This window comes from Phoxinus phoxinus (assembly GCF_949152265.1).
Source record: "Phoxinus phoxinus genome assembly, chromosome: 1".
Lineage (NCBI taxonomy): Eukaryota > Metazoa > Chordata > Actinopteri > Cypriniformes > Leuciscidae > Phoxinus > Phoxinus phoxinus.
This window is the reverse complement of record NC_136876.1, coordinates 26518613-26806970: the sequence shown is the minus strand read 5'-3', so window position 1 is coordinate 26806970 and position 288358 is coordinate 26518613. Positions and strand designations below refer to the sequence as shown.

The following is a 288358-nucleotide window of genomic DNA, read 5'->3' as shown; positions in this document are numbered from 1 at the left end:
CTTTTTCCGTGTTTTTCCAAGTTATCATTTCAACAATCTTTGAGTTTCCTAAACTCTGCCTGACCTGGATGAACTCAGCTGAGCTCAGAATCAGATGCCAGCTGCCTTATGAGCATCACAAGCTCGAGACCCCCCAACAGACACAGCACAGCTCTGTGGCGCATCTCAATCCCGACTGTTTGAATGGATGACAGGGACATGCTGAATTTTAGGCTTGCTGGACAGTTGGCTTTGTAGTCTGGGCTTATATAAGTGTGGTCAGGGGCTAGAGACACAAAGGCAGCAGCTGTGGGATTGTGCCTTTAGTATTCCCAGCCAGAAGGGGACAGCATGTTCCTCGGGTCTCGGAGAAACCAACCACACACACAGTCTCTCTCTCTTGTGCTCACTCTCCACTCTGATCACACAGCACTGCAGAGACACACAAGGCACGTTTGATCACCACAACAGGAGAGAGAGAGAGAGAGAGAGGGGGAGAGGGAGAGGGAGAAGGAGAGGGAGAGGGAGAGGGAGAAGGAGAGGGAGGGAGAAAAACAGATATGCGTGGATAGACATACAGCGACAGTGACGGGGAATAAGAATGGAGAGAGTGAAAGGGTGTCAAAAGGAGAGGTAGGAGGATAGAGAAGGCTGGAGATGGGCAGACAGACACTGACAGGTACACAGCAAGAGGCTAATACCTAACATCTTGTCTCACAGCATGATACAGATATTGACACTCGGGCAAGAGAAAGAGAGAGACGGATCCAAAAGAGAGATCCCATGCAAAGAGAATATAAAAATCATTTAGACTGATAATGATTTTGTTGCTGGAGGTTACCATGTCGCTGGATTGTTGTTTCTTGCTGGAGTTCTGCATAACTGGCCAACTGGGCTCCGTGACATTGGTGCTTAATATTAACATTTTGCAGAGAAAATAAACATATAAATTGCAGCATTGAATAATGCATTGTATCTTGAACTAGTTGAACGATTATCACAAACAATTACACAAACTCTTACATGATTTTGCGTGCATCATTATTTGTGCACAGAGACAAATATACATATTTCATTTAATGTTTTTAAAGGGAATTCCATTTCCGAAAATGGAAATTCTGGCATGATTTACTCAACCTCATGTCGTTAACTTGTATGATTTACTTCCTTCTGTGGAATGTAAAATAAGAAATTTTAAAGAATGGAAGTTAGACACACACTTTAGATGTGGAATATCTCTCCTTAATTCAGAGCTGGCAGTTTGTGCCTCCCGGCCACAAAAGGGGATCATTTGACAGGGAAATGTAGGTCTCGCTTTATGTCTTCAGCCACGACACCAAAGTCCACACACACACACACACACACACACACACACACACACACACACACACACACACACGACACCAAAGTCCACACACACACACGCACGCACGCACGCACGCACGCACACGCACACATGCACGCACACACACACTAGGACCGTTGCTGTTCACTTTGTATACCCTTATGAGATATCATTAGGAAGCATGGCATTAGTTTTCACTGTTATGCGGATGATATGCAGCTCTATATTTCTTCACACCCTGACGAAACTTACCAATTCACAAGATTAACAGAATGCATAGCTGATATAAAAAACTGGATGACTAGCAACTTCCTACTACTTAATTCTGAAAAAACAGAGATTCTAATTATTGGACAAAAAACTTCCTCACGTAATAACCTATACTGTCTAAATATCGTATAGATTTTAAAATATTGCTGATTACTTACAAAGCATTAAATGGTTTAGCTCCCCAGTACTTGAGCGAGCTCTTAACGTATTATAGTCCTTCACGTCTATTGCGATCTCAAAATTTGGGCCAGTTGATAATACCTAGAATATCAAAATCGACTGCTGGCGGTAGATCCTTTTGATATTTAGCACCAAAACTTTGGAACAATCTTCCAACATTGTCCAGGAAGCAGACACACTCTGTTAGTTCAAATCTAGACTAAAAACACATCTCTTCGGCCTAGCATACACATAACACATTATAGACTTCTATAACTCAATGTTAGGCTGCATAGGTTAGATCAGCCGGAACCGGGAACACTTCCCATAAATCCTGATGTACTTGGTACATCATAAGAAGGATGGCGTCTACGCTAATATTAGTCTTTCTGTTTATCCCGAGGTTTACAGCAATCTGCCGGATCCAGGCCGTATCCGGATCTGATGAAGGACCAGCGCCAGGACACGACGACAACGCAGTCCTGAAGTGTCAACTAGTCTCTCCCCTGTGAAGGGCTCCCTCCCTTTCCTTTACCTCTGTACAGATAAAACGGTTGTCGGGATAATTCCGGGTCACATGGCTATAGGAAAGCGATAAAAAATTCTGTATTATAGCAGTATGAGCACCATTTTCTCTAGTACATTAGAAACTGTTGCACCAATTAGATTAAAAAAGGTTAGAGAGAAAACTAAAGCACCATGGTACAACAGTGCTACGCATGTTATCAAGAGAGAAACTCGTAACTTAGAGCGCAAATGGAAACAAACTAATTTAGAGGTCTTTAGAATCGCGTGGAAAGACAGTATGTCACGTTATAAAAAGGCTCTAAAAGCAGCCAGGTCTGAGCATCTACGCAAACTAATAGAAAATAACCAAAACAATCCAAGGTTTTTATTTAACACCGTGGCTAGATGAACAAATAAACAGACATCACCTGAACAAAATATTCCGTTACATTTTAATAGTAATGATTTCATGAATTTCTTCACTGAGAAAATAGAAAGCATCAGAAACACAATTGTAAATGTACAATCTTTGACAGCGTCTTATGATTCAGCCTCAATTATCGCCCCTCAAGAACAACTACAGCGCTTTACAACTATAGGACAGGAAGAGCTAAATAAACTTATAACTGCATCTAAACCAACAACATGTTTATTAGATCCAATACCCACTAAACTACTGAAAGAAGTGTTACCTGTAGTGGAAGAGCCTCTTCTCAATATTATTAACTCGTCTCTATCTTTAGGACATGTTCCAAAAACATTCAAGCTGGCAGTTATAAAACCTCTTATTAAGAAACCACAATTAGATCCAAATAACCTAGCAAATTACAGACCCATTTCAAATCTTCCATTTATGTCTAAAATACTAGAAAAAGTTGTGTCCGCTCAATTGTGCTCTTTCTTGCAAGAAAACGATATCTATGAAAAGTTTCAGTCAGGATTCAGGCCACATCATAGCACAGAAACTGCGCTGGTTAAAATTACAAATGATTTACTTTTAGCTTCTGACCAAGGCTGTATCTCAATACTAGTTTTACTCGATCTTAGTGCTGCGTTTGACACTATAGATCATAAAATACTCTTAGATCGACTTCAAAATTACACTGGTGTTCAGGGACAGGCATTAAGCTGGTTTAGATCGTACCTATCAGACCGTTACCATTTTGTCCATTTAAATGGGGAAAAATCAAAGATAACATCAGTAAATTATGGAGTGCCACAGGGATCTGTATTAGGCCCCCTGCTATTCTCAATTTATATGCTGCCACTTGGTAATATTATAAGAAAACATGGAATAAGTTTCCACTGTTATGCTGATGACACTCAATTATATATTTCATCTAGACCAGATGATAACACTAAATTATCTAAAATGACAGAGTGTGTTAAAGATATAAAATATTGGATGACGTGTAATTTTCTTCTATTAAATTCAGATAAAACGGAGGTATTACTGATTGGTCCAAAAAACTGCCCACAAAACCTCTTACAATACAACCTTAATCTAGATGGACGTCCTGTTACTTTATCCTCTACAGTAAAAGACCTGGGTGTTATACTAGACCGCAACTTGTCTTTTGAAAATCATATTTCAAATGTCACAAGAACAGCCTTTTTCCACCTTAGAAACATTGCTAAGCTACGTAATATGCTATCAGTTTCTGATGCAGAAAAGTTAGTTCATGCATTCATGACCTCGAGACTAGATTACTGTAATGCTCTATTAGCTGGTTGTCCTGCATCCTCAGTAAACAAGCTACAGTTAGTCCAAAATGCAGCTGCTAGAGTTCTTACTAGGTCAAGAAAATATGATCATATAACACCAATTTTATCATCTCTACACTGGTTACCTATTAAGTTCCGTATCAATTACAAAGTATTGTTACTGACCTATAAAGCCCTAAATGGTTTAGCTCCTGTATATTTAAGAGATCTTCTATCGCCATATATTCCATCGCGCTCTTTAAGATCGCTAAATTCGAGGCTTCTGGTCGTACCTAGGATATCTAAGTCCACTAAAGGAGGGAGGGCGTTTTCACATCTAGCTCCTAAACTCTGGAATAGCCTTCCTGATACTGTCCGAGGCTCAGACTCGCTCTCCCAGTTTAAAACTAGATTAAAGACGCATCTCTTTAGCCAAGCATTCACATGATGCATCTCATACCTTTTATACTACAGTTAAATCAGATCAAATGCATTCGTATTAAGAACAGCAGCTACGCTAATTATTTCCCATCTGCCTTTTTTTGTTGTTATCTCGGGACGCCTGTCCCGAGATAACTCAAATAGAGTTTGTCAGCTCCAGTATGTATCCAGCCTCTCATGGAGACTTCAGATGCCCCAACGCCTGTGATGAGACGACTCGACGCCTGTGAAGAGACGACCCAACGCCGGCGATATGTTATGCCCTAAATTTCATGATTAACTAACTGTATTTTTGTATGTATATTTTTGAAATGCATTTTCTGTAAAGCTGCTTTGAAACAATGTGTATTGTGAAAAGCGCTATACAAATAAACTTGAATTGAATTGAATTGAATTATACATTTTTCAAGGCTTGTACCTTGGAACTTATTTCATGGTTTGAACACCAGGCACTGTTTTTGTGCAAATGAGCGGCCGGATCACATTAAGGGTTTTCTGTTAACGGTGTCGTGTTAGCGGACCCTAAGTTAACAATAACTAATGATCGTTGCGACGGAAGTGAATCCATCAAAACTAACTTTAGCTGGACAATAACTTTATTCTAGAGCTGCTATAAAGCCAAAACAATCGCTGTTACTTTAATTTCCATCACTGCAAAGCTGCTTTGAAACAATCTATATTGTTAATATGCACTATATGCACTATATGCACACACACACACACACACACACACGCACACACACACGCACACACACACACGCACACACACACACACACACACACACACACACACACACACACACACAAGCACACACACACACACACACACACACACAAACACACACACACACAAACACACACACACACACACACAGTCCAGATAAGGCCAATGCAAACAGAAATGACAGAGATAATTTTTGCTGCATTCTAATTACATTTGAATTGTTACTCCATTTGTATTAAGGAATTTAAAGAGAAAAATCTGAGACAAAATTGATACTTAAACATTTTACTTTAGGATTTAGGCTACTGTAAGCTGTAACTTTACATGAACGTTGTTTGTTTATTGTGACCAAAATACCACTATGAACTGTAATAGATATTAACACAATATTTCAATCTTTTCAAAAGTCAGAATAGTAAGATATAAATACAATTACAAGGTTTAATGTCAGAATAGTGAGATACAAACTCACAATTTGCGAGTTATAAAGTCAGAATAGTGATTTTAAATAAGATTTTATTTAAATTAAATAAGATTTTAAATAAGAATAGTAAGATCTAACAATTGTGAGTTGTAAAGTCAGTATGAGGTATAAATTCAATTGCAAGTTATAAAGTCAGAATTGTGAAAAATACATTCACAATTGTGAAGTAGTTTGACATAAACTCACAACTGTGAGGTTTAAAGTCAGAATAGTGAGATATAAACTCAATTGTGAGTTATAAAATCAGAATTGTGAAATATAAACTCACAATTGTGAAGTTTAAAGTTATTATAGTGAGATATAAACTCAGAATTGCACATGATTAAGTCAAAAGAGTGATATAAACACAATTGTGAGTTATAAAGTCAGAATAGTGAGATATAAACACACAATTGTGAGTTATAAAGTCAGAAAAATAAGATGAACATAATTGACCCTTTTCAGGGAGCTTGATTGACAGGTGATCTGACCAATCATACTTCGCCATCCGCCATTTTGTCCGACAAAGCAGTCAGGAGAGTTAGTAGATTAACATGGGAGGATTTGAACTTGAAAAACGGAGTGTACTGACATTTTTTCGCGGTTAAAACGACATTCCTTCTTATGTTCATTCATGTTTATTTGATGCTATAAATTAGAAGGAAGAGATGATCGGTTCACGAGCAGCTTTAACTGAGGCTCTACATCGATCTGAAAGAGCCACAAAACGGTATTTATTTTTTACATTTCTTTAAAAAAATAACCAAATTTGAAAGGTGAGACTGTGTTTAATATCAAAAGTAACCCAAAAGTAAGCTGGTCTGTCCTGTCTGTCAGCGCATGTCAGTGTCCTCTCTGCTCCGCAATGTATTTTTCACTGTGTGAGAACATAGCAACAGTATAACTAAAGGGGGCGGGTCTTTGCGAACGGTCAATTGGGGGAGATGGGGAGTAGTTATTACCCATTTGTTATTATAGTGAACATTTCCTAGGGTATGATTAGATTAGGAGAGTCATATACCATTCAAAATTTTGGAGTCGGGAAGATTTTTTTATGGTTTTTTATTTATTTTTATGTTTACTTGCGAATGGTCAATTGTGAGTTATTGTCAAAATATTGAGATATAAACTCACAATTGCAAGTTATAATTGCATCTAATATTGTTTTCATTGTACAATATTGGATGACCCCATGACTTTTTCCCATTTACTTTAAGGATTAAGAATGAGGATTGAAAATAATGTAGGCCTACTCACAATTTCTACCCAATAATTTCTTTAGAGCTTGACATAGAGCTAATTAGAAAAATGTAAATTCACTATATTAAATATCTATGATATCTATAATTAGATTTTTTTTACATTTTTTGTTGTTTTGACTTATTTTATTACTTGTTTTTACTTAATTTTAAGTCATCCCATGCACTGCCCCCTTGGAAGTTTGTTGATGGCCCCTGGTTGAGAACCACTGTATAATTTTGCAAGATAAAACATAATTTGCAAGATAAACACAAGTTAGTAAAGCACAGAAAAAACTGCTGCTTCAGTTTGTACTGCCATGCCACAGTCAGAGAGACAGCGGCTCATTTAGAGGAAACTAAAGAGTGAGCGTGTTCATTCATCAGCTGGTAATCTTGATCTCCCGAACGAAGAGGCTATTACCTGATGATTGATTTGTCTGTTTAAATCTGTTGATTTTTTTTCCCTTTTCCACAATATTGTAATGAGGGGAGAGGAAGGTGGGGGATAGAATTTGATTTGCCGGATGAGAAGAATGGGAAAGTTGATGCGAGAGAATGTGATGAAGGGGAAAAAGGACAGAGCGAGTGATGAATGTGTAACGGAGAGGAGGATAGATGGAAAAGAGAGTGAGGGGAAAAGAAAGGAGCAAGAGCGATAGATGGGGGAGGGGGTGTAGTATGCAAGTAGATGATTCACAGAGGGAGGGGAAAATGAGGGATTGTGCAGGGGAGGCAAATTAAGGACAAGCATGTTGGCCCAACAAGATGGAGGGAGATGGATGAGGGAATACACAGAGTGGGAGAATGAGGGAAGCATTTTAATTCAGAGAAGTGAAAAAAATACATAAAACACTGCTTGTGTGTGGTTGTAATTTCACACTCTCTGCTTCCTCGGTCGAGGGAAGATTCACAAAATGGCTGTCGCTTATAGACGGCGAGTCAGATTTCGGGATATAGAAGGCATGAATCCAATATGTATTTTCATTCCTCCTAGGAAAGCTTGTTGTCTAGATTGACATATCCTCTTATTGAGCATGAATTCATGCTTTTATGAACTCATTCTCAAAGTAAAACTCATGCCCTTTGCTGCTCTCTGAAGCAATTCTGTCCTACGCATGAATCCAGACCTGTTACACGCAAGTCTTGTGAAGTGATGCTTTTAGCATGCTGGTTGTAGGAGAACACTTGAGTAGGTCACGTTATATTACAAACCTGTGTTGTATCTCGAGAACATAGCACATCTTCTCACCTGTGTTTTTTCCCTCCATTTTTCCAGGTTCGCTCCATCAAAGCAAAACATACTGAATCATTCACACTCATTATTAGCACAGCAGATACATTACATATTTAAGAGACCGTTTCCCACTTATAGATGAGCCTGGAACAGATGAGTAATTACGTGGCCTGTTACTTCACTTCCCTACTGTTACTTACTCACGTCTGACTCATTTGGAAAGCCTCATGCTCGCTCACAACACGGCCTGCTTTCCCGCTGATTTGAATAGTGCTCGAGACTTCGTCAGGTGCGTGAGGGTTCGCAAACACAGAGAAACAGCGAGTTTGTTCCCCCTTGGGTTTGTCTGTTTATTCATCAGGACTTGATGCATCCAAGTTTAGGATCATTCTGTTTTGGCACCTTTAGATTTCATTTCAAATAAAACGACACGTTTAAAATGAATCCAAAGAAATACGAAATGACTAAGGCGTGTGTTTCTGAGAAAAAGAATGAGTAAAAGAAATACATGTGGATACAAAGAAACAACTCAGCATTAAAAAAGCAGTTTTGTCGTAATTTGTTTGTTTGGCTTATCGCCAAAGGTATGTTATTATAATGAATAATAATAATTAATAATAAAAAACCAAAACAGAAAGAGTACACAAAACATTAATATTTAACATTTTTAACATTGCTTTTCCCTTTATAATTATCATTATCCTTTAAAACTTAAGTTTCAAGAGCAGGTTTGCTGTAAATTTATAGCATGCATTTAATCTTTGTATTCGTGAGTCACTTAGCTTCGTTTCTCGTAATATTTCGTACTTTATTTGTCGCTTGCGTTCTTGCAAGTATTTATTTAGAGTTCAGCATCCTCTTCTTTTCCTACCCCCCTCCTCCTTCCTTTTTTTTTCATCTTGGAAGTCGTTTCTGGAGTCTTTCAGCGAACTCCGACCCCTTTTTTTGTCGCTCGTGTCAGCGAAGGGTGTTGTGTTTGGTTTTCTGTCGTTCCCTCCCATGACGACCAAATGCGATAGTAGAGAAAAAAAGGAAGCAAAAAGGGACTGAGAAAAAGATGAGAAGGTTCTTTTAAAAGAATAAAATTTTGTCTAAGGTTGAACGTCTTTGTCAGTCTCGTGTTACAGCAGCTTTGCAGTGAAGATTCTCTGTGATTTCGTCCATCGTCCAGCCACAGTCGCAGCTTAGGGACACAGAGTATCTTTTCCAACAGATCATTACCCAGCAAACAGGTTTGACTTTTTTGCCTCTGAAAAGTCTTGATTATTATGTTAATTTATTTATAAAATTAATAGCCTACATACATATATGCATGTATGCATATATATATATATATATATATATATATATATATATATATATATATATATATATATATATATATATATATATATATATATATATATAGTACCTTTTGTAAGAGATTGCAGACCAGGCTATTTCTTACTGAATACCCTACTGCTGTGGTTCACAGTTTTTTTTATGCAAATAACAAATTAAAAATATAAATACATATGATGAATATAGTGGAGAGGGGAAGAAGACTTATGAGGGAGCAGTAGCTTGCTGATCCATATAGACCGTTTTCTTAACAAAAACATGTCAAATCAACGCTACAAGCTACAGCTCCCATGTCATGGCATGAAATAACCCTTCTGCATATCTCTTATCGCCTCTCTCCATTTCAAACCAACCTCATTTTGTCAATGGCAAATGGCAAAATCATGCATACATGTGTAATCTTTGATCGAAACGTAAAAATCCTCCCGGTTCCTCCGAATCGTGAAAACGCATGGTACATGAAGTTTGATCTGTAATATTCCGGGCCTCCGCCCCCCTCTGCCCTGCTCCCGTCTCCCTCGCCCTGCTATCTGTACGGGGGGAGGTTGTGCCTCATACAGGGGTGGTGCGTCGGTTGGCTGTGTTAGTGTGGGATGAGTCTTTCAGGTCCTTCTGGATGCAGTTGTGGACCTGCAGGAAGTTGTGGTCCCTCTCCGAATTGTAGGTGGCAGTAGGGGTGCCGTGGCCACCCTTTAGGGTGTCGCCCCCACGGGTGAGTGTGTACATGGAGATCTCGGTGGAGGGCAGAGCCCCGAAACCCTTCAAGCCCACCGGCGAGGTGTCGCGGGAGTGCGAGGGGTCCGTGGAGCGGGACGAGGAGCGGGAGCGGCGCCGGTAGCGGTACCGGTAGCTGGGGATGCGCGTGATAGCCGAGCCCTGCAGGTAATCTGCAGCCCGCGCACCCGCCCGCAGCTCCCGGTGCCGGTCGATGAACATGTGCACGGCCAGCACGCCCACCATTTCAGCCATGATAAAGGACAGAGCACCAAAGTAGAAACTCCAGCCGTATGAGTAGCTGTTCTTTTTGGAGTCGCTCTTTGAGGGATCCCCCGCATTGGCTGATATGTACACGATCATGCCAATGATGTTACTGAGGCCTGTGGGGAAGAAAGCAGAGATTTTAACCCCCTAGCTATGGCTAAAATGCTTATTCACAATCTAGCACGTCTTCAAGTGACTTTTATAAAATAAAAAAGTGCCATCCCTGCAATAGAATATTAAGTCATTGACATGTAAACTATAAGGTTAATAGGCCTCTAAGGGTGCTGTGTGCAGTGATATACAAGTCAATAACAAGGGTAAGAGATATGATGAAAAGAAGAAGAATCATTCCACAAAATGAGAGCTATTTGTGTTTGAAGACGTGTCCTAAACACAAACATTTGCTATTAAGTGTAAAGGAGATCTGTCATATTAAATTGAATTAAAACAGGATCATTCATTTGCCTGTGTCTGTGAGTTCTGATGCTGCACCAATTATTTACCTCAAAAAACAGTGACTTGTCCCTTTAAATGATCTGAGCATGTGGAAGTGACATCAATCTTCAGAGGAGCCATCTTTAAAAGCTGGTAAGTTTGACTCTCATTCAACAGTTATAATTTGATGGGTTTAAAAAAAAAGTTTGACAACTTTTGTCCAGCCCAGCATGACAACATAGAAATAAACTGCGTTTATTAATGCTAATGCTAGGCGGCTGTGAAATCCCACCACTTTCCATGCTGGCATGAATTGAGGTACAACACCCATACACTTCTGACATTAATTCGTACAAAAAGTCAACATATGAATTTTAAATCAGAAATTGAAAAGATGTTTCTTATACAAGGAACATTTTTTGTCTGTATGAATGTTTGTGGTTTTGAATAGATCTGAAATATAAGAATTGCAATATTATAAGTCATACAAAGACATACAAACTGACATTTAAAGAAAACCTGACATGCTGTGCTTCTTTAAACAACTTATACCTCAGTGGTACAGTTATCATCAGAAGTTCTATGATCTGCACTGTGTTCCACAAATGTGCAAAGATGAAATAACTTAAATTAGCCCTTTAGAAAAAATATGTTATTTCAATAATAGACAAAAATGGTTTCACATGTAATACATTTTCTTAATTCATCCACCATTAGTTGGCAAAAATAAATAATAATTTTAGACCCTGGATGTGGCTGAGGATGACAGAATCTTCCTGTCATCTCTGCCTCACAAAATAAACTGTGACTGCCCTCTAAATGGTAAGGTTAACACAGGCAGTTTCACAGTATCCTTAACCCCTTAGCCATAAACTAAACACTGAGTGCCTAAATTTGTCAGAGGCAGCAAGTAAATAAGAAGATCAGAGTGAAGAATTGAACTTCTAACAGAGACTAGAGTGGGTGACCTCACAGGAACATGATCTGTGGCTCACTGCTGACTTCAGTCACACTCTGGTGGAGTTGTCTGTGACAGAGTGAAACCACCATGATGGATCACTGGGAAAGTGTGTCAGGGACACCATATTTTTAGAGTTTAATCCCAAATGGCATTTCTAAGCCTAGCTACATAATCAGGACCAAAGTGAGACAGAAAAAAAGAAATCGACTTGCTAACTGGCTACTGTATATCACTGAGGCAGCTTGTTCAAAAAAGTCCAGTGCAAGACTGTTTCTAAGTGATACCGTGCTGATCTGGGCATTAAGGTCAAAGGTTTGGTTTCAGAAAATCTTTGTTTTACTGAATTGCACTGCTAAACAGTATCGGGGGCCAGTTGACTGAACTGTCTACCACTTGGGTCAGAGGGATACATGCATGTACATGCATTATATCTTGCCAATTTAAAGTTTTCTTTTACATTTAGTTGCAAATTCTGCTTGTCAACTTGTCAGCTTGGTAAAATAAACTCGCTAAGATGAGGCTGAAAGCAATTTGTGGTAGCATGTGTAAGAAGGATTTGCAAATGACAAACTAATTAGTAATGTTTATGTATGCTATGGGGTTAGGCGATATGAAAATCTTATTTTACATTAGCCTATAAGAAATTGTATTTCACGGTAATAATATATATCACCATATAGTTTTTTTTGTTATATTATTTAATAGACAAATATTATTTAACAAAGAAGCAAATTACATACAATAGGACAAGTTCAACATTTCAATTAAACTAAGTTTTTCAGGTACAATAGGTTTATTTAACATGTAGTTAAAATGTAATTGTAAACGATGGCCATTTTGACATAATTGACCCTTCGCTAAGCCACGCCTGAAAACCGCCACAGGCCAATCGTGGCTTAGCAACTGCAACTACGCGCGTAAGGTCTGGTAAGCTTTCGAGCGAGGGGAACATGCCGAAGCATTGTGCAAATCTGATACCCGGTATCCTAAAAGTTTGGACGGTGGGGTGGAATGTTTTTCCTTCCTGAAATCTAAAAGCCAAGGGGAGAAATGCTGGGCTAATCAAGCAGTGTGAGACGCCCCATTCACAACTAAATGTCCACAGGAATAACATAAAAAAATATTAATACCCGCCCCTCTTAGTTACTGTCGCTATGCCCGACAAGCTACGCCGCTCTTATGTCACACCACGCAGTGAGAAATACATCGTGGAGCAGAGAGGAGACTGAAAACACGCTGACAGACAGGACAGACCAGGTTACTTTTCGGTTACTTTTGATTAAATGTATTAAACTAAGTCTCACCTTTCAATTTTGGTCATTTTTAAAAAGAAATTTAAACAATAAATACCGTTTTGTGGCTTTGTCATGTGTCTGTCAGATCGCTGTAGAGCATCAGTTAAAGCTGCTCGTGAACCGATCATCTCTTCCTTCTAGTTAATTTATAGCATCAAATAAACATGAATGAACATAAGAAGGAATGTTGTTTTAACCGCGGGAAGACGTCAGTACACTCCGTTTTTCAAGTTCAAATTCTCCCATGTTAAAGGAAGGGTAGGCAGGATTTTTCTAAAAAACTTTTTCCCAGATTTGTTTAAACTGTCTTTATATACCAATACATAATTAAAATGTAAGTACTCTGAAAAAGAGAGTATACAAATCGAGTGTCTGTAGTCCTCGGGCTGCAATAAACACAGCTACTTATTCCATTCACTCCCACCCCCTCCCTTCTGGGCTCCTTCCAAAGCCACGCCCCCAAAACACATGAACGCGCGATGACGACCGCTCAGTTAGTACTCACTATCAAGCTAGCATATCGATACTGGTAAAGTTTAAAATATATTGAGTTTGATTCGGTAACGAGCTAGTAACATAAGGCAAATCTAAAAACAGGTTGCATTGATACACGTTTTTCCATTACCATCAGTTACACTGTGATGAAGGTGAATTTCGTGTAAGATCTAACGTTAAGAGCTTCCACGATGAAAGCACTGTTGACTCTGATGAAGACTACACTCCAGAGACAAGTAGCCTACCGCATCGTCACAAGGTCCTTGCCTTGTTTGCTTTCGCTGACTGTATACAGGTACTGGGAGTTTTGACTGCTCTTTCTCTGCCATTGTGATTCTTCCTAGCTTCCGTGCCTCTTCCCCTCCTCGAGTCAAACGGGTGCGCGCATGTGGGCAGTTCCTGTAGAAGCAGGGGTGGTAGCCATGGTAGCGAGGGAGAGTGACAGTCACCCAGCCAATCATTGCATTCGTCCCGAATGGAAGTAAGTAGCTGTGTTTATTGCAGCCATGAGAGGACTACAGACACTCGATTTTTATACTCTCGTTTTCAGTGCTTACATTTTAATTATGTATTGGTATATAAAGACAGTATAAACAAATTTGGGGGAAAGTTTTTTAGACAAATCCTGCCTTTAATCTACTAACTCTCCTGACTGCTTTGTCTGACAAAATGGCGGATGGGGAAGTAAAATTGGTCAGATCATCTGTCAATCAAGCTCCCTGCGAAGGGTCAATTGTGTGTGTATTCGACCATTCAAGTACAATAAGCACCGCATCAAGTTTTTTCTTTTTTTCTTTTTTCTTTTACAATTTATTGCACTTAAAGGGATACTTCAGGATTTAGTATTAAGCTTTGTATCAGTAGAAAACCTGTAGTATTTTCAAATTACCGCGCTTCCCTCCCTCATATCCCCCTGAGACAAGAGATTTATGTATTTTTTGTCTGTAAAAAATCCTTTGATGGCCCAAAAATCTTAATTTTGCGTCATCTGAGGCTTTTTTGGTCAGAGGCTAAAAAAGTAGAAGGCACTTGATCCGCATGTTTTCAACCCGCCCATAGAGGGAGGGATCTCACTCACAGAATGTACAAATAGTGTCAGCCATCTTTTTTTGGAAGCTAAGCTAACAGGTTCTTATTCCTCAGAGAAAGCTGAGTAGTAGGGGTTACCATCCTCTTTTTTCCCCAGACATGTCCTGCCGTCGAGATCGTCCAAAATGTCCGGGATTCGGCTTTTGCTTTTGCTTTCTGCAGTCGCCATTCATTGTTTACGTGCACACATTTTGTTTCAATCTAACTGAATTCATTCCGATTGGTGAATCTGAATGTAGTGTTTACATAAACGCTAAACAAGTGATGGGTTAATGTGCGTTTTAGCATTGCTAAGAAAATTCCCGCTCCTCCGTGAGAGATACTAGACCGGTGCGTCTTACAGGCGACACTCATCAGTAATCACGCCACCGGCCTCGCCCCCGCGGCCCTTAGTCTCGTCCTGCTCGCCACAGTAAACATAATGAATGGCGACTGTAGAAAGCAAAAGCCGAATCCCGGACATTTTTGGCGATCTCGAAATCCCGGGCAGACTTGTCACGGAGACTCACTAGTAGCCTAGCCTTGTTGTTTAACTGCGCTCTCTTACCGGTAGGTGTGGCTTGGGAGTGGCCTCGTAGGGCAGCGAAGCAAGTGCATTCTGGGAGTTGTTTTCTTTCATCCATATGACCCACAAATACATTTTCTGGCTTTTCTCAGTCTAGGAGGCTCCAAATTCAAAAATAATTTCACATTTCTACTACATAAATGACCCATTTTAAATACACATTCATCTTTCCAGAGGTGAAGTATCTCTTTAATAATTTTTTTAACATCAAGCACATCCCAAATTCATGATCACCTTCTGAAAGAGGCAGCTTTCCGTGCACGCACTTTGGCAGTGTGCCACATATTGCGGTTTATAACTATTTTTTTAACATCAATTATGTCCCGCTCTATTGTCTCATTCATGCGTTTCATGACTCTAAGTGTCAATAGTGCTACACATATATTTTTACATACTGCGATATACAAGATAGAGCAACATCTATAATGATAGACATTTTATACCGTCGCCACAACATATACCGTCATACCGCCCAGCCCTAATGTAATTTTTTTTTTTACTGTATTTTTGATCAAATAAATGCAGACTTCATTCAAAAACATTAAAAAGTCTTAGCATACCCAACATTTTGAATGGTAGTATATGTAAATGGTAAATGTTAAGTATACATATAAAAAGATACAGAAAAAATTAAATGTACACACAATTTATTAACTGGTGGGCAAGTAGAAATTGTCTGGCATGAGTCGGCTAGCAGGAAAAAAAACTTACTGTTGTTGAGCCCTGATTGGGGGTAATGAATTACACAACTGAAAACTTGTGTTGGGAGAAATAAAGGTATATCTGAAGAGTGTAGGAGTTGTAGTATGTGTGATCATGACGAGTAATGTATTTCTAGAGAGTGTGTGATAACTATCAGGGTCATTCTGTGTCAAATAAAACTGAGGTCCCTAGCTCAAATTTTTGCATTTGTTAATTATTTTTCTGTAGAAAGACAAAAATAAAAAGTGATGAAAGCCAAAATATTAAATTTCACAGATGTATATTGCCTGAGTAATCCACTATTTTGTAGAGGGGGGTCAAAATGACAATTTTCACCTGAGATTGAGACAAAATAGAGGGGTGAAAAATGACTTTAGAACACAGAGCTTGGTAGGTCTATTAGTAAAATCTGTTTACTTAAGCAATTTTTGTTTCATTATATGCCAACAGTGACAGTTAAAAAATGGCAAAAAGCACTTCTAGTTTTTTATTTTTTTTATTTTTAGTTTGCATGCCTTTAACTCAAGAAGTATTAAAGATATCCTAATATCCTTTTACATTCTGGTTCTTAACATTTTTTTTTATTTTGTTCTCTTAATTTTAAATGCCCTCGATTGTTCAATTCCAGAGATATGGACATGTTAATGTGGCTCCTTAAATAAATTGGTAAATTGTACACATTTTCAGTGGTCAAAAACCAAATGTGGGTAAGTTTGTATACAGCTGTTTCTTTTTTATTTTAAAGAGGAATATCTGAAGAGCAAATAATGTTAAAACTAGAAATGTATCAAATTTTTCAGCTCAATTGCATAATATATACCTGTTTGAGTGCCATATTGTTTTTCTAAAGTTGTCATGCCTGTAACTCTAAAAGTATTCAAGATATATCTCAATATCAGCTGATTTTTGGAACCTTCATTTTCAAGGCCCTATATAGTTCAGTCCCATAGATATGGGGATCTAAAAGCAGGTCCATGTTCAAATTGTTTAATTTTAAGATCCAAATGTAGATAGCTTTTTAAACAGCTGACACTGTTTAAAGAAGAACTGAAGAACAAATAACACCAAAACTAGAAATGTATCTTGTTTTCCTCTATCAAAACAATTGAAAAATGTCATTTTAGATTCTTGTTCTTATGAACATTTTCTTTTGGAATCTTTATTTTTAAGGCCCTCAATTGTTCAATCTCATTGATATAGGGATGTCAATGCAGTAACATGTAGTTACGAAACTGCATGTTTGTAATCTTGGTAGCTTGCGAAGCTGTTAAAATAAACAAAATCCCATCTTCCAAATATCTCTAAAACTGATTCAAATATAGATTCTTATAAAAACATGTTTGAGAGCAAGTTAATGTGCCTCAACTTAACCATTTTCAGTGGATTTTTGGTAAGCAGAGAGAGTTATGTTTTATGCAATAATTTTGATAGAGGGACACAAAACACATTTTTTAGTTTAAACATTTGTTCTTCAGATATAGCCTACATCTTCAAAAGAAAAAAGTATCAGCTGTATACAAAGTGACCCACATTTGATTTTTGACCGCTGATTTTTTTTTACAATTTAACAATTTACTCATGGAACCACATTAACATGTCCATATCTCTGGGATTGAATCATCAAGGGCCTTTAAAATGAAAATACCAAAAGAAATGTTCGTTAAGAACAGAAATCTAAAAGGATATTAAGATATCCTTAATACTTCTTGAGTTACAGGCATGCAAACTTGAGGCAAAAAACACAAGAAGTGCTTTTGGCCATTTCTGAACTGTCATCGTTGGCATATAATAAAAAAAAGATTGCTAAAGTCAACAGATTTTACTAATAGACCTACCAATCTCTGTGTAAAAATAAAATAATGATGCTACCATCTTTCTAAAGTCATTTTCATCCCCCTGTAATTTGGCTTAGGTGAAAATTGTCATTTTGACCCCCCTCTACAAATAGTGGATTAGGATTACTCAGTAAATTTTTGATTTTGGCTTTCATCCCTTTATGTTTCTCTTTCAAAAGAAAGAATAAAAATTTGAGCCGGGGAAGTTTCCGAAATGTGCTTGATTTGACACAGAATGACCCATCAGTGACGTACAGTAAATGTTGGTCAAATACTATTCCTTCATTCATTCCATAGTCTCACCTGCAGACACAAAGAGGATTCCTGCACTGAGGATGATATTGTGGCGGGACTTGTAGAACTCGCTGGCAGCTATACACAGGCCACCCATGAAGAGCAGGATGACGCTGAGGATGGGGAAGATGCTAGACGCTCGCACGGCCCCTACAGATGGAGAGACAGAGAAGAAGGTGGGGTGAGTATAAGATGTTGTTACTTGTTGAATGAATCCGTGTAAAGAGCAGAGAGAGGGAATGAGACGAATGAAGAAAGTTGTCATTTCGAGTGATTTTAGCAGCAGTTCTTCTCTGAGCACATTGAGCACAGCCAATCAACACCTTACCAGCAGAGTAAACAGCTCCCACACCCTTTAAAATGCCTGTGGAAGAGCAATCATAGGGCAAGAGCCTCACCAAACACTTGTGCCTAACTCAAACACTCATGTAGTCCAAGACTGAACAGGACAAGAGACATTAGGCCATTTACAGACGCCTCTATTTGCACGCTTTAACAAAGTATGTTCATAGTGAGACTTCAACAAGACTTGGCTTTATTCGAGCCATGAAATGACAAGTGAATGTGTTAATGAATGTTTTTAGGCCAAGCCTTCAACTCACCAATTAGTTTTTCAACTGAACGTTTGTGCTGCTTAAAGGGATAGTTCACTCAAAAATTACAATGTTGTCATAATTGTCTCATCTTTGTGCTTTTTCCTGTAAGCACACAGTGCCAACCTCCAACCTTTCATTTTTTTGCACTGGGCAGAGACTTTTATCCAAAGTGAGTTACATTGCATTCAATGCATGCATTTTCATTATTGCCCTGGGAATCAAACCCTTGAACCCATTGATAACACCATGCAAACCCTTGAACCCATTGATAACACCATGCAAACCCTTGAACCCATTGATAACACCATGCAAACCCTTGAACCCATTGATAACACCATGCTCTACTGTTTTGAGCTGCAGGAAAGTTATAGTGACCAAAAAAAAGTGCTTCATAAAAGCGTCATGTACCAATCTGTCTCTTTCCCTCAGTTTCTTCTGAAGCTATACAATTGCTTTGTGTGATCAATAGTTTGAAATTATTGACATATTTCACTTGTGACTCATATAACTCTTTGCTGCCACATTGGTTTGCAGTTAACAATGGGTGAGAAAATGATAATGTTCATTTTTGAGTGAACTATCCTTTTAAGATTGTCAACATGACTCAAACACTTAACAGTTCTGTTAACTCGTTCATAGGTTTATGTGAAGAATGATGCCTATGCAGTATTATGGACTGTGACATTAGAGTACAATATTTTGTAGTTTGAGATGATTACTCTACATACACTGTAATGCTCAAAATAATTAATTGGTTTAAGTAGGGTAAACTTAAATTAAACAAATTAGTTCAATCAAATACATTTTTATGAGTATTCTTTTTCTTTTGAGTTCACAAAACGGACACATTTGAAGTAATCTGAATTGGTTTGAGTTTTATGAACTTTTTTTCTTTAATTTAGACAAACTTAAATTGAACTGAAACTGGGCTGGGATTTCTATTACCCAGCATGCTTTGTCATGACAATCGAGAGAGTAAATGGTAAAATTAAGTTTAATAATGTTTTTTTGTTCAAGATTAATAATGTTAAGTGGGAGATTTAGTAGCGTTTAATGTTTTGCTATTCTAATTTTAGAAGAGTTTCTGAGTTATGCTGGGTTTAGGTTACCGCCATGGTGACATATATATGTTGTGTTTCATATTGTTGTACTCATTGCTATATTATGCTAATGCTATCAAAGCATTGTAACACCAAGTAGCAAGTTAGCATTTATTGAATTAGCAAATTAAAGCAAGCCAAGTTTCCACAACTAAAAATATATAAATTGAGAATACATGATAATTTGAAGTTAAAATGTATGAATGAGCTCACTCAAATATTTCAAGTTAAGAGCAATTCATATATATGAATACAAAATAAAAAACTGCCAGTTCTGCTTACTTAAACTTAACATTTCTTAACTTAAATATTTTTATATAACTGATTATTATTTTTTAGAACTTATTCGGGTTTAAAGTGCACTGTATGTGCGCAGCCTGATTTTTCTAACCATCTCGCGCATGCACCTTGAATTTTTGCACTAATTATTTGTTGGTCCACAAGGTGGCAAAACTGGTTCGGCCCGTTGTCAAAAGAATTGAATAAAATAATGAGAAGGGACAACAACAAACTAGTGGAGATGGCAACAACAATAGACGACAATAGCGCTTGTGTAAGAGATTCACGTAACTCAAGTTTAAGCAAGTACAATTTTTATTAGTCGTAACTTCTGGAAAGAAATTGAGCAGGAACTGGACAAATCTTTCTAGTGTGCATGTGTCAAATGCCTGTGTTTGCACATGCAAAGTATCAATGGAGTATACTTTAAAAGGCTATGCATTTGGATGGTTGTATGCATATGCTAAGCATTCACGTCAAAACTGAAGTATACTTTTCTCTGCTTTCATCATGCAGTAGTGTTGTTCTTTCCTGTCCTTTTCCTTTCACAGTCTTTCTCAATTCTTACTGCTTACTCATCTCTTACCTCTTCTCCTTTATCTATCTCCGTTTATAATAAATACTTGATATGCAAAGTTATGCTTTCATCTGGCTAGTTAAATTTTCACCACTCCATCTAGTCTGCAAGCACAGCAGTTTTTCGTCTCTGTCCCTCCCTGCTGTGCTGTAAACCCTGATGTGTGGACAGCATGAGAGGACTGTGAACTCTTGCTGGCTTAAGCGGGGTCTGAAGGTCCCCTGAGAGGGTCATCTGCTCTCCTGTCCTGACCTTCACCCTAAAACCACTGCACTTGTGCCATCTGCTGCAGATCACACGAGAAGCCAAAGTCAGCTACCCCAAACGTGCGTTAGCTTTACTGCTAAAAAAACTATAGTGCAGTTTTAGCAAAATGTTGCAAGATAGAAATACCTGAAGTTCTTAAACTCTTCTTTTATGAATCTTTTACTTGGTAAATGCATTGAATATGCACTGTGCTAAATGGCGATATCTGCTGCATGTGTTATATAAGGTGAGATTTTTCTAGTGCCGCAGTTCTTCTCTCCCTCTCTGAGAAAACTAAACGAGACTTCACTCGAAGTGATGAACGGCATTTTAATTTTCTTGCGCTTTGTTCCGTCCTCTCCTATCTGTCTCTTTCTCTCTGTTTTTCTCTCTATCCACTCAATCTAAGTGAGTTCCTAATAATTCTCAGTGTCTTGTTCTATCTTTTGCTACCATGTTCCACTAGTAAAACCATATGAGGTCAGAGATTGCCATTTGTACATTTAAATTGGTTGATCAATTCCTTTGCAACCAGGGTCCATTCTGAGAATTATTGTCACTCTTCAGGGGAGTTAAGGGAGGCACCCAATACCCCACATTCTGAGGTGGAAAATGGGAGAAGGCCGATTTAATGTTATTAAAGGGGTGGTAAAATGCCCTTCTCACAAGATGTAAAATAAATCTCTGATGTCCTCAGTGTGTGTGTGAAGTTTTAGCTCAAAATACCTCACAGATATTTTTAGATAGCATGTTAAAGTTGTCCGTTTTTGAGGGTCAGGAAAAACTCACCGTTTTGTGTCTGGCCCTTTAAATGCAAATTAGCTGCTGCTCCCGTCACAGAGGGCGGGGTTTCATGTGTTAGCAGCTGCGATTACCTCACGCAGACACACTAAATTGACAGAAACTGTTCTGCCTTTAATGTTAAAACGGAGTGTGACAATGATGGAGAGACTCAAGAAGAAGTGACAACATGTAGAATGCAACAGGACGCCTCTGAATGGTTAGTTGATGCATTTATGTTGCTGATGTGGCGTTAACGATCTTCATTTAGCATATTCTGTCATGATAATCTATAAATCGCTCGTATAGGAACTGTTGTGAGATGCACACAGAGTGACTTTCTATTGCATGTGAAAAGACAGACGCTACAGTTGAGCTGACTCACAAATGTGCTCGACTACAACAACTCTCCCTCTTCTCAACATGGACGGAGGGCGGAGTTTATGTAAATTCCTGGGAGGGCGGGGTTTATGTAAATTTCTTTAAAAGCAAATATCTCCCTTTGCTTTGAACTTTGAGCGTTGTAACTTTGCAGATGTTGTTTATGCTCAAACAGCAACATTACACACTAACTAAAGTTAGAAAAGTGAAATCATACTCAACCACCCCTTTAAAATGCTCAGTTTTTAATTTTATGTCTCAGAATGTGAATTTCTTGTTTGTAATTTCACCATTGTTACCTAAAAATTAACTGATATCAGAACCAACACTCTTCTTCCCCGAACGTGCTGAATCTGCCGTTGGCGAGTTGGAAAAAAACAAACAAATGAGGCAATCACCGCCATATTTCACTTTCAGTGAAAAAATAAGTCTTAGAGGAGGCTAACCTCCCTTGGTATTTTAGCCAATCATTGCAGAGACGTAAATGAGTTTGATAAACTAGTTTGATATATTAGTTTGAAATGCTCCCGCTGATAATCTAGCAACTATACCTGTGTATTGAAAGTAGAGATATTGAATATTTGATTGCCGACAAATTTACCAAGTTGCTATTCAAGCAGCAGCTCAAATAAAAAATTTAAGAAAACGCCACACCTAAGTCAGATATAGGTAACACCAATCTGCTTTACTAAATGGCCGAACATGTTCTTTTAACACGGACATTTAAAAGGACATAAGGATGGATTTTTCCTCAAGTGATAGCTAGGTGAGTGGCAATATATTTATATTTTCTTGCTGTTTTTTTTTTTTTTTTTTTTTTTACATTTTATGTCTAAAAATGACCCAAGAAAGCCATTTTAAAGCAGTTAATAACAAAAAAAATCCTTTAGAGAGGATCCGTTACAATTAGTGTGCCTCTATTTTAAAAAACAAGAGCAGCCACTGCTCACAACTATACAAATAGTGAAGACAGACATACTGACAAACTTGCTAGCAAAATGAAGCCAGTAATATATATATATATATAAATTAAGATAAATATGCAATGACTGTACAAAATATATATTAATTATAAACTCTCTCTGTAATATTTATTCCACATTTTACTTGTATGCCAAACTAATGCAATGCTTTTAAACTAGCTTTATTTGGATGGTTAGGGGTAGCAAATATTATTATATTATTATATGCAGTTAATTGTGATGATCTGATGAATTACTCAGCATAATTCAGTTGCGTTGATTACAGTTTTAATCAGTCGACAGCATTAGTATTTTTTTTGCATTTTGAAAAAAGGAAAAATACAGTTTCATGGCCTGTAAATATTGTTTATTCCGACGCCATTGGCATAAGTTTATTTTGGACCCCGTTTGCAACTAAATAAAGGTGGATTTTTTTTAGATGGATGTCCTTGCATGTTCTCTTTATCCTGCCTCTTTTTCCTCATCCCTCTCTCTGTAGGGTGTAGAGTTGCGGGGAATGGTCTGATTAAATATTAAGGTGTGCTGGGTGCTGACCCTGGTCCTGTCTCCCAAATCTCTTTCTCTCTTACACACACACACACACACACACACACACACACACACACACACACACACACACACACACACACACACACACACACACACACACACACACACACACACACACACACACACACACACACACACACACACACACACACACACACACACACACACACACACACACACACACACACACACACACACACACATATACACACACACACACACACACACACACAACATAAACCTGGGGATATTGACATGGCCAGTCACAGCACAGAGAAGACATATCACTCCTTCTCATCCATCAGCCTCATTCACAAAGACACGAAGGGGGCAGGAAAGAATGTGAGGCAGGATGTGAAAGTGGGAAAGGAAAATAAAATAACCTAAATCTATTGATTGTTGACACAAGCGTTTAAAACGACAGGCTTGAAGGTGACAGAAGTGTCCTCTGAGACCAGGATGCCGTGTTGATTTTCAGTTGTTGGGAATGGGATTCGCTGCTAATGTTTCAAGCTTTAAGGTAACGGATATTTTCAATAGACAGAACATGCTTTACAAAAATAATTCCAGAATACCTAATAATATATAATACGTTCTATAAGCTCAGTGAGATGCTGAGACATTCCTAGAACCAGTGTGAATCTCACACACTAACTTCATACATTCCTAATCAGCTCTGTGGACTCACGTGGGCTCATAGAGACATGCTTTCACTCATAAAAATCTCCGGTCGGCACTCGCAGCTCTGCGACCTTGGCTTTGACCCCTCGGATCAGGCAGCAGCGCTGTATCCATGGCTGCAGAGGCTCTGGAGGAGGAAGAGAGAGAGGTGGATTCTCCCCAGGCTCCCTGCACTGATCACAGCCGGAGACTGACCAGCCTGAGGGCCTTTTCACACTGAGGCCGAACATTGTTGGCAAATTTTCATTGCAAACTAAATTTTGAATGGAAACAATGGGTTTCCATTCTACCCCGTGCACAAATATTAATCCGTCGTCAGACCAATTTTTTTTCTTTACGAAGAAACAGGGAATCTTTTCTAGAGCCAGTTAATTTCATGAACCCTTTGTACTACAGAAATTGCTGGTCTCTTTTGTTAGTCTGGTAATATACACTTATTCATCAAAGAAAAATATTAAGCAACACAACTGTTTTCAGCATTGATAACAATAATGAATGTTTCTTGAGCAGCTAATCAGCATATAGCAATAGCATCATGTGACACTGAAGATGGATTAATTTTTTTCCCCTGGCACTTTGAGTTAATTTTGCATATTTCCCACAAAGGATTGAAAAATGCTGTTAAGCTTGTTAAAATGTTCACTTTGAAAGGTGTGTGCACCTAGTCTCACGTAGCCAGAGGTTTAGACTGACGGCAGAAGGTCTGGGCTCCATCGCATCTTTCATTGGCCAAGGACCGACCCAGATGATGTCTGACTGACATGTAAAGCAACCAATCAGTTTGTTTTGTTCCGCGTCATGTTTAGAGGTGTGTAAATGTAAAATCAATGTCCCTACAATAACAGATCAGTGTGTAAAACTCTTGGACGTATTTTAAAGAGTCTATGCTGCAAACTTTACATATAACATCTTTAAAGGGTAACTGTCGCCAAAATTGATCCTAGGCTATTTTTTTTAATCTACCCGAGTCAAACATTCATGTAAAAGCATAATTGGAATGGAAAATTAAAGCTTTAGCATAAGTTCTGCCAGGAAGACTCAATCGTTACGTCACTTATTACCTTCTCATCTATCCAATCATATTCTTATACTTGTGGTATAAAAGATCAGTACTTACACACGTCTGAGTTCGCAGATGCTGACGCTTCCATTCACCTCCATCCACCCCACCACCACCAGGATGGACCCTTCCCACACCTTGCAGGGGGTCGGCTGCGCCCCTGCCTTCGTCTTCAGGCAGGATATGCAGAGTCCGGACCCTCGGATTGCAAGCTACGGACGGGGCCTACGCCAAAGAACTTGCTTGCTTGCTAAGTTTGACCTTATTTTCGTTTTCGGTCAAAATGCCTTTTGAATGGGAGTGCATGGGGCACTACAATGAGAGCATCAAAATTGATATTTTTAAAACACTAAGGAGGCAACATGAAATTGTGCTTGAAGTATCACCAGGGGCTCTACACATGAACTCGAGCATTGACAACATTGTTTGAGTACACGGGAGTTTACTAAAAAGAAAGATTTTGAACAACTCACTGTGTTTCCGTCCGCCGGCATTTTGTCAGTCAAAAGTAGTTAATCTCCGAATGCAACGTAATGAACTGACTCCATATGAGGAAATGTCATGAACTTGTAATTCCAATGAAAAGAATGATAACTTAGACAATTAGCTCATGGCAATTTATATGGAAACAAGCTTTAGGAGCTTTCCATCTTTACTCTCCTCATGTTACGTTGCATTCGAAGATCGACTACTTTTGACTGACAAAATTCCAGCCACCGGAAACAATAACTGATAAAGTGAGTCGTACAAAACCTTTCTTTTTAGTAAACTCTGTGTTACACAAACAATGTTGTCAATGCTTGAGTTCATGTGTAGAGCCCCTGGTGATACTTCAAGAACAATTTCATGTTGTGTTGAGCCTCCTTAGTGTTTTAAAAATAGCGATTTTGATGCTCTCATTGTAGTGCCCAATGCACTCCCATTCAAAAGGCATTTTGACCGAAAACAAAAATACGGTCAAACTTAAAAGTGGAGTTTCCATTCTAATTATGCTTTTACACTAATGTTTGACTCGGGTAGATTAACAAAAATAGCCTAGGATCAATTTTGGCGAGAGTTATCCTTTAACAAACATAAATCCAGCATTTAGTTGATCCCGATAAGCGCTCATTGTCACAGTTGTAAACATGAAGCAGTTCTTATTCCATGAGGGGGTTTGGCGTCACGCCATCTTTGTTTCCAGGCGGACCGTTAAAGAACGTGACACACACGTCTCCCGGACATCCTGTAGAATTTAACCAATTAGAGGATGACTTTGAAAATCCTGAAGTGTGCTATATGGATCGGACGTTCAGCCAGCGGTCCGTGCGTATAATGATGTCTGAGGCTGAGACTACCTGGTGTAAATTGTCACAATTTGTTTGTCGGTCAGCGCCACCTAGTGTGCAGGACTGAATTCCATTTGAATTTAGCCCTATGAATATTCATTTAATCTTGGTGTGAATATACTTGTTGTGTGTGATCTATTGCACTTTCATCTTTCACATTTGTTATGACTTTGGCTCCATTCTGTAAAGTTACATCAAACACATTTTCGTGAGCTTTTCAATTTATGTATGAATAAGTATATTTTCATTGTCTTCTGCTCTGTTTGTGAGTCTGTGAGGCTATTGTGGACCGAAGGCTTAGGATGGAGGTTTGTTGGGGAGCTGGACTCATAATGATGCCCCAGGGTAAGCGCGTCTCTTTCGGCAATCTGCCCAGACTCCCCAGGCATGACACTGGCACAAAGCACAGGGAAATTTTCACACAAGCCCTGTGTAGCGTTTGAGGGTCTGTCAGGGGCAGAAACACTGCCTGCGGGTTGTTATTAACATGGTGGAATGGGCAAAGAGGAGAAGAGTCAGGGGCAAGTCAAGCCTGAAGCAAGAAAAAGAGAGGAGCAAAGCAGCAGTGTTTTTTTTTATGCTGCCTTCTATTAGAACGCTTTGTGCTTGTGAACTGGGGCTTTTATCAGAGGTTGTTCTCAGACTCACAGCTGTACACAGCTGGTGCATATTGATTAAATTATATTACCAGTCCATTCTTTCATTTATGCTTTCAAAAGAGGTCACCGTAAAAAAAAAAAACACCTTTTGTGATGGGTTGTAAAGCTATCCGATAGTAATACTATAGTGCCTTAATATATACCACAGTACTGAATGATAATCCTATTTATGGGCCATGCTATGGTACTTAAAAAAAATCCATATGGTACTGTGATGTCCAAATGAATACAATACTCTACAATGTTTTCATAATAGCTCTTTTATATCTTTATCTATCTTTATCAGCCTGTCTGTCTGTGTTCGTCCTTCAGTCCAGTAAACCTTCAAACACGCTATAAGCATTTTTAAAAACTTTCAAAGAAGTCATTCAGTGTGAATTGTACTTATGCATCCTTTTGGCTATGCCAATTCAAATGCAACCAGGCACACAATCCTGGTAACGGTCTAATAAAAGTTCCTTTGTAAAAAAAGCCCTTTTTCAAAAAGACAACCCTCATGTTTCCAGCAGTCACATCGTAGTGCAGAGTAGCCTATGTGAAGAATATCCTGTCACTCCCAAACTCTGTGCCACAGCTAACACTGACCTGGGCCAAATTAGCACTTTCACCTCACGCCCTTCTAATGGCTGGTGAGGATGGGAGGGCGTGAACTGAGGTTCTTGTCCCACAACAGATAAGAGAGGGAGATCGGTTCAGAGAGGCGGTTAGGAGACGTGTGATTATCTAAGAGGTCATGGTTTTGATTTAAGTGGAGGTCAAAGATGCTGGCGGCTCGAGCAGACCCTTCAGGGTGACGCTGCTCATGATGACGAGCGGGTTGCACAGCACAGGACTTGAGGTGAATAGGGATGCAAACAGATACCTAAACCTAAAGTTATGGTAGTTAGTGGTGGCTAACTAGGCTATGCTAACCAGCCAAACCTTAAACCTTAGGTGCAACACACCAACCAACTCATAGATATGCCTTCATAATGCTGCATGTATGAAATAACTGCTTATGAACAACTGCTTGGAATTAGCGGGAGCTGCTACACATGGGGCATAATAAATAATGCTCTCTCACACTCGCATGAATACACTTTCTTTCTGACAGTGGCTGTCTTTGAACTTTCATTCTATCCATTGCTCGCCGTCTTTCCCTCACACTCTCTCTCTCACGCTCATTGACAGCATTGTGGAAGAAAATTAACATTCACACTTAATCAGCCTCCCACAGGCTTGAATGTGCTGATGTGCAGGACAGGGTCATGCTAATCAGGTGCTTTAGCTTGCAGGCACATTGATTGAATACTACAAACGCTTATTAATCTAGCCCTGCCCCAGCACCTTGCCCTCACACACACACACACACACACACACACACACACACACACACACACACACACACACACTGCAGCTATATAATCCTAATCACCCCTCTAACAATTTGGAATGTACGAAATTACATATTTTCAAAACCAACTAGTCTGTTGGTTGTTTGTACAACTAGTCGATGAATCCGTCTTAAATGAATAGTTCACCCACAAATTTAAATTATGTCAGTAATTACTCACCCTCATGTTGTTTCAACCCCGTAAAACGTTCATTCATCTTCGGAACACAAATTAAGATATTTATGATGAAATCTGAGAGCTGTCTCACTCCTCCATAGGCTTCTTAAGGGATTGAAACTTGCTGGGCCAGAAAGTTATTAAAGACATCGTTAAAATAGTCCAAGCGACTACAGTGGCTCAACCATAAGTTTATCAAGTGACGAGAATACTTTTTGTGCACAAAAAACAAACAAAGCTAACGACTTTATTCCACTATTCATTATATTCTCCGTGGGCCTGAGTGTGTTTATGTAGTATATCTGCGCAGTAATTACTGACAGAATTTTTATTTTTGGGTGATTTCAGGTTCATCTGACCCTAATTGAAAGTTTTGTTCACACAAGATTTATATATATATATATATTAGTTTATAACCCCTTTAAAATAAAATTCATTTTTTTTCAATTGTAATATTTCACAATATTTTATATATAGTCCACTGGACTATATATATATATTAGTAAAATATTGTGAAATATTACAATTGAAAATAACTGTAATTCTATTTTTAAGGGGTCATATATATATATATATATATATATACATACATACAGCATTTACCGTCATTTGTGTTACTTAGCACTATATCGTACACTGCTCCACAATCTACTAGCCACTGCCAGTTTTCCCCAAAAACAACTATAAATTCTACAAAAAAAATGTGCTTCATGGCAATTCTTAGGAAACTGAGAACATTACATTACATAGGCTACTAGATTTAGGGTTTGGTAGCTGTAATGCTCTCAAACTAAATTATTAAAGATAAAAAAAAAAATGATTTCCAGACACAAATGGCTGAGAATGACATTATCACTCTAAACGAATATGCTTTTATCATAGTAGTGATAAGTCTAATGGGGATTGTGGGTCTCACATAATATGTGACATCAAGATCAATGGTTTTGTTACTGAACCCATGGTTAACACTGCGCATTTACTGGCAACCCAACATGGGAAGTATACAAATATTGTTGATCTTAAAAAAGTAAACAAATCTCTTTAAAGGGGTCATGAAATGAGAAATAAATTTTTCCTTGAGGTTTTGACATATAAGAGGTCATCATATTATAAGAATATCCTGAAAGTTTCAGACCTGAAAACGTCCTTGTTAGTCCAAAATCGTCTTTTATTGTTACCAGGCCCAGCGAACAACTCGTCCTGGAATGTGCCTCTTAATGTCGTAATAAGGTCGTGAAAGATCGCCTCTGCAGGAGAAAATCAACTTTGGCCCCGCCCACTGGCGTTAGTGAGATGAGGAGTGAAAAGGCCACAGGGTCACTCACTGGACTAAAAATAACATTACCTTCCAAAGGATCCTAATGCTGGGAATGTGGTTGTTTATTTTCAACAATGTGAATGTCTCAGTTGAACATTATTTATTCATATTCAATATATTTCACTGGATTCTTTGGTAAATCAGCAAATTTTGCGCAGGCTTTTACATTTACATTTATGCATTTGGCTGACGCTTTTATCCAAAGCGACTTACATTGCATTTTAAGGTACACAACGATCTAAATATGATGTCATAGATCTAATTGTATTGCTATAATTATCACTTTTCATGAGTAGTTAACATTGAGCGCAGTAATAGTAAAACATGCTAAAAGTTTTCGAGAGAGTTCCACATGTACTACTAGCTATTTTGCAAAGATGTTAGCCAATCAGAGCAGTGGGCGTTTACACTGAAGTCTCACAGCCAATCACAGCAGTGAGCGTTTACACTGAAGCATCACAGCCAATCAGAGCAGTGGGCGTTTACACTGAAGTCTCACAGCCAATCACAGCAGTGAGCGTTTACACTGAAGCATCACAGCCAATCAGAGCAGTGGGCGTTTACACTGATATCTCACAGCCAATCAGAGCAGTGGGCGTTTACACTGATATCTCACAGCCAATCACAGCAGTGAGCGTTTACACGGAAGTCTCACACAGACATGCCCCTTCAAACAGAGCGTTCAAATCAGAGGGCTAAAATCAGGCTAGGAAAATGCCTTTTATTACTCAATTATGATTTTTTTTTTAAGTAATAATCATACTAACATTATAAGTGCACCCCAGTAAACAATATGAAACAATATAACAATGCAGTTCAAAGTTTTTTTATGGATGGCTTTTTTCATACGTCACACAACGTATCCATGATGACATTTGGATTATTTTACCAAGTGAATAAATCACAATGACAATTTGCAGCAAAATACCAGAGTTTGACTGCCATCAACATAAACAGCAAAAGATATGGGAAGCAGTTTATCCCTTTCAAAAAAACTATTTACAGTATGTTGTTAGGGTATAGTTGCATTTTATTATAGCATTTTAGAATTATATTTTCCCCTGGTATCCTATAAAAACACAACCTACCAGTTGGGAGCCACTGATGTAAGTGCTATTTCCTTTTTTTTCTGCCCATTTCACACTAGACATGCAAGCAGAGCGGAAGCAGCGCACGAGCTGCATGTATACCGAGCAGACGCAGCACAGTGCTTTCACACCGGCAGCACGCCGAGCACGCAACTGAACCGCTGCTGAATGTGCAGACCTCCAGTCACGTGCTTTTGTTTACGATCACCGGAATACTCAGCTGTGATGCATTTAACATGTTAAACCATAACATGCCGTGTAGTGTGGGGTTTTTTATGAGAAAGTGAATCTTCAACTTCAGCTGTACTTGTAGTTTAAATAATTTATACATGCTTTTGTGGGCTTTGCAACTCCTAGTAGTCTCTTTTGTTGTTGTATTTTTCACATAGTGCTGAAAGTCATATGGTGACTGTGAAACACAGTAGACTTCACTTACATGCTTTTATGGTGAAATTGTTCCTTTTTCGTGTCAACCCATGTTTATTTTGACCATGAACAATGCACTGTCACTTTAATTCAGCATGAGCAGCACAGCAAAATAGTTCTGCGCCAAAAAAAGTGTGTAGTGTGAAATGGTCCTCACAACTTTATTTATTTATAGCCTAAAAAAGCATTAAACTAATTGATAAACTTACTCCAAGCCTGTCACGATCATGCTGTATTTACCTTTTTCAATTGCAACAAAGTCTTTTATCTGTCCTTTTAAGACCATTACATAACCGCTAATGCCTTAAAACACTAATATCATTAACAAAACTGGTCAGATTCCTCACTTTTGTAAATTCTCCTTTACAAAATATTCCACCTATTTCCATTGAGCTCCACTGATCTCTATCACAGTGTGCAGTATCATACAGCATTTTGTGCCTCTCGAGCCCAATAAGCGGCTTCTGCGGTCCTGGTAATGCTGGGAATCTGGTACAGTACACAGTGATGCAATCCACATGACCAACAGGACAACTGTGGTCTAAATATATCAATAATGCAGAGCATGGCCTTTGCTATTATGACCATGGATCCGTCGGCTGGGCGTGTGGAATCTCTATAAGTTAAGCGATGTCATATCAGGTGACACAGGCAGTGGCCTGCACTCTCATGTGTGTGTGTGTGTGTGTGTGTGTGTGTGTGTGTGTGTCCTCCATGCCCAGGGCCTGAGGCTTCAGTGGCATGTGCCCCATCCCCCCTGCCAGCCCTATGATGGATTGTCATGTTTGGAGTAAGAAAATGAGATAGGGATAGCACCAGGAAGAAAGAAAGGTTAAAAAAAAGAGGTGGCGAGGGAATGAGGATGAATTAAATCCACGCTTGTACCGATGATCAGGCCGGATGGTGGGCCTGATGGTGTCTTCCTCTTTTATTGCTCTCTACTATAGCAGCAGTCCATCCTCTGCCTTGAGCTAACCTACTGCAGCCTCCGCACATGCAAACCCGTTGCTGTTCGGCCAGCCTCATTGATTTTATCGGCCAGTGTTTTGGTATGTGTGCGTCTGTGTGTGTGTGTCTGGGTCATCCAGTCACAGCCAGTTTTGGCCACACCGTGTGCCTGTGAGGGGGAGAGCCATACAGACACTGATACTCCAGAGCACCTGCTGGTAGTCGACATGTAGGTTCAGCAGTTCACACCATCGTGATAACTAATGTACAAAACACTTCGCGTTTATGATGAAACTTACAAACGCTTTGTCTTTATGAAACTTATGTGTCCCTGTTGTGAAATTCTGTTGTTGTGATACAATTTTACTTAGTGTAGTTTAATGCAAAAGGGTCATGCTTTTTCAAACAAGAGGGGGAGATGTTTTCAGGCTAGCTGATAGCTCAGCTTCCTCAAATTATAATTTTAAATGAAAAATTTAAATCTGTACTGGGTCAGGATTGTCCACTTGTACTCTAAAATTATCACACATAATTCTAATTTTTGTTTTTTCTTTGATTATGTCAGAGCAGGGCTTTTCGAACTTCATGTTTAAAAATCCTTTTATACCTACTCTGCGAGTAAAAAAAAGAAGACACACACACACACACACACACACACACACACACACACACACACACACACACACACACACACACACACACACACACACACACACACACACACACACACACACACACACACACACACACACACACACACACACACACACACACAGCATTTATTTGACCATATTAGTTTGGTAAAACAGTAATATTGTGAAATATTATTAAAATGTAAAATATCTGTTTTGAAATATGATTTGTTCCTGTAATGGAAAAGCTGAATTGTCAGCATCATTACTCCAGTCTTCAGTGTCACATGAGCCTCCACAGAAATAATTCTAATATGCTGCTCAAGAAACATTTCTTATAATTATCAACGCTGAGTTGTGCCGCTTAATAGTTTTGTGGAAACATGCTACATTTTCTTTGATGAATAGAAAGTTGAAATCAAAAGAACTAAATTAATTTATTATTATTTTAAATATAATATGATCAATGTTTTTACAGTCACTTTTGGGTCATTTAATCAAAAGTGGCTTAATATTAATTTCTTGAAAAAAATATATACTGTAAATTATTCTTAAAACTAGTGAACACTAGTGACAACATTGTCAATACAATTTAATTATCACAGTTAATCTCATGGTTTCTAACCATTCTTTTGAAATCGAATTAAATAGTAATTTTTGGGGGAATTTGAATGTGTACAAATTGCACACATTAATTCTGACAGCCCTAAAAATATATACTACTTAGTAAAACAAAACAAAATTGACCCTATAGTCATAGGGCACGAAGTTAGGACCACCCTCTCAAAATGAATGGGTGCATGATCCCCCTTGTTTAATGGTCAATGTTAGTAGTATATTTTAAACAGAAACAGGCTAAAGCTAATGGCTAATGCTGTGGTTTTCATTAGCTGGATGAAGGCAAACCAAAATTGTAGTGATAAAGAGAGAAGGAATGGAGCAAAGCGCATAAAAGAAAACATGTGAAATTAATTCAGGCATTATCTCTTTTACCGTTTTCACCCTTATTACTCCTCTCTGTCTGTCTCTAACACCCTCTTGTCTCTTCTACCAGCTGGTTCACATTCTCAAAATCTCTCTCTCAGTCCCTCTTATTCCTTCTTTTTCGTCCTCCCCTCCCCCTCCTCTCAGCGCTGTTTGGTCCTGTGGAAGATTGCAGCTCTGACACGGCATGATCTAAAAACCCACTGGCGCTTCAGAATGCTTCAGCACTCTTATATAACAGTGTGTGGATGTGTGAAATGCCTGATTCCACTGCCTAGGCTACATACCCATGATCACTCCAACAAAGAGAAGCCTGTCACTGATAGGGCCTGTGTGAAAGTGTGTGTGTGCTTGTGTGTTTGTAGATGATGTGCTGTTACTATGTCGTATATTTCTTTCATGATTACCCTCAGCGAGCGTACACCCGTGGGTGCTTGAGAATCAGTGCACAATTCCCCTTATAATAAAATGTGCATGAATCCATACAGTAATTTTGCATGTAAGTATGCAAATGTTGGGCTCTAAAAATACAGGCATGAATATAGATGTGATTTTATGTGCAGTGTTAGAAGAGATTTGAACACTGACCTGTTTTTATTTACCCTCGGTTTCCCCAAATCTTCATTTGCACTGTGTGGTTTTTCAAAAAACGTCAGTTCTTTGGTGTATCGCTAAACCTTATGACGCTTTCTATGACATCACTTATGTGTCACTTCACTAATGTGGCTCCTCGGTTGAAGCGCTGATTCCTTACATAACTGTTTCACGAGTGGTGGAGATAATAGAATCCTCCAAACCACAGTGTCTACTAAAGCACAAGTTATGATACTAGCAGAAATTTCACTTCTAAATGCATCAAAAATTCTTCTATTCAGATTTAGTCCAAAAAAGCTCCTCCAAATGTTTGCAAGGGAGTGAGTCGTTGAGAAGATTTTAGTAAAAGATACCCTTGTGATGCAAGACCCTAAAGCAATTCCACTGGCCGAGGAAATTATTGGTACTTTCTTTGGTGCCCAATTAGAAATGATAGAAAATCACTATAATATTTAATAAATTTCAGTATTTAGGCTAAATTCAGAATACCCATACTTGCATGCTACTATTACTATTTCTGCTATTTAGCCAATTGTGTACTACAAATATTGTTGGATCTTATGACAAATTGATTGTGATGTTCCTTATTGTAAGTCACTTTGGATAAAAGCTTCTGCTAAGTGTTAGTGTAAATATTGCAGTAGTAGAATGGTAGTATGCTTTTCCAAATTCAGCCTTGGTCTTAATCATGAGAATATGGTAATTCATTTATTTTAAATTACATCTCACATTATATTGCCAAAGCTAAAATGGGACAAATTAAACATTTCCCTTTGTGTTTTCAGTCAGCCTTTAGTTAGCAAGCTAAAAGCTAAGCCTACATGTTTAGCATAGCGCTAACTGGTAAAGAAAAGCTATCATTATGTAACAGTCTTGACCTGTCACATTAGTCTAGTATTCACAATACATTTTTCTCCTAAAAGTATCCTGATAAATTTTTTTTTTATCAGGCTTTCCACAAAAATAACAACTGTTCTCAAAATTGATAATAATAAGAAATGTTTCTTGAGCAGCAAATCCTCATATTATGATGATTTATGGATCGCGAAGACTGGAGTAATGATGCTGAATTCAGTTTTACATCACAGGAATAAATTACATTTTATAATATATTAAAATAGAAAACGTACTCGGTTACTAACGTAACCTCGGTTCTCTCTAGAGAGAGGAACGAGTACTGCGTTGTCGTAGCAACGCATTGGGGAAAATCCTTTTCCACGAGAATACTGAAGCAAAAAATTATCCTTAATTTTGTATCTATGTAAAACGCTTTGCCACAGCATACAGACCTAGGCGAGACAGCTCGCGCGCCTATTGGCTGCTGTGCGGCAAAAGCTTAAGCCAATCGAGCGAGCCCTTGAGTGACGTCACACCCAATGAGGGCGCTTCGCGCCCTCCCGCGTCACGTCCAGCTGAAACGGGCGTGGCTTAGGGCTATATATTTCGCTCACAGGCTTATGAACTCTGATTTTTTATCCTTCAGCGAGGACAACTCATCGCTGATCCGAGTGAAGAAGCTGCGCCATCGAGAGAGCACCTCAGCGGGAGAAGTCACGACAAGCTGCTGGCACCGCCGCCTTCGTCGCCTTCCAGCTGCGCGTTCCGGCGCCTTTCCTTTCACTTATTGAGTGTGTGTGAGGTCGCCGGCGCGACTCACACTTATTTTCTCTGTTTGTATCTGAAGCGGCGTCTTTCTCAAGATGCCTCTTTGCGGTTCGAGCAAACGGACCACGCTCAGCGACGGAACGTCAGTGTTTAGCCACAGAACGTTGGCTAAACGTCTGATGCATATGGTACACTTAACTGGAAACACTTCAGGAATGTTGAAGTCATCATCTGATTGGTTGAATTTTATCGGATTTCCGGGGGGCGCAAGTGTCGCGTTTATTTTCGGTCCGCCGGGAAACAAGGCGCAGACGTGTGATTGCGGAAGAAAAACTGTTGTGTTTACATGAGTGACAATGAGCATTTATCAAGATCAGCTAAACGTAGAAAGTATGCGAGGTTCACGGCATAGACTCTTTAAGAGATGTCCATGAGTTTTGTTTGAGGCACTTAGTGGAGACTTGTTGCACGCCGGTCTGTTGTTGTGGGGACATTTCCACGCCCCGAAACGTGACGCTAAACGAAACTAACTGTAATTGGTTGTTTGACATGTCGGTCAAACGGCCTTATGGGCGGGCCTTGGCCAAAGAAAGCTGCTATGAATTCCAGACCTTCAGCCGTCAGTCTGAAGGTCTGGCTACGCGAGACTAGTTAAGGTGTAACTTAACTTTGTGTAACTTATCTTAACTTGTGTAACTTATCTTAACTTTGTGTAACTTAACTTAACTTTGTGTAACTTAACTTAACTTTGTGTTAGCCTACGTGTCGCCACCATACACATCAGCATAAATGCTTGATACATGATTTGTTATTAAAGCATTAACATTCACAAACCACTGTTAATTTAACATAAAAGCACGCAGGCTGCATGCATGGTTTGCCATGACTGAATGCGCGCAAAGTGCGCTCCCTTAATAATTCCTAAAAAGCTGACTTCAGTTCATCGCGATCTCATGTATCAATGAAGCTGACTGCATAATGAATCTTCACTCTGCGATTAAATCTAGTCCCGCGCCGCACGTCTCTAGATCACAGGCCCGGCCCGAGTATAGCGGCGGGAAATATCAGGCTCGGCAGAGAATCTAAGCTCTAAACAGGACAGAGTAACGCAGCGGATATCGCTCATATACATTTTTTTGACGACGTAGTTAAGACGGCAGGCGTGTGTTGCTTAGGCGGCCGCCTTAGTTCCAAAGTGCTGCGGGAAACCCTGTGTTACGTTAACATGCCGGACACCTATTCCGCCTGTTGTTCTGTGTGCTATTGTGTAGTTGAATAACTTGCTTTTCCAGATTAAATGTCTGTTCTTGGTCTTAGATTTTGTGAAATAAATTTCGAAATAAATGCGACTTATAGTCCAGTGCGAACTTCATGACGAATTTTTTGACTGATGCGACTCATACGGAGCAACTAATAGTCCGGAAAATACGGTAATATTTCACAATATTACTTTTTTTTTCTGTATTTTTGATCATGAGACAAAAACAATAAAAAAAACTACTGAACTTTTGAAAACTTTAAAAACTTTAAAAAGTTAAAAACTTTTGACCAGTAGTATAGATAATCGCTTTGCAGGCCTACAGTTGTAATCGGAATGATTCAACTCCCATTGCAAATCAGGTTTATTAGCAAAATGTACAGACTTTCAGCTGTTTGCAATGAACAAATCAAACAAAAGTAATTCAAATAGTCCAACACAACATATGTTTCAAGTGGTTTCCTCAAATTCAACTGAAAATGCAACTTTTAATGACTTCCGCAGTCTTAAAATGATTCATCCCCCTGAATAGAATCCCTCACAACAGCACAAATCTGCAAAACAGGTGTCGTTAGTGTGGGTTTGAGGGTTCAGAAAAGCCCTCGAGTGACTGCAAAAGACCTGCAACAAAATTTGGTGGACACAGGCACTGCGGTTTCAGCTTACACAGTAAGGCGAGTATTAAACGCATGCGGTTTCCATGCCAGAACTCCAAGACATACACCACTACTGACCCAAAAGCACAAGAAAAGTGCTCAAAATCATATAAATAAGCCATATAAGTTTTGGGATTCTGCTTTGTATGTCTGGAGGAAGAAGAATGAAGCATTTGCTGAAAAGAAAACTGTCTACAGTTCAGCATGGTGATGCTCTGGGGCTGCTTTGCATTCTCAGCGTGTGGAAGGCAATATATCCTAGGAGAAAACGTCATGCCGTCAGTGAGGAAGCTGAAGCTTAGACCTTCCAACAGGACAATGATCCCAAGCATGCCTCACATTCCACCAAGGTGTGGTTGAAGAATGAGTCCTGGAAGATTCTACAGTGGCCTGACTTGAACCCCATATAAAATCTCTGGTGGGTTTTGAAAAAGGCGGTTGCAGCACGTAAACTCAAGAATATTACTGAACTGGAGGCCATTGGTCATGAGGAATGGGTTAAGATTCATCAAACGCTGCCAGAAGCAATAATTTCGATTACAACTGTATATTAACAAATACTCTGTATTACAACATGCTTTTTCAACAAGCAAATATTAATGCTATAAGTGCACTTGCGTGCTGCACTACCTGTTCAGCTAGCCAGTTCTTGTGGCATTGCATATAGCGCTTATCCCTCAGTGACTGGATTGCTCTTGAAGGATTCAGAACAACTTGGTCGTTAAGGTTAGCTAAAACACCCATTTTATACCCACAATGTTTGTTACCTCGTATTGGTAAAAATAAAGAAAATGTAAATGCATGACTTACTTTTGAAACCTACACCACTGTATCTGCTCACTCTGTAGATATCCAGTCACTCAGGACACAGTTGGTGACCAAAGTTACTACAGAACAGATGTCTAAGAGGATAAGACATAGACAGGCAAGGAGAAGAAAAGTAGGAAGAAGAGGAGAGAAAGTGAGAGAGACAGAAAACTGACCTATATAAGAAAGAGGCTGAAATATTTATGGAAGTAAGTGTCCTAATTCACAAGCCACTGGGAGCGTTGCGGCCTATTCGTCCAATTGCAGCTAAGGAAAAGGACAAACACACATGCGTTCATATATACTGTACGTGCACACACACACTCAGAGCGTGTAAGGTCTGCGGTAGTTCTCTGTCCCAGCTTGCATGTCATCTCGACCACTCCTTGTCCACTAGTCCCAATATTCACCCCTTTCTAAGGGTGTCGTTCTTTGAGTGGCTTGAACTTGTTGTCTGAACTGTGTTTATTGCTAAACATATGGGAAGGCACAAGTGCTCAAAGCACCAAGACTCATTGGCAAGGCTGTATCTGTGGAGTTAGCATGCAATGTGACTGACTCTGCACCCACCTAGCAGCCCAAAGCGCGAGACATGCTTGGACAGATCCGACTCAGACGTTCAGATTGAGAACCGGGCGCTCAGAAAGTGAATGCATCATTATGACATTGTCAATTAACGATCAACCGCAATGGGGTCAACTCTGCCGCATAACTGCGTAACCTGCGCTGTTTAAATGCATGAGCTATAATCACAGGCTTAGAGATTAAATTACAGCAGGTCAGGCACCTGTTTGGGGTGATGCATGAAGCTTCGATACAGAAGAAGGCTCTGTACTGAGATAATTGTATGGTCTTTTATCTGATATCATCATCTAACCAATGGGTGTTCGGTTAAGTAGGTTAAACGGTTCTGACTGGATGGGCAAATGCTCTGAAGGATGAGCCTGGTTCCTTGGCTGTGATTCTAAGGCTCTTGGCTGTACATGACATTCTAATATATTATTATTGCTAAATGTTACAGTCTGAGCTGATTTAAACAAGAAGTAACAGTTGAAAATGTTATATGTTGATTTGGATCAGTTAGTGGTCATTCAGCTGGACGAAGCATAGGTGAATAGCACAAAAGGTCTCAGGTGTCCAATGTGTTTTACTTGACACAAAAACCTGGTGCTCATGCTGATGCATCACAACGGCCATGCTTAGTTATTCATTGTCAGTGTTTTTGTTTGTTTATATGGAACAAATGTATTTACATTGTGATTTACACATTCTGCACAGTTAAGTTTACTATATTGTGCACGTGCATCATTTTGACTATGATTGGATTATTCAATCTTTATATATTAATCTATATAGATAACATTGTTGGTGAGGCTCTTTTGCTTCAGCATGCATGTGTATAGAACAAATGGGGGTAAAAATGGGACACTCCTGTTTGTGTGCCGATTGTAATTTAAAACTCGTCGTATAGGAAAATACTTTTATATCGATACATTTATAATAATGATAATACTTATAAAAAATAACAAAGAACACAGAGTGAACTGCAGTGGGAGAAGTGCATGATCCAAGTTGTCCAAAACATTAGATTTGCACTTCAAACTAACTCATAAGCTTGCAGTTTAAAGTGGCTTGTCGTCCTGTCAGATGCTTGTGCTGTTAAATGCATTTGAGACCTTTTTTTCCTCAGCGCATAATTGACATTTGACGGTTGTATCATTATCTATAAATGTTAAAGGGCACACAAGTATTTCCAATTTGCATAATGGCTCATCCTGACAGCAAGCGAGTCTCCGTTACACTTCAATAAAGGAGTTGCGGACCACGCAAACAAACAGAGCGCAATAGTGTTCATTTCAGTAACAAAATCTATGAAAAAAAAACACTTTTGTTGATGACCTTTTTCCATGACTAAGGGCAACCTCACACTACAGGACTGTAAGATACCTAACCTGCTGTGGTGCTCATACTAAGTTTTCTTGTCATCATAAGAAACGCACATAGCCTACTACACAACACAATGTTGACAAGGTGCACAAACTACCAGAAATTTGTATCAGAATTTCAGAAATCAGGCAGTCCTGACCAACAGAGGGGGAAAAAAAAACGTGTTCTCAAATAAATTTAAGCGAGAAATTCACGCAAGTGATTATGAGAGCTTTCTATTTATACCATCTGCGCTGTGATTGGCTGGATTAGTTCCACCTTGTCGTTGCATTACACGCACTACAAGATCACATGGCGATAATATCAAATGATCCGGGGGTTTTGTCGCAGACCTTGGAAATCTGTCTGCGACAGCAAAATCCAGCCAAAAGTCATGTAGCATAAGCTTGCCTCACACGAGATGACACCAACATCATTAAATGATAACTGCTGTACCAAAACACACGGAACCGTGACTTCAAAAGTCACAATTGCAAACTGTTAGACCCCTTGTTTTACTTAAAATCCTTTAATGACTGTCACGATGCACATTTTTTGGTTTCGTCTTCATTGTTTGAGGAAATCCCAAAAACTTTTGCTAACAAATGTTTTCGTCAGTAATATTAACACTGCTTTAGCACTTGTTCAGCCAGTCCAAAAACAGTCCCAATGGGCCAGGACATGCCCTGTAAATCTGGCATTTAGACTAATTTTTCCTCTCTCTCCAGTCCGGCATTGTCCTCTTCCACAACAGTTCCAGAATCTTTAATTACTCTTGGTTGTTACCATGTTGTTTCCAGTCAATTCAGGCCCTTGTTTTGATGACAGTAACTGATAGTCCTGCTTGTGAGTTTAGGATTGATGCGTGTGGCTTGTTTGACACTCACTTCCCGGGTCTGCTTGCGCAGACGAAAAAAGAGTGGAAATCAATGCTCTGTGTTTACGAGGGAGCCAGTGTACTGTAATCGGGCCTAGTTGAGCTGTACTGTATGAGCTAGAGAGTCTGCCGCTGCTGAGAATCTAAACAGAGTGAGGAAACATTCACACTCTCCCGCAGAGACAACAGACCATCCTTACACGGCTGAACAGCATGAGAAAACCAACGATAGGTGGAACAAAGTAAAAACTAGGACATTACTTGAAATACATCTCTTTTGCAGTAATTTAGTGTGAGAGACATTTCATTGCCAGCAACAGCTGGGAAGTAATAACCAGGCCCTATTTTTATTTATTTATGTATTGATTGCATTTTTGCTGATTTTTGTTGTTGCTGGGAAATCTGCTGAATTTTGTGAAAAGAATTGACAGTAAACATGGTAAAATATGTTAATTGACAGGTATATTACAGCATCGTTATTGGTAGCTAAAATGACCAACATTATTTCATATTTTAATAGAGTTTTAATATTCGATTACATTTGAATTACAAAAAGTAAGAACAAGAATAACTACCGGTATTTATTTAAACAGCGGTTAGAGTATTGCATTCCTATTTGTAGCTGAAAGCTAAAATAATCCACAATATTTAATATTTTAATTATTAATACAATTTTAATATTTGATTCCCTTTTTAATTAAAAATAACAAAGAATTACTTAAAAAAAAAAAAACAGCTGGTGGTTAGAGTACTACATTCTTATTGGTGTCTGAAAGCTAAAATATCCAGCATATTTTATTATTTTTATTTGAATAATAATAGAATTTGAATACTTTTTAAAATATTTTTTAATTATTAGCAAAGAATATGTTTATGTCTGTGAATCGTGGGAAACCTGCAGAGTTTTGCAGAGAGAAATAACCTCCCCCAAACTTTTTTTTTGAACCCCAAACCCCCCCCAAGCAGTTGTTTAAGCAGTAATAGCACTTTGGCAAAAATAGAATATCTGGTACTACTTGAAATGCCTCACAGATTGAACAAGGAAGAACAAGATGGTGAGAACATGAATACTGAAACACTATGGAGGCACTCACGTAAGAAGTACTCTGAGGCATCTGCTTCATAATCTGTGTCTTCTGGAAAGTGATCTATTTGCTTACACAATCCTTTGAAGTTTCCTGTAACAGAGAAACATATAGTTGCAGAGTTAGGTTTGTGAATTGAAACACCACATTTCCACGTTTTGTATGGCCTTATGCTTATTCAGAGGGCACCGAGGGACATGCATGGATGTTTAGACCCACATCCACTCTGGTTGGGCTCGGCTACTCAAGCGAGCCCGAGGATGCGGTTCGGAGCAGAGGCCTGTCGCGAGGCCACTCCAGCAGCAGGCGGTGGCTTGTAAACAAGAGCAGCACAGCTGGTGAAGACCTGGAGCTGCTCCAACCGCTGTGCTATGGGAAGCTCATCTCCTAACGTTCATTTATTAAGCGTGCTAGAAGAACCTGACATGCCAGGTTCAGACAGTTTTTGGGCTGCTCAGTGAGGAACCTGCCACCCTCCGCCACTGCTTTGGCCCGTAGCACATTACAGGTCAGTCTAGGTGAACTAGAGATGTGGGCCTGCAAACAGCAGCGATTACCGCAGCCTTTGATGTGTGTGTGGACATAAACAACGGGCACGGCACCAGGAGCACAGTGCCAAGCTTATGAAGTTGTTCATCCAACCCCCCCGTTACCTCCCCACTCTCCCTCCTTCATCTCCCACTCTCTCCTTTTCGTCCTCCCATGTGTTTCTCTAATGATTTAATCAGTTTTTTTCTTCTTCTTCATGGTGCCAGGTGTTGCTGGGGATATTTTGGCTGGGAGGCAGAACATTAGTGGCATGCTTGTGGAGATGAGATGAGAGTAGAGGCCTATCAAAGAAGCTTTCATGAAGACAGATTTACACTAGTCTCTTTACTCCATACAGTCTGTTCCACTAGGCTTGCAGGTCGAGAAGAAAGATTACAGGCGAGCAGTACCTTCTGCTTTTACAGGGTTAGTCGATTAGGGTTTTTTGTCTGTCAGTATTGGTTTTCGTTTCAGTTTCAAGATGACAGCTTTTTCTTTGAGAAAATAGAATAATGCATTTTACAAGAATACTTTGAGGTGAAGTTTGTAGTTTCTGTGCCACTAGTGTCACCAAACGGAATTGCAATCAAAATGGCCGTTAAACCAAGCAGGTCTATAATACCTGGAGAAATAGCTGCCCGTTAGCACTCGCATTCATCTCAGTGGCTGCTTGGCTGGAGCTGAAAATGCAGGATTTAAAATCTGCAAAACAATTGTGTTTTGAAGCGAGTGGATAGAGTTGTAAAATGTCATGTGACTAATCACTCGAGAACTGAAAAATAACTATTCTGCTTGGCTGGTGGCACCACAAGAACGTGCACAGTCCCAAACCTGAGCGACTGTGCACGTGAAAGGTAACAGAGAGGGGAAACATTTCTTGCTTTTTGACAGTCCTTCAAAAAGAATCGCCCACTGGAAAAAAAAATCTACTATAACATAATGAAATAATTGTGATTCACAAAAAAATATGATTTTGTCAGAATACATAGCAACTTTTGAATAGTGCTCAATTACAGAAATAAATGAAGCCAGTGGTCCCAACTATTTTGACTCAAAAGCCCCTCAATGTCCAAACCAATCTTATAAGGCCATACAGTAAGGTAAGACATGTCCTCCAGTTTTCCTACTATAATTATGATAAAGAAGCTGGGGAATAGAAAACATAGTTATTAGTTTTAATTTTGCAATTTTAAGTTACATTCTTTATTTTATTAATATTCATATTAATTGTATTAATAATAATGTGTTCATTTGAATAATTGGGCCCTTCGAAGTTTGCTGAAGCCCTCCTGCATCACAGCATTTTATTAAGGATTAGAATCAATTTCACCCATAAAGGGTTCACGCAATAAAGACAATTCTATCTTTCTGTTTTTGTCCATATACATTGGACTCCACATTCATTGCCTAATAAAAATACAGAGACAAATATAAAATATATATTTTTTGTTTCACAGAAGAAAGTCATACAGGCTTGGAACAACATGATGAGACAATGATGACAGAATTATACGTTTTTGGATAAAATATCTCTTTAAGTTTTGTCTCAATGTAAAAAGGCTGAAAATGTTTGCTAATAGATTTTATAGCAGTAGCAGCATCTTTTACTCTGTTGGATTTGTAAGTTATTGCATTTTATGCTGCTCAAAGCCATTTGAGGTTGACTTTAATGCAATAAATGAATAATAAGCCAGCTCAAATATAGTTAATGGCGTTATGGGCAGATTGATTCAGGGGTTCTGTGAGAAACCCAACAAATGCACAATGTTTGTGTTCGACACCTCTTAATCATCCGAGCATCAGATATGCAAGTGCTGAGTTTGTATGTTTGTGTATTTGTGATGTTCATTTCTCTGCTTCACCTTCCTGTGTTTTGGCTCACAATCAAACATTGCACATTGATTTCTATCAGTGAGCTCTGCGGCAATTAGCTGGAGCAGGGGTGGAAGAGAAAAGAGAGAAAGAGAGAGAGAGAGAGAGAGAGAGAGAGAGAGAGAGAGAGAGAGAGAAGGTGAAGATGAAAGGGAAGAGCAGGACAGAGTAGAAGGAAGAACCGAACAAAGATTACAAACATAAAATGAAAGGGAAAAGGTGCACCTTGAGGTAAAACAGAGAATAACGGTACAAATGTCCTGTTCATGTATGAAATGTTATGCACTTTAAGCTCTGTATGTGGCAAAATAATATGCTATTGTTCCAAGTATCAAATTACGCATCTTTAATATCAGATGAGGACCTGATATCGACCATTTTAAAGTATTTTCATCTTTTCTGCATGCTTCAGCTTATAATGTATTTCACATACACAAATTATGATGTATAATGACAAACGGCTAAATTCCTGAAATTGTTTTGCCATTTTTGCATGTGGAATTGCATGCCACTTAAAGTGCAATTGCTGCATGCGGTGAAAATTCGTTTTATTCAAGTTATTGTGTTCAGAGTAAACTAGACTCATTTAAGATGGCGCCTTTACAAAAATAAATCAATACAGTTTTATAAAAATATGGACCAGATTAACTAACAGCTTGTGCAGGCAGCACAAACCATCATATAGTGGTAAAAACTACTGTTAGTATTGACTAAAGACACATACACAGAAAAATTAGTGCTGAAAAGGTGTGGACAGGGTTATTTTTGAGGCTGAACTTTTTGCATATGCATTTGTACGAGTTTCCCTTTCAGGGAATTTGAAAAAAGTGTTTGAATAGGGAGTGTTTGAATAAATAATGCAACTTACTGGTATTTGCATCATTATTTAACACCCAAAAAAGCCGCAGAGAACAGAGAGCACGTGTTAGAAGGGTTCATTTCGAGGTAATTTACCTGGAATGCCAGTGAACCTAATCTGAACACATTGCCAAGCCACACTATTTTTAGTTTGCTGCGCCTGTGTTGTTAGTAGATTACCCGCACCTGATTATCATTGTCTCTGCTTGTTTGTGACTAAGGGTGCTTCTCAATATCCCTCCTCGTCATCCTCCTCACCATCTTAAAGGGCATCTCTAATCGCACCATGAGGAGGCGAGGATCGAGGAGTGAGGAGGCTTCCAGACAAGCTATGAGCGAGGATACACAGGTGTATCCTTTGCGTCAGTGTTTTATCGGCTAAACGTGTAAATTCTCCTCCACCTTTCACTTCGGTCACACAATCATTTTAATTTATACTTTACCTTTGCAGTTTAAATAGGGTATCTTGCTTTATTATTATTTATTATAAATTTCTTAAATAAACAAACTTCAGCAACATTAGGGCAGATCCTTTGAGTGCAGCTGATGACGCTATGAAGTGACGCTCGAGGGATCAAGTATTCCTATAAAAAAAGCTCATTTTCTTTCTTTGCAGCCTTCCCTCGCATCCTACAGGGGGTGGAGCTGAGACAAGAGGAAAGGAAACGAGGATGCACAAATAAGAACTGAGAACCACCCTAAATTTGCTCTTGGGAGATTGTGTTGGTCAGAATGGAAATGAGCTGATCGGTCTGTGTTTTTAATTTGCACATTGTCAGTAGATCGACCGCAGAACTTTCCACTCCCATCTGCGCATTTATGAGACTGCAGTCTTGTCTCACGCTAATTTAGTATCTGGCCCTATGTTTCCTATTTGGCTGGTGCGATTCATGTTGTAAGCGGGAAACGGTTGTAAACATATTTTAACGATATTAATCAAATAATAATAATCACGGACAAGAGTCCCCTAACTCTTAACTCCCTTAACTCCTCTAGTGAGAAACGGAGAACAGCCATGTTTGTGTGTATATCTCAGAGACTTCATGAGGATTTCATAAATACCGACATTACTGTCATGAATTAAACGTCTATCACTAGCAAAGTTGAGTCTGAAGGTCTGAGTTGACCTTCCAGTTCCAAGGGCTGAGGAAGACTATGATCTGCATCGCTTATATAGGGACAGAGTCCGTCTTATTTAATCACTGTAATGGCGGAGAGGGGTCATCGTACCCATCCTATCTCGTGACGTGTAGATGAGCTATGCATTGCCCTCCTGCTTCAGTTCCTCATAAAGCATGCAATTATCATTATGCTTAAAGGAAGGGGGTCAGGGATAAAGAGAAGAGAGGGAAGGAGAGAGAGAAGAGAGAGAGAGAGAGAGAGAGAGAGAGAGAGCGAGAGAGAGAGGGATTGGTAGGGAGGGAAAACAGCAAATTTATGAGTGCTTGTGCGGCAGAAACCCCCGGTCAGCCCACGCACTAGGCTTTCCCATTCGCTATCAGTCGATGAACCTCCATCTCTTGTGTTCTCCATTTCCTAGCCTTTTCTCTCTGTTCATGTCAGTGGATATTCGGTTTCCATAGACACTGCCTGAGAACTGAGGCTGCTTAGGTACAATCACATGTATGTGGGCGTTTTTTCAACTACATGCACTTCTTTGGTGGATTTTTAATCAAATAACAGGTTTCTTATGAAGGTAACATTAAAACTGTCTTAAACTTCAGCATGCATTTATTTTTACTACTTGTCAAATGTCTTATATTATTTATTTTTCTCTTGTCTCAGATCCACAATTTCAGCCTTGCTCTATTTTTTATGGAAATGTATTAACTGATAAACCACTTCAATATTTATTTTGTGAAAATTATTTGATCCTCCCTGTCTGCCTTGTTTGATTAAACATTATTTTATCAATATATATCAGTCAATCCTTTCCACCACAACTAACAATTTTGACCCAGTGCAGTTTTTTTTCTACTGTACTGGTAGTTGAGAGGAAATACTATAAGATGTAATGAATGGAGGAATAAAAGAACAATAAGGGAAAATGTTGTAATAATTTTTGAATGCAATATTTGTATTGTGTAGGATTTCCAATTAAGCTAATTTGCCAAATTCTCCTAAACCTTCGATTTTATTTTACATAGTTGTGTGTACTTATTAAATGTTACCTGTGAAATTAGCCTTAGCTTGGTAAAAGAGTCTGCCACCTTAACCTAACATTTTTTGAAGAATGCTACATCAAAATTACTTCCGATTACTAACAAGTGAGAGTGCAAGTGTGCAACACACACACACACACACACACACACACACACACACACACACACACACACACACACGCACACGCACGCGCACGCACACACACACACACACACACACACACACACACACACACACACACCACACACACACACATAAGCAAACAAATTAAATTAGTTTTGGATGTAGAAAAAAATTAACCCTGTTTTTGAGAGATTTGATATTTTATTAATGAATTCGGTTGGTGTTGAGATGTGAAGTTAATTCCAGCACACTCTCCCTACAGCAATGTTTTCTTTCTATGTTTAAGCCATTGGGGCCTTTATGCACCTTCCCCCTAGTCTTCTCTCATCCGTCTCTCTAAGTAAGTGCTGGATTGTAAAGATGTGCTGCGTGGGATTTACTGCTGGTTAAAAGTGGGACAATTTCTCTCTGCTGAAACTCTTCACTATTCATCTCTTTACTTTTTCCTCCCCCTTTCTAGCAGTTATACTCATTTAATTCAGAACAACCCCTGAGTTCAATTCAGTTCAAAATGAAGGTCTATAGACTGCTTAAAAATATATTAATTGCGAACATGATCATTGTGTGTTGGTGTTAGTTAGGTCCCCAATTTGGTATACTTCCTAACTATCATAACCAAGCAAGGCATTTCTACTTAAATTTTTTTTTAGACATTTATATTACATAAATATATGAGCAATTATAACTAACAAAACATTATCAAATATATTTATATACAAATATTTAAACATCAATTTGTAATATGAATATTTTTACCTTTTTTGTATATTTTTTTAAATATATTAAAAACTATATGAAAATATATCTTTTTGGCCATATGGAACTTGTTTAAGATGGTCTAACTAGTCTCCCACCCAGGCCAAATTGGTGTTAATATGGACTAACTGGTTTCCCAACCTTGCGAAATTTGTGTTTAGTTGGCCCCAAGGTTACATTTTAATTTGATAGTCCACTTTAGACATTCTACTGACAATAAGTAACTTTGCAACTACATGTCAATATTAAGCAGACAGTCTAAAAATACTCTAAATAATAAGTGTTCGTTGACATTGTACTGTAGTTGCAAAGTTACGTATCAGTAGAGTGTCTAAAGTGGACTGTCAAAATAAAGTGTTTACTGTGTTGGTCCCAATCAGATATGTTTCTCCACTAGCATATCCAAGGAAGACCTCTTTGGTCAACCAGAATCATCAGAAACGCCATGCTGAATAACCAGCTAAGTTTTGCCACACGTCGGACCAGCACTAACCAGCATAAACCAGGTTTAAGTTGGTCTTTTCAGCAGGATGTCTTCTGGAAACATCAACTCAGTAACAATATGTATAGCTCAGTATCTGTCCTCTCTTTTTTCCTCATTGTTTCATTCTCCCTTTTTAGTCCTTTCAGCTTCTTAGAGATGAATGACCACAGAAAAAACATAAAGCTCATTGCCCAACGATGGCAGATTACTGCATGGCAAAAAATGCGATTTTTACTTTAATTGTAATCTTTATCTTCCTATGCTTTTCCCTTCCGCACAATTTCCATTCAGTGTGAAAGATTACAGAGGGATTATTAAAGATAATTGGGAGCATTCTCCTGCAGTCCTCCTCTCTTCTCATCTCCACCGTTCATGCGGCTCATCAGATATCTGAAGTCGTCTTCCCTATGAAGAAAGTGGCACTATGCAGCCCTTCTCACTCACGGCATGTGTGCGTGTATGCGTTAATGGTTGAAAAACAATGAGTGACCCCTTTCACAGTTCTTTTTCTCTCTAGCTGCTGCTGCTATCATAGACCAAAGATTTTGACATTTTTCCTTGCCTGTCACCGACCCCTCGGTGGCCATTGTCCGATCATCGTCTGCTTGACTAAAGACAGGCATGCAGAAGAGCCGCCCACATGCTGTTCCCCTCCAACAGTGATGTCATCCCTTCAGCTCAAGAGAAAATCAATGCCGTTGCCCACACAGTTAAAGACAGAGCTGAAGAGGGTTCGTGTGTGTATGTATTTGATGTTTTTGTGTGTGTGAGTGTGAGTGTGAGTGTGTGTAGGGGGTGTCAATCAGCGCAGTTCAGCTCAGTGGAGGAGTATAGGCCAGATTTGAGATTTTTTGTTTGTTTTTATCTGTGAGAGGGAGAGCTTGGATTTTTCATTAGACTCCACCCCATCTCATCTTTTTTACTGGTCTGCTGCAGGTGGGTGTTATAGTTTCAAAAAGTTTACCAGCAGCCTCATGAGCAGTGCATTATTAGTCTGAGTTTCCATGGTTACAGTTGAGGCCTATCAGATGGTTATATCAAGCAGCAATCATAAGCCTTCAATTTGAAAATATATTTCATTTAAATCTTCAAGTGAAAAAATATATTACAAATATCCTTACAAAGTCCAGTCTTAAAATACATTTGCTATTTTGGCAAATGGTATTTTTTACAGTATGTTTTGCACAATGTAAATATCATATTTTTTTCTCATAAAGACCTAAAATAAATGTTGCCTTTACCTAAGATGTATTTTAAGACTTGAAATGTATTTTCTTGACACTTTAAGTACTTTTTGTAATATTTATTTTTTGGTAACGCTTTAGATTACAGCCCGGAAAGTACTGCGTAATTACAATGAAATTACAGTGTAACTTTCGGTAATTACAGTGTACCTATAAAGTACTTATGTGTAAGTATAGGGGAACAATATGTAAAGTCTTGGGAATAAAGGGGTAACAACCAGGAAAATACTGCGTAATTAAAACTAAATTACAGTGTAACTTTCGGTAATTACAGTGTACCTATAAAGTACGTACGTGTAATTATATAGGGGAACAATGTAAAGTTTTGGAATAAAGGGGTAACAACCAGGAAAAAAAAAAAATTATTTAGGCAAATTATTTATACTGTAAGTATTTTAGAACTACGGGGTACTTATACTATAATACAATCTTACTTTTGGGAGCAATTTAGCGAGTAGGCTACATACACCTTTTTGTAATAATAGTGTATACAAATACATAAAGGCTTTTTGCAAATTACGGGGTAGCCTATATATCAGTGCATTTATAAAGTAGGCTAATTTGTTTTTATTGCAAAGGTGCACTGATTAAGTTGTTTCAAGGCAAGTAAAACTACAACTTTTTTTTTTTAAATGCTGGGGAAATATACTCTTGTTTCTTGTAGTTACAGGGTAAGTATGACATTGCGGGCCGTAAATTAAAGTGGTGCTTCTTACCCTCTTGTTTCTTGTAGTTACAGGGTAAGTATGACATTGCGGGCCGTAAATTAAAGTGGTGCTTCTTACCCTCTTGTTTCATGTAGTTACAGGGTAAGTACAATAAAAACACATGTAAACACACAATCTGATATCACTTGGAAAACTTTATTTGAAAAACAACTTATTTCAAAAAAGATTTACAACATATTACACTTATTATTCTTTATTCCTTTTTTAAAATCAACTTTTCATTTCAAATACTAAAGTCCTGACAGAAAGTATACATTTTTGCATGGCTTCCTACTTCCTCCTCCTCCTCTCGTTCCTCTTCTTCTTTTTCTATCATTCCACTGATTAGCCTAATCTTAAGAATGAGTCTTTTGCTATTCTGTATTATGTATTAAAAGAAAATACAGTACACCCAGAAATGTTCTCGTAATTTACTCATCTTTTCGCTACCGACCAACTGTCACCAGCGTCCAGCGAGTGCATGAGAGTCGGCTTGGCTTCGTGTTAGGTAAAGCTTCACGCGTTCATTACGTTCTCGCGGGAGTTAGATGTGAAACTCGCGCGAGAACTGCCATCTCTGTTCTTCTGTATTGTTTGTTTTTCATTATTATTATGTGTTATTGTTTGTATTTTGTTGTGAGCATTAATAAAAAATAAAAAAATCGACATTCGGTTTCTCGGCGCGCTTACGTCACGCGTGTCAAGCGTGAACTCAACCCTCTCATGCACGCGCAAGTGACAGTTGGTCGGAACGGAAGCGATAGTCTTTAAAATGTTTAAATATTTGGTATTTTTCTTACAAACACTTATCGTCTCACTTCAGAAGACATTGATTCATCCATTGGGGTCGTATGGATTACTTTAGTTATTGCTGTATGTGCTGTTTGATGTCAACTTTTAGGAACACATGGGTTTGCATTATGCATTCACAGAGATTATATATTTTTCTAAAAAAAAAATTTGTGTTAATCTGAAGAAGGAAATTCATATACATCTCGGATGACATGAGGGTAAAAGATGAGTAAATGGTGAGGACATTTCTGTACGGTATTTTCTTTTAACACATAATACAGAATAGCAAGAGACATGGGATTCCTTCTTAAGATTTATCAGTGGAAAGAAAGAAGAAGAGGAACAAGAGGAGGAGGAAACCAAGCAAGAGAAAGTGTTGTAAATCCGTTTTAAAATAAGTTGTTTTTCAAATAAAGTTTTCCAAGTGATATCAGATTGTGTGTTTACATGTGTTTTTATTGTACTTACCCTGTAACTACATGAAACAAGAGGGTAAGAAGCACCACTTTAATTTACGGCCCGCAATGTCATACTTACACTGTAACTACAAGAAACAAGAGGGTAAGAAGCACCACTTTAATTTACGGCCCGCAATGTCATACTTACCCTGTAACTACATGAAACAAGAGTATATTTCCCCAGCATAAAAAAAAAAAAAAAAGTTGCAATAGTTTTACTTGCTTTGAAACAACTTAATCAGTGCACCTTTGCAATAAAAACAAATTAGCCTACTTTATAAATGCACTGATATATAGGCTACCCCGTAATTTGAAAAAAGCCTTGTATTTGTATACACTATTATTACAAAAAGGTGCAGTGTATGTAGCCTACTCGCTAAATTGCTCCCAAAAGTAAGATTGTATTATAGTATAAGTACCCCGTAGTTCTAAAATACTTAATAATTTGCCTAAATAATTTTTTTTTTCTTCTGGTTGTTACCCCTTTATTCCAAAACTTTAAATTGTTTCCCTATATACTTACACGTACGTACTTTATAGGTACACTGTAATTACCGAAAGTTACACTGTAATTTAGTTTTAATTACGCAGTATTTTCCTGGTTGTTACCCCTTTATTCCAAAACTTTACATTATGTCCCCCTATACTTACACGTACATACTTTATAGGTACACTGTAATTACCGAAAGTTACACTGTAATTTAGTTTTAATTACGCAGTATTTTCCTGGTTGTTACCCCTTTATTCCCAAGACTTTACATATTGTTCCCCTATACTTACACATAAGTACTTTATAGGTACACTGTAATTACCGAAAGTTACACTGTAATTTCATTGTAATTACGCAGTACTTTCCGGGCTGTAATCTAAAGCGTTACCTATTTTTTCACTTGAAGGTTTAAGTAAAATATATTTTCAAATTGAACAATATATTTCTGGTGTAAACTAAATGGGCCATCCTAGGCTGGTGTAAGCTGTTTTATATATAAATGACACTGGTCACACTTGAGTTTGGGGAACACATATTCACTATAAACTATGACTTTTGCCTCAATAAACTCCTATTGCTTATCAATAGTTAGTAAGGAAGTTGCTATATGGAGTCTTGGAGCTTGTTTAAGATTGTCTACCTCGTCTCCCACCCAGGCCAAGCTGGTGTTAATCTGATCTAACTGGTCTCCCAACCTTTCCTAACTGGTTGCGACGAGCAGGACGAGGTTGAGGGACGTGAGAGAACGGCACGAGACCGGTGGCGTGATTACTGATGAGTGACACCTGCGCGACTTACCGCCCTCGTATCTCTCAAAGAGGAGCGGAAGCATAAAGGAGGAGCAACGTCAGTGGAGATGATCGAGAGAGGAACAGGCCTGAGTTTTATGTTGTGTTTTGTGTGGCCAGCAGTCGTCTGCGAGGGGCTGCTGCCTGCTGGCTTATACTTTAATTTTTGTATTTGTTTATTTATTTATTAAAGTCTTTAAATGTTCGCCGGTCCCCGCCACCTTCTTTCCATAACAACGAACTTTGTTACACTGGTATTTATTAGGTTTAGCAGGCCCTCAACCTGTCTAAAACTATCAAAACAGACCAGAGACCAGACTAACCTAACCATCTTAGGCTGGTTTAAGCAGTTTTTTTCAGCAGTGAAGCTACTGAAGAATATATGAATGTTACTTTGCTGTGGTTAAAGAGCCCTTAATGTTTGTGCTGTATCTTAATAACCAAAGACTTTATACCAAAACCACTGTGAGGTGTAGCAAGCACTCCATGGTTACCATTGCCCTCGGTGATGGGGATGGATGGGTACGGGGTTAATATCTGCCGTTGGTGTGCTAACGATGTGGCCTTAATTAACGACAGTGGCAGCATAAGGCACAACAGGCATAATCGGTGTATTCATCTTAATAATCACCAGTTATTAATCTCAATAATCCTGCTGGTGAGCTGTGTGCTGGAGTACGTCGCCAGGAGAGCTCTGCTCGTACCATTCCCAGCAGGTGCTCTGTCTGTGTGTGCATGTGCCTTGGCATAAATAATTATGCTGGTTTGGTGAATGGGTGCTGTGTGTTTTGGATCGTTCCAGGTTAGGTGTAACAGCTTCAGAAATGAGATGCTCAGTAAATGTTACAGCCATTTTCCTAGTACAAAAATCCAGCTAAAACCCGCTTCTGATGAACTAGCTGGTTAAAACTGATCATTTATAATAATTTATTCGCTTGTTCAACTTGATTTAGCTTGCATGCAGTTTCTCATATGCATCATATGTGTGTGAAACATTACTGTAGTGGTACACCGTACACCTAGTTTAGGTCTTTATGAATACCAGCAAATGTATATAATCGTTAGTGCTGTCAATCGATTAAATTCAGTCAAATTGGTGTGCATCCACTGAAATATTTTAAGATTTGCCCGTGCAATTTGCTTTAAACCAGCTCAAACATGCATTTTAGTCTGGGACTAGCTAAGCTTTGTCTGTGAAACCAGGGCTAATTGTCTTTAGAAGTCAACATAGTATTTGTTTTATTTGCATATCACCGAGCACATCTCTGATAGTCCACAGCAATATAATTTGCAAGTGAACTTATCATAATTAGAGGCCATTTGCACAGGACACATTCTTGTACTCCTATGTTTTTATAAATAGTTAATCTATGGATGCATGCAAATGGAGATCTTTGACAATTGCTTTATGTCTCACGGTTTTTCAGTGTCTTGTGCCTTGAGGACAGTGTTTTTAAGACACGTGCTTACAGTTTAAAAGTGTTTTAAAATGTGTCTTTTTCCTCCTGTGTTCTGCTTAATTTATTTCCCTTATGCAACATCCAGGGGTATTTGAATTCAAAATTGTGCGAATGGACATTTGAGCCATTTTCTGAATTTCTCAGATGGTAGGGAAATTTAATAGCTGCTTTGCAAATGGGTTAATTTTTTTTGCACATTATTAATTGTGTTTTTGCATTTATATTTTGATTGACTCTTTTGTTCATATAAATTGACAGCTCTAATATTCATATATTAATTGTAGAAGCTAAACCGGTTTGGTTGGGCTTGTTTTCTTAAAAGGAGACAACTGACCTCTAAGTTCCTTCATGGATTTAAAGGGGTCCTGACATGAGAAATCATATTTTCCTTGATCTTTTGACAGTAAGAGATCTTTGTACCATTAAAACATCCTCCAAGTTTCATAGCTTAAAACGTCCTCCTGATCATAAACAAAGCATTAATTTAATCAGCTCCAAAAATGACTTGTTTTGATATTGCGGGATCTGTGACATCACAGCAAATATATGTATGCATATGCCAGAGCAAGACACTGACAAATAGCTATACATCATCGCACCATAGCCGCCCAGTGGTGTTCAGTCACTTAACGGCTGACATTTGTCTACACTGGATGTTCAGTTGCATGTTCAGTTTCTCACATACTCCACGCACTTATGTCTATCAACAAAAGGACAAATGGAAGAGTGAAAGAACGTTTGCTTTGACGTGTCCAGTTTAAACATCTCTTCTGCATACATCTCTGTACTGACTTCAGAAAGATGCCAGCATCAGAAGCGTTGTTTCAATGTCGTCCTGGATCGCGTCGGAGCCTGAGGATTATATGTACAATATGTTCGAAGCATTTCCCAGAACAATTCCAGTTTTAAATAATGACTCGTCCCTTGTCATTGTCGCCTTGTCAACAGGCTTTGGGAAAAACAGAAATAAAACAAGGATCAATATCGGTGTGGCGTTTTCAGGATGGAGAGAGCTTCGCGACAAACTTGGACGAGACACCGCTCTTGCATGTGTTTTAATAGACAGGTAAGCAAAAAATATATTGTACACATACAGTTAAATTGCACTTTGCTTGTACTTCAGTAATGCTTATAAAGTCTGATGTCTATGGCAGTGAAATTAAATACAGTATGTTTTAGCCATATTTAGCCATTACTTGCAAATACTGTGGTTTCGTTCAAATTTACTTTTAGTACGATTGTTTTAAATGTGTAAAACTGTGCAGCTCTAACCCACCAAATCCTTTTACAAATAGTCACATATAACACACACACACACACACACACACACACACACACACACACACACAATCCTGTTAGTATTTGTGTTGACTTTTTGAGGATCAGAGATCCCTGGGCATTAGCTTTGATGCTCAGCTAAGAGCGGCCTGCACCCCACAGTTATTTTTCTATCACTCCATCATCATGGAGACCCCCCCCCCCCCTCCCCACACACACACCACCTCTCTCTACAGTGTGATACCCATCCCCCCTTCTCCTGGCAGACCTCCTTTACTTCCCTTTCTCAAATAACCTCTTCTTTTTTGTCTTTTCTTTTTCTATCCTTTTCAGTTTTGTCACTTATATCAGCTTTCTCTCTCCTACATTTTAACCCCACCATCCCCTCTCAAGTCTACACCTGCTCCTCATGTTGGTGACATCGTGTGATGTTGATGTCGTTTATGTTAAAGGACTCTCTTAAAGGACAATTCCGGTGAAAAATAAACCTAGGGGTAATTAGCACATGGTTACCTAGTAGATCGTTCTCTGGGATGCGTTTTCATGATAATCGAATGTAAAGAGTTGTATCTCTAAAAACTGATTAGCTTATAACGCTAGTATATGGGGCATATAATAGGTCAAAGTAAATCGCTAGTTAATACCACCAACAAGGCTCAAAATAGCCCCACACTAACACGGTAGCATAATGAGGGGTCCCTACCTGCAAACCGAAGCATTGAGAACTGTGTAAGTGTACAGACAGTTTAATAAGAAGATATTTTATAAAGACAGTACATTACGCGTATACAGGCAGGAGCCATCTTGGAAAAGAGTCTCGACTAGTCGAGCCACGAACGCCGTGCTAAGTGAGCTGGTCGATAGGAATTACGTTTGTGAAAACTAACGTAGCACGGCGTTCGTGGCTCGACTAGTCGAGCTAACAAAGTTCTCAATGCTTCGGTTTGCATGTAGGGACCCTCATTATGCTACCATGTTAGTGTGGGGCTATTTTGAGCCTTGTTAGTGGTATTAGCGATGTACTTTTACCTATTATATGCCCCATATACTAGCATTATAAGCTAATCTGTTTTTAGAGATAAAACTCTTTACATTCAATTATCATGAAAACGCATCCCAGAGAACGATCGACTCAGTATAACTCATGTGTTAATTACCCCTAGGTTCATTTTTCACCGGAATAGTCCTTTAACCAAAGCTTGTAAATTGCAAAAATGTTATGCCTCTGGTACCGCTGTGCAGCAAATACAAAACGGGCTACTCTGGGACTGCAGTCATGAGTATCTGACCCAGCTGAAATTCACATCAAAGCTATAGAGATGATCCTTCACTCTTTCTCTCCACTGGAGAGCTAATCTGAGACTCCAGACCAGTTACCAAGAACCAGGTCATCAGAACTGACAGGGTGCTCAAGTAAAGAAAGAGAGAAAGTGGAAGCAATGGAGGCAAGAGAAGGAGAGATGGAAAGAATGTTTAGGAGAAGTGTATGCTAGACTTGAATGCCGGAGACTACGTGAGAAAAGTAGAGATTGCAGAGAAAGGTTAAAGCAAAAAAAGATCAAAGATGAGAATCAGTGTCAAGAGTATTTAGCTGTAGCCATGCCCACCTAAACAGCATGTGCCCATATAATATTTTTAATGAAAAATAATGTTATATTTAATGAATCATACAAACTTTGTAGTACATAATAATTATTTTATATTTTAAATAACATTGTATTTAAACAATTTTGTATTATATTAATTATATTTTTGTATAATTTTTTTATTGTACATTTAATTTAAAAAAAAAAATAGTAGTTACATTTTTTAACAAATGTATAGTAGGCCTACATATTTATCTATAATATAATATAATATAATATACTATAATATAATATAATAATATAAGAGGGAAGGGGGAACGGTGAAGAGCTTACTCTTCAGCTGTCACCCTGTCTATTTACCGCACATGGTGTCGCTAGTAGGACAACAGATGTTCTTATCCTAGTTTCCAGGCAAACTTTTTTGGGTCATCCTCAATTCATTTTTCACCTTGAAGAAAAGAGCAGAGAACAGAACAGAACTCCAAATGAATGATAGACAGATTCATTAAACAAAGGACCAAAGGACCATAGGACCCACATGTGAATGAGAGCAAATAAAAGGTCAAGATGTGCAAACATTTTGCAAAGAAACATGACTTGATGGCGCAAGGAAAGAGGGAAGTCGACAAAAAGTATTTTCATGGTTCCTCACCAAACTATAGGAAAGACAATACACAGTAAAACAGAGTGAAGGGTGATAGGGATAAAACAAGTGAATGAGCACATGGGGAGAGAGGAAAATGAGGATTGAAAGGAGAAGAGAGAGGAATGGGGCTTACAACCAATGGGGACTGGAGGGCGTTCTAAAAACAGCTGGTCAAAGATCTGCATGTGCTGTTCTTTTCTCGTCTCTCTCTTTTCTTTCTCATTCTCTCAGTATCTATATCAGGCTGAAGTACATCGTGTTCATGTCGCCTAAATGGTGTTTAATCCCACACAGACAATGAAAACAAATATTTTCTTAACCTTTTGATGCACAACATGGGTCTAAAGTGTCTAAATAAATTCATTTTCATCATTCAGTATTCCATGTATTCCTCAATTAACTTGTTTTAGATCATTACAAATCCTTATTTTAATTTTCCCCTCTTTCTTTTCGCACAATTTTTTTTGGTGTGTCACTACCCTTCTAATGCACAACATGAGTCTAAAATGACCTGTATTCATTCTCTATGTTATTTCAATCATGGCTGAGTGTTTCTTTGCTGAATCTTTGAAAGAAATGTAATTGATCATTTATTAATCAATATCTTGTTTTTGATTTCCACAAATCATTATGTTTATTTTTCCTTTCTTACTTTATAAACAAACACAGTTTTTGTATTTCTACATCAATTTTACACACATGGGTCAACAATGACCCAAACCTTTGTATTTGTACATTTTTGTAAGTAGGACCATATTTACTGCATAAAACTATTCACCTGCCACACATTTCACAACTTAACACGGCTGCTTTTGTATATTTCATGCAAAGATAAAAAAAATTACCACAGAAAATATTTGATATTTTGTGAAAGACAACTGGATATAATATTTGAATGTTAGGCTAAGGTTACCTTGATCTTGAAATTCAGAAAAGAGAAACATGTTCAATACTATATTAGCTTGCTGTTGACATTCTATTCTAATGTTAGATAGGTCAACAAAATAAAAGTTGAAATAGAACGTTATTATATACAAGTATATATTGTCGCTGTCGGAAACCTTGTATCTCCATATTTCGTCATTTTTATTTGTTGTTAAAATCAATGCTATTAGTCACCCTTTGCGTCTGTCAGTGGACTCTTCACCAGAACATGCAAGGCATACCGCCTGTCATGATGAAGCCATCCAAATTGAGGGATAAGCATAGCTCAGAATATGGAAAGGATGATGGGAACCACGGGGCTTTATCTGTACGGATCATGGATCAACTGCGATCCATTACACCGCTAATCCTGATGCTAGGAAAGTGGTTATTTTCAACTATGTTGTGAATGTCTAAGTAGAGCGTTCTTTGTTTGTTCAGTACATATCACTGTGGATTATTTGGTAAATCAGTCGCAATTTCGGTGCAGGTTTTGCAAGCAGACTTTTACAGTAAGAAATTAACCCAACAGTAATGCCACAACATGTTAGTAACAGAGTTAATTCTAATGCTTAATCTGTGATTTCTGATATGTACATATTCATGTAAAGTCAGACGTTCATTGTCTCAAAATCGTTATTGCTGTTTATGCGTCAGTAAATCAGTAAATCAAGGTCAACTTCACATTATTTCTCTTAGTAGCATGAAATAATCTGTTATTTAAATTGTGATTAAATTATATACAGAAAGTGATCAAAGAAGGCTCCCTTTACAATCACTGGAGCTGTCAATCATGCAGCACAAGTTTATCTGGACTCTCGCCAAAACTCCCATTATAATCAATGACGCTGTGTACCCTGCACAATGAATCTCTTATTTGCATTATGTTTGCACTGTTAGTTATGATGACAGCATGCGTGAGAGGGTAGAAATCGAGCAATGATGAGATCACTGCATTCATGCGCTAAACAGACATGTATGTCACTGGCTAATGCTCATCAATGCAACCTTTCATGCATCGGGAGTGGATCTAAATATAATGCTATAATCCAATTTTTCATGATTAGTTCATCTCGACAGTTGTAATAGTTAAAACATTCACAAGAATTTCACAAGTAATACTTATTTCATATGAAAGATGTCAGCCAATCACAGCATTGGGCGTTTACACTCAAATCAGAGGGATAAAATTTTTATAGATTATAACTTTTGATGTACAAATCAAAATAACATTTTAAGCGCACCTTAGGAAACACTATGAAGTCATAAAAATGCAGTTCATGACCCCATAAAAAAAATATAAATTTGCTTGAAAAATTGGTATCTTGAGTTAATCTTGAGTTAAGTTTATTTTTATTTCTCCAAAGGCTTTTATTTTCTTGTTTTTAGATTTCATTCACTCATTAACCATTTCAGTTGTATCCGACTCTTGGTGATTCTATGGGTCATCTCTCACCACACGCGAGAGTTGTCCATGAATTTTCTTGCTAATTTTTTTCTAAGGTCTTTCCTCAACCCTACCCGTTACATGGCTTGGCACACACACACACACACACACACACACACACACACACACACACACACACACACACACACACACACACACACACACACACACACACACACACACACATACACACATACACACGGACAATTTAGCGTCTCCAGTTTACCTATACTGCATGTTTCGGATTGTGTGAAACCTGGAGGAACCCTCGCATACACAGAAACTCCACACACGCAGCTCCACGGCTCAGCCGGGACTCAATCTTCTTGCTGTGAGGTGACAGTGCTACCCACTGAGTCGCCTGTTTTTAGATTAAACAATAGTAATTTTGTAAGATGTTTGAAAATGTATGCAAATATCTTATGCAGCTTTGCTTCTGATGCTGATTAAGATAAAACATTTTTGTAAAAAGATAATTAAGTCCTGATTTATCACATATTTGAAATTTTGCCTGTGTTTTAAAGACTGATGTGAGTGGTCCTGTAGGCCTTTATTGGCCAGACTTTAAATCTGCACTTAGAAATCTTATCAAAAATCAAAATGAATAAATTAATTTCACATTTCCTGAAGGAAATACCATGCTTAAAGGGCAGCAAAAGAATAGCTTTGTTAGAATAGCCTGACAACCTGTTTGGTTCTGAATTGCAGGATAAGACCCGCTTTCCCATTGCAGACATTCAACACATCTTTTCAGTTGATTGTGCACAAGAATGAATATTCACGCCATCTTTGCAGTATAAATGTGGCTATAAAATTAGAATTGTATGCAAAGAAGACACAATCAATCACAATTAAGTTGATAGATTACCCAACATTTTTAATTCTGCCATCACTCACTCACCCTCATGTCATTCCAAACTTGAATGACTTACTTTCTTCTGAGAAACATAAAACAACACTTTTCAAAATATCAGAATAAAGAAAGTCATACAGGTTTGGAAGGACATAAGGCTGAATAAAATTTTTTTTTCATGAAATATACAAAGTTCTGTCATGAAACTCTAGATGGCACAGGCTTATAGGTCCTTAACTCAATTTGTAGCGATCACATTGTTATCTACATAGCCCTGGCATCAGCAGCCAATGAGTTTGCTGCTCAAACATTCAAATACTGACATTGTTTGCTGTCAGCAGTTTGCAGCGCGCTTTCAGAAATCCTCTGAAATTCAACATCTAAGATAATTGAACGGCCTTTCTTACGCTATTCACTGCGTTTTTGTGAAGTCTGCTTTGTCAATTCCTTATGAAGTAACCATACACAAAGTTCAAAATCACGTGTCATGTTAACAGTCCTGTTTAATCCTTAGAGTGAATTACTAAGCATATTTGCAGCTAGTGAACATGCAATATCGTATTTATGAAGCAGCAGCAGCAGCAAGCAGACAATGTAGGACATCAGCTTGAGAACACACAGGATAGGTTATCCTAACCCATCCCGTCCTGTCTATGTTTATCATTGTGCAGATGCATGTCTGCCGATGCAGCGGCATGCATATATTGGCTTGTATTGTCTTTCCATGTCTCCTGCTTTGTTGGGGTTATTCTATGTTTGTTATATGTGCAGCAGCAGAATGTCTGTGGATGTATTGACAGTAGCCAGTCTCTGTACTTGCTCTGCAGCAGCAGCAATAATAAACAGCACCAGCAGCAACAACAGCAACAACAGCAGATCTGTTCCACCAAGACCAAATACATTAACATTGCCACATCCACTACCATGCCAATCTCTCCAAGAGTTGTCATGACAGAACTTCATTTCTGGGTGCACTACCACATTAAGCATGTAAATAGGTGTAAAAAAGAAAACCAATTGGAATTCAGTTCATCACCTCTACCTCCACATGAGCAAAATGCTGGTTACATTTTGAATATCATCAGTTCTACTATCAATATTCTATCAATGTTAATACATTTACTTAAATGTTATGAATTTTAGGGGGAAAAAAACAGGAAAAAGGCTAAAATTATCTATAAAACAAAGTTTGAATAGCAGTGATTTTGCCTGATTTAATTAAAGTTTTATTTACTCATGATTATCATACCCTGAACAGAGTGTTTGAGGAATATCAATAAAGTGCTGCCTCGTACTCACTCATATTTGCACTTAAAACCATTCTTATTCTGAAACGTGTAATATTACCTTTCTGTCATGCAGATGTGAGGTGGTCAAACAGAAAACACACACATGCTTAGCTCTGAAAACACATGGTTCATAGGGGGTGTGTTCACACTTCCCTTGCACCGCATGTGTACGTGTGTGTGCAGGCTCACTGTGGTGCATGCTTTGTAAAACACACCGAGTGACTGAGGCTGGGCTGCTCTCATTAACACAGCCACTGGCCGGCCAAGAACCCTCACCGACCAGGTGCTAATTTGATTTAGCTCACAGCGGCCATTCCCCTACCACTGAGGCACAGCCCGTCAAACCTGCTCCTCTATTGTAATATCACAAATACACATGCAACATAACATTTGCTTTACACACTTCCAGACATGCAGAAATAACACCTACTAGTATTGCCTCCCCATTGAGCTTTTCTCAACAAGAAAGTACAACCTTTTTTTAAGTAGTACCATGGCAATACTTAACATAAAAAAAAAACATGTACAATGCAGATCAATAATATTGTTGAATATTAATGTTCCAAACTTGTGTAATGAAAACGTCTGTATTTTAATTAGTATTTTAATTTTAATTACATATTTTATTTAGTTTTTAGGTACCATCTCATATTCGTATCGTCTCCTAGTTGTTAGGTTAGTTTTAAAACGATATAAATTGAAAACTAATTGAATATTAGTTATTTTATTTATTTTTTTATTTTTTATTTTACTATTTTTGACTTGGTGAGCATATGAGACTTCTTGTAAAAACATTTTTTTTTTTATTCTTAAAAACCCCCAAATGTTGATTGGTAGTATAAACTAGATAAAACAGCTGCTCAAAATAAAAGAGGAGTAAAGGGACAGAGAGTGAAGTGAGATGTCATGCGAGTGTGAATGAGCAGGAAGGGAGGGTGAGAGATGAGTTTGGGGAGAGGGGTGAGGGATCAGGAGCTGTTGATTTAGTTCAGCATCATAACATGATGAAACGGCAAGCATTGGACTCTTTCTCATATGAAGAGGCGCAGCTGGTAAAAATCAGCAACACCTTTGAATGATGCCACGTTTGTCATTAGGTGTTGCTTGAATGATATTTATACTATATCACTCTAGAAAGAGTGCTGTTTAGGGACGCACAATATTTAGGTATCATATTGGTTATGGGTGATGGTATACTTTTCTTTCTTAATTAATTTTGCATTATCATTTTAACTATATTTTTACAATTAGATAACATTTGCTTCATCTAACACTTACTTAAATGTAATCTTTAAAATCGTTAATAATTTAAGAATACTGTTAAATGTAGCAAATCTCAAAATAAATATCAATTTTGTTATCACAAAGTTGTGATGTTGTTTAAATTTACTTAATGTAGCTTTTAGTGTTTTAATTTCATTTAAATAAAATTCAAAAGTTTGGGGTCAGTTAGAATTTTGTGTTGAAAGACATTTATTATTTTATTTAGCAAGGATGAATACGGAGCCCCTAAAGGGACCTTTGCAAAAATAAAAAAATACAGATTCTCGCGTGCTAACGGGAAACTACCGCGTGCGCACGAGAAAATACCGCGTGCTCACGAGAAACTACCGCGTGCTAACTAGAAAACTACCGCGTGCTCACGAGAAACTACCGCGTGCTCACTAGAAAACTACCGCGTGCTCACGAGAAACTACTGCGTGCTCACGAGAAACTACCGCGTGCTCACGAGAAACTACCGTGTGCTCACGAGAAAATACCACCTGCGCACGAGAAACTATCGCGTGCTCACGAGAAACTACCGCGTGCTCACTAGAAAACTACCGCGTGCTCACTAGAAAACTACCGCGTGCTCACGAGAAACTAGTCAAGGAGGGGACAACTAGTCTGCAGGAGACAACTGTGCCCGCATCACAACGGAGTTCCACACCACTCCCAGGAACATAGTTCTCTGGGGTGGCGCCAACACGCTCTTTTTCGTGTTGAGTCTCAACCCCAAGCTTTGAATATGGCCAAGGACGACATCTCGATGCCGAACCACCATATCTCGAGACTGGGCCAAAATGAGCCAGTCATCGATGTAGTTTAGCACACGGATGCCCTGGAGCCTCAGCGGGGCCAGAACTGCATCCATGCACTTGGTGAATGTGCGAGGGGAGAGAGCTAGGCCGAATGCAAGAACCCGATACTGGTACGCCTTGCCCCCAAAAGCGAATCTCAGGAACTTCCTGTGAGAGGGAAGGATGGAGAGGTGGAAGTATGCGTCCTTCAGATCTATCGTGACAAACCAGTCCTCGGACCTGATTTGGTTCACGATCGTGGGAATGGTGAGCAATCTCCTCAGAGACCGATTCAGATGCCTTAGATCTAGAATCGGACGCAACCCTCCATCCTTCTTTGGAACTATGAAGTACCGGCTGCAGAACCCGGATTCCCTGTCTGGTGGAGGAACATACTCTATGGCCTCTTTTGCCAGCAGCGAGAGAACTACTTGTTATAACACTTGGGTGGGCGCACGTGGAACTGCAGTCTGTACCCCTTTTCTACAGTATGCAGGACCCAAGGTGATATATTGGAGAGGCTTCGCCATGCCTCTGCAAACTTCACCAAGGGAACCAGCCAGTGTTCTGTGAGAGCACTTGACAATTCCCTGATGCGGAGGACCGGCAGGGAGTGGTCGACAATGACTCTCGTTGTGCGGATGCAAATGCTGTCTGACCCACTGTGGGGTGGACAGAGCAGCGTGCGTTCGCTGGGAACTGATGTGTCCCTAAGCGCCAAAGGCGGCGGGATACTGATACCAGTTTTACTAAGGGCCCAACGGGAGAGTGGACCTCGATCGCTCTCTCTCGTGGGGGGCAGCCCTCAGAGGTCCCACTGACATTAGGACCTCTTTCCCTTAGCCTTCTTAGCCTGAAGGACAGTTCTTAAATCTGCCGTCTCAGGTGGCTGCGGGTGAGAGCGCCGTCCAGAGTCCCAAGCTCTTCGAGGGGGACCTCTAGAAGCGACACTCTCTCTTTAACCCTGCCTATATGAGGTGCTTGCAGATGGCTGAGGCTGGCCACTTCTCCCAGAAGTTGCCCTTCTGGACCTCGAGCGGCGAGGGATGTACTGCCTAAAAGCTGCGCTGCACAATAGCACGGGCCATCTCCTTGGTAACCCGGAGAGACAAATCTGTGGCTTTGCGCAGCTCCGCGACATCCTCGGGTGTCGGGCCCTCGCCCTCATCAATGTCCTGTAGCAGGTCGGCCTGGTAGGCCTGCAAAATAGCCATGGTGTGCAGGCTGACCAGGCCTGACCCGGTGCCATATACGCCCTGCCTACTAAGCCAGATGTCGTACGACAGGGCTTAGAAGGCAACACCGGGCCTTTAAGAGATGCCGCCGCATCAGGAGACAGATAACTGGCCAACGATTCCTCAACCTGCGGTAACACCCCATAACCATTTTCCTTAACCCCCACAATGTTGCTGTAGTCCAATATCGGGGGATTAAACAGACGAGCAGAAAACGGCCTGTTCCATGACTTACACAACTCATTGTGTAAGTCTGGAAAAAATGGCAAAGCCCTGCGTGGAGGCTGAGGTCGGTGCTGTAAAAAGCGCTCATCAAGCTTGCTTGAAACACACGCTTCCTGCCTCTCTTGAGGCCAGTTAACATTTAATCTTTCTACAGCACATGTAATAACCTCTAAAAGCTCCTCATATTTATCTGGTGCAGATAGGGTTTGCACAGTGTATGTGGGTTGTTCAAGGAATTCCTCTTCCACGATGCTGAGCACATCTAATTCCTCGGAATCAGAGAGCTGCAGCACGGGATTGTCAGCGCGAGCGGAACAAGCAGCGGGGCGGGCTTCCGCACAGGGAGGAAGGGAATCCGAGCTACCAGACGAGGACCGGGAAAGTGCAAAAGCAGTCCCGGTTGCGTCTGCTAGCTCCCTCTGCGAGGCCCACGATCTGAGCCGCCGTGGCGCCTCAGCGGACGTAGGCGGGGCCAGAACCGCGGGGAGCGCGAGGTTGGCCGGCTTCATCGAATATTGCCAGCCGGGAGCGCAGCACTCTGATCGGGAGTGCTTCACAGTGGCCACATGCAGCTCCCTTTAGAGCTGCCTGGAGGTGCTGCGCTCCAAAACCTTCCACACACAAGTCATGAGTGTCCCCGCCCGTAATATAACGCGGGAAAGGGTGCACACACAACTTAAACTGATCCTCGCTTGCCATCTCCTAACAACAAACAATTTCTTTTTAGTTTCCTTTTCACTTTCAGTTTCACACACACAGAGAGCGCTGCTGAAGAGCTAAAGCTACTCTATTCTGTGCCGGCGTCCTTATCTAGCTTCCACCTATGCCGTCACTCTTTTCGTCACGATGCAACGCCAAAAGAATTGGATTAGGTTTCATTCATACTTCAGAGCCGCTACGCTAAGGGAGCGTCCCCAAAGTGTCATTGACGCAGTCGAGTTCCCTTGACAGGGGACTACCGCGTGCTCACGAGAAACTACCGCGTGCTCACGAGAAACTACCGTGTGCTCACGAGAAACGACCGCGTGCTCACGAGAAACGACCGCGTGCTCACGAGAAACTACCGCGTGCTCACGAGAAACGTTTCTCGTCAGCACGAGAAAATGAAGGAAAAAAATATATATATTTTATTTTGCAAAGGTCCCTTTAGGGCTCTGTACCGTACGACTGGAATAATGCAGAAATTCTGATTTTCCATCACGGGATTTCACAGTACATTTTCAAATATATATAAAAAAATTATTATAATTATAATTTTTCACAATATTACTGCTGATATTACTTTAGAACACCAGTTCTAAACTGTATGTTTACATATGTAGTATGTAACATTAAAAAAAAATCTTACTGACCACAAACTTTTGTGTATTTAGAATTGTAATATCAGCCATTATCGTAATATTTATTAACAATTACGCCAATATTTATTGAATACATTTTTATATCAGTGCATCCATACTTTGAAATTAACATGTTAACACGTTTTTCCATGAAATTAACATGTTAACACGTTTTTCCTACTATGGTAAATTGCATAGGGATTTTGTATTGAACATAACTCTGGATCACAGTGTCATAGAGACAAGGGGGCGGGCTCATTTTACTCAGAAGACCAATCAGCATCTCAGGATCATTGTAAAGCTATCAAGCCACGCCCTAGCAACCATTGTCGAGCAGCTTAGCAACCAAAATTCACAGACTCATAGCTCAGAGCAAGGATGTCGCAGAAACGTGTAATTTAGCACATTTAAAGAGACTGGCAGGCTCTGTAAGAACATACCACACAATGGGGTAAAAGTTGCACCCCTGGGGGGCAGGAGGGGCCCAAAGTTGCCCCAATGAAGTACTATGGTGCAAAGGTCCCTTTAGGGCTCTGTACCGTACGACTGGAATAATGCAGAAATTCTGATTTTCCATCACGGGATTTCACAGTACATTTTCAAATATATATAAAAAAATTATTATAATTATAATTTTTCACAATATTACTGCTGATATTACTTTAGAACACCAGTTCTAAACTGTATGTTTACATATGTAGTATGTAACATTAAAAAAAAATCTTACTGACCACAAACTTTTGTGTATTTAGAATTGTAATATCAGCCATTATCGTAATATTTATTAACAATTACGCCAATATTTATTGAATACATTTTTATATCAGTGCATCCATACTTTGAAATTAACATGTTAATGCTCATGCAACATTGTAAAACTCACCAAAAAAAAACCAACTCATCACCAAGACACAGTAGTGAGGTCAAAATACGGTTTTATATAATGACCTATATCATTCTGTCTTCTGCTACACATTTGTGCACATATGCTGACAAATGACCAAATAAACCAAGGAGGAAAAAAAACACACTCATAGACTACATTATGAACCAGATTAGCGTTTTACTCTCTCAACATCCAAGGGCATTTGCTTCCTCCCATGTGATGTTACATGTATGAGTGTAACTAGGGCTGGGCGATATGGCCAAAAAAAAATATCACGATATTTTTTTTTATATCAGTCGATATCGATAATTATCGATAAATGTCAAATCTTTATTTATTTCAAGTTTAAAGACAGATTTGTACTCCTAAGTGAAAGCTGTAGAAACCAGAGCGTTGTGTTTTTAAACTACTCTTTATTGTCAGAACATATCATGACAAACACTTGCCAAACAGGTGAACATTCACAAATCCGAGGTAGAACATTCAAATATTTGACATTTTTCCTTAACAAAATAAATATCTTTATTTCAGTAGTATTAGCTTGAGTTAGGATGCAGATTTACTTTATACAATTTATGTTCATTAACAAAAACAGTAAAATCTGTTAAAATGTTTTATTTTTATTTGGTAAAATGTAATATTCTTTAGTTTTATTAAAATTAACCATTGGTCATCCAGCATCATGCATTTAGATCATGATAACCACAGATAAAATGTAACTTTATGGTTTCTATGTGAGAAACGTCACATATTGTGACGTTTCTATGGTATTTATGAAAACCAGTAGCCTAAATACATTATTAAAAACTGTAATTATATTCCATTAGTCCTTTAATACATTGTATACATTAATAATATTATACAATTCAATATATATATATATATATCCCACATTTCATGGTGCAGTTAATATTACTAGGCTAACGTTACAGTAACGTTAAATCCGTGGTAAATGATGGGAATGTGTAGACGGAGAAGCTTCTGACTGTATCGTTGCGCACAGTGCTTCTCCTGTTCGTCAGCGCGGTCTCATCTGGCTTTAAACTGGTTTAAATCACTGAGACATGTGTGTTCCTCGCTGAATTCAAGCGCTCTCACTGGATCTAGTGACCGAGACCGATCAGAGTAAACGCGTCTGCTCTAGTGAGCTCGCGCTCGCGCTGCCGTTTGGACTTTGAGCCGAGCGGATAAACGGTCCGTGTGGCGCGCGCGGTTCGAATGAGATTCGTTCCGCTTTTGGCGCAAAAACATTATCGAACATTTATCGAACTCTTGATATCGTTTTATCGAGAAAAATTATATCGCGATAATTATCGTTATCGTTTTATCGCCCAGCCCTAAGTGTAACCCATCTAACCCTTGTGTGCATGTGTGTATAAACATCCCTGATTCTGTGTGCTGCTCCAGGCATAGCTTTCAGTGCCCTATGGTGCGTGTGGGCTGCGGGGCGGGTTCGCTGCTAACCAGGTGCTGGTTTGAGGGGGTGGATCAATAACATCTGCTTTTATGCCTCCTGTGTAATTTTCTCTGTCTCGTAGGTAGAATAGCTCATTTGCAGTCTTTCACTTTTACATCACAGCACTTTTAAAGTGGAGTGTGTTTAACTTTGTGTCACATGGAATTGCTGAAACCTTTTGAATGGCATACTTTGTATGTCATTATAGTGCATGCTTGGGCCCTAATCCACCACCTGTATAAGGTACACATTAGTGTGAGCAAGAGCATGTGTATTCAATTATGTGTGAGTACATTCACGTCAAACATACACATTTCTCAAAAGTCACTGTAGTTTTTTTTTAAAGCAATATCGCTCACTGATATGAACATGGAGTTCAGGCTGCTGCTGATACAAATGTGCCAGTAAGATCCAATCAATTAAAAAGCTCAATTACATCATATCCTTTAAATGAACCTGTGCAAGGACGAGGACCACTGCCAGTGAACCGGTGTACAAACAATGTACTTTACACATACAAACACACACACACACGTTTTTTTTTTACTACTTATTATTATTATACAAAACTGATGACATACACTGAGATGCAATTATTAGTGTATAACTATTATTGGAATTAGAAAAGCAAAATTTATGTAAATCTGGGATGGGTTGCGTTCACAAAGCACATCATGAGTAAACTGTAAAATGTAGGCTGCGGGCAGAAGTGAAAGTATTCCATACGTATGCAAGCCAACATTCTTGCAAACTACTCTGAAACTAATCAAGTGTCGCCCACAGGCTAACAGAAACTATAAGTCGGATATGACTTTTTCCTCTTTTAATAATAGTGGAAGCAGAATGAGTCTGACAGTGAAGAATGTTTCTGTTTCTCATCTCATTCTAACACACGCTCTCCATCAACAGACTTGCCAGAAACAGCAAAGGCCACTGATGGTGCATGTCATATGATGAGTCATTTACATTCAGTAAACTATTGAGCCATCTCTTTGTCAGACTCTTTTCTGGATGACTAGTAAAAAACAATTAGTTGTGCAATCCTTACCTGCTATATTCTTTCCCCACCTGTATGAAATCTGTGCTGAAAACAATAAGCCTAAAATGGTGTTGGTCTTAGTTGCTTTAAGCTGGTCTTAGGTTTCCCACCCTGCACTCTCAGGAAAAAAAAGTGCAAATATTATACCGTTAAGGCTCGTTCACACCAAGGACGATAACTATAAAGATAACGATAAAGATATAGTTCTAAACATCTTTCTCAATATTAAAGAATCCTAGAGTCCACACCACAGCTATAACGACAATGGCTCTGAGAAACAATATTGTTGGAATCCCTTTCAGAACAATTTTATTTAGGATTTAAAAAAAATTGACAGCCAATAAGAATCCATCCTGCTGTAACGAGCTTGAGCATTTAAATAAACAGAACGATATCTGAACTCGTGTGGACACTAATATAGTTATTATTAATGGTGCTTGCCTATAGGCAAAGCAACATTAGTGTTATTGCTCATACTTATTCTTCTTCTTCCACTTTTTTTTCGGCGCGCTACTCCTCCCGCAGTTTTTGTCACAGACCCATGAATGAGGTGTCAAAACGTGCAGCCTATTTGGGAATGGTGTGCTATGACTTTTATAAGCGATCGGGGGTGCGGTGTTCGCCGCATTGAAAAAAACGTAAAATGCCTCATAGCTCAGAGCGAGGATTTCGTAGAAATGTGAAACTTACCACATTTGAAGAGGCTGGCAGGCTCTGTAAGAATATATCTCACAATGGGGTAAAAGTTGCACCCCTGGGGGGCAGGAGCGGCCCAAAGTTTCCCCATTGACTTACAATGGTGTAGGACGGCCCATGAAATGCATGCGTTTTTCCTACTATGGTAAATTGCATAGGGATTTTGTATTGAACATAACTCTGGATCACAGTGTCATAGAGACAAGGGGGCGGGCTCATTTTACTCAGAAGACCAATCAGCATCTCAGGATCATTGTAAAGCTATCAAGCCACGCCCTAGCAACCATTGTCGAGCAGCTTAGCAACCAAAATTCACAGACTCATAGCTCAGAGCAAGGATGTCGCAGAAACGTGTAATTTGGCACATTTAAAGAGACTGGCAGGCTCTGTAAGAACATACCACACAATGGGGTAAAAGTTGCACCCCTGGGGGGCAGGAGGGGCCCAAAGTTGCCCCAATGAAGTACTATGGTGTAGGACAGCCCATGAAATGGGCTGTCCTACACCATAGTAAGCGATATTCTATTGAACATAACTCTGGATCACATTTGAAGAGGCTGGTAGGCTCTGTAACAACATACCACACAATGGGGTAAAAGTTGCACCCCTGGGGGGCAGGAGGGGCTCAAAGTTGCCCCAATGAAGTACTATGGTGTAGGACAGCCCATGAAATGGGCTGTCCTACACCATAGTAAGCGATATTCTATTGAACATAACTCTGGATCACATTTGAAGAGGCTGGTAGGCTCTGTAACAACATACCACACAATGGGGTAAAAGTTGCTCCCCTGGGGGGCAGGACCGGCCCAAAGTTGCCCCATTCACGTACTATGGTGTAGGACAGCCCATGAAATGGGCTGTCCTACACCATAGAAACCGCATTTGTATTGAACATAACTCTGGATCACAGTGTCATTGAGACAAGGGGGCGGGCTCATTTTACTCAGACGACCAATCAGTCTCTCAGGATCATTGTGAAGCTTTCAAGCCACGCCCTAGCAACCATTTAGAGCAACTTAGCAACAAGCTCCATAGACTTCCATTGAAAGACATCAAAGGGATATCTCAGGATATAAGTGTCATAGAAACATGAGGGTGGTCTCGTTTGACTCGGGGCAGCAAACAGCCAATCCCCAATCACCTCAACACATCCTAGCCCCTCCCTAGCAACCATTGTCGAGCACCTTAGCAACCAAAATCCAAAGAGGGATATCGTCCATTCTGAATGTCACAGAGACGTGGGAGTTGGTTTATATCATTCATACTGACAAGTAGCCTTTGGAGTTTCATGATTGGCAGCTGCCAAGCCACTCCCTAGCAACAAAAGAGAGTACCCTAGCAACCATTTTGCAAGACCTATATCTCTGCATCAAAACATCGTATAGAGATGGGGGTTGGTTTATACATTCACACTGACTTTGGAGCTTCATGATTGGCAAATGCCAAGACACTCCCTAGCAACCAAACAGATTACCCTAGCAACCGTTTTGCAAGACGTATATCTCTGCATCAGAACATCGGATAGAGATGGGGGTTGGCTCTTTTGACTCATGCTAGCAAACAGGACTTGCTACATGCTACACATGCTAGCAGTGAATAGCTACATGCTAATTTTGATTAGCTAAGTGCTAAATCATGCCAAGAAAATGCTACAAACACCATAGTAACCATCTGTGACAACTACCAACCACCTAGTAACAACATAGCAACTACCCAGAATACCCTAGCAACTGCGTAGCAACGCCCTAGCAACCACAAAAATACCCTGGCAACTGCCTAGCAACGCCCTAGTAACCACCTTGAACACCCTAGCAACTGCCTAGCAACCGCCTAGCGACCACCCAGAACACCCTAGCAACTGCCTAGCAACCACCCAGAACACCCTAGCAACCGCTTAGCAACCACCCAGAACAACCTAGCAACCACCTAGCAACCACCCAGAACACCCTAGCAACCGCCTAGCAACCGCCTAGCAACCACCCAGAACACCCTAGCAACCGCCTAGCAACCACCCAGAACACCCTAGCAACCGCCTAGCAACCACCCAGAACACCCTAGCAACCACCTAGCAACCACCTAGAACACCCTAGCAACCGCCTAGCAACCACCCAATACACCTTAGCATCTTCATAGCAAACTCCAAGAACACCCTAGCAACCGGGTCGTGTTTTTTGCCACTGCAAGCACCATTCACATTTTCTTCTGGAAATGTACGTTCTAGTCTTTATAGTTATCGTTATTGGTGTAAAGAGCCCTTTGGAGTACAACAGCTTGTTACTGAGTATCATTTAAATAAACATCGTTGTAACTTATTTCCCTCTAAATGTTTAATAATAGTATAGTAAGAGAACATATCACTACTCTAAGGTACTAATATACATCTTTTAGGGATAGATGAGGTCCAAAGTTGTCCTTTTAATGGTACTGTCCCAGTAACAAGCTTCTCTGACAGTGATGTCAAGCTAGTCTCCTAACCTGGCTAGTCCAAAAAACCCTCTAAAACTGGCAGACCAGACCATACTGGGACCCAGGCAAATCAGCTTAGGCTGGTTTAAGATGTTTTCTTTTCAGCAGGGATATGAAGGTGTAAAAGTTCAAGCCCAAATGGAAAAGTATCTTGTTCTCCTTTTCCTACAGGTTCCTGCATTTGTATGTAACTCTGACTGACATGAGCTGAACAGAACAAGAAAAAATAGCTCAATAACAAAACACCACAACAAGCTAGATAATTGTTAGGGTAACAGTCTCAGTTCCACCCCCAATATGAAATAATGTTGGTTTAGCCATAAGGAGAGCTTAAATCAAATGTCAGAACATGTACTACTGCCAATTCTTCCTCTGCAAAACACACACACACACACACACACACACACACACACACACACACACACACACACACACACACACACACACACACACACACACACACACACACACACACACACACACACACACACACACACACACACACACACACACACACACACACCTCTCCAACCCTCCCCCTTTCTACCGGATTGCCTTAGGCAGAATGATTAATTTGTTGCTATTGATTTCTCTTCCTGAGCCAAGAGAGCGACCAAGGGGGGACGTACTGTGTGTATGTATATGAGAGAGGTAGGGGAACAGAGCGACTTCAAGATGACGGACAAGTTAAAGACAGACTCTCTGTGAGATGTACAGGTATAGGAGACAAAAGAGATTTTAAAGGGATAGTCCACAAATGATAATTCTGTCACCATTTACTCAGCTTTATGTCATTTAACGTTTTGTGTGCGTTTCTTAGGAGTTACTGCAGCAAATCGGTTCCAGCAGTTATTTTCATACATAGAAAGTGAATGGTCACCATGAATGTCCCCGGTCCCCATGCATTCCCATGATGATTGGAGAAGTAAGAAGCTCTGTGCTACATCACTGCCTATTGCAGCTCACTTCTAAGGGGATGTTCACTCAGAACAAGTTTTAGCACTACATTTCGATTGTTTTTATATGTGAACAAAGATGAACGTGCATTTGTGCTCACATGCATTTGCGCAGTTTCTCACTCATGACACAGTGTTGAAAAAAACCCCCGAGGTGCTCAAGTTAAAAGAAATTTGAGTTTTAAAAAACATCTCTGTAGATCTTACGCTTTTTTGAACAGCATTTTAATCATCATAGCACCATTAACATATTTGTAACACTCTACATAGGCACCAACTATGTGTGCCACACAAATGCCACTCTTTGGGGGAGATTCAACTCTTTGCTTTCAATATAGTTTGGCTTAAGCATGTTGCTATGCTATAAAATGTGATATTTGTATATGCCTAACACAGTGCACACATGAACATTAGATTAAATTAATCTATTTATTTGCTCTGAACTATTTGTATTAGCTTTCAGCATTGAAAGAAATGTAAGTACATTATCAACATTTCCCTCATCTTGTCTATCTTTTGGGATTTATTTATTTTATTTTCTTGCACTGCACTGCATTCTAGGATTGCATTCTGTACACCGTGCATTTCCGATGCTGGTCAAAACAAGCTATCTTAGGATCCTGCATAATTAAGCAGCTCACTGGAACAGGGCAATAAAGTCATACAGGTTTAGAACAACATGATGACAGAATTTTAACTTTTTTACTGAACTCTCCCTTTAAGGAGTGAGTAAAGAGGGAGGTGGGCCTGAAAGACAGAGACAAAGAGACTGAAACGAGTCATGACAGTAGATTGATGCATGTGGATGGATGTTCAGAATGAATAGGAGGACATAGAGATGAATGCATCCAGGATTCAGTGCACTGCTTCGCTGCAGTTTTTTCCCTCTGATCCCTAATGAAGAAAAAAGCCATGTTTGCAGTCTGGATGCGTCAAACCACCTCCCCTGTTCCTCTCCTTTTCTCCTCCACTCTTAATTTGTTTCTGCTTCCTTTTATCACACATTTCCCTTTTGCACACCTTTTCCCCTTTCTTTGGCAACTGGAAATTCATTGAGAACATATCTCCTGTTCTGCAGTGAAAGGAAAGTGAGCAACAAAAATAACTGTCTTAATTAGAAAAGCATCCTTTTAAACTAAGAAAATGTCAGTGAGAAGCAAAACTATATATTTAGCAACAAAAAAGAGACTTGTTTTACCCATTGGCAAGTCTACCCCCCCCCACACACACACACACATTTTTAAGCCTCTATCAATAAATCTCACTAAATTCGGGTAGATTTATACTTAAATCAAATGTATAATGGTTTAATATCTTATCTCATTCAATCTGTAAAATCAATATATGTAATACTTTTAATGTGATAATGCAATAAGTTTGCATTGTATCTGTTTGCTAACATGAACTAACAATAAACAGTTGTATTTTATTAATTAATGTTAACAAGAAGTAATAAAAACTCAAAACAAATGTATTGCTCACTTACTAATAGGACCTTATTGTAAAGTATTCCTTTAATGTCTTAAGTCGTTCTGAAGATTTAAAACTTTTTATAATAGTTTCATATTTTAATAAATAATCATTTTAATGTCCTAAAATTGGACCCGTTTTGCATTAAATTTAAGTTGACCAAGAAAAACCATGAACACTGATTATTCAGCCACCCCCCCCCCCCCCCACAGTATGTTCGTTGCGTTTCAACATTTTGAATTTTCTTTACTATCACTATGCATGCTTCTTCCTTCATTACGTTGTCTCAATCTCCCTCTCTTTCTTCGTGCCTGTCTGATTTTCTGCAGCCTTAATGGGCTGCTGCCGTTAAAAGGTGTTAATTCATTCTCACACTATCTTCCTCCCTCCCTTCTCCTCCTGCTCCTCTTCTCTCTTTTCCTTTTTCTTGTTGTTGCTATGAGCCCGTGACTTGTGACACTGTCCTCTCATCTTATTACTTCCTGATAGTGACACACAGCAGCTTGACGTAGTGTGTCTGCCATTGGTCCCCTTCAAACACCGAGACACAATGCCTAAGTCACGCAGAGACACACATGCACACAAACTGAGTATTTAGATGGGAATGTGTTGTGCCACCACCGCCGCTGTGACCCTCAGAGCATGTTGTGTGTCTACGTTTGTGTGTGCGGCTGTGGGCCTGCGAGAGAATGAGCAAATATCAGAGCAAAAATAGAGAAAGATATGAATCCAATATGGCAGCCTTGCTGCCATTCACTCAAGCCTAAACGCTCTACACTTCACAACACGGCATGGCATTTCTATGGACGTGTTGGCATTTGATTTGTTAAAGTCACTCAGTCAAAGCGCCTCATTACTTTTAACCCCAAAACCCATGATGTCACTCAAGCAACAGTTCACTTAGCTTTAGCATCCACGCTAGCTCTGGTCACTCTAAGGGCCCAGAGGGAGCGGTGTGTGATCTCAGCGTGATTCATCTGATTAATTGCTTTAATTAGGCTCATGCAGGGCTGAGCAGGGATGCATTGTATGTGCTGTCTCACCAGCTGAGGAAGCACTGTGGACAGTCAGAGGTCAGGGTCACTAGACCCCTGTTACTCCTGCCTCTGACTTTCTGTTCCTCTCCCAGCACAGATTGACAAAAGTCTTTCAGAAGAATCTAGAATCTGCGTCACTAGCAGCACCAAATAATTTGTTAAAAATAACGTTTGTTTCCCAACAGGTTTTCCAGACGTTAGGTCATGAAACTCTAAACCAAATTTTCTGAGATTATAACAGAGGTAGGTGTGTTGAACACCATTGAAGACAATGTTAGTATCTGTTAGATTTAATAGAGGGAAAATGGTTAAATTTGAGTTTTTATCTGCTATTTTCGTCTTCCGGGTTTAAAATCTTCATCTGTGACGTGGCAGTGCACTGTACGTGCTTTGATGACTCATCGGTCTCTCATAATTATTAATGAGACTGAGCTTTCATATCCTATGAGAAGACACTGTCTCTTAATTATTCATGACACCAAGTGGATCTTTCCAATGACAGACATGTCAAACTGTGATATTGCGTAGTAGATGAGCGAGGCAATCATCGGACGCAAGTGTTTATTCGTGGTGCAATAGCTCAAGTGCGTTGCATATCTTTCCCCGCGATGCTGCCAGGGCTAGACTCTGGCTCCGGGCGGTTGGTTGGCCATCCACCACGGACACATCTGTTGCAAAATTAGACTTTATGAATAAAAACTTTATGCTAATTTCAGGTCGGACTTTTGCCTGCAGAAGGGTTTTTGTTCTTCTCTGATTAAGTTAGTTACCTACCATTCTGACACCTCTCCCATCCGCGCGGCCTCCGGTTCATCCATGTTTTCCTCCACAGTCACGGCAGTGGCTAATGGTTCAAATAGATAGGGCAGAGGACCTGCACCACCATCTATTATGTCTCTATTTAGCCCTGGAGATTCAGGAGGAGAGAAATCCTCCACCACCACAGAGCCTTGCATACTGCTGCCACTGTAAATGTATATGTCACTGTCCATCTTTATTATTGGGGTTCAGGGGGCGTGTAGATCGAGGCTATGCACAGAACGTTTTTTTTGTTTGTGGAAAATTTATTATTTTCAAATATATGCATTTATTATAAACAACTATATATTTTATAATGACATTATAATTATACATGTACATTTAATATGTTTTATTCGAAAGAATTAGATTACAGGGCGTTCCGTTACTTTTGAAAGGACAGAAAGGACATAAATAAGGTGTCAGTGTATTTCATTAGACTTTAACTTTGCCAGCAATAAAAAAAAAAAAATCAAGCATTTTTTACTCACATTTTACCACAGATTTTTAATGACAGTCGATATGCATGGGCCACTGACCAATGACAGTTATCCCTGCTGTGCCATACCACACCCACTCCACTCCCTTCTCACAGTCATCCACGCCCATTTAAGTTGCATTTTTCAAAAATATTGTGAGCTAGATTTGAGCTGAAAGACGGTTTCATGACCCTTTAACAAGCCGGTATGGTCGATCGAACCAGACATTTACATGTCGGACCGCTCAAAGACCGCTTTTTTTTTTTTTTTTTTTTTTAAGCAATCAAGGATAAATCTTTCCAGACAAAGCTACTATGAGCTCCATTTGAAATAACATGTCGGTTACAGATTGTTTTTATTTATTTCTATTTTTAAGATTTCTATTACAAATAAACTGTTTTTGAACTTTATATTCATCAAAGATTTATGAATTTTTTTATGATTTGCTGTCACTATTGTGCTCTATTCATCAGAGCCACTGTGTGTATTCTCTTTAGAAAATCAGCGCACAAATGTCTTACTTATAGCTGACTCTGCGCATTGAAGGAGAAAGTATTTCAACATGACACAACTCATATTTAAGCTTGTGTTCACTCCTGAGTGTGTGAATGCATTTACACATGCACACACATACATATATACAAGCTGTGAAGATTAGAGGCTCTTTGTCCTGAGAGTGTAAAGAGAAGCCTTGCTGCTCTTCATTAAAAATGCATATTGTTCCGTATTACTCTAAGAAAAATAAACAGGCAGACACACACTTGCCTATTCCAGGCCCAGCAGAGATTCAAGACAGGTAGAGGAAATTGGGAGTAGAGGGTACGAATGACACAGCTGACAGAAAGTTCATCATCATCCTCATCATCCTCCATGATGACCCAAACTGCATACTTATCTATGGGCACATCTGCACAAAGAGATGATAGCAGCAGTCTCTTTTGACATCCTGTGCAACCTTTTCCTGAGGTTATCTTCAGAAGAGAAGCTTGTCGTCAGCTCTTTTGTGAAGCAGTCATTTTTGTGTCCTGGCACATACGGAACCCTTTTTACACATGAATTATTTGATGTTTGCAAAAGTTACAACACCAGGTGCAAATCATGTCTTGCTATAAACCCAGAATAACCATACTTGGAAATTAACCCTATTTATTTCCTAAATGGATGTTGCTGGATTTCTTGTATATGATATATCCATTATCAGAATAATTTGACCCAAGAAGCAACACTGTAAGGTATTACTACTTATTTTCAAAGTATGTATTTAATTCAAATGTATCTTGTCTTTCTTAACAAGTATGAACAATTTATAAATGTATAAACAACTATGAACATTTATAAATGAGTGAACAAGTAATTTTCCCAAGTAATTTAATTTTAAGAAATTTTTAACAACTTTTTTTAGGTGTCAGTTAATTCCTTTAAGATTGCAAGCATTCACTATTAAGAGCATGTCAACAAACAATACAAAAACCCCACTCAGAACACCTTAGTAACCTTTTAGAAACATGGTAAAAACAACTCAGAACAACTTAGCAACTGCGTAGAAACTTGCGAAAAACCACCCAGAACCCATTTGCAACAACATCGCAACATGCTAAAGCCATTCAAACTACCCTAGCAATCAAATAACAATTTGCAATAAAACCCCACCTAAAACCCAGGCCCATTAGCGCACACACACACACACACACACACACACACACACACACACACACACACACCAAAGAACAAATCAAAACAAAAAAAGCACACACAGATCACCTACATACCAACACGTTTAAAGCCCTCAGTACACCTTAATAACTGCATAGCAACACCCTGCCTGGCCTCATGGCGGTGAGTTACATATGGTCAAATTGCACTTGTATTTTCTTCTGAAAATCTTCAGTCTAAAGATATTTTTTGATGTTTTTTTAGGCTGAACATTGAAATTTACACTGCCCTGCAAGACTCAGGCTTCCCTGAGATAGCCGGTCTTGTTGAATTCTCCCAGATGAAGTTGACAGTGGCAGTCTCCTGACAGCAGTATGTTTAGCCAACAGCACCATTTGCTGTGACTGGAGGCTTTGCCAGCACTGGTGCCTGATGTAAACACAGCCATCTGAGCAGCTCTGCTGAACCTCAGCACTGCTTGCCCCCTTTGGACCCAGACACCCGTACAAAGCGGCCCTCCATAATTCACAATGGTTTCAAGAATTGCAACTAAAATTGGGTGCGAATTTTCAGCACTGAATTGGGTGTTATTACACTAGAGAAAAAGACAATGCGGGACACACACACACACACACACACACACACGCGCGCTAAAAATGAGGAGGGAGGAGATATTGTACCATCAGAATGAGACACAGGGCACCATTTACTTCACATCAATAGTCTTCAAAGTCCCTAGCAGAGCTGAAATCAATACAGACACAATGTGGACCGTTATACCTGATCTCCCACTTAGAGCAGGAGAGGAAAGTGGAGAAAGATGACTATATATTTGTATGAAACCTACAGTATAGTGCATGTCTTGTAGTTTCGATAATTTACTCTAAACAAGTGCATAATTTAACCAACTGCAGTTAAATGCACCCAAAAAATAATTTACTCACCCTTATGTTGTTCAAAACCTTTATGACTTGGTTAATCTTCAAAACACAAATTATGATAATTTGAATGAAACCTGAGAGGTTTCTGTCTTTATTGAAAGTTCAGTTAATCAAAACTTAGATTTTTAAAAAGTTGTCGTAAAACAAATCCATATGAATCGAGTGGCTTAATCCAAGACACGGGAGTGTGACTCATGTGCAAGAACAAGCCTAATTGGTTTTCGTGCATCACGCTCTCACATTTCTTCACAAGACTTGGAATAAACTGCTCGATTTATGGATTCATTTTTACAATGCCTTTATAATTAATAATAGTAATTTGTTACATTTATATGGTGTTTTTTCTGGGTACTCAAAGCGCTTTACATGGAAGGGGGAATCTCCTCAACCACCACCAATTTGCAGCATCCACCTGGATGATGCGCCGGCAGCCATATTGCGCCAGAACGCCCACCACACACAAGCTTACTGGTGGAGAGGAGACAGTGATGAAGCCAATCAGTATATATATAACCTTTTTGGCTCTTTTAAGTTTTGGTTACCTTGAATTTCAATGGAGGGAACGAAACCTCTCAGGTTTTATGGCTTTATGATGACATGAGGATGAGTAAATGATAACAGAATTATAAACTATCCCTTTAACATGGTCATGTGAGGGACATAGAAATGCAGCGTGTAGCTCAATGCATATATTTTGAAAGCCAACTAATAAAATGTACTTAATGAGCCCTGCTGCTTTGTAATAAACTGAAATACAAATTGAGGTAATGTTGTCTTTCGGGATTTTTTATTTGTGTGTGGGAAGGAACTCAATTTGTCTTCTCATTGATGTTAAAGAACTTACTGTGCAACTTTAGAAAACACTTTCATTTTTGCTTCTCTTCTACAGTTCTCCCTGTGCATATGTCACCCTCCGTCTCTTGCCCTCGAGCACATAGCGGCAGAGGGGGGTGGATTTGGCCGTATGCTCCTGTCTGGACTGAGGAGCGTGACTGTCAGCACCTCGCCAGCTAGGTGCTAACCACAGGTCTGCAGAGGTGGAAACATCTCAGTTCATCCTCTACACATCCAGAGCCTCACCGATGCTAACCGAGAAGATGTGCTCAATATGGCACGAAAATAGATCATGAATAAATGAACATGACTTTACACACGGTAATGTTTAGGGACATCTTAATGGGCTGTCTGAGTGTTGTCCTATATGAAACATTACACTTGAGGCTTGTAATACATCAGGACTGAAGCAAACACTAAGCAGCATGTGCTAAGATATGATCTTCTCCAAGGTGAGACTCACCCATAGGATAGAAAAAAGATATCATTAATTTCTGAAATGACAGCAATGAGATTAAACGGCAATAAGAGAAAATGGAGAGTAAATGGATTCTCATGCTTCTTAAATTGCTCTCTAGAGTAAAAGACTCCTCACATGTCTCCTCTGTAGTGTCAGATTTAATGTCTCACTGTGCCAACTATCCATCCATCCATCCGGTTTTGTGTGTATCGGAATTTTTTCTTGTACATATACATACAGTGAAATGCTTCTTGAGTACCAAATCAGCATATTAGAATGATTTCTGATGGATCATGTGACACTGAAGACTGGAGTAGTGATGCTAAAAAAGTGTATATATTCTGTATATACTCTCTCTTTCTCTTTCTGTACTATATTTTGTGTGTATACGTACTCTCATTGTATGTAAATAAATCATTCATTTCCTAAGGGTTTTTCCACTCTGAGACAAAGCTGATAGATAAAGAATAACTGAGGTCTCCAATAAGTTTCTTGATCTATAAATGAGCAGCATCTGAGCACTACAGTTTTCTTCCAGTTTTTCTCCTGAATATTTCACACTTCCTTTAAACAGTTCTGGCCTAATTCCAACACACTTTTATAAAAGACAAATTAAAATTCAAACGTGCTCTGCGAGTCAATGGTATGTGGGTGTAAGATGGGGTATCTGATCACATCCCCTCACTTTAGTGATGCATGGTGTTTGGGTTCCTCTCTGACACAAAGCTAATGCACTGTAATGGATTGCAAATGAACTGTGCCAAGGACACCACCAATTCATCACACCTGAGAGGGCTGCAGACTCCACCGCCGCTATCGGGGGAAAAACAGCAAAACACTTTGACTTAAAATGAATAGAGCAGATATAGAATTAATCAGCATTTATGGCGGTATTTCCCCTCTCTGCCTTAAATCTGCAAAATGGCCGTCAGAGAACAAAGTAAAGGGAATAAATGAATGATCTCCTTTAAATGTTATCACAAAACTGGCCTAATGGCCTACAACAGTGGAAATGAGATCAATTCTATATAATTGGTCTTGCCCAGTATAATAGTATCACAGAGATTTTGGCACTTGCTGTACATGCAAGAGGACATAGAGTGAATTTCTAAATGACCCCATGAGGTCAATGCTTCAGTTGGAGCTATGAAATGAGCTTTAGTGTAGTCAAATCCCTTTTGCATCTGTACCAAACATTTCAAACAAATCTAATCTTTTGTTTTGAATGAACTATGTGCTGTATTATTTACTCATTCTCATGTCTTTCCAAATACATTTTTTATTTTTCTCTCAAGCTTCAAAAATGACAAAAAGTATCATTGAAATTATCGATACAATGTATATTCCAAGTCTTCTGAAGTGATTATATAAGCTTTGTGTGAAGAATAGACATAAATGTAAGAACAAAATGCCCGATAAAATGTCTTGATGCACCATATTTTAATATATTTAAATATATTTAAAAAGGAAATGAATACACTATACCATAAAGTTTGAGGTCAGTAAGAATGTTTTTTTTCTGTTTGAAAGAAATCAATAATTGTATCCAGCAATGATGCACTAAATTGACCAATTGTGACAGTAAAGGCTTTTACATTGGGACATTTTTTTTCAAATAAATGCTGTTCTTTTTAACTTTCTATTCACCGAAGCACCCAAAAAAGTGTAGCACATCACTGTAAAAAATGTATCAAGGGTCTTGTAATTTTCATTACAAAAAATGTGGGTGATATTTAAAAGTGTGTATATTTTATTAAGAAAACTGTGGTTCAGTGTTGTATATAAAATATTGAGAACATTTCACTAATAAAACCAAGAGATACATTTTCCTAATTCTTTTAAGGAAACATGCACCGTTTTGAGGCTTCAATTGAGGAACTGATTAAGATGATTCAATTAAGGAAAAAAGGCTATCTATTTATTTGAAAAGAATTAGCTCAATTATGTGGGTTTTATGTAGGGGACACCATTGTTAGTTCCCAGCATGCTTTGCATATGGCTGGAAATGGAGAGTAAATATTGAAATTAAGTGTTATTTTATGTTTTTGAGTAAAGGGAAACATCCGTTAATGTTTAATTTCCAGTTCAGTTTGACATTTGAAAGAGTTTCTATTATGTTGAAGTTTTGATCCTTACCATTGTGCAGAAGAGTAGGGCTTATGATTAGGTTGCGAATAACTGCATGTATTAATACTCTGAAGCATGTTACTTTGTTCATGAAGCTGTAACTTTGCTATAATGATAGTACAATAACAAGTTTGTATAGCTTAAAGTCTTTTTAATTATACAATACAACTCAAAGTCTATTATAAATAGGACATTTCAACTTAATTTCCTCAAAAGAATCAACTTAAAATATAAAAGCATATTTCACTAAGAATATTAAATTCATTGTGTTATAGACTAAATAATTTAAGGGATTTGACATGATTTATTCAGGTAGATTCCATTAAAGAAATCAAGCCTTAGCTACTCAAAATATAATGTGTAATATTGTTACCATATGTTTTTTTTTAAGTAAGTAGCAAACATATTAAGCAGCACAACAGTTATAACACTTATAACAAAACAGTTATTTTAAATTGTGTTAATATCCAACAATATTACTGTTTTAACTATATTTTGATGCAGCCTTGATGATCAAGAGATTCTTACAAAAATAATAATAATTAGACCCTAAACTTTTGGATGTTAGTATATGACTTAAATGAACATGCCACCATTTCTTTGAAATAGGGGTTATTCACCATCTCCCCTACATTTAGATAAGTGGGCAAACACATTTTTGTTGACTTGGAACTATATTGGGGTGAAGCACAGGCGAAGCACTGCTACTTGGGCGCAGAGATATCACGCAACACCTGAACCAATCACCACGCGTGATATCTCCAAACCCAAGTAGCAGTGCTTCGCCTGTGCTTCACCCCAATATAGTTCCAAGTCAATATCTGCCTAGGAAATCACCTAGTCTTAATCTGCATTGCTATTTGTACTCGTTGTGAATACGCAGTCCACAAGAAGTAATTATTTAATTTTTTATGACTTTTACTCAAGAAATGCTATCCGGCAACAAAGGATTCCATTCATTATGCTAAGCTAAGCTAGCGGTGGCGCTGCCAGACTAAGACAAGGCAAGCACTGAGACAAAAATGCGTTTGGCCACCTATCTAAATGTAGGGGAGACGGTGAATAACCCCTATTTCAAAAAACGGTGGCGTGTTCCTTTAAATGTTTCTCTACCTATATTCTATGACTTGAGAAGACTTGGAACATAATAATGCTCTAGTCATATGGACCATTTAATAGTGTTCTTTGTCAGCTTAAAAATACCCTAGTCACCAGTGACTTTAAATGTTAGCAAGAAAGGCATGTGGTTATAAGGTATTTACTTCAAAGTGCCTTTATTTTCATGCCATTGTACCATTATTTACTTCTGAAGTTTATAATCTAGTTTTAGCTTGGCGCTAAAGTTTAGATTCTGCTTATCTGATTAATTCATTCATCAGCTATAATCTGTGATGTTACACTGTAGAGGCCATTCCCACACACGGATCCTGGGAGTGTCCTCTATTGATCTGTTTCCTGGGTCAAAGTGCAGAGGAATCACACAACGCACCAGGACCAAAAACAAAATTCGATCCATATCTTTCCCCTGGTAAAGGCAACCCGCAAGAGAGATCAGGAAAAGATGATTGGAGAAATAATGAATGACACCACTCGGCTCCTCCTACTTGTGACAGGACTGTCAAACACAGTTTCGTTTTTGACCCTTTCTAGTTTCACCACACCATGTACAGTTTATTACAATGACTCTCTGATCATTTAGCAGTCCATTATTGTTTGCAAAGGGCGAAAAGAATGTGGAAAAGCTCTTAAAAGGGATTTTACTAATGCAGATGTGCATCCCAGTAAAGGGTCAACTGAGTGGGGAGGGATACAGAAGTTCCAGAATAGCATGAGTACTCCTACACATGCACCTGCCAACATTCATGTACAAAGAAGCAAATGCAGAACGAGAACGCAAGCGATATAGAAGAGAGAAGGTGAGAAATGAGATGTGGAACAGACTGTTCTGTTGCACTCTGATCATTGCCATCACATTCAACCTGCTTTCAGAGCTGAATTAGAATTAGAATGATTCAAATGGAATTCCACCCGGGCCGTCTCCCAATCCAATATTAATAATGCCCCTGAGACCCTAATTATGTTCCCTCCTGTCTGAGTGGCAGAGGAGAATTTTGTCCTCTGATTCTGGCAGAGGTTGTCTACTCTAGATGTTGCACAAAAAAAAAAAAAAAAAAAAAACGTGTCCTGCATTTGAGAAGTTCAAAGTGAGACCTGGCTTGTCAGTACATTAGCTTTAAATAAGACCATTATTCATCAAAACAAATAGCTTCTGTCATTATTTACATGGACAGTGAACCCCACAGAAATTTTATTCTGTAATAATTTACTCATCCTCATGTCTTTTGAAATCTATATGACTGATTTACCTCTGTGGAACACAAAAGCAGATATTTATAGCAATATGTTAAAGCTGTGCCTTTCTGTCTTCTAAATGAATAAATGCAAATGTAAACCTATTCCTTAAAAAAACTATTGAATGGCTTCAAAAGACTTGGAACAAATGCTACGTTCACACTGTCCGTTTTTGGGACTGACAACTGCATTTATAGGCTGCTTGTCCACCAAAGCGTTTTTAGTCAACTGAAAACGCTGGGTGCTCTGCTGAAAATGCCTAGCTGTGGCTGCTTGAGAGCGTTTTGGCAGGGCAGGGCAGCGCAGCGGGTCCCCCCACCCCAGTTGCTTGCTATGATATGGAATATCCGCGGAAGTGTTACTAGTATCTCATTTCACAGATTTTGTTTCTGTGTGGTTTCTATATAAAATGTCGATACAATGTAATGTATTTGCTCTGGCTCTTGTTTTAAATTACTTTGTTCCATTATTATGCTTGTTGTTATCATCAGTTGATGTCGTACAAGCAGAATGTGACGGTTGATCATGTCATTCCATTCCAAATTTTTGGGTGAACTATCCCTTTAATGTCACAACTATACAGCTACAGACATGCCACCTTTAAACTGTAATGATCATCATGAAGACAATGAGAAAAGTTGTTAAATGAAGCAAAATTATGAAATAGCTCATATACAATGCCTAAACAATCTGTCAGGTTAACATATAAGAGATATTTTAACCTGACAGAATGTTTTGGCAATGTATATGCTGGCTTCCACTGTTTTTCCCACTGTTTATCACATCACTGGCGTTTATAGGATAAGTGGATCATGGTTTTAAAGTGTTACACAGAGAGTGAAAAGCCATGCTGGGCATGCCAAAGAAAGCATTGTTTGTTTTTTCGTTTGGTAGTGTAGAACTGAACTGGGATGATTTTTTGGGGACAAGTGGCCTGTGTGAGCGAACTGAAGCATGCAGTAGTGTTGTAATACTGCATAATGCCACTTTAGACCTGGGTCATTAGCTGGGCAGATACATGCCAGGCTGGTAATCCTTATCTGATCAGTTTATGAGAGTAATCCGTCTCTACATCAGTGCCAGGCATGGCTAAGTCCCATGGCATGTCTGTCTATATCACACATACATAAGAATATGGGATTTTTAAACAAAATGTGACTAAGAATTTTGACCAAGATGCGATTCACAAATAACAGCATGAAGCGGCCATACTGATTCAGTCGACCTGGATGAACGCAGAGTATGAGACCTCACATGCACTTGCTAACAAAGAGCAGATTTGTGAGCATGAAGCAGCGAGAGGTGAGAAAAATGCACGAGTATTTTGCACCCCCTCCCGCTGAGGTGGCGCGGGTTATCTCTTCAAACACACGCTTTGGCTGCCTGCGAATAGAAAACGTGTGCAGGATGTCCATTCATTAGCAGCAGCCCCCTGTAGCCTGGGAAATATTCAAGGCGACTCAAAGCGTTCAGAAGAATGAGCTGTCCTATTGGGAAAGTTGCTGTCACAGAGATTTGGATGATAAGTGTTGGGTATGCAAAGAATATAACTGCGCCTCCTTTGTCACTGTACTTTGCTGTGCTGTTCCTGGGCTCTCTGTGCTGGACCCTCACATTCATTATTAGAGTAATGAAGATTAATAACGCAGATTAACTGTTCTGCCGAAGTACACTTGGGTCTGAGTCACTGTAATGGCGGCCCACCGTATAGCAGTTTGTGTTCTATTACGACAATGTTTATATGTGTACATGCATGTTCTGCAACTCATAGAGATGCAATGTCATGCTGATTCATATTTGGTTCCACTCACTATAGGGACACATTTTAATCTGCAGTGGTACTATAATGGCTCCGTGGGTGTCAAGAATAAGACCTTAACAAGCTGTCATCTTTCGCGGAGAGGTGCGATAACAGCAAGTGCATTGTGCTTTGCTTTTGTGATGCAAATTTTGCCCTAATTATCTGGTTTGACAATTTTTGCGTTGAGATTTAGGATTAAAATAATAATAATAATAAAATAGGCCTATGCAATGAACATTAAAAGTATTTGGACATTTAAAGGTAGGGTATGTAGGATTTATATAAAAAACTTTTTCCCAAATTTGTTTAAACTGTTAGTATATACCAATACATAATTAAAATGTAAGTACTCTGAAAGATTGTCTGAGAGTGTCTGTAGTCCTCTCATGGCTGCAATAAACACAGCTACTTATTTCCATTCGGGACGAATGCAATGATTGGCTGGGCGACTGTCACTCTCCCTCGCTACCATGGCTACCACCCCTGCTGCTACAGGAACTGCCCACATGCGCGCACCCGTTTGACTCGAGGAGGGGAAGAGGCACGGAAGCTAGGAAGAATCCCAATGGCAGAGAAAGAGCAGTCAAAACTCCCAGTACCTGTATACAGTCAGCGAAGGCAAAAAAAGGAAGACAGCATTCGCCCTCGACCCCGGCCCTGTCCTTGAGCCGACGATACGGCACTTGTCTCCAGAGTGTAGTCCTCATCAGAGCCAACAGTGCTTTCATCGTGGAAGCTCTTACATGCAAAACACCGTATATGTTATGAATCTTACACGAAATTCACCTTCATCACAGTGTAACTGATGGTAATGGGAAAACGTGCATCAATGCAACCTGTTTTTAGCTTTGCCTTATGTTACTAGCTCGTTACCGAATCAAACTCAATATATTTTAAACTTTACCAGTATCGATATGCTAGCTTGATAGTGAGTACTAACTGAGCGGTCGCCATCGCACGTTCATGTGTTTTGGGGGCGTGGCTTTGGAAGGAGCCCAGAAGGGAGGGGGTGGGAGTGAATGGAATAAGTAGCTGTGTTTATTGCAGCCCGAGGACTACAGACACTCGATTTTTATACTCTCTTTTTCAGAGAACTTACATTTTAATTATGTATTGCTATATAAAGACAGTTTAAACAAATTTGGGAATTTTTTTTTATTTTTATAAAAATCCTACCTACCCTTCCTTTAAGCCTATAGTTTAAAGTATATGAATTTCATTTTATTAGATACAAGATGCCAAACCAAGTGGCATCTGCAAATAGATGATGCTAGACTCTTTTTTTTTCAGAAGTAACTTCAAATATCTTTTCCATTTCTGTAATTATTTTTAATAAGCTGTTGTCATTGTAATTTATTTCTCTCAAGAGCAACCACATGTGTAGTTCACTATGTACCATAATCCACTTAGTTTGACAACTAAAATACTTTTTGTCCACCAGACTTCATGTTTTTCTTTAAGTGTGCTTGTTGTATTTGTTTTATATCTAATGAAATCTATCATTTGTAAGTGTGGCTTAAGTGTTTTGGAGCCATCGTAAACTCTGAAATATATATAAGAATAAAACGTAAATGGATACATGACCCCGCTACAAGAATAGCTTTAAGATTTCTCAAATTAAAGCACTGCTTAATTAGCTATTGGCATCTATAAATTATTTTTTTGAGGCATTGCTCAGACTGGTGTACACCTCCATAATGACAATAGTTACATTTTGCCATCACATGAATAAATGACATAAAAAAAAATAAAAAATAAATATAAAAAATATATATATATATATATATATATATATATATAAATATAAAAATAGAAAACAGTTATTTTACATTGTAATAATAATTTATAAAATCACGATTTTTACTGTATTTTTGATCAAATAAATACAGCCTTGGTGGGCATAAGAGACTTTTTCAAAAACTTTAAAAACTATTTTTACCGACCCCAAACATTTAAACAGTAATGTACAGTAAGTATACCAACAATACCATAAAGATGGTTTCCAAGGGTAGATTTGTTAAAATTGCTGAGGGCAGTTCAGTTGAGGGTGTTTCCTCTCTCTCATCAGTTTGGAGCACTCCAGGGACAAATTACACTAACACTCTTGCCCACCTGCATGCTGTAAATCTATTCCTTCCCAGCAACTCATCTTCTGCACTGACCACTGAGATTTACATCCTAGCCTGCCTACACACAGTCTATGAGACGGTAGTGCAAAATGGGCTCTGAGAGGCAGCACCTGGTTGATGGATTCAACCACGTAGGTTGAGGGATAAGTGTTATTTACTGTTGCAACTAATTGCTTTTGTCATAGTCTGAGAATGAGATCTGTGTGAGGCTGAACTGAGAACAGAAGGAATATGTTTTACATTGAAGCAGCAAGATCCTCTTTTACTTAAAACTTATCATAGACCAGCACCTAATTTTGCAAATGAGCTGACTGTCTAATCAGCTATTTAGTGTTCTACTATTTAAGTCTAAAAAAGGCTATTTTTTCATTCTCCAGTGTTAATTTCTGGTAATTCTGGTTCAATATCAGTTGAACCAAAACAAAAAGTATGCCATTTCATTGCTAATACAAAGAATTTGACCTCGGTCTGCAACATCTGTGTAACTGAGAGCTAAAACGAATCAAAAATTACAAATGACTGACTATCGTGTGGAATTTTGTTGGACCAGTGACACACTTAAACACAGGCACTACAAAGAAGGCTATTAGGAAATATTTTACATGGAAATCTTGATCAGGTTCCACTTGTTTAATCTCATGAAGCACTTTTCGATCCAAGAGATTCTCCTGCCACCAAATTTAACATAATGACAGATGTCGTAAGCCTGGAGTATTTCAGGTATTTTGACAGACAAAACTTAAAGGGTTCACCCAAAAATGTAAATTCTGCCATTAATTATGAGTGCTTTGTTTGCGCAAAAAAACATAATTTACCACTTTATTTACAAAATATTAATCTCCAACGCGCATTCACGCAACAACGTCTGCTTATGTGTCAACACAACACATGGGTTGTGGTGCTCTTGAAAGTACGTTGGAGATTAATATTTTGTAATTACATTTGTAAATTATGTTTTTGTTTTTTCTTGTGCAAAGCACTCGTTGCGCTTCATAAAAGTGAGGTTAAATCACTGGAGTCACATGCATTACTTTTGTGATGTCTTTACTTCCTATCTGGGGCTTGAAAGTGCCAACTTTCATTTACGTTGGCCGTCAATGAAGGGACAGAAAGTAAACCAACCCTTTAAGGATACATCGACAGATGTTAAGGACACACTGACAGATGTGGTCAAAGTCACTTGTCTTGCCATGGTCAACATATGGCTATGAGAACTCATGCTGTCATGATGATGATCAAGATCAGCAGCATCTAATCTCCCCTGTCAGTATGCCTCGTAATTGAACTCATTTGACTGTAAATGCCTTTGCTTAATCATGTCTTTGCTAATTCAAAGTGACCAGCCTCTTTGAAATAATGCTACATAGATTTTCCTCCATAGGTCTTCCTGTGCTCTAGAAGCAGCAGAGGATACACATGGCCGTGTGCCTCAGAGACCCAGGCCATCCTCTGTGCCTCCGCTGAGCCCTGGTGAGGATGAGGGAGATTTGTTATGCTCCGTGACCTCACAAGGTGATCTTGCTTGGCCAAAGTCAGCAGTCAGTGCAGCCACTGAAGCATGACAGGAAATCAACAATCTGTGAATGTTGACCTGACATTCAGAGAGCCTTTCTGAACATGGTTCATGTGAGTAGTCTTGCAATTTTTTCCCAGGTGTTACCTAGTGGAAGTCCAGTACATGCATTTATCTGCTGTTAAATCCATAACCTTCCAATGCGGGAAAATCCATAGTTAACCCCAAATTGTTTTAAAAAAACCTTTTTTATTATTATTATCATTTACTCACCCTCATCACTCCTAAAAATAAGTCTCAAATCTGAAAAAAAAAAAAACATTATAAAGAACCTTTTACAAAATGGAAAGGTTCCATAGATGTTAAAGATTATTTGGAACCATAGATGCCAAAATAAACTTTTTTTTTTAAAGTGGTCATTTCAAATTAGCATAATTTTATTTCTTATGCTGAACGAACAACACACACACACACACACACACACACACACACACACACACACACACACACACAAAAGGCACTTTTATTGTATGGATGAAACATTCTACAAATTATATTCATTTGTACTCCATAGAAGAAAGAAAAGTCATTTGGAATGACATGAGGGTGAGCATATGATGACAGAATTTTTTTTGGTGAACTGTCCCCTTTTAGCTTAGAATGTGGTTTCTAGTTGTCCTAAGCTGTCCATTTGCTGGTCCAAGCTGGACATTAGCTGCGGCAAATCTATATTAGACCAAAACAAACCAGCTAATAGCTGTTCTAACTAGATTAATGTTTTCAATTTCAAACCATTTTTTTTAGAACATGGTCATCCAGCAAGAAACCAGCTAACAAGTTACAACACGCCAAATATAAGAGACAGCATTGTGTTTGGACTATATCTAGCAATACCCATCTTTTTACAACAGTTTTGTTTTACCAGTGTGCGCGTATGTCGCTGTCCGTGGTGCTGAACGCGGAGCTTTTAAACCATCATGAAAGTAGCAGGCCTATGCGTTTCCGTAACAACCGACAGGAACACGTGTGCACGTGCTGAGATGGACCCTCTAATGCAAATGGGGGACTCATCGGGTGGATAAAAGAGAGCATGACAGTCGTCTTACCTTCCAAGCAACATGTCCTCCACAGTCCCGAATGGGTCATCACCTCTTCGTTCTTCTTACTGGTCTCGTTCTCGTTGTTGCTCTTGATCTTACACACGCCGCGCGAGTACAGCCAGTAGTCCGTGCCCACCGCGATGGTCATGAGACTGAAGGCAGCGAATGCGCCCACCGTGGTCAATAACATCTGAACTCCGCGGTCAAACACACCCATGTTTCCGCATTCCATGAAAGGGGGACCCCCTTTCCTCTTGATGTATAGGAAATAAATATTTGAAAATTTACGGGACCAAACCAAATTTAAAAAATGGGATATATTTGACCGAAAGGAGGGGGAAGGGGGAGGATGCGGTAGGAACCTTATGGTTGCGTTTGGGTGAGAACCGATTAAGGAAGAAATAGGTGAGCCTTTCTGGCTGTTTTTTTGTTTTGTTTTGTTTGTTTTTGGAGAGGAACGCTACGCTTTCCGCGCTGTTCCAACAAAGAGCAATTTTAGCCTCCTAAATCGTTTGTCCTTGTCTTTGTTTCTAAACGAGGTAAGATATGCAGCAGCTAGTGCTACAGCTTAAACTTACACATTCACGCTGCAAAGCCACTAATCAAAGATAATAATTAATTGCCGAGGCCTGTAATAATGGCCTGAGCATGTCATTCAAACGCCACTGCAATTAAGCCAATGTTAAACAATAGCTACTCGGTTTTAATCATGACAATTTTAGGCGCGTAGATTTGATGTGTTAGGAATTGAGGATAAATACTGGTTTAGGAAGAATGTGGAATTCAGACTGGCGTTGATGGAGTAATGATAGGTTTTGCTTCGGGTCGGAATATATCTAAACAATTCACTGTGTTACAACAACTGTTGACCTACGTAGCTGCTTAACCAACACGCTGTCTTCTCTTAATATGGCTAAGCAAATACTAGTCTATTCTAATCAAGAGGGAAAGACGCAGAGAGAGAGAGAGAGAGAGAGAGAGAGATAGATAGAGAGAAAAGAAGCCCCAGAAAGAACAGGATAAGCTCAACTGAAGTGCAGGAGCAGAAAAAAAATATAGGATGGATGGATGGCCAGGATAGTCCAGTTCAAAACCAACGAAAAGAATGTCCAGGCGAATCTAAATCTGCTGCCGCCTCTCTCGCATCAATTTGACAAATCAAGTCAACGATGAAATGAGGAAATTCACCGAGAACGAAACATAAATGAGCAAATTAGACGAATAAAATAAAGCACTAGCCTACTATATATCCTTTTTCCTAAAATTCCGATCCCCAGTTTCCATATGTATCTCCTAGCTCTTTGAAGGTTTCTTCCGAAAATGGCAATCTGCTGTTGAATATGGTGCCGTCGAGGATCCGGTTAGAGCATGGAGCATCCAGCAGAACGAGCCGACCATTACTCGTCATAGAGCCGGCTAGAGGAGACCGAGGAGGCGGAGGCGCCGCAGCTGCTGCTGTATTCTAGACCCGTCACTGATGCTCGCTTATCCAAATCCGCGCTGGCTTTCTCGCACCCAGAACCGTCCCGCTTGCAGAGCCCTTGCGCCATATAAAAGACAAAACAACAACAACAAAAAAACCTGAGAATGAGGAACGTGGTGTGCTGGGAAAGGAGGATACGGGTCTGCTTCGGTCCCCTTTGCTTGTGTGCTAGTGAAGATTTGGGAGAGGGATGTAGGCAGGCGTGCTGTGGCTCGAGAGAGAGAGAGAGAGAGAGAGAGAGAGAGAGAGAGAGAGAGAGAGAGAGAGAGAGAGAGAGAGAGAGAGAGAATTATACAACAGAGAAGGGATATGTGCGGCGACAGAAAAGGGTGCAGTTAAAACTCTCATTTGTACGGAGCGAAACATTCGGATATTAACTCATGTTCTCGAACGAATAGTAGATTTTAATCGATGGATGCTGAGTGACAGTGCTTGGTTATATTGGACTGCATGTTTTGTGGATTATGTAATCGAGTTTTAAAAGATTAAGTTCTTTTAATTAGAATAGCGTTATATTTTAAAATACACCAAACTAGACACTGTCACGTTCAGTAGCTATTCGTCAACTACCATGAGACTAGCATTTTAAACAAAACACTTTTTTTGTTATTTGTAAATAATATTAAATAAATTATATTGATATGACTTTTCGTATGTTCGATACGGATACTGATCTTAACGGAAAGCGGTGGTCAGCGTAGCCTACGGTTGCTATGGTTACCTATTGTTCTTGTCTCGAGCGGCTCTTTTTTTAGTGTAGACTACTGCAATTTAACCTATAGCCTATATCTGAAACCTTAAAAAATGCGGTTGAATATATACATATATATATATATATATATATATATATATATATATATATATATATATATATATATATATATTCTCTCACTATTAACATGCATATTACTAGGATATTGGCTGTTTATTATAGCCTACTTATATTAATGCCTTATTGAAAATATAATTTATTTATTAAATCGTTATGTACTTTGTTTGGACTAATGAAGTTGGTGCAGATTTCTCACTCCTGTTTTTACTACTCTAAGCTATATACAGCTACATGGCTGTGTTATTTTCATCACATAAAGAATTTATTGTAAACTGATGAAAGGAGATAAATATATGCTTTAGAAATGTATGCTCTACAATCTCTCCGAGAGTTGTCATGACAGAAATATGTGTGTAATATATATATATATATATTTCTGTCATGACAACTCTCGGATATGTTTGGTCTTGGCGGAATAGATCTGCTATGCTGCTGCTCTTATTGCTGCTTCTGCAGAGCAAGTACGGGACTTGCTGCCAGTACATACACGACACGCTGTTGTGAGCAAGTAAGACATGCTGCTGCTGTACAATATAGCATACATGAATTGCCCTTAGCAGATCTATACAGGCGGAGCTGGGGAAGCTGGAGGGTTTCTGAAGCATGCTGCACTGCTAAGGCAAATGCTATTTGAAGGTTGAGCATGTGAGCTTGTTGGCTACTGATACAGCAGGTGCTAGATATGTCCTATAGATATAGATGTGATTACAGGCAGGTTGAGTTAAAGGAAACTCTAGATCGCGCAGGCTAATAGGTCATGACAGTACTTATATATATATAAAACACAACACATGAACCAAGGAAAGAACAAGAGAAGATAACATTAGGAGCAAGGGATCACAGTTCATGTTCGCTTGATTTTGTAGATTTAATTCATGGTTAATGTTTCATGTTTTGGATCATCACTTATGTAAATAAACTGCGCCTGGGTTCTCTTCACCATCATCCTCATCTGCTTCCATGTCAGCATATATATATATATATATCAGTTGTAATCAAACTTATTCAACCCCCTTTGCAAATCAGGTTTATTGCCAAAATGTACAGACTTTCAGCTGTTTGCAATGAATAAATCAAACAAAATTAATTGAAATATCTGAACTGACTAGGTTTGTTGAGTGTCATGTTAAATATGGCTAAGTCAAAGAATGGTCCAAAAAGTTAAGAGAAGATATCATCATCGCCTTTCACAAACAAGGAACATGATACAAAAAGATAGCGAAAGCACTAAATGTTCGCAAGTTCAAAGTAAAAGGAACTAAAGAAAAAAGGAAGCTATCAACGGCTGGAACCAGTTTTTGAAGAAGACAGGTTCAGAAAAACCCTTGAGTGACTGCAAAAGACATGCAGTAAGACTTGGTGGCAACAGCCTCAGCTGCACAAGGCGCGTACTAAACACATGCGGTTTCCATTCCAGAAATCCAAGAGGTACACCACTACTGACCCAAAAGCACAATAAAAGTGCTCAAAATCATATAAATAAGCCACAGAAGTTTTGGAATTCTGTTCTGTGGAGTGATGAAACAAAACTGGTACTTTCCGGCCCTGTGGATCAACGGTATGTCTGGAGGAAGAAGAATGAAGGCAAGCATTTGCTGAAAAGAAAACTGTCTACAGTTCAGCATGGTGGTGCTCGGTGATGATCTGGAGCTGCTCTGCATCCTCTGACACTGGAAACCTGCAGCGTGTGGAAGGCAAGATGAATTCATTGAAGTATCAGGAAATATGAGAAAACGTCATGCGGTCAGTGAGGAAGCTGAAGCTTAGATATTCCAACAGGACAATGATCCCAAGCATGCCTCACATTCCACCAAGGTGTGGTTGAAGGAGTCCTGGAAGTTTCTACAGTGGCCATCACAGTCACTTGACTTGAACCCCATATAAAATCTCTGGTGGGATTTGAATAAGGCGGTTGCAGCACGTAAACCCAAGAATATTACTAAACTGGAGGCCATTGGTCATGAGGAATGGGTTAAGATTCCTCAGAAACGCTGCCAGAAGCTGGTGTCTGGTTAGACATCTTTTTTTGCAGCAGGTCATAACAGCAAAAGGGTGTACTAAGTACTAAAGATGCTTGCCATGAATGGGTTGAATAATTTTGAGACTGCAGATGTCATTAAAAGTTGCATTTTCAGTTGAATTTGGGGAAACCACTTGAAACATTTGTTGTGTTGAGCTGTTTCAAAAGTACCTGTTAATATAACTATTTTTGATTGATTTGTTCATTGCAAACAGCTGAAAGTCTGTAAATTTTGCCAATAAACCTGATTTGCAATGGGGGTTGAATATTTGATATATATATATATATATATATATATATATATATATATATATATATATATATATATATATAGTTAGTTAGTTTAAAGAATGTTGTCATCTTTGCTTTTCCAGCTTGGATATTTATTTGATGCCATTCAAACAATGCAGTATTATAAGCCATCTTATTTAGATTCTATCTGCTTTTGCACCTCTACCCATGCATTTTTCATTGACTTCATTGAGTGCTATTCATGTTCATTGCATGTCCTTAATTTCTCATCCTAATGTCATCTCATTGGCCACTTTATAAATCATACATTTCTCTCCTTTCATCAGTTAGTTCAAAGGTTTACAATAAATGAATTATGTGATGAAGATAACACACGGTAGTAGTGTTATATAGCTTAGAGTAAAAACAGGAGTGAGAAATCTGCACCAACTCCAAAGGTCCAAAGCCACATAATATATAACGTTACCATGCTGGAGCCCTTTTAAGAAGCCCCACCCCCCAAACACACACCTTCTCCTGACCAAAGGACATGCTTAAAATTCTAGTCTGGTACAGTGCGGACATCTCCGGATTCAAAGCGCAGGCGACAGATGAGGAGAGCACACTGACAGATACAAAGAGGAAGGGGACGGGAATATATGGAGTAGATTTTCTGAAGCAGGGAATTGGGGACTGTGATTTTAGATTTGCAGAGAAAAGATAAAGAGTATAGGAAATTTACATGTGCTCAAGCATAAATAAAATAACATGAATGCATCCAAAGCTATGATTATCAGTGGAGGCGGATGGATGGGTGAAAATGGGTATAGCTATAAAATAGACCATAGAAATAACCATCTAAAGATACCATATAAAATAGATCAGTAGATACGAGCTCGGTGCATGTCAACACTTTAGTGAACTAAACATAATATGCACGGATAAATGTAGGGGCAAACATGATAGAGTTTATATATAGTTTATAGTTAAGAGCATGAGAAAGTGGTGCAGACTGGCTGGTCTCCATCATTAGTCTCTGTGTGTTTGCCCACTCTGTTCCTGCACACTAATCCAGCCTCTATTAGCTGTGTCATGATCACTGGAATGAACAATGAGCAAACAGGAGTTCTGGCTTTGGCCACTGAGTATGAGTGTGTGATCTACTGTGAATCAGCAGGGAATGATTAAATTGACATAAATGAATGGGTATTTTGAGAGATAGAAGTGTGTAATTAATGCTGAAGTGTATAGGTGTGTAGCATCCACGTATGATCTTAAATCCCACTGTAAAAAAATGATTGTGACTTTAACGGTAAAAGACTACTATATAAACATATAGACATACTATATAGACATATAAACATACTATATACGGTGAATAACATACATTTAATGGAATTGTACGGTAAATACTTTTACGGTAATAATTTTGTTTTTGGAAGTGAAAATTAACTTCATTGTATAATTTACAGCAAAAAAATTGTTTTATGTAACATCTAATGCTGTTAAATTAATGTTTATTGTATTTTTTAATTTTATGTATTACCTTGATGGTGTTTAGTGTTTGTGTTAATGACACTGTAGCCTGGCTCTGCCCTCCTACATACTTCCGCTCAATTTTCATTTTCCTTCAGTACTACGTCTGGGATTGTGGTATATTCTTGGGTTTTCTCCGGTAAATTTTTTACCGGTCCAATCAGCGAACAGAAGGAGTGGCTGAGAACGATGACGTTAAGGTTGTGCGCTAGTTTGAATCGTCATACGTCACCAGAGTGGCTCTGGGCAGATCCAATAGTTTTAAACTTCAACCGAGTACCCGCCTACAAGGAAGTTAACGCTTGTCAATGGAGAGTGGCCAGACTCTCTGTACAAATGAAATGTACGAGAGTCTGGTAAAACCAGGCTAATGACACTGCACACCTACTGTAAAAAAAGCATTCTTAGCATGTGGAAAAGCTGAATGTGATGAGCTTTGATTCATCATGTGACTCTCATCATCACTATGTTTGGTGGTTGTCAGTGTATTACAAACATGTGGACCTTTAATATCAACTAAACATTAGGCTACAAAAAAAAAAAACACACACAAAAAAAAACAGCGCTAATCAACTGCTTGTTAAAACACCCCTTGAGCATTGGCTTAGGCAAAGCTTAAAGTGAATTTAGGCAGAAGAGAGAGCGAGAGTGAGTCATGGAAACGCAAAGGATAAGGTAGCTCTTTGAACTGCCTCCTTTTTTGTGGTTTCATTAATTGGATGTGATTATGTGGAGTCTCTTTAGAACTCGCCTCAGGGCACACTCTGTCTTTGGGGTAGACACTATTTCCCTCTGCTGAAGGTCCTGTAGATAATTGATGCACTGGTTTGAATACACCACCTTGTCTTTGTGCTGCCACATTCTCATGTCCAACACCGGAGTCTAGATCTAGTCTTTCTGAGGTCTGAATAAACCACTCGGGAACTAGTGCCTGCAAGGCCTTAGTGGCACACCCCTTATTCTATGTAAGCAACATGATTGGGCTTAAAAAGTTTCAATTGGATAAAATGACAGTAGAAAACTAAAATTAGCCTGTATGAACCTTAAACATAGGAACATGGATTTTTGCTACAATATTTTGAAATGTTGATTCATTTTTGGATAATGAAACTTGTGAAAATGTGAAAAGGACAGTTCAGCTAAAGAAAAATACACAATCCCTTTAATCCACTTTTCTTTTAAACAATGGCAGGCACACTCTCTGTCTTTATTTTCCATTTTCTGATAATTCAGTTAAATTATTAAAGAAACTATGGAAAAGTTTGGAAACTATGGAAAACGTACTCGGTTACTAACGTAACCTCGGTTCTCTCTAGAAGAGGGAACGAGTACTGCGTCGAAAGACGCTACGGGAAAGATTTCTTTTCCGAGATTGAAGCCTAAAAATTAATCCTTAATTTTGTAAAATTTGTAAAACGCTTTTCTGTAGCATACAACCTTAGGCGGAGCAATTCGCGCGCCCATTGGCTGCTCCGCCAGAAAAGCACAGCCTATGCGAGGCCAGTGACGCTTGACCAATGAGGGCGCTTCGCGCCCTCTGCGTCACCTCCCGCCGAAACGGGCGTGGTCTAGGCCTATAAATACGAGCATAGCTGTCTTCCACTCTGATTTTCGCCACTGAAGCGACGCAGCGTGGGCACGCACGGCCTGAGACGCAGTACTCGTTCCCTCTTCTAGAGAGAACCGAGGTTACGTTAGTAACCCAGTACGTTCTCTTACGTAGAGTTCTCTCGTACTGCGTCGAAAGACGCTACGGGAACCCCTGTAACACGCCGTGCGTGCTCTTGGACCGACACAGACACCCGAGGGCGCCTGTGGCATGACCAATGAGGGCGCTTCGCGCCAAAACGGGCGTGGTCTAGGCCTATAAATACGAGCATAGCTGTCTTCCACTAGCTGCGCGCCCTGGCATACAAGCGCCTACACCAAGAATGTATAGGGAGAGCGGCTAGAATTAGCATCATCCCTTTATAATAGTGCCCCTGAGGGCATAATAACATATATATGTAAATAAATAGATATATATGAGGGGTCATAGCATGCTCATGGGACACATTGTCAGTGAGTGATGCTTAAAACATTGGAGCCATGCTTCGGTTTCAACACGACTACAGAGTCGTTAGGCCCGAACTCCATACAAGACGCTCTGACAGAGTGCTTGCAAATCCCCCACGCGCTTCACTGAAGCAAGAGCCAAAAGAAACACGGTCTTGAAAGACAGGTGTTTCATGTCAACTGAGTGAACAGGCTTGAAAGGGGCCCCTTTCATGGCGTTCAGCACCGTAGAAAGGTCCCAAATGGGGACTGAAGGAGGCCTTGGAGGATTCAACCCCCTGGCTCCTCTAAGGAAACGGACCACCAGGTCGTTTCTGCCCAGTGAACGGCCAAGCGTCGGGTTAACGAACGCTGATATGGCTGCCACATAGACTTTGAGCGTGGATGGGGTTCTACCTTTATCCAATAGCTCCTGCAGGAAGGAGAAAATCTCTGTTTCCCAGCACTGTAGGGGTGACAGACCTTGGTCTGAACACCAACCAGAAAACACAGACCATTTGGAGGCGTAGAGCCGTCTAGTGGACGGAGCTCTAGCCTGCTCGATCGTGTCTAACACTCCCCTTGGGAGGTTAGCGGGTACCCGTTTATGGCCCACACATGTAGGGGCCAGAGATCTGGGCGAGGATGCAAAATCGAGCCCTTGGCCTGCGAGAGGAGGTCCCTCCTCACTGGTATCGGCCACGGGGCAGTGCTCTTCAGCTGCATCAAAACTGGGAACCAAGGTTGGTTCGTCCAGTATGGAGCAACAAGTAGCACTGAGCATCCGCTTTCCCTGATTCGCTCCAGCACCAGAGGCAGGAGTGAGACAGGAAGAAAAACATAGAGCGGACGGCGGGGCCAGGCATTGGCCAGCGCGTTCATGCTCTTTGAAAAGAATTTCGGGCAGTGAGCGTTTTCCTGGTTTGCAAACAGGACTATTTCCGCTCTGCCGAACGTACTCCACAACAGGCGCACTGTCTGTGTGTGTAGCGACCACTCTCCTGTCGGAACGTTGTTCCGTGAGAGTTTGTCTGGGCCTACGTTCAGGTGCCCTGGCACAAGCATTGCTCTCAGCGAGCGCAGGTTGTGCTGGGCCCATACCAGGATGCGTTCCGTCAGCCTGAAGAGGTTTCGGGATTTCACGCCCCCCTGGCGGTTTATATAGGCTACTACCGACATGTTGTCCGAACGGACCAGGACGTGTTGCCCTTTTATCCGCGGACGAAAGCGCGTCAGCGCAAAGTCCACTGCCATCATCTCCAGGCAGTTTATGTGCGGTAGTCTGACTCGTTCCACCCACTGGCCAAAGAACGGTCTGCCTTCGAGCAGTGCTCCCCAGCCTGAGGTGGACGCGTCCGTGGACACCACCTTCAGGCTCGAGGAAGTCCCCAGGCTTACACATTTACATTTACATTTACATTTAGTAATTTAGCAGACGCCTTTATCCAAAGCGACTTACAACTGAGGACTACAACAAGCGAGTCATCGTGAAGAAGCAAAAATAATGCAAGAAGTGCTCAAAATACAAAGTTCTGGAATTGCTCAGAGTAGCATAAGCCAAAACAAGGGAGGGTAAAGGAGAGGGTTTTTTTTTTTTTTTTTTTTTTTTTTTTATGTCAAGTGCTCACGGAAGAGATGAGTTTTCAGTTGTCTTTTGAATGTGGTCAGGGATTCTGCATTCCGGACAAGGGTAGGGAGATCATTCCACCAGCAAGGAACCGTGAATGAGAATGTTCTGGAGAGTGATTTTGTGGCTCTCTGTGATGGTACCACGAGCCGTCGCTCATTGACCGATCGCAGGCTTCTGGTAGGGATGTAGACTCGTAGGAGCGAGTTAAAGTAGGAGGGAGCTGAGCCTGTGGTCGATCGGTAAGCAAGCGTCAATGCCTTGAACTTGATGCGAGCAGCGAGTGGTAGCCAGTGCAGAGAGATGAACAGAGGAGTGACGTGGGCCCTTTTGGGCTCGTTGAAGACAAGACGGGCTGCAGCATTCTGGATCATTTGTAGAGGTTTAATTGCACATGATGGAAGACCAGCCAGAAGAGCATTGCAGTAATCAAGCCTAGAGATAACCAAGGCCTGGTACACCTGACCGGTACCAGTCTGACGCTCTCCATGGTGTCAGGGCTGAAATGCATTCCTGATTGACCTTGAGGCGATAACGACCGTGAACCCATGCTCGGCGCGGTACACGCGCTCCCAGCCAGAACTGCAGTGGGCGCATGCGCAGCAGGCCCAACTGTAGTACTGCCGAGGCTGAGGCCATAAGGCCTAGCATTTTCTGAAATCTTCTGAGTGGCACTATATGGCCGCTGCGGAAGGATTTCGCCATCTGCAGGGTGTTTCGCCTGCGCTGTGATGACAGCTGTGCTGTCATAGACAGTGAGTTCAGATCCAGTTCCAAAAAGGAGATCCTTTGACTGGGAAACAGTGAACTTTCCTCCCAATTGACTCTTAGACCTAAGCACTCGAGGTGATTGAGTATTAGGGTTTTGTGGCGAGTGAGTTCTGAAGGTGATTGAGCTAGAATCAGCCAATCGTCCCAATAATTCAGAATTCGAACGCCTCGGAGTCTCAGGGGTGCCAGCGCCGCGTCCATGCACACTGTAAATGTACGAGGTGCTAGGGACAGGCCGAATGGCAGGACTGTGTACTGATATGCCTGGCCCTCGAAGGCGAATCTCAAAAATCGCCTGTGACGTGACGCAATTTGTATGTGAAAATACGCGTCTTTCAGATCTATTGCCATAAACCAGTCTCCTCGGCGAATCTGCGCGAGGATTTTTCTGGTCGTGAGCATTCTGAACTTTCGCTTTGTCAGCGCTTTGTTCAGATGCCTCAGATCTAAAATGGGTCTGAGACCCCCGTCTTTCTTCGGTAACAGGAAATATCTGCTGTACAAACCCCCTTCGCTCTGAGCTTGAGATAAAGGCTCTATGGCCCCTTTGATCAATAGCTTCGCTATTTTGGCTCGAAGTAGATGTGCTACTTCTGTTTTTACCGTGGTTTCGACTCTCGCCGTGTAACGGGGAGGGCGTCGATAAAACTGTAGCGAATAGCCTCTTTTTATAGTCTCTAGCACCCATTCTGAGACCCCAGGAAGTCTTTCCCATGCATCCGCACGAGTGACTAGGGGTTGAATGTAATCTGGGCCCTGGTCGCGAAATGGCGGCGACACGAGAGCAACCGTGTGCTGTAACATGGACGCCGTGGCGTCTGAGGCGGGGGCAAGCTTAACACAGCGGGTATCCCGCGCGCGCTCGACTCTCTGAGTTGAGAGAGAGAGCGCGCGGGGCGAGCCCCGTAGGGCTCATTATGTTTGTGAATAAATGTGGGCGTGTGGTAGCGGGCACATTTATAACACCGGGGATACTGTGTTTTTGAACTGACTGAACGTGCGTTGGTTTCGTTTTTACAGAAAACCGCGGGACGTGCAGTGTGTAGTGGTTGTGGGCACTGGATAGTGGGCACGCTCACTACATGTGATGCACAATCGACATGAATCGATTTCTTTCGTGCAGACCCTGTGTTGTACGGGGCTGTGCTTGCACGGGTTGAAAAACCGGGCTCTGGTCGCGAAATGGCGTCGACACGAGAGCAGCCGTGTGCTGTAACATGGGCGCCATTGCAGCGTATGATGCGGGGGCGCGCTTAATCGAGCGGGCAGCCCGCGCGCGCTCTCAGCTCTCTCAGCTGAGAGAGAGAGCGCACGGTGCGAGCCCCGTACGGCTCGGCATGTTTGAGAATAAATGTGGGTGCGTGAACGCAGGTACATTTATAGCACTGGGAGTACTGTCTATTAGAACTGACTGACCGTGCATCGGTTTCGTTTCATAGAAACGACGGGATTTTAACACTGTAGCTTTCCTCGAAGCAGAAGTGCGCATCCTGGCTGAAAACGGGGCTTTCCGGGACTCCGCGATTTCTTCGTGAATTCAGGAAGAAAAAGGCGCGGGTCGTGAGGACGGTAAGTTCCTCTGCAGAAAAGCAGCCATCCAGCCGGTAAGCGCATCGATGCTGGTCTTTCTTCGTCGACGCTCACGAGCGGCGGGGGAGGGGAGATCCTCGGAGCTCGCCCATCCCTCGCTACCCGAAGCGAGGAGAGAACAGCAGTCGTCCTCCACAGACGCGGCTTCACCTTCCTCGTCCATGACGGACGCGGCGGCACACAGCGGCCCTTGTCCGTCGGTCAGAGAGTCCAGCGAAGCTGGCGGCAGCAGCGGCGAGCACCTCGTGGTGGAGGGAGGTTCCGGGCTCCGCTGAGCACGGCGCTTTTCACGGCGCGGCACTGCAGCGGGCGGAAAGATGCAGCTTCAGTAAATGAACGCCAGGCGAGTCCGCAGAGTCACCGTAGGCATCAAATCACAGTGATGGCAGCCGCCATCGACGAGAGCTGAAGCTGCGTGATCCTCACCCAGGCAGGAAACACAAGCACGTGGTCCCCGTCGCTGAGCGGGGCTCTACACGAGCCACAGGAGGTGCGAGGCATCTTGAAAAAGACGCTCGGCTCTTTTAGTGGTGGGAAAAAATGTGTGACGCGACGGCGAACACACACACAAAACACACACACATGATGTAAAGGATATTCCACGCCGGAGAAGCGCAGCAGGGAACGGCGGCTGAAGGCGGCGATGACCAGCGGCTTCAGGTAAGAGGCGCGTCCTGCTGAGGTGCTTGTATCTGACGGCTGTGGCGGCTCGAATCCAGTCCTACGATGCGTGTAGCTTCGTGAAGAATAAGAAAATCAGAGTGGAAGACAGCTATGCTCATATTTATACGCCTAGTCCACGCCCGTTTCGGTGGGAGGTGACGCAGAGCGCCCTCATTGGTCAAGCGTCACTGGCCTCGCATAGGCTGTGCTTTTCTGGCGGAGCAGCCAATGGGCGCGCGAATTGCTCCTCCTAAGGTTGTATGCTACAGAAAAGCGTTTTACAAATTTTACAAAATTAAGGATTCATTTTTAGGCTTCAATCTCGGAAAAGAAATCTTTCCCGTAGCGTCTTTCGACGCAGTACGAGATAACTCTACGTAAGAGAACCAAAAATCTGGTTTTGGCCCCAAAAATATTTGTTTTTCTTTATAAAATCTTCATGTGCCTATTTACAGCCTTGACATTGATACAGGATCATAGGACTGCTTGTTTATCCCCAATTAGTGGAATTGGTTGTCTTACAACTCTGCATGTTACAACATACCCAGTCTCCCCTACTATTCATCTGAAACGAAACGTAACAATTATGAAAGAATTATTGCTGTAAATCTGCATGCACAAGCTGAAACCACCAAGCATTCAACTATGCTGAGGCATTGCATTAAATGCAAGGCTCCGTCAACTGGTTGCACACTGACACCAGCTACTGAGGGCGCATATACTGTCTCTGACAGCAAAACCCTGAAGCAGTTCTTTACATATTTGCATTGCAATAACATGCTTTATTCAGTTCCTTTTGTAAATAAATGAATACAAATCATATGCTAAAATTGTGGAAGAATCATTTTTCTTGTCATTTGAATGCTGAGGGTTGTAGTGGTGATACACTGCTCTGGATGAGAAAGCTATTGTATTGCCTGAGGGAAGACACCGACATACAACACAGTATATGACTGCATTTGACAGGCTCACACTTCTGACTTACCATCTGCCTTTAACTATTCAGCTCCTATTTTAGTGCTTATACCCGGACACATTCATACACATTGGACCTGAACAATCTTCCCGTACAGTGGACTAGAATGCCTTCTTTTCATCTTATGTGGGGCAGAATTTAGCTGGATTAATAGGCGGAGATATTTTCTTGTCTAGATTTGGTTCAGCCCAAACTTTTAATTAAAAATCCTTGCCATTTATTTTTCAGAATAAAAATGTCCAGTGCATGATGTAATCTCTCCCCCTCTCTCTCCCTTTCATATTCTCTCGATTTCCAAAAGTCCTCCCCCACCCACCAACCCTTCTTTCCTGCTCCCTGTTACCCTGTGTGTGAATCTCCATCCTGTTCTCAGGCTGGGGAGAACATAGCTGAGGGAGAATCAATATGTTTTCAATTTGCAGCAGCGACTTGCTCCCTCGCATTCTAATTACAGCTTCTGCTCTTTGTAAGTCTCTCAGCAAGAGAACGAGGGAGAGAGACGCCACACTGCCACCACCATTCACAGCATCTCTGAAACATCCAGCTGTTGGAGTAGGTTTCAACTGTGTTGAATATGAGGTCATAACTGCATTATGTAATTATTCAATGGTCACTTACCTGTTTCCAACAGCTGTAAAAAAAGCATCTATCTATCTATCTATCTATCTATCTATCTATCTATCTATCTATCTATCTATCTATCTATCTATCTATCTATCTATCTATCTATCTATCTATCTATCTATCTATCTATCTATCTATCTATCTGTCTAGCAACACAATAGCATCCATTTATAATACCTTAGCAACTGCCTAGCAAAGTCCTATAAACAACCATTCATAATACCTTAAAGTCAACATGAAATCAAAATTGACCCTATTTACTTTGTTAGCGCATATTACTAGTCTTGTAGTGAACTATTAATCCGTGCAAGTTAATACACAGAAAAAAAATTGTTTGCCGTGGTTATCTTTACCTTTAAGTTATCATTGAGTTACTTCCGGTCTGAAATGGCGTTCCTTTTCTGATGACGTCAGTTTGACGGCTTGGGTTGAAAACGCTTAACCACTCCCATCAAACTGCTAGTCTGCTATGAGCAGAGATGGAGAGGAGGAGCGCTGGAGTAAAACCCTGCCCTCTGTCCAATATTCCCTTTCACTTGGAAATACGTCACAACACTGGAGAAAAGTCGTTTGCAACTTCCGGTTCACGGGGAATAAACACATAACAACAATGCCCTAGCAACCACTCAGAACACCTTAACACACGGCTAGCAGCCACTCAGAATAGCATAGCAACACCATAGTAACAATTCAGAATGTAGAAAAAAGTAGAAATGTCCTATTGCAACCACTTAGAATATCATAGTTAACATCTAACAATGCCCTAATGCCCATACAGCACACCTTAGCAACCACAAAGCAACACAATAGTAAACATTCAGAAAACCTTAGCAAATGCCTAGCAGTGTCATATTGCAAACACTCAAATATCTAAGTAAACACCTATCAATCACTCAAAATAGCATTGCAACAACATAGCAACCATTAAGAATACTTTAGCAAACACTTAGCATTGACCCCTCAGACCTTAGTAAACAAATAGCCACACCTAACAACCACCTAGAATACCTTAGCAATCACCTATTTATGCCTAGCAGCCAATGCCTGAGAAAACACCAATGTCCTAACAACCACAACAACCATGTCTGTGAATTTTGCATGGGCAACAAACTCATTTTCTATAAAAAGTGTTTAAAAAAAAAAGAATAATAATAATACAGTTTAAGACTTTCTTCCTTAAGACTTGTTTAAGTTGTATTTTTTGCTTCCATATTTAGAAATCCATTCTGTCTCCTGTTGATTCTTTGAGCCACTATGGAAGTAAAGTAACAAACTGAACCAGTCCGACAAGATACTTGTGGTGTTGCCCTGAGAGAGAGAGAGAGAGAGAGAGAGAGAGAGAGAGAGAGAGAGAGAGAGAGAGAGAGAGAGAGAGAGAGAGAGAGAGAGAGAGAGAGAGAGAGAGAGAGAGAGAGAGAGAGAGAGAGAGAGAGAGAGAGAGAGAGAGAGAGAGAAACAAGGAAATAAAGCATCAGTACAGGCAACATGTACACAAGGGCTCTGTTTCCATGGCAATGGCAGACATAACCTTACCCCTCCGCACACATGCATACACTGATAAATACCAGGTTTTACATGCTACTTTGTGTGTATCATAAAGCTTACCTCGGATAAAGGATCTCTTCACTCTTGTACTTTAATTTCATTGACGCCCCAAGAGAGAATATCTTTACGGGTGTGCTACATGATTGTAAAAGTGTTTCATGGCATTAATGATGTAGCTTGGTATGAGACCGAGAGTGGCTTTTCAGGATAAATAACGCTTTGCAATTTACAATTTTATCCTTCCTGCTGTTTCTTCGTTTTGTATTAAGTTGACTAAATTGATTAAGCTGACCCCCATTGCTGCACAATATGCATGCAAAAACATGAGGTTGGATGTTTAATAAAGCCTCCACACTCTTGTCCATCTGCAATGCTGTCTCTGCTTTTAAACAAATGTGGACTTGCCATCACTTACCATCTGCCACAATGTGGAAGGAAGGAAGGAAGGAAGTAAGGAAGGAAGGAAGGAAGAAAAGAAAGAATAAAGGAAGGATGAAAAAAGAAAGGAAGAGAGAAAAAAAAGAAAAAAAGGAAGGAAAGAAAGAAAGAAGGAAGGAAGGACAGACATAAAAAAGAAAGGAAGGAAGAAAGGATGGATTAAAAAAGGAAGGAAGGGAGAAAATAAGAGGGAAAAAAAGGAAGGACAGAAAAAGGAAGGAAAGAAAAAAGGAAGGAATGAAGGAAAGATGGAGGGAAAAAAGGAAAGTGGGGAAAAAGGAAGAAAAGAAGGTAAAAAGAAAGGAATGAAGGACGGTCGGATGGAGAGAAAAAAGGAAGGGAGGGAGAAAAAAAATTATGGATGGAAGGAAGGAAGGATAGGATGAAGGAAAAGAAGGAAGTAAGGAAGAAAGGGAGGAATGAATAAAAAAAGGAAGAAATTAAGGAAAAGAAAAAGGAAGGAAAGAATTAAGGAAAAGGGGGAGTAAGGAAGAAAAAAGGAAGAAAGTAAGGAAAAAAGAAAGTAAGGAAGGATGGACAGAAAGAAGAAAAGAAGGGAGGGAGGAAAAAAAGGAAGAAATGAAGGAGGAAAGAAAAGAATGAAGGAAAAAAGGAGGGAAGGAAAGAAAAAAGAAAAGAAGGAATGAAGGAAGGAAAAAGAAAGGAAGGAACGATGGACAGAAAGAAGAAAGGAAGGGAGGGAGGAAAAAAGGAAGAAATGAAGGAAAAAAGGAGGGAAGAAATAAAAGAAAAAAGAAAGGAAGGAATGAAGGAAGGAAAAAGAAAGGAATTAATGAATGAATGAAGGAAAAAATTTAAAACAAAAGAAAGTTTGTCAATACCCATTTATCTTCCCATTTAGAAACCTGTGTTGATGACTGTGATCCAAAGTAATGCATATGAGTCACACAGCTAATCCCTATGCTGACATGCGTTTATTTTGCATGTTGTTAATAAGAAGATCAACAGCAAGGAGGAGGTGGGTGGGGTGGGGGTGGGGGGATGCTAACATGCACACAGGCTGCAACTAATCAAATTCTGCTTGATTCAGTGATATTGGAATACTTGACCTTCCCAACTGCTCCTTTCCCAGGAAGACTTCTCAATCCAATCCAATTAGCCTAACAGTGTGTCACCACTACACCAGCTCTGAGCACTATAAACACACAGCTGGAAGCCTCCACACATACTTTCACACAATATAGGCAGTTATTCACACACAGTTCATTTAGTTAAAGTGTAATTCAAGAGTCTTCCATGTTTCTCCGTCATAACTCTTTTCTGCCACTTCTGATTTGTGAGTTCTTGGAGAGTGATTGAGGTGCTGTGAGTTCTAGACCTCAAGGCTTTAAGAAAAACTTGTTTATAACAGTGGTTATTTAATCAATGAATGCAATGACAAATGTATCATGTTGCTAAGACTATGATGGAATATTGAACTTGAAAGTCAATGTGTTGTTTTAAAACAATTGTGGTGCATGCTGCTGTGTAGTTGTTTAACAGCGCCCTCGTGTGGACTGCATTGTACAGGTCAGTCTTGTCTTTTACCATCTTTAGTCCAATTCAGTAAGGATCTCTCTTTTATTGAGGTCATACGTGGTGTAACAAAGAAAGAGAAACTTATGTACAAATGAAAAAGAGGGTTCTCTGCGCTTCTACAATCCACAACAATCCGGTGCAACCAGGGAAGGACAAAGCAATGCAGACAAAAGGAATCGCCGGGGCAGCACAGAATAGATGTCTTCTTAAAAATTATTTATTAAAGGTGCACAACAATGACTAACGTTTCAATGCAAAGTTATATCTTCATCAGAGTCCTGATGAAGAGTCCGGGGACTCTGATGAAGATGTAACTTTGCATACTGTGATCTTTGTAACTGTAAACGGGGCGGCCTATGAACTCCTTGTGAGTCTTGAAGCTGACTTCTGCCTGATGAAACTGCAAACTATCTTCAGTAAAAAAAATATTTAATTTATTATAATTCTGACTCTAGTCTTAAATTGACTGCACTTCTAACTCCAGGTCATAATTAATCATATCTGGCCCTTGGGTCTTTAACTGTAAATCTCCTAACATAGTTAATAAAAATACAGCTGTTCATTGTTTGATCATGTTAGTTCACAGTGCATTAATGTTAACTAATACAACCTTTGATTTGAATAAGGTTTAGTACATATTGAAATTAAAATTAACTAAGATTAATAAATACTGAAGTTGTGTTGTTCATTCTTAGTTTATGTTAACTAAGGTAGTTAACTAATGAACCTTATTGTAAAGTGTTACCGAAAATATGACTAACTTTATCACGCCCAGCAGGGTGGTCTGCAAGCGAATTGGAGCGAGTAACCTCGTTCTATTATCCCCAAAATCCAGCTCGACACTCCGGGGACGGGCCTGCCATTCCCTGAGTCGAGTAGCAAATGATTGAAGTATTACAGGTTGGGCGGGAGAACAGCACTTGTTACAGTATTGAGAGGAGGAATGCCCTTTCGTGAGAATGTAACATTTTTATTTGGTTCGCTATTACAACGAGAAAAGGTTTGGGTGCGCAAACTGTTAGGGCGGGCCCAGAACCAACAGCAAACACATCGTTTCCAGTGCTCTGAGCTGAAGAGGGGAGTAGGAGACGGGCACATCTAGCCTTGGCGGGATTTAACCCTTTCCTCCTCCGTCCTGAGGCATCAGGACTGCTTCGGCTGCACAGGGTCCAGCTCTAGCTTGGGGCGAGGCTTGACTTCGGGCTCCGCTTTCAGCTGGGACTGGACTGGCGCTGAGGTTGGGCTGGGTCGCTGCTGAGTCGACTGGGCCGTCTTGGAGCGACTGGAGGCAGTGGAGGAGCTGGCTCTTTTGGGCAAGTAGGGTGATGAAGTCACTGTGGTGACTTCTGGGCTGCGATGTAGCGCTCCGCAAAGTCATCTACTGCGGAGCCAAACAAGCCCGATGGGGAGACTGGGGAGTCGAGTCCTGTCAGCGTCTTTAACCTTGGCGTGGGTGTGGGTGCAGCCCAGGCAGGAGACGCACTCGGGATCCTAGGTTAGAGCGGGCAGGGGAGCAGTCTTCATGTATTTCACAACACTTCAGCATGTGATTCTTATTAAATGCGAGTCATATTTCAGTTTTCTTTTACCATAGCAAAGTCTCAGAGGACTTGATACCGTGTACTTCTGGAGAGTTCAAGTAGTTGCAGATCTGGAAAATGGTGACACTGGAGAATAAAGGGTTCCTGATGGTTTCACACCTAATTATTCACCTTAATTCCTTTTTGTTTTGCTGTTGATATGTGTCTTTTCTTCTTGGCGTGTTTTTGTATGACCCTACTGAACCAATAAGTGCTTTTCTGTCCATTGGTCATGCTTTAATTTTATAATAATTTAATATTTGTTTACTTTTCAGTACGAGTTAAATCTCTTATTTGGCCCATTTTACCTGTAAAAGTAAACCTGCATAATAATTATGCACACCTGAATATAAGGAGTTTTTCACTCCCAGCCTTCCTTAACAATTATATATCACTTATAAATGATTAAATACAAAATGAATAGTAGTTATTAAGATTGATGTGATTTGGAATTGGTAAAATGTGCATGGAAAAAAATATGATCAGAATATTAAATGATAATTCCGGTATTTAACACCTTGAGTCTATATTGTAGTTTGTTTTGGATGAACAAGAGTGGTGGACAACATTTTTTTGACAATGGTTCCTCTCTCGAGTTCTTGACTATAAAAGAATTGGCCATGGACCCATTTAACATTGGAGTCAATGGCCATGTCCGAAAATGTCATTAAAACAACCTTTAACATTAGTTTTCAAAACTGTGCAACTCACCGAGTGATTAGTGATGTTAGTTGATGTTCCAGAAACAAAAAGTGTTGCGAAATACAGTTTCTGTCGTGTTTTATTCGTCATTTTGTAAAATCCCATTGAATTCTGTTGAAGGACTGAGTGCTCGTTAATATAAATGCGCTACCGGCAACGGAAAGGGGGCTGTTTACATTTGGTCGATGTAATCTTTTTGCTCGCTTCCGTTTCTCATAAGGCTAGCTTTTTAGGAACTTTACCGCAGTTTTTGACCGCACAAATTCTAACCATATTGAAAGACGTGACCACTGACCAGTGCAATATGAAGTTGAACTCGACTGTGACCGTGAGTGTCCCGCGAGACATAAACATCGGTTTTCGCCATCAAGTGGTCGGGAGTGTGCTAACCATAGACGACATATATAATATCTATGGTGCTAACGCTTCAGATGCAAATATTGAGCGGAAGTTACACGGTTGTGAAGTGTCTGAAAAAATAGTTCCACTATAGCAAAATAAACGGATTGGAATCATATATTGCGACGATATATTGTTTATAATCATCAACGAACACCACTAACCACTCGGTGAGTTTAACAGTTTTGTAAACGAACATTATTGGCTGTTTTAATGACATTTTCGGACATGGCCATTGACTCCAATGTTAAATGGGTCCATGGCCAATTCTATTATAGTCAAAAACTCGAGAGAGGAACCATTGTCAAAAAAAAATTGTCCACCACTCTTGTTCATCCAAAACAAACTACAATATAGACTCAAGGTGTTAAATACCGGAATTATCCTTTAACTTAACTAGCACTGTTAGGGATGTAACACTTCAGATATACTAATTATTTTTGTTAGATCAAAAAATCGATAAAAAAGTGTAATTCAATTAATTTAAAAAATGTAACTGCAATATCTTGTGTGTTTTTTTAAACTGGGTATCGTGTCAAAACCATAGAATTCATAATACGATATGTTTATATTTTATGAAAGTGGTCTGGTTACATTTCATTTGTAGATTAGAGTGAATGCATTTGCTGTTTATTATATGCACTCAGATAGGGTTCTGTCTGTTGGGTTCTGTCAGATGCTTCACATAGAACCTTTTAGAGGTTCCCATTATGGGATCATTTATGGATTTATGATTTATCAATTTATTTATTTTAATCCTTATTTTATTACATTTTATGAATTAAACAGCTTGCAAACATTATGACTAGAAAAAAAATGAAATTACCTGTTTAACATGTAACTAAGTATATGCAATCATTTAAGAAATGCATCCTCATTTGGAACATTTTCGGCATAGCACCGTATACCTGTCACCATTCCCGTTTTTCCCGGGAGTCTCTCGTATTTCAGTCTCCTGCCCCACCTCCCATTTTGTTATTTCTCTCGGGAAAGTCCCGTCATTTGTATGGCTATTTGTAAACCTCGTTATATGAATAATCACATCAATATATTATTCCAAGGATGTCCAGTTGCCAGATATTGTATGAAACGCATCCTACTCGCACAATCAACACATCGTACAATTTTCAACCCATTTGGGACCTCAACCTGGCAACCTACACTACAACCCAGTTGTGCGGTTGATGTCTGCGCAGGTAGTAGTTGAGCCTGCGCAGGGAAGTTGAATCAAGCATCACTGATAGAAATGGCAGAAGACTCAGTGGTAATTAAATTTGACGCAATTATCCCTTAAAGACCTAGAACATTTTTGGAGCACCTGACTCGCCTGTTCTTTTCTTTGTTTTTCTAACCCATTATAGCAGTCAGTATCAAGTGCCATATATAATTATGAGAACTTGAAGTTTCAATCTAGCTCATTTAATATCCCAAATTTCCATTTTATTTTTTGGGATGAACCGATATGAAAAATTTGGCAGACACGATAACTGATAATTCTTTATATTTGAAAGCCGATGACCGTTATATTGGCGGATAAATCTAAATCCAAATTTTTCTATAATTTTTAGAGCCCGAAGTCCCAAACACACAATTATAATGATGTTCTCATTATAATGTTATGTAGCCGATATGTCAGACTTGCGCTGCACATGTTGCACTTGACTGTATTTTCCTTTTTGAAGTGATTCTAATCATATTTCATAATTCAAAACAATCACTTCGCTAATCACTCCGCCCAAGTAGCAGTGCTTCGCCTTCTGAGAATAAAGTTCCCAGTATGTATACGGTTAGAAGATGGCTGTTCCTCATGTGACCTTGTTATTTGTACACGCTGTGACTATACAAATCACAACATGTAAATAGGAAAATGTTGGCGTTATTTTGCCACTTATTGGGAGCAGTATGCTAGTAGTGAACGCACCAGAGAGAAATACACATTTCATACGGATCATATTCTTAGAGATGAGAGCAGTCTGTTTTCTTTCGTTTTTAATTGTTTTGTTTAAAAGTACACATTTCAAGCTTTCTATATATTTCTCAGGTCTTTGAGGCAAGCAACTTATACGCTGAGTTAATCGCTCCAGTTCACGCGCCGGCGCCTCCTTGTCCTGATTATATTGCCTGCTATATTTACTTCTTATTTATTAAAGGGCAACTAAACCCTTAACCAACTTTTTTTAGTTAATGATCTGTAAGAATGGGGCTTTATTAATGCTGTTCATTGATTCAAGTAACTTTTTTAATGTTTGGGTATAAAGTGTTTTAATTCTACAATATATGGTGTAAAAACGTCTAAGTGCTGCCCTCTTCAGGTTGACCGGTGGCTACTGCAGTAGAATTTTCCTATTGGATGTTTGCGGTGGTACATGACGTAACCGGTGGCAGGTGATGTAAGAAAGTTCCAGCTCACCACGCCCTTGGTACAAGCTACCACGCCCTTGGCAGTATAAAAACCATCTTGTTTCGTCAAAACCACTGTAGCGAGTCAGGAGTTGGATTTGCGAGTATTGAAAACGATCAGGATGGAGTATTTTAGCATCTATTTAGCATAGCATTTATATAGTTATTTAGATTATTTCGTGTAGCATTTAGTTAGCATAGTTGTTAGTGTAGTATTGTTAGAAGCATAGTTAGTTAGTAGCATAGTATTGCATCAGTTAGGATCAGTGTTGGGTATAGTTACTTTGGAAAGTAGTTAATTAGGTTACAACGTTACCATAAATTAAAAGTAATCAGTTATTATGTTACAGCGTTATCTATTCATAAAAGTAACGAGTTAGAGTACTCATGCGTTACCAAAATTTAAAAGCCGTTTGCAGCGCCTCACACATGCTGCAGCTTAATTGACAGACACGGCCCCCTTTAAATGCACCTAGAAGTCGTGACTGGCAATGAATAACGTCAGTCATCCGACTAAATTAACACTGCAGGATAACAATAACAGGAAAGACAGTCATCAATAGGCTATTCCACATAGCGTTTTATTTATTTATTTATTATCACAGAACATATTAATCAAAATTCACACCTTCCCAGCCCGGGTAGTAGAGATGCGCGGATGGGCTATTATTTAAATAATAATTTGTCACGTCATCCGCCCGATCCGCGCATCTCTACCGGGTAGCCTAGGCTATATGAGCACCGGGTAGCCTAGGCTATATTTTTTCTTTAACCCTTTAGAACCAAATGTGTCGTCGCCGACACAGATCAGCAAGCTGTATTCATTGTACCGTAACTCTTCAACCGTTTGCAGTGCTCTATCAAAACCATTCAAAATGCGCAGAAACACTGTCTTGATCCTGGGGAAATGTTTTTATTCGGGATTTTCCTTTCCTTAAAATAACGGATTACTTTTTTTAAAAAATAACGAAGTTACTGATTACTTAACGCACAAAACTAACGCGTTAAGTTACACATTTCACAAAAAAGGTAATTAGAGTACTCTAACACGTTACTTTATAACGCGTTACCCACAACACTGGTTAGGATAGATTCAAGTTAGCGTAGATTTATCTGTATTTAGTACAGTGGTCAGGATGGTACGTAGGTGTAGTGTTGCTGGTTGCAACAGCACTGCTGGACTGCATAACTTTCCACCAGACTTGGAAATTAGGCGACAGTGGTTGCATGCACTTGTGTGCCAAACGCTGCTCTTCCTGCATGGACTCCACCACCGCCGGCGCGTTTTGCTGGATATTTTTTTCACATAGCGGCAAAATATACTTAACGTAGGTTAATAGTAATAATAATCCACTCAGATACTGGCCCCATTCTCTCTTGCGCGGCTGCTTCGTTAGCATCGTTGGATCGTGATGCAGGAGTTAATGCAATGTTAATGAGTTAATGCGATGCGACACCGCAGTTTGAGAACAGCAGCTCGAATTGATACGGCTCTGACTCTGTGTCCACAGACAATTCCTCCACTTCAGGTGAAGGTGGGGGAGAAAAGTCCTCGACTTAAAATGACCGCTCTGTTGCTAAGCTACTTGCGTCACTCCAGTCACGTTCCATCTTAGCTAGTCTGACAGCAGCTATCAATCACTCTGTCACTGCGGGTCTCAGGTGCACGCCCCCCCGCTCAGCCCAGCCATCGGTTCGTCCCCTGTATCTCCGCTGGGCTCTGCCCACTTTTCCAGCATTTTCAAAATATTGCCAGTGGGTGGAGTCAGGCTCTGACCAGGGGTTTAGTTACCCTTTAAATCCAGGCAATTGGTTGATGAAACATTGATTAAAATTAAGATACAGTTAATACAAAACGAAATTCACTTTAAAGAAAGGGTTTCAACAAAAACAAACTTAATGAAGTGGTCAAAATCATGTCTGCCAACACCATTTGTCTCCCGATATATTGCACATCTTATGATCTTACTCATGCTTTTCACTTTTCATATGATCAACATAGATAAATGAAAAATACATTTTATTTAAACATAAATATGAAACTAAATTGGTTTATTTAATGACTAGGCTACAACACGTAGGCCTAATAGCCTATACAGTACAGAGAAATGTAATGTCGGAGCGGGATTTGAGTGAACTAAAAATATTTCGCCACCTAAAAGTTAAAGATTTTTATAGCCTATGCACAGGCCGGTGTATGTAGCCACATTTGTTAGAATTCACTGGCATACATAATTGGACTTTTCTTTCATTTAAAGTATCACCTACACTGTTGTTAATTGTTTAATTTAACACTGAACCCGAAATTGTCAGATGTAGCCTAGACGAAATTGCGTGGCAGATAGTGTTGTAGCCTCATCTGTTCAATTGGTAAAATGTTATTACTCAGTTTTGTGGTTACGTTAGCCATGTTCTTCATGTACCGGCCTTTTGACAGCTTCGGATGAAGTTGTCCTTGTGTTAATGGTCGTGTAATAACTTCTGTGTGACCTAGCAATAAATATTTTTGTAAGTGTGTCTATAAACTGATTGGCTAAACTGATTTTATTTCGGGTGCGGGTCGGGTGTCGGTTCCATTTTAAGCAGGTCGGGTCGGGTGCGGATTTTAATAAGTGCTGCTGTCGGAAAACGGGTCGGATGCGGTTTTAAGCACTGCGGGTACGGGCTGGTGCGGATTTACAAAATTAGACCCGTGCAGCTCTCTGCTCTGGGGGATACGGTGAATATGCTCCCAAAGTCCCAAAAAGTCGGCGTGTTCCTTTAAGGGAAACTACATAACCAACCTAGAAAAAAACTATATGTACTTCTTAAATCCTATCCATTAACGCTGTGTCTTTGAGATATATAAATAGAATATTAAACACTTTTACATTTGTATTTTTGTTTACCAAACTCTACAGTGAAATCGGGTTAACTCCTATATCTCTAAGTGCTTCTATAAGTCGTAGTCTTTCATTGTTATAACCTTTACACTTTATTAAAACATGTTCAACTGTTTCAGGAAGATCACATCAAACACAATATCCAGATTCATGTTTTCCAATCATATGCAGTGACTGGTTAAGAGCAGAATGCCCAATTCTGAGACGTGATATTATGCTGCCTTCCCTTCTACTCCCAATACTTCTCCTCTCACTCCCAACTATTCTCTGAATATTATAGATGTCGTCCTTTATTTCCACTGTCCCATTTTCTTTGCCACATATAATCAGTGCTTCTCCCGGGAGACTAGTGCTAAATTAATCCCCTATCTTAGCGCCATCTACTGTTTTAGAAGAGAAAGTTGCTCAACTGCATTACAGCATTTGTTAGAAAATCTACTGTACCTGGACACATTTGTGAGAAAATCGAGCCGAGAGATCTCATAAAAAGCCAAGTGTCTCACAATCATATTAATAACAGACAGATATACATTTGATGCACTAGATTTGGCATTTGTTCAAAGGTTACAAGCAATTTGTAGGATGGTTTGTATTTATTTGTGAAATATTATCTAGGTTCATTTATTTATATTTGTAAAACACAATACATATTTGTTACTCCAATGCATTTTCACTCAAATTGACCTTTGTACTTGCACATTGCTTTCTGTTTGTTTGCGAGTCGAGTTTTCCTTTGCAAAGCAGATTAAGTTTGTTTGCAAAATGCTGGATTTGTTTGTTTAATCATGGCACAAAATAAACTCCATTAGAGTCATACAATTACTTTTTTTTAAATATATATTTTAAACATTATCGGAAGATGTTAGACAAAGATATGCTTGAGTGTTATTGGTTTTGTCTGTAAAGTACCTAAGAGACTTACTTTGTTTATGAACAACACAAACTACTGGTAGTTAAAAAAAAAAGTTTGTCAAGACAAACTAGCCTGAAAGTTTGAAATAGTTTTAAACGCTTGAAGTTTGAAGGTTTTTCAGTTTAAAGTTCAAAGTAGTAAGCTGAAAGTTTAAAGGTTTTGAAGGCAATAGTCTTTCAGAAAAGACGACAGACAGACAGACAGACAGACAGACAGACAGACAGACAGACAGACAGACAGACAGACAGACAGACAGACTTTCTCAAGTAACTTTTACAGAACTCACTACTTATTAAGGATTTAAAGAACTTACTGTCCAGCCATACAAGTGGGGCTGTTCGGAATTTGGGCTCACTGACAACGTCCCTGAAAATCTTGCACGTCAGTGAAAGTCTCAGGAAAGTCACATCGCCGTCGTCAGTATGTCATGTGGCATCTGTCCAAATTAGCCAAGAGTCAGTCCAAAATGTAACTTTACATAAGACTTATTAAAATGGGAAACTGATAGATTAATAGGAGTTTAAACTGTGCTTACCTGGTCAAGTAATAAACAGGCAGGGGGGTTTCCATCGCCTCTAAATTGGAGAGTAAAAATAAGAGTAGCATCATTTTCAAAACCCTATTATTTGTACGGTTCAAGAATTAAAGCTCTCCTCTCCTCTTTTTTCCATAGTTCTTTTCTTTCAGAATCTGACCTGCTTCAAATGTTTAAAATATAAAGTCTCATGAAGACAGTTTATTCTTAATGACATCCCCAAGACCAAAATTGAAATCCACTTGTTTAGATTGATAAATGAAATGAGTATTTGCAATCTATAGTTAAAAACACTTAATAGTATTTAATTTAAACTGCTGCATTTATGATCACAGATAAGTTGGCAACATTTTGAATACAGAACAACTTGATTTACCTACTTTAAATGATAGTTGCTCAGCAGAAGGATGCACCACCATCTTCTAATTGTTAGCATGTCACTCTGGATAAAAAAAAAAAGGAAATAAAAATAAAATAAAGGATTACTTCATTGAAATCAAAACGCCCCTCCGTTACAATGTAGATTGCACTACAATAGGAATTAAAGCACATTAGAGCAGACATTAAAGAAATTGCAGTTATTTGAATTGTGTTGGGATGAATGCCCTGGGAATTAAATAATAATAATGATAAAGTTAGTACATCAAAAGTTGGTAGGCCTGTATGCTTAGTATGGTTGCTGCTTATATCGTTACAGCTCCATCCATGGCCAGGATTGACATGTAACTTTAACTTTTTTTTTAGCTGGCATCTCTTACAATTCAAAGCCGTTAACACAAAATCACAATTGTTTAAACAGCACACATAATGCTTATTGACTTACTGCCATCGAATCCATCGCGTTCGAACACACACTAACATCATCTCAATATACTTAGTTCAGTACGGCGCACGTGCGTATTATAAACAGAGGATACTTTGCGCATGCGTGGTAACATACGTGACGTCACCGCGCTGCAGTCTGCAGTGAGCGACTATCTCGAGCTGTGGAATGTCAGACTGAGTCATCACCATCATCAATACATCCATTTACAATGCGCCATTCATATTGTCTAGGCCGGGCCAGTGACGTGATGACCGAAAACACTATGGTAACATGTGAAAGTGTTTTTCATGAGAGTAGCCTTACTGTTGAGAGTGCAATTGTCCTTTCGAACCATTAAAAATATGTGCTGAGGGGCGGAGCAAAGAAAACTGAGAGAAAGGAAAGCGAAACTTAAACCTCCGTCTGGAGCAAAAACAAAAGATTTCCCTCTTGCTTTCTCAACTGAGTTTGACAAGTTTCATCACCAAAGCTTACCACCAGACTACTCTGAAATAGGCTACAATGGGCACCAGGTGGGTACATTTATTATTTATTTATCATATTTTTTCCATAGTTTTATAAATTACACAACGTTACGTCCAAAATAAAAAGCGATGTCTGTATGTAATCAAACAGAAAAAAGACAGCAACTTTAAAATCTGTTTTTAACGTGAATTAAGAACACTATAAGCAGTTTGTGGAAGTTTAGGAATCAAACACAATTTTCTTCAGATGAGATAGTCTATCATAAAACAACAGCCGAGAATGCAGAAAAACAAGTTGGCTATTTTGTATCTTTCCATCAGTTTTGTTTGGGTGTGGGAATTTAATGTTCTTATTAAGCTTTTATTACAGCCATAACCTACGGTTGTGCAGCAGCACTCTAAAATGTGCTAGGTTGTTTTTTACCCAGACTTCTGTGATCTGCCTGTTGGGTTATTTTCACATTGTTGTGTAACCGCTGGGTTAAGTTTCACTCACAGTAGAAATTATGCTCCTCTCACAAACTACCCAGTCTGCTGGGTTATGTAGCTAGCTAACCCACTGCTGGTTTGTTTGCCAAACTGGATTAAACCGGGCGTTTTATCAAAGGCCATCTTGTCCTGAGAGAAAACTTCCTGAGGTGATATTCCTGAATAAGGAAAAAAACATGAAAAAACCTCAAAAAGTGAAAATTTCATGTCATGGGACCTTTAAGGTCTGCATTCACAAATAATTACTGTTCTGACAAAAACAAAAAACATCTTTAGTTAAACTTTTGAATGTTTGCTCCACTAACATTTTTCACATTGCTAGGTTCGCTTGCCTTGCAGACCAAGTGAGAGATTTGACGTTTCAAAACAAAATCAGCTACCACTTGCACTCTCAGACTATGTGACATCTACTTACCATAGCAATAACAGTAAATTATGCATAATTAGGCTACATGCAACTAACCCTAAACCAAATCCTAATCCTACCTTAACCATATAGTAGGCCTAAGTGATGTCACATGCAGAGGAAGCGCAGGTGACAGAGTGCATCTGATAGTGCAAGTGCAAGTCTGTAGTCAGATATTTTAGATGTTATATTATATTGAATATAATGGGAGTGGTTGACGGAAGGTGAAGCTGTAATCCGACAGAGGAGACAGAAAGCATTTTTATTCTTTAATATCACTTAGCAAACGCATTATATTGTCATCTGTCGAACCAGAATATACCATTCACGTAGCCTACTGATACCAGTTTTCTTCTTCCCACAAATGCCAAAAGCCACTGAGTCTACTGCTCTTGCCACTTCCTAAATGTTTAATGTTGTTACTTTCCATCAAATCAATTTATTTTATTTAGACTGCTAGTTTAATGTCCATTCATTTCCAAAATAGACAGGTTTTATCAATATATATATACACACACACACACACACACACACACACACACACACACACACACACACACACACACACACACACACAGCCTATATATATAAATAATTTATATAAATTAAATAAATATATTTAGCCTAACATTTGATACAAGAAAGATGGAAATAATAACCATTTATGGGGTCAAAAATGTACCCAGCTTTTAGTCCAAATTAGCTGACTTTGGGTTAAAATGTGTAACCCATGTGTTCTGTCCAATATTTACCCAGTGTTGGGTTTCCAATTGAGTTGTTTTTAACCCAGCGATTTTTAGGGTGAGTGTAAAAATGTAAACACACCACAACAAACTGTAGTCAACAACTTAACGTAGATCTTAATATGAACTACACCAATCAAGAATAGCTCTTCTGAATGTCAGGAAGGCAACATTTCTCTGAAAATCTGCTCTGCCTGCTCAGAATTAGCTACTAATAGTTTAAACTGTTATGATTAAATTATTTTGAAATGCATTAATCACATATTTATTCAGATAGGAAATATCATTGTTAATTGTAAATTGTAAACATGTAAATTGCTCTGTTTTGACACAGGGAACAATTACAGGAGCTCCTGTCGGAGTATGTAATGGACACACTCAACTACATTCAGACAGTGAGGGACTTCTGTGACAAACAACAAAAATGGACCCTTCAGAGAGAGACAGAGCTGGAGAACATGAGAGACATCAAGGACCAAGCAGACAAAGTCAGTCTTAAATTTGACCATGTTCAGCGCTCAGAGAACAAAGCCAAGGCTTTTGGGGAGTACCTGTGGAGTGGTTTATCTCAGGTCACGGCTGACTCTAGACTCAAGGAGCTGGAGAAGGAACTGGGTGCCGTCCTGAAGGACACACTTGAGGGTTTGGAGAAACTTGACCACTTCCTGGATGCAGTGGAGAAGCTCACAGTTACCTCACTATTTGTCTTCACTGGACGGAGCTTCTTGCCAAAGGGTGAGAGTCCTGAAAGTGTGCGATCAGTCATCACAACTGCTAGAATGGCCTCTCCTCTCCTTATCCACTTTAAACGAGATGCAGAAACCTTCTTCCTTCCTTCACTCAGTAACTTGGACGTCCTAGCCTTTCAATTAGACAAATACATACGTATCACAGAGAAGATCTGCGAGAGAATGGAGAAAAAGTTAGTACTGACACTCATCAACTGAAAATCAACTGAATTGAAGGTTTAGGTCGATGATTAGATCAATAATAAAAAACAATTCTACATTTATCCCCCCCCCCCTCTCTCATAGATCCAAGAGTTTTTTGTGGACTGAAGATACTTATATGTAAGTATTATAAATATTGCGGTAAGATTTAAACATCTTTATCATTCATCATAATAACCTATATAGGCCACACTGAGTGGAATCATTCAACCTGAATTCAAAGATTATTTGCTTTTATGACAATCTCTAAAATATAATTTTTGTTAATCTTAAACTCTTTACAGATGTAAGAAGGCTCAACCTGTGAAGTTCAGCTTGAACTTAAGTGAGGACTCCATGCAAAAAATGCTTGATCATTTGAAGCAGTTGTGCAAAATAAGGTGAGACCTGTTTTTATGATCCAATGTTTTCTTCACACTCTGGTCTGGTGCATACTCACATCCGGCCCAACGTCATAGAATGTCTCTGAACAGATTCACGCCCACTTTTAAAGTCCCACTCCGATCATATTTTGAGCTATTTTTAAACATTCCTAGTAGTCTTTAAATTATGATTATGCCATTTTTAGCCAAAATCTCAAAACCTGTGCCGTTTTCTGGGACTTCGCTTCAGCAGAGCGGCAGTAGCTCATTAGCAATTCGCCTCTGCGTTGTGGGCGGAGCCGTTGGCACGGAGAAGCATTACAGTATATATACACGTTAATTATTATTATCCGAAGTTAATCAAAGTTATCACCGATCATTATTTCACTCCGAGACGTCGCGGTAAAAAACAGCTCGACTTCGTCTCAATATTTCATCCCTCCCACAGTGATCAATCAGGACATATTTAGTATCAGTGGATTGCTCGGAATTTCGGGATTATTATGATACTAATGTCACCGCTCTATCTAAAAAACTGACTGACTCTCTCACGAGTGATGGGCTTGACACACGAGGGGACAAACGACAGCGACAGGCGAAACTCGTCGCCACCCGGCGTGTGCAAGTCTACTTGAACGAGCGCGGAATTTCACATGCACGAATGTCGCCTGTTGCTTGGCTGGAGGAGGCTGGATGCCCTCTCTCATTATGTAATGATGTAATTACTGACGGGATCAGTCTGTGCTCTCCAAACTTTAGTTTTGACGATTGATAGACGGTGAAAGGTGACTTATTTGTTACAGTATGTGTTCCAATTTGAGTATGAGCTTGTAGCCCCGCCCAGTGGAGTTACTACGTCATAACTCCAGTCTATTTTAAACGGCATTTTAGCGTCTGCTACTGATTTCACAGACATTTGAATGTAGAAATACTCAGAAATACAACTTTGAGCTTATTTTTCTCAAGATATGTTCTCTAATACTAGAAAAATGCCACAAGAACATGTTAACACCTAGAAAAACATGATTTTCATCGGAGTGGGTCTTTAAAGGAAAACAAACCACCATACAGTATCGGATTGAGGAAGTGGACTAACCTTACATGCCAAAGAGTTGTTGTGTGGTTAGGTGCACCAATAATGTTTGTAAAAAATATGTCTGTTATCAACTAGCCCAGGCTACCTGCCATCATCATACATATCTTGCTGTTATGGAAATATCATGAATTACGGATGGTGCTATCGAAAGCTAAAGGAACCGTATGTAAGACATGTATTTCTATGAATCATAAAATGTCCCTGAAATGTCATTAGACATTAAGAAATCATCTTCATTCCAAATACTTATATCACTGACAAACAACCCGATGGCCCTCCGAGAGGCGGGGTGGAAGAAGGGCCAAAACAGACGGATTTCCCGGTAACGACTGGAACGGACACGGACAAAGATTCTAGGATCACGAGAAGATGCAGGTGTGGGTGGGAAAAAGTGACCACCTTCAGAGGGTTGCGGATCCACCAGGGAAGGAAAAAGTGTGAAGAGGGGGGCCAACAGCAACATTGCACTGCAACCGCAGGTCAGACAAGAGGAACCCAAGGCCAGGTCGCAAACCACAGCGCTGAGGGATCCACCGTTGCTGTGGAAAGGCAGGTGGAGGATACAGGAGGGCCCGCGATGGACACCAATGCCTCTGAGAGTGGCACTGACGAAGACACACACAGAACACAAAGCAACCCCAACAACCGCGAGCAAAGCCATAGGACAGAGACAAAAGAACCCGGAAGGAGGCAGATGGTCAAATGGCCAAAAGCCAACGAAAGTGCGGTCTGGCAGAAGCTGGACAAGGACCTCAGCCTTATCCTAGAGTACTCATTGCGTGGCCAGGTGGAAACCAAGCTGAACCGTATCGGAGACATCCTGTATGATGAATGCATAGGCATATTCGGAGTAACTGCTGGAAAGCGGAGAGCTTGCCCAGTACAGAAGGGGAGGAGGGAGAGGGAGATCGAGCAGTTGGTGAAGAGGCGGCGTCAACTCCGAAAACAGTGGAGAAAGGCATGCAGAGAGGAGAAGGAGGGCCTGAAACTACTGTGGGACGAGGTGAGAAAAGAGCTTGCCGGCCTACGGAGGGCAGAGCGCATCCGTAAGCGCAGAAGGCGGAAGGAGAAAGAGAGGAGTAACTTCTTTAAAAATCCCTTTAAGCATGCCAGACAGCTGCTAGAGGATAAGAGAAGCGGAAAGCTTGAGATCACCAAGTCTGAGCTGGAGAGCTATATAAAGGAGCAGTACAGTGACCCAGCAAAGTCAACTCCGCTGGGATCCCCTGGGTATGTGCCTCGCCCAGCTCCTCCGACCTCCCTCTTTGATGCTGCCCTCCCCAAACTCAGCGAGGTAACAGAGGTGGTCCGGAAGGCAAGATCAGCCTCAGCCCCAGGCCCGAACGGGATACCATACAAGCTGTACAAGTACTGCCCAGGGGTCTTGAGACACCTCTGGAAGCTGCTGAGAGTGGCCTGGAAAAACCAAGTCATCCCGTCAGAGTGGCAGAGAGCTGTCACAGTTTTCATCCCAAAGGAGCAGAACTCCAGAATGATCGGCCAGTTTAGGAGTATCGCCCTCCTGAATATCGAAGGGAAGATCTTCTTCTCCATCCTGGCCAGGAGGTTGACAAGCTACCTCACAGGAAACGGGTACATTGATACCAGCTGCCAGAAGGCAGGTGTGCCAGGCTTCCCAGGGTGTGTGGAACACTCTGCAGTAATATGGGAGCAGATCCAAAGGGCGAAAAGAGAGAGAGGAGACCTGCACGTAGTGTGGCTCGACCTTGCTAACGCATACGGGTCAGTCCCTCACCAACTCATCGAGTTCGCCTTGGACTTCTTCCATGTCCCAATCTGTATAAGAGCCCTGGTGGCCAAGTACTTTGGAGACCTCCAGACGTGCTGCACCCACCAGGACTTCACAACAGGCTGGCAACAGCTGGAAGTAGGCATTGCCATGGGATGCTCAATCTCACCCATCTTGTTCGTCACAGCCTTTGAGATCATCCTCATAGGGGCTAGGAAGATGGTCGGAGGAGTGAAACTGCCGTCAGGACAAAGGCTACCAGCAGTTAGAGGTTACATGGATGATATCACCACCATACTCCGGACAGCAGCTTGTACAACAAGGCTGCTGAAGAGGATCGACGAGCTTGTGGGCTGGGCGAGGATGAAGATCAAACCATCCAAGTCACGCAGTTTGTCGATCAAGAAAGGAGTCAGAAATGACAACACCATCTTTGTCGCAGGTGGTGAGAATATCCCATTGCTGGCAGATCAACCGGTTCGTAGCCTGGGTCGTACCTACACAGCAGAGCTCTCAGACAGGCAGATGGGGGAGACGGTGAGGAAGCAGCTCGCAGATGGCCTGGCCAAGATCAACCAAAGCCAACTCCCTGGAAAGTTCAAAGTTTGGTGTTACCAGGCAGTACTGTACCAAAGGGTGATGTGGCCACTGAAGATGAGCGAAATCCCCTCATCAGTGGTAAACAAGATGGACGGGCTGGCAAACTCGTTCATCAGGAAGTGGCTGGGACTACCAAGATGCTTCTCAGAAGTAGGCCTCTTCGGGAGGAACACGCTACAACTACCACTGCGATCCATCAGTGTGGGGTACAAGCAAGAGAAGGCTCGGTTGGTGCTGGAGCTGAGGGAATCCACTGACCAGCTGGTGAAAGCAGCGGGCACCCAGATAAAAACGGGAAGAAAGTGGAAAGCCCAAGAAGAGGTCGACATGGCAATCGGCAGGCTGAAGCACCGCGAGGTGGTCGGCAGAGTTCAGGAGGGTCGGGCAGGCCTTGGGAGGGGCGATAATCCCTTGTTCTGGTCAAAGGCTTCCAAAGAAGACCGAAAAGCCTTGGTGGTGGCGGAAGTGGCAAGAGCTGAGTATGAACGCCTTAACATCAAAGCGGTGTCCCAGGGCCAGCAAGGACGTTGGACGGCATGGGAAGGTCTCACTGACAGGTCCATGTCATGGTCCGACCTATGGAAGATCCCCCAAGCTAGGCTCAGCTTCCTGATCAGAGCAACCTATGACACCTTGCCTTGTCCCCGAAACCTCCACCAATGGTTTGGTGCCGAAGAGACCTGTTCCCTTTGTAATACCAGCAACACAAGCCTCCAGCACATCCTGTCGGGCTGCACGACAGCATTGTCCCAAGGCCGCTACAGGTGGCGACATGACCAAGTACTGAAGAAGCTGGCAGAGGTTTTAGAGTCATGCAGAAAGGAGGCGAACAGCAGACCTTCCGCTCGAGGACGACATTCCATCCAATTCGCGAGGGCTGGAGAGAGTGTCAGACCCTCCCGCCAGAGAGATATAGCAAGGCTCCTTTCACCGGGAAATCAGTGGACCATGAGGGTCGACTTGGGAAAGCAGCTCCAGTTCCCCAGGGAGATAGTGGAAACATCCCTGCGGCCAGACCTCGTTATGTGGTCAGAGGCGTGCAAGACCGTCCTCCTTGTGGAACTCACTGTACCATGGGAGGGAGGTGTGGAGGCTGCGTATGAGCGGAAGCGAGCCAAGTACTCAGATCTGGCGGCAGAGAGCAGGGAGGCGGGCTGGAAAGCCGTTATCTGCCCTGTGGAAGTGGGATGTAGGGGCTTTGTAGGTTCCTCATCCGCTCGCCTACTCCGCGACATGGGATGCACAGGAGCGAGGCATCGGAAAGCCATGAGAGAGTTGGCAGAGGAGGCAGAGAAAGGCAGCTTCTGGCTGTGGCTAAGGAGGAAGGAGAAGAGTTGGGGGGCAAACACCTAGGGCGTCAGCAGGGGGTGGCAGGGAGAGATCCCTGCCATCGCTCCGCCACCACGAGGCGTACTGGGGTTAAAGGAGCGAAACGTCGATGAGTGGTGGTCCCCAGCTGATGACCCGTTCAGGCCCACGGAAGTGTTCAGTGAGGTGTCACGGCACACCAGTTCAAAAGGCACTGGAGGAGGTGCGTCAGGCAGTGATGTCCAGCAGGAAAACCATCACCTGTATTTTGATATACAACAGTAGTCCGGCCAGGATATTGTCATTTAAAAGTGAAGTTGCAGCCCTCAACTGATGTTGATGTTGTCATGTTGTGTTTTGGCCTGATGCGCCACCCTCCACCTATCAACCAATCACGAAGTCAGTAGTGTTTCGGCATCCGGATTGCCAGCTCTGCTCTAGTCTTGCCATTGGAAGCTCCTTGTAGCAGCCTACGTTCCTGCTGGATCCTGCAGCCTATCTGGCAACCTCGAGTCAGGGGGGAGGGGGAGGGGATACACCGCTCTACAGTATTTTGAAAGTGATTTCAGTACCAGTTTTGGCCACAATCTTACATACGGTTCCTTAAGTCAGGCTAGTTGTATGGCTGGACAGAAAGTGCACTCAGTACTCTAAATATAAAGACATAATATATACATTTAAATACGTTTACTTTCAAAAACGAAGTAAAATCATTCACTGGCTTATGACTCGATGAGGTACGAGTAAATGTCCAGACATCTCTGGCCACTGGATGGGGTTGTTACACCAATTTGACCCTGGGAGAATGAAGGGACATGTTTTTAAATTGACCAAATTAAGTTTGTGGATGTATCTTTCACGCTTTATGGCAGGCAGGGTGGACATAATTACTTGACATGTTTAATCTTAGTGATATCTTAAGTTATTCATGCCTGCCGGCTGTGTACGAACGTTGTTTTGTACCGCTATTTTGTATTGAAGTCTATGGGAAGTCTAGTTTATTTTCCCCTAAAAAGGGAAAATTCAGAGTTCAGTTCCCAGATGTGCCGGTAGTACGTATCGTGAAATGTGGCTGTAAACTGTATTTTTTCCTATTAATGTCTAGGATGGACCAGAACACAAAGCTGACCTTCATTTTTCAAGACCACGCTCTGCACTTCATTGGTTTATTCAGTAAGTGTCGCTCTAGAATGGAGAAGTTCCTGTCAGACCTAGAGGAGAATGCAGTTCAGCTGGACAAGATGAAGATGGGGGCCAGTATCTCCACTGTGGCTGGAAGTTCGGTTGGGATAGCAGGGGGTGTTTTGTCCATTGTTGGTCTTGCTCTTGCCCCTGTCACTGCAGGAGTGTCATTGGCTCTCACTCTGACAGGTGTCGGTCTGGGGGTGACCAGTGGGGTCAATAGTTTAGTCACAGGCATCACTGAAGCAGCAGTCAACTGTCACCATGGGAAAAATGCACAGAACATTTTTCAGAGATACATGGATGATGTGGGGAAAATTTTAGACTGTTTGGAGCGGGCCTGTAGTGAGGAGCGTATGGAGGAACTCAATGTTGTGGATATGCTTAAAGCAGGAAAGTTGGTAGCTTGTGCTGGAGGAGTGGCCAAAGGTATTGATGTTCTGGTAGATACAGCTTCAGCTGTTAAAGTACTCAAAACTGAGGAGGTGATTGCGACTGCAACAAAGGTCGGGCTCCAGGAGGCACAAAGTGCTCGTAGCATTCCCCAACTGGCAGCAGACCTTCCCGACATTGGCCAGCTGGCAAAAGGGACGCCACTAGCTCTCTCAAAGTCTGCTAGAGCTGGATTCATCACCCTAAATGCCCTCTTTATCGGCTTAGATATCATTTTTATTTGCAAAGACAGTATAAGTCTGGCCAAAGGGAGCAAGAGCGAGGCCTCTCTGCTCATCCGCTCCAGAGCAGCTCTATGGAAATCTGAACTGGAGGCCTGGCAGAAGACCCATGATTCCTTATGCATAGGAATTTGGAGGTTTAGAAAGAGTCAGGAAGTGTTGGAGCAACTTTTTCTTCCTTAAAAAGCTTTAAAAAGTATGTTTCAATTTTGAGAAGAGCTGAGATGAGCATTCATTTAGACCAACAGTTAGACCTGCTGTCCTCGAACATTAATCAATTTATCAACTTAATAATACATGTTTTTTTCCCAAAGCTTTCTGGTTTGTTGATAGTTCATGTTTGTTAAATAAAAGCATTACTGAGATCTTCTTGATTTATAGCACATGGCAAATGAATGTTTTGAATGAATGTTTGGGGAGTTAAAAATCCTTGCATACTGGTGGAAGTCTGAGCTGAAAAACTTTGTGTACATATGATTTACACTGTCAACTATCACATATTTTATTAAAAAAGGTAATTGCACTTATGTGTGTGTCTTTTGTGTCAATGCCTTATGAATCATAATGGACTGTTTTTATTATGGATAAGTGGTCTGGTTACATCTTATTTGTTTATTACCGTGAAAGCATCTGCTGTTTATCATACTACGTGTTATTTGCTCTTAGGGTGTGAGAGTTTCAAGTGCTTCAGTTAAACACTGACAGATCAAGTGATATTATAAAATTAGTGTATAAGCATAAAAGGAAATTCTGAAATATGCAAAATGATTATAGCAGAGGATTGAAAACTATGTAGCACTTTTAGCATTTTTACAGAAATTCTGGCCAAAGCATTTAGTCAAAGACAAGCATGAAAAGAAGAAAATAACAACTTTTTGCATATTAAAGGAAATTTAAATAAATTTTAATGACAAACAGTTTTACTTCTAAAAAGTCACAGAAAACCCCTGGTTTAATTTAGCACGACACAATTGTACAATTTGAATTGATTTGACTGGCAAAAGCAAAGCAGAACATTGCGGAAGTCCTACTATTTGTACACTTTTAAAAATGTTAAAAATGTCATGATATATTTTGTTACAATGACAGAGCATTTTCACAAAAAGGAAATGTTTGAATGCAAAACATTACAACAATGTATCATGAGCTTTAATATTGTAAATCATTAACAATAATTATGTAAATAAAGTGCCTAAGCATGCTTTGTGTTCCTCATTTGTAAGTTTCTTTGGATGTTACAGGTCAACTCTGTAGTGTCTGGATCAGGTACTACAGATGAGAAATGATGATGGCCTGGCTTCTGGTGGTGAGTTGTGGAAGTTGCAGGGGTGGATATGACTGTTTTATCCTGGGGTCCTTTTCATCGTTCATTGTTGTTTGCAGCTCTGAAGAAAGTTACTTCTGCCACTGATAGGCAGGTCATTGTAATTATTGTATCTAGTTGAGGCTTTCTGTTCCTCATCTGTAGAAAACAAGAAAAATATCCTAAGCGTATTGACTTTGACACGAGCAAGAGTGCTGCTGTTCGTGATTTGGCTGTAGACATGAAGCCGCAGTTAATCAGAGAGTTCTGTCAGGACCACTATAGACAAATATTATATGATTGACAATTAGCATACAGTTTGGATTGGCGGCATGGTTCCGTTCTAGGTGAGAACTCCCTGCGCATCCATGCAGCCTATCATGGATAAGAGCAGGGAGAGCAGCAATACCCCCCTTGGGGTAAACAGAACAGAACCGAATGTATGCAAATAATGCAAATAATTGCAAATAATTCAAGGCGAATCAGAATGCCAAATCCAGACTGGATGAGAGGAGGAGCTGGGGATGGAGGAGGGTAATTCGCTCCTGAGAAACACGATAGCTGCTAATAATACTGAAGGAGCTTATATCTGTATTCAGTGATAGGCGTTGTATTCCTATAGGTAGATCTGGATCAGCTGATGCGAGCTTGACTAACGTGACCAGCCAGAACTAAAGCTACGCTTGATTTTTTCTAAACTTGTTATTCACATTTTATATAATATTCAGTTACTTTGTCTGTTTTTACTTCACCAATGAAAATTATTCCAAACGAATCTAAACAAAATCAACAGCTAGCGTTTTCAAGCAGCACACAGTAGTTAACAGATCTATCTATCTGTATTTTTTGAAAGCATTGAAATATTAATAATCTAAAAAAGAACAATAATTACCAAGCTAAAATATAAAAGTATAAATAATAAAATATAGACATATTTGAGGTTTTTATCCTCATTTAACTTGAGTACAGTTTTTCACAAATAAAACCATCTTTTCCTTTTTTTTTTAAACAATCAAGAAGATTAATAATATTTTAAGAATATTGTCTTACCGTCCAATATCTGTTGGTCTGTTCTCCTTCTCGACCTTCTTAACTCCTTTGCCTTCAATGCCTCTCTCACTTTCTCTATGTTCTCTTGCCTCTTCTTTCGCTCTTCATCCAATCTTCTCTCCTCTTCTTTCTCCATTTCTCTGGCCTGTTCCAACACCTTCTCACTGTAAAGCATATTCCCTCCATTGGTAGCCATCATTTTCGTGATCTTGGCCAGAAGTTCAGCCACCTGGTTCTCACCTTCTTTGAGATTGCTGTACAGAGCATGAAAACGTCCTCCACATTTCTCAACCAGCCTGTGTAGCTCCACGTTCAACTTCACTTCTTGCTTTAGGGTGGAACCACGTAACTGTTTTCTGTCTAAGACTGTGAAGAGCACCAAACTGCAACTCCAGGCTTCTGGACCAAACAGCTCAACGTGTTCCTCCACGGCACGGCACTCACGCTGGGAGAACGAGAATGACAGTGGTACCACCAGCAGAAGGGCATGGGCACCAGGCTGGCACAGACTCATACTCCTCATTATCTCCTTCTTCACCGTCCACACTGATGCAGAGGAGCCATTGGCGTTGAACCATTCCCAACCCGGGGTGTCAACAACAAGCACCTGCTGTCCTCTCACCAGACCCTGACACGGGAAACTCACTCGAGTCTTTACCCCAACCTCATCAAAGACTTTCTTGCCCAGAATGGCATTACCAACAGCACTTTTCCCAGCTTCTGTCACTCCAACCAGGACCAATCTCAGATTGGGAGAGTCAGAAAGATGAATCCCTTCTTCTGTGAAAAAAAGAAAAAGATATAGGCTACACAAAACAGGCTATTTGATTTATTTACACCACCATAGACCTACATTTATTATTTATGTATACTTGATTGCATATAACATTTCTATCCATTTGGATTACAGTTTTAACATAAACTAATAAACTAATGTGATGCGTATTTGTTAGTTATCAGTTGAAATAGGTAAGAAATAAGAGTCACTCAAAAACATCATGGCATAACTTAACTATTTGCATCTATTTTATTTTATCCATTTATTCAAATTGCTTAGAATCATCATACATATGTTCATTTTGAAATTAAAAAGTTAATTTACAAATAAAAAGTATGAGAATGGCTAACTGTTAAAACTAGCAATGTTCAATTAAATGTGAGATTTAGACAAATTAGATTTATTGATGATACATATAAACCTGGCTACTGGGTATTTAGAACCCATTCAGTTTAATAGTAATTATTACAGAAATCTGACCAGTCACCCGTTTCAATTATGTATGACTGGCAAATATGCACCACATTAAATGTATTAGTTTGTTTATGTTGAAACGATGCAATCCTAATGGATGGAATTTTTTTATATGTAATTAAAATACATAAATCTTTTGAGTGTAGAATACTTGATTACAGTTCATTTAAAGGTCAGATATTTCTTAATATCCGTATATTGTCCTTGGCAATATGATCACTTGGGTATAATTGAAACTGGTGCTACTTTGATGTCTCTCCTATCACATTGCAAACTCGCTCTCTCATTTCATACAAATCGAACTGATGCCATCTTGCATCTCTATTATCGATTGTGATGACCTCAGAGGATTTCAGTATTAATATTATTATAATATAGTTGCAGTGTTTGTCTTATACCAGGATAATTTAATATATTGCAATGGGCTATTTTTTCTTAATGGAAGCCTTAAGATAATTTGAACTCAAATCAATATTTAATTCCCACATATTTATATTTGTTGTCAGGTTTAGTTTACAATAATGACAATGTCATGTAATATTAATATTTTACAATAATGACAATGTAATATTAAAGCCACTGTAGCTATTTTAGGAAATAGTACGCATAAATAATCTTCTCCCACCTCCCATACGACTGGTTTCATTTACCATAAAGTTACTTTTTGTGTTGCTTGGTTTTAATCATAGCAATAAAGACAGTAATAAAAAGGCTGTGTGAATATCAGCTGCTATGTCTATTAAAATTATTGCTCCCTCGATAATAATATTGTATAATGATCACACACCAGGTCTGAAGACACTAACTGCTTCATTAAGTTTTTATTTGGTACATGACTTATCGATTTAGAGGTTTAATAGAGGTCTATTTCATTAAGTGTTACACATATCACATACTAGGTCTACCTATGTTGACCAAACATCTAATGAATGTAACTTTGGCCTTATTTCACTGCGATGACTGACTTCAAAGCTGTTAAGTAAATTTGATAGCAGTTAGACAAATCTTTTTGACTATTATTACGGTTACTGTACTGCTAGCTGTCACTGAAAAATCAACATCTGTATTTGACAAATACATGTCTTGAAAATGTAGTCAAATTGGTATCAGTAAAATGAAATAGTCTAACTAGTATTTTTATCTGTGACAGTTAAAGTCTATTTTCTAAGACATTATATGCACTATAAAAAAAAAAGGCTACATTGAACAAAGCATGGTAATTTTTTTTCTTTTCTTCTGTGGATAGTCTTACAACAAAACTATAGTTTAATTCATTACTATGCAATAACTTGTAGAGTTTACTGACCATAACTGTGTGTTACTTCTATCTCATCCATTCTCTTCCAGTCTGTTCAGTCAAATGTCTCTATAAAAAAATTAAATCATTATTTCCTGATTACATGATTGTCTGTTACAGCAGAATAAGATTGGACTGTGACACATTTCATCTGTCCTCTTATCTAAATGTTGTTTTCTCTGTACATTATCAGTGCAATCCTGCGTCAGTTCTGATCAGGCTGTTTACAACCTCTTTTACTGTCCAAAGTACAAACTAAGACCAAGCCTGTTGTTACTGAACATTTATGCTGTTTAAGTACTAAGAATATGCTCTATCACCACATTTGTAATTCCATTTGTTCTCCCCTTTCTAATGACAACACATTATGAAAATAAATAAATAAAATAGATGACCACTTTGGTCCCACTTTATATTAAGTGGCTTTAAGTACTATGTACTTACATTGAAATTAATAATTTAATACAATGGACTTATTGTGTACATACATGTTTTTACATTGTACTTATATTTTTAAAATACCTGCATGTAATTACAGCTGTAATTAATGTATGTAATTACATTTGTAATTACACTGTTGACCCTTCCCTTAACCCACCCTTAAACTTAACCATACCACCACACCTGTCCCTAACCTTACCCGTATCACACCGCAATAGCAGCAAAAGTGTTTTACAATAAAACATGAACACAATAAGTACATTGTACTTATTTTTCGATGTAAGTACATAGTACTTAAAGCCACTTAATATAAAGTGGGATCAAAACGGTCACTATTGCACATGACAAACTCCTTCAGGAACTTGAATGACAACTGGTCGCCCGGTCTGCTAAATTTGCTAAAGTTTTGTGTTGGAATTATTTGGTTGTTTACTGAACCATTTTTTTTGCATGTAGGCTTACAATATGGACACAGAACATCATAACATAAATTTGTGAGGACACAACAGACAAAAAAATTTCCCAAAATTCTTGAGAAGATGCCATGGTAAGAGTACCGTGAAGGCAGACCTGACTATTCCTGCGTTTATGTAAGCCACATGTTTGGTTATACAATCAAATGTTAGAAAAAAAAATAGTTTGGTTAAGCTTCATTGCTCCTCATGTCTTTTAAATGACAGATCATATATGTGATTAGAAATGTAAAAGACAAATGTGGTCATATTTCCTCTTTTCCCACATCTGGGCCAAAGTTGAGACTCCCAAGACCTTAGAAGACTTTCACCAGCAGTATCTAACAGGAAACAGTTAGACTAACAGCACAGTTTTATAAAAAATTGTTTGGATATTGGCTTCTAAAGTTCAGGCTTCTGCCTCATCGATCCTAATGTGACACAAAAGGTAGGTGTAAGGTGCAAGAGAAATATAAATTCTTACCTCGTGATTTAGCTGGCAGTTTATCTTGGTTTGATCACATCCGAGAGAGGGCAGTACGACATCCTTTTCCTGACTCATGATCTCATAGTATTTGCAGAATGCTCTTTAATACAGATTGTTTAAGATTTAATTTGATACTGATGCATTTGGCTCCACGTTCAGGACAGCAGTGGAGAAAAATCAGCATGTTCTTGGGACAAAATCTGGATGATAATGCTATCGCACGTATTGTGGAGATGGCCAGTTTTAAAAACATGAAGCAGGACCCAAAGGCAAACTATGAATTCTTCCCACAAGATCTATTACTTAAGCCCCAATTCATGCACAGAGGTCAATGTTCAAAGATCACAATCGTTGAATGTGTAAACAAGCTGTATCCTTCTTCACTTATTCTGTTGTTATATTTGTTTTGCGGTTTCAGGTACTGTTGGAGATTGGAAGAACACATTCACTGTGTCACAAAAGGAGATGTGTAACCAGATCTTCAAAGAAAGGATGGAAAACTGCGCTTCATCTGGGACTTGGACACCAAGACAAATTGAAACTAGTCACAAGAAACAGAACAATTGTTTTTTTTTCTCCCAGTGGAAATCAAACACGATTTAATACTATTTCAAATCCTAAAAGCTTCCAAACAAACCATCAGGGTTTCTGAAGAGCCCCATTGGCTATGCACCCCAAAGTGGTTTATACACTAGATTCTTTTTAAAGAAATTAATACTCTTATTTAGCAAGAACACATTAAATATATTTAAAATGACAGCATACTCTGAAGGGTAAATATTAGTATTTTAGATTTATATTTACTGCTGTGTGTTCTTATTTCTTTTATTGGTCTTGTTTTATATGGTGGTGTGTATTTTAAGTATGTCTACTACACTGCATCCAAATTGCCCACAAGTGATCTTAAAGTTAAACCTTGAAGATTTATATTTCAAATAAATGCTGTTCTTTCAAACTTTCTATTCATCATAGAATCCTGGAAAAATTCATCACAATTTTCACAAAAATATTAAGCAGTTTTCAATACCGATAATAAGTAAAGTTTCTTGAGCAGCAAATCATATTATAATGATTTCTAAAGGATCATGTGACACTGAAGACTGGAGTGATGATGCTGAAAATTCAGCTTTGCCATCACAGGAATAAATTGCACTTTAAACTAATTTGTTAAATTGTAACAATATTTCACAAAATTACTGTTCTTTCTTTCAAGAAAACTTAATTTTAAAAATTCAATACAGCAAGGTTCAAGGTTTAACTTTATTAAGATCTATGCCTTTACTATTTCTTATACCCCCCTTATCAATAAATATAGCATTTATTGTTTTTATGACTCGTCAATTTAAAACCATTAAGCATCAACAGTGTGGTTTTAGTTAATTTTAGGGCCAGAAACAAACCATTTAGCAGCTATATTTAATTACAGTGTTACCTGCAGAACTTAATGTCAGACCATTCATTTACATTTATGCATTTTACTTCATAGGCACTTCAAGGTATGTTTATTCCCTGGGAATCAAACCCATGGCCTCGGCATTAATAGCACCATGTTTTAACAAATAAGATTAAATGGCAAGATTTTTCAGAATCATTTCTTTAAAAAAAAAAAAAAGGCCATTTGGATTGCCCTAAAGCTCCAGAACCTAATCTATAATAATAATCAAACTTGCAAAGGCATCCCAAGCTGAGCACGCTCATTTTTAAACAGACAGACATCACCACAGTACATGAATATTCAACTATCTTTATTCAGCTCTTACAGCATTGAAACGCATAATGCTGGCAGCTGTGGTAGTTAATGACGCCTTAATTGTCTTCATCTGTTGGAAGAAATAAAAAAATGTTTAAGAAACAAAAGGTAACCGGATAAACATTGAAGTGACAAACAATCAGCTATCCTCACCCTCTTCATCTTCTTCCTCGTCCTCATCCTCCTCCTCTTCGTCTTCATCCGAGCTGAAGGTTCCATCAGGCAGGCTGTACACCCTAATTACTTGCTGTTAAGGAACACACAAAAAAAAGAGTTATGCATTCATAATAAAGTAGATTATGGCATAGAAATACTTTGAAGTTGCAAAGGTGATTCCTACAGGCACATCATTACAGCTCAAATGAACACCAGGTGTGTAAAACAGTACATTTAATTTCTACTCAAGATACGTTTATAACAAAGAATGTTTGATAGAAATTTGGAGCTTCTTGCTGTGCTTTAGGATGTCAAATATCTCGATTCTGCAATGCAACATCTTTCACTTCACCTTATTCGGGTCTTTGAGGATGAGGTATTTGCCCTCCTCCAGCTTGCGACAGATGTCGATCACACAGCGCAGGATGCCCCAAGCATTCTCCATGCTCAGGTTAATTTGGCTGGCAAACTCGTTGGGCTTGAACTGCTGTGTGCCAAGGACGACATGCCTAGAAGAGTCCTTGACATGATAACGGGAGACGTACCTAAAGAGAAAAGGACATGTATTGAGAAATCAGACAGGAAAAGACTCAATATAAGAAATCAAAATAACAACACATAATGTAGTGATGGTGGTATTGTACTCACCCTAATTTGAGGTACTCAGATCCTGCAAGAATAGCACAGCAGGTCCAACGGGCCAATTTGTAGCTGTTGTTCTTCAGCTCAGTGGCCAGGACCGCTCCCCTCTGGGAATCCAGTTTCTGTCTCCAGTCCACTCCATTGCAGTACTGTACAGAGCAAAGAATTATATCACCTGTATCTCTGAAATGGCCAAATGCAATTATCCATCTCTCTTTTTGTTTCTTACTCGGGAGTCCCACTCATTCAGGGTCTTGACATTGATGAAAGAGACTTCTCCGTTTGCTCCGGTCATCACTCCATCATGCTCACAGCGGACCATGAGGTCAATGTCATCCCCCAGCTTCCACCTCCGGTACCTAAGAGTCAGTCAGGCAAGGTCACTATTTTGTAATGTCCCTTATAATACATGTATTCTTCATTCTTAGGTTTTGCTCAAACAGCACTAAAATATGATTTGTTTTTTGACTCAAACACCATGAATATACTGTATCAAAAAAAGAGTGAACGAGTCAATTTTAAGAAAACAATTCAATGTTACTGATCAGAATGAAATACATTTCCAATCAAATCTGATTTAAATCCACATATGGAAATAAGAAAAAAAAGGGAAAAGTGTTTTGCTGCCTCACCTGTCTGAACAAAGACTTAAATAGTAAAAACTTTTTTTTAATAATAATAATATTACGCACTCACACACATTTTATTTGCAGAGGTCTGCACATACCTGTAGGCAACAGATGCCACCTCACTCTTCTCCGTGTCCTCCTCAACAAATGGGTTAGAATTGGGGAACTTGTACCTCTCTCCTCCCTGACATCAAAGCAACAAAAATGCATTCAATACAAATGTCTTTGTCTGAAACAGAATATGGATGTTAACGTATCATGTTAATGGCCGGTTTACTGTGGAAAAACACAAGCATACCATTCTAAGACACTGCTGGCTGAAGTTGTGGTTGATGTAGGTGGCCTCCATAGCCAGGTTTCGGGGGGAATTGAGGGAACTGCCCTCGTCCTGAGGCGGCTCATTCGCAGTCTCACTCACAGTAAGCAGGTCTACAAGGAAGAATGAGTTTAAGCTTTAAAACTTCACATTTATTACTGTATGCAGCAAAAACACAAATAACTATATCAGGGCTTAACAGTTTATTAACAATATTTTCAATGGCCCAACTGAAAAAAAAAAAATTTGCCATTTATAAAAATGTTGTTAAAAATAAAAAAATATTTTTTTTAATTTAATTTTAACAACATTTTGGTATGTTAGAGATAAATAATTGTTTCATTAAACGTTGAGTTAATACATTTTAAATAGTCTATTAAAAACACTAATTTCCAGGTTTTTTTTGTGCGTGTGCAGATTAACATATGCTGCAACCATATCAGTTATAATTTAAAAACATGAAGATGACATTAAGTGATTTATAAAATGTTTGTAATGATTGAGTCCAAAATCACCCACCCCTAGTCTTCGCACTATTTTCTCTACTGCGGTTACGCTCATCTGACGTTGCTGTACTGCACTGTCACGAAAGCTCACCGTTTGCATGCGTTTTCAAGCATTGCGGTTTAAAAACGAGTGATTTTAAACCGTTGAAGCACAATAAGCAGCGAAAGAGAACTCATTTCGCTATATGCGCACGCTGTTTCTGAGTGCTGTCTGAGAGACGCGAGCACATGAAGCCGCTGCTCACTGAGCGTAAGATTACTGAAGTTCTTTTTGCTGCCTAATTGGCCTTTAAAGGTTAAATACACATACTTATGTGTCTGTCAAACTGTCTGTCTTTGCAAGCATCCTCGTAAACAGTAATTTATGTCTTAAGTGAACGTATAAACAGTTGAAAAAGATAACGTATGTGAATTAGGGCCCGTTTACACCTGGTCACTTCATGCGTTTTCTCTGATCGCTATCAGATCATGAAAAGACCAGGTGTAAATGCCCTCAGAAATGCTTTCGAGCCAGATTGAAATCCAATCGTTTAAATCACTTCAGGAGGTGGTCTGAGATGCATTCCAGACAAAACTGAACAAGTGTAAATGCATCTGGTTGAAGTCAAATTTTACTCCTTCCAAAATGTTAAAAAAATTAATGTGTGAGAGTTATAGGTTATATGACATGTTATAGCCAGATATGACGGCGCTACTGCAACACGTCGCCGCAGATGAGCAGTATCTCCTCAGCAAGCCAATGCACAAACTAACGTAAATGAAACTAAGTTTGGTGTCATCGACGCTAAAAAACAATCATCTTCATTAAAAGTAGTGAGACTAAGTTATCTTACCAGTGCTGATGCTGCTCTCTCTCCTATTGCTGTCTTTGTTCTTGAAATTAGCTGATGATAAATAAAATGCAGCTCATATCTGTTGCTTTCGTTGACGTGAAATGAAGAATTGAGGATCGAACTTATATTTGTTTTGCGGAGACACATTTATGTGGCCATGTGTAAATGGAACCGTTTAAAAAAATCAGATAGCTACCTGATCAGTAAAAACGCATGAAGTGACCAGGTGCAAACAGGCCCTTAAAGCTGATTTATACATGCGTCGGACCTCAGTCTCAGCACTGTAGGCAACGTGTTGGTTTGAATTTATACCTCTGTGTCGTTGTCCACGTTGACGCGCAATTACTCATGCAGAGGGAGCATGTGAAACCCGAGGGAGGGGTTCTAGCAGACCAATCACAGCGCTTCCGTCTGCGCAGAATTGCCGCGTTGTTACATTTTTGGAGAGGTGCACGCCAGGGTACGCCGAAGGGTGTGCGCGCTAAACACAGCCTACGACGTAGCTACGGCGTAAGTTCGACGCAGAAGTATAAATTGGGCTTTAGTATATTGGATCCGTGCAGCTCTTAATGTGACCGCAGCCTAATAAACCTGCTACCGTCTGTCGTTAATAAAAACAACAAAAGAGAAAGTTTCACTTCTCTTGACTGAATCACTTTTGTAACTTTAATAATAAATGCACATTTAATTTACACTGAAGACTATGCACTGTTTTTGTCTATATATATTTGATTCTGATTTCTAGCGCTTGAAGTTTCAGGTAGGCCTATTTGTCTTTGTTCTATAGTAGTTTGTTTTCCTGAAAATTAATGCAATACTAGCTGGCACTCACACTGACCCTGGGGCAATCCTTATTGTTGAGCCCTGCATATCAAGACAAGTGCAAATTTATAATAATCCCTAGAGTTAAACCAGAATATGGCCAGAATCAAGACACTAACAGCCTTTTGACAGCCATTAAAATGAGCAGCACTCAACTGAAGCGCACGCTTACCAAAATCAGAGTTGTCTCTCTTGTCAAAAAAGAGCTTGTTGCCCACACGTTGAACGATAATATCCCAGGAGTTGACTGAGCGTGTGCAGCACATCAGAGTTGCCAGGATGGCATCGGTGGCAAACACATTGCCCTGGGTCTTTGCCAGCTGTGGATGAGTTGTGTTCAGAAAAAGCTCAATTAGCAATACCATTTATACTAGAAAAGACAGACATCAATAAAGTGGTCAGACACCAGCAGCAATGACAAACGAAAGTGGGCGAGTGTAAGTGTGCTTCGTAGTACCTTGCGGATCACAGGGTCATCAGTGGTGGTAACGGTGTGAAAGATCCTCTTGATGCTCTTGAGTGGTTTCTCATTGCGTGTGGTGATGCGATCGAATGCCTTGTCGTAGTACTCAAGAGCTCCACAGCACTCACTGAGAAAGAGAAGAATGAGAATGAAGGACTCCCTCAAGAGCAACAAACTTGTATGAAATCTCCATGGCATGAGTGATGTCAGAATGCTCACACGTCGATAGGGTCGGCCACATCCATGTATCTCATCTTCATGAGCCTGGGAAAGTCCATCTCTTCCTTCACCTCCCAGTCACTGCGCACCTCCACCGAGGAATCCCTGGGCTTGAGCTGGGCCTGAGGTGACGGTAGATGTTTAACGATATTCAGGCAATTGAGAAATAGAAGAGTGAAAAGAACTGATATGTTCCTACTAAGTTGATATTAAAACTCAATACTAAAAATGCCCATCTTGGTGGGGTATTAAATGCAAATACAGTCAGTTTGTTTTAAAGTCATGCTGAAATGGATGTAGTGGCAGAGGTTTTCTTCCGTATTGTGACGTGTGAAACGGATTATATATAAAAAAAAAATGTAGGGGACTTGTTTCTATCTATCGGTTGTTGATTGGATTTTGAGATGTGGATATTGCACACAAAAATGTATCAGCTTGAAGTCAATTGTGGAGCGGCAGAGTTTAAGCAGACTAAATGATTAGAGAAGTACCGTAAACATAACAGGAGGAGCCTGTAATTTCGAGTTGTGATATTTTGATTAAACATTAAAAGGGAGGGCTGCAGAAAAAAACGATACAGAATTATCGCAATATAATTTCCCTCAATTTCAATAAAAGTTTAATAAGTGTTTAATATAATGTTCATGCACTTTGCAAATAATAATACACATGCGTGTTGCAGACTGTCACACTGGTGCCAATACCAATTTGCCTAACTGATAAGCGCTGCCATTTCTGTTGCATATGAGAACATTAAAATGGCAAACGCACCAAAAGTGGAAAAAAACAGAGCTGCTCGTTTGAACTACAACACACGAGCCATTTATCAGCTCTGCTCAAAACACACCACAGCATGAGTTAAGAGCAAATGAGTAAAGCAAAAAGAGTTATGCAGAGTTCTCACATAAAAAACACATTTAAATGCCTCGTGATTTAAACTAGTTTAAAGCCAGATAAAACAGCACTGACATTCTCAACAACACTGACATGGAAAACAAGAGAAACATTGTGCCGCAACGATACAGTCAGGCTTTTCAATCCACAAATCATTTAACATGGATTTACTGTAGTAACAAACTGTAACCAGTAGAAATGTGATATATTCATATTACATTTTAGTATACTACAGGGCCGTTGAATGCTTAAATCTGATTGGTTGACGAACGTTCTACGGTGTGCAATTATTTTCAGGGAACCGCACGGCTAAAGTAGTTCCAGGAAGGTCTTGACCACATTACAGTTCCATATCACTTTGCGTAGTCAACTGTAATAACGGAAAATATGATACAATTCATAAGAAAAACCATGCAGCCCCATGCGCTCGATCTGCAATTTTCAATGTCTAACTTCAAAATCAATGGAAACATGCAGTTTAGTCCTATATATAATCAATAGAAAATTAAACTGATTATTTAAATAAATTGATAGTCCTGTTGCACGGGTTTTCGTAATTATTGCAGATAACATAACAAATAAATAATTATTGATAGGCCTATACTTGTTAAAAGGGCTTTGTGTTTCATTTATTAGTCTAGTCTACTGTCACTAATAGAAAAAAAAGAATGAACGAATTAATTAAAACAAATTGAATTAATAAATAAATAATAATATTGACGCACATGCTTCTCTCTCTCTCTCATATCATATCATTCACGCGTTTTCAGTGCATTCCGTCTGTTCACGGCGGTGTTTAAAATCTGCTGCATTCACAGTCAGAGAATGTTTCAAGTCGTTAAGTGTGTCCCCAGCATTAGTCTGCTATCAGCGGCTCAAACCTCCGTTACTAACTCTAAAATTACGTTTTGGAATTAGCAACGGAGCATGGGTTTAGATGCGCAAGGAATTAGTCCTACATACAAGAGCGTTTTAATGATAAAAACTTTACAAACGTCTTGAAATACATAATATAAGTAAGGAATAATTGACTCCAGGCCGTTGAATTATTAGAAAAATAATGCACACCCGAGGTGTAACGGCCACTCTGCTTCGTGTCGTGACTGCATTACCACCTCGGGTGTGCATTATTAATGACATTAATGTATTAATGGAATATCATTTTTTGTCATTAAGCTATAGCAGTTTTTGTGTATTTGTATTATCCTGAATTGTTGTTAACTTTTTAAAGATGTTACTGTTTTTGTTAATAAACAAATTTACATCTGTAATCTACTCAAGCTACTGTCACTCAACTCAAGCTACTGTCAAATGTGTATTTCTAAGAGACAAAATATCTAATATTCATTTGTGAAATGTTCACCTGTTTTGCAAGCGTTTTTCATGTTCTGACAGTAGTACAGTCAGAGGATAAAACCACAATTAACGGCCTGGTTTCTACAACTTTTACTCAGGAGCAAATAAACTGTCTTTAAACTGAAAAGATTTAACATCTATCATGATAATTATCGATATCGACTGATAAGAAATTTTTTATTGTGATAATTTTTTGGCCATATCACCCAGCCTTATTACGAGATCAAAAAGAAAGGAATGTACCTGGCTAAATTGTTCACAATAAGACCAATAACATGCATTTACAAAACAGAGATGCCATTTAATGTCAACTTTAAGTAAATGTAAAAAGACATGGATAAGATATTTCACTGAGGGTATTAATAAAAAGAAAAATGACTCATGAAATAAAAGATCATGGTAAAACATGATGGTAGTAATTATGGTAACGGAGTGCAAAAAACTAAGACAGAAACGAAACAAAATTAAAGTGGAGGTGAAATGCTGTGTGGCTGGAGATCAAAGAAAAGATGAAAAGCGATGAAAAGGATGCATTTGATACCTGAGACTTCTGATCCCACTTTTGCCGAACACCAAATTGCTTCTGAAATTTCTTCTGCAAGCGCATACGGTCCCTATTCAGAGAAAGATCAGGCTGAGTGTGTGTTGACTAGTTTTTTGAGTGTGGTTTTCCTACTGGGTAAGCAGAACTCACCTTTCCTTTTGCTTGGCGCTCTTAGGCAGGGTCTGCATGTTGAACTGAGTAAGGGTCCTGCGATCTTTGTCTCTCCGAAGATTCCTCTGTAGAACAGAAGCACAGAATAACAAAGACTTAGAAAAGAGAGTGCCATAGAGGATTGGAGAGAGGTTGGTGTAAGAGAGAAAAAACTTTAATGTTTAGAAAGCAGCTCTACCTGAGCGAATCGCATACGGTTTCGCTGATAGGCGGTCTTCTGAGTCTTGGCAGTATCCACCAACTGGAAGCTTGTTTCATCCTCCTCATGGAAATAAGCATACTGACTGCCGCCTCCAAACTGAGATGAGTATTTATCTACACAGAACAGAAGAAAAACAACTGATAAGTGACTTAAGCAAAAAAAGAAAGGTCATTTTACTCACATGTAGCAATTACAGAGGGTGAATAAAAAGGAATGTGCAAACACTCACTTGTGTATCTCTTATCCTGGTAAGTTGCACCAGTCCAGTCAGCCACCTTCATACAAAAATAATTGCAATTAACTCTTAGGGAATAAAATTAGTTTTGATAAATACAATTATGATAGTCCAAATTTCAGAACATAAAGTAATAAGGTTGGCCAGTGAATATTAACAAGAATTTACCTTTCCCAGCCTGTCTCCTTTACTGAAAGGCTGGTAGGGCATGTCTTTAAATTTGTCAGGAACAGCACAAGGACCCCATCCTGACGGATTGTCCTGGATAACAGGTGCATGAAACTTTGCCATTGCCTAAAAAAAAAAGTATAACTTAAGGCACCATTTAAGAACATTTCTAAATGTATCTACCAAATATGATCTCGCTTATATTTGAGAACTGTCTTAACACTAGAAATTACCAACATATTAGGCACTAAATTAATCATTTATGTAATGATATAATACTAACAAAGGATGGACAATACAGTCTACTTTTTAGCAATAATAACAGTAAAAAAAAAATGTCGGTGATGCCGGTTCCGGACTCATGACCTAAAGTCTGCTTCTCATTGGTGGGTGAGTATTCTTTTGACAGACGAACAAGAAACATCGAAATGCACTACGAAAATAATCTTATAGGTCAAAATCCTGCGGTTCATAATGGAACTATCAATTCTTTATTGTTTTGTCGCGAAAAATAGCTTCGAATGTTCATTATGATCATTGCTATGGCGCGCAGTTGCATCTCTAGGGCCGTAGTAGTGTACGACATCCTCCAGCATTTTACAAGCGGCCATGATGAGAAGCCTCCCCGCTAACTAAGTCATACATATGTAACGTTACCAATCCTTTTCCCTTTTGACGTAGTTTATTTTTGTAAAAAGCAGATGCTATTAATCTACGAAGATCGGTGACACGGTGTGAATAATGGGGTCTGAACGATAAACAGTAGCGAGGAAGGATTGAGCGCGTAAAAGCAGCTGAGCTGATAGATTTAGCAGTAGCGCACATGCTGCTATCCTTACATGAGAACTAAGTTAGCTGCTAACTGATCAACGATTTGCCGCGGCTTCAGTTTTCCGTTCCTGAATGAAATAATAAAGCGTCTGAGATAATTTCACGCAAAACCTACCTTTACTGGAGTACGAATTCGTATTGATTCAAGGATGCACGACTACTCACAGAAGTAATTCGGTGAGAGCCTGTGCCGTAAAGGAACGCGTCACTTCAATTTTACGACACAAACAAAATAAAAGTCCGCCTGGTTTGCGGATGTGGAATAAATAAAAGCTCACACTCTGAGCTGGGTGATTTGAAGAGGAACAATGATCTAGACTTGGCTTTCACATTACGTTTTAATTAAAATGGTTTATATTTTCACCTTGTGTGAATGTAAAAACTTTAGCCTGAAAGCACAAATCAGTTCACAATTTAAATAACTGACACTGTACATCACCCTTTTTATAATGTTTAATGGTCGAGGGCTTTACCCGGCTACAGGGTAAAGAACATTGAAGCTGATTTAAACATTAATTTGAAGAAATTTACAGCATTTGAAACCACGAGACATCACAAATGTTCATGTCCCCAGGTGTGTGTATCCCATTTTCATGATAACTACGACACTTTTATTTCTTAAAAATTTTCACATTGTTAGGAATATCAGTGAATTCTCTATAATTTCCAGATTTTTTCAATGACAAAATATTTCACAAAACCCCCTCAACTCCATTCATGTGCGTGTCAACCCGGCAGTGTTCTGCAAGTTGAGTTACCCGTAGTTGGCACGGTTTGAGGATATGTTTGAGCCAAGTTCCAGGACTCTCTCACTTTTAGAGACTTTATCACTTTTCTCACTTTATTAAGTTTATTATCCTGTTTCTTATGTACTGTAAAATTTGTCATCCTGACTATGAGGCCCATTGCATCAGAGACACTTCCTTCCCATAAACAAAGTGATAAAAAAGCTAAATACCAGGCTGAGTTTGCATCTCAGATCTCAGACTGTGCCAAGAGCTAGTGTGAAAAAATGCATGCATTCATAGGGAAGATACTCTGATCCAGAATAAGCAAACGCACGCATGAGAGCGATGTTGAGAGCTCTGTTGAGTACACTGTTCAGCGGATGGAGGCAGAATCAGGGTTGCTGGTTGTCTGACACAAACATAAAAAGATCCCATAGGACATGCTGAGATTTCAATATAAATTACGCTGTCTCTCTGTTCATTCAACATAAAATTATAATGAAGGCATTCATGTACAGAACTTGTCAGAGTTATAGATTGGTATTGTGTGAGTTAACAGCTTTGATGGGATACTTCCTGAGACATTCTGTATTAATTCCTTTGAGGAAACAGACTGAACTACAGATTTAGACTGATGTGATAAACTCATTAAACTAGAGAATGAGCCTTTTGATAATCACTATAGCACAGAAACAGTTTCTCTTTCCTGTAAGTGCCTTTCCAATGGGTTTAGTTAGATTAGGACCTCACTAATTCAGTTCCTTCCCTCATTAACCCAGATCAACCGGTGACGTGGTTCTGGGGCTCCCTGACGCCGTCCCCCCATGGCTTCCTGTACACATCTCGAAGAGCACCTGCTGAGTGCCTTCTCTCATCATCAAACTATTTTAGTGGTTCTCTGGTATTTTTACATCTGTTCTGTTTCATGTGGCTCGATAAATGAGGCATATTTACGCTCTTGGCCTCATTAGGAGGGATTGGGAGTCCATTTGATGTTTTAGGGAGCAGTTGCAGGCAGTGCTAATGAAAGGAATTGCTCTCTGGACTGAGCACCACTTTATTTAAGTTATGTGATGTTATATATTGATATGTGAAACTGAAAGTAGATCACATACAGCAGGGTCTGCAGTCACACAAGGAAAGCTATTACACCTTTAGCAAAAACAACACATTTGTGAGTGTTACCTTGATACTTACTGAGTGAGTGGGAACTGGGAAAGAATGTCAATGTTCATATTTTCATATTCTCTGTTATGTGCCAGCTTATGCCACACATGTGAAGCTCTTTGAAATCTTGAGCACTATAGATTTTGCAAGTGCGTTTTAATGTGAATTGCTGTGATTTGTTACTCATTTAGCTATACTAATTTTATCAGCATGCATAGCTTAGAAACAACAACAACAACAACAACAACAACAACAACCAATAAATACTCTAAGTGTTGTATAAAAGAGGAAACCTTTGACATTTGTACATCTATAACGTTATAATCTAAACGTATTTGTAGGCCTACTCTTACTCTTACTTCTTTTTCACTTGATTGTCAGTAAAGTTATAAAGTGAAGTCTACTGTATGGCCTTCAAATAAGTACAAATGTTTGAATGTGATTATGGAAAGAGCAAGAGTACATGATGAAACCACGATTTGATGGCAAACGCCTTTTAGAATAGTGACCATTCTAAAAGTGTAAATTATAAGAGACCTTGCTCACCAGACAATTTCAAATGAATGTGACAAAACACTGACAACTTTTTCTGGATAGTATTGCAATAAATCAGACATGACATTGCAAAAATAAGATAAATATTGGTTCACAAGATCAAATAGTTTTATTTTACCATCGTAAACTATCTAAAATAGAGTTTTTTTAGGTATTTAAATTAAGTCCATCTCCATTATACATACATGTCATATTCCATATTACAAGCATACTAACATAATAAAAACTGTTGGCATATAGAATCCGTTTTATCCGTTTTTATAAAGATAAATCAAAGCTGACAGCTGGTGAGGTGTGATTAGAGATTTGACCGATGAAGTCATCACTGTCCACAGTTGGCTGCAGGGGGATAATAGGTGCAAAGAACCAATCAGACATCAACTGATTAAGAGTAATGGAAGTGTCTTGAGCAGAGCCAGTGAGGAAAGGTCAACACAGGCACACAAACATTTACAAACCAGAATTAAAGTGTTTCTCTGGGTGTGTGTGTTTCAGGTATTCCCTATATTGTGGGGACAAAATGTCAAGGACATTTTTTGGTCCCCATGAGGTAAACAGCTTATAAACCAGGGTTCCTCAAATCCGGTCCTCGAAGGCCACTGCCCAGCAGAGTTTAGCTGAAACTCTGATCAAACTTGTGATTTAGTGATCCTGAAGATCTTGATTAGCTTGCTCAGGAGTGTTTGATCAGGGTTGGAGCTAAACTCTGCAGGGCAGTGGCCAATGTAATAATAAGTCCCGCCTCCTAAGTGAAAGAGCCAATCGATAATTGGTAAAGTTATTGGTCACTGCAGTTGCCGTTAGAAGCTCCGGTTACTATAGAAACAGTCACAGTTTCTGTGTTTCACAGTTTCCACAGTGGTCACGATTTGAGTGTTTAGAAACAAAAATTATGATACAGTTATTGCCAGATTTCATTGGTGATTTCAAATATGAAATTTAATCGTAAGCATGAGAACAACTTTGGAATTTGATGTTTGCTATTAGAAGTATACTTTGTACACTACCAGTGGACTTTGTATTTATGTGCAATTGTGCAATACAATTGTAATGTACAATGTACAATTGTGCCTGTTTTCAATGCCTGCAGTGTTGTTCTTAGAAGGCAGATTTGTGAGGAATTGATTTGTTAAATTCAGTAGACAATAATTCTCTGAATTAGGGACATATGTTTTCTTTATAAATCAATATTTTCAAACAATGTAAGTTTATAAGACAGTAGGACAATGTGAAAATGTATTTAATAGGCTACTCAATCAAAAGAGTAAACACAACTACAAGCCAGGTATAGAATACTTGATTATACTTTTAAATATTGGCCAAATATCCTAAGACTTCTCTGTCAGTATAAATGAAGTATACTTAAGTGTAATTTCAAGTACATTTCTGAGAAGACATACAAAGTAGACTGAAATGATACTTTCAAATTTTAGTTTAAAAGAAGTAATCTTTTAATTGTTTTGCACAGCCCCAGCCTTGAAACGTTTTTTTTTTTTTAACGTGATGGCTATTGGTTTCAAAATTTGTTGTGGGTGTATGGGATGGCCTGGAGGAGACTGTGAGATTTCTCAACGTGAAATTTTGTCTCAGTCCGGCAAGGCATATGATCACGTTCTTCTTTCCATCTTTCACTTTCTCAACTATTTTGATTCTTCAACCACCCACTTACCTGCCGCTCTAACAAATATATCGACACATGAAACTTTCTTTCTCCTTGTCTTTAGCTGGCAGCCTTTTGGTCTCTAAGCAACATGACTCACGTCTGCTGAGACTAGAGTGAAGTTGTCTAGTTGCAACGTATTTGGATTTTATATCTTTCTCTAACTTCCATTTCGGTGCACACGTACATTTTTATTATTTTTGTTTCTATTTATTCATGGTGTTAAATTGAAATTAAGCTTTTCAGAACAGCATCGGCAGACAATCAATGACTTTTGAGTTGAAATGAACAAACATTATGAGGGCGTATGTGGGGAGTCTCCTGAATCTCTGGAACGGCAGTGGAGACCCTCACCCTTCTGATGTACCTTCCCATAAGAGCCACTAAGCCTCTGCGGATCTAAAGAAGGACAAATCAATCAATCCTTGCAGCTCTAAGGTTGCAGTGGTCTGCAAATACTCAAGCTGCTGGGAGACAAGATACCTTGAGTGCTCTCTCAGTATGTGTTACTGAGAGGCAGCAAATTAGAGGTGGTGACATTTAATTAGGCTCTTTTGGTGGAGCGTCTTGCAGCACTCATGAAGGATTGCAATTAGGGTAGATGAGCTGTTTTACATCTTGGCCTGTCATTCATTCCCAGGTTGCCCACAGGTCGCACAGTATGCTGTACCTCGCTAAAAGCCAAGGCAGCTTCAGATACCACCTCTGACATGGTGAGGATTTATTAAAAATGTATCACTGTGTGATGAGAATAATGTTTAGAGTGAGAGGTAAACATATTTCTGCGTTTGGATACACGTTTCTGCACCCGTTTCACCAAAAGCGAGTCCCTAACTAAACAAATATAAATATATATTTGTGCAGAAATGTAGCATAAAGGCATAATTGGTGTAATTTGTCTCACAAAGAAAGATATCTAGGCTACACCTGCAAAGATAGAAGATAAATTAATATTAATGCAGCCTCAATTTTCAAAGTGTTTTTGAGGATCTGCCTAGTAGAAAAATCCAAATAACCTTTGAGATAACTGTGAAGAAAAAATTAGCATGCAGCTCAGATTGAGGAAACATCCTCTGTGGACTCGACATCCTGCAAGTATTACACCTGCTTTAGCATTAATGTAAGAATTTATACTTGATTGGAAAGAATAATTGAGTTGTTGGCTGCTCTCCAGTGTTCGAGGATTAAAATGATCAACAGCTGCTGTGTATTAAAGGCCTCCAGCTTTTCTTCCTGTAGCACACCTGTTCTTTCTTGTGTGTTTTGCTGCAGTCACACCCATCAACAGGACTATCTGTGGCACTAAATGCCATTTAATTTTGTGCAATATTCTTGGGAAGTGAGGAAGCGTGACACATTATGGCACCCAGACCAATGACTGAGGCACTGTTTACACTTTACAGGAAGCAAAATTTGCTTCTTTTTCCCCATCCGACTCAAATCAGGTCCATTTTTTTTTGTAGTCTGAATAGTGACAAAACTGGAATTTCCAACTTCACTATACATTGAAAAAAAAATACTATTTTTGATATAATGGGAAAACCTGCCAAAGTAGACTAAAGTGGACTATCAAAATATAGTGTTACCAAAATTATGCTGTTAGATAACAGATTTTTTAATGAAAAATTTACATTTAAAGGGCCACGTGTTAAGAGTGGGCCATTTTTGTCACATTTCTTACCCTGCAGATAATGCTGTTAGATGTCAACCGTCATGCTTGTGTTTAAACCCCTTAAACTCCACATAATACAGTTCAAAGCTTATACGAAAGCTTGACCTCCAGCTCTGCTGTTTTCCTGTTTCTTGAATCTTTATGTTGAATCTTTACTCCTCTGCTTTGTGTCTTTGTCCATCTTTCATGTAATGATACAGCTTCAGGAAGTGTGTTGGTTTCCAAGAATCCTACAAAGCGCTTCTTTTTTCATCTATTTCCCAACACTGGAGTAATAAACACCATTACACATAAGTAGGGGCTCAGGGAGTTTGTATGCATTTAATTGAAAGAGAAATTACTAGACCTTTCTTGCTGGCTGATGAAGCAGCCCACATTCTCAATTTCAGTGATATCCTCGCTATAATTGGCCAGTGAGTCACTCCACTGAAAAATGGCTGGATAGATTCATTAGGAAATGTGTTATAGGAACAATGTGATCTAAACAACCACACTATGGTCGACAACATAAATTATTTAAAAAAAACTTGCTTGTCTCTCCAGGACAGGGATTATTGAATGTTTTTAAAGATAATACTGTGGATGATATGAATATATTTCTCTGACACCTAATTCAACTAATCTGGGCCGGGTTTCCCGATAACGATGTATCTTAGCTCTTAAGAGCGCTTTCTACGTGCAAGGTTACGAACGCTCGCAGCAATTCCACGCGCGTTTCCCAAACATGCACTTAACATGAACGCGCGAGAACGCGCTCTACGTGCAACTTAAGAGTCGTTGTCCATTCGCAAAGTGCTGAAATATAACCTTATATGGATTCCTATTCTGAACGTTTAACCTAATAATCGTCATCTGTTGTGGATTAGCAATCAAGACAAGTCTATATAAAGCACCTACAGGCGGAGGTACAGACAAAATGGCTAAAAAAAGATTACATTTAAAGAGTGCCCTTACTTAACAGGAGGAAGATGAAGAGGACCACATGATGGCCAACCAAGAAATCGCCAATACATGGCTGGTTTTCGTGCACGTCACTGACAGATTTTTTTTTAATTCATCCATATTTTGCCCAGTCTTTGAAGCATATTTTCCACATTACTTCTTTTATATATTTTTTTGTTAATTAATTTAATTTAGGTTTCTATTTCTATATTTTTCTTCCCTTTTTAATTATTTCATTTATAAATTCATGTAAACAAAAAACGAGTATAATAAAGTGTACAATAAAGTACAATCAAAACATTATTATATTACGTTGCAGTGTGTTAAATCTAGATAAAAGTGTAATCTGCCGGTTGTCCTGCAGGTGACCTCATAAATCTGTCTTCTTACGATGCACTTGGGGATGTACGATTACTCCAGAGCACTCGTAGTTCTACGAAGATTTTCAAGTGCTACTTAAGCTACGATGCTTTTGGGAAACAGACCATAATATTAAGATCAGTCGTACGATCGTTTTTACGATCAACTTAGGCTTACGATGCTTTTGGGAAACGCAGCCCAGTTCATTTAGAGCATTAATGTCCTTAAATGGGATCAAGGCATTTAAAATGGGCTTTCACTGAGACATTGCTAAAAACAGCTTGACCGTGTCTCTGAGCCATATACACCGAACACCTATATAAACTTGTCAAGACTTAAAGGACAAGTTCGGTATTTTACACTTAAAGCCCTGTTTTCAGATAGTTTCTGATGAAATAGAACGGTTAAGATTGAAATTTGGACACATGCTGCTGGCCCGAGAACTACGATAAAACCTGCTGGAAAGCATCTTTTGCAGCGATTTTTGCATGAGCATATCACCCCTGACCACTCGGTGAGTTTCACGTCTTTGTAAACGAAAGTTTAATGCGACCACAGAAACCGAAAATTCTCCGGCCAGCAGCATGTGTCTAAATTTCAATCTTAACCGTTCTATTTCATCAGAAACGATCTGAAAACAGGGCTTTAAGTGTAAAATACCGAACTTGTCCTTTAACATCTACCAGACCTACAGATTTGCTTGGGGTGCTGCAACACTTATTACATATTTATTATTGGGTTTAAAAAAAGAAACAGCAAGACATTGACATTGATTGACTGCTTTTATTGCCTTATGACGAGAAGGACTATTGATCTCACTTTCTTCTTGCATCATTACTTCAGCTTTAAAAGCCCTGACTTTTCTTCAAAACAGTCCTTGGCTATAGCGTTGTGTAGTCACTGGCTAGTTCATGCTCAAACATCTCCCTCAAAAGAAAAGAAATACACACAAACAAGTGCACTATACACACAAACAAGTGCATACGTTATGTTCCACTCATGGTACTCAGTATGGTTTCTATTATGTCAAGCTAAATTTAGTTGCAAGTTATTTATTAAATAAAAAATGTCAGGTTCAATTGTGCCTGTTTTCAATGCCTGCAGTGTTGTTCTTAGAAGGCAGTTTTGTGAGGAATTGATTTGTTAAAGTTCTCTTTTTTTCTGATCAATGTCATAATTCTGATTTCTGAAAAATAAAATAAAAAAATCAAGCAGCTATGATTAAGAAGAAAACCTAGTATGTCTGGGCTTCTAGGCCAACAATAAGTATAATTTGAAGAAATAAAAACAAATAACAACATGAACAAAGAATACAAAGCACAGTCACAGAGACAAAATATTTATTTATATATAAATCTAGAATTTGGTACATTTCAGACTAACACACAGTGATTTACATGAAAGGACTCATTTAATCTTACACAAAATGCACCCTTCAGTGTTAGCAAAACAGTTTAAAAAGAACATTTTAGCTAGTACCCAAGTACGTGAACACAGACACATGTGTGTTGTTTGGCAAATTTTCGAAGGCAAAATTCAGTAATTTCAGTAGGAATCCATGTGATGGGGAATTTTGCATGAGGGCGATAGATTTTCGTGATGGTTCAAGCTAGTCAAGCAAAATTCACTGCGTTGACCAAGAGAAAGCTGCTTGGTTTGAAAGTGACTTCTGAGCTTTGATTCATACATTACTAAACAACTGACAATAGACAATGGACTTTTTTGCAGAAAAAAATATCTAATATGCACCTTAACAAACCTCAAGGGGGGCGATAGAGTTACATCCAGGTGTCGCTAACATTGAAATGGATGGGTTGGTTATTATTCTGGTGAGTGGTATAAACATACTAACTTTAATAGGATTTTTCCATTGGCTTTTGGATTATTGCAGAAAACAAGCTCTTTTGTGACCAACAAAAAATTACGATTCTTATATCTATTGTTCGGCATGATAATCTTAACAAGCGCACTTGTGCTTCAATGAATTTTGAAGCCTAAATACAATCGTAAGCTTAAAGGGATGGTTCGGAGTAATTTCAACCTAGGGTCCTTTGCACCATGACCTGGACATCGAGTTGGGAAAGTCCGTAAAAGTCCTGACAGTTTTCTTTGGTATATCCAAATTGTTTTGGCTCGAGGTCATTGTGCAAAGGACCCTTGAAATTACTCTGAACCATCCCTTTAACATATAAATCCAAACTCGATCCTGGAGGGCCACTGTTCTGCAGAGTTTAGCTCAAACATACCTTCAACAAACATGCCTGGAAGTTTATATGCCTAGTAAGACCTTGATTAGCTGGTTCAGGTGTGTTTAATGGAGGTTGGAGTTGAACTCTTCAGGACAGTGGCCCTCCAAGGAGCAGGACTGAACACTTATGAACTAAACCACAGCCACATGACTCACTAAGTCATCAATATCACTAAACTTTTTTTGTCTTTATTTAAAAAAACATTTTGCCTTAAAGTTAAAATTAGAATAGTCACAATGAGGTTACGAAAGCGATCTAGTAAGTAGATGAGCTTACCTGTTCTGCATGATGATGTTTTATGTCCCCGACAAGCTTTGTAGTTTGGCAATAAGTAAAAGCTTTAAAACAAAACAAAAATCACAAGGGAGTATTACAGATGTGTTTTTTTGATGTTGTAGAACAAAACGTAAAAATATCTTCAGCTTGTGTTAACCACAGACCTTATTTCAGGCATTTAACCAAAAACCAATGCAAAAAACACTGAACCCAACTTCAGGACGATGGAACCGGAAGTACTAAAATGCTAACTTGTTTCCAGGTTTTGCCCAACAAAAATATGTCATCCCTAACCTCTATAGCACCTTATGCGGCAACGCTGAGAATGCAACGTGTAGCCTACTTGTGTGAAATCGAGCTTTCGTAGCAAGATGTGTCTGCGTTCATGTACTTACATGGTTCCAACATTTAAACAATTTAAAATGAATAACCCTTCAGTAAAGGACAATGTTTTATATACTTTAAAGAGCTGAAACTAACAGAAGATTATACATTTGGTGTTACAAAAAAACAAAAAAAAAACAATTTGAACATGAAAATGCTAAAGTACTGACTAAGGAAACATGGGCAACTATGTATTTTTATTTGTATCCTTGAGCAAATGGCTTTGTTTGCACAAGAGGCCCATATAAGTCTGCGCCAAGAAATGAATAATATCACAGCGTTCACAAGCAGCCTTCAGCATTATTTGCCTCTTTGTGCATCCATATCATGTGTGGGTGGGCCCCGGTGGGTGTCAAGCGTCCAGTGAATCACAGAGATTCATTTAGATACGGAGAGCTGTCCAATCAGAAGGTCACAGGATGGGCGCCTCTCTTCCCACAGCCACAAACGGCAGCTTCTCTGAGCGGGTCGATAGTAAACACAGTGTGCAATAAATGTTACATAGCACAACAATTAAAAATAACCAGCAGAATAACATCGTCACACAGCTTTTTACACATTCTTTTTTTATATTTAAACAATCAGGTCTGAACGAAAGCTGTGAAATCCACATAGCCTAGTCATTATAGAAATGGTCTCTCTCTATCTCTCTCTCTCTCTCTCTCTCTCTCTCTCTCTCTCTAATGTGTCTGCAATGGCTTTCTATACGCCTCCAAACCCATCTGAGTGTAAGCCTGTGCGTAGGAGGAGGTGGCGTAGGTCGGTGGGGAGTGTAGTTGATATGTTAGTGCTTGCTATGATCTCAATAGTTAACGTTTATTTATAACACTCAGAAAAGGGTATCTGAATGTCACATAAGCATATTACGGCACTGGGAAGGGACACGTTGGAATTTTAATGTATGTTTAGCATATGCTGTCTGTGTGTGGAATTAAAGCATACATTACATTATAATTAGAGGCACTTAAACCTCTTAAGCATATGTTGGATAAAACCATTGGTCCTAAGGTTAGGCTCAAAGACCTGGTGTTGTTTATGTTAAATAAACTATTTTTCTTTCATTATTTGTTCACCCTCTTGCTGTTCTAAACTTGTATGTCGTTATATTTTCATTAGAACACAAATAGAGACTATTAGAAGAATCGCCACACAGCTCTTTTCCATGCAACTGAAGTTCATGGTGTCTTCCAAACTCCCAAAATGACCAAATACATTAAAAAGTATCATAAAAGTAGTCTATATGCCTCTATATTCCAAGTCTTAAGTTACATAATAACTGTGTCAAAAGCAGTAATCAGTGAACAACAACTTAAATTTCTGTCCCCCACACATACATGTCGTATTGATTAAAATAGACATAGGGACTACTCTATGGTAAAGTTTTTTTTTTTTTTTTTTACCTTGTGGACATATGACTTTGGAAAGGCATATAAGTTTGGAATGACTTGAGGATGAGTAAATAATGAACTTTTCATTTTAGTTGAACTATCCTTTAGTTCACCCAAAAATGAAAATTCTGTCATTATTTACTCATCCTCAAGTCATTCCAAACCTGTATGAATTTCTTTCTTCTGCTGAACGCAAAAGAAGATATTTTGAAGAATGTCTGTAACCAAACAGTTGATGGGCCACTTTGACTTCCATAGTACGGAAGAAAAAATACTATCAAAGTCAATGAGGCCCATCAACTGTTTGGTTACAGACATTCTTCAAAATATCTCCTTTTGCGTTCAGCAGAAGAAGGAAATTCATACAGGTTTGAAACATTTGAGGGTGAGTGAATGATGACAGAACTTTTTTTGGGGGTGAACTAACCCTTTATGTTCAGTACCTGTGTGTATGTTTGTCTTTTGGGTGGATGGGTTAAGGGGTGATAGGGAGGTAATTTATCATTGGTTAAAAATAGTTAAACAGTGGTGCATTAACAGTTTAATAATATATCATAAATGATAATCTGGATAATGAACATTCCGTTTTAGGGCAGATGATCATGTCATGTTGAATATTTGTGTAATATTCAAAAAAATTCCAATAAACAAGAACGCAACTGATAGACAGGACAAAACTGTATAATATAACAATGTGATTCAATTGAATTTGAAAACTGTTTGCAGCAGATTTCAGTTAGTGTACACTTAATTTAAAAAAAATATTTACAGAGAACTATAATCCGATGTAGGAATTTGTATCGTATATCATTACTGAGCTGTTTACATGTACAAAATCTCTATTATTTTATCACATATTAATATGCTACAAGTCTCACTAAGTACGCTTACATGCACAGTTATAATCAAGCAAAAGTCCATGTAAATGTACTTACTGATCTAGTGCCCAGTCGTAGCCATGGATTCATTGCATTGATCAAATCTCCTAAATAAATTTAGAAAAAGGCACATAGATGTTTCACATATTGTGGTGCTGGTCTCATATAGGTTCTGATACCATGGAATGCTGTGAAAACCCATTGTAAAATGGGTTTCCACACTTCCATATCATTAAGTCTAATTACTAGAAGGAAACTTAATATTAAACTCAGACATTAAGACAATAATAATAATTAAAATGTATATAAGACAATAAATTGATAGTCTCCAGGAAAGAAAGTAACTACAAACTGAACAGATCTCAGGGAGGCAGGTACAATAATACTATTTTTCCAGCTGACACCAATCAAAAGTTTACAAGTAGCTGATCTCCAGAGAGGCGTTCTTCTCCACCGGTTCTTCTGGCAGTGTTTTTGCATTCCCATTTTTGGCCCCATTCAGCAAGGTTGCACCAAGCCCAAATCCCGGTCCTTTACCAACAGCATCCCCACCCGTGCCTCTCCTGTCAGGCGAACACGTCGCAGAAACCCCTGTACCCGAGGGTCGCTCTAAGAATAGGGCTCTGGTACTTTCAGGTTGTCCGCTTCCGTTTCCATTCTGAGTAATCCTGCAAATTTCCGTCATCTCCGTCACTTCCTCCCTGTCCTCTTCTTCTTCCTCATCCTCTTCAGCTCTCGCTGCTCTTTTAAGGCTTTCCCTGGGCATCAGCACTCTTCTTCGTTCCTCCCGATGCTGCTGCTGCTGCTCGGTGGGCTCGTGGTTCTCGACCCTTCGAGATGAGCGGCATAAGGCCTTCCGGAAACCCCGCTTGAAGTTGTCCGAAAGGAAGCCATAAACTATAGGGTTAGCGCAGCTGTTAGCATAAGAAAGTACCACTACGAACAGATGCAGTCCCTGCGGCTCGTCACGGAGCGATTCCACCAGGTTTATGATGTTGAGGGCGTAAAATGGCATCCAGCAGAAAACAAACACAGCCACCACTATCACCACCATTCGTGTGACCTTTCGCTCTGACTTGCGGCGTTTGGTTGACGTGGCATGAACCTTCTTTCCCGAGCTGCGGATCTTGATCACAATGAGGAGATAGCACATGCAGATGACTAGCAAGGGAAAGAAAAAGCCTACTGTGGAGGTGTAAATTATAAATGCTGCTCCCCAGATGTTGGCTGGCTCCGGCCATATGATATTGCAGATTCCTCCTTCCCGTTGCACATTTGCAAAAATCACCACGGGCAAGACCACCAAAAAGGAGACAGCCCAGATTGTTCCATTTACAGCCTTGGCCACCTGCGGTCGCCTCCATTTAGAGGACCGAATAGGATGAACCACGGCCAGGTAGCGATCGATGCTCATTACAGTGAGGCAGAAAATGCTGGTAAACTGGTTAATGCCGTCGACGGTCATGACCAACCTGCACGTGAATGAGCCAAAGGGCCAGGAGTGCATGGCATTCTGCACGGCGAGGAATGGAAGGCCCAGCATGAAGAGCTCATCGGCTATAGCTAGATTCAGGATGTAGATGTTGGTCACCGACTCCGTCTTGGAGTAGTGCAGGACTATGTGAATGACCAGAGAGTTTCCTCCCAGGCCGACGACGCAGACGATTATGTAAATGAGAGGGATGAGGATTCCTGCCATGCTTGTTCCTGCTCGGTTCTCCGGATCTGTCTCATTGGTGCAGTTTGAAGAATTGAGGAAACAGGTGTCATTGAGAACGCTCTCATTAAAGAGGAAACCAGGAATGGAGCTGTTGCCCCATAAGCCCAGCGCAGCAGAGGCGTCTGTTGAGGTCAGCTCCATCTCACCCTCTTGCCGTCACTGCCTTCAGCTGGGGGCCATTGTCCTGCACAGAGAACAACCACAAACTATCATTTCTCACTCAATGCACTCTCACATTCAATAAATGCATAATCTACAGACAAAAGCACCATTGTTAGCAAGTTTGTTTCACACTGTTTTTGCAAATCTGAATATAGCTTACTAAGTGAAAACATACAATACTAGATCAGTGGTTCTCAACATTTCTGAGCTCAAGACCCAGGACTATATTCAAAGGATCACATTTATTTGATGCCAAACATGACAATGATGCCTTTTGAAATTTCATTTAAACATGAAATCTGTAATGAGATTTAAACTTTTGTAAAAAAAACAAAAAACAATGTAGCCTATATATATAAATTAATAATTACTATTATATATGTTTTTTTAACCATTATATTAAAAGTGATATATCAGGTGTGTGTGCAAGATTGCTGCAAATGAGAACTAAAATAAACAAGACCAGACAGGATTCAATTCATTGTAGCAGGGAACACGTTTGCCGCTCTGCAGGAGTGGGCAAGTGTTGAATGAACCTAGGAGTAGTCAGAAAAATATGGAATTTGATTTGAGTAATTTCCAGGTCTGGATAAGTAGGGGGAAAAAACACTGATTGTCGAACACAATTGAATAAGTTCAAATTATGCAAAGTTCTTTGTCTTCTACCATTTGCAAATCTCTTTTAAACTTTACTAAATATATGTGTGCCACTCCAAATCTCAACATTAATCAGCAGCATTCATCTAAATCAGACTGTACTTTGTGTCCGATGTGTCAGAGGTGAATGTATGCAGTTTATAAAGCTTTTAAGGTTTCTTCACAGACCTCTGTGCTGCAGTGTGGGAAAAAAGAGTGCGAAAAAATGAGTGGTGCATTTTCATCAGAGTAAGAAATATGTTCAGTTTACATGTAGAACACCTGGATTTTAGAGTTTTTTTTATTTGAATTAAATCAGATATATTACATAAAATATATAATTTATTACTATAATTAAATATTATTGTATATAATGACCATGGAAATGTAATTATATATTATAATTCCAGGTTTTAGATTATACCTTGAAAGTTACTTTCCAGAGGTGCCCTGGTTGAGAACTAAACACTGGTCAACATACATGAAAAGGGATTGCAGAGGACATTTCATCGTAAAAACACTCACATGGCTCTGGATGGTGTTATTTCTGTCCCTTAGGCAATCAGGCATGCCAATTATCCAGTGTATGTGTGATGCTCAGTATGAAAAGTCTGCTTCAGCAGTACCTTGCTGAACCATTAAAATGGAAGCAACACAAAACATTAGCACTGCATAGACTTGAAATATGGAAAAACAAATAAGAACAGTGACTATTAAATTCTAAAGCAAAGCATGATGGAACATAAGCAAGGTTTGCTCTGCTGGGAATAGTCATTTAAAACAACATTATTAAAATAGAACGAATGAATAAAGGGTGAGAGATGCACTTCATGTCAGACAGGAAACAATTGCAGTGATGGCAATGAGACTGACTCTGCAGAGATATTTGAGTTTTGGCTTGTCTTGGTGTACATTCATTCTGCAGTTCAAACACTGCACTCCCACATGTGGCGTATGCACTACAGCTAATAATTGACATTTTATTAACAATCATGCCCACTGGGACTCAGAACTGACTGAGCAGATGATTAGAAGCCCATTCACAGTCGGTCAATGCACGTGGCACGTGGTGCATGTTTATTCTGATTATATACTGTCCTTGGTTATCTTTAAATCAAAAATGAAAATTCTCTCATCATTCACTCAAGAAAGAAATGCATACAGGTTTAGAACAGGATAAGGTTGAGTAAATGACAGATTTATTTTTATTTGCCCATATCATTAACAGTCTTTAACAGTCAGAGATAATATTAAGTTGGATCAGGTGATGCACTCTGTTCCACATCTCTTTGTTTGAAATAGAAAAGCTTGTTATGTTAGATATTCACACCTGCCTCTCTCCATTTCTATTTAATCTCTCTCTCTCACCTTTCCAATTACAACTAGAAGCAGAGACTATTTGGAAGATAAATTGACTCTAGACCACTGCAGCAGCATTCATACAGAGAGACAGGGGAAAACATGCCGAGAAGAACTTCCATCAGCATGCTCTATATTGAGGTTTAAAGTAATAGGCAGCCATAAGTTAAGTTTATATATAAAATGGAAGACACTGGATACCAGCAAGAACTCATTGTATACCAGACAACATTTTTTAATTATTAAATTATTAACCTGTTTTGTTTTTAGAATTTAGAAATGTCTAAAATGTGCATTGACAATTACTGTGCTTCATTCTTTGAAGCTCCCTGCTATCGAAAGCAGAAGATAGTATTTTGAAACATTTCAGAATAAAGTCTTCTAATGACGTTACATTGTAATGAAAGCTAATTCATTATGAAAATATTTATAGAGTTACAAAGATTTGTCCCCCAAAACAGATGAAAGTAGTATTCAATGTCATGTTTAAAATGAATGTAGAACAGAATAAAAGTGCAAGTCAAACAAAGAGAATAATAAGTGAAAAGAGATAAAAGCAAGAGAAGAAAGGCTGTGATCTTTTAAGTCCCTGACATTCACACGGCTCCACGCGCGTAACCTTCATGATTAAATAGCTATCCAAACCATCAAAAACATTTTTCTGGCTCCGGTTTTGCTTAAAAAACTTCTCAGATGATCAAATGATTGATTTCATTAAGACGAAGTGTGCAAGCAGCGCTTTTTGCAGTATTTTAATGTTAATTGAGTCTTTTAAAGTTACATGGATGAATTAGACATGAAGGCAGAAAAAAAACTATTTATAATGACATTGCACCGCACAGGCTGATTTTGAAGCAAAGCAAAGAAGCATTATGATTAAGCTTAGATGTCCACCATTACATGATCTTTACTATATTGTTGAAATGGAGTGTGACAACCCATCAGACTCAGTTTTATCAAAAAAAATTGTGGTTCCTTGTCATTCGTTCATCATCGGCACTTTATTTTTCGTGATGCATTATTTTATTGTGCTTCTGCTATGATAAGCAGACATCCACTCTTGGATTGGGTGCTTAAAGGGATATAGTTCACTTTAAAATGAAAATTCTGTCATCATTTACTCACCCTCAAGTTGTTTCAAAACTGTATGAATTTCTTTCTTCTGCTGAACACAAAGGAAGATATTTTGAAAAATGTCAGTAACAAAACAGTTCCCGTTTTGTTCCAGGTCCCATTGACTTCCATAGTAGGAAAGAAAAAAATACCATGGAAGTCAATGGGTCCTTGTAACTGTTTTGTTACTGACATTTTTCAAAATATCTTCCTTTGTGTTCAGCAGAAGAAAGAAATTCATACAGGTTTGAAACAACTTGAGGGTGAGTATAGGATGACAGAATTTTCATTTTAAAGTGAACTATATCCCTTTAACGGAGGCCAGAGAGTCACGCTGACGACTGCTAAGGAATGCAATGTTTTTTAGCGTCATTGTTAGTGCACTTGCCTCGCATGCTGGCGATCGTGGTTCGAGATTGACTCTGTGCAGGGCGGTTAGGATTGGATGGTGAGTTTTGGAGGCGGAGCAATGAAGTGAGGGGTGTGTTTGTTTGGGTTAATTTTAAATATCAACAATGTCCAACAGCGTTTTCGAAATATCACTTACCCCACCTTTAACATGAGCTAAAAAAAAATCAAACTTAGGGAGGATACTTTTCTGAAAGGTTATGGACAATGGTGAGAGCAATGCATAATTCATCATTCAACGCTGTGCCCATCTCCCTGTCCCTTTCTCCTCTCCTTCCATCTCATTGCTTTGTAGACAGAGACCTGCTCTGCTCAGAGAGGTCAGTATTGTTTGAACAAATGCTCACTTTTAATCTGTCTTCTCGCACCCACTGCTTGAAGGGAGCATTCATCCCTTCAAGCATTCGAGCCAATCATCCATTCAGTGGTCATATGGCATTCATCTGACCATTTGGCATTTTCTACTGGACAATTGCTAAGAACAATGACATTCGTACACTACCCCCTTCCCCACCAACACCAGCAGAAAAAAACACCAATTAGTGAAAGATACAATCTTATCTTGTCTTTTTGTTTAATTTGTTTTGAGAGATGCTTGACTCAATGCACTAGTAGGGATGTTAATATAATTTTCACAATTAACTAATTGCATTGTCAATTACAGCATTGCATTTACAGCGTGTGTTTACCACCAATCACAGATATCTGCGTTGTATGTATGAATTTGATAGCCAATTAATCGAAACTTTAAGCGTATCATTAATGACAACTGATTCTAATAAGTGTGTTTTAAGCAGTCGGATCCATAGATGCATGATTAAAGTTTTACTTTCCATAAAATTAGAGCTGAACATCAACTGACACGAGGAGCGCAGAAATGATTACTCCACTGATTAGAGCAGGAGAATGCATCATGTAATGAACTTAAAAAGTATTCGAATGACTTTTAAGGCATTGATTCGGAGTGAAATAACCTCAGACAGTTTTACTGCAGCTGCTGTTTTTAGCAAAGGTGTAGAGAGATCATCTAATCACAGATTTCAAGAGTGCTGACAGCTGACTTAATTACAGATCTTAAGGGGGGCTGAGATGAAAGACAGCGGGTCAAACAACGGCATACAAACGAAGTGAAAAGCATTGGTAGTAATTTGATTTGATCCATGTTACATGTACCGCTAGCTTGCAAAGCAGAGGATGTAATCGCCTACCCAATGAAACTGCAAAGTGTTCTGCAGAACGTGGTGCATGTACGGTGGTCTCAAACGGTCACATGAAACTTGCAGCTTTACTGATTATAATGGGATGGATTCATCAAAATGCCATTACCACCTACAATAAATATTTTAATTGCAAATATTGAAATTAACATTTGGAATTACAAGGGGAAGAATATTAATGTCATAATCATGCAGCCTCCATGTTCACTTTTGACTTTTTATCTTTTTCAACATTTAATAGACTTCTTTATCATACTTCAAATGGACACCGTATGCTCTATTTTATTTGATAACAACATGCTCCTCGTAAGAAAATCCAATCAAAATGATGATTCTAGAGGGAACCATGAGTAGGCCATCTTTGATGTCAGTTTAGACAGAATTTGCACTGAAAGTCTTAACGCAAGTATACGCAAGATTACAATTGCAGTCAACGTAACTCAACAAAAAAGAATGGTGTACAATTACCTAACCTCTGTATTGGGAATTATAATTGTTATAGTTCATTGCAGACATTTGTAAGGATTGATTGATAAATTAACCTAGACAGAGAACCACAGATACGACTCATTTATGCCGGTTTGAACTGATTTTAAATTAATTACTTAGCAGGAATTTATCAGCTGAATTGCAGAACTAATGTTTTATGACCATAACAGCCTAATTAACATCAACAACAAAATAACTGCATGGACATATTAAATCAACCACAAAATGATCTGCGTGTCCCTGTAAAATTATGTCCTTTATTATTTGGTTTATTGTTTAGGACATACATGTCTGTAGTGAATGTGATATGACATGGAGATTATGATAATCATTACTGGCTAAGTACAATTCAACTAGAGACTCACATCAACTTAATCTTTATCATGGAAATAACTTGATGTGGCGTTTGCATGTTGCATGTTATTTTGGTCTGTGAAGTTCACAACACCAGGGTGTCCCATTTGTCAGGTTATGATTCATAAGCAAGCTCACTTTTGCTGACCCTGCCCTGTTATGGGCTCCAGACTCTCCGGCATTAGCTCAACAATGTGTCTCTCAGAGGAGGACTGCAAGAGATGCATTTGAGATAGGACCAATATGTTGTTGTAAAGAAGTGATATTGTTTAGTCAGACAGAAAAAAAATTACAGAAACTTTGGCGTGGAAACATGCTGCATCCGTGTAGACATGATCAGTTAACATTTGTTTCCAAGTTTTGCATACATGCACAATGTTACAATTAAAATATTTACAAATATTTCTATTTGCATTTTTCCTAGAAGCGAAATCTCTGCTGGATACTGCCTCATTAATAAAGAACATTTCCAATTCCCAAACAGATGCACATGCATTATACAGACAGTGAGAGATTAACACGACATCTCATGTTGTAGGATACAAATAAGCTTCTATTAAGTTTGAAATAAGTTTGATAGTTATTTTGATGTCGTTTTGTCACGTTATGCATGAACTATAAAACAATATTGCATTGATCAACACTGGAATATGCTAAATTACAGCACACAGTTTTTTTTTTCTATCCATCTTTTTAAATGTCATTTTTAATTAACTAAATGTACTAATATGATTAGATTTAGGATAACTTAGGGTTTGGTTTAGGGTTAGTTGCATGTAATTATGCAAAATTTATAATTATTACTATAATAACTAAATGCAACAAGGACACTGTAAAAAAAAAAAAGTGTTACCAAAAGAATTTGAGGGGAACAAAAAAGAATAATTCATTACATGAAAAGAATGGTAATGAGAAATGCACCCAGTTACAGAGAAGTGATCTCTACAGTGAAAAACAGGACAGCTAAAAAAAAAGTCTGATGAATATTACTAAAGATCACCTATGAATGTTTTATAAACATCTGCTATGTGGTGTCACCTTTGTGTCCCTGAGCAATACGTTCTGTTTTAAATATTATTCTCAATCTCCATAGTGTTCCCATCAGCTAATCAGATCACTGGCCCTTGCTGGTCATACAGCCGTAAAGCTGCTCTCTGGTGAAGTTTCCTAGATTCAATCACATACGAGTATTTAGTTGTACACATTCGTCTCATAGGATGAAACATGTTAAGATGTTTGAGCTCTAGAACCACAATTATACACCTAAGATGAGGAGGATGATTTTACTTGTGTTAAATGTCAGACCATGCACTCTCTGTTTCTTTTCTCTGTCAAGGGACAATGCATTGGTAATTAGTGTTTTCATTCCGTCTTGTTTGCATTACTTATTTTAAAAATATTGCACACTTAAAGAGACCATTCTCATGCTATTTAGACTGCTGATGACATGATCTGTTAAAATACTCAGTGTAACTGGGTTCTGGCATTGTTATTGCACAGATGCATGCAAATCTAAATCTTCTCTGTCAGTGAGGGCTTTACATGTGATAAATGCAGGGAGATAGTCAGGCTGACGGAGAAGATTTCATAACTAGATACACGCATCCAAACTTTAATCGAGGATAGTAAGAATGCAAGGGCTTTAGATACTGCTTTGGATGTGACTAGTGAACTCTGTGATCGTAGAGAATTAGTCAACTACAGGCCGATCTCAAATCTACCCTTTTTGTTAAAGATACTAGAAAAGGCAGTATCCTCACAACTATGTTCCTTTTTAGAAAGAAATTATATCTGCATGGATTTCCAGTCAGGATTTCCAGGTTATACAGAGTTACAAATAATTTGCTCTTATCATCCGATCGTAGTTGTATCTGTATTAGTGTTACTCGATCTTAGTGCTGCATTTGATAACATTGACCACAACATTCTTTTAAACAGACTCGAAAATTATGTTTGCATTAGTGGAATTGCATTAGCATGGTTTAAATCATACTTATCTGACCGTTATCAGTTTGTAGCAGTAAATGAAGAGATGTCTTATTGATCACAAGTTCAGTATGAAGTACCACAAGGCTCAGTATTAGGACCATTCCAGTTCACCCTGTACATGCTACCCTTGGGAGATATCATTAGGAAGCATTGGACTAGTTTTCACGGTTATGCCGATGATACTCAGCTCTATACCTCTTCACACCATGACGGAACTTGCCAATTCAATATGTCACGCAACGTTACATTTACCTCAGGAAAGCCATTTAATGACCATAGCATAGTTGGACTTAAAAATATTGCTATAAGGAGGAGTATTTAGCTAAATATTATAAATATATTACATATTTATTATATTTTTACCTATATCATTAAAATATTATAACGTTGTAATTATAAAAAAGGTGAGACTTTGAGAACTGTACCTAATATTTATCCAAAGAAATTGACATTGAATCAAGATCATAATCAAATCACAAGAATTTAATTTAATTGTGAAATGTGTCAAGCTATATAAAAAAAAACAGTAGCAAACCAGTCACTGTACCATGTAAACATGGATTTTATCACAATACACTTATTGTGATGCAAGTTTTTTTTTTTTTTTACATCCCCCAATCCCCCCACTTTATGTTATGTTACATTTTCACTGTTTATAAAGGCAGGGCCTGCCATCTTGTCTTTTTGGCTTGTTGTTTCTGATTTGTTGTTTCACTTTAACCCCAAGGGGGAAATCCAGATCAAATCCCAGAAGGGAAAATCAAAATAAAGTTAAAACTTGTTTTGAACAATTTCTTTGTCATCTGCAGATTGATTATAAGTAGGGGGAAAACAAATCGATTTCAATCGTAAACCTATAAGCACCGATCTAATATTGATTTGCCTGCATTGACACCATTATATGAGAACTGATCTGAGCTGGACGATGACATCACGGTTTTCTCCAGAGCGGCTATATGTATAAATGAACTAAATTAATATGTTTTTTACTTAAGCTGGACTGTGATGCTATTTTCTTCTAGAAACAGACTTTGTTGCAATATTTTCATGTTATGTAAAGCTGCTTTGAAACAATCTGTATTGTAAAAAGCACTATATAAATAAATGTGACTTGACTTGACCTTTATCTAATTTAATTGTTTTATTTAAGGATTTTTAATTATTATCTACTTTTTATTATTATCTAGCCTACTTTTTATTAGACAAGCAGAACATTGTGACCAAACACATGTCACGGTTTGTGTCACACAAGATTTTAAAAAAATGCACTTTTTGTGTTCCACAGCAGCTAGTTAGTCATTCAGGTTTACAATGACATGTAAATGAGTAATGAGTAAATGAGGACATCATTTTCATTTTTGAGTGAACTAACCCTTTTAGTGAAACACCATGCAGTGATAGCCTACCATACTTTTTGGACAATGGATTTCTAGGATTTTTCCAGTTATTCAAATTGTCAATGGATTTTAAAATTAGGCTATATTTTTATAAAGACTCAAACAGAGCAACCCACTGTGGGGCTGATTAGCCAACGAATTTCTTTGTAATGTAATACAAATGTGTCATTTGTTGACTTGGTAACGCAAGAGTTTACAGACAATATGAGATGTCAATAGCGACCACGTTATGGAGGATGATCAGATGGTTCTTTTAATTTCATTATTAATTTGTGTTTACGTTGCTTAAAGACTATTTAAATGTTGAGCAAGCAATCTCATTGGCTGCAAGATCAGAAGAGGCCAATCACCGTGTGCCATGTAGTAATAATGTGATTGCTTGCATATTGAATTTAAAGGACCATAAGCCTGTGCCATCCAGAGTTTCATGACTGAACTATTTTTAAATTCCTAGCCCAAAGCTGTGGTAACTGATTGTTACCGGCCAGTCCTAAGAGAGATTATCAATCCCTGCTGGTTCAGTTAGATCTTAAGAACCACACATTCACTGTTCACGCCTGCCAGACTGTTTCTAAACTTATCTCTCAAAGATTTGCAATCTCCTCTCAGAGCTCAGTAGCACCAACAAACAACACACTTATCTCCCCTGCAATGCTGCAGACTTAAAACACTAAAGACTGCAAAAGTCACCCAGACCTCCTCAAACAAAAATTACTGCTTACTTTGGCACCCTACGCTGATCTGATTAGTTCCTGCCTTGATAGCATCAGATATCTTGAACCTATCTGAAACAATCTCAGCCTTAAAGACATAGAAAGACATTCAATCACCTGGGCACAGTTGTGTTCTTTTTTAACGTCAAGAGCTGACATCCTTGCATTATTTGTACCTCTCTGAGAAAAAGCAAATCTTTGAATATCAGCCCTGCATTTAATCAGCCTCTTACAATGCAAAAGGAATGATGAACTTTGCCCACACTGCCAGAAAATAGGAGATGAAGGTTGCATATAAGTACGCTAACAAAAAAAGAGACAGAGACAGACAAAAAGAAAGAGAAATTCATCATATATGACAGCAGCCATTTGATCTATGCATCACTACAGCAATGATCTGAATGTACTTTATGTTACTCTTTGCTAGGGCTGCCAACCAATTAAAACCTTTAACTGAGTTAATTCAATTTATAATATATTTTTATTTTAATAAGTATTTATATACATGTAACACATAACTTTACATTATTTTGCCAGATGAAAGCATTGAATAGGTATTACAAAAAGTAGCTTTACAGGCCAATATATTATTTGTTTTATTTTCATATCAATAAACATAAGCCTGTCACTGGCCTATAGTAAGTTTAGATTGATGGTAGGAATATCCCTCATTATGGGTCAGGGAGTATCATTAATATTGTTAATGTTTTTATGCATTTTTTAAAGTATAACTGATTAATAGCTAAAACAACATGTTAATTTGAAAGCCATGCTTTTCACACTATGGAAGCACATCTTTAAAAAAAAAATCTCTGCCAGCAGAAAAACAAGTGGTAGACGTTTAGTGTGCTGTATTAACTTTCTATATGATAGATGGTAAAGTGTGTGCTGCATGTGGGTGGAACAGTTGGAGCAGTGTTAGGATGGAGAGAAGCATGTGATGAGACAATGCAGCCCTACTGTTACTCACACAGTAACACTCGCACTGAGAAAAGTTATAAGGCTACTGACAGAGGTGCTGACATGTTCTGAGGGTAAAAATAAAACACAACACACTAACACACTCGATGCACCCAGACATGTTTGTGAGAGTCAGCAGATCACAATGGATTACATCAGACCATCATACAACATACAACAGTGCAATAATGTACAAATCTCCTGCTATTATAGAAACATGTCAAAAATTTATGCTCCACAGACTTGTGGAATGAACAGTTATACCCGGAGAACATTTGATTTAAAGAGACAGGCTGTCAGGGCTGTCAGCTAAAGGGGAACAGGACTAGGAGCTGTTAATTAGGTAGTGGATGGGGGCACATATTTATCACTCCTGCCCTTCCACTCTCACTCTGTCTCTCTCTCTCCCCATTATTATTATTATTATTTTTCCAATCAGCCTCTCTCACTCTGTTTTATTCATGTAGAAGACAGACTACGGATATATACCAGCTTGGCGGCCAGGCAAACCCACAGAATGTCATCTTTATCCACAACTAAACATTTGCAATGCTAAGATTTGGAATTATCAGTCTGTGAAAGATCATGGTCAAGATGTTCTCAAATGGCTTCATGTAAGCAGAGCCTGCTAGTTCACCAGTTACACTGTTAAAACTGACACATCTTGAATGAGAATCGAACAGACTGGTTCTCTTGGCTCACTGGCTAGTATGCCTGCATTTCTTAGCAGGCTTCTTCTGTGAACAGCACTGACTGCTGTCATAGCCATAGTTGCATTTTCTCCTAGAGCAAAAGGTGCGATTTACTTTGCTTATACTCAGTGGGTTTTTGAGTTGGGGCTTCTGTTACTGTATTAGTATTAGTAATGAAGCTCAATGCAATACTCAATCTCATGTATTCTCATATTCAGTGAATACATGTACTTTTTACATATTAAAGGCACAAAAATAAATAAAAAATTCTACAGCATGAAGTGAAAAGAGAGAATCAAATGACATTTTTCTAATTTTTTTTCACAAATTGTAGTATTGTCGGCAGTCATCCATCTCTAAACCATATTATTATAGTGGGAATTTTTTTTTACAATTAACCAAATGTTGCTAAACCAGATACTAAGTGAAAGCTTATTTACACAAAATTTGCAACCTTGTTATTCTTTTTATTTCTATTCTAATTTTGCTGTTCATTTAATGCTTTTGCAAGGATGTCAAAAATCACAAAATATAAGGGTTTACAACTTTTTACTCCATGACGGATGTCCATGTCACTGAAATCCCTTGCACATTAAAAAACAGTATATTTACAAAGTATTTATATAGCCCATAATCATAATTGCCCACAAGACAGTTGCTACAATATGAATCGAAGACTTTACTAAGATGTTACTAAGTAACATTAACGCTCTATTAACACGAAGTAATTACTGTAAATAGCACCTGCGCTTCACCTGTCTTGCTCACACTGACTGGGAAAACAACGGTGTTTACTGCAGCACGGATGAGCCCTGAAGTAGCCTAGAATATATCACACAGCACTTATCTACATTAGCCTAATATTTATTACAAAGTATTATTTTAAATCATTTTAAACTCTTTATACACCGACCAAAAACTATATGAACAAATCCCAAAAATTGCTCTTTGTAAAGTTTCCTACCTCAAAGCAGGATTTGTCGGCCAACTTGGTCCAATTGGTTATATGAGAAACTGAAGACTCTTCGTGGAGATATTTTTCAACTTAATTCACAGGTTAAATCGTTTTTCCTGGAGCAGCTGATGGTTGCGCGCTCCGGAGATGCCGCAGGAAAAGCGCGTGGTGGCTTGACTCGGCGAGCGAGCGAGAGAGAAACTCATATCTGTGGAGTCCTGAACATTACATTACTCAATGCTCCATCACTCCCCTGTAACCAGGTAACGGCTCTTCCGCAAGCACACTCAAAAGGTAGGCGTTGATATAAATCACTCCGGTACCCGTCAGTCTGTGTGTGCGTGCGTGCGTGCGTGTGTGTGTGTGTGTGTGTGTGTGTGTGCGCGCGCCGCTCGCGCGGCCGTCTGTTTTAAAGGTTTGTTCGTTGTTGGTTTTAAACTAAGTAGGCTTCACGGCGTGTAGGCTACGTACGAAAAACAAATCGTTAGGGTACAATACTGCTGGATATATTATTTCCGAATAATGATCCCAGGTGAGAATAAGCGTCAAGGGTACATTGGCTGTTGATATTTAGTTTGATAGACCAATATGACATTGATTAAACTTTTGAGTAGCCTACTAATGACCACGTTTACATGCACATCATTTTGCATGTTTTGAATACGGTTTACACATTAGACAAAATCTGTCAAGAATAAACACATTAAAACAGATTGCTATTTCAGATAAAGCAAAATGGCCATGTGCCTTTTTTGTATAGTAATTATTTGGAACATTAACATCTTATTCTCATGTTATCTTATTTTAACTTGATTTTGAGTGTCACGGATTCAGCAACTCCATCAGATCCAGACCTTACAACTCCACCCACTTGTTCACCTTTACCCGAATTCTAATCACCTGCACCCGAATTCTAATCACCTGCACCTGGCCACACTCATTAAGGACTCTGATAAATACTCACCCGTTCATAACATTGTGGGCTATGTCTGAAATCATTCCCTACACAGTCAACAATTTGATCTCACCATGAGCTCCCAGGATACTCATGATGTGGGCAATGTGAGGTAACAGTGCACTACTGTGCGTTCATACTGTAAACTCGCCATGTGAGACCGCTGTGATATCATTGTGTTAAACGCTCAAATTTATTGTGAGTTCACTGTGATCTAACATTTCTCTAACTAGTGCAGTGCCCGTGCAAAATCAGTTTTTGTGTGTGTTTTTAGTAATTGTTGGTTTGGTGTGTTTGAGTGGTAGTAGTTCTACCAGACTCTCGTACATTTCATTTGTACAGAGAGTCTGGCCTCTCTCCATTGAAAAGCGTTAACTTCCTTGTAGGCGAGTACTCTGTTAAAGTTAAAAACTATTGGATCTGCCCAGAGTCACTCAGGATCTGCCATAACCAATCGCTAACGTTTGGTCATGACGTATGTCATGCGCCTGAACTGGCCGTAAACACATTCTAAATGTATATTTTACACTAAGGACAGTGATAATGTATTCAGTCAACTGTCGAAGCTGGGTCTAATCATTAACAATACGCCGCTCGGTTCGGATCTGCCGCAAATGCTGTGTAGTGAACAGTGATCGCTCGCATCTTTCTCCGCTGCCATTACTGAACTACAACTCAAACTAACGCACGACATCAATGTCATCGTTCTCAGCCACTCCCTCTGTTCGCTGATTGGACCGGTGAAATTTTGATTTCAGAAAACCAAAGAATACACCACAATCCCAGACCTAGTACTGAAGGAAAATTAAAATTGAGCGGAAGTACGTAGGAGGGCGGAGCCAGGCTAGTGTTTGAGTGCTCATTGTTACAATTGACCCTTCGCTAAGCCACGCCCGAAAACCGCCACAGGCCAATCGTGGCTTAGCAACTGTAACTAGGCGCGGGAGGTCTGGCAAGCTTTCGAGCGAGGGAAACATGCCGAAGCGTTGTGCGTATGAATTGTGCAAATCTGATACCCGGTATCCTAAAAGTTTGGACGGTGGGGTGGAATTTTTTTCCTTCCCGAAACCTAAAAGCCGAGAGGAGAAATGCGGGCGTGGATCAAGTGTGGGACGCCCCGTTCACAACTAAACATCCACAGGATTAACAAACACACATATTGCTTGGAAATAATGACGGTTCTTTGTTCATCATGCATATATTTGAACGTAAAATAAGACGATTAAAGGCAAGACGGAGGCTCACTGACATACTTTAAAATATATTTAAGCATTTTGTTAATCGACGGCCTGAGTAACTTTAAGGTTACGTTACCCCAATCCGATCGTGGCTCTCCCGGTGTTAGTGTTATTCCACTAGATGTATGGATAAGCGGTTTGATTTATAATTATTAGATTATAATTTATTTTCACATTTCACTTACCCTGTGCATGAACAGCTGTTCCTCAATTTGTGTGTTTCCCATTTGAATGGTCGGCGAATGAGGCGCTGCTGCTTGCCCTGTGACTAACGTTAGGCTTTAGCTTCAATTTTGATGAAATTATTCTCTAATCGGTTGCATATTATGGATATATCCATCGAATGCATAGTGCAGTCCCTTCTCTCTCTCTCTCTCTCTCAGATATTTCACCTGTTCGCCAAAAATGACTAATTATCTCCTTGGGAATGTCTGACACCGCTGCATACACACTGTAATAGACGTGCCAGGCGCGAAAGCTTGCCAGGCGTAGCAATAGTAACTAAGGAGGGCGGTGCTTAGCGAAGGGTCAATTACACAGCGAAAGTTCATTGACATATTTATTTGTGCATGGTAGAAAGCAAATACTGATACTGACATAATGACACAATAAATATGGAAAATTGAACTACATTGGTTGCATAACAATTTATAATGGTGTTATTAGGTGACATGTATTTGGGTATCTGTGTACAGGTAGCAGGAGTTTTTATTCGATTTGCCGACATGCCGGGGTTTAGAAATATTTTCTCTCTCTGCAGGGAGATGAACTCTCTCTGCGGAGAGAGATCCTCTCTCCGTAACGAATTCATTTGATTCGTTTGTTTTAAGGTGTTTTTTGTTTTGTTTTTTTGTGTGTTTTGTGTTGGGGGAACACTGGGGCCGAAGCCTTTAATAATTGGGTGAGGGGAACAGAGTGTATGCGGTGTGGTGACACTGCTTTGCTATTTTTCCTCACAACAAACCCCTCGAACGTGAGGGGGGAACACACAACGTTCATTAAACACATGGGCTGGGCAGCCTCGAGAGGAAGGGAACCTTCCCATCCACGGGAGACCCTGCGTCTTTTGGACAGGGGTTCTGGGACAGGAAGAGAGTCCAAAGGGCTCGTAGCCCATGAAAGTGGTGCCCCCATCGGCCGAACATCAGGCTAGATGGTCTTCCAGCCGCGGCGGGAGTAGATTTTCCCCAGTGCTTAGCAGGCGGTGGGTTATTCTGCCGTTGGGGGGTTTGTTGCGTGGCCTGTCCTTGCCCTGGTGGAAATGTCGTACCATTGCAGGTGGGTTAGGCAAACGCGCAGGGGGTGCCTGGCGTGGGGCCGCCTTCTCCTCCTTCTTTTTGTTGTCACACCGTTGTTGCATCAATGCGACGGCAGGGACAAAGAGAGCCCGGCCGGGCTCCACCGACGCGCCCGCGATGCGCCGCTTCTCACTGTCAGGAAGGCTCGACGGGTTAAGCCAGAGCGCGCGCTCTCCCACCACAGAAAGCGCCATAGAGCGCCCGCAGGCTTGGACGGCCTGGCGAGCGTTACGGAGGACGAGGTCGTTCACTGTGAGGATCTCCTTCCACAAGGGTAGAGAAGGAGTTCCCTTTTCCAGCTGTTGCCCTAATTCGTCCAAAATCTCCGCCTGGTAAGCGGAGAGGAGTGAAGAGTCGTTCAGGGCCCTGACAGCCAAGGCCGAGGACTTGTATGCGGCCTGGTGAACTGAGGCAGAAAAACGGTCCATCTTGTTGGTTAAGACCGGCTTAGGGGGAGCGAGCAGCCCGCCCTGAGTGGGGTTAAGGTGCCTGGCGATGGAAGGCTCGATAGCGGGGGGGTCACCCATACCATGAGCTGCCATATCCTTCATCTCAAGATCCGTGAGACCGTGTTTGAAGTCGAGGGGGTCGCTCCAATTGTGCCTCATGTGCTTCGCGCACGCTGGAAGGACGGGGAAGAGTTGTTTTCTCGGACCGGGAGGGGGTCCCAACACTTTCCCGTCGTAAATATCCCTCTCCTGGTCGGTGGCGCTCTGTAGAGCCGGCCACTCCATGTTGAGGTGAGAGGCCGCTCGCTCACAAACTTCTAGGAACTTTCGGACGATGTCGTAAAAGCTTCTTGGGCAGCATAAGGCAGTGACTGCAATTTTCCGGGTTCTCCAAGGCTTTTTGAGCATGTTTAAGGCCCAAGCAGACCACGCAGAACGGGTGAAGGTCCTTAGCGGCGATGAGCGCACCACATGCGGCCGGGCAGGCCCGTGATAGGCTGTTCCCCGGAGAAGCAGCAGGTTTAGACAGTGACATTCTGGAGAAGAACTCGAAAAAATACGTGGCGGCCAGCCGTGGAAGGAGGAGCAGGTGAAAAACGGCGAGAGCGCAGGTGGCTCCGAATGCATTACACAGCAGAAAAGGCTGAAAAGACGACTGTCACGCCTGACGGAGGCTGATCAGGCGATATGTCCTCCTGAAGACGCGAAAGTGAGCAGCGTAATCCAACTGAACTGTGTCAGTGCAGAGCTCGCGAGAAGCGAATGTCAACTGGAGAATAGCAGTGCTTGCAGGCGTTATATGCCCCTAGGTAAGGGGGCGGGGCCTTACCTGGCATTGGCTGCGCGCTTCTGTCTGTCTAGCCAGACTTGGTGCAATTGGATGCTTCTGCAGAGGTCAGGTACGGATGCCCTTCCCATAGGTGGATCTCGAACACGAGATGATGAAAGAGAACGTTAAGCGCACCAGAATGAAATATAATATTCAGATGTAAACTTACAGATTCAGTTAACATCCACAAATTAATAAGCTCGACGATTCAGGGAACAGGCTACAGTGAACAGTTTATAAATAGGCTACTAAAAATTATGACCGTGAATAAAATATAATATTCAGAAGTAAACAGTGTAGCTGACTTAATGTTTAGCTGACAGAGTGTTTGACAGAGTGTTTGTCAGATTGTTTATTTTTAAACCACAACATTCTAAGTGCTTCTTTTACACCACAGCCCTCTAATGTTAGAATATTTATTTTTAAACCACTTCAATGTGTGCTTCTTTTACCGATATATTTACCGATATCTTTTGCATTTCTAATTCAAACAACGTCAAACTTGGTGGTACCTTTACATGGTAAAGTGCATTATTTTTCTAAGGATTTAACGGCCTGGAGTCAATGTTACACCTCGGGTCAGGTGTGCGGCCTGGAGTCAATTATTCCGCTTATACTAGCTTACAGTTACCACACCTCGAAATATTGTTCAGATGATGTATTTCAAGACGTTTGTAAAGTTTTTGTCATTAAAACGCTCTTGTATGTAGGACTAATTCCTTGCGCATCTAAACCCATGCTCCGTTGCTAATTCCAAAACGTAATTTTAGAGTTAGTAACGGAGGTTTGAGCCACTGATAGCAGACTAATGCTGGGGACACACTTAACGACTTGAAACATTCTCTGACTGTGAATGCAGCAGATTTTAAACACCGCTGTGAACACAGACTGACTGCGCTGAAAACGCGTGAATGATCAGTCATAAGTATCAAAATACATTCATAACCGGCCTTACAGTAAGTCTGTTCCCGGCTTTAAGCAGTTATTAATGCAGTTATGAGAGAGAGAGAGAAGCATGTGCGTCAATATTATTATTTATTTATTAATTCGTTTTAATTAATTCGTTCATTCTTTTTTTTCTTTCTATTAGTGACAGTAGACTAGCCTAATAAATGAAACACAAAGCCCTTTTAACAAGTATAGGCCTATCAATAATTATTTATTTGTTATATTATCTGCAATAATTACGAAAACCCGTGCAGCAGGACTATCAATTTATTTAAATATTCAGTTTAATTTTCTATTGAATATATATAGGACTATTAATAATATAATTAAACTGCATGTTTCCATTGATTGTGAAGTTAGTCATTGAAAATTGCAGATCAAGCGCATTTAAATAATAAAGATAAAGTAACATGCCCTGTTGATATATGTGTGATATATGATTAATGTATGATTATGTATTATGCAAAGGTAAAGCATAAATTACAATTATTGTGACAGATGTGAAGGGGGAGGAGTATTTATACATGCGTCAGGTTTCTCGACAAGACAGACTTCCGCATAGGATACACCTAGAAGCTTCCTCACTCCTGGAGGACGGAGGAGCGAGGAAATGAGGAGGGATATGGAGAAGCGCCCTAGGCAACAGTGCATATTGGCATTATAATATCATATTGCTAACAAATCCTGCAGTCTCCATGTTTTTCCAGTTTTGAGAAACAGGAAGTATAATGTTCCCCCGGCGACAACATCTGAACTGCCTCTTCTCAACCTGCTCAACATTTTGAATTCACAATGAGCTCATATATTGCTCATACTGTTTCACAGTATGAGAATGGTGTGATGTCACTGTGATCATCGCATGATCTCACGTGTTGACTGGGTATACCCTTAAATATGGCACTTTTTGAGGGGACAGCCATTTGTAATGTTGTCAGAAACCATATGGATGTTATTGAGTGCACTCATTCAATCCCACAATGCACCACAATAACGAGTGTAAAACTGATGTACGCTCAGCGGCTAAATAATGAATGAATTCCCGCGTCTGACCAGAAGTTGGCACCGCAACTGAATCATCTATCCATTTTCCAAACCTCTGGTCCAGTATAATATCATACAAGTATAAATTCCTTTTTAATTGATTATTGAATTGTTTAATTACGATTTTCAGCCACTCCATCGCCTGACCATACAACTCCACCCACCTTCACTCTCACCCGAATTCTAATCACCTGCACCTGGCCACATTTATTAAGGACTCAGCCGCTATCATCCTCATCTCCCTTCATCCTTCCCTGTGCCCAAGAATCCTCAGTCTGCATTCATCTGCAAAGAGGAAGACTTTTACATTTGAGCTAAATTCCGATTTGTGTCTGCATCAGAAATCTACTTACCTGTATGTTCGCATTCAACTGTTGAATCAAGCATCGGATTCTGTTATTCTCTGTTATGTCTCAACTATCATGAAAACCCTCAGGGAACAGATTGGTTAAACTTAAATACTGACTATAAAACATGCTTCAGTTGCATATTTGAGACAAGTCTCACATGTGAAATCTGCAAATCTGACATGTAATTTACTCCTCTGATCTTCTAGTAGATGTGCTGATTTTTTCTTACCACAGAAAGACAGAAATCCTTGCTGAATGTGTGGTGGTTACAAAAATATATAAAGGAAAAGAGAAAATAAAACTACTAATAATTAGTGTCATCAGAATATGTTGTTGTCATTGAAAAATAAACTGAATGTTATTAATGCATAGTGTATGATATTGGATGATGGCGATTGATATTCCTTGCCTAGCATGGATGATCGATCATTTGATTATTTTTGCCTTGGGACTTTCACCTGTTGGGGGAGGGGGCGCGCTGCTCAGACAATACAGAGACTCAGAAGATATTGCAGCAGCTCCGTGTCCTGTGTCTCTTATTGACTCTATATCTCCCCTAACCAGGTATGATATTAGTAAATTGTAGCGGAAATACACTTTATATAAGTCAGGACTGTGAAAAATGGCAAGTGTCATTGTTTGAAGTGTATTCATTGTAATATAAATATGTCTAAAAGTTCGGTTCAAGTTGACCGCGTGTGTATCACGTGTACAATGGGTGAATGTTAAACTGATGGCAGAGACCATGCGGTAATAGAAATGTGAAAACGGAGTGAATTAATACCATATTGGTGTTTTTGAGAACTAATTTAACAGTTAAGTTACAGGTGACAGTGCTTAAAGAAAAGGAATCTGTTGGTTCATAAGAGAAAATGTAATATGTGTTCATGCTAATGGTGTGTAAAGAGATAATTAGTTTGGCTGACATGCTATAATTCCTGAGCTAATTTAAGAAGTTTAAAAGAGTTGAAGATATGGTAAACGGCACATATGTTTAAAATGTAGAGTATAATATGTGAATATTGTATGTACAGTACGTAGTATTATTAATGTGCTTTGTAATTCAAGTTTCTATTGAAATTATTTGTTTAATTGGTGGAAACAGTACCTGTTGAGAAGCTGTATGTGAGTAAATCTATATTTTTTTCCTGTATAGTGTTTTTCTCTAAAGAGATATGTTGTTATACGTTTGATTGAAATATGAGAATGCAGAAATGTTTGCATTAATGTGAGACAATACAGAGACTCAGAAGATATTGCAGCAGCTCCGTGTCCTGTGTCTCTTATTGACTCTATATCTCCCCTAACCAGGCGGTCAGGGTACTACAAATTCTAGTAATAATTTTCAGAAAGATCAAGGCTTGGGTTATGGCTACTTTTACTGAAGGAAGACATGCAGTTTTCACTTTGGTCTACTTGTCTAAGAAGTTTAAGGGTATTTTGTTGAAGAAGAAAAAACAACAACTGAGATATGCAAATATTCTTGCATAATATGGCTTATAACTGTATAAAATTCCCTGTAACCTTGAATTTATTCAAGAAACCAAGCACTTACAGTACTATAGCAGTGATGTCTAAAATGGGTCCTTCATGAGATATGGGATCAAAAAGAAAAGAAAAAAGGATGAATCTGTGTTACAGCTGTCAGCCGCATGAAATAGGGCCATAGGACACACTAGATGATTTTCAAATTTTAACCGATTTTAAAACTGTGGGAGACCACAGACATGAGTTTCAACCGATTTTTAGCATTATAATCCTCTGAACACACACAAGATGCTTCAGCCGGACTGCAAGACCACACACTTATTGATTGTAGGAATGATTTCACAGTGAGATGAAATGTGACTTGAGAAGAAAAACAAATGAAGGACAATCGACGTCGTCAGCTGGCTCTCCTGCTGCGCGTTCTGTTTCACAGTGAAAAACAAAGTAGAAAAAAAAGAATATGGGTGACCTTCTTCCTCAATCTCAATACTCACCTTCATGGCATGTTTGTGGCTGCCAAGTTTCAGTTAGCCTAAAGAAGCACGCAACATCCCATAGGTGAAGCTTCCTCGCTCTCATTTGTTATCGCGGGTATCACATCAGAGGCAGCCAGGTCAAGAGATTCAGGATCGTGGAGGCTCTGACGTGATCGGGAGCAGTAAAATAATCGTAATGACACCACACAATTGGGGATTTATTTTGGACAAAAAGTTGGTTGCGACAATTCTTAAATCGGGCCACACACCCCAGATCGTTGGTGAGTGCAAATTGGGCTCAAATCAGCCTTAAAATCTTCAAGTGTGTGGCCAGCCCAAAGAGGTTAATGATAACAGGATTTTCATTGAAGAGTCATACAATATAACGCATGCACAAGAAAAGACTTTCACTGAGTGCATAGCTAAAGCAGGTTATCACTTAAGAAATGAGAGGTTGCTAGAGTTAAAAGGTCTTTAACAAAATTATTCTACCAATTTCACCTTAGTTCTACCATATAATAATTCTACCAATTTCAGACATTAAATAAATAATGGCTGCTTGTTTAAAGATTTAGATGTTTTGTTTAGTAACTTTAGTGAATGCATGAGAATATTGCTCCTTTTCCTACATATGTGAGTGAATCCTGGTCCGAATCTGATGATGTGCTGTCAAGATTATGTCATAGGATGCAGGAATTCAATAGCTCATTACTTGCACTTGACTCAGAAATATTGTGCCTTATATATTCATGGCATCTATGGCATTTCAAAACTCTTGAAGCCTTAACAGCAAATTCAGAGGTGTTGTCTAAAATCCATCAAACCCTGGGCCACCAACAACCACTCAGACCTTAAACAGCCATCCCAATTTAACCAGGTCCTCTCTGGCATAAAAAAAGAGCTCCATTAGTGCCTCGCCCAAGTGTTAGTTCAGAAGAGTCTGACAGTCTGGTGTATCTGACTGGCCAGGTTTGTGGGTCCACTCCCACAGCGTGCTAAAGGTCATCGCTAAGGTGCACTGGCTGCTTCTGTTCCTGCATCATTAAGCCAGCATGAGGCTTGTAAATGTCAACAAGTATAAACCCCCAAGCGCTCTGCTATGCTTCAGAGCATCATCATTTCTGTCAAACCTCTCCTACTTTCTTCACTGAGTGGGCCTGCAAATACAGAAGATTGGCATATGTTCAGTTTAACTAGGACTGCCTGTTAATTTGTGTAACTGGTTGCATATTAGATTAATTGACATGTCAAGGAGATAAAAAAAACAGAATGCCACTTTACTGTAGGTAGGTACCCACTTACACCTCCGCTATATCAGATCCAGCAGTATGCCTTGAGGCTATGTTATGATTTCTGATATGATTCCAGCAGATATGACTGCTGAATGTCTCCTGTCTATGCCATTTCCCTCACTTGAAGGTAGGGTGGGCAATTTCAGAGAGGCTACCCTTATGAAAAAAAAGTTTACATTTAGTCATTTAGCAGACGCTTTTATCCAAACCGACTTACAACTGAGGACTACAGCAAGCGAGTCATCGTGAAGAGGCAAAAACAACGCAAGAACTGCTCAAAATACAAAGTTTAGGCATTGCTCAGAGTAGCATAAGCCAAATAAGGGAGGATTAAAGGAAAAAAATTTTTTATGTCAAGTGCTCACGGAAGAGATGAGTTTTTAGTTGTCTTTTGAATGTAGTTAGGGATTCTGCAATCCGGACGTGGGTAGGGAGATCATTCCACCAGCATGGAATCGTGAATGAGAATGTTCTGGAGAGTGATTTTGTGGCTCTCTGTGATGGTACCACGAGCCGTCGCTCATTGACCGATCGCAGGCTTCTGGTAGGGATGTAGACTCGTAGGAGCGAGTGAAAGTAGGAGGTAGCTGAGCCTGTGGTCGATCTTTAAGCAAGCGTCAATGCCTTGAACTTGATGCGAGCAGCAAGTGATAGCCAGTGCAGAGAGATGAACAGAGGAGTGACAAGGGCCCTTTTGGGCTCGTTAAAGACAAGACGAGCTGCAGCATTCTGGATCATTTGTAGAGGTTTAGTTGCACATGATGGAAGACCAGCCAGAAGAGCATTGCAGTAATCAAGCCTAGAGATAACCAAGGCCTGGGCGAGAAGTTGTGTTGCATGCTTAGTTAGGAAAGGCCTGATCTTCCTCATCTTGTGCAGTGCAAACCTGCATGATCGAGCTGTCTTTGTAATGTGGTCTGTGAAGATCAGATGGTCATCAAATGTTACTCCAAGATTTCCGACCGACCTTGATGGGGTGATTGAGGTTGAATCTAGCTGGATAGTGAAGTCGTGCTGTAGAGACGGAAGTTTATTCAAGTGTGCTATTGGTATACTTATTTTAAACTAAAAATAAGAAAGTATACTTTCAGTATATTTGTTTATGTACTTCTCCGTAATATACTTAAAATTACACTTAAGAATGTTTGACTTATAGGCCTAAAAGAGTAGCCTTACTATATTTGGCCTATTCTTGTACTCAATCTTTTAATCGAGATATACTCAAAGTGTAGTTAAGTATTTAAGTATACGTGGCTTGTAGTTTTTTCTCTTTTGATTAAGTAGCGTATTGAATACTTGTTTCACATAGTTTTACATACTGCCCTATAAACTAAAAAAAAAAAAAAATTATAAAAAATTAATTGCCCTATAAAAAATATTAATTTATAAAGAAAACATATGTTTTTAATTCTGAGTATCTGAATTGTGTATATTTCAAGCCTTTATTTGTTATAATTTTGATGATTATGGCTTAAAGCTATGAAAACTACTCGGTTACTATCGTAACCTCAGTTCAATTGCTTAGCTATACGCAGTGGGGAAACTCCTTTTCCTCGATTTACTGAAGCTAAAAATGTCAAACGCATTTTGCAGCTGCACAGCTAGCACAGTGAGTGTCTGGCTCACTCATTGGCTGTGCTGCGGCAACTGGACATCCAATGGCGCGGGCGCCAAAGAGCTAACATCGCGCCATACCACGTCAGAGCCCGCCAAGGGGCCGCGGCCTCAGCCTATATTAGTCCCCGAAAAACGCCATTTTAGCAGGTTTAAACGACTGAAGCGACAACTTGCCAGGTTACTATAGTGCGGCTGCTACACAATACTCATTCCCTACTCTCAGGGAACTGAGGTTACGATAGTAACCGAGTAGTTCCCTTTCGAACGGTCACTTCATATTGCGTAGCTATACGCAGTGGGGACGCCATGTAAAACGGCGCACTATAAGTAGCATGGTTGCCTGCTGCAGCTCAGGACCCCTGAGCTCACAGAACAAGCCAGAACCCAAACCCTATAATGACCAGACAAGACACCGTCGGGTCTAGTAATATATATATATATATATATATATATGTCAGAACATCCAGGGTCATGGGAGGTATCAGTGATACTCTCCTTCCTGCAGGAGCTGTTGGACGCGGGCCGTTCCCCGCCCACGCTCAAAGTGTATGTGGCAGCCATTGCAGCTCATCATGCTCCAGTGGCTGGCCAGTCACTAGGAAGAAACGACCAAGTGGTACGTTTTTAAAAGGAGCTAGGAGGATGAACCCCTCCAGACCTCCATCCGTGCCGCCTTGGGACCTCTCGACGGTCCTTAGGGCCCTGAAAAGTCCTCATTTTGAACCGCTTCAGTCGACCTCTCTCGCTAAAGACTGCTCGCTTGATGGCACTGGCATCTATCAAGCGAGTGGGAGATCTGCAGGCCCTCTCTGTGAGCCCTCAAACCCAGACATGGCTATGTACCCAAAGTGGTCTCAACAACGTTTAGAGCACAGGTTATCACGCTATTAGCCTTTTCCCCTTCTGCTAAGGATGGGGAGGTTAATTTGCTCTGCCCTGTCAGAGCACTGAGAATCTATCTGGAGCGTTCTGCGTCGTTCAGACAATCAGAACAGCTTTTTGTCTGCTTTGGTGGCCGATCTAAGGGTTATCCAGTCACTAAGCAAAGGCTGTCTAGATGGATAGTAGATGCCATATCTATGGCATATATCTCAGTGGGTCAGGTTTGCCCTATAGGTATCAAGGCTCATTCGACTAGAGGCATGGCCTCGTCTTGGGCTTGGTCCTCTGGGTTTCCCATTCAGGATATTTGTGATGCGGCCGGCTGGTCCTGACCTTTCACATTCATGAAGTTTTATAATATGGAGGTACCTTCCCTGCAGGCGAAGGTATTTTCGGTGTGATCAAGGCCGGACGGTGTCTGGTCTTGTCTACAAATTATGTCACTGTGCACAATCACATTTCATTTATTATAAAACCCGCCTTTAGCTGGTTATTCCCCATACTAATAGACCCGACGGTGTCCAGTCCTACTGGTATATTATGTTGGTTAGCTCTGACATATACAGACACTCACTGTGCTAGCGGACGGTGCAGCTGCAAAATGCGTTTTACATTTTTAAATTCAGTAAATCGAGGAAAAGGTGTTTCCCCCACTGCGTATAGCTATGCAATACTCGTTCCTTACTCTCAGGGAACTGAGGTTACGATAGTAACCGAGTAGTTCATGTTGATAAAATTTTTTTTAAAACAGAAGGTAGGGATCACAGAGAGCATAAGCCACCGTCACTTATTTAACCCATTCTGACCTTAGTAACTCAACAACTAAATATTGAACATTTTTGTGATCAGTAAATCTGTGGAGATGGCAACAGATGGATGCTTTGATAGCACCTATATGAATACATTCTACTTTTAAATTCTTAATTATTTCTACATCAGTCAAGCACTGACATACATTTGATGCTGATGGATTACCATTGTATTAAAACCGATTCTTTCATTCACTGCAGTGACAAATGAGAGTGGGAGCAAGAAATGAGAGACGAGATGAGTCGCCCGTCATCAGACTCCGGCGAATTATGCAGCCTATGTATCCGTCTAGCTTTCTGCCCATGAAGCATTCTCTTTTGTTCCTTTCTGTTGAAGACAATCAATCAGATTGGTATTCCGCTGGCGTTTCTGTGGGATTGCTCTCTCGTCTCATCACACCGCAACTGACTGGGAGGTTTCTGAAGATCAGACGATACCTCACGAGATCTCAGAGCGCAGCTCGGCCTCTGAAGCCTGTTTACATCCACTCACGTCGGCGCATACTTTGTAACCCCTTAGATAGCTGATGGGATGCTGATCTCTCTTGACTCCACTTGATTGTGTTTGTGTTCCCTCCCTCTCTCTCTCTCTCCTCTTTTTTTATCTGATTCCATTCCTTGGTCATTGCACTGACCCCATGGTTGCCTCTTAGAGTGCTTTATTTATTAGTCACTGTGATATGTGAGTCATACCGAGTTTTTTTATGAGTCATTGAAATAAATACCTTGCTTCATGGAAAAAACTGAAAAATTTAATATTGAAAGTATGAAAGTAATATTTTTCATTTCATGGCATCCTGGTTTATTCATCTAATTACAGGGTACCAAAACCTTCTGTAATGTTGAGCGATCCTGAGTTACTGCTTAACTATCAGCTTGTTTATCATGAAACTGGGTCGTTAACAGTTTGAAAACACCATAAGGCCAGTTTCACACCACATAATAATAATAATTCATTTTATTTGTGGGTGTCTTTCAAGACACTCAAGGGCACCTTACTGTTTTGTAAGACTGTTTTGAGACTGTGGGAGGTGTTTTGGGAGGCGACTGCTAATATTCACGAATATGCCGACGTAGTGATGTGTTTTATACTAAAGTGTTTTGAAGACATTATCCCTATGCAATCAGTCTGTGTTTTTCCCAATCAAAAAGCATGGCTTGATCACTCTGTAAGACTAGCCCTCACTGCAGGAGACAAAGCCTTTTCTTCTGGGAACTTGGAGGAGAAGAAAATAGCTCAATACAACCTCCGCAGGGCAATTAAGCTGGCAAAGAGGCAATATAAGGAAAAAATTGAGAAACAGCTGAGTGAAAACGATTCACGCAGGGTATACATTCCATATCGGACCTCAAGGCAAGACCTAGTTGTACAACTAATGTCTTGCCTACACTGCCAGATGAGCTGAATCTTTTTTATGCACGGTTTGAAACCACCAACATGACCCCCAAGAGTAGTCCCGCCAGCAGTGCAAACACTCCCAATAACACACCAAGGACATTCCACATCACAGAGGGTGATGTGTGACGTGTGTTTGAACGAGTGAACATCCAAAAAGCTGCCTGGCCGGATGGGATTCCTGGCCGGGTGATTAGAACTTGCGAACTTGATTAGTCTCTCTCTGTATTTCCCTCTTGCTTTAAATCCTGTGAAATAGTGCCAATTCCCAAAAAGAGCAAAATCATGTGTCTAAATGATTGGCGGCCTGTTGCCCTCACTCCGATAGTGAGCAAATGCTTTGAACGGCTTATAAGAGATTACATCAGTTCTCTTGTACCAAAAACTCTGGATCACCATCAGTTTGCCAGTTTGCCTACGCACATGGAAAATGAAAACTCTTGTGTCAGAATACTTTTAATTGATTATACCTCGGCATTCAATACAATAATTCCCTCTAGACTGGTCAAAAAACTCAGCAGCCTTGGTTTTCCACCTGACCTCTAATCTCATCCTGGACTTCCTAAGTAACCGCCGTCAGGTGGTTAGGATGGGATCCATCACCTCCGCTCCTCTAACCGCGAGTACCGGAGCGCCCCAAGGCTGTGTGCTTAGTCCTCTTCTTTACTCACTGTACACATATGACTGCACACCATTACACTCGTCAAGCCTCATTATCAAGTTCGCTGATGACACCACGGTAGTTGGGCTGATTAGAGGTGACAACGAGTTGTTATACAGGGAGGAAGTGGAGAATCTGGTACAATGGTGTCAGGATAACAATTTGTCACTAAATGTGGCAAAAACGAAAGAGCTGGTGGTGGACTTCAGGAAGAGAAAAAGAGCTGAACTGACTCCTCTGATGATTCAGGGGAATGCTGTGGAAAGGGTGAGCAGTTTTAAATTCCTTGGGATCAACATCACCAATAACCTCACCTGGGACCTACACACTACAAGAATATTGGGGAAGGCCCAGCAACGCCTGTTCCACCTTAGGCGTCTGAGGAAATTTGGTATGGGCCCCAATGTTCTCTGTGCCTTCTATCGGGGCACAATTGAGAGTGTCCTCACAGGGGCCATCACCTCCTGGTATGGCAACTGCACTACAAACAGCCACAGAGCAATACAAAGAGTGGTAAAAACTGCTCAGAAAATATGCGGCTGTGAGCTTGCACCTATAGCAGACCTGTATCAGGAGAGGTGCAAGAAGAAGGTCCAAACGATTGTCAAGGACCCCAGCCACCCTAACAGCAACCTTTTCCAGTGACTTCCCTCTGGCAAGCACAACAGCAGTCTGAAAGCAAAAACCTGCAGACTTAGAAACTATTTTTTTTCACCAAGCTATTAGGCTTCTTAACAGAAGATAGACACTGATTTATTGTGAAGATGTAATGTACTGTTTTATCATTGTTTTTATCATTGTGTTTGTGTGTGTGTGTGTGTTCTTAACATATGGATATAGGCACTTTAAGCTGCTGCTGGTCAGGAGGGGGGGAGACCTAAGATTTTTGCTCTTGCATTGTGTGTAAATATGATATGAGATGCAACTTCAATAAACTGAAACTGAAATTGAAGAGCCTTATACGTAAAAAGTAAAATCTTGAATTGAATACAATATCTGATTGAAAGCCAATGAAGGTGCCCTAAAACCGGAGTAATATGCTCATTCAACGGTGTTCGTGTAATGATCCGAGCTGCTGAGTTCTGAACCATCTGAAGTTTATGAATACATTTCTGTGAAACACCACTGAGCAGAGAGTTACAGTAGTCAATTCGAGAGGTAACTAATGCATGCACGAGGACAGCAGTACCATTAGCAGAAAGAGATGGTCAGAGACGATTCATATTTCGCAGATAGTAGTATGCGGGCCGTGTAATATATATATATATATATATATATATATATATATATATATATATACATATAGACAGATAGATGAATAGATAGATATTTATTGAGATACATATAGATTAATAGATACATAGGCTTCCTCATTTGTATGTCCTTGCAAAAAAATATCTTTGTATGCAAACAACAAGTGTCCCTTGTGAGAGGATATTTTCAAAGGCTGGAGAAATTATCTGTAAAAAAAAGAAGTAGGCTAAGTCCTTTCACAGCAGATAAATTAATATTTTTGAATAAAAATCTATAAAAAAGTTAGACATTGTGAATCAGGCTTGATTTATTTTATTAATATTAATTTTTCATGACCAAAATAACATTAGTAAGGAGCCAGGTTACAAGCTTCACATATTAGAAAAATACAATAATAAAAAAACAACTAATTTGTTAATGGGTTAGTTGTCAAGGTTGTTTCAGATCAACACCTGCAAATGACCACTAGGTGTCACCGTTGAGACGGGTGTCGAATTGTTTCACGAAGCCTCGACACAATATGACACATTTGCTTCAACTGTTTCATTGTTTCACGAAGCCTCGATCTGCCCATCACTAACGACTAGTGGTTGACCGATATGGGTTTTTTGATGGCCGATGGCCGGTATAAAGACGATATTTTTATATACACTTTACATTTATTTTTATCAATATTTAATAAATTATAAATTAATTAGAAAACAAATCTTTAACATAAATATGCTTATACTTTACAGTACTATTACAGTATTTTCACAAATAAAGTAATTGTTTAAAAATATATGAATATGTGAATAAAAAACGAAGTAAACACTGTAACAGGGCACTCAGTAATCTGGTAATCATATTTTTTTTCAAATAAAGACAAGGTAACGCTAATTTTACATACAGCACACTGTGAAAATGACACAGTGGGCAACTGGATATAGCACAGCATATTTTAAAATTAAGGATTTAAAGTTTTTCGATGTCTCCTGTGAAGCTGATCTTCTGTTTGAATTCACTCACTTTGCACGGACTGACCATCACTCGCAGTAACTCGTTTATGCAGGCTACAAATGCACACCTCACAAGATATCACAGCCGGATTCGATTAAATCAGCAAGGTTTGTGTTTATTAGATATTCAGCTTTGTTTAAATGATGTAGATGCGCATTTGCTGAATGTTGATGGTAACGTTAAATGAGATTTTAGCCTGATTTTTTGCCTTTTCTGTTACAAATAATATAAAAGCAAATGCTTTACTTTTTCACATACCATTTACTTTCTTTGTTTACCAGTTCTGTCTAACAAAGTATTAGATACGACTGACAGAGGTCGTAAACTAATGAAGACGGAGAATGTGAGTGAGCGCTGTGTGATCCATAGACAGCATATAAAATCGACACAGTGATCCCATAGACTTCAACGGAGAAAAGTGAATTCAATTAGAAGCACTCACTTCCTGATGGCTGACCATACTGCGCAGGCTCAAACTGAGCCTGACGACGTAGATGTGACGTGAGCAACCTGTCTGACAGCTGTCAGTCTTCTAGTAGCTGTGCTGAGAGAAATTTGAATCATTCCCTTCCGAATCTCGCAGAGACGGAGAGCGTGAGTATTAGCTGTCCATGAGCTCGCAGCAGGAGCAACTTTATCACTCTCTATGGGCTTCTCCCTTGACTTTATCGGACTTTATGCCTCCACGTCCCTCCGATTGCTTGCGTGCTTCTCCGCCTGTATATATGGTAATTTCTCGACTGCGACAGAGAGTCGAGTGGTTATGACGCAATCGTTAGCCTATTTTTACAAAAAACTGCTTCTACGGGGCCATAACGTAAGATACAAGGTAATGAAGCCTTTTTTACATTGTCGTGTTTCTTTAGAAATAAATAATGGACAAATGTAGTCTTTAAACGCCTCAGATGTAAAGTTATTCACTGTTAAAGTAACACCATGAATGGGAGTCAATGGAATGCTAACAGCAGGTGATGGCTTGTTAGCCAATGGCGGCGCCCGGGGAAGCTTCGGTTTCCGGCTGATGGATTACCCCCTTGGTGTGATCAGGCGCTGCCTGCCATTCTCTTCTCAGGCGCTGGTGTTCTCAGCGCCGCCTGTCAAAATAAAAGTCCGGAGCTCTGTCAAAATAAAAGTCTTTCAACACATCGGCCAATCAGAAAATATTATCAGCCGATGCCGATATTTAAAAAATGCCAAATATCGGCCGACCACTAGTTACGACTGTAACCTCTGTTCCCAGAGAACAGGGTACGAGACAATGCGTCTTTTCGCCATGCCTCGGTCTGCCTACCAAACAGTCCCTTCAGACGGTGATTATCATGTTTACAAGGTGCCCTTATATACTTCCAGGTCGCACGTTAAGGATTCTTGGGCTGTCGCCGGTCAATAGGATTGTCGTGATTTGATTGTGATTTCAGACACTTGTCACGCCTGAGGCGTTCCGCTTAGCGTCAATCGACGCAGTGTCTCATTCCCTGTTCTCAGGGAACAGAGGTTACAGTCATAACCTAGACGTTTCCACCTCAGAGTTAAAAATATGTAAAAAGCAGATTGTGAGATCATATATATATATATATATATATATATATATATATATATATATATATATATATATATGTGAGCTGATTGTGAGTTGAATATATATACAGGTGCTGGTCATAAAATTAGAATATCATCAAAAAGTTTATTTATTTCAAGAATTCAACTGAACAGGTGAAACTAATATATTATATAGACTCATTACATGCAAAGTGCGATATTTCATGCCTTTATTTGTTATAGTTTTGATGATTATGACTTACAGATTATGAAACCCACGAAATCAAAATCCCAGAAAATTAGAATATTAAATGAAATCACACAGTAATTACACAGTAATACCATGGTCATTGAACCAGGTTTTGGTTCTTTTGGCAGTGTGGGCAGGTGCAAATCCTGCTGGAAAATGAAGGAAGCATGAAGTGCTCTGAAAATGTCCTGGACGGCTGCGTTGACTGGATTTAATAAAGCACAGTGGACCAAAGTCCTCTTTTCTGAGAGCAAATTTTGCATCTCATTTGGAAACCAAGGTCCCAGAGTCTGGAGGAAGAATGGAGAGGCACACAATCCAAGATGCTTGAAGTCCAGTGTGAAGTTTCCACAGTCTGTGTTGGTTTGGGGAGCCATGTCATCGACTGGAGTTGCAAATGAGATGCAAAATTTGCTCTCATCAGAAAAGAGGTGTCACGGATTGGTACAATAGTGAAGCGAGGATTCATGTGCTGATGAGGGATATTTATTAGGTAAATAAATAAAACAAAACTACAAACAAAAACTCCCCGTGGGAGAAACCGAGACAGGCATCTGGCACAAACATGAAACACAAGGGAACAGATAACAAACCAGCACAGGACTGCAAACACAGGGAAACTAAATAGGAAGCAACCAAAAGGTAACGAACAAGGCACAAAGGTGGTGCAAATTAATCATTAATCATTAATCAGGTAACAAGATGGGAGGGGCCAGACAATTGACAAGAGAGCACATGGCACAAGAAATACAAGACAAGCCATTTGCTCACAACAAACCAGACTAAACACAAACACTTGACAAACCAGGAAAGTCAGAGCTCTGTCACCAAACCAGATATAAATCAAACAGAGGTGACAGAACCCTGACATTACACCCCCCCCCCCCTTTTTATTATTTTTTGCAACATTTAATGTTGTTAAATAGGTTTACTGTGCATTTCCTCCCTATTTTGTGCTGAATTGAACATGCTGCACATGGCAAAAATAGGCTCAAAACCTGTTTTACATACGTTTACTGCTAAAGCTACAAGATGAAGAATGTAACACATCTAGACTTGCTGTAAATGGCAACACTTTGATGTGAGCTCAGAACAGTCACATTGAAATCAATGTTGGTGTGTTGTCATGTCACAAAGTCCACATGGTTAATAGAAGAGGAAGGGCTGATAAGGTGAGAGAGTGTCATCATATCAACAGATTCTGCAAGTTCACATTTCTGTTGTTACAATTTCAGCAATGAAAGAAGCAATGAGAAGCTATGCAAACTCAAGTTCTGCTCTGGGGAAATCATGCTGATCTGTATCACAATCTCAGCATTAGCCACTATAATTGGCACCTTGGCTTAGAGCACCTGAATCAAAGGGCTTTGTCAAAGAATTCCAAATACATTCACTGAAAACGATGTACTCAATATAGCTGTTATGAGTGAACTCTTTAGACAAGAGGTAGAATGGAGAAAAAAGACTGCTGTCTGGAAACAGAGTTGTACAGTTTATTTTTGCCAAATATAACTATACACGTATTATGTGGAAGTGATTCATATGTCAACTCCCTCTGAGTTCAGCTTTGTGTAACAAGTACTTGTGCTTTTTTTGGTAAAGAAATGAAGATCACCTGTTTTATATTGTCTTGAGAAAACAATTTACATCCGTGTACCCAACAAAAACGTTTCATACACAATATAACACAATACATCAGTTAAAATATGATTAAATATTTTGTCAACAACAATATTATTTCATTGGCATCAATGTGGTATATTCAGGAGTTATATTTAGCTAAAAAGAGAAGAAAGGCTTTCGTAATGCAATTGCATCCCTTGTTGGTTTGTGGGAGAAAACCAGTGGATTTCCCTGGTACCAGTTTTACAGTGACGAATCTGGAGGCAGAAAGAAGAAAAGGTCAATGGATGTTCTACTTTTTGCATCTCCTCACATCCTCTTTTTTAAAGAATAGTCTTTGACATGAAGCAGAATTAGTGTCTTTAACTTACACCAGGAAGCGCGTTTGTAAGTCGGTACAACTGTAAAGCAGTGATAGAACAAAAGCTGTTCGATATAATTGATGTCACATCTGAAATTTTATGCATGCCCTTCCTCTACTTCTTACTTCTTCTGTCTCAACGGAACAATAACACACATGAAAACGTACCGTGCATCCTTAGAGCAGCACACAGCCCTTCTTCTTGACCTTGGTGGGCTGTGGGCAGAGCACAGCACGGATGGCCTCATCAAACACCGTTTTTAGACCTCTCTGAGTGAGAGCAGAGCACTCCAGGTATTTTACTGCATCTGTTCGCATATAAACACATGCACACATATCAGGTTTATTACTAGCACCGCCTTTCTCACTCTATATATTTGAAGCATAGGACTGAATCATCTCTGATTCGTTCTGAGTGGGATACTTAGCACCAGATGTCTGGGCGTATTAGGTGCGCACAAATCTGTCATATCTTGAACGTGTAGGAGGACTAGCCCATGTGTTCTCCCAAATGCTAGTTTAAATCACACTGAGAACAAATTGCATTTATCTTCTTAATCTGTAGCCTGATATGTAGTGCTTTGTATTTTTTTGCATTTAGAGACTATGTGGTAATTATATGTTACAAAGAAACCAGACAATAAACAGTGTTTGCATTTGTCTTGTATCTTAAGCCTTACTTTTTTTTTCTACTAACAGATTTCCAGTACAATTGCTGCAACTATAAACTGTTTAAGTCTGGAGCTCAAATAGTGGAGGGAAAAAAAGTTTGGGGTCAGCAAGATTTTTTGGTGACACTTTTATTTTACAGTGTCGTTGTTACATATGTTACATGTACCTACTGTTTTAATAACTGTAAATTATGTATAATAACATGCAACTAATCCTTAACCAAACCTCATTCCTAATCCTAACCCCATAGAAAGTACATGTTGTTACCTGATATTACTCAGTACTTAGATGTATATTTACCCTGTAAGTTAACTGTACATGTAACCAATTTCTTTAATGTTTTTGAAAAAAGTCTCTTCTGCTCACCAAGGCTGCATTTATTTGATCAAAAACTACAGTGGAAGCAGTAATATTGTGAAATATTATTACATTTTAAAATAAATGTTTTCTATTTGAATATATTTTAAAATGCAATTTATTCCTGTGATGTCAAAGCTGAAATTTCAGCATCATTATTCCAGTATTCAGTGCCACGTGATCCTTCATAAATAATTCAAATATGCTGATTTGCAGCTCAATCTAATATGCTGACTTCTTATTATTATCAGTGTTGAAAACAGTTGTGCTGCTCAATATTTTTGTTGAAATTGTGATACATTTTAGGATTCTTTAATAAACAGGAAGTTAAACAAAAAAACAGCTTTTATTTGAAATGGAATTTTTTTGTAACATTATAAATGTATTTCTGTCACTTTAATGTGTCCTTGCTGAACAAAAGTATACATTTCTTTTTTTCTTTTTCTTTTTTATCTTACTGACCCCAACTTGAGCAGCGGCATACTGTCATCCAGTGATATAAAAGCACAAATCCAACTGTGCTGCCTCACCTATTTCTTTGGCCAATGCAAGACCCTGTGGGTAAGTGATTGGTGCAAGTTTTTTCTCTTTCAGCTTCTCGATAGTCTCCTTCTCGTCTCTCAAATCGAGCTTGGTGCCAACCAGAATAATTGGAGTGGAAGGGCAGTGGTGCCTCACCTCTGGATACCACTAGAGGGAGCAGATCAGAACAATTAATTCACTCCTGATTATCAGTCCATCTCTAGGCTCTATGGTATTTCTCTTTGCCTGTCTGTGTTGTCAAATACATGGGCTATAAAGCTATTAATTTGCAAAGAGTTGAGATTTTTTCTACTTTTTGATGCTTCCACTGCTTTCTCCTATCTGCAACCAACGCCACAATCCCCGTCCAAGTCCTTCAGTTCAATTCAGAATGAAGTGAAAATACAGGCTAATGGACACGCACAGTTTGTTCCACTTGATGTCTGTCAAGTTGAGATGTGCCAAGGCCTTTTCACTGAAAAGATTTTGCTTTGTTAAAGCTCAGCACTTAAACAATGTCAGTAGTATCTGAGAAAGTGTGCAGAGTATGTGAAAAATGCAGCAAAAAAAATTCTAAATTGGTCACTGCAGAGCGGAGGAAAAAGATTTTTGAAAACCTATAGCACACAAGGTCTGCTGCACTTTTCAAGGCCTGTCCTCTGAATGTTGTCTTTAATCTGACACTCACAAACACCATTGTTTCCATACACAAAGCAACCCATGCAGTCACGTTGAGCAGACCTTGAACAGTCAATGGGCACAAGAGCATTGCTACAGTAAGCCCACGGTGTCCTTGCCATCCCGGACTCAAGTTGTATGTGGCAAAACACATTTACAATGGCAAAGCAGTCATCCATTTATAAGCTAATACTGTAGATGACGTTACTGCTGTTTTGAACTCTGGAGTTAAAAAATCGGGAGCAATTTTGTACTTTTACAAATGCAGACCAGACACTGAACTGCAAACTAAAGCAAATACTTTATATATATATAGAAATATGGTGCACTCATATTACTATGAATGGGAAGGCGGAATAAGTCCTGCCTTCTAAATAAAAGAGTTGATCGCTGATTGGTAAAGTCACCGCATCACTGCAGAAGCTCCGGATGCTTTAGAAACAGTCAATGTTTGGTGAACAGCTATGGTTAATTTGATGTTTCCCCATTCAAAGAGATAGGAGCTGCACTTGCATGCCCGAGAAGCATTTTAAAGATGGTCGCAGAGTGGAATGACTTTGAACTAAAGTGCATTTAAAGATGACTTTAAAAAGAGCAATAAACAAACCTCTCCTTAATGCTTTCATGGCTAGTTGTTCATCTGTTCCCTTTCAGTCCTACATTTGAGTTCATGCGACGAACAACCGTATAAGTCCAAAAAAACAAAAATTGAGATAACCATGTGACTTGAATGTATGTGTGCCACTTTGTATACAGAATCACTTTGGGCGGGTGTTCCCGCGACCAAAACTCTGTATTTTAAATTTTAAAATAGTCTCACGTGGAAAAACCGTTTATGTCCACTAACGAAAAATGGAGACGCTGGTTGCTTTCATGTCCGCTGCGGACATTAAAAGGCAAAACCTCGGCAAAAAAAGGAGAACGAACATTTATGAATGGAAGGACAGAGCAAGGAAGTATTTAAGGGATGCTGGGAAACCATATGTGAACCGGAGAGGAGAGCAAACACGAGGAAAAAGTCCACCGAAAGAGGTGAGTGAAAGAACTGTATACAAAGTATCTAAAGTTAGCGGTTACAGTCAGAGGGGCGTGTAGGCTACTGGACGTTGTCTACTAACTTTAGAGTTCATATAGCTCACTCTGTTTAACGGATCAAGTCATGAATGAGTCGAAATAAATGCTGTAGGCTACTCCTTATAACCACGGATAAATTAATCGAAACATTTTAGCTGTGTTTAATGTCCCTAACGTTGGCTAGCGGGATAATGTTAGCTGGCTAGCCAGTTACTTTGTAGCTAGTTACAGGGGCATATTACTGGGCGTCTAACGTTACTAAAGTTCATACACCTCAGACTGTTTAGCGAATCAAGTCATGAATGGGTCGAAATGAAAGCTGAGAAAATTAGGGGGTGTTAAAATTCAGGGGATGTTTTTAAGCATGTCTCTAACGTTACTCCCTATAACCACGGAGAAATGAATCGAAACGCTTTAGGTGCGTCTCTAACACCAGCCCAGCTGCGTCACGTAGGCTAATGTTATACCATTCATTGATTGTGTTATACGTACTGCTGGCAGAATTATATATACATAAACATATGTAAATTCATCCCCAATCTTTAAGATGTTTAGAGTAGAATTTGATTGCTTTATGTCTTCACTGAAATTGGTAAATGAAAAAAAATTGACGTTTAAAATATTTTGATATAATTTTTTAATCCCCTGTTACCATTTAATGCAACACTTTGTTTTGTAATATTGTATGCTATGCTATGTTTGTTACTTGTTATATAATAAATAAATAAAATAAAATAAAAAGGTAATAATAAAAAAATGCATTGATTGTGTAAGCTTTTATATATTCTAGCTAGTAACCTTAATAGCTGCTAATAGCTCTCGTGTTCTATAGCTATAAAAAAAAACCCGCTAATGTGACTTTGTTTCTGTTAAGGGCAAGGTGTGCAAGGAGACGTGTCCCAGGCAGTGTTCAAGCCTAACAGACCAAAGAAAACTCCAGCTCTTCACAGAGTTTTATGCTGTCTCTTATGAGAGGCAACAGGCTATCATTCTCTCTGGTTTGGAGCAGGTAGGCTAACTTACTGTAAGCAATTCATATCATGTCAACAGTATGCAATGCATTACAATGTAGGCCCATGAAATAACCAGTGAATTTAATACTACTGTATGCCTTCAATTCACTAAGACTGCACATGTGCCTGATCACTGTAAATGTTGATGATCTGCATCAAGTAGGCCGCCATGTGCATTACAGACCACAGCGAATTGGTGCCCTAAAAGGCATACTCATTGGCTTATTCATTCTCCTAACCAAAGCCTACTCACGTACTTAATGACCTTAACTTGACAGCTCTACACGACGGCTAGCCTACTACGCTATGGTAAATGTCTTTTTACTTCTAGCACAAGGTGAGTCGCAGGCGACCACGTGGGCCTGACACTGAGATAACTAAGAGGAAGTATACCTTCAAGTACCATGTGCAACAAGGAGGCCAAAGACTTGCTGTTTGTAAGCTCACATTTATGTCAGTCTTTCAACTGACCAACAGTCGCCTACAGGCAAGTTTTATATAGCCTAGCGTTTTCCGTTTGTTAACTTTTTATTACATGCATGATTTTAATTAGATACATTGTCCATTACATATTTATTTAAAGTTACTTATCTTTGAAAAGGTTATTCAAGAAAAGTTAGGCAGTCAGTCTGAGGGAACAGAGCAGGTAGCTAAAGTCAGGTCTCCATTAGAGGACTTCAGAGGAAAACATAAGAACAGGTAAGTAAAAAAAAAATCTTGAAGGACCTCATGCTCTCGTCCTGTTAGTTTTTAAAACTGCACCAATGTCAGCATCAGTTGCCCTACAACATTCCCTGATCTAATGGTGCACTGGACGCTGGCATTATAGGGAGTCTGGTGCCTTGCCACCCTATAACGCATGTACCGTAATGGTTAGGATTAAGCTCACTGTTGTTGCCCAGTCAGGAAACATATTTTTGCACTTTGAGATCGATATCAGAGGTAAAGTGCTATGCAAATGTGATGTATGATTATTCTTTGTATCATTACAACATGATACAAAGGTCATGATCTTATTTGGAATTTGGAGCCTTCTAGACTGAGAAAAGCCAGAAAATTTATTTTTGATTTATGGGGATGAAAGACAACAACTCCCAGATTGCAATGCTAAAACGCACACATCAATCGATCACATGTTTAGCATTCATGTAAACACTACATTCAGATTCACAAATCGGAATGAATTCAGTTAGATTGAAACAAAAGGTGTGCATGTAAACAATGACGATTTTTGCGTCATTGAGGACTTTTTCCAGACAAAAAATATATATAAATCTTTCATCTCAGGGGGATATGAGGGAGGAAAGCATGGTAATTCAAAAATACTAAAAAGAATTAGGTTTTCTACTGATACAAAGCTTAATGCTAAATCCTGAAGTATCCCTTTAATGACTGTATGTGACAAACAAAATCGTATAGTTTAGAGGAAAGTTTAGAATTATACATTAAATTAATTTTATTGTCACAGAAACAATGCAATTGTGCAAAACAGACCAGCATAGTTTATTATATTTCCCTTGTTCATGAGTTGTGTGTTTTTTTTTAGGCCTCATAGTATTCATCCTGCAGTGAGAGAGGGAATAAGAGAGCATATCCTGAGCTTCCCACGCCAACCGAACCACTACTCACGGATGAAGGGAGATGTGGAGAGGGAGTACCTGAGCCCTGATTTAAACCTGCTCCGCATGTTCCGCCTGTACAAGGAAAACAATCCAACATCCACTGCAAAGTTCTGGCTCTATAGGGACCTCTTCAAGCAGCAGAACCTCAGTTTTGGGCAGCCAAGAAGTGACACTTGTGCGAAATGTGATGCCCTGTTCTCAAAATTAACAGCTGCTACAACAGATGGAGAAAGGTTGAAGATTTCAGCCGAGAGTGAGCTTCACCACCGGAAAGCTGAAAAAGCGTACACCCAGTTGCAGGCTGACACAGAGTGGGCCAAAGCCAATGATGACTGCCATGTCATTTGTATCGACATGCAGGGGGTAGTGTTCACGCCAAACCTGACACACTCCAACATATACTATCAACGGCAGCTGGCCAACTACAACCTCTGTATCCAGGAGATGGGCACTGACGATCCTCCTACAATGTGGCTCTGGCATGAGGGCATCGCTCACAGAGGTTCCATCGAGGTGGCAAGCTGTCTTTTGAAGTGGGCAGAAACATCTTTCGCTCCCCTAGTCCAGGCAAAAGAACGGAAGCTCATCATCTATAGTGACCGATGCTGTGGGCAGAACAACAACTGGCGAGTCCTAAACCTCATGGCCCTGCTCGTATCTAGAGGGTACTTCAGTCAGATAGAGCAGAAGTTCATGGTGTCTGGTCACTCCTTCCTTCCCTGTGACCGTTCCTTTGCCACGCTGGACAAGAGGCGTAAGGTGTCCACACTCCACACTCCCAGCGATGTAGCCGAGATGATCCGTGGAGCCAGGCAGCAGCATCCATTTAAAGTAATTGAGATGAAATGTGCGGACTTCAGGCAGCTCCCTGATGCAACATTAAAGCGACCACCTGGCTTCCTAATCACATCCATGATGTGGTTGAAAGTGACAGGTAAAAAACTAAAGAGTTGGTTTTCTGAGATTAACAGTGTTGGGGATATGTGCATGAAAAAAAATCTTTATTGAATTTCTTGTTGAATGAATTGAATTTCAGCTGCTGATCCATGGTGTGTCCACACAAAAGGAAGCCACAGCCTCTACGAGGGATGGAAGACCTGGCTGATCACCAAACAAAGGAAGAATCAACCACCTCCAGCTCCCTTGTTCTTCACCACGTATGCTCGTGCTTACAATGACCCTCTGCCCATCAAGAAGGAGAAGCACTGTGACCTAATGAAAATGATAGCCTACATGCCAGCGGAGGCCCAAGAATTTTATGGGACATTAGAATGTGGAGAGTAGCCTAGTATGTGTTGGTTATGTGCAGGGTAAGGTGGGGTATATTGTGTAAAATTAATCATAATAGTAGTTGTAGCTTATCTTGTATGCCTTATTTTATGATGTATAATAGGAATATATAGGTATCTATTTATTTAGTGAATTAATGAATGGGGTAATTATTTATGAAATGTATTATAAAAGTTAAAGGAACAAAAAATTATTTTTGTTAATACCTATGTATTGTTCATTGTTCGTACTGTTTTGTCCGTGTTTTTGTTCTGTGATTTACGTTGGCAAAAAATAAAATAAATTGAAAGAAAGAAATGCTTAATATTTTCTTTAATGTTCTGTTACTGTATTAAAACTAAGATAGTAGATAAATGGTTTAAAGTGATATGATGAATTGGACTTATACTGTTATTCCACATTAACTGGACATATACTGTTCTTCCACATTCCAGAAATGTAAATTACTCTAACTTTTTATTTTTAAGATTGATACTAAAAAAACTTATCTCATTAGATTTGGGAAGCTTTTGTTGTCTATCTTCAAGTAAAAAAAAAAAAAAAAAAATTATAATCAAGAGTCCAAATAAAAAAAAATTTATTATTCAAAATTTGAAAATATGGACTTATATGGTTCTTCGTCTCATACACACATTTGATCTAGAGATTTGACACTTAGAGCTTTTCAATGCAACTAAAGGTTTATTTGTTTCCTCTCTTCAAACATATTAATAAAAGACTTCAAAAGGGTTTAGACTAGAGAATCAAAATGGTGGGCTTCGTTAGGGATCAGCATGTCTCCAGTGGCATTTGTGAGCATACAGTATATGATTTGTCGGGTTCTCTCTGAGGATCGCTTTCTGATCCAGTCAAAGCAAACTTTTATTGCAGCGCCACGTTTTCACGTACTATCAGCCCGCGTCAGTAATGAGAAATGATCTCTTCGCACTTAACTTGTCCATGATTGCTGCCAAATGGGTGCGTAAGCACAGGACACGTGATGTCTTGTCAATGTGTATCTATGTGCTTTCCTCTCCTCTTTAAATAGATTTTAATTTGTCTCCTCAACCTTGCACAATCTATCAAGACTACATTTGCATATGGTTAGTGTTACCATGGTTACTACTCAGGAATATACTGTTGAAATAATAAAGGGAAAGACTGGGAGGGTAGAAAAAGCAAAGAGTGAAAGAAGCTTCTGAAGGTATTTGATTGGGAGTGAAAGCATAAAGCATTTAGGAACCGACGAGATGAGATTGCCATTGTTTGAACTTAATAACAATTCAAAGGCCTGTTTGCGGACTTGTTTATGCAAGCACTGATTTTAAGCAATGTAAATTGGACCGGATTAAGCCTCTAGTGGTTCTGGAATTATTGATATCACAAACAATTTGCTCTCCGTTCCATCTCAGGCACCTTAAATGTGCTGTGGGGGTCGTGATAAGGTCTGGCATAATAACAACAACAACAACAACTCAGCAGAAAAGGAACTTGCTTCCTCTTAGCTTTTATCATTTTTGTCTTTATTATTGAAAGACATCTAGGATGGTAGAATATTATAAAGCTATCTTTCTGTTTGAGTTTTATTATCACCATTCCTTTTGTCAATGTTAATCTCTCTTTTTTGGTCAATTCTCTTTGAATGTCTACACCATCAGTTGCTTTCTCAGTGCTCACAAATGCTGCTTTATATTACTTTATATTTATACAAATTTATACAAATACTGCTTTATATTTATATTTGCAATTCAAAGTTTTGCTATCATAGTCACAGTTAATCTGATAGCTGATGGATGGCAAACTAACATAACAATAAAAATGATTTGGTCGCCAATTTGGCACTGCATATATAGGTAACACTTTACAATAGGGCTGTTAAAATTAGTTGATAAAATAGCAACAATGCCAATTAGCTTTTACAACATTTTAAAAGTATGTGACGAGGCTTCCAAAATGGATACAGGAAAGTGTCCAAAGATTTCAGCATTTTCCTGTGTGAGTTTGGTATTAAACTATTATTATATATTATGATATAAACTATTATTTGACCACTTGCAATTAATAGTGCAGAAAAGCTCTCGGATTTCATCAAAAATATCTCAATTTGTGTTCTGAAGATGAACGAAGGTCTTACGGGTTTGGAACAACATGAGGGTGAGTAATTAATTACATAAATTTCAATTTTGGGTGAACTAGCCCTTTAATAAATTAAATATTATTGTATTGTTTCACGGCTGCAAATCTGTACGACTTTCTTTTTCCTGTGGAACACAAACGATATTTTGAAGAACACTTGGTTCTAAACAACATTCTAAACAAAACTTGATTGATTTTTATTATATAGAAAAAAACAAGAGTGAGTAAATCATGACAGATTTTTTTTTTTTTTTTGGGTGAACTATCCCTTTTTAAAGCATCAGATTTTCTACAATCAAACTGCACTTTGATGTATAACATAGATCCCGGAATCAATAATCTTTTCAAACAGAAAGATGGCTATGTTTATCCTAACAATGATCTATTCATTTGAGCGGAGATAACATGATGTAAAAAACATCAAACTTAGTTTTCTAAACAGAACATATCTATGAGAAAAAAAAGAAAAAAAAAAGAGTATATTTGGAAAAGACATTGCTGATCCATAGCATAGAATATAAGCATACTGTCACAGGCTTCTTAAATGGACTAAGCCTGCAAGACTTCCTTGGACAGAGAGATCATGCTGGTTGACCATTGTTGACCAGGTAAGATCTGTGTAGAATCATAAACCAGAGTCAAAGGTAACCTATCAAGCCTACCTGAACCGTTCTACATCGCCTGAACGCTAGCAGGCAGTAAGACACCATCTTTTCATCTCTTTTTGCCCCTAGGACTCTAGATTATTTTCTGATTGCACTAAACACTCAGCAGAGAACCGTCATTTTGACTTATAAAACAGGGTTCTCTTTTGGGATCACTCTGTCAGGGTGAAATAGAAGCAATTTAAACACAGTACCTGTAGCAGGACACTAAACGGTGTGTATCTATCAGGCATCTGTTGCATTAATGGGGAACATGTCAAGGTCAGCTGCGCTGCTGGCACTGTTTTTATACTCCCTCAGGGGGTTTTGTGAGTGTGAGGTAAATACATAACTTACTAAATAGAGTCAGTATTGAATGAACCTTTTGGCAGGCTGGAAAACATACTGTACAGGTAAAGATGATGTTACCTTTCAGGTAAATGCTTCAGGCTGGCCACAGGTCCTTAAAAACACTTAAAATGTCCTAAAAAGTATTTCATTGTCTTAAATTCAGATTTGATGAGTGTTAAATATTTTGATTACATTACCACAAAAATGTCTCCAGTCTATCATTGGACAGACGGAATAAGTTTTGTTTCCCCGCGGTAGGCTAGTTACAGCGTCACAAAAAAGGACTGAGGTACCGACTGAACGCATCTCACCACTGTGATACGCAATACATTTCTCGCCTGGATAAAGCAAAACAGTGTCTCGCTAGTAAAGTTTTGATGGATGAGGATTGCAATCAAGGTAAAGACTTGCGGTGACCTACAGGAATCATAAAGTAAGCATGCATGAGTTAATTATTGATGCACAAACAAACCCTTTATGCGCTCTCGACGCACTGATCGCACATATGCACATTTACACATTTCAGTGCATCGCACACACATAGGGTAGGGTTTTTATCTGTCATGTATGTTGCTGTGTTTAGGGGCTTTTTTGGCATCTCCATGTGGTCCTGTTCGGTATCACAACTAAACTTGTCTAAAAGCTCCTTACTGTTGCACTGTACACACATTATTAGGGGTGTAACAATATATCGTGCCACAATATATCGCAATACAAAAATGCAACAATACGTATCGTGGATAGTGACAATATGTATCGTGGATAGTTCACCCAAAATAGAAATTACTGTATAAGAAAAAAATCATGTTTTCAGAGTTTTAGTGTCAGTACTACATTAAACTACTATATAATGTTGATTATAATGTATAATAATGCAATGGTCAGCTTCAGAATCATGAATATTTTTATTCTGGTGTCACCATTATCCTTGAATTACAAGCACCAAGTCCAAACCTGTTCATTTAAACCCACAATGTAATATCAAAGTTAGCATTTTAATCAACAGTACATTTTTTGTTAACCTTTTATCATATGTCTTGGGAGTATCGCAATAATATCGTATCGTGAGTTCAGTATCGTGATATATATCGAATCGTGAAATGAAGGTATCGTTACACCCCTACACATTATACACTGAATTCTGAAATGTTTTTTTTTTCTTAATGGATGCTTTGGTGTGCATAAATTTATGAATTATGGACTAATTTTGGTGTCCTTTTGGAGCCTCCACGTGTACTTTTTTTTGGAAAGACACCAAAATTTACTTTGAAAAAAGCTTGCAGAACATACAGTTTTGTGATAATCACCCTTCAATATGAAGGTTTATATAGCAAATGATGACCAAATGAACATGCTAAACAAGACAAATGTTGTAAGTTACTTATTTCACAATAAGTGTGCAATTAAGTGCAATTCATAAATGTAATCTATTGACAGCCCTAATACACACACACACACACACACACACACACACACACACACACACACACACACACACACACACACACACACACATATATATATATATCAGTATATAAAATGTGTATCAATGTGTATTTCCATCACAGGTTTGGTCATAAATGTCACATAAGGTGGTATTAAAAAAGGTCTTAAAGTCTTAAATTTAACTTGTTTATATCTGTAGACACCCTGTGCTTCCTGAGAACAAAACACTTTTTCTTTCAAAACTAATAGCTTGATAACAGCTTTAATAGCTGAATGTTATTGATGGAACTCAGCCTTTAATTTGTGAATGTCTGAATAGTCACAAGGCCACTCACATTTGTATAGCAGCAGACGTTGACATCATGTCCACTTTATAAGTTTGTAATTAAGGTCAGTAAATGCATCTTGGATTCATGCACAGTGGCATCTAGTGTCCAGTGCAGTATTGAGCAAGTGTATAAGGGCATGAGGGTACAGTGTGTGTGTATGTGGGAATGTGGCAAGAATGCACAGAATGGCAGCAGGTTATTGTGGGTTACGGTGGGATTGAGTCTATAGGCTCATGCTGATGTGACTAATATCCAGACTAAACCACCCTTAAGGAAGGACTTACCTTGGCTCTGACGTTTTCAAACGATGCTGGGCTCACCAGAGAGAAACAGATGAGAAACACATCCTGCAAAAATATAATCAGAGGACATTTTTTGACGAATAAACTGAAACAATGCTACCGGTCACAAGTTTGCGGTCAGTTGGATTGTTTTTGTTGTTGTTTTTAACTAGAAACTGATACTTTAATTGAGCAAGGACAAATTCAATTGATTAATTGATCAGATTTCTATTTATTTTCTATTCCATATTATACTATAATGCTGTTCTTTTCATCAAAGAATAATGAAAGAATAAAAACAAAAACAAAACAAAAAAATTATTAAGCAATATTAAGTGTTTTCAACAATGATAATAATAAGAAATATTCCTTGATCAGCAAATCATCAATATTATAATGATTTCTGAAGGATCATGTGACACTGAAGACTGGAGTAATGATGCTGAAAATGTAGCTTTGCATCACAGGAATAAATTACATTTTAAAATGTATTCTAATAGAAAACAGTTATTTTAAATTGTATTAATATTTTACAATATTGCTGTTTTACTGTTTTTTTTTAAATTAAATAAATGTAGCCTTGTTGAGCAGAAGATACTTTTAAAAAATATATTTAAAAAAATGACAGACCCCATGATTTAAAATCTGTCACGAAAAAAAACATTGATTGATCATAATTATGGGTATTCAAGGGGACATGTCCCACTAAATGTTTATGGTGGTGTGTACCGTCTGAGGATAGGACAGTGGCCGCAGTCTGTCGTAGTCTTCCTGTCCGGCTGTATCCCAGAGGCCCAGGTTGACTGGTTTGCTATCCACCATTACATTTGCGGAGTAGTTATCAAACCTGAGTGAAAATAGCCAACCCACAGAATCTCTCAATATTTCACCATGAGTCTCAAGCTCAACATAAAAATATAAACAATTCAATCCTCCACTATTGTTGTGGTACTCACACTGTGGGAATGTACTCCCCGGGGAAAGCATTGGTAGTGTAGCTGATAAGAAGACAGGTCTTTCCCACAGCTCTGAAAAATACAAACAACAACAAAATAAATCTGTCAGATTGCTGAAAAACAAACAATATGATTTACTTTTAGTAATTTCAGTAAAACACATGCTGCTAAAATTACTTCAAAGTACACTAGACATCTGATGTAACTATCATTTAATAAGAGGAACAGGTGTACTGTACTTCCATAGTGAATTCACACATTTGTTTTCAAATACAAAGAACATTGTATGCGGTCCTTTTTCAAGAACTAAGCATTGAATGTTTGAATCCTAACCGCATACAGCAATGCCATACATGAAAGAAGATATTCTGTATCCACTTTGTCTGTACTATTGCTTTTCATTGCTCAAAGCTAAACTATCTCATGACTGGTTAACACAGAACAAGTTTTTTTTGCACGCACTGCTTTTTAGTTGTTTTTCTATGTAAACACGAGCAGACGTCTTTTACCACTATCCAGTGGCTGCTAGTTCAGCATCTCCCTCAGGAAGCAAGTGTTGTTAAAGAACTTCAAATCTTGTTTTTTTTTTAAGGAATATTGCAGTATTATTATAAATAATTTATCCGTGCACAAAATTTATGTGCCCTTGATCTTTTAATAAAAATAATGGTGAACATGATTTAAAGGTCAAGTTCGGTATTTTTTTCGGTATCAGTCCTCTGTCCAAATTTCAATCTTAACCGTTCTATTTCATCAGAAACGATCTGAAACCAGGGCTTTACGTGTAAAATACCGAACTTGTCCTTTAACCAAGTACAACATGTTCCTGGATTGACGTGTTTGACCTAGAAACAACATTCGATTCAACCAATCAGATTTGAGGGTCAAGTTTACAGTTTATGTCAAGTTTATCAGTGTATAATTTGTCAGCAACATCATTGAAGCCTCTTATGCTGCCCAAACTACATGGGATTTTAGCCCTGATTTTCTGCTCACTGACAGTATGGAGGTCGCGATAAAAGCTCAAAATCAGAGGCAAATCGGTGCTCATTCACATGAGTGAAGATTGCTATGTTTCAATTATTAAATATGCGTTCTGAGAGAAGCGCTGATGCTGAAAGATATTTTATGGTATTTCACACTACTAAATAACTCTCGGTCATCTGCGACACATCGGCTTGGATTGGTCTGGATATTTACGTCACATCAGTGACTATCACTCATGTTGCTCAATTATCAATGAGGTGAGCTCATTGATAATTCAAACATGAGCGATAGTCACTGATGAGACGTAAATATCCAGACGTATCTACAATCCAAGTCGTGTAGTGTGAAATGTTTTGACTGGAAATGACAGCGGCAGCGACAAGACAGTAGTGTGAAAAGAACTGCAATACAACGACTTTCAAAGTGGTTAGTGTAGGCATGCATTAGCTAGGCCTATTTAATAAAAGCCTGAGTGGTCTGTGCTGCACTTTCTTTTTTACCTTTCCTCATTTTTTAAACAGCCTTTTACTGATGTATTTCACTCATGTAAAGTAAAGTGCAAAAAAAAAAAAAAAATGTTTGTGTATGACTTATTATATTACCAACAACAGATGATTGCCTTCAAAATAATTTGTATACTCAGAAATCCTTTCATTCACCTAGAAAAAAAACTGTTTTCACAGTCAGATCAGGGGATAGTTATGCCACATGCAGAGCTGTGACAGCAGACCGTAGAGCAAATAAAAATACCTCCAAACAATTGTGCATGCTTACATAAAAACATTTGAAGATGACATTCGGTATGAAAACAGCTGCAAAATACATACAGGGGCTGAAATAAAAGTGCAGGAGACACAAATTCCAGTGGAACGCATGTTGCTGCATGCAGGCAGCGAAAGTGAGGAATGCTGGGATTCAGGAGCTTGTGGCTACATCTCCTTCACATCAAGAAGCACTGGAGCTACTCAAGGGCAAGGCCAAAATCACACACCTCAGGCTAAACATGTTCATATCACAACTATTTGGTATCTTTATTACACACACTTCTGTGCTTGATTCTGCTCTCTTGCTCTCTCTAATATAGTATAGATATTTTTTAAAAGCACATGGAAAAACACATATGTACACACATGTGGCAACAACCATACACCATTTGAGTTATCCAGACTTGTGTGCACTTGACTGAAGGGCTAGGCTCTGGTGTATTGTGTATCCACTGTAAGGCATGATTGAACATCATAAACGGAAAAAGTCATGACGAAATAATCTAATATTAACAGAACTGAGTCTGTGAGTGCAGGCACTGGGGACATCAAACATGCCTTACATCACTAAGCATACTTTAATAAATTTGAATCTACACAAATTCCAGTGAACACTGGAGACAGTGCGCTGAAAACATAATTAGAAAACAGTGGGAGATAACCGTTAAGAGGTGCTTTCTGAGGCTCTTTGAAGCTGTGAATCAGATATAGATAGATACAGAGAGAAAAAGAGCGAGACAAAACTCAGTATGGGGCCTGGCATTGTAGTGACAGGATGACAGGAAGTTGGGCGGTGTCACCCAGTATAAGAGACAGCGAGCCTCTTTTTGAAGTGTGCCTACAAAAATGTGCCCCTGCTCGCTTTAACTTGTTCATTCTGTTTTCTCTCCTTGATTGTAAAACACAAGCATTTTCTGCATTTCCTACAACTGTACAACAACATGATCACTATTAGTGTGTACATGTAGGCCTACTTGTGCTGGTGTGCTACAGATTTTGAGTGCAGAACCTCGTGCTTTAGCAGAGCCGTACTGACGAAACATGCTATCAGATTGTGCTACAATATATTTGCATTGTTTTAAGGGAAGGTGTAGGTATATGGGAGGGTAGGTTTAGGGTAAAGGTAGGTATGTATGGACGTTTAAAAAAAGCATCAAACCACATTAATATGATGCTGGAAAAACAATCTGATAGGTATCATTATTTGCTATCAATTTGTGCACAATCTGAGTGGGTATACACAAATCGCCAGAACACCGATTTGTGCAGTGAGCAAGAGAGAGTCGATACAGCAAACCGATACCGGGAAGAGTGTCAGAAAAAATAGAAAATGTCCACCCGGATGTCATGAGAGTTCAGAGCATGGAGCAGACAGCATGTGATAGCATCAGAGTTAAAAACAAAACAAACAAAAAAAAAGGGGGGGGGGGGGGTTCACACATGCACGAGTTAAGTGAATCCACAATATGAGCAACGAAAAATGGGGGTCACATTCTGTTTCATTTAATTAGAAAATAAATTGTTGAATTATTTCCCTGACATAACGTGATTGGTCTCTGAACTTTACTCAGTCAGTTATCTGAAATTAATTTTCAGTTGTAAAGTTCGAGTCTTGTGAAGGTTTTTGATTCCACAGACTGCACTTTAAGCATGCACAACTTTTATGGACACTTCAAATGCAGTAATATAGCGTCACACTCTGCTTTTTAAAAAACACACATTCCACATAAACCAAATAATTGTAAATGCATGACAAAATATAAAATCTACTCACCATTACGGCAATGCTACAAATTTGCAGCTTTAACGTTTGTTCTTTTAATTCAGCTAAGAGCAATGTGACATATCAATCTCCTATTGGTCACGTCTTATTATGATACGAATTTGCAGGTAGAGTTCACCAAAATTTGGGAAATTCGTTTGAGCTTGCATTTCCATCTCCCGCATTCGAATCCCTTATTAAGTTTAAGTTCTAGAGGTTTTACAGTAGCTGAGGATGACTAGTAATGAAGTGGAACACACCAAATAATTTAAGGAATATTCACATAAATATTTTCCATTCAATGAGAGCTCACAGTGACCACAGGCTGTCGATTATATGCAGTAGATTTCAAATATTCAGAAGTCATACAATATATTTTTGTGAAGGGAAAAAGAGATTGAAGTTATCTCTTTTTGTGATGAACTTTTATTCATTTCAAATTCAAAACCATATACACCACACAGACACAAGCGAAAAAACTTCACCACTCACACTTAACATACAGTAAACTGCACATATCATACAACTGCTAAATTCCAAACAGTATTTCCCACCCAGCCCTACCCAAAAGGACCCAGTAAAAAGAGAAATAAATAAATTATTTGATTGAAGTAATCTCTGATAATATTCACCTCCGCTGCAGCTCTCAAATCAAATATAACATTGTGTGTCATTAATTCTGCAGTCTCATAACCAAAATAATGTGGGCAAATGTAGCACAGTCCAAAAACAAAAACAAAAAAAAAACATTTAAAACTACAAATTAGTCCACATTACTTTGGACTTATCTGTGGTTTTAAATGGTGCTTTCTTCATCCTTGTTGCAGCTGAACAGCCTGTGGTAACTTCAAGCTGTCATTTTTATGAAAAATATTTTTTGTAGGCCTATATGAAGATTCTTAAAAAATTTAATTGAGTAAAAAGTGACAGAATTCTCATTTTTGGACAATTTGCCCCCCTTAAACTGTAAAATGAGGAATACTCAGCCAGTTCATCTTCAAGCAATACGAGGAACTGGGTCACAGCATCAAATGCAAGAGGAAGTTAACAGCTTCAAAATGGAGAACCGTGCACAGGGTTGAAACAGGATATCCTCAAAGCGAAAGCACCTCTCCCCGCTGCCATTTGCCATGTTAGATGTTCAACTGTACGTGGCCAGAAAGCAATGCACTAACAGTTCATTTTGATACTGTCATTCATGAATTACAACATTTCAACACTTTAAACCTCCATCCTACATAACTGTTGCATCAGCATCATTCTGCTCTGCTTCCAGATCTGTACATCAGCATTGATCTGTCTCACTGCATTATATACAGCAGAGGAGATAAAGTGATGTGGCAAATCAAAACCTCATTTAAATATATATATATATATATTATATATATATATATATATATATATATATATATATATATATATATATATATATATATATATATATATGTTCCTATGCAAATTTCCCTTCCTCCTTTTGAAAAGCAGCTTCAGTCTCACATGGTTCGAAATCAGAGCCATCTCATCCTCCATCTTGAATCATGGCTGTCTGTAGGTCAGCATATGTTCTAGAAACACCTAACATGTTTGTCGGTGTTTAACAGAAAGCAAACAACAACAAGCTTGACATGTTTAGGTCTAAAGGAATAAAGGAGAATGTCCTTATCGGTCGTTGTCAGTCATCTTGAAAACAGACTAAAAGATGCCAGTTTGTCTACACTACTTTGTATGACCGCACTTGTACCATGAAAGAACAGATACTTGTGTTGCTTGCACTGTTATGATGCATGCTTCATTGAAAACATGCTTGGTCCACTAGAAACAGCCCAAATATTTACAGCCTGATGAAGTGCCCAATTGTGTAAGCAAACGTTTACCAACGTTTTTTGGCTTCTGTCACAACAGGCCCATCATTAAGGTTCAAATGCGGCTTCAACAAAATTACACCAATAAATTGGTTTATTTGAACTCCAATATCAATTATCATTATTTATTTTATTAATTCCCTCCCAAATTGCTTTTAATCTATTAAAGAAAAATCTAAATCTTACCATGGACCCTTCTTAAGTATCTCTTAACCACTGGTTTAGGCCATATGATTTCATAACATTCTTCTCATCATGATCTTGTTACTCACATAATAAAGTATGAACGTGACTCAAGTGCAAATGTTGTTTTCCCTTTTTTTAAATCAGGTATTATGTGTGACAGAACTTCCTGCACCACATTTTATTAACTTGCCTGTGAATGTTTAAAGATTTAAATATCTCTGCGACCCCCAATCTGACTGTCAGTCCAATATTGCTCATCTCAGCGCTTATCTTTTAGCCAAACACAACTGTAGCCTACATAACTCATGAAACCTGTAGGTAGGTTATTTTATATCCTCATTTGAGAATTCTTTTTAGAAATATGACTTGTGTATTCAAGCATGAACTAGGTTCAGCAACAAATAGAAACCTGAGGCTATATAAACTAAAATACAAAGTATCTCACGTGACAAATGAGGAAATTAAATCTAACAGATGAAGCAGATGAGCTTTATAAGACATTTGCAGTGCTCTTGAAAACGGTCATAAACGCTATCAAGCCAGTTTCATAATAATAAACAAGAAATTATAAACCATTTTAATGTTTACAAACAACTTTTCAAAAACGGTGAAAATCAGATTTGGCTAATAAATCCATGTAAGAGCTTTCTTCACTCACCCATCTCCGACTACCACACACTTTATTGCTTGCATTTTCCGATACTTTTGAGAAACTTTTGCCAGCTGCCGCTGTAAAACAACTGTTAAGGAACTAAGTTGTAATACAGGAAACAGATTTGCTTCTTCAGAGTGTCAGTTCGCTTCGCTCTCTCTCTCTCTCTCTCTCTCTCTCTCTCTCTCTCTCTCTCTCTCTCTCTCTCTCTCTCTCTTTCTCTCTCTCATGTGGTTGTGACAGTTTTGGACGTGTCTCGAACTATACGAGGAAGTATTTAACTTTTAATTGAAAGACATGAAATCAGTTCGTTCGTGATACGCATTACAGTCCACAAGAGGGCGATGTCGAATCATCATTAAAGCATGCCTTAAAGGTACACTTATATATATAAAAAAGAGCCATAGGTCAAAGAATATTATTAAATAATGTGCACTGCACACGTGATGTAATTTCCAGTCATATCAGTAACCTATAACAATTGTAGGCTACATACATTTTACACGGAGCCGGGCACCGTAGGCTAACCTACCGAATAGCCAACTCGTTTTAGAACATTCATAGATATAGATAAATAAATAAATAGGTAGTGTGAATTATAAAATACAGTATAAAAACTATTTGACTATTTATTATAATTATTCTTAATTATAATTAGTATTTATTATAATGTAGGTATTTATTTAGCCTATCATTTAAATATTTTAAATATTTTGTAGGGTTGTCAAAAAGGATTTTGAAAATGGTAGCAATTGCGAAGTCACACGTGTCTGTCAGTGAATTCTCTGAATTGAAATGTGATAAAATCGTATTCACATTTTTGAAGAAAGAAAAATTGTGACATGCTGAGGAGGAAATAAGTTCTCAGAACTCAGCTGTCATTCATGGTCGTATGACGTCAGCCTCCTCCCGCAGGAACTCAGCGCTTGTTCATCAATTAAAGCGCATTTCACGTTTACATTCGTACTGTACGACAGCGAGTAGCCTACTTGCACACCGAGTTGCACATATGAAGGTATGCGTTTTTTGCTTTTGACAAAACTTTGTTTTACATCCATTTAATCGTTACTTTGTAATTGATTTCCTTTGGCTATAGTGTAAGAAAGAAGTTTTACATCCTCATAGCGCCATAACATCTCACATATTCTACTAATCTTTACTATGTTGTTTATGTATTTTCACATTGATTTTTTCGGCAGTTAGGTTGTTGCTGGGATGAATATTATTGTATTATAAACTGATCAATATACTACTATTATAAATGTGTATGCTGGAAAACTGAAAGACATTATCATAATATTTGTCGTTATTTTAATACAGTCTGTTATCTAATATAGTAAGAGCAGCACTTCGAGATTTGACATTTCTCGTGATATGCAATTATGTGTGTCTGTGCACTGACTCGGAGACTGCTCTTCCTGTTTTACTGCAGTCCCCTTGCAGCACTGCCAGCATGGGAACCCAAAGAAAGGACAGCTTCCTCTGGGGGAAAGGTATGTTCTTCTTTAATAATTTTCTTAAGGTCTGAAACTGCTGTGCAAGTTCTGTGAATTAGGGGATTTTCAGGCAAAATGTTCCAGAGCACCTGTTGTGGGATACCTGTGATATCCCTTTCATCTAAACTTGATCACTGAACATTTTGTAAAGGCCTACAGTATGTGTGTGATATTCAAGTACCAGCAGTGTTTTTAGTGTTAAAATAAGGATATAACATTGAAGGGTCTAAGGATTCTCTACACTATCTAAGGATAGTGTGTGTGTGTGTGTGTGTGTGTGTGTGTGTGTGTGTGTGTGTGTGTGTGTGTGTGTGTGTGTGTGTGTGTGTGTGTGTGTGTGTGTTAGTTGAAGAGAGCTTAAAAATTACTTAATGATTCAATAGTATACTGTCCCACAGCAGGGCACAATCAGAAAATATGTATCAGGCTATACATATTTTGTGTGATATCATCCACAGAAATTTCAGTGTTGTGTAAATGCAACCAGTAACAGACCAAAATACATCCTATGTGGGCCAGTTCTCCAAAACAGAAGTAGAAGTGTTATATTTAGCTGATACATTTGGGCTGTGTGTTTGCACTTCAGAGTTTTCTTTCTCTGCTATTCCTCTTCTGCATGAGTGTGAGATCCAGGATCTAATGTGAGACTGTTGCTAACTGTTGATCTATTTGTGTTCCCATGTCATTTTCAGCACCTTTAGCTTTCAATACAAATGACAAGAAGCAATCTGACGTCCACAAGCATTTGATTCTAGATGATATTCAGGTATTTGGCTTTATAGTGTCTTTCTGCATATCATGATTATTAAGAGTGTCATATATAACAAAGGCTTTTAAGCACATAAATACAAGTAGCGTGTGTGCTAAAGAAAAATGTTATGCAAAACTTTAAGAAGAAAATGATGGGAATTAGGTATATGTGTTGACAAAGCTTTGGCTGATCAATGTCTTCACTCTTGCAGAAACTCAGGCTGGAGATTGAAAGCATGATGACAGAAATTCAGACGATGGAGGCCGATGATGAGAAGTGAGTATTCACCACTATTACCATAGCAACTACAACAAAAAAAATCCATCAAATGTATTTGGACGCTTGCAACATAATATCTTCGCTGTGTAGTTTCTTTCTGTATTGATGAATTCATGATCCATGACAGCATGGAATCATTGTGGTCATTTTCACATCCATTTTCGTAACGTTCACATATATCACTTGGGTTTATTGTTGTTTAATAAAGTTATAATGTCTAATAAAATAAAGCCACATCTTTCCTCATAACAGTGCATCAACATTTCTCCTAAAACTGATCACAAACTGACAGTATGTAAAGTCCTGGAGCCAAGCATGTAACTCATGTTATTAATTCGGGCCTCAAACTTAACCTTGCAATGTGCATTCCATATAGTCAGGAAAAGGTGCTTGCTTTGAGTCTTTTAGTTTGAGAATACACCATGCAAGACACTGTGCATGTGCACTAGAAGCTGCTGAATTGAATTCGACCATGAATGTTAACATTTGCAGGTTTAGTTTTTCGCACATCACGAAACACCATAGATGAGCGTGGGTACCTGTTTCCTGTTTCTTGGTATCAATTTCACGAGAAGAGCTTTAGCTCTAGAAATTGCTAACTTTATATTTGGATATGCTAAGCCACAGAAAATGTTAGACAGGTTATATGCAAGAACCACTACACACTCGCATCATGATATAGCTGAATCAACTATTGTCATAAACAGCCTCAAAACATTTTGTGGAAAAGAGAATGTATTTCATTTTTGTCACAATAATGCCTTTTTTTTTATTCTCCTCTAGTAAAAATGTTATGAAGAACAAGAGAATCCAGTGTGGAAAGAAGAAGTTTAACATGGACCCAAAGAAGGTATGAAGAATGAATCATTTGAGTTGCATGCAGTGAAACAGCGTGATGCATACAGCTTCACAACTACAAGCAGATTTAAACTAGGTTAGAGGAAGAGGGGGTGGAGAGAGACAGAGAAAGAAAGATAGAACCACATCCTGTGTTTTCTGTCGAACAAGTGAGCTGAAGCCACACTGTATTTTCCGAGTAGCTCGGTATGCATGGTCAGTATGTTAAAAACGACGACCAGTTTTGATCTTTTCACCAAAGCAATTTCCCCCCAATGAAACCTACATGTAAAAGATCTCACCAATAAAAGGTTAAGTGATGCAATTGATAGACCTATAGACCTTATTCAGAGCAGTTTTCAGCCGCTGTAAAAAGCGCAGATCTCTTATAATTTTCCACAGCTCATGTTGTATGGAGTTATTTGTCTACTAAATTGATTGGAAATATATTTTTGCAGTGTTTCGTCAGCAGAACAATCCAAAAACACATTAAATAACAGTACAACCCACTGAAGAGATGCATGTCTATCCATCACAGCCTCGCTTTGATGGCTCTGCTGTGAATAAGGTCTTGCAATGGCCAATCATGCGTCAAGATCTGTATCTTCTTTCCTGTTTCTTAATGAATGTTTGATAACAGTGCCAGTGGTCTGAGGAATAATCGGCATTATTTCATTGAGCTTAATTGTGTCATTTTCAGGGTATTCAGTACCTGGTGGATAATGGCCTGTTGGAGTGGATACCAGAGGCTGTGGCTGAGTTCCTTTACAAAGAGGAAGGCCTCAATAAAACAGCTATTGGTGATTTATTAGGAGAAAGGTATGATGCTGGTTATATTTTTGTGGCGAATACTGCTTGGCTCTGATATATAGAAAAATATATTTCCTTCTTGTATCCACAGGGAGGAGATCCACCTTCAGACCTTGCAGGCTTTTGTTCACCTTCATGAGTTCTCAAACCTCAATCTAGTTCAGGCTTTGAGGTGAGTGGAGATCCTCATCTTGCTGTTTCATTTCTTTGTATCATTGTAACATATGCAAGTACTGATTTTGTCAATTTGGGGGGGATCTGTGATTGTGGACATAGGCAGTTCTTGTGGAGTTTCCGTCTACCTGGTGAGGCTCAGAAGATCGACCGCATGATGGAGGCCTTCGCTCTGCGCTACTGCACCTGTAACGCTGGGGTTTTTCAGTCCACAGGTAGTTTGCTTCTGCGTTAAGAGGACTCATGTTTCACTGCCAAGATAATGAAAACATCAAAATTCAATTTAGAAACCAAAATGGGATTTTTTCCGTATTGTTAATATTTCAGCACATTGTTGGGCCTATGCAGTTCATGGTAATATTAATACATGTCAGCGTTTGACTATAGCCTGCTAACTGGTAGTGTCCCTCTGGGGACACTTTTTTCCTATCATTTTTTCCTATCACATTTTGTAATAATTAAAAATTAGGTTTCATTCAAAATTCATCCTGTGAAAACCATTTTGAAATTGAATCAACTTCAAAATTTTAAACAACTTGAATAGATATATGGCTTTGATTTTCTTGCAAGTATAGAGTCCAAATTATTTAGTAAAATGTATATTTTGTATAAAGGGAAAATGTTTAGTTAATCTGAGTAAATCTGAGCTTCTATAACTTTTAAATTTTTTTGCTTTCACTTCTGCAATAATCTGCTGAGTGTCTTTTTTTAAAACTAAAAGACCAACTTTAGGTCTGTATTCCGAAGCATTCATGAATTACATCCATTTAACTTCAGATCTGCTGCAAAAAGGGGGTTGACATTTAGCAGGTTTCTGAAGTAAAACTAGTTGACAACTTTCATGTAGACATTTGAAAACGCTTATCTCTCTCTCTCTCTCTCTCTCTCTCTCTCTCTCTCTCTCTCTCTCTCTCTCTCTCTCTCTCTCTCTCTGTGTGTGTGTGTGTGTGTGTGTGTTGCAGACACCTGTTACATCCTTTCCTTCGCTATCATCATGCTCAATACAAGTTTGCATAACCCCAGTGTGAAAGACAAGACCACACTAGAACGTTTCATCACCATGAACAGAGGAATCAACAATGGAGGAGATCTTCCCTATGAACTACTCGAGGTGAGACAGGTCACAGCAAATTTTCCCTCAAATCACAGCTTTACCAGACCAAACACTCACATCTACTGTATTTTCTAATCCACGGGTTTTCGTTCAGATACACTCCCATTTATTCAGCAAGGATGCATTAAATTGATCAAAACAAGAGACAGTAAAGACATTTGTGATCCTGGACCACAAAATTAGGTTTCATTCAAAATCCATCCTGTAAAAAACATTTTGAATTGATTGATTTGATTTTTAGAGAAGTTTAGAGTCCAAATTATTTAGTAAAATGTATATTTTGTATAAAGGGAAAATGTTTAGTTCAGTATTGTTTTACAGCAAATCTGAGCTTCTATGACATTTACTGTATATACATATTCAATCCCACACTGTTCCCCCTTGAGTCTGATTTTTCTCTAAAGCTGATTTGAAAAGTGAAATTTCATTTATTGTGAAAAAGCTATAGCCTGAAATAATCTGCTGAGTGTCTTTTTTTAAACCAAAAGACTAACTTCAGGTCTGTATTCTGAAGCATTCACTCACAAAAATAAATGTTTTATATTTACGGTAGGAAATTTGCTAAATATCTTCAGGAACATGATCTTTACTTAATATCCTAATGATTTTTGGCATAAAAGAAAAATCGATAATTTTGACCCATACAATGTGTTGTTGGTATATATAATAGAAAACAGTTATTTTAAATTGTAAAATATTTCACAATATATATATATATATATATATATATATATATATATATATATATATATATATTGTGAAATATTTTACAATTTAAAATAACTGTTTCTGTATATATATATATATATATATACACATTTTTAATCAAATAAATGCAGATTTGATGAAGACACTTCTTTCAAAAACATAAAAAAATCATACCGACCCCAAACTTTTAAACAATAATACAGTTCTTTTGTAGGTCGCTTTGGATATATACTTCAATGAGCTCATTGTTTCTCCATTAAATTATTACATTGTTTAAATTAATACATTTTTAGCTAACTGTGATTTTGTATATGTACATTTCTGAAATACATTTTCTGTAAAGCTGCTTGTAAACGATGTGTATTGTGAAATGCGCTATACAAATAAATGTGAATTGAACTGAAATGTGAATAAAAGCATATGCTAAATGCATGTAAATGTAGATAGAAATGTCATTTTTATGGAATTTAATTTATTTCAAAGGAAAATTAGTTTTGTATTTCTTTTTTAATAATCCACTGTTGATGTCATGAATTTGTAATAATCAAGAATTGATCATTTCTCTTTATGGAAACTTTCTGTAGAAACTTTTTGAGAGCATTAAGAATGAACCCTTTAAGATCCCAGAAGATGACGGCAATGATCTCACTCACACCTTCTTCAATCCTGATCGAGAGGGGTGGCTTCTAAAAGAAGGTTTGTTACTCTTTCGGACAGCTAATACTTATATAACATAGGGCTAGTTAATAAAATTATGACATTTTACATCATTAGTTCCATTCCTATAATTAGTTTGATCAAGCAGCATTACAAGCTGTGAAACAGCCCAGTGCCAATCAGGTTAGAGGACTGTTCTTTCTGATCATCTTGATATTTCTGAATGTTAGTAACAATTCTGGTTAATCCATAGGTGGCAGAATAAAGACCTGGAAGAGGAGGTGGTTCATTCTGACTGATGGATGCCTCTACTATTTCCAATACACCACTGTAAGTACTCTACCTTTACAAAAATGTCAAGTTCGCTGATATAAAACACATTAAATTTACCGTGAATAAGGATATTCGTAATTAAATCATTAAAAGGCCATTTTCCCCTCCCTATAGGACCAAGAACCAAAAGGCATCATTCCCTTAGAGAACTTAAGTGTGAACGAGCTGGAGGACAGACACAAACAGGTACTTTTCCATTCCACCTCATCTATTATCACTTATCCAGTAGATAGTGACATCCTCTTGTAACCATGGAATGTAACCTTTTGAAAATGATGGCATATGCATTTTCTCTTTTGAAATGTGTGCGTTTAGTTCTGTTTGGAGTTGTTTAGCCCTCACCACAAAGGAGAGACGATAAAGGCATGTAAAACAGAGACAGATGGGAGAGTTGTGATGGGCAAACATCACTCCTACATACTCAGGGCTGCTTCTGAAGAGGAACGTGCAGACTGGATCCAGTCCATCAGGTACCAGACAGCGCAGTGTGGAGGGAACAATTCAAAATAAGCAGATACTATAAACATGAACAATAAAAAAAAACAAGTTAAAAAAAAGACAAGACATCCAGCGTTTACAAATGTAATTCAAACCACATTGACATGAGGTTTCGAAATCCAGTTTTGCTGGAATATGCCTGTTTACATTTTTAAGTCATTTCTGATCATTTAGGACAGTACTCATATCTGTAATATCAAACAAAGTGCAATCCTTTCTTAAGTCGTGTCTCTTTCCTCGTATAACACACTATGTGACATTCACTAAGTAGTGAATATTAAATGAGTGAACGAGGTAATGGTTTTAGACCTCTTTGAAAAGAGCAGAGGCAAACTTTCCATCCTGTTTTTCGACTGCACTAATGCTTACATCATTATTATAGCAACTAATGTTGCTAAGGCAAGTTTATTTATATACTGTAGCACATTTTATACACAGTAGTAATTCAAGTGCTTTATATAAAATAATAACAGTAAAAAATGAAGATAGGAGGACGGAATATGAGAGACAAATAAGATAAGATAATTACAACACTGTCTAAACAAGTGTTTCACATTTTATCAGCTGTCAGTCCTTGTAAAAGATTTGTGTGAACAAATGTCTTTTTATGAGAGCAGCAATGAGGTGTTATAAGTCATTGGAAAGAGGAAGTCAAGTATATTTAGACATTTGCACACACTTAGACATACAGTAAAATAAAATTATTAAAAAAGCATTTAGATTAGCTTTGACAGAGGAACTGAGAACGAAAAGTGTCTCTGAGTCTAACCGTTTCCTCTCTTGTTCTTAGAGCTTGCATCACAAAAGACCCTTTCTATGACCTGGTATCTGCACGCAAGAAGAAGATCATCAGCCACACCGAACAACACGATTAAACAGCTGACAGATTATTGAACTGAGGAGATCTGATCTTTCTAAACAGTTGCACACAGACAGAAGCACCAACAGTAGCCTATGGGACGTTCATGGGGACACTGGACTGACGAAAAAAAGATGAATGAGGTTCTCAGGGCGCTCTCACCACACAGAGGTCACCGCTGCTACGTGTGCAGCCTCAGGCTTCACTCACACAGCAGTGTTGTGCTCAGGAAAAATATATTTTCCTATTTATTTAAAGCTTACAAGAAATCTTGGAAAGATCGCCGTTTCTTTTATTTGTAAAATATTGAACTTGAAAAAGTTTGTTATGTCACCGGGTAACTGTAGGATTTTGTTAAAAAATTATTATGAAAAACATTTAAATTAAGCTACCTTTAATAGGGTAATTACGTTTTCAATCACTATTTTGGCTTTTGTTCCTGTGTATTTTCCATTTGACTAAAACACATTTATAATACTATAATTATAGGTTTAAAAGAAATCTTATTAACATGTCCATCTTGTAAATATTGCATTGCCGGTTAGCATTAATATTTTTTAGATTGAAATTGTTCATATTCTGTACATAATAAATGATTTTATTTATTGCATGTATCATTATTTGATTATAAGCTTATGTAATTACAGATAACTAATAAATAAACTAGTGAATACATTACAACCATCCATGTTATTAAAATATAATGACTGCACTAGGCTGATCTAATTAAAGGTCTTTACCGTACAAGCCTCGTTTGTCCAGCAGAGGGCACTGTCGCGCATAATGCTTTCATGCTAAAAATGGCGAGCGATTTTTACAATACACACTCTCCTCATGTCATGTATATACATATTCAATCCCACACTGTTCCCCATTGAGTCAGATTTTTCTCTAAAGCTGATTTGAAAAGTGAAATTTCATTTATTGTGAAAAAGCTATAGCCTACAAATAAACGTGCATTGAATTGAACTTCGTATACAAACATATACATCATGTGTATATTTGGATAGAACATCATGTACCGTTTCTAAAACATTTTAAATCTAGTCTACTGAAGAAAGATATCTGAACTGTAATGGGCTACAAAGTTGCTTCCTTTGCAACATCTATATTGCACTTGTGGTCTACAAGAGAACACTCCCCTCTTCCTGTGTGTATCATTTCCTTCATCTCTGTATCAATCGCTCGTCATCTTTTCTGCCCTCTCTTTCCCTTGCAAGGTTAGCAATTCACTCATAACTTGTCATAGTTTACAAAAGGTGCCAACTCAGCAGTTGAGCACTATGCTACTATATGATAACCTTGGTAGACTAAAGAGTCTTCAAAAAGAGAAGAAAAAAAGGCACGTCAGTTTTTATACTTGTTATCCATTAAACATTTTAGCAGCGCATGCACATCAAATACTCTTAACAAACAAGCTAAGGCAAATGTCACACCCATGTTAGTCTAACTGATCTGTTGACGTATCTCTGACAATGTCAGCTCAAGTAATGTGGATGTCACCATACGCACACTGACACAGTTCTGTTTTATATTGTCTTATAAAGCATCAACCCAACCTGTAGAATATCAGCAGTTTTTAATTTAAGTGACTTGGGTCACTTTTTAACACTGGTAAAAAACTCAAAAAGAGGACCAATTTACCAGAAAATAAACAGTCTATCTATATCACTCCAAGGACTCAAACCAAACACTTTGCAAATAAATTAATAAAATGTAAAAGAAAGGCAACACCACAAATATTCAACACATTATCAAGCAGTTCGTTTTTATACAATTCACTGTCTGGTGGCCAAATGGTTGCTCCATTAATCAAAGGATGACAAATGATACTACTGTTTTTTCAATAGGTGCCATTTTTTTAATTTATAGACCTGTAAAGTGGTTGGACTATTCACATCAACAATAATAAAACCCATAATTTGTGTATAAGTAGCTGTTAGCCACTTCTCAATTAAATCTGATTAAACTCACATTTGGAAAATTAGGCTTATTGTGTTTTCTTCCAGGGAGTTTTCCACAGTGCAAGATGACATCTTTTGAGGTTAAATGAAAAAGAAATACAAAGAATCAATTTATTTAAGGCCATTTATTGGCACTCATGATGGAAAAATCTGTTGTGTTACATCTATTCTGTCCAAGCGGCATACTTCACACAGAACGAGCTCACATTCGTTTTCCCCCCTCATCCAAAACTCCCAAACATACAGATTCCTAGACTGGATTTTGCCTGCGAAAGTTCTCTGAGCATCAGTAAATGTCACCACATCTTTAATGGTAACTGATCAGGCATTTTTTCATTGGGCATCTGTCAGCTTTGCTACGGAACTTTTCCCTCATTCCTCTATGACTCAGAGGGAGCCACAGGCTCAAGGATTGGGCAAGAACGGATTGAGACAGGGATAATATGTAGGGCAGAGATCTGCCAAATAGGAAAATTGTAACATTCTACATTTTTAGACACTCAAAATCAATGCTCTCTGCAGTCCAACTATGAGCTCTGTAACCGGCAGGAGATCACATGATCCCAGGCTGGGCAACATTTCAGTCATTTTTTTCTGCGCGTCAGCAGCATTTTGGAAGCTGTTCAAACAACTTCTCAACCCTCTAAAAATACAGCACCAATACTTAAATTTTAAGCTAACATCTGAATCAATATAATTGTAGGGAGAAAATCACTTTCTACATCTTGTCCAAAATAATCATTATGAAGAAAATGGCCTCTTCTTTACAGTATATACAGCGGTAATCAAGGTCCTGATCTGTAAGCACACGTTCTTGTTGATTACTCTCACAGGGATAGCTCAGGACTGAATACAGGCCTTCTTCTGGCTACGCCTCCGCCCCCTCAGGCCTGGAAAGAAAAAAGAAGTTAAAGTTGTTTTCGTAAAAATGAAAATAGGGCTGCGCGGTTAATTGAAATAAAACCGTAATCGCCATATGGCTTTGTACGGTTATCGAGTTTTAAAGGCTGCTATTTAATTAAATATTTGCGCTGCGTGTTTCAGAGTAAAGGGCAGCACTTTGTTCTTACAAATGAGCAGCTCATTAGTTCACAGTAAATGTTGCTCAGCATCTGTCTGAGTTTGGGTTGCATTAACATGCATACTCCAAAATCTTCAAAAGAGAAGCTAAGGGCTCCCCGCCGTTTTCAATCAAAATATGATCAAATGGTTTAACGATTAAAGAATAAAATTATTATTATTATTAATTATTATTATTTTTCTTAAATATGCATTTTATAATTTTACAGTGAAATATTACAGTAGTAATTTAGTCATTTATTAGTATTATTTTTATTGTCATACTGATATATAAATCACCAGGTTTTGGCCAAATTGTGCAGCTCTACAAAAAAAGCACAACAAACCTGGATTTTTTTAAACTGCATTTTAAAACAGCAATCGCAATTTTTATCAGAAAAATCACAATTCGATTTTCCCCCAAATCATGGAGCCCTTCATGAAATATTGCACCATTTGAAAATACTGTACATGACTGAAGTCAGGATACGTACCATCCTCGCCATCAGGGGCAATAGTCTGAAGAGAAACACTCCTTGGACCCATTTTGCTCTTTTTGAGCTTAAACTTCACTTGTGGTGGATTTATGATCTCAAAAGTGTCCTCAATTTCATCAGTGCTTTCAGTCTCTGAGATCTTGCGAGTAACAGGAGAAATGTTTTTGGATGCATCTTCTTGCTCCTTAATATGATTGGCCAACCGAGATGCTTCCTTGGAACTGTTGGTAAGCTTGGTGTCTTTATGATTGACATGTTTTGTATCTGTGTTTTGATGGGTTGTTTTAGAGAGAGTATCTGGACTCTGGTTGTTTGCTCTGCCTTTCAAGAAATTTCGAAATGAAGAGCGCTGCTTTTTAGAACCAAACAGAGAGGGCTTCTTCCCATCGCCCTTACCGTCCTCTATCCCATCCGGGGATGTAGGGGACTGTGAACATACACTGTCCCCATCGGGGTAGATTGATTTGTCCATGTTATTCACAGAGGCCTGGTCAACATAGTCCCTCAGCTTAGAAAGATCCTGCAGAGAGCCTGTTACACCTAGACTGTTGCCAACGACTAAAGAGTACTTAGGGTTGTGGTATTTATGTGCAGGCACCTTTAGGTTTGCCTGTTTGTTGTCCTCTACAGAGATCTGGAAGCGCGACGTGGATACGGGAACTGTGAGTTTGCTGGGTTCTACTGGCGTTTTCAGCACAGGAACTGGCAGGGCCGGCTTGCTGATGTGAAACTCACGGTACAGGTCCACTTTATCAGACACTGCATACAGCTCTCTGAAGTCATTGTCGAAGAAGTCAACAACTTGTCCTGACATCACAGTGATTGTGTTCCGGTTCATCCTAGAGGAACTCCATGTAAAGCTATGAAGATGGGAAGAGTAAAGCACATGTAATGATGAAAGAGTGAAGCAAGCAACACAGTGGTGGACAGAACAGCAATTTGTACTGTTTAGTCTACATACTAACCTATAGGATCCAAACATTATTTTCTCTCCATCTACCAACATATATTTTGAGCACTGTGATCCTGGCAGACGACCAAAGGACAGCGGCATGCCGGAGCCCCGCACAGTTCGCACCCGTAGGTTCTGAAAGAGCAAAGGAGAAAATGATTCAAGCAGAGCGAACAGTGAACACTGCATCAATTTGACCCGATTTTGCCATCAAAGACAAAATTCTGTAAATCGTTTATTTTGTCACAGTGGAAAAATTGGCAGTCTTGGATGACAAGAGAACAATATTATGCTTCAGAAAAAAAACATATTTTTAAATTTGGGGTTTATCTAGTGAAATAATAATGAAATACCAAAATGAGCACAGCGGTGGGTGACATTGATGTGATAGAAACGTTTAGCTAAAAATATCATTTTATTTAGCATTCCAGTCAAGTTATGGTCAAAATTACCACAGGTTCAGTCTGAAGAGTGAATAAATGCCTCTTTTGTCCAGTAACCAGTCACAACTGACTCTAGACTCACAAGTCTGTTTTTGTTAATAGAAAAATATAGTCAACTTTAGCTCAAGAGCTAGCCGGTATCATTTCAATTATGTGTGTAAAAGAGGATGTCAAAACAGATATGGACTGATTAAAACTCCCAGTCGATTGTGACCAAAGTCTTAGTTAAGATGTGTACGAGACACACAGTCCGCTTTAGCTTTGTGTCACATTGTGCAATTTGACTTCATAAAAAAAACCTGGCTTCATACAAAAATATAAATGTACAATAAAAAAGGCCATTAAATGCCGGTTACACACACACACACACCAAAGATGACACCTACCTAAAACTATAAAGTTTTAATAATTATTCAAATTCTATGAGAATAGGGAAGTCCACACCACAGCTATAAAAATAATGACACAGAGGAACAATATTGTTGAAATTACTTTCAGAATGTTTATTCCTAGCTGATAAACAATAAAAACAGCCAATCAGAATCCACCGACTTTTAAGAGCTTGAGCATTTAAAGCAGCAGACGACAAAAATATTGTATTAAATATTTAGTTAAATAGAAGTATTTAGAACTTGATAACCACACAAAGCCATATGGCGATTACGGTTTTATTTCAATAAACCGCGCAGTCCTATTTTTATTTTTACGAAAACAACAACTTTAACTTATTTTTTCCCTTCAGGCCTGAGGGGGCGGAGGCGTAGCCAGAAGAAGGCCTGTATTCAGTCCTGACAAAACGGAACGTAAACACACGTTGGTGTGGACGCCAATATAGTTATCGTTATAGTTTTCGTTCTTGGTGTGAATGGGCCTTTACTCCTGGTATAAAGTGGGAAATCTGGCTTTCACAAACGATGTGTCAGATCAACACACCTGACATGGGCAGATATCCAAGTTGAAGTCGCTAGTGGGAGGTTAATGAAAAATAAATCCTTGCATACAGAGGTGTGGTGCTTTCATTTGCACACTGAGGACTCAAAAGAAAGGAATACTGTAGCTACAAAAGGACTCGAGTACAAGGCTGGCATGGACAGGGAAAAAGCAGAAGCGTGAGAGATGAGGGTGCTCCACAACTCTCCTAAATGAGATCAAGTTGCTCTTTTTTCTTAGCTCTGTTGAAATCTGCAGATCCTCTTTCAGGAAATAACAATGCTGAATTATCCAACTCTATTGCTCAGTGTAAAAAGCCCCAGTGTCCTACATAGAACAATCCACATAGATAAGGCTTGTTGGCAGTGTGTTTCAAGGAGATCGGTGGTATTTGGGGCAGTCTTGCGGAAAGTCCTGAGTTTCATTCTACAGCACTGTTATGCATGTGCACAGCAGACCAGGAAGTCAGTTGAACCCTGTGGCAACAGCTGCAGAACCATCCAGAGTTTCAAGTTCACACAGATACCGTATAGGTCAGCTGACAATCTGTTAACATGTGCATTTATGTGTGATATGGCAAGTCATGTGTTCATGTTTGACTTCTTTTCCAGGAAAGCCTGATAAGGCAAGTCTGCCTATTGTTAACATATAAACATTGTTGTTTTGATAAGATGTGTCTTCTCTTTAACTTACATTGTGTGATCACACACAGAGTTACGAATAAAATGGCAAAGGACCATGTTGGTTTATTAATAGCTTGTATTAAAGGGTTAGTTCACACAACAATTAAAACTCTGTCATTTATTACTCACCCTCATATCATACCAAACCTGTCAGACTTTCGTTCATCTTTGAAAAACAAATGAAGATATTTTTTATTAAATCAGAGAGCTTTCTGTCCCTCTAAAGACAGCTACGCAACTACCACTTTCAAGCCCCAGAAAAGTAGTAAAGACATCATTAAAGTAATGCATGTGACTCCAGTAGTTTAACCTCAATTTTATGAAGTGACGAGTGCTTTGCGCAAAAAACAACATAATTTACCTTTTTTTTTTTTTTTTTTTTACAAAATATTAATCTCCAACGTGCATTCACGCATCGTCTGCTCTCCCATCAACAACACACATGCGTTATGATGCTCTTGAGAACACACATAGGAAAAGCTCTCAGATTTCATTAAAAAGATCTTCATTTGTGTACCAAAGCTGAACGAAAGTCTTACGGGTTTGGAATGACATGAGGGTGAGTAATTAATTAATGGCAGCATTTAAATTTTTTAGCTGAACTAACCCTTTAAATGAAACAAAACTTGAATGGGGTTGAAGAACAGACAGTGATTAATCCTGAGCTGGTAGTTTATCAAGAATTGTTCAGTATATTCATTGATTTAAAATCCATGGTCACAAGTTAAGTTAAAATGGCGAACTATATATAAAATAATCTAAAATAAATATAAATAATATAATATAAAATTGATATCTTTAATAAAAAAAAAAAACAAAGCCTCTAAAGGACCAACATTTTTTACATTTGCTGTTGTATATAATGCATCCTAATATTTAACTTTTACTATTCCCATTACATTCATTTTAAAAACAATACCTTCATAAAAAAAATACATTATTTGTTTTAGATTAAAATCATGAAATAAAGCCAGGACAACACATTTTTTCACATTATGGTAATAAGAATAGAAGATTTTTTTATTATTATTACTGTAATGAACAGGTTTATTTTTTAAAACCTAAAATCGGTATCATTTTTGCTTTATGTAAAATACAATTTAATATTTTCCTTGTTTTGATTTATCGGCTAAAAAGTTTGTGAATCAGTCAATCATTTTCACTCACCCTCAGATGCTGTGTAGAAATCTGCAGCCTGCTGCTCATGTCCAGGAAGTGCGGCAAGCCGTTCTCCTCCAGCAGCAAGTACACAGCCACCCCTCTCTTACTCGCAGCATCCAAGAGATCCTGCAGGATCTGCAGATCTGTCAACAGGTCCATGACCACTGCAACTAACTGAAAACCAAGCGAAACCAAACTGTGGTAAGAGCTTAACTTATTCACTGAGCTTATCATAGCATCTGCTTTGAGGTGTGTATGAAGCCACACTGGCCTTTTTTTAGGTTTTTTTACTCTAGTCTTCTTTTTACAGTGGCAGTGTAGCTTGTCTCAGCTTGAGGTAACATGTGAAGTCTCATACAGGTGAAGGGAGAACAGGGAGCAGCTACACACACTCCAGCAGATGGATTAGAGGCGAGGTGGTGATACCCAAAGGGTTTAGACAAAAAGTCCAAACTCAACATGAGTCTGTCACAAGCTATCCATAAAACAAAGCAGCCAATCTGGGTCAAAGGGCATGTGTGTGTTATATATAAACCACACACTTCAGCATTTAAACAAATAAAATGTAAGCTAGGTCAGCATAAAACTCAATGACGTGGAAAAACAAGTTTGAATTTATTGGATCATTTTAAAGCTTGTTTAAAGCCCTTAGGGTTTTAAGGTTAGGCCTCAAACCCTTCTTCATCCTCACTGACTCGCACGTCAAAGCTCTATGTAAATAAGAATGGAGCAATTTGCAGTAAAGAGAAAACAAACACAGGCGTGTCTTTTGATAACACAGATTATGTTCTTCTGCTAAAATTAAAAATGCATATGGAATATTTTTTTTTATTTTATAAATGCTTTCAAGTCAGGCCTATTATTGTGAGTAAGCTATCCCTTTCAGACAAGGAACTAATAACCTTTTTAAGCATTCTTCGCAAATTAAAGTTCAAGGAAATGTTATTTTTAAGACGCATGTTTCTTATCAATTCCTCAAGAAGAGGTGCATATGCTTCAGATGAACATCAAAGACATTATGATGACAGATGAAGACGTGTGTGAGCATCAAGATCAACCTGAATGATATGTAAATGGCATGTCCTGTGGACATAGTCTAATGCTAACATTGACACATTTCCTCAAACTAAAATGAAAAGATAGTCAGCTCTGAAATTAAGGCACGTCTAAATATCATCCAACTAAAGATTATGGAACAGTATCTCAAATGTACCCAGAATGTTGTACTAGACATACATTGTGAATATGATGTCTGTATTAATAAATACATGTATTTAATGGAGTACATGTGTATTTGAATAAGTTTCACCACAAGTAAGTCTTACTTGTCACAGCTCTTTGCACCATAAATACACGATAGTAAACTAGAACAGACACGGAAAAGACAAGGTCAAATGTTATACCTCAACAACTCAATTAACCAGCTTTACATTTCACACTGTATTCATTTTAATACTGTTACAAATAGAAATTACCTAAAATCAGGTACAACGATTTTAATGGTCTGTTAAGTATTATCTCATGCCGTTTGGAATGTATGACAGATTAATTGAGGGTTACTGTACAGTACATGGTGGTGGACTGATGCCGCTGAAATGCTTAGTTCCCGAAGTGTGTCAATATAACTCACTGTTCATCGTGTGTGTGTGTGTGTGTGTGTGTGTGTGTGTGTGTGTGTGTGTGTGTGTGAGTGTGTGTGTGTGTGTGTGTGTGTGTGTGTGTGTGTGTGTGTGTGTGTGTGTGTGTGTGTGTGTGTGTGTGTGTGTGTGTGTAAATCCGGTAGCAAAGAAGTAAGACTTGACGCCTCAGGCAGTGTGATTGACAAGGCAGTTACAGACAAAACCGAAGGCTACACGGGAGAGATTTCTTGACTGATTATTACTTGACTCTGAGTGGCAAAGTACCAGCAACATGTGAGAAGTGTCGGTACGCAAGAAAAAGTGAATGTATGCTAAAGATTCAAATATAGTAGTGCCAGTGCCAGTTCAGTGCTCACTTCGAGCACTGATTTCACTCTCATTTTAGGGATAAGTTATGGGTAGGGTTATATTTTAGGGGTAGGGATACATTTTCAGACAGAAATGTTGTCAACAAAATATGTTGATCCAGGAAGAAGTGACCGCAGGGTCTAGGCCTCATCAATTTCCAAGAAATCTGACTTCTTCACTCCAGGCGAAATCTGCGGAACTTAATTCTTAATATTTGGACTATTTTAACTTTATTCCATTATTATTTATTCCATTTCCCCAAAATGTTAGGGTTTTAAACAGTTGGGTGAGAGTTATATGTTAATTATTTTAAAACATGATGTCATTCATGCTCAGTTGAAAGTGTATATAACCACATGACTGACAATTAGCTTAAAAATCATGTCATAAAGACAGCCCCATATAAACTTACATTAAAGCTGGTCGAGGCCACATGCTTCATCATCATGTGTATAAAAAACAATAAATATATATAACATCTTAAATTTGCTAACAACAGGCTTAGTCAAGAAGACACTAATTAACAATCACTTATTTCCTTAATGTCCATTACTGTTACTTTATTTGTTAGTACTTTATTTTAAATAAAGTAATCCAATAGTTAGTATATTTTTCACAAGTTAATTCTTCATTATATTTTAGTGTGGGGATCTGTGGTTCAAACATCTTATTTGAGACATCAGATTAGTATCTATCCCGGTTGTTACCAGTAACATTTATTATGTCACTAGTTATATCACTAATGGCTTTTTTTCCTATTTAACTTGGAATGGCTACTTCATAGTTTTAAAAAAATCTTACCAGTAAGTTTTACGAACAATGTGAATTCACAATAAAAATGTAATAGTGACTATTCAGTTGGCACTAGGAAAACTAGACATGATCTCCTGGAGCTGAACTAGTACTGTAGGTAGGCTACTAATCATCATATAAGAGTTACTAGTAAAACTTAAACAACAAAGGAAATCTAGTAGGAATTAAAAATGGCCAATTGACCTGTGAACCACAGATTACCAGAATTGAATGGCAAATAATTGTCAATAGTAACCTATAACAATGGAATCATTAGGTGTAATATTAGGATAGTGAATATTATTTAAGGAATACATACTATTATCTAATGCATAAGTAGGCCACTGAATACTACTATTCAACAATAGGCTATTATTGATCTGACTGTACTGACACTATTGGATGAGAGCTGAACTGAGCTGGGCGATGACATCACTGTTTTCTGAAGAACTGTTTTATAGATTAAATTAACTAATTTAATGATGATATTTACAACAGAACTGAATCAACACTGAACTGACTTCAGCAATGACACTGTTTTCTTTTAGAGCTGCTGTACAGCTGAAATGAACCCTGTTGAATCATTGAATAATTTTCCTGTTATCACTGTGCAACTGCTTTGAAACAAAGTATAAAGCACAATATTAACATAGGTGACTTGATTTGACTAATTGAACAGATTACTACTGAATTGTGAAAATTAACTAGGCCTACAATCTAGTTACTACACTGTAAAATAATGATATGATCAATAGGTTATGATATTAACGTTTTCAAAATAAGTTAAGCAATTTTCAACTTTTTTTATAAGTTAGGCTATACAAGATTCAACTAATTTCAACTTATCAGTTTAATGTAATTTAAGTTGAAATGACTTAAACATCCAAGTTGTTGTACCTTGTAACGTTACTTAAAAATGTAATGCAGCAACTTTTTATTTACAGTGTAGCCTATTGGAACACATAGCCAACTAATATTTTTAAAAAGTAGCCAACTAGTAACAAAAATAGATTTATTAAAAAGTGTATTTTTTTAGGAACAAGTAGACGCATACCTTTGTAGATTCTTGAATAAGTCTGCGGACCACCTCTTTAATGTGCGGACTGTTCGTTTTGGGTGGGTGGGTGTAAACCGACACCCGAGTTACCCCTTTGTAATGGCCGTTGCTAGGCCAACCGATGTCCAGCGGAGGGATCTCCGTATCAGACATGGTCGGCCAGTAGGTAGAGTGAACACCGGAGTCTTCACTCGTATCATGGGGCGACCGTGAGCAACAGGTGTCCGAGTCACTGTCATATTCCTGAAACGTGTCCCGCATCCATTTGATTTCCCTGGCGGAGATAAAGTCTTTAACGTTATCCTCTTTGAGACGCATCTTAAACGCGCCATCCCCGTTCTTCAAGAGCTGCTCGAGCGCGGCCCGCTGCTCCTCGCTGTAATAAAACTCTGGTTTGGACTCCGGTATCTTCACGTTAACATGATCGTCGTCCATGCATACTAGCTGAGACTCAGCCATGGCAGCTGTGCTCCCGGAAACAACGGTTCACCTGTGTGGCTCCAGGCAGTAGGCTACGCTCAGCCCACCTTTACCTGTTTGAGTGGTTGTTGGTTCGGTTGAGGTGATTTCAGAGCAAGATTAAAGAGAATGGTTGGGCGGGGTTTCTGTAAAATTGCGGGCGGAGCATCGCCGAACTGTAAGAAGGTTCTTGGGAACTGACATGACGACACTTGTTTAACTTCAAATAATATAAAAGACGATGAAACTGTCACGGTAGTTTCCCTGACTGACGCAGAACTTTTCTCTAATAAAACTGCCAAGAAATTGAATAGTAGCCTAAATACAACCACCAATAAAAATAGGCCTATACCTTCCAAAAAGTTATTTGTATAATTTAGGCTCTACCTGTATAACTTTACTGATTGAAAAACAGAAACGATAAAGTCATACAGGTTTGGTATAATCGTGATTACGACAGATTTTTATTTGTTTGGATTAAACTATCCTTTTAAGAAATGACACAACTTATATCGGAAAGCAGAAAGGTCAAGTTTATTCAAATCCATCATACTACTGTGGTATCATCATATTTGCCATCTGTATTTTCCATCCTGCATAGTAAAACAATAATCATACCTATTCTGCCTGTGCCATATAGGCCTATTTTTACAAACAACATTAAGATTTTTAGGACAAAAATTGGTACAGTAACATGAAAGCTTTGCTTGGTACTGTAACACCTTCTCTTGTGTTAGTGTGTTTTACTGAAAATCTTAAAATAAAAACATGAACTGGACATGAAAGCGATAAAACGGTCATTGTATGGGCTACAGTATGTAGCCTACTGTATAATTCAGTAATTCATACGGGAAAACCATCTCTAGTCATTAGGATAGTTTGACAAGGGAAATGATATAGTCCTTTCTTCGTACCTTATTTGTAAAAAAACACAAAAAAACATATAGGCTAGTTATGTATAAAAAAAGAGAAGCAACAAAGACCTTCATGAGTGATGTATTTTTCTCACTTCTCTTCAAATGTTCTGCAGCCAGCTTTATAAAAGTAATTTAAAATGAATCAACCAGTCCATACATTATAGGCAGGCATTTGGCGAGAGTATGATGGATTTAGTATGGTGATTCCACACCTCCAGTCCAGGCAGTCGGAAGATATCAGATCTGATCTGTGTAATTGACAGGGAAAAGTCCAGTCCTGCCGCGCAATCGACCTTTCCACCACGCTGCATCAGAACGGTCCAGTACTTCAATGATGTCACCAGCATTGAAGCCCAACTCGTCATCTTCCTCTGCAGTGAAGTCATATACAGCTCTCACCTGTATGGCTGACCTCTGGTACACACACACACACACACACACACACACACACACACACACACACACACACACACACACACACACACACACACACACACACACACACACACACACACACACACACACACACACACAGTAAAGTGTCAGTAGTACCATATAAGGAAATAATATCCTTATATGGTACTAACTAGCCATTTAAAGTTGAAGTGTCTCGTTTCGGTGCCACTAGCATCACGAAAAAGAATTGCCAAAATAATAACTGTTTGCAAACAAGTTTCTCAAAACCCCCTACTTTCTATTGGCCGGACAAAAAGATAGTCCTACCCCCAAACTCACACCATTGTGGTGTGGCTGGTTGTCTCAGCATATTAAGCTGGGACAGGAAAGTATTTTAACATTGAAAATATTACACACATCACCTTTAAAAAAAGAAAGAAAAAAGAAGAAGCCTTGAGAGCAAGTGAGATTTCTGGTATCATACCGGAGAAGACAAAGTTTCAGAGGTTCGCCGAGGGGCTGGACTGTTCCTCCCCTGGTGACCCACAGTGTTAGCTTTCTCCTCAACACTTCCTCTCTTACTCTATAAAAAAAAGAGCACAGCTTTATTTATTAGCCAGTTCCTTTTTCTTGCTTAACAATCATGCATAATTATTTACTATTTATATTTAATATATATATATATACATATAACAAATGTATATAATAAAATAAAAATGTAATACATATTTTATTTACACAATATTTAATATTTAAGCTTTTAATCATCTGTTTTCCAGGTTTCCTGTAGGTTACAGTTGGTTAGTTGTATATACTTCCATTTTGAATGGAAGCTTTTTAATAATTCAGCAAGGTTTTTCAGTTTTGAATGCATGCACAGCTGGGGTTTGACCGTTGACATGCTTGTACCTTCTGGTTGTGAGTTTGATCTGTTGTGTTGCGGTGTTGTGATGAGGTTTGTGGACCACCATAACCACCACCTGGGGGAGGCCGAACGTCTGGTTGACTCTTTAACTGAAAATGAGGACCAATTATTGATAATTATTTATCTCCGGTACACAGACTCTCAGATTCATTCACATTTTAAGGCACGTTTGACAGAATCTGCTCATATAGTGCATTGATAATATCAAAGCTTCAATTTTTGACAGTCTTACATCAGATATCTCTTGAAAAGCAAGAGTGAAATCAGCAGATGGATTAGTTCAAAGAAGGTTTTAAAAAGAGAGTTTTATTCAGTATAAACAGTGACCTAGAAGATTAACAGCAAACCTACAGTATTTATTGATTTAAATCTAAAGTTAACTTACAGGCGGAGGTGCTCTTGGCTCATCTCCACTTCCGTCCCTTAGGAAGATCTCCCTCTGCTTGGATATGGAGGTGATCTTGTAATGCTCCACAAGCTTGTTTAGAGATGTAAACTTATCCGTCCACAGGTAGTACTGGCCCGATTTATCCTTCATTACTTTAAAATGCTGTACATCATACTCGTGTCTGTAGAGCAGTGGAAAAAACAAAGTGAGATATTAATAAGTGAATATGAGAAAATTCTCCCTAAATGTTCACACTTATTTCAGTGTCTCGTTTGGTCATGTGACAGACTGATAAAAATAAACTCTAGTAATTTAGCAGAGGTTTTAACCAAAGCAATTTATTAAACGGACAGTCCTGCTAATAATAATAATCGTAATCACTTACTTTGTAATTTCGATTACCAGCCTTGAGGATCTATTAGCTTTAGGTGGCTGCACAAAAGCTGCACAACACGCTCTCTGCACTAGAGGGAACCCTTGCTTATTCTCTCTCTCTCTCTCTCTCTCTCTCTCTCTCTCTCTCAGTCTTATACAGTGCATTCAGTTAGGACCTACTGTATAGGTGATTTATGAGAGGATGGCTGAAACAAATGGACTGTCTGACCGCTGTAATAAGATGGATGTTATAGATGCATTATTGATGGAGTGTTTCCATAGGCCAGATTCAGTGTGTGTGGGCCTGAAATGGCTCAGGTGTGAGCCTCTAGTCTATGAGGATCTTTCAGCCTCATGGGTTAAGGGGCAAGAATACTGACATTACAATTTGTGGAATTACAGATTAACAGCAATATTAGTACTAGGATAACATTTTCAACATTCTTTTCGAGTAATTTTATGCTGATTACAGTGAACTTAAGTAAACACACAAGCAAAACAAAACGGATATGTGCTGATGCAAAAAATAAAATCTGACATCCTAATATTAATCCACTAATTCCAGTTTTACCTGACTGAGATGGAGAAGTCTCCAGGGGAACTCTGGCTGCCACGGATCAGGAAAGCACCCACCTCTTGGGATTTTAGCATATCCTCAGCCGAGCCACGACTGGCGCTCTCTTTGAACCAGCTGGAGAGGAAATCCAAATACGCGTGTGCTTATTCAGGTCTCACTATTAACTACTACATGCTCACAGGTTATTTGCATGTGGTTGCAAAGATTAAAATCACATGAGCTCACCTCGGCGTTTGCCTTTCAACATAGTTTTTTGGTACGAAGCCCTCGTGACCGTGTAGCTCTGCCTTGAACCAGTCGTCTTGAGATCCTAGGATCTGTTTAGAGTAGTATTTGTCAAAATAATTTCTGTCACATAAAAAAATCATGCTTTGGTAAATATTAGTTATGAGATAGATATTTTTATTTATATGACATTCTAAGTCATAACTATTAAAAAGTCAAACTATTATAAGAGTAAAAGTATAACTAAAAGAGTTAAAAAGTCAAAATTATGAGATCATTTGAAAAAAAAAACATAATTATGACATAAAAAGCTAAAATTATGAAATACGTGGACATATTTACGACATGAGTCGAAGTTATGAGATCAAAAGTAATAAATATTATTATATTTTATGCAATGCATAATTGTCTTTATTAAAAAAAATTAAAATAAAAAATAACAGTGGACAGTCATCATATGACTCACATAAACTTTGCCCAATGTATTGGCACTAGCTATAGAGTAACTGCTGTAGTCACTCAGGAGTGGTAGAGCAGCACTAAAAGATTGTTTGAACTTCATCCCCCACCGGCTGCTGATGCCAACAATTATTTGACAATTCACATGACTCATTCAATGTGTGTCTTGATAGGTCGAAAATCACACCTCCATTTGTGTTTCAAACCTCAACCATTTTGAAGAAATCTTGAATGCCTAATTTTCTGTGCAGTCATGAAGCATCCAGAATTTTATGAACCCATGTTCAGCGAGCCCATTTTTTTTTTTCCCGGCAATGTATCAAAATAATAGCCGGATTTTTCTTATACTTGTTTTCACTGTCTACTCTACACTGTTCACGTTTGTTTTTTTTTTATAGCATCTGTAATGCTTTTCATGTGGTGGTCAATGCATAGAATGGCGCTTGCAGTGAGCGGTGTTTTAAAGCCCTGACTCAAGCGCCTCACAACTCTGAAACCAAAGTAAGAGCTTTTAGTTTGTGTGCTTGGGTCCTCTATCACTCACCTTCAGAAGATCTCCTTTCCGGAAGCTGAGCTCATCTTCTGCTGTGCCATTGAAGTCATACTTTCCCCTGGCCTCCATGATAAAATACTGAGTTGAACGGAGGAGAGGGTCTATAAACTGCCATTAAAGAGGTAGAGAAAGGTTAGACAAACCAGGGCGATGAAAGCAACAGAAAATGAAGAGTAAATGTGTTAACCTCAGGCTTGTGAGAGAGACAAGAGAGGTCAAACTCCTGCTGATGTTCTTGCTAAGCAAAAGCGTGCAGCTGTGGTTAGCTGGCTAGTCACAATTGTATGCAATGCAAAATTGCATCTTTATTAAAGGGGAGCAAGTTGGTGAGAAAAAGGCTACTCGATGCTTATCATAGCTTAAGATTTGACCACTCAGTCCTAAAGGTTTTAATGGGGGAAAAGATAAATAAATGAATGAAGCAGGTCAATTATTGTATTAACCCATAATTATGAATGAAGAGGTCAAGACTTACTATAATACACTGTCTGTGATCTGAGGGCGTTGAGACACTTGGCATCAGGAGGCCATCACAGCTCCACCTAAAGAACAGACAGATCCAGGTGTAAATGAATAAAGTAAAATTAATTGTGGCATCACAAAACACACCATTCACACGTGTGCTACAGTATAATCCAGGTCGTCTAAACTTGTAAGATAACTTTTAAGTAGGAAACAAACATTTAAGTCATTACTTATAAAGTTTTGAAGCTTCTTTTTGGTGAACTAACCCTTTAAGTCTGTCCATTATAAACACATCAAAAACTTGGTTACATTTTATTTTAAGGTGTCCGTGTTACAGCGTAATTATACATTTACGCACTGAGTAATAATATAATTAGTAATAATTAGTTTTTACTATAAGATTAAGTTTAGTGTTTGGTTTAGGGTTAGTTGCATGTAATTATGCATAATTTATAGTAATTACTATAGTAACTACATGCAACATGTAACATGGACACTAAATACTATTTTTATGAAAACCGCCCCCATTATATTTGCAATGAGTGCATGGGAGTTTATCTTTAAGAGATTGTTTTTATTTGAACCAAGTTGGTTGATCTTCTTTTTAACCAGATTGGTTGAGAAGTGTAAAGGTCTCCTCTGAATAGAAAGAGAAAGAGTGAATAGAAAAGAAAGGGATGCTGGTTATCAGGATAATTTGCATCAGGAGAGATTCACAAACAGCTGAGGAGGAAATGCAGATTAAATTATATTTAATCACTACAGTATGATGCTTGTCCTTCCCCATCCTCCATTTGAGATGGTGACGGTACATGAGAATACACGTGAGAGGGAAATAAAAGTGGCTTATATATATATTTTCCCTCTCATTTCCCTCTCACGTGTTTTCTCATATATATATATATGACATGAGAAAACATGAGAACATGAGAAAACATGTATATATATATATAGATTATATATATATATAAAAGCCACGTTAATTTCCCCCTCACGTGTTTTCTCATGTACCAATCACAATATATTATATATATTATATATTATATGGTGATATTATATATACCATATATTATATATATGGTGATTGGTACATGAGAAAACACGTGAGAGGGAAATTAAAGTCCCTCTCACGGGGTAAAATGAATACTTATTTATTAAAGTGGATAAAGATTTAATAAAGATTTTAACCGAAGTGTTGTTAAAAGGACAATAATAAGAAAGACATAAGTTCACACCAAGAACGCTTACTATATAACTGTGTGTGCTTAAAACGGTACGCTGCAGTTTTGTCGTCTGCCGCTTTAAAAGCTCAAGCTCTTTAAAGTCAGCTGGATTCTGATGTGCTGTCAATGTTTTTATCGTCTATCAGCTGAAAAAAAAAGCAGTTCTGAAAGTATTTCCAACTATATAGTTTCTTGGTGCAGTTATCGTTATAGTTGTGGTGTGGACTATAATGTGTCTATTCTTTTATTTTTAGAAGAATTATATATTCATTGTTATCGTTATCGTTATAGTTATCGTCCTTGGTGTGAACACTCCTATACAACGTATATACAACACACCACTCTTTTTGATGTTAGGATGACAAAAAAAAAAACGTTTTAAAAGTTAAATTTTTAGGCCGGTCCTCTTCAGTGGTCTAACAGCGCTCGTCAATGTCAATGAGATGGCCAAAATATGTTACCATATACTTGTCTGTGTATGTGATTGTGTGCATATTTTATAATAAAATATTATTTGTAAATAGTTTTAATTGATTACTTCACAACTACAATTATACATAGAACTTATTTTACTGTTTTTTTTCTTTTTCTTCTTTTTTATTTATTTCCTTAAATCCCTTTTAATTATTGAATTCCTCTAAATTACAAGACCAAATTACACCCCCACAAAAAAACACAACTCAATGTTCAAGAAATGGTTTATGGCCTTGTCACAAAACACACTACATGGACCTCTGTGAACACAAGGGCACCTTTCATCTCATATTTCAGGGTGTCATATCAAACTTTTATTATTATTATTATAATCCCAGAGGTCTTATAAATTAGTGCAAGGTCATTGCACAACATTTTATTTTTCAGAACCAATTTCCACCCCTCTCTAAAATGACGGTCCATTTTACTTTTAAGAAACAGCCATTTCACAAGCATAATCAACAACCCAATGGTGTCATAGAAGAGTAAATAAGGACAGGCATGTGTTGATCTGTTAATCTCTCTGGCGTCAGAATGCTGTAGAAGTCATTTTGCTAAATATTATTTTTTATAGTGCATCAGGCTTTTCTCTTTTAAATAAAATCAAGGACATTTTGATTCCTCATAATATGTAACAGGTTATTTCCTGTTAGAACTGTTAATGAATAATGCTGCAGCTGCAGCAGATGTGATATTGTTTCATAGTTGAAAGGACACTTTATCCCTGCAATTGCACCAATAATATTAGGGCTGATGTATATTCTCTTCATAAAATACTGTGCATTCGTTCAAAGAAATTCATGTCTCTTGGATTAGACTATCGATGATCTAAAAAAAAACAAAAAACTTTTGTCCATATTTTGTCCCAATACTAATGATAGCATTAGCAATTAAATCTCATGTGATGTTTTTGGTATTATACTGTACATGCTGTTTTTACTGTATACTGGGTTGCAGAGTCCTACTCTGGCATAGTTTTCGATGTCATCTATTTCAATTTGTCACCTCCTGATTACACTGAGCCACACTCTGAGACATGGATTTGGAGTCGTCTGTCCCTCCTTCTCCCCTCTGCCCTTGTGAAAAACCATTTCTCAGATGAGCAGCGATTAGATGCGAGAGCTGATCTGTCAGTCATGTTAATGTGCTTTGTCAGTTCCACGGTGCTCAGTTATCTTTGCCTAAACTGAGTCTGAGCTCCTGCCGTAATGCAGACAGAGACAGAGGGGGCCCAATGATGACTCATGTTCAAAAAACAATTTCACATTAAATGGAGTGTGCCATCTATGAAACCTGACTGCAAATGTTACAGAAACACTGTCTATTCTCTATTCAATGATACACAACTAGGAACCTTGTGAGCTGTTATGTTTTGGTTTTGTGGATTCATCTCACTTAATCTAGCCATGAATGAGAAATCAGAGAGATGAGACAGACAGATAGAATATGCTAGAGGAAATTAGATCCATTCTTTGCATAAATATACTTTAAGGTGGGTTAATATTTCAAAGTTTATCAAAAATTCAAACCAAAACTTTCTCATACAGGGTTTAAAATTCCACACTAAAACAAATTCAAGATTCTTCACTATTCCTAGGTAATTATTTAATAAATAAGTAGATTTGTGACATTTATCATGTGTCAGATGTTCTCCAAAAAAAGATGCTCTCTGGATCATATAAAATCATGCAGGAGAGAATGATCATACGTTTATTTAGTTTATTCTGCTGTTATTAAAGCAAAAGATGGATGAACCAAATATTAAGATGTTTAATGAAACTGTGTAATTCAAATTTTACTCAATTGTGACGTTCAGTTGATAATATAATTTGTTATTAAATTGATTAAATAATTCTGTACACAGAACTGCTGTTGAACCTGTCACACTTCATCCAATACAGGCACTACAAAAAAAACAAAAAAGACTGAAAAAAGCCATTTAAAGACTGAAAGCTGATTTGACTGCTGTTACGGGAAAGTTGTTTCATGAATAAACAGTTAGCTTCTCATTCCTAAATCTCATTACCTCGATAGATTATCTCTTTGTTTAACTCTTTGTGTAACTTTGTGTAAACTATATGTGCTCTTTTGCAGAGGCTAAGAGCATAAACTTACTACTTAACACTATAAGTAGCTGCCTACTGCATGTAGCTACAAATAAAACAAAGCGAAACAATTTGCATTGTTTGTAATTTTAGAGTTGATAAAGATAACTTTTAATTGCTAGAAAAGGGGAAATTGGAAACTGAAGTGGAAAAGGCGACCAAAAGAAATAATATTGTTATAGGACTATATATTTTAGGCTATAGTTTAATTTTTTTTTAGCTTCTTCAAAGTAGCAACGCTTTCTAGGTTATATTTTAGCTAGATTGCATAGCCTACTCTGGATTGCTCTCAAACACTTCCATGGTTTTCCTTCACTATCCTGACCAACATTAATATTTAAGGTTAATTTTACGGAACATTTGTCTACAAAACAAATTTCACGCATTTAAGCACGTCTTTAAAAACAACAGTTTTTGTATGACAAATATAAACGCAGAAGCAAACCGTTCAAACGAGCATTTCAGTGTGTGCGCAGAGTTGCAAGCGCCAAACCAACTTTCACGCATCTATTTCTGGTAGTGGCAACTTTCAGTAATGTGTGTTAAACTAGAGACAAGCCAAATTAGTTTACCGTTGTCTCGTTGTTTTACTGTCCGGCAACGAAGAAAAGATAAACCTCCCACAGAAGAAGTCACCTTAGCGTCTCACAAATCACCCTGAACTCAGCCGATACCTGTCCTGCATGCGCGTACGCGCGTGGCCGCGTCTCAAAGCACTGCACTGTACAGAACACACAAGAGCGAGCGGAACCTTTGACTCCGCCCCATTGCGCACTATATCCGTGTGAGAAATATTCAATTGACTTTCAATGAGGTCGATTCAAGGAACTGTTGCCATAATTACAACTTCTGTTCGCGAGCGTCTAAATCGATCTTGTAGACTGATGTAGCCTAACTTTCGTGATTAACAAAAGACAAAAGATTAATAAAAACCTTGTCAAAAGATTAATAAAGACAAAAGATTAATAAAAACCTTGTAGCATAGCCTAGTTGTATATAAAAGGAATACAAAATCCCCAAAGCTATAGTTTGATATACTGTGTAACATCTTTAAACATTTGGATAATGTATGTTGGTATCCTAATATGCAATGTCGTTTGTTTCTGGTATGTTATAATAAATGCACTTGAGTCTGCTTACCTGTGTGAATAACGTTTGCAGAGAAGGAACACACAACTTCTGCAGTTCTGCTAGAGTGGCAAAGCATGCGACAGGAAACACAGCTTGAGAACAACTCACTGGAAGTGTGTGGTTTCTCTCTCATTCTCTCCCTAACACACCATATAAGAAACCTTTATATTTGTCCATTTTACAACACCCAGACAAAGTTATACATATTCTACATTCTAAGCACATATTGATGAAGCCGATTCTGTCTCAAGTTCATGGATCTTCAAGCGTTGATATAGAGCAGAGGTCTGGACAAAATGTGTGTTTGGTAGTTGGTTGGGGGTCCCCCTGTGCAAACTTATGCACCTGCAGGAATCAGGCCAACGCCTCAAGCCACATACGGCTTGACATTTCAACATGTTTTTGCATGTTTTGAGCAACATTATTATGTTGTTATGCACAATATGTTATCATATTTAACTGCATTTATAGCAACTTACTTACAATTGTAACATGGAAACCGCAATGTAAAATGTGACCCCTCATTTCCAAGAACTCTCTTAAATGACTGTTTTATATCCAGGTGGATCTGAGCTGTGGTAACTCTGGTTTAACTCCTTTTCTAATTCTCCTTTCTGACAAATATCCTTCCTTGTCTGTCAATAATTAAGTTAAGCTTCCTGACAGAACACAGAACATGACCTCAGACAGGTCAGAATGCAGAAGTGAATGGGATTCCGCTGCTGTATCCTGACCAACTGTTATATAACTACTGTCTATAACTATGGAATTGTTGGTCACTCAAGCAGGCCTATCCCAGTCATGCTCGGCTTGATGTGAAGGAACATGGAATACGTAAAATACTAAAGACATGTACAGTAGCCTATACACTCCTTTAAAATGGAGTTTGTAGGTTTGAGTGTGCAGTGTATCACCTCTATCAGCACATGTGCTTCTTGATTCTAAGATTGCTCTTTGATAAAACTATCAGAAACAGTTTTTTTTATTTTTTGCACTAAATGAGAAAAAGACGGTTGGGAACTGTTATCATGCTCTTTTTTGTTTTTTGTTTCGGTAAATAATTGAGTCATAGATTTGCCATTTATAACCAGGATGGTTTGGCTGTAAAATGCATGTTTGAGCTGTTTCAATACAAGCTAATAAGGTCCTAACTGAACTATGGCCTAATCCTGGCTTAATCTAAGCCTGGTCTGCATGTGAAACTGAGTGTATTTTTTAAAAATAATTAAACACTGTGTTGTCAAAGTTGAGATTGTTGCTTTATATGGTCAGATCATTATATTAAAGGGATAGTTCACCCAAAAATTCAAATTAGCCCATGATTTACTCACCCTCCTTTCATCCTAGGTGTGTATGACATTCTTCTTTCAGACGAATACAATCGGAGTTATACCGGTATTAAAAAATGTCCTGGCTCTTCCTCATAATGGCATGGTAGTTTATGTTTTGAAGCCCATCAAAGTGCATTCATCCATGATAAAAGTAATCAACACGGCTCTGGGGGTTAATTAAGGCCTTCTGAAGTGAATCGAAGTGTTCATGTAAGAAAAATATCAATATTTAAAACTTTATCGACTAAAATAACTAGCTTCTGGCAGACAGCTGTACGCATCGATTTATCGGTGGAAGAGTAATCCTTGACCCGACCCACAACGTAATGACGAACGTAGAAGCGCAGAGGATAGAGCAAAAACAAAACACCAGTCACGAATTAGAAGTCTACAATGACAATTTTTAAAGAGAAATGTTGGAGGAGCTTGAGTTTGTGGCCCAGCCCTGTTAGTTTGAACCGCGAGAGGCGTCAAAGCTTACGCGACTCCTACATCCTACGTCATACATGTGTCACTGGTTTGTGGCGTAAATCGACTTGCGTAGTATGCGTACGGGCGTCTGCCGGAAGCTAGTTATTTTAGTCGATAAAGTTTTAAATATGGATATTTTTGTTACACGAACACATCGCTTCACTTCAGAAAACCTTTATTAGAAACGCGTGGAGCACATTTATCATGGATGGATGTTTTTTTATGGCCATTCACTGCCATTATAAAGCTTGGAAGAGCCAGGAAATGTTTTAATATAACTCCTATTGTGTTCGTCTGAAAGAGGAATGTCATATACACCTATAGGATGACTTGATGGTGAGTAAATTGTGGGGTAAATTTCATTTTTGGGTGAACTATCCCTTTAACTTTCCACCAAAATCAAGCTTATATGACGTTTTTGACCAGTGAATGTTGGACATACGTGTTTGGTCTGCCATTAAAACAGACTCACTTAGTAAGTGCATCGCATTGTTTAAAAAAAATAAATCAACTTACAGGTTATAAATGATGAAATGGAGATACAAGGTTTCTGCCTGGTATTGTACTCTGGTATTTGTGTTTTACCATTAGAGTGAAATAATAATAAAAATACAAAAATTGTGAACGTGCGAGCATATGCATGTGCCTACATAATTCCGGTTTTGAGTGTGTGAGAAGTAGTTTTGATACCTGATTGAGATGTTATCTATTCACAGCTCTGCCGAATCTATCTGCCTGCATCTGCTTCCTTTCTTCGGTGGGAGACACCAGTTCACATCTGAAAGAGAGAGAGCAAACATTCATACAAATCTGTATCAGTAACATTGGTTTAGGGGTAACATTTTATGCAAGGGACTAGAGAAAATTATTTTAAAATTCTGTGCATTTGGCCACATCACAGACATGTCCGTCCACCAAAACACACACACACACACACACACACACACACACACACACACACACACACACACACACACACACACACACACACACACACACACACACACACACACACACACACACACACACACACACACACACACACACACACACACACACACACACACACACACACACACACACACACATGTTGTTTTTCCATGTCTTATGGGGACTTTAGACATAATGTTTTTTTTTATATACTGTAACTGTATTCTATCCCCTAACTCTACCCTTAAACACAACCCATAGAAAACTTTCTGCATGTTCACATTTTCAAAAAACATCACTTATGAATGATTTATAAGCTCTTTTCCACAGAAAACTTATATAATTGGATAATTGAATATGGCAATTATCTTTGTGGGGACGTTTTGTCCCCATGGCGTTTACCAGGACCACACACTAAGTTTAAGTTTTGGCCACAAACAGTATTTCTAGTATTATCAATAGTTGAATGTCTTTTCAGAACTATCAGTTTTTTTAAAAGGCCTGACAAGCAAGTAATACAAAGAAAGCCAGCTCAAACTGTTTACCTTTCATTAGAAAAGGTGATAATATGGATTTGTAGAGGTGTCTAAAACTGTACAGCATGTACCAGACTTCATTTTTATGACTGTCCTTCTAGAATCTCTTTTATAATTTTTAAATCCTAAATTAATCAAAATTATTTAAAACATTTAATGTTTATGTAGTTTATTTGCAGTGCTGTTCAGAGACAAACAACGAACTGTTGAACGAAGAAATGTTATATCTGACATGTTACATATGTACATCCAAATGGTTTCCAAGTGACTGACCTGTCAAGATACACATTGGATTGAATTAATAAGACACGATTTCCTTGTTGTCCACTATGTACATTAAGCGTATACACTTATGTTCAAATGTTTGGGGTCAGTGTATCATGCTGTTCTTTTGAACTCTAACTCATTAAAGAATTCTAAAAATGTAAGCAGCACAACTGTTTTAACATTGATTGATAATTGTTTCTTGAGCACAAAATCAGTATTAGAATGATTTTTGAAGGATCAGCTTTGCTGTCACAGGAATACAATTTTTAAATATAGGCTACGAATACAGAAAATGTATTTTAAACTAATAATATTTCACAATATCATAATATAAAGCCTTGGTGAACACACGAGACTTCTTTCAAAAACATAAACATATCTTAATGACCCCAAACTTATACAAATGTAAATTATTTTGCTCACCATAAACTTACAAAGAACTTAAGCTATTTCCTTGCTGCATATGCAGTAGGCTACAGTGCCTGGTGTGCAATGTTATATGGCAAAGCGAGTGATGCATGCATGTATTTTTCTCTCCTTCGGATCACGTCTCCTTTTGGCATTTTTTGTTCTTGAGTCTCTGTCTAGTGTCATTTCCTGTTTTTTCCTCTCAGCAAGGAAGACCATATTCTCTGGAGTCACACTCCATGAAACTGTGTTAAATCCAGCTGAGGCTTTCCTCTCTTACTGTGATACGATCACTCACATTATCCGTATGTGTGTGTGTTGTTCTGGGATAACTTTATTGCTGACAGTAGTGTTGTGTTTCCATGGCAACTGCTCGGACCCGTTCCCTTTGCCACTGGGGGGATGAGGTGAGTAGCCCGCATGCAGCAGATGGTCAGGAAGAGGAAACTGCTAAAGAAGCCAAAGTACTGGACAGTGACACATAGAACAATTATAATGGATGAAATGGATTTGCTGATGCCATGAATGAACGAGTGACAAGTAACGAGTGATGAGTGACGAGACGAGTGTTTGTCATCTTCAAGGAGAAAGCGTTACTTAAACTAAAAGCTCCAGGTATGTAGGGTAGGCTACTGTAACAATGGTTGATTCTTAACCCTCATGTTCAGTTGTGAACCACCCTAAGGCGGCAGATATTTACATTTTATGTAAATATCACCTACCTACGTATGCTCTCACCTTGGGAACTGGGAAGCTACTTACTTTCTCAGACAACACGTTTTCCCCCCAGAAATATGCCTTATAGCACTTTAGTCTTACTATCAGTTGGTCATGGTGTAAAATGAGAGATCGGCACTGATATGGTGATCAGGTAACCATGGGGAGTCCTTACATCAGATTCATCCATGTAGAATCGAAGTGACGTAACTTACCTTAAAATAAAAAACTCTCCAGGAAACTTCTTGGTTTTCACCACAGATGGCGTCATATAGGCCTACTGACGCTTTTGACATATCGTCTACATCCAACGCACATGGCACCCTTTAGCGTCAATATGAGACGCAGATAGATATGGGCCAGAAGGCGCCTCCTAGCGGTCTAACCCTAAACCTACCCCAGACCTAAACCCAACCATAACCGAACAAAGCTCTGTGCGTGTCATATTGACGCTAAAGGGTGCCATGTGCGTTGGATGTAGACGAAATGTCAAAAGTGTCAATATATGACGCCCTAGGATGAGAATGCGTTGCTGTCTTTTGAGTAAAATATATAGTTTAAACATTATTCATGGAAGATGGTTGAAGCATGTTGAAATGTTGTTAACGAGTATAGCCTAGTTTAAAGGATTAGTTCACTTTTTAAAAAACTTTTGCTGATCATTTACTCACCCCCGTGCCATCCAAGATGTGTCACAGTGTCTGGTTGGTGTTCCCTGGGTAGCAACTAGAGGTCCTCTTCCCCCACAGGTGTCAGTCACTATTGAACTACAATCCCCATCACCCTTGTCAGACTCATTATTCATCATCACACTCAGCTGTTCCCACTCACCTTGTTAGTGTCTGTCTATTTATACCCTGTCTGTTTTATCACTTGTTCTGGAATCCTTGTTTCATGTCACCCACTTCCAAGAATCTGTCTTGGATTGTCTTAGTGTTTGTTTCTTGTTTTGGACTGATTTTCATGATTATGACCTTTTGCCTGGCTTGGATTTCCGATTACGAATTACCCAATAAACTGCACTTGGATTTCACCTTCTCGTGTGCGTGTCGTGACAAGATGTCCATGTCTTTCTTTCTTCAGTCGAAAAGAAATTAAGGTTTTTGATGAAAACATTTCTCCATATAATGGACTTCAATGGGCCCCAAACAGTTCAAGGTCCAAATGACAGTTTCAGTGCAGCTTCAAAGGGCTTTAAACGATACCAGACGATGAATGAGGGTATTATCTAGCGAAACGATCGGTCATTTCAAAAACAAATAAAAAAGTTTACGTTTTATAAGCACAAATGCTAGCTTCTGTGATACGCGTTCATGACGTCATGTAATACGCAATTACGTTGAAAAGGTCACGCTTGACGTAGGCGGAAGTACCGAATCAGTGTTTAAAATTGTGCGGAAGGAGGACCATACACATATTCAAATGTCTTTGTGTCAGTTTATCGTTTAAAATGCCCATTTCGTGTGCGTATCCTGGGTGTTGTAATATTAAAAAGCCTAAAAGAACATTTTCGGCAAGACAGAAACTTTTGACTTTTCATAGATTTACACAATCCTGAGCGATTGAAACTGTGGTTGCTCGCGCTGTACTTGGATATCAACACACCCGGAGATGCTCTAATATGTAAGCGAGTGTGCAGTGATCATTTTTTCGACGATGATTTCAAACCCAGCAAGGAGATCGCCGTTTTCTGAAAGCGTCGGCTGCCTGTGCCCAATATGTTTTTACAGCAAGAGGCATGTAGCCTATGTTTTTTTTACTATATTAGATGCATTGACGTTTTTTTCTCGTCAATGTGTTTAATAACGTGTGAATGTTTATCACTAATATCTTCCTATTACTATAGACGTGTTAAAATATATATTTTTTACTCCTTAGTATCCGTCTCGTGGAAATCTATAGTCCTTTTACATTGACCTTTTCAACGTAATTGCGTATTACATGATGTCACGAACGTGCATCACAGAACAGAGCAAAGCGAGCATTTGTGCTTATAAAACTTAATCCTTTTTATTTATTTATGAAATGACCGATCGTTTCGCTAGATAATACCCTTATTCATCGTCTGGTATCGTTTAAAGCCCTTTGAAGCTGCACTGAAACTGTCATTTGGACCTTGAACTGTTTGGGGCCCATTGAAGTCCATTCTATGGAGAAATGTTTTCATCAAAAACCTTAATTTCTTTTCGACTGAAGAAAGAAAGACATGGACATCTTGGATGACATGGGGGTGAGTAAATTATGAGCAAAAGTTTTTTTTTAAAGTGAAAAGTCACCAAAACAACAACAACCCTGATACATCCTTGCTGAAAGGAAATGCAGTTGGTTAAGTTACGACACCTATTGCCGCATCTCTGTCATAAGAAATAGAGGGTGCAATAGAAGGATGAGCGAGATGGAGAGAAAGCTTAATAGTTATAGGTACGTTGGCAGAATGCCATCTCATATCGCGTGTAATGAGTTTTGTGTCTTTGTGGCGACCTCACCAGCTCGCACAGGCTGGCACAGAGCATGCTCAGGCAGAACTCATCACTTGAGTTGTAATTAAAAGCCACCAGCCACTGGGTCAATGTACAGACTGTGTTTAAGGAAGCTCCCTGGGGCTTTCCTGCTTTATAAGGCTGGCACTGGTTCAGCAAAGTGCACGCACGCACGCACACACACACACACGCGCCGCGCGCACTCACGCACAGAGAGAGAGAGAGAGAGAGAGAGAGAGAGAGAGGGGGGGGGGGGGGAGAGAGAGAGAGAGCAGGAGAAAGAAAAAAATGGCCTGGGTCTTTCTCCCTTTTATCATCACTTGAGGAACCACGAAAGGAATGTGAGATGGAATGCAGGGAACATGTAATGGAATTCAATGCAATTGCTTCTTCATTTTACATATTCTGTTCTGCTGTCCTCCAAGCTAAAATTGAATTTAGTATTCTGATTTAGTATTTTTAAATCATTCTGACCACAAACATTTAAATGGTATATAATAAGATAATAATGCAAAAAATAAAAAAAATGGTATAAAAAAAATAACCAGTTACATTAGTTTTTCCAATTGCTAACACGCACGGCACAATTGTTTCAACTGACACACAGAGAGCAAAACCTCTTCTCAAGTCTCCAAAAGTCTAAACACGTTATCTGCTTTACACACATTTTGCAATTCAAAATGGCACTTTTTAAATGCACTGAACAAGGTTCTCTGCATAAAACAACAATCTGACATAAAGTCACATGTTTGCCATTTCAAAACACTGCCATTCAAAATGAGCTTGGCCAATACATGTGCCACCTGGTAAAACACCTCAATGGTTAATTGTTAACACTTCAATCATGATGTAAGCACCATGAAAAGACTTTATTATTTATTATTTTTCTATATATTTTTTCTGCAATTTTCTTTTTCAGTTTACTGTTTTTTTGGTGAGCATATTTTTGTTCAGTCCAATGTAAATATATATGCGGTGCATATGTTGCACTGACTTGTTTGTTGAATTTTTTTTTTAACAGCATGTGTGTGTATCTGCAAATATTTCTGAGCATGTGAAAAATCTGACAAATTTTCTACAATTTGAACTATTTTCGTATTATGGCAAAGCATACTAAAGATGAGAGTGCTTTTCATTATGCTCAACAGTGTGTAGTTGGTTAGACAAAAATATAGTAATATGAAGTGTGTGCCATTTTGTGCAAAAGTTTGATTTTGATAATGCTATATGTAGTTTTGGTTGCAGTGCTTCATTTTGCAGGATATTGTGGATATTGCTGGATTGTGTTAATTATTTTTTAACTGTAATACTTAACTGAAATTTTGTAAACTGTAAGAAACTAAAAAAAATAAAAATGATGCTTGCTTTCAAAAGATTTTTGTACCTCTTTTGTACTGTGGCAAATATAAATGTTTCCCATACTTTTAGGCAAGTGTAGCTGGGCACATTTCCGACAGACCACGGATGTCATGTGACACTGAGAAGACCTGGCCCATCTCCGGCCTCCTCTCTGACCCCGTGAGGACACGTCTGTATACATGGAGAGGTGAGAGCTCCTGGCGGAATTTTCTGTCTCTCTCTCTCTCTCTCTCTGAAAGAATTGATTAACAGATCGACACCCAGCAAAAAATAGAAACTGACTTTATGTTGTTGGTTTAGACCCAACATTAGCCTACCTCACATTTGTGGTGACACCAAGCTTTGCACTATTTATAAGGTTCTATTTATATTTGTAGAGTGGGATAAAATGCAAGAAATATGTTTCCAGTCCCCACTCATATTAACTTATTTTTTGGGGCTTAATGTGTTAACTCATTGGCATTATAAAGCAGCTTAATTAGGATTAGCATACAGCTCACTATTTCTGCCATATGGTAGTATGCTAGTCCAAATTCAAACATAGACTATTTCAATCTCTATCTTTGTTCGTTGCTGAACTGGTGGAATATGATACTAACAACGGCAAGGTTGTAGAATATGCAGCACTCCACCAAAAAAAACACTCCAAAAAAAAAAGGCTCAATGAGGTTAAATATAGAACCACATTTTAAAGAACCCTTTATCCCAAAAATATTCTATAAATGAAGAAATGTCTTAAATGATTTCATAACATTTTCATGTTGAATGGGTTATTTAAATTATTCTAGTGACAAAACATGGTTGCAAGCCATTTAATTCATAACATTTTACAAAATGACAAAATTCAACAAAATGAATTAAAAACAAATTGATAAAATGGGAAAAGGTATTTAAAAGGTAGCGCCTTTATGGTTTAGAAAGTTTTCTTAAGTTATTTCTATTTTGAAATGTAAATATTGCAAGCCTGTTGGCAGCATGTAATAAAAACTGTAAATCATCAACAGGGGGCAGTGTTTAGCTTTTATCAAAATTTCAACGACAAAAAACCCCCAACATCAACAACAACAAAAACCTGACTTATTTTGACCAGTCTTTGTTTCTATGTGTGTGCACATGTGTATACTTTAAAATCTTGAGGAAAAAAAAGAGAATTGGACAGTAAATGGCAGTATATTTATTTTAAAAACATACGAGAGAGATGCCCACCAGAAAAGAGTGACACAGCTTGAGTTATGAGGGAAGAGACCCTGTTAGTGGTGTTAAATACTGAAAGAGATCATTTCCTTTTATTTTAAAATGGCCACAATCAACTGTAACCAAAACTCCATCCATTTCTATTTCTCTCTTATTGAGCAGATGGCCCATCCGTAGGGGTGCGTGTCCCTCATGCTGACATCTCATCTTGTTCTACATTTATTCATATTTGTTGTTACTCCATCCAGTATCTTTCATTTGAATTCCCTTTAAGGATAACACTGTTTTGTGCTGTGCTTGCATTCTTGGTTCTTGCCTCTCTCTCTGGACGTGGATGGAGATATGGATGCAGTCCAGACAGTGAGTGCTCACCGCTCTGCATTTCTGGTTAAATCACTGGTAATGTGATTCACAATCAATTTGACTTCAGCAGAGCGGAGGCAAGCAGGTGAGCTAAACCAGAGGAGACGTGAAATTACTCACTCCCCTCTCCATGGCAACGCTTCAAACCTGACCTCCTATAATCTACATTGTAATAACCACTGCATAAAAATAAAAACTCTCAAAGCACTATTGCGCTTGAGGATGACTCTCATTTTAGTCCCCTTTATCTGTTAGTGACCTTTAGAAGACAGGCCATGATGTGCTGTGACAAGGCACCATGTTTGATCATGCTTTAGAATGACTTTTCTATGCAATGCTAACATTTCATATGTCACATCTGTTTTAAAAGACTGTCTGATATAACCCACACTTTCAGAAACCAGCACTGAACTACATCTTTCTTGAATCCTTCTTTTGGGTCTTCACCACAATTCAAAGAGTATCACATCTAGAAAATGACGGTTAACCACATCAAAAAGAACAACAACAACATAATAAATAACAAAACTCCAATAAATAGATACATTTCTTCAACATTAAATAAATGTTTACGGACGGACGGATGGATGGATGGATGGATGAATGGATGGATGGATACGCAATAAACAAACATGTTGCCAGGTCAGGTGAGAAACATAGTTACTTACTCAGTACATAATATTGATCATTTTCACAGAGGTTCTGGGTCAATTTCAGGGTTTTAACCATATAATTTCCTATGTGGAAAAGAATAACAAGAAAGGAAAAGGTGGCTTATTTTTTCATTTAGTTTAACTAACTGAAAGTGAAAATTGGACTTGATTTCTCCTTTCTCTTAGTGTACAAATATACTGGTTAAATCATGCACATACAAGACAGAATCAGCATCTTTCAAGCCACTACATCTCTCACCATTGGGGCTGAATAGTTTGCCTATGAGGTAGAATCTCATATTACAAGCACATAGCACAGTCACACAATCACCGAACCCTTTAAGATAAAAACAAACAAACAAAAAATATATTGTTATTCCTTACCAAATCAGCAACAAAATGGTCAAAATGTATGCAGAACTTCTGGGGCTGTTGTTTTACTTTATCTTCATTACCATGGCTGACAGACAATGAGTAAAGGCGACAATTTCACGTCCAAAAAAACAAAACAAAAAAAAAGAAAAGAAAGTGGTACCACTCATTCAGGACCATACTTGGTATAATCAGATTTGAGGACTGACTTCACAGTGATTCACAGTGAGTCATGTCATGTAAAGAAATATCTGTATATTTTTAAGGTTTATGTTTATTTGTTTTCACTTTTGGGTAATGCATATCCATGGCTGGTCAAAAGTGCAATGCTGTCCAATTTCAGAGCTTAAGAGTTTCTCAGTAATATGTCGTCAACTTGCCTCCAGCTCGGGGCAAACAGACGGTTTATCATCTGACTCATTGCACACGCACAACACATGTATTACTGAACATGCTAATTATTTTGATCATCATAATGATGATTGCAGGCTGCTCGCCACTTGCAACACACACACACACACGCACGCACGCACACACACACACACACACACACACACACACACACACACACACACACACACACACACACACACACACACACACACACACACACACACACACACACACACAAATCCAAGTCAGTTGTAGGAGAGGATAAAAAGCAGAGAAGCACCGGCGAAGAACGGCAAATATTAATATGGGGAAATATTAGCAGCAGGAAATAGGAGGAGAGGCGCAAATGATAATGTAGAATATGACTGGGGGATTCATGGTATTTTTGCACAAGCTTTCTGCATGGAGCGACAGATTTTTACTGCACCCACACAGTGCTATGACTGATGACTTTTACAGTAACACAGTCTGCTGTGTCACCGCGACTAGCCTCTAACAAGACCCCCTGGGTGGAGAGGATAAGATCTTTCACTCTGTGTCGATGTTTCTGCACTTGTGTGTCTCTTACACCACAAAACACACACACACACACACCTGCTTTACTAACACTAACTTTGATATCTGGATCTCTGTGGAAACAGGTGGAAAGAGCCTCAATAACATATCCTACATGACAATAGATGGATAGCAATAGCCTTACCAGGGCTAAAAGGCACATCTTTAAAGCTTCTCTGTATTCCTCTTTACGCAATTTCATTTTCATGAGTCTTCTTTAGAAGAAAAATACACCACTGGCTCCTGTTGTACAATGAAGCCCAAAGACCAGCATGTGATGTATAACACATTCTGGCATGTTATTGTTTCGTCTAACAATATCCGCAGAGAGGCTGAAAATGACTGTACAGCGAAAAACAGCATGACGCTCTGGAGCACAGAAGCTTAGAGAGAGCTAATGCTTAATGTAATGCAGCATTGTTTCCTGAACTGAAACCGGCAATATTTTTCCTTTTGTGTCCACACACCTGATGAAGCCCTTTCTACAGTTACCAGACTGCGACAAGCTGAGAACAAACCAGTCTTCCTCCACAGACCAGAGAGAGGTTTCTGTTTATTACTGACACATCTTGCCAAATTTTTCATCTTTAGCTTTCTAATTAATTAATGGAATAAAAGAGTATAAGATAACAATAACTGCAACTGCCCTTCCAGCATCCGTCCACCAGTCCAATGAAAATGTTTCTATGCATTTTTCTTTATAAATTTGAACCTCATTGGTTCTTGCAGAAGCTCAAACGTGCTGCGTAACACGAGAATGAGGAACGAGATTTTTTTGGACCAAAGGAGCAGTGGAGGAGGGGAGGAATGGATAACAGCGAGAGAGGTGTAATAGAAAGATGGTGGAGTGTGAGTTAAGGTCGTAGCCTTCCGTTGTGTGGTGGTGTGTATGTGTGCGGATTGTGCTTCAGGCCGCTGTCTCAGGCCTGCAAGGTCACACACAATAGGTTACTGTCAGACACGTGGAAGTAATGTGCAAGGATGTGTGTGTGTGTGTGTGTGTGTGTGTGTGAGAGAGAGAGAGAGAGAGAGAGAGAGAGAAACAAAGCCTGTGCAGCTGTAATAATGTAAATAAGTTGCGCATCAGAGCAGTGGATTTGGCGCAGGAGGTGACAGGGAGGAGGTGAGAGTGGCTCTGAGTCTAATATTCTGCGACTGAATCAACATCTAAAATGATCTAGTTCTGACAGACAGCACAGAGAGAGCAACACAGAGAGAGAGAGAGAGAGAGAGAGAGAGAGAGAGAGAGAGAGAGAGAGAGAGAGAGAAGCAAAAATATAAAGAACTAAGAGCTAAATGCCACATTCAGCTGTTGACAAAGCTCATTTACTCTGCAACAGAATTTGACAATTTTGTAGGCAGTGTTGTTAACAAATGGGAAATATTCTTATAATAAATTATGGTAGAATGCAGTTTAAATGTGTCACCGTCCCTCTAACTGCTTGGTATATGACTGCCTCATTGACTCATGCTGATCTTTGACACCGTCGTTAATCGTTATAGGGTTAAAGGTCAGCCGGCACAGGTAAATTCTTATTTTTTTAAGTTGCATTTAGCTAAATGTTTTGGGTAGATTTTGAATGTTTTCTTTGTAGAAAACATGAAAGTTTACTTTTTATTTTTGGAAAATATGTATTTGTTTTATTTATTTTAATAGACAAAGACTGTAGACACCAAATGTGGCCTTTATTGTTAATCTTTGTTTGATTATGGAAAAAATACCATATACATAAAAAAATGGGCTAAAGGAAAACTCAACTTTTTGTTATTTCATATAGATATGAAAAATTATATTGAGTTACTACTTGGGTTGAAAAATTGTAAAGTAAAACGCACTAGGTCTCTATGTGAAGCTTTTATACTATTTATATGATGATCTCATACCTGTTCTTTTTTCTGTTTATATTATTTTCTTTCTTTTTATATCTATGTATTACACATATATTACACTGTATATTTTCTTTTCCTATTTTTGTTGTAGTCTATAACTGTTCAATATTTGTATACTGTACATTGGACTTGTCATGTTTATTATTTGTAATGTGCATTTAATAAAAAAAAGAAAAAGAAAAAAAAAGGTAGACTCTTAATACATCACATCATATCACTTGCTGTCACAAAGGAAGCTCCACAATGTAAAGAGCATAGATAGTACGCGATACAGATATTGATAGGCAATCCCTGCTCAAAGACAACACTGCACATAACAGCTTGTCTAGCTTGTCTGTTTCCTCAACTCAAATTCAAAAATTTATATTAAACCTTGAACTAGTTCAAAAAGAAAAGATTAATCTGAGGGTGCTTTCATACTTGGTTCAAATGCCTGGTTCGAACCGAGTTCAACTGCTCCCTCCTTCCCCTGCCCCCGCTGGATTGTGTTCACATTATAGCCTATTATTTGGGTCTAAAGTGTGGTACACTTGTGTCATCAGCAGCTGTTTACCCGCTTCATTGTAATGATAGCACAGAAGAAGGCGTCAAAATGCATAGCATTGCTCACCTCACCTTTATATTTTGGTTTTTGAACCTTTGGTTTTGTTTTCAAAGCATCAGCATAAAACGGCATCTATCTGCCGTGAATGTACTGCAAATGTTCTAAAGAACACAGGTGCCCAGCAGAAATGGGATATACATTCTCTGATTGCAGTGCAACAGTCACGTTTGTCAGGAAAGTGAGTGAGAACACACACAAACACATCTTTGAAGAAGCCATCTTTGAAAAACAGTCTCTACCAGTCGATCTACGAGCGCCAATCCAAGTGCGCTGAACTGTGTAGAATCTCATATCGTCCGTTGTTTCCGGAAGGAAGCACTGAGCGCATAAGAGAAGCACTGAACGCAACAGAGAAAATAAATAAATAATAATAATTTAAAAAAGAGAGACTTAGTTCTTACACAAGATCTAAGACGGCGTTTCTAGATCGACTGGTAGAGACTGTTTTTCAAAGATGGCTTCTGCCTGTATACGCGAAGTTGACTATGTATAAAATATCTTCTTATTTAAGGGGCACCTATTATGGAATTTTGAAATGTACCTTTCATGTAGTGTGTAACATAGATCTAAGTGAACAAAAACATCCTGCAAAGTTTGAAATATGAAAGTGCACCGTATATAAAGTTATTGTCTTTCAAAAGTAAGAGTCGACTCGGAGTCATTTTTATGAATCGTTAGAAGACCGAAGCTTTTTCTCTGACTAGATGACGTCAACTTGTCAAGTTATTTGAATACGATACGCCCACTTATTGCGCTCCAAGGTCAGGGAAAACATCAGGGCGACGAGACGCTGTGTTCTGCAGTGCGACTCAAAAGCCAACTTTTTTCATCTGCCCAAGGAGGAGCATTTGAAGACTAAGTGGCTACAATTCATATATACAACTATACCACAGAAGTATAGTCCGAGCCTTGTGCTTTGCTCGCGCCATTTTGAAGACGATTGCTTTTTAAATGCACTCAAACTGGGATTCGCGAGCCGGCTGATATTGAAGGAAGGTTCAGTTCCAAGTGTATTTGCATCAGCTTCCTCCTCCGTATCACAACCTGTAAGTGTTATTAATAATTGTTGCTTTTATGTTTTATGTAGCATGCTTAATAATTATTTTGTTTGTTGTGTAAGCACCGTTCAGCTTCTAGGTCTTCAATGGCAATTGTATTGAGATATGTGAAGTGTTTGTTGTTGTTTTCGGAGTTGTCTTAAAGAATAGAGTAATACCTCGTAGTAACGTAACTACATTTTTTTTTTTTTTTTTTGTAAAAACGTTATGTTTATGCATCGGGCTAACGCAACCAAAGACTGATTGTGCTTTTACAATATGAACTCTGGGCTATATGCTCGCTAACATAACATTACATTCTTTATCTTATTTTTAGTTTTTTACTACAAACTACAAAGCAGTGGACTATAATAATTATTATAACACAATTTAATTGATAAAAGCATAATTGTACTCCGTGTTAAACAATAAGTATTATCTATGTAAACACTGCTGGGTCATCTGACCAATCAACGCAGATTAGCGTCGCGCAAAGGAGGGGTTTGAAAAGTGAGTCGTTGAACGATTCATTTGGGAGTCGATGAGCAAATCAGGTAAAAATAAATGCATATTATACGACAACAAAAGTGTTTTTTGTCATTGCATGCATGTAAAACTGTTGTTGGGGACTCCCTAAACAACATTAGGAACATTTTAAATGTCATAATAGGTGCCCTTTAAACTGTCTGGACACTGACAAAGTTCTCAATGCTTCGGTTTGAAGGTAGGGACCCTCATTATGCTGCCGTGTTAGTGTGGGGCTATTTTGAGCCTTGTTAGTGGTATTAACAAGCAATTTTTATTTGTCATTAATCTATGCCCTATATACTAGTGTTATACTACTAGTATATAGGCTAAACTGTTTTTAGAGATAAAACTATTTACATTCGATAATCATGAAAACAAATCTCAGATAACGGTTGACTAGGTAACAATGTGTAATTAGACCAAAGGTTCATTTTGCGCCGGAGTTCTCCTTTAAGAAGGTAAAGGTAACTTTATCTTACAATTTTTTGGAGGTATTCACAGAGATTATATCTTTATTTCTGGAATCCTTTTTACAACCAATTATAATAAAGCATAAGTAACATGTAATAGCAAGATTAAAAGTATATGTTCTGTTTGGAAAGACACTTGGGTGTCTATGCTGTAGAAAGGCAATTATTTTCAATCTGTGCTACATGACTAAAGAAAACTGTGCCAGTGTGGGCTTTGCCAGACCCTTTTGTCAAACGATACAAGAAAATGTAAACACCCATAATACATTGAGCCCAATCCAACTGTCTGTGATCGTGGATACAAAAATATGGAAGCATGACCTGTAGTTTCCTTTTGAAGTGGACCTCAACAATGCGTCTAGATCGACGCTATTGGGAACTACATCACTGTGACTGGTGTCTGAAGTATGTGTATACTGTGGCGGAAGGAGCAAACGACAGAGAGGCATTTATTTAACAGAAATAAAACAAAATGTCAAAAAAGGGAAAATAAAGTGTCCAAATAAATAGGTGATCTGGTGTCCTCGTCATGCCGGGGAATCGTAAAGGAGGTACAGTGATCAGTTAGGATGGGTGCAAGTGAGGGGCCACAGGGTCCGTCGTCTGTACACGCTTCTCTCTCTGTCTGGTCCAGGGCGTGAGGGGCAGCGGCTCATGACGGTGAATTCCAGCGAGCTTCACATTGCCTGCCGATCTGCGCAGTGGTCTGCCAGTCGTGCGTCTCTCCCTGGGCGCTTCAACACTGCTGTTTGAGTTTTATCCTCTCTAAAAGAGCCGCACATGGCGCGTCTTTTTAAACACACTGTCTGATGTGTTTGGGTAAACTGTCTGAGTCTGATGTGTTATCCGGATGAGATAGCTGACCAGTCCCAGCCAGAGGTTTCCCCCGTGGAGTGTTCTGTGGCAACACAACTGTGTCCCCACAGCACATCCACTGGCGTGGCAACACCCAGAAGCCGCAGAGGGCCGAGCCAGCCCGTACCAGCCCCGCAGCCTGCCGAACGCCAGGTGATGCGGCTCTCCCATTACGGGCAGCTCAGAGATGGGTTGCATTTTTTTCCAGGAGGCTCACACACAGTTCTCGGACGACAGTGCGTGCAACCCTCGAGTCCCGCCACTCTCGCCCTTCTCTGTCACAGAGTTCTCGGATGACAGTGCGCGCCGCTCACGGGCCTCACCACTCTCGTCCCCCTCTGTCGCCAGACCCCTGGCAGAGCAGGCCCCCGTGGATCGCTGGTCCTTCCCTGGCCACCTCTGTCAGGACGCGGCTAATGACCGTGCCCCCACACCGGGCCGCTATGCCAGCCATGTCTGGCCCGGTCATTCCGCTTCACTGCAGCACCTAGGGGACGTCTGTGGTTTGCATGACCCCGCTGGCACAGTTCTTGGGAGCCTGGCTAGAGCTTCCCAACCTGTCCCGCTGGGTCACCCAAACCATCAGGCTCGGCTATGAGATTCAGTCTCCTCCTCGCTTCAAGTGAGTCCGCTTCACTATGGTCGGTGGCAATGCCCCTGTCATGAGAGCGGAGGTCACCACCCTACTAGCGAAGGGTGCAATCGAGACTGTCTCTCCAGCTGAAATAAAGTCCGGCTTCTACAGCCCATACTTCATTGTTCCCAAGAAATCCGGTGGGTTACGACCAATCCTCGACCTGCGCGTCTTGAACCGGTCCCTTCACAGGCTGCCGTTCAAGATGCTCACAGCCAAACGCATTTTCGAATGTGTGCGGCCACAGGATTGGTTTGCAGCGACCGACCTGAAGGACGCCTACTTTCATGTCTCCGTTCTTCCTCGACACAGACCATTTCTGCGGTTTGTTTTCGAGGGGGTGGGGGGGGTAGGGGGGCATACCAGTACGCGGTTCTCCCAGTCGGGCTAACCCTGTCTCCTCGCGTCTTCAAGAAGGTTGTCGAGGCAGCCCTTGTTCCACTACGGGAACACGGGGTTCGCATCCTGAAATATCTCGACGACTGGCTGATCCTAGCTCACCCTCGAGACCAGGTTTGAGAACACAGAGACCTAGTGCTCCGGCACCTAGCTCGTCTGGGCCTTCGGGTCAACTGGGAGAAGAGAAACTTTGCCCCATGCAGAGCTTTTCTCTGTATGGAAATTGACTCGGTCGCCATGTGCGTGCAGCTTACGAGCGCGCGAGCACGCGCAGTCACTGCTGACTTGCCTAAGACAGTTCGAGGGCAAGAGTGCAGTTCCACTGAAACTATTTTAGAGGCTCCTGGACTATATGGCATCCGCAGCCGCAGCAACGCCGCTCGGATTGCTTCATATCCGAGGTGGGCATGGCAACACGGCACGCTCCGAGTACCAGTTACTCCGGCCTCCCGTCAGACCTTCACCCCATGGACGAACCTCAGCTTCTACGGGCCGGAGTGCCCTTAGAACGAGTTTCCAGGGATATTGTTGTCTCAACAGATGCCCACCGCCTTTGGCATGTCAATTGTCTCGAGTTGCTGGCAGTATGTCTCGCTCTGCACCGCTTCCATGCGCTGCTCAAGAACCAGCGCGTACTAGTCCGATCAGACAATACCGCGACAGTAGCGTACATCAACCGACAAGGTGGTCTACGCTCCCGCCGTATGTCGCAACTCGCCAGCCACCTCCTCTTATGGAGTCGAAAGCATCTGAGGTCGCTTCGAGCCATTTATATCCCGGGAGACCTGAACTGTGCAGCTGACGAGCTCTCACGGCTCCAGCCTCTTCCTGGAGAATGGAGACTCCATCCCCAGTCGGTTCAGCTGATTTGGGATCAGTTCGGGCTCAGTTAGATCTGTTTGCCTCCCACGACTCGTCCCACTGCGCCCAGTTTTACTCCCTGACCGAGGGCACGCTCGGCACGGTCGCACTGGCGCACAGCTGGCCTCCGCAAGTATGCGTTTTCCCCAGTGAGCCTTCTTGCACAGACCCTGTGCCAGATCAGGGAGGACGAAGAGCAGGTCATCTTGGTTGCGCCTCATTGGCCCACCCGGACCTGGTTCTCCGAACTTGTACTCCTAGCGACAGCACCTCCCTGGCCAATTCCTCTGAGGAAGGACCTCCTTTCTCAAGGGCGGGGCACCCTATGGCACCCTATGGTTTGAGTACCCTACCACCAGCGGTGGTGGCTACCATCACTACCGCTAGAGCGTCGTCCACTAGACATGCCTACGCGTTGAAGTGGAACCTCTTCGTCTCCTGGTGCTCTTCTCACCGATTTTTACATCATTATAAGCAGGAACTGCAACACTGAAATAATAATGCATGACCATTCAAAAATATGACTGGGTTTCTAACGATACAAAGCTTAATGCAAATGGATGAAGTGTCCCTTTAATGACAGGTGATAATGTCGTACTACCTTTTCAATAGGAGCCCGAATCTAATCTGGAAAATGCAGATGACCAAGCTGATCGATCAACTTTGCCAGCGCGACCGGACCAGAACCAGATTGGTTATTAATTAAATATGTAAGTGTGTATTAATTCCATACTGCCTTATTTTATTAACTAATAGTGTTAATTAATTTGTTAATTACCACAATGAGCCAAAGCCTTATATTTCAACTTCCAGATAATACAGGTAAACTAATATGCATCAATACATTATTAATTACAGCATTAGTAGTGTGTCAATTACTACAATGTTTTTGGAAACCAGTGTTTAATAAACAGCTTTTATAAACTCTAGTGATGGTCATTAATGATTAATTAATCATTAACTAACAATCATTATGTTGTGACTTTACTTGTTGAGGCACATCATTATTAACTCATCATCTAGTAATTGTAGTAATTGACACACAACTAATGCTGTAATTAATAATGTATTCATGCATATTAGGCTCATTGTGGTAATTAACAAATTAATTAACACTATTAGTTAATCAAATAAGTGATTATGGAATTAATCCACAATTACATATTTAATTAATAACAATTCATATATGAACTAATATATTAACCAGACAGACTCTTCATTAGTTGCTAATGAGGCAATCATTAATGAATAGCTTAGATAATCATTAGTAATACATTAATTCAGTATTATCTGTGCATTAGTTAAGCATGAATTAATGCTTATTAGTGCACCCTTATTGTAAAGTGTTACCTTTAATTGTTATAATTTTTTACAAGTGTTGGGGATTGCCCCACTGAAACTGGTGGATTATATTATTGACCGCTGCAGAACTCTGGTCAGGGAGTCGGAGTCATCAGATAGAGTTCAGACGTTTATTGTACAAGAGTGACCATACACATAATAGTGTACTTGAGGTAGTTTTTTGTCACAAACTTTATCTTGCACATAAACACTGCACATGAATGTGTGAACGCGATATGATCGCTCAACTGGAGTAGCTTAGTGAATAGGCAATTACACTGAGTCCGTACGTGCTGAGAATGCTGCACTACGTCATTTGCGTACAACGCAACTTAAAACGTCACACACGTAGCTACCTTAATATTTAAAGGGAGAGAATTCACAACAGCCGCCCCCACATTTGAGCAGCAAATGGGTAATCAAGAGAATTCTCTAACTGTCTTTGGTGTTACCTTCTAGAGCAGGCAACTGTATCAAGCGTGCAACTGGTCTAATGTAAGCTTTACCGTCAATAACAACTTCGACAGTTCGCACACATCCGTCACTGCTGGGCAATGTTTTCCGAACTCTGCCTATTGGCCACTGAGCTCTTGGGAGTTGCGGATCCACTATCAGTACAACAGAGTCGACTTCCAGGTTTTCTGCAGCTTTATGCCACTTCTGCCTGGTCTGAAGTGTAGGCAAGTAGTTTCTGGTGAACTGTATCCAGAATTGGTCCGCCATGTTTTGACAGTGACGCCACCTCCGCCGCCCCATGTCTCCTGGAGCATACGCCACCTGAGGGAGAGATGCATCCCGCCGCCCCATAAGGAGAAGGTTAGGAGTAATTGGATCGATGTCGGCAACATCTGTTGAGGCATATCCCAGAGGTTTCGAATTGAGAATCCCCTCCACTTCCACTAGGATTGTGGACAGAACATCCTCTGTGACTGCTTGATTACCAACGGCTACCTGGAGAGCATTTTTTATAGAGCGGACCTCACGCTCCCATATTCCGCCAAAATGTGGAGCGCTGGGCGGGTTGAACTTAAAGTCAATTTGGTGGTCTGCAAGACGGATTTGGAGTTCTGACTCCATGCTAAAGAAGGCTTCCCGTAGCTCTCTTTCTGCCCCGCGGAAGTTGGTGCCACAATCTGAACGGATCTCGCAGGGTTGACCTCTTCTGGCTATGAGCCGGCGGAGTGCTAGAAGGAAGGCATCGACATCCATCGAGTTAAGAAGCTCGATGTGAACTGCCCTGGTTGTGAGACATTTGAAGATCAGGCCCCAGCGTTTTTCATTACGCCTTCCTATTTTGACCAGGTATGGGCCAAAGCAGTCAACGCCCGTTGAATAAAAGGGTGGACAGAGTAGACGGAGGCGTTCTGGTGGCAAATCTGCCATTTGAGGTACCTTTGGCTGCGCTCTCCAGCGCTGACAGGGTTGACAATGGAGTTGATGGTGCTTGATAGCCTGGCGTCCTCTGAGAATCCAGTACTGCCTCCGTATCTCAGCGTAGACTCTTTCAGCACCCGGATGTAACAGACGATCATCAAATTCTTGAATAAGGAGCTTTGTTACTGCGTGTCTTGGGTCCAGTACAATGGGGTGGATTTGTTCAGGGTCTGAGTTTGCAAGCCTTCTTAGACGCCCCCCAACTCGTATCATGTTGGTCAGGGGGTCCCACTCTGGAGCGAGGTTGACTAGTCGACTGTGCACGGGAATCAATTTCTGTGCTCTAAGGGCAGTTACCTCTTCCGGAAAGCTCTGAGCTTGACATGCCCTCAGCAGGACAGCTTCCGCCTCTCTGTTAGTCATTATTACACTGTTCGATGCGGCCGCCCCTTTACAGGCTTGTAGAGTTGCCCCCACTAACTCTCGCCAGGTTTTGAATTGAGTAACATCAGGGAGAATGGACTCTGTTTGAACTGCCATTACGGAGTAGCAGGTCAGGCCTTTCAATTCAGATACCACTTCTGACTGTGCAACTTCGGGTCTTTTTGGCCAGTGCTCTGGGCTCTGTTTCAAGAATGGAGGCCCTTGACTCCATCGACTGGGCTCGGACAAACTTTGGAGGGTTTTACCTCTCGTTATGTCATCCGCTGGGTTATCTTGCGTATTAACATACCTCCATGAGTTGTGGTCTGTTAATTCTTGGATCTCGGTGACTCGTGTCCCAACAAACACCTTGTATCGACAGGAGTCTGACTGAATCCACTCTAGCACAGTCATGGAGTCTGTCCACAGAAATGTCTGATTGATGGAGAGTGTCAGCTCATCCTTCACCAGTTTGGCCAGCTGAGCTCCAGCTAAGGCAGCGCAAAGCTCCAGGCGAGGTATAGACTGCTGCCTCTTAGGAGCAACCCGTGATCTGGCCATTATGAAGGAAACATGAATGTCACTGCTGGTTTGAACGGCCAAATATGCCACTGCCCCGTACGCTCTTTCAGAGGCGTCGCAGAACACATGGAGGGAACTGTGCGGTTCTGCTGAAGTTGTGGAGGCTGGCGTGTAACAGCGAGGTATGGAAACTGCACTGAGTTGTTTAAGCTCGCTTTCCCAGTTGGTCCAGGCGGCCTGAAGGTTTGGTGGTAGATCTGGGTCATCCCAGTCTCTCTTTTTAGCCCACAACTGTTGGATGATCATCTTTGCTCTGGTGGTAAATGGTAGTATGAACCCCAGTGGATCATATTGGGACGCCAACACCTGGTAAGCAGCTCTCATCGTCAGTTCTGAATGCTCAATGAGCCGATAATGGTAGCCGAGGGTATCAGCAGCACAATTCCACCGAAGGCCTAATGTGGGCTCCATAAGGTCAACGCGGTTTTGCACTAACCACTGCTCTGTGGCTGATGACTGGGCTTCCGTTGGAAGATGAGCTACCACCGCTGGATGACTGCTAGCCCACTGTCTTAGGTCGAACCCTCCTTCGGCTAACATGCTGCGTAACTGATCCACAGTTTGCTTGGCTGCTGGGACAGTAGGGAAGCTTGTCAAGCAATTATCCACATAGAAGCTCTGGTGGACTAGCTGTTGCAGACCTGGAAATTTGGCTTCAGAATTGAAAGCATGGTGCTGCAGAGCAAAGATGGCACAGCATGGACTGCTTGTTGTGCCGAATGGCAGAACCTGCCACTCGTATACATCTGGAAGGTTTTCACTCTGCAGATCTCTCCAAATGAAACGGAGAAAGGGCTTGTCCTTCGGCAATAGGCGGACCTGATGGAACATGCCCTTGATATCTGCACTTACTGCTACAGGATGCTGTCTGAATCTCAGGAGTACTCCTAACAGTGATGGTCCAAGTGTGGGACCTGGCAGGAGCTGATCGTTCAAGGACATGCCATGGTATCTGTAAGAACAGTCAAACACCAGTCGTTGCTTATTATTATGACTCACGAGATGATGGGGTAGATACCATGCCTCTGTTTGTGTCGCTTCCATTTGGTTAAGCTTGACTACGTAACCTGCCTCGATGAGTTTTGCAATCTCTCCTGAATAGATTGAAGCCTTTTCAGAGTCCTTCTGGAGTCTCCTTTCAGTGCTCCTCAGATTTGAAAGGACGGATTGCATGGAGCCCTTAAGTTCTGGAGCACCTGGGTTCCACAGAAGAGGGGTGGCGTACCGCTGTACTCCCTTGACATTTACTCGCTGCGTTTGATACTCAAGCAACTGCATAGCCTCTTTGTCTTGCCTAGACCGGACAACCAGTTTCTCATTGCGAAAGGGCAGCACATCCAGTTGCCATAACCTTTCCACATTTCTGTAGAGCAGATCGTCTGGGTGGTCAGTGGAGAGAAAGAAACATTGCTGCACTGGTTCTCGGACTGTAGTACTCATTTCCGCCCCTTGGAGTGCCCAGCCGAGAGCTGTACAAACTGCCACGGGTCCCCCTTTGGTGCCTTGACGAATAGGCTCTTTAGCAGTAATAAGGTGTACTTGGTCTGAACCTATGAGCACCAGTGGACGTACCTTGTGAAATGGCTGTAACGGAACTCCTCTTAGATGTGCATAGCGTCTCTGAAGAGTCTGAACTGGGTATGACTGTTCCACCAGATCAATGCCAGATGCTGTGAATGCTCCAAACACTTGATAGCGTTTCTCTGGTTTACCTCTTGGAGAGATATCAAAGGTGACTTTTGATCCATTAAGGTGAGTAGTGTCTGGTCGGACTGTACGAAGTGCCAGAGTCTCAGGTTCACCTGTAAGCTGGAGCTGCTGGACAGCAGTAGGTAGGATCATGGTGCGCTGTGCTCCGTCATCTAATATAGCATAAGTCTCTAGTGTCTTTGATTTGTGGTGCAGCAGCACCGGCACCACTTTCAGAAGGACTCTGCCTGATGCAATGGATGGCAAGAGGTAGATGCGGCTCTCCGAGGTAGCTGATGATGTATCGGTTGCATGACTTCGGGCCACACCATGAAGCACTTGAAGGTGAATACCACCACAGTCACTGCAGGTGTAACTGACAGAGAAATCAGTTTATATTTTATAAATATTTAGTTAAGGACTTTTAATTTGAAACTGCTTAGTAAAGAGCTGAGTGTGTGGATACTTTTATTATGAAAAGCACAGAGTAAATCAGGAAGAAAGGTTGTCTACACCGCATGGCAAGCTGAAGCTATATTGCACATTTCTAAAGTGTATTAAAGTCAATTTACTCATCTGAAGTTACAGAAGATATCACAAGATGCAAGATTTAGTTCTCCTTGGGTAATAAGCAGCCAATGAAGTAAGTTTCAGTTATATTGTATGTGATTAATGTCGATTGTATTGCTGTGTGGTGAAAAGTGATATCTGTATAAAGACCATTTATGCTGTTAAAGTGAACTTAATTCTGTTTGGAAAGTTTACAAAGACAATATTGATTTATTTGATTTATTTGAGTCTTTTATATTCTTTATTTTAACTTTATTTGTTGTGTATTTAGTTCTCACGGCATCTTGAGTTGGATGGTTATCCTCATGGTGAACCAATCAATAAATCGCCTGTCATCAGAGAATCCTTGTGTTCGTGAAATTACTGGGGGGAGCTACAGTGAGAATTCATCTGCTCTTCACGGGTAGGAGAAGGAACGTTTCCAACCAGCAGTCAAGTGAGCGTCAAGTTAACTCCAAGTTCCATCATTCTGGATTCTACAAGCACTGTATATACTGGTAACCAAGAAGCTAGTGACATGCACATCCACAGAGTTTAATGGCATTGTCAAGTTAAGGCCAACAAGAAGATAAGCACAACTAAGTTCAAGTTAAGGTGCTTGAAGTGGACTTATTCTTGCCATTTGCTGAAAATAGACTCTTTAAGTGTTCATTACAGTGTTAAAGAAGTGCTGGTGTTATGTGTTTACCTAATTAAGTTCAAGTTATTTTTTAAGCGCATATCAAGCTGCAAGTAAGAGAATAATTGTGAGGAATAGCAAAGTGCAACGTCTAAAAATAACCTGATCTAAGTGTGGCAGAATTTCTGTTACAAGTTTAATATATAAAAAAAAAAAAAAAAAACTACTTTAACCAGAGTTAACAATTTAAGAGAGAGACATCTTTTGGAAATATCTATGTTCAGTACAGTTCACGTTACATGTACAATTTGTCAATTAGAGTAGTCATTGTAACTAAGAGATACATAAAATGGCAGAAGGTAGTCAGTCTGCTAAGAGTGACAAAGAAAACATAACAGAGACAGAGCAGCAGCTAGAATCCCAAGAATGTGTAGACACGCAAGCATCAGTAGGTGTTGATAACACAACAGAGCAAGAGCCACGAAGAAGTCAAAGAGCACGCAAATTTACAGAGAAAGGTAAAGAGTTACATGATGAAAAACTGACTAAACTTCAAAATTGCTTTCAAAGCTCTTATGAGAAATGGAAGACTCTTGCTAGAGATGCTAGACAAAGACTAATGGGGCGTCTCTCCAATGACATGCTGAACAGCCTCATAGAAGAAATCAGTGGTTCTTCAAAGGATGTAAATGTTGCATATGAAGAGTTGCGACAAAAGATGAGTCCAGACAGTGATACTCGCCGCCGAGTCGACACTTGTGAAGCAGTCACAAAAATGATAGTTGAATCTGCATGGAGTCGTCTAGATGAGGGAGTAGAGGTTCAAGATCCTCTTAGACCAGAAGCATGCTGTATTGATGCAGGTTCTGTGTTCTCATCCATAGCCTCCAAATCAAGTCATGGACGTTCCAGGACTTCTAAGTCTATGAACAATGCAAGTTTGAGTTCCAGAGGTTCAAGTTTGTCCTCCGCTAAGAAGCAAGAGGCTGCTGCAGAAATTGCTGCAACTGAGGCAACATTAGAAATATTACAGCAACAAGAGGATGAACTGGAAGAACTCCAAAGACTTGAGGCTGAAGATAAAAAGAGAACAGCAGAACAAGAAGCTGAAGCATTGAAGCGACGACTAGAAAGAGAAGAAGAGGAAGCTAGGCTACGTGTTAAGATTGAAGCTGAAAATGCTGCTAGACGGAAGGCATTAGAAGACAAGCGCAGAGAGCTTGAGCGCTTGGAGACACTAAAAAGGTTAAATGCTGCAAGGGCACGAATGCAAGTCTACGAGCAGAACGAAGACTCAAAGGAAGAAACAAGAGAGCTACTTCGTGACTGCACATCTGTAAAAAAGAAGCATGTACCAAAGTTAAGCAGCTCCGTGTTACAGAGCATACCTCCACAGGAAAGCGCAACAAAATCATATCAAGAAGCCAGCACAGCAGACCTTGTTAGGGTGTTAACAGAATCTATCAGCTCAAGTCGTCTTCCTATACCCGAACCTGCAACATTCTATGGAGACACTCTCAGATATAGTGATTGGAAAATCTCGTTTCAAACTCTGATCGACAGAAAAAACATACCAGTGAATGAGAAGCTTTACTACTTACGCAAGTATGTGGAAGGACCAGCTAAAAAGGCTATTGAAAGTTACTTCCTGCTAGGCACGGAGTCGGCATACCAAACAGCATGGGGCGTACTAGAAGAAAGGTATGGAAACCCATTCGTCATTGCTAAAGCCTTTCGAGACAAGCTTAATTCATGGCCAAAGATTGGTTCCAAGGACAGTGTTGAGCTGAGAGAATTTACTGACTTTCTCAGAGGCTGTGAAGCAGCTATGTCTCAGATTAGGGGTCTTGAAGTCTTTAATGATTGTAACGAGAACCAGAAAATCCTTTCCAAGCTTCCTGATTGGTTGGCCTCAATGTGGAATCGTCAGGTCATAGAAATTGAAGAAGAAACTAAGACATTTCCTACCTTCAGTCGGTTTGTAAAGTTTCTAACACGAGAAGCTAAGATAGCTTGTAACCCAGTGACATCGCTTCATGCACTGAAGTTTAATGAGAGTGGAAAAGGAAATGTATCAAGAAATCAAGACACTAGAGCAAAGGTGTTAACGGTACAGTCCAGAGAAAAAACAGTTGCTGCAAAATGTACATTCTGTGAGAGACCAGGACATGGTATTCACAAATGTCGTAAGTTTATGGAGAAAAATGTTGCAGAGCGAGTCAAGTTTGTCCAAATGAATAAGTTATGCTTTGGATGTTTGAAGCCTGGTCATCACTCAAAGAACTGTGACTACAGGAGTGTCTGTGAGAAGTGTCAGAAGAGGCACCCATCATGTCTACATGAGGATCGTATCAAAGAAATAAAGAGGACTCCACAGTCAGGTCAGTCAAAAGAGAAGTTGAAGGAAAGAAACCCAGAGTTGGTACAGAATAAAGAAACCGCAAGTGAAGCAACATCCAACCGAGTATTACAGGATGTAAATAATACTCATACCTCTACAATTGTTCCAGTATGGGTATCAGCTACCAGTGAACCGAATCATGAAGTTCTGGTATATGCACTTCTTGACACCCAGAGTGATACTACCTTCATCCTGGAAGAGATAGCTCAAGCTCTTGACACAAAGAAGGAATCTGTGCAGCTGAAGCTCTCAACGATGGTATCAAAGAGTACAGTTGTTCCATGCCAGAAGGTAACTGGACTAAAGGTGAGAGGATTTTATTCAGATAAGAAGATCTCTTTGCCAGTAACCTATTCTAGAGAGTTCATTCCTGCAAACAGAACCCACATTCCTACACCCAAAACTGCAAGAGTGTGGCCTCATCTAATGCATATAGCTGAGAAGATTGCTCCTCAACAAGTTTGTGATATTGGCCTACTGATTGGCTACAACTGCCCTCAAGCTCTCCTTCCTAGAGAAATTGTGTCTGGTAAAGAAAATCAACCATTTGCTCAAAGAACGGATCTAGGCTGGAGCATTGTTGGCTGTGGCAATTTCTCTGTAGACTACGAGGATGCTATTGGAGTGAGTCATCGCATTATAGTGAAACAAGTGCTGCCAAGTCTACAGTCTTCTCTCAACCTTACAAGTGAAGTTCAGTACATCTGTAGAACACAGATCAAGGAAGTAATCACTCCACCAAATGTCATCAAAGCTCTTGAGTCTGACTTCAATGAGAAAGCAGCAGAGGATAGTTGTATTTCTCAAGAAGACCTACGTTTTCTGTCAAAAATGGAAACGGGCATCAGACACAAAGAAGATGGTCATTATGAAATGCCTTTGCCTTTCAAAGAAGACAGACCAAACTTGCCCAACAATAAAGGATGTGCTATTCATCGCCTCAAATGCTTGGAAAAAAGGCTTAAAAGAGATGAGAAATACTATAGAGACTATGTAGACTTTATGAATGAGACCATTGCTCGAGGAGATGCTGAGAAAGTCCCGGCTGAAGAAACAGACAAGAATCCTGCTTGGTACATTCCCCATCACGGGGTTTATCATCCTCAAAAACCTGGAAAGATCCGTGTAGTCTTCGATTGCTCAGCAAAGTTTCAAGGTTCATCCCTCAATGACCATTTGCTAACTGGTCCGGAGTTAACAAACACCCTTGTAGGTGTTCTCTGTCGTTTCCGCAAGGGTCCGGTGGCAATCATGTGTGACATCGAGCGGATGTTTCACCAATTTCATGTGAAGGAAGAAGATCAAGACTACTTACGGTTCCTCTGGTGGGAGAAAGGAGATCTAGAATCCCAGCCACAGGTCTATAGGATGAAAGTACACCTTTTCGGTGCAGCCTCATCACCCGGGTGTGCAAACTACGGACTCAAGCATATTGCTTCTCAAGGTCGTGGTTGCTTCAGTGAAACCTCCATTCGATTCATAGAAAGGAATTTCTATGTCGATGATGGGCTGATAAGTGTCCCAACTGTAGATGAAGCTATCAAGCTGATGAAGGAAGCAAGAGAGCTTTGTAGCACAGGAAGGCTTCGTTTGCATAAATTTGTGTCAAGCAATCAAGAAGTGAAAGCGTCAATTCCTCAGGAAGAATGTGCTCCGAGTGTTGTGGAACATGACTTTGCTTTGGGTGAGCTTCACATGGAAAGGGCACTTGGTGTAAAATGGTGCATCAGATCTGACAGCTTCCAGTTCAGAGTATTCGTTAAGGAACAACCACTCACTAGAAGAGGAATCTTGTCCACAGTGGCTTCTGTATATGACCCACTTGGCTTTGCAGCACCCTTCATTCTTGTTGGTAAGCAAATATTGCAGCAGATGTGTCAAGATAAAGTGGGCTGGGATCAACCACTTAAAGATGACTTGTTGACAAAGTGGAAAGCTTGGCTTACAGATCTGCGAAACTTGGCTGATGTGAAGATTCAGCGATGTTATCTCCCGTCTACCTTTAAGGAAGTTCGGCGTTATGAGCTTCATCATTTCTCTGATGCTAGTGCATCGGGATATGGAGAATGCACATATCTCAGAGCCATTGACGTATCAGGAGATGTTCATTGCTCCTTGGTTATGGGCAAAGCCAGAGTTGCTCCTACTAAGGTTACAACCATACCAAGGCTGGAGTTATCAGCGGCAGTAGTTGCTGTACAAACAAGTGATTTGCTCAGAAAAGAGCTGGAGATCAACAACCTAGAAGAGTACTTCTGGACCGACTCAAAGGTTGTCCTTGGGTACATTAATAATGACGCCAAGAGATTTCATGTCTTTGTAGCAAACCGTGTTCAACGAATCAAACAAAGTACAGACACTAATCAATGGAGATATGTGACCTCTGAAGAGAACCCTGCCGATTATGCGTCCAGAGGCCTTACAGCAGAAGAGCTCATATCCTCCAACTGGTTTACAGGACCAAAGTTTCTGTGGAAAGATGAGCTGCCCAGAGATGTTAAGGTGGAAGAGATCATAGACAATGACCCAGAGCTACGAAAAGCCCAAGTTCATAGAACTCAAACAAAGGAAGAAAGATCGTTGCTTGATCGACTTCACAAGTTTTCGGATTGGACAAGAGTGGTAAAAGCTATTGCAAGACTTCAGAGACGTTCCAAGGAAGTCAAAGGTCTAAGTCCAAGGGTCAATGAAGCCACCAGTATTGAAGAAAGAAAGGATGCAGAGCTTACCATTATCAAAATGGTTCAACAATCAGCCTTTTGTGATGAGATCCAGAAACTCCAGCAACAGAAGGAGATTAAGTCCAACAACAGCTCTAACAAACTGCATCGCCTGAATCCCTTCTTAGATGAGCATGGTATCCTCAGGGTGGGAGGTCGCTTAGTACATGCTGCATTACACCCACATGTGAAACACCCAGCAATTCTCCCACGACATAGTCATATCTCAACATTACTCATCAAACATTATCATGAGCAAGTGTATCACCAAGGGAGAGGAATGACTATAAATGAACTGCGATCAAACGGTTTCTGGATTTTGGGATGTAGCAAAGCAGTGTCTTCATATATCTACAAATGCGTTAGGTGCAGGAAACTGAGAAGATGCACCGAAGAGCAAAAAATGGCGAATCTTCCCCAGGAACGCATGGAGACAACCCCTCCTTTCACATACTGTGGGATGGACTGTTTCGGTCCTTTCTACGTCAAAGAAGGAAGAAAGGAGTTTAAGCGATATGGGCTTCTACTTACATGTATGTGTTCCAGGGCTGTCCATGTAGAAATGCTGGATGATTTATCCACTGACGCATTCATTAATGCTTTGCGCGCTTTCATTGCCATTCGTGGACCAGTGCGTCAACTTAGATCTGACCAGGGTACTAATTTCGTTGGTGCAAGACGAGAATTTGCTGAAGCACTAAAGGAAATTAATCAAGAACGCCTAAAGGAGTTTGGCTGTGAGTTCATCATGAACACCCCTTCAGCCAGTCACATGGGTGGCATTTGGGAGAGGCAAATTCGGACAATAAGAAGTGTCTTGACATCCATTCTGGATCAATCAGCTCAAAGACTTGATGGTGCCTCTCTAAGAACATTTCTCTATGAAGTCATGGCTATCGTGAATAGCAGACCCTTATCCACAGAGTATCTGAATGATCCATCTGGTCCGCAGCCTCTTACACCTAACCATATTTTGACTATGAAGACTTCAATCATTTTACCACCACCTGGAGAGTTTGTCAAGGAAGACCTTTACCTTCGTAAGAGATGGCGTAAGGTGCAGTATTTAGCGAATGTGTTCTGGTCACGATGGAGAAAAGAATATCTTCTAAACCTGCAACACAGGCAGAAATGGCACAAACATCGTAGAAATGCAAAGGTCAATGACATTGTCATTCTGAAAGATGACACAGCTCCACGCAGTCAGTGGAAGCTAGCGAAGGTAACCGAAGTGCACAGTGGTACAGATGACTGTGTGAGAACAGTGAAGTTATTGATCAGTGATTCAACATTGGATAAAAGGGGCAAACGTGTTACTAAACCGACTTACCTCGAAAGGCCCATTCAGAAAATAGTCACCCTGATTGAAGCAGATTAAGAGCTTGCCTTGTGTCTACCATTCCTTGGGTTAGTCCATACTATTTTTTTGATTAAAGGTTATGTCTCAAGTTAAGTCTAAGTTACAAAAATCACAAGAAAGTGTTTTGGTGGGAGTGTAACTGACAGAGAAATCAGTTTATATTTTATAAATATTTAGTTAAGGACTTTTAATTTGAAACTGCTTAGTAAAGAGCTGAGTGTGTGGATACTTTTATTATGAAAAGCACAGAGTAAATCAGGAAGAAAGGTTGTCTACACCGCATGGCAAGCTGAAGCTATATTGCACATTTCTAAAGTGTATTAAAGTCAATTTACTCATCTGAAGTTACAGAAGATATCACAAGATGCAAGATTTAGTTCTCCTTGGGTAATAAGCAGCCAATGAAGTAAGTTTCAGTTATATTGTATGTGATTAATGTCGATTGTATTGCTGTGTGGTGAAAAGTGATATCTGTATAAAGACCATTTATGCTGTTAAAGTGAACTTAATTCTGTTTGGAAAGTTTACAAAGACAATATTGATTTATTTGATTTATTTGAGTCTTTTATATTCTTTATTTTAACTTTATTTGTTGTGTATTTAGTTCTCACGGCATCTTGAGTTGGATGGTTATCCTCATGGTGAACCAATCAATAAATCGCCTGTCATCAGAGAATCCTTGTGTTCGTGAAATTACTGGGGGGAGCTACAGCAGGGTTTCTTCAGATTACAGGTCTCAGGCGCATGAGAACGGGCACATTTCCAGCAGCGCTTCCCATCTGAAATCCACTTACAAAGATCAGCCACTGACTGTTCTTTAATACTGCTGCAACGTGTGATGTAGTGGTCTTTGCTGCCACAGAAAAGGCAGTTGACTTGGAGGGGGGTCTTCTTCCAAGACACCTTAGGACTGGGGAAGGATTTATCCTCAGTGGGTGCTGCACCATGATACAAGGCTGTACTTTGGGTTTTTGGTTTGGCTGCACTCTTTTCCTTTGAACCGCTGGGATCTCTTTCATACTGGTAGCGTTGCACTAACCTACTAGACAGTCTCTGTTGCTGAGCTTTGACGTGGAGCCACCCTGCGAAGTCTTGTAGGTTGTACGGGTTAATACTGGGGGAGTTGAGCTTCCCTTGTAGCTGGAGAAACTCTATGAAACCATCTCGCAAGTACCTGGGCAGCTTACTAAGCAAACGATCCACATGCGAGCAGCAGTTCAACTCCATCCCTCTGGGTCCCTCCAATGATAACAACATGCTCACTAAGAGGTGTACACGGAGAGCGAAACTCTGAAAACTGCGTGCATCATTTGATTTTACCTCTGGTGCTGTGAGGATTGCTGCTATTTCGCTCTGTGCCAGCTGATGGGGTTGGCCATATTGTAACTGAAGAGCTTGCATAGCTGCAGAGTACGGGTATGGATGATGGCGGCAGGACTGGCCAATCATTTGTGCCTCAGGCAATTTAAGGTGTTCCAACAAGATGTGGTACTTGTATTTCTCATCCAGCTCTACATGAGGTTCCAGAAGATTGTCCAGTGCTAACTTCAGGTTAGCGAATTCCCTTTCATTGTCATTTACAAAATCAGGGATCTTTGGCTGGGGGGCAGCATGCAAAGGGCGGTGAGGCAACAAGTATTCTGGTCGCTTCAGTGGCTGGCTCAATGGCTGTAGAGCAGTGCCTGCAAAAGTGGGAATGTTCATGGCAGGAACTGAATCACCGTGCAGGGTTTGAGGCACTGACACTACTGGAGGCATTGTAGTATAGTGAGGAACTGAAAAACTGGATGCAGGTGGAGCCGTGACAGGTTGTCGTGAAGAAGGTGCCAGTGTTGTATAGATGTAAGGCACTCTGGGATGCTGGTAGGTTGGCGTGGGAGCTACTAGCTGTGGCTGCACCCGAGGCTGAAAGGGGGATCCAGCATCGTCATAAGGACAAAACTCTGTATTAAGCAGTGGCGGCACAGTCTCTGCTCTGGTAGCATGTTGGTGTTGGTGCACGGCCGCAGGTAACGTACCAGACGAAATTGGTGAGTACAAAGGGAGTGAAGTGACTGGCTGTATTGGTACGAAACCAGGGTTAAAGGGCTCTGCCTCTGCAGCAGGTGTGCTTACATTTATTTGTGTGGCACTCACATGTCTTTGTTCTTTGGTATGTAACTCAATGTCAGGTGACTGTGATGAAGAAGAAGAATGACTTAAAGGGGTCGGATGAGGTGAGTTTCCTGGAGGTGACCTCGTCGGTGGTGTGGCAGGCTTTACACTTTGCACCTCTTCATCCCCGTCTTCCCTCAGGAATGATGTGATATGTTTCATCAGCTCCTGACGCCGATGCTGTCGTTTTTCATACTGCTTGAGTTTGCTCTGAAGCGCAGCCATATCAGCAGCCTCATCTCTTTCTTTCTCGGAGATAGACTTCATTAATTCCCTCAGTGAACTCATACTTAATAAGTCTGTGGAGCTTGTGGCTGGATGCTCACCCTGGCTGGAGGCTGGTCTTGATTGACTAATTATGCCCACTGCGGCTGCTGCTCCTCTCTGCTCCGCTGGCACCTCTGCTGTAGGTGGGGAGGAAAGAGCAGGTCGGTGATGGCCGGTGTCAAGGAGATACTCCTCCAGATGCTTGGGTGTGCGACGATGCCGTGAGGGTCTGTCTGACGTCTCAGCATGAGGGAGAGAGGTTGATTGCTCTTCCGATGACATCACTGCAGTAGTCAATAGCTCCGGCTCGAAGGACCATTTGTTGGGGATTGCCCCACTGAAACTGGTGGATTATATTATTGACCGCTGCAGAACTCTGGTCAGGGAGTCGGAGTCATCAGATAGAGTTCAGACGTTTATTGTACAAGAGTGACCATACACATAATAGTGTACTTGAGGTAGTTTTTTGTCACAAACTTTATCTTGCACATAAACACTGCACATGAATGTGTGAACGCGATATGATCGCTCAACTGGAGTAGCTTAGTGAATAGGCAATTACACTGAGTCCGTACGTGCTGAGAATGCTGCACTACGTCATTTGCGTACAACGCAACTTAAAACGTCACACACGTAGCTACCTTAATATTTAAAGGGAGAGAATTCACAACAACAAGACTTGGTATTTTAGATGAAAATACTTTCCTTGGACAGGCTATGCAGTATGTAATCCTAATCCCTGACATGCAGACCTGCTCTCCGGGCCTATCGCCAGGCAGCAGAGCAGTTACAAGGCTTCTTCTCTCATTTTCAAGCATCCAGTCTGTAATACTTCATGTCTTTCCTGGTTTCTCGGCGGGATCTGGCCGAATGTGGTGCTGGAAAAGAGTAAGCTAGAGGGAGATAAGCCGATACATAAGGATTATGTCCTGTGGAGTCAGACGGAAATATGAAGGAATTTAGTTGGACATCTGAACATGAGCATAGAGAATGCATGTGTGCTTGGCTCTAAGCATACAGCTGTAATGACACCCATTTGCACTAGGCAGCAGGTCGTTCTCATCTCACTTCCCTACACCAATCACATTTCAATTTACTGGAGATCCTCCAATCAACACACAACACCTTGGGGGACGGAGAATCGTGGAAGCCAGAGTGAAGCAGATGATGAGGGCTGGGGGAGAAAACTCAAGTCAGAAAACTAATGGTGCACAGTCAAGCATACAAGTGCGGATCTGAAATAAAAAAGAATAAAGTTCAGCTGGAAAGGATCTTATGCACACTGACAGACTGATGATTTGGGAGCAGGTCTGTGATTCCAGTTAAGAGGGATCAGATGTTGCTGTTTGGGGCAAAATGAAGCGCTGCTGCACTGACTCAAATACTTCACACGGATCAGGGCTTATGAATTTAACACTGTGACATTGCACAGGGAACACACACCTGCAGCCCAGACAACACTGACATCATAGTGTGTTTGGATGCGTGAATGAAAGAGATTTTGCCCCGCAGAATTATGCATATTTCCATTCAGTTAGGATCAGAATGCAACAAAAAAAGAAGAAGCTAATAATATTTGAATCAGGTAAAGCAGGGGTTCTCAGCAAAAGCAATTAATAAACTGCAACTAACCATGCACCCATGTAGTGAGGATAGAAAAATGAATACGCATATAACTGTTGCCATCAATGGCCACGCATCCAAACAAAAAAATGTTTTTGGTGCAAATTCACTTGTGACTTGGAAACACAGATAATGCTAATACAATATTTGGCCTACTGCTTACTTGATGTGTTAGGCTGATCAAATGTCTGCTGTTGTTTGTGCATTTACAAAATTGTCAAATCTCCGCCTATAAAGTTCATGGTAACATTATTAAAATATTAGGTAACACTTTACAATAAGGTCTCATTTGTTAGGTAATGCATGCACTTATATTCTTAGTAATTTTAGTAATATATTTTTATAGAATTTCATATAATTTTAGTTAGTAAAAATAAATGTTTTCATTGCTGGCTCATGTCAGTTCATTGCATTAACTATTGTACTGTACCTGTCATGATCGGGGTCTTTTTTTGTTTCCATTGTGTCTGGTTTGATTTCCATTCTTCTGTGTTGTCATATGAGTCGCCTTCATTAGTGCCAGCTGTTGTTAATTATCCACTCATTGCTTTGTGTGTAAGCTCTTGCTTTTCAGTTAGGTTTTATAAGTCGTTGTTGGTGGTGTGGTTTACCTGGGGTTTTTAGTATGTTCATGGTTTCCGGGCTGTGTTAATTGTATTATTGCCTTGATCTCTGGTCTGGATTGTTTGTTTTGCCTTTTATTATTTAATCTGTGTGAGCATTTGGATTCGCCCTGGCCTCATCCTGGCACATGTTACAGTAACAATGTAGAAATTAACATTAACTAAGGTTAATAAATGTTGAAGTAGGCTATTTTTATTGTTCGTTCATGTTAACGAATGTAGTTAACTAATTTAACAAATGAAACTTTATTGTAAAGTGTTACAAAATATACAATAACAAATATATTTTTATGTAAATATTTTTTAAAAGATTATTTACTAATTTATTTCTAAATATTTACAAGTAAAAAAATAAAAAATACATGACTGGGATATTCTAGTACTCTGTTTGGTTGCTACTTGAAGCAAAACCAGATGAGAACATTGAAAAGTTACATTAAAAAGTTTTTCTGGCCAGCCACAACAAAAGGAACAAAAACTGAAAAGAAAATCAACTATAAAATATAGCTGCAAGCAGCAATCACCGGGGCCAAGCGCAAGCAAGACGACAAGACATGCCAAAGTGGCTGGGAGTGTGAGACCAACTGCAGCAAGGAGCAATTGAAGACATTTAAAGATGAATTTTGGCAAAATGGTTGAAAAATCACATACAATAACTAAAAATATGATTATCACTTTCGACCAATAGGTGGCGCAGTTACGAAACTGATGTGATGTGGTCAGAGTTAAGTGACAATGACACATACAAAGTTTGGTGTCAATATGTCAAGGCATTGCAGATATAAAGCCTGAATAGTCATTTTGGCATCATGCCTCAACTTTGCCACTGCGGTATACAAAAACGGTTTCGTCTATCGACATGAAATCCATAACTTTTACTCGGCACGGTCTGGAGATGACACGATCCGATTTTGGTGAAAATCGGACGTTCGGTCTAGGAGGAGTTCGAAAAAGTAGGTTTTAAAAGAAAATAAAGATGGCGGACAGGAAGTTTGGCTGACTATGGCAAAATTGGTATCTATGTTTTCAGCATAACCCAAGGAATCTATTGAGATCAGTGTCATTACTATAGGCAAATTTATTCAAAAGTTATTAGCATTTTTGGAAATTTCATTATAACTTTTGACCAAAAGGTGGCGCTGTCTCATACATTTTTGAGTACCTTTAGGGCGTTGTACTGATGACCCATACTGAGTTTCGTAACGATACGTTCATGCGTTCATAAAATACAGCATTTTAGCACATAATTCAAAATGGCCGACAGCCAAAATGGCCGATATGGGAAAATTGAATATCAGTCAACTCAGCACGACGCCCTGAATCTAACGAGACCACTTTTGTGATTTTTGGACAAACCGTTCAGAAGTTATAAGCAAAAACATAAATTCTTCATATCTCCGGACCAGTAGGTGGCGCTGCGCCGAAACGCAGCATGTAGCCTCAGGTCATGCTTGTGATGACATGTACCAAATTTGGTCTGAATCCGATAAAGCGTTGTGGAGATACGGCCTTACGTCTGTTTTTGCAAGCGCTACGTAAAATTTATTTGCGCGGTATTCGAGAACGGTAATTCGAATCAACTTGAATTCCATAACTTTTGGTCGTCAAGGTCTGGAGATGATCTGGTTCAATTTTTGTGAAATTCGGAGCAACGGCCTAGGAGGAGTTCGAAAAAGTAGTTTTTTCGGAAAATTCAAAATGGCGGGAAAACTATTATGACGGAAAATGACGTCATAGGGTGCAGTCGAATCGTCATGAGCTCAGGAATCAGAGGAAAAAAGAATTTTGTTTCTAGCCCTTGTGGTTCAAAAGTTATTAGCATAAACATGAGTGAAACTTTGGACAGCTGGTGGCGCTAGAGGGAATGAGTTGGAGACTCCAAATTTGCTATGGTGATAGTTCAGGCTGTCCTCTATCACTGTGCCAATTTGTATAAGTTTCCCGCAAACGGTTCTATAGGCTGCCATAGACGCCCAGTCGGAAGAAAAAGAAAAAGAAAAAGAAAAAGAAAAAGAAAAAGAAAAAGAAAAAGAAGAATAAGAACGGGAACAGATACAATAGGTGCCCGCACCTTCAGTGCTTGGCCCCTAAAAAGAAAAAGAAGAATAAGAACGGGAACAGATACAATAGGTGCCCGCACCTTCAGTGCTTGGCCCCTAATAAGAACGGGAACAGATACAATAGGTGCCCGCACTTTCAGTGCTTGGCCCCTAAAGAAAAAGAAGAAATATAGCTGCAAGCAGCAATCACCGGGGCCAAGCGCAAGCAAGACGACAAGACATGCCAAAGTGGCTGGGAGTGTGAGACCCACTGCAGCAAAGAGCAATTAAAGACATTTGAAGATGAATTTTGGCAAAATGGTTGAAAAATCACATACAATAACTAAAAATATGATTATCACTTTCGACCAATAGGTGGCGCAGTTACGAAACTGATGTGATGTGGTCAGAGTGAAGTGACAATGACACATACAAAGTTTGGTGTCAATATGTCAAGGCATTGCAGATATAAAGCCTGAATAGTCATTTTGGCATCATGCCTCAACTTTGCCACTGCGGTATACGAAAACGGTTTTGTCTATCGACACGAAATCCATAACTTTTACTCGGCACGGTCTGGAGATGACACGATCCAATTTTGGTGAAAATCGGACGTTCGGTCTAGGAGGAGTTTGAAAAAGTAGGTTTTAAAAGAAAATAAAGATGGCGGACAGGAAGTTTGGCTGACTATGGCAAAATTGGTATCTATGTTTTCAGCATAACCCAAGGAATCTATTGAGATCAGTGTCATTACTATAGGCAAATTTATTCAAAAGTTATTAGCATTTTT

General features: G+C 39.3%; 12 protein-coding genes and 2 long non-coding RNA genes across 18 annotated transcripts; 6 read left to right on the top strand and 8 right to left on the bottom strand.

The window, feature by feature from the left end:
* Positions 1-9827: 9827 nt before the first annotated feature.
* cacng2a (calcium channel, voltage-dependent, gamma subunit 2a) lies at positions 9828-95195 on the bottom strand. Its single transcript, XM_079629970.1, has 4 exons — positions 94839-95195; positions 43043-43126; positions 18070-18210; positions 9828-10505 (listed from the first exon to the last, which is right to left on the bottom strand). The coding sequence occupies exons 1-4, from the start codon at positions 95062-95064 to the stop codon at positions 9961-9963; spliced, it is 996 nt and encodes a 331-aa protein (XP_079486096.1). The 5' UTR covers positions 95065-95195; the 3' UTR covers positions 9828-9960.
* On the top strand, positions 18108-83538 carry LOC307007729. The gene is made up of 3 exons (XR_013799664.1): positions 18108-18241; positions 56705-56822; positions 83406-83538. It is a non-coding gene; the product is annotated as an uncharacterized lncRNA (long non-coding RNA).
* Positions 95196-113694: 18499 nt separating the features above from the next.
* Positions 113695-123140, bottom strand: LOC307007736. The gene is made up of 5 exons (XR_013799665.1): positions 122976-123140; positions 122533-122594; positions 122153-122192; positions 121931-122053; positions 113695-114232 (listed from the first exon to the last, which is right to left on the bottom strand). It is a non-coding gene; the product is annotated as an uncharacterized lncRNA (long non-coding RNA).
* apol (apolipoprotein L) lies at positions 123086-134199 on the top strand. The gene is made up of 5 exons (XM_079629834.1): positions 123086-123490; positions 125415-126002; positions 126115-126150; positions 126315-126410; positions 132252-134199. The coding sequence occupies exons 1-5, from the start codon at positions 123480-123482 to the stop codon at positions 133183-133185; spliced, it is 1665 nt and encodes a 554-aa protein (XP_079485960.1). The 5' UTR covers positions 123086-123479; the 3' UTR covers positions 133186-134199.
* cyth4a (cytohesin 4a) lies at positions 129723-226989 on the top strand. Of its 2 annotated transcripts, XM_079629908.1 has the most exons (15): positions 129723-129726; positions 218728-218777; positions 219195-219255; positions 219951-220024; positions 220221-220285; positions 221072-221138; positions 221826-221944; positions 222027-222107; positions 222212-222324; positions 223072-223220; positions 224516-224627; positions 224842-224918; positions 225036-225107; positions 225237-225391; positions 226210-226961. In XM_079629908.1, exons 2-15 carry the CDS (start codon positions 218772-218774, stop codon positions 226292-226294), a joined length of 1236 nt encoding a protein of 411 aa, XP_079486034.1. In that variant the 5' UTR covers positions 129723-129726; positions 218728-218771; the 3' UTR covers positions 226295-226961. The 2 variants fall into 2 exon arrangements, with proteins under 2 accessions (XP_079486034.1, XP_079486033.1); XM_079629907.1 differs by lacking the exon at positions 129723-129726 and having other exon boundaries at positions 218711-218777; positions 226210-226989.
* Positions 134230-139418, bottom strand: LOC307007709 (uncharacterized protein). Its single transcript, XM_079629986.1, has 4 exons — positions 139282-139418; positions 137914-137973; positions 135356-136135; positions 134230-134464 (listed from the first exon to the last, which is right to left on the bottom strand). Exons 2-4 carry the CDS (start codon positions 137942-137944, stop codon positions 134370-134372), a joined length of 906 nt encoding a protein of 301 aa, XP_079486112.1. The 5' UTR covers positions 137945-137973; positions 139282-139418; the 3' UTR covers positions 134230-134369.
* Positions 138890-139823, top strand: sult3st1 (sulfotransferase family 3, cytosolic sulfotransferase 1; the record flags this gene model as incomplete). Its single annotated transcript, XM_079634424.1, is given in 6 exon segments — positions 138890-138898; positions 139026-139059; positions 139062-139151; positions 139444-139611; positions 139703-139780; positions 139783-139823. Coding segments are annotated over 6 exon segments (420 nt in total).
* Positions 141015-150263, bottom strand: eif3d (eukaryotic translation initiation factor 3, subunit D). The gene is made up of 16 exons (XM_079629853.1): positions 150137-150263; positions 149191-149316; positions 149017-149062; positions 148764-148900; positions 148565-148650; positions 148412-148484; positions 145621-145742; positions 145396-145528; positions 145111-145258; positions 142760-142890; positions 142560-142645; positions 142062-142191; positions 141839-141981; positions 141543-141735; positions 141188-141281; positions 141015-141104 (listed from the first exon to the last, which is right to left on the bottom strand). The coding sequence occupies exons 2-16, from the start codon at positions 149311-149313 to the stop codon at positions 141091-141093; spliced, it is 1659 nt and encodes a 552-aa protein (XP_079485979.1). The 5' UTR covers positions 149314-149316; positions 150137-150263; the 3' UTR covers positions 141015-141090.
* LOC307002506 (somatostatin receptor 3) lies at positions 160438-176581 on the bottom strand. 2 transcript variants are annotated; one of them, XR_013798486.1, is made up of 3 exons: positions 176454-176581; positions 162338-164184; positions 160438-160473 (listed from the first exon to the last, which is right to left on the bottom strand). XR_013798486.1 is itself a non-coding variant. In XM_079620177.1 (2 exons), exon 2 carries the CDS (start codon positions 164139-164141, stop codon positions 162696-162698), a length of 1446 nt encoding a protein of 481 aa, XP_079476303.1. In that variant the 5' UTR covers positions 164142-164184; positions 176454-176581; the 3' UTR covers positions 161794-162695. The 2 variants fall into 2 exon arrangements, 1 of the variants encoding a protein (XP_079476303.1); XM_079620177.1 differs by lacking the exon at positions 160438-160473 and having other exon boundaries at positions 161794-164184.
* Positions 197687-218122, bottom strand: rac2 (Rac family small GTPase 2). Its single transcript, XM_079630799.1, has 7 exons — positions 217769-218122; positions 211550-211621; positions 211323-211440; positions 210597-210659; positions 199759-199918; positions 198368-198507; positions 197687-198095 (listed from the first exon to the last, which is right to left on the bottom strand). The coding sequence occupies exons 1-6, from the start codon at positions 217801-217803 to the stop codon at positions 198377-198379; spliced, it is 579 nt and encodes a 192-aa protein (XP_079486925.1). The 5' UTR covers positions 217804-218122; the 3' UTR covers positions 197687-198095; positions 198368-198376.
* On the top strand, positions 201094-205861 carry LOC307008159 (uncharacterized protein). The gene is made up of 6 exons (XM_079630788.1): positions 201094-201460; positions 202377-202511; positions 202847-203002; positions 203117-203214; positions 204062-205071; positions 205174-205861. Exons 1-6 carry the CDS (start codon positions 201281-201283, stop codon positions 205419-205421), a joined length of 1827 nt encoding a protein of 608 aa, XP_079486914.1. The 5' UTR covers positions 201094-201280; the 3' UTR covers positions 205422-205861.
* A 1133-nt stretch (positions 226990-228122) lies between the features above and the next one.
* fam83fa (family with sequence similarity 83 member Fa) lies at positions 228123-238451 on the bottom strand. Its single transcript, XM_079623488.1, has 5 exons — positions 237802-238451; positions 233974-234141; positions 230764-230885; positions 229796-230658; positions 228123-229132 (listed from the first exon to the last, which is right to left on the bottom strand). The coding sequence occupies exons 1-5, from the start codon at positions 238261-238263 to the stop codon at positions 229083-229085; spliced, it is 1665 nt and encodes a 554-aa protein (XP_079479614.1). The 5' UTR covers positions 238264-238451; the 3' UTR covers positions 228123-229082.
* Positions 238452-238700: 249 nt separating this feature from the next.
* On the bottom strand, positions 238701-248609 carry grap2a (GRB2 related adaptor protein 2a). 2 transcript variants are annotated; one of them, XM_079623469.1, is made up of 9 exons: positions 247918-248070; positions 243554-243620; positions 243070-243186; positions 242067-242158; positions 241836-241955; positions 240887-241070; positions 240486-240590; positions 240061-240159; positions 238701-239594 (listed from the first exon to the last, which is right to left on the bottom strand). In XM_079623469.1, exons 2-9 carry the CDS (start codon positions 243596-243598, stop codon positions 239418-239420), a joined length of 939 nt encoding a protein of 312 aa, XP_079479595.1. In that variant the 5' UTR covers positions 243599-243620; positions 247918-248070; the 3' UTR covers positions 238701-239417. The 2 variants fall into 2 exon arrangements, with proteins under 2 accessions (XP_079479595.1, XP_079479596.1); XM_079623470.1 differs by lacking the exon at positions 247918-248070 and adding an exon at positions 248486-248609 and having other exon boundaries at positions 238781-239594.
* A 24954-nt stretch (positions 248610-273563) lies between these two features.
* Positions 273564-281563, top strand: LOC307009620 (uncharacterized protein). Of its 2 annotated transcripts, XR_013800079.1 has the most exons (3): positions 273564-273835; positions 274034-281268; positions 281467-281563. XR_013800079.1 is itself a non-coding variant. In XM_079633483.1 (2 exons), exon 2 carries the CDS (start codon positions 274731-274733, stop codon positions 280878-280880), a length of 6150 nt encoding a protein of 2049 aa, XP_079489609.1. In that variant the 5' UTR covers positions 273564-273835; positions 274034-274730; the 3' UTR covers positions 280881-281537. The 2 variants fall into 2 exon arrangements, 1 of the variants encoding a protein (XP_079489609.1); XM_079633483.1 differs by having other exon boundaries at positions 274034-281537.
* The last annotated feature ends 6795 nt before the right edge of the window (positions 281564-288358 follow it).

Excerpts from the sequence above, each read along its gene's own strand:
- cacng2a (XM_079629970.1), bottom strand. The coding sequence starts at position 95,064 with ATGGAATGCGGAAACATGGGTGTGTTTGACCGCGGAGTTCAGATGTTA. Across the intron at positions 43,127-94,838 it reads GAGGACATGTTGCTTGGAAG|GAAACTTCAAAGGATTGTGT; the intron begins GTAAGACGACTG and ends TCTCTGTTACAG. Across the intron at positions 10,506-18,069 it reads AATCCTCTTTGTGTCTGCAG|GCCTCAGTAACATCATTGGC; the intron begins GTGAGACTATGG and ends TCTTCCCCACAG.
- apol (XM_079629834.1), top strand. Across the intron at positions 126,151-126,314 it reads TGGACTGAAGATACTTATAT|ATGTAAGAAGGCTCAACCTG; the intron begins GTAAGTATTATA and ends AACTCTTTACAG. Across the intron at positions 126,411-132,251 it reads AAGCAGTTGTGCAAAATAAG|GATGGACCAGAACACAAAGC; the intron begins GTGAGACCTGTT and ends ATTAATGTCTAG.
- LOC307007709 (XM_079629986.1), bottom strand. The coding sequence starts at position 137,944 with ATGGATGAGATAGAAGTAACACACAGTTATG. Across the intron at positions 136,136-137,913 it reads AGAAGTAACACACAGTTATG|AAGAAGGGATTCATCTTTCT; the intron begins GTCAGTAAACTC and ends TTTTTTTCACAG. Across the intron at positions 134,465-135,355 it reads AGACCAACAGATATTGGACG|ATGAGGAACAGAAAGCCTCA; the intron begins GTAAGACAATAT and ends TGTTTTCTACAG.
- eif3d (XM_079629853.1), bottom strand. The coding sequence starts at position 149,313 with ATGGCAAAGTTTCATGCACCTGTTATCCAGGACAATCCGTCAGGATGG. Across the intron at positions 149,063-149,190 it reads AAGGAGACAGGCTGGGAAAG|GTGGCTGACTGGACTGGTGC; the intron begins GTAAATTCTTGT and ends TTTTGTATGAAG. Across the intron at positions 145,529-145,620 it reads GTGGCCGACCCTATCGACGT|TGAGTGCTGTGGAGCTCTTG; the intron begins GTGAGCATTCTG and ends TCTCTTTCTCAG.
- LOC307002506 (XM_079620177.1), bottom strand. The coding sequence starts at position 164,141 with ATGGAGCTGACCTCAACAGACGCCTCTGCTGCGCTGGGCTTATGGGGC.
- LOC307008159 (XM_079630788.1), top strand. The coding sequence starts at position 201,281 with ATGGAGACGCTGGTTGCTTTCATGTCCGCTGCGGACATTAAAAGGCAA. Across the intron at positions 201,461-202,376 it reads GAAAAAGTCCACCGAAAGAG|GGCAAGGTGTGCAAGGAGAC; the intron begins GTGAGTGAAAGA and ends GTTTCTGTTAAG. Across the intron at positions 203,215-204,061 it reads AGAGGAAAACATAAGAACAG|GCCTCATAGTATTCATCCTG; the intron begins GTAAGTAAAAAA and ends GTTTTTTTTTAG.
- rac2 (XM_079630799.1), bottom strand. The coding sequence starts at position 217,803 with ATGCAAGCAATAAAGTGTGTGGTAGTCGGAGATGG. Across the intron at positions 211,622-217,768 it reads TGTGTGGTAGTCGGAGATGG|AGCTGTGGGAAAGACCTGTC; the intron begins GTGAGTGAAGAA and ends TGTATTTTTCAG. Across the intron at positions 211,441-211,549 it reads GGGGAGTACATTCCCACAGT|GTTTGATAACTACTCCGCAA; the intron begins GTGAGTACCACA and ends ATTTTCACTCAG.
- cyth4a (XM_079629907.1), top strand. Across the intron at positions 219,256-219,950 it reads CAGCTTCCTCTGGGGGAAAG|CACCTTTAGCTTTCAATACA; the intron begins GTATGTTCTTCT and ends TGTCATTTTCAG. Across the intron at positions 220,286-221,071 it reads ATGGAGGCCGATGATGAGAA|TAAAAATGTTATGAAGAACA; the intron begins GTGAGTATTCAC and ends ATTCTCCTCTAG.
- fam83fa (XM_079623488.1), bottom strand. The coding sequence starts at position 238,263 with ATGGCTGAGTCTCAGCTAGTATGCATGGACGACGATCATGTTAACGTG. Across the intron at positions 230,659-230,763 it reads ATAATGTTTGGATCCTATAG|CTTTACATGGAGTTCCTCTA; the intron begins GTTAGTATGTAG and ends CCATCTTCATAG. Across the intron at positions 229,133-229,795 it reads TGCCCCTGATGGCGAGGATG|GCCTGAGGGGGCGGAGGCGT; the intron begins GTACGTATCCTG and ends TTTTCTTTCCAG.
- grap2a (XM_079623470.1), bottom strand. The coding sequence starts at position 243,598 with ATGCCAAGTGTCTCAACGCCCTCAGATCACAGACAGTGTATTATA. Across the intron at positions 243,187-243,553 it reads ATCACAGACAGTGTATTATA|TTTATAGACCCTCTCCTCCG; the intron begins GTAAGTCTTGAC and ends CTTTAATGGCAG. Across the intron at positions 241,956-242,066 it reads GTTGAAAGGCAAACGCCGAG|CTGGTTCAAAGAGAGCGCCA; the intron begins GTGAGCTCATGT and ends TTTCCTCTCCAG.
- LOC307009620 (XM_079633483.1), top strand. The coding sequence starts at position 274,731 with ATGGCAGAAGGTAGTCAGTCTGCTAAGAGTGACAAAGAAAACATAACA.